The sequence below is a fragment of the Conger conger genome, chromosome 10 (genome assembly GCF_963514075.1).
Source record: "Conger conger chromosome 10, fConCon1.1, whole genome shotgun sequence".
In the NCBI taxonomy this organism is placed as follows: domain Eukaryota; kingdom Metazoa; phylum Chordata; class Actinopteri; order Anguilliformes; family Congridae; genus Conger; species Conger conger.
In genome coordinates this window covers 26056972-26295138 of record NC_083769.1, presented here as the reverse complement: position 1 = coordinate 26295138, position 238167 = coordinate 26056972, and the positions used below count along the sequence as shown (strand labels likewise).

At 44.3% G+C, this 238167-nt stretch overlaps 7 protein-coding genes across 14 annotated transcripts in view; 4 read left to right on the top strand and 3 right to left on the bottom strand.

The window, feature by feature from the left end:
• Window positions 1–15281: 15281 nt before the first annotated feature.
• Window positions 15282–130217, top strand: magi3a (membrane associated guanylate kinase, WW and PDZ domain containing 3a). Its single transcript, XM_061257617.1, has 21 exons — window positions 15282–16834; window positions 81709–81825; window positions 87745–87864; window positions 97640–97846; window positions 101164–101332; window positions 102625–102704; window positions 103446–103503; window positions 105350–105456; window positions 110716–110907; window positions 114430–114996; window positions 117355–117386; window positions 117883–118060; window positions 118837–118931; window positions 119183–119375; window positions 120340–120579; window positions 121468–121653; window positions 121736–121832; window positions 122695–122797; window positions 123481–123618; window positions 123909–124047; window positions 125809–130217. Exons 1-21 carry the CDS (start codon window positions 16528–16530, stop codon window positions 126918–126920), a joined length of 4437 nt encoding a protein of 1478 aa, XP_061113601.1. The 5' UTR covers window positions 15282–16527; the 3' UTR covers window positions 126921–130217.
• A 1117-nt stretch (window positions 130218–131334) lies between these two features.
• LOC133138251 (lysine-specific demethylase 9) lies at window positions 131335–147404 on the top strand. The gene is made up of 7 exons (XM_061256845.1): window positions 131335–131890; window positions 133322–133950; window positions 138425–138562; window positions 139253–139395; window positions 139647–139814; window positions 141021–141129; window positions 142259–147404. Exons 1-7 carry the CDS (start codon window positions 131350–131352, stop codon window positions 142712–142714), a joined length of 2184 nt encoding a protein of 727 aa, XP_061112829.1. The 5' UTR covers window positions 131335–131349; the 3' UTR covers window positions 142715–147404.
• A 343-nt stretch (window positions 147405–147747) lies between these two features.
• On the bottom strand, window positions 147748–177744 carry ptpn22 (protein tyrosine phosphatase non-receptor type 22). 5 transcript variants are annotated; one of them, XM_061256843.1, is made up of 28 exons: window positions 177329–177737; window positions 171641–171749; window positions 171180–171256; window positions 170770–170865; window positions 168630–168668; window positions 167663–167734; window positions 165228–165287; window positions 164482–164624; window positions 162960–163026; window positions 162545–162622; window positions 161418–161504; window positions 159950–160062; window positions 159011–159510; window positions 158324–158413; window positions 157610–157696; window positions 157225–157302; window positions 156282–156353; window positions 155721–155842; window positions 154807–154834; window positions 154394–154474; window positions 154068–154139; window positions 153339–153463; window positions 152942–152969; window positions 151276–151338; window positions 150935–151029; window positions 149884–149914; window positions 149367–149444; window positions 147748–148708 (listed from the first exon to the last, which is right to left on the bottom strand). In XM_061256843.1, the coding sequence occupies exons 1-28, from the start codon at window positions 177428–177430 to the stop codon at window positions 148647–148649; spliced, it is 2655 nt and encodes an 884-aa protein (XP_061112827.1). In that variant the 5' UTR covers window positions 177431–177737; the 3' UTR covers window positions 147748–148646. The 5 variants fall into 5 exon arrangements, 3 of the variants coding, with proteins under 3 accessions (XP_061112827.1, XP_061112826.1, XP_061112828.1); XM_061256842.1 differs by having other exon boundaries at window positions 150935–151032; window positions 177329–177732; XM_061256844.1 differs by lacking the exon at window positions 168630–168668 and having other exon boundaries at window positions 150935–151032; window positions 177329–177736.
• A 6085-nt stretch (window positions 177745–183829) lies between these two features.
• On the top strand, window positions 183830–189361 carry LOC133139346 (polymeric immunoglobulin receptor-like). The gene is made up of 5 exons (XM_061258812.1): window positions 183830–183895; window positions 184239–184571; window positions 184971–185282; window positions 187795–187927; window positions 188714–189361. Exons 1-5 carry the CDS (start codon window positions 183835–183837, stop codon window positions 188844–188846), a joined length of 972 nt encoding a protein of 323 aa, XP_061114796.1. The 5' UTR covers window positions 183830–183834; the 3' UTR covers window positions 188847–189361.
• A 3064-nt stretch (window positions 189362–192425) lies between these two features.
• LOC133139621 (membrane cofactor protein-like) lies at window positions 192426–204613 on the top strand. 2 transcript variants are annotated; one of them, XM_061259213.1, is made up of 14 exons: window positions 192426–192501; window positions 195126–195321; window positions 196144–196323; window positions 196498–196594; window positions 196846–196922; window positions 197208–197393; window positions 197958–198137; window positions 198516–198695; window positions 198871–198967; window positions 199224–199300; window positions 199586–199771; window positions 200333–200512; window positions 200779–200829; window positions 202536–204613. In XM_061259213.1, the coding sequence occupies exons 2-14, from the start codon at window positions 195231–195233 to the stop codon at window positions 202589–202591; spliced, it is 1638 nt and encodes a 545-aa protein (XP_061115197.1). In that variant the 5' UTR covers window positions 192426–192501; window positions 195126–195230; the 3' UTR covers window positions 202592–204613. The 2 variants fall into 2 exon arrangements, with proteins under 2 accessions (XP_061115197.1, XP_061115195.1); XM_061259211.1 differs by lacking the exon at window positions 192426–192501 and adding an exon at window positions 193591–193856.
• A 3766-nt stretch (window positions 204614–208379) lies between these two features.
• LOC133139511 (uncharacterized) lies at window positions 208380–220197 on the bottom strand. The gene is made up of 6 exons (XM_061259088.1): window positions 219905–220197; window positions 215820–215855; window positions 214732–214770; window positions 214425–214482; window positions 213710–213789; window positions 208380–208540 (listed from the first exon to the last, which is right to left on the bottom strand). The coding sequence occupies exons 1-6, from the start codon at window positions 220195–220197 to the stop codon at window positions 208402–208404; spliced, it is 645 nt and encodes a 214-aa protein (XP_061115072.1). The 3' UTR covers window positions 208380–208401.
• A 10554-nt stretch (window positions 220198–230751) lies between these two features.
• The window catches only part of LOC133138828 (hematopoietic progenitor cell antigen CD34-like), a 24703-nt gene continuing 17287 nt past the window's right edge, over window positions 230752–238167 (bottom strand). For all 3 annotated transcript variants that reach the window (XM_061257919.1, XM_061257920.1, XM_061257917.1), the window contains 4 exons: window positions 237812–237932; window positions 236971–237023; window positions 235578–235730; window positions 230752–234312 (listed from right to left, as the gene is read on the bottom strand). In XM_061257919.1, the coding sequence (XP_061113903.1) occupies window positions 234115–234312; window positions 235578–235730; window positions 236971–237023; window positions 237812–237932 (525 nt within the window). In that variant the 3' untranslated portion in view covers window positions 230752–234114. The remainder of the gene's footprint in view (window positions 234313–235577; window positions 235731–236970; window positions 237024–237811; window positions 237933–238167) is intronic.

The following is a 238167-nucleotide window of genomic DNA, read 5'->3' as shown; positions in this document are numbered from 1 at the left end:
CTGTGGCTTTGTTAGGATCTACAGTGATCTTATACTTTTCCACTAATCGCTTCCCTTCTTGTTACCAATAAAGGCTAATTACTCCAGATAAAATAATGCTTTCCATTTGGCAGGCTTTATATACCTTATTCAGTCACCTCTCCAAGCCAAACAAACACGGTCTCACTAATCAGTAACTAAAGTAAACGAGATGCATCTCAAAAGCATATATGGAATTATTACTTGGCCTTACTACTAAGTAGAACAGACTTCATTCTGGTGAATTTGAAGTAGTGGCACTAATCCCAAACCAATTAAGGGTAGTCGATAACAGGAGACAATGATTCAAGATTAACCCTTCAGTTTAATGAGACATAATGCCCTTAGACCAGTAGCAGCAGCAGTGTACGGTAACTTGGAGCCCCAGTAACATATGGTTTACTGTGAAGGCTGTAATAGACCAGGTGTCACATAGGAACAGCACTTTAAAATCCCCACACCATCCTTGTAGATGCACCTGTTAAAGCACTGATTTAGCATTAGTGTGTTTTCAATCACAGAATGCACTAATATATTCAGTCCATTAAATGGTGTCCTGAACTAGCAGTTTTGTTAGATTGGCACTCTGCATATCTCTTTATATGGAAATCTATAAGTTATTTGAACTGTTGGATATTTTTGCATTTATTTACAAAAGAAATTCAAGATGAGAAATTATGTTACTAAAAGTACCCAGATTTCAGTAACTGGAGAACATAGTATGTTACAATGTCTTAGCATGAATATTTACATTTGGCCAAATTGTATTTTCAAACATACTAACATTCATTCATTCATTATCCTAACCCACTTATCCTGGACAGGTCCATCGCAGGGCACACACATTCATACACTCACACACTCACACACTCACACAGACGAGCAATTTAGACTCTCCAGTCAGCCTAACCTGCATGTCTTTGGACTGTGGGAGGAAACCGGAGTACCCAGAGGAAACCCACACAGACACGGGGAGAACATGCAAACTCCGCACAGAGAGGCCCCGGCCGACGGGGATTCGAACCCAGGACCTCCTTGCTGTGAGGCGCCAGTGCTACCCACTGCACCATCCGTGCCGCCCTACATACTAACATCCATCCATCCATCCATTATCTGAACCCGCTTATCCTGATCAGGGTCGCAGGGGGGCTGGAGCCTATCCCAGCATACATTGGGCGAAAGGCAGGAATACACCCTGGACAGGTCGCCAGTCCATCGCAGGGCACACGCACCATTCACTCACACACTCATGCCTACGGGCAATTTAGACTCTCCAATCGGCCTAACCTGCATGTCTTTGGACTGTGGGAGGAAACCGGAGTACCCAGAGGAAACCCACACAGACACGGGGAGAACATGCAAACTCTGCACAGAGAGGCCCCGGCCGACGGGGATTCGAACCCAGGACCTCCTTGCTGTGAGGCGCCAGTGCTACCCACTGCACCATCCGTGCCGCCCTACATACTAACATACAACACTAAAGTTGAAATCTATGGTATGTGCATCTTTATATTTACTGGAAAGTGTGTAATGTCTGGGGGCTTTATCATTTTGGAGAGAGAAGGCTACATTAAAAGAAAATAAGATTTGTTTCTGGATTTGTTTAGCTCTATTGCCCTCTGCTGGTACAACTAAGCTCTGTTACATATAGGTGAACTTTCTCTTATTAGAAAAACCAGCACTATTATGATTTAACAATATTTGTAAAGCTTTGCAGGTGTTGTAACTTGGTAGACGTTAGGGCTACTTAAGTACATATTACAGTTTTTCCAATTGTGTACTATGTACTGTAGTAAGTGAAGCTTATCAATATTGCACAACACAGTGCTCTGTGGAAATCTGGAAAAAGAATGGACTGCATTGTGCACAGTGAATAGCATCATCATTAAATCTGAAGCCAAAGCTCTCAATGCTGGTATACTCCTTGATCAGGAATGCTTGGACAATGTTATTTTCTATATCAGGTTTAATATTACTACCCATTTTGTCATATTTCATTGTTAGTTATTGTCAGGATTAATTCTACATCATTACAGGTTGCTCTGTGGTTGGGAGTTAATGCCCCCTTGTGGTGTATGGTACAATTGGGAATTGAGTTTTATACAGTAAGTAATCACGTAATCAACAGAACAGAGCTTGGCTGCACTTTAACACATTCCCTTCCCTTGATGTCTTCCCCTGAGGGTGGTATTTCCAGACTACATTTGTGATGCGCAACAAGCAAACTTAACAGGTGCTCTGCAAGGGAGGATAGACAATGAACAAGCCAAGACGGAACTGAACAGACCTCACTAGCAGTTATCTCGGCTCTTTGTGCAGAATAATAAAAAAGTATTTTCTTTTTCTATCGGACTTTGGAATGTTCACAAATAATTCATAACAACTACCCTAGCTTATTTTTAGTGATAATGAGAACACACCCGCCGGTCACTAAAACACTAGTGAGGATTTCATAAAACTCTAACGCACAGAAAAGGCAGCAATACAATTAAATGTGCTTTCACTGATGGAGGAGGACCTGAAGTTGCAGAACATCAAGCAGGAGTCCTACAGGGACCTGACATGGGTCTACATAGGCAGAGGAATGGAGACCGCCATTTTCTTCATTTCCCAACTGAACAGGACTTTCCCACCATCCTGTAAGCCCTATCCTCTTGCTTATTCCACCCATTTTTCAGAGACAAGGTTGAACTATTCTTCTCTTCATAATGATCAATGCATGCCTAATTGCATTTTGCTTGCGTCTTATTGTGTGAATTTGATGAAACTCACCTGCTTCTCTATTAATGTTGTGATCAGCCACTTTAGGAATTTCATTACCTGGGCAATGAGGGACATCAATGTTATGTTATCACAGGCTGATCCCAAGAAATCCCAATTAAACAAAACTAGTAATAAAACAGAGAATAAGAAAGTGTGTGTCATCACATTTTAAGCAAACTTCCATGTAATTGTACATTAAATAACCACTGCTTTAATTGTGCTGGGGCTGAAGGCCACTTATCGCCCTGTTGTGATGTGCTCTTCATTGCCTTGTTTCCAGGGTCCCCAGCTGGACTTCCGAGCTGTTCCCAGAACAGCTGCAGCCTTCCCGGTCTCTGGAATCCCTGGCCCCGAGCTCAAACTCCATCTCCCACATCAAAGCTGGCTCCCTACCGCCACAATACTGTGGCTGGAATATCTGTGAGATATTAATATTTAGTATCTCCCTTTAATTTCCCTCTTCGTATCCTCTGTGAAAGCTTTGGGGTTAGTTAGCATGGTCTTGGCAGATGTACTGTAGAGGTTGTATATGAATTTTTGATTGCTGTAGATTCTTAAAATGTAATAGAGTGTAATAAGTAAATACTATTTAAGACAGTTCAAACATTCAAGCTGTGATTTGGTCCCCAAATGAATTACTTGTTCAAAGACGTAAGGAACAAGGGGGGCTTTACTCATAATTAGGACATAATAATAACTATTAAATCATACTGCTTTTGGGATTCAGAGGCTGAAGAAATTGATTTGCATAGCTGGTTCTATAAAGGAATTTATAGACAGCAAAATGCATTACAAATATGGTGATATACAATTATCTTTTTGTGAGAGCTGACCTAAAACAGAATTTTCCTTCTACTCAGGAACTTAAACAACAATAAGATTGGCATGCTTTGAAACAACGGCTGTTGATAGCATCTTGAAAACATTGCTGTCCCCTGAAGACAAAAACTGCAGTTCTTGTAAATACACAACATTGTAGAAGTACTGTATGCATGTGATGTATGGTCATACCATCCTTATAGCGGTGACTAAGCATTGGCTATACAGTAATAACAACCTTACAGAGGTGAATTAGCACTGGATGTATGGCCATACCACCCTTACAGAGGTGAATTAGTACTGGATGTACTGTATGGTCATAACATCCTTATAGAGGCGAATTAGCACTGGATCTATGGTCTTACCATCCTTATAGAAGTGAATGAGTCCTGGCTGAACTAAAATACTGTCCTTATAGAGGTGAATACGCAATGGCTATATGGCCATATAATCCTTTTTGAAGTGAATTACCACTGGCTGTAATGTAATATTGTCCTTATATAGGTAAATAAACACTGGATATATGGTCGTACTGAGGTGAATTAGCACTGGCTGTATGAAAGAATGCAGTGGGTGTTACTGGTCCACTTGAACAGCATTGACTTGATTTGGTCAGGTGCCTGGGAGTTGTGCCAGAAACTGGTAGAGCTATGAGTGCAACATTCTCTCTGCTTCCAGAGCCAGAAGCACAGCTGTGTGGCAGTCTGTTTAATCATTGTGCTTCTGTAATGGTTATGAGGGCTTCTGAGGACAGAGGAGCTCTTTGTTTTTTGCCCTCTGCTTCTTTTTCTTCCCCTTTATACATGTGATAATTTTCAGGTATATTATCAAAGGGCTGAAAAATGAAATCAGTATCAAAGAGAGTTCATGGCATATAACTGCATTTCAAAATTTCAACTCAAGGTAACTTCAAAAAAGACTGCCAAACAAAACCTCATTTTATGTTCTGTTTAGTTCAGCATTTTCATTTGTTTTGTTATACAGTATGCAGTTTCTTTTTTCAAATGCTTTCATCATTTTGGCACATTAATTTATGAATAAATCCAGATAGAATGGAAATTCCTTGTTCATATTTTAAAAAAGGAATTGCATCAGTTAGTAGCTAGCTACAAATGTAAATATGCTTTGTAACATCCTGAGTAAAGCAAGACAGGGCAATTTTCTTGTAATTAATGACTGACAAACTTTTATTTTTGTCCTTTTTCAATTTAAAAGCAGGGAACACTTACAGAAATGATGAATATTACCAATAGAAAATCTAGGTCTTTTAAGGACAGTGCCTTCACCGACAGGCTCACCGGAGAGCCTGGGCCTGGAGCAGAATGTGATTAAGATTTCATCTCCACCCTGGAGAGACCAGGGTCATCTGCAGCTTTGCCCCCATTTCCAGTCCTCCTGAAATTACCACAATAATATATACTTACCAAAAACACATCAAAATATGTTTTCCTCCAAGGAGCAACACAGGTCAATAAAAACTTTAAACATACTGAATGTGCTCTGATTCATGCACCTTAACAAATTCAGCACAGCAGCAACTGTATTTACCCATATATTTTCCAGTTGTGTTTTTTGAAATAAGATTTCCTGAAGGCCACTTGGGGATTAAATGGAGGAGCACAGTCTTATTGAGGTCCGCTAACCTACAACATTAGTCTGCCACAGACTCTTAGCGTCAGGTGAAAGGATGGGGAACAGGCAGGAGTACAAAGAACTCCTTTCTGCTAAAATCACACTCAAGGATCAGTTACACTTTATACACTAATCAGAGTAGTAAGGCACAACGCATATGGCAGTCTGTCAGTGGGTACTATGGGCAGCCTGTCTGTGTCTGCTAATAGGCCAGCACAGAGAGGTGTCAGGGAGAGATGGCTTTCTTAAGGTAGAATTGTGTCCTGCACTCCAATTCATTGCTAGTTATTATTTGTGCTTCCATGTGCTGGGCTGTCCAGGTTAGTCAGGGACTCTAAACCTATGTCATCTTCATGATTGCTATATGCCCCGAAGAAAATAAGAAAACACACAAACACACACACAAACATACTCGTGCATGAACACACGCATTTATGAACGCACACACACACACACACACACACACGCCATTTCGATGTGCATCCAAACTAATAAAGTGGCACAAATACTGTATAAGAAATATCACATTCTGACAGCAGAGCTCTCTAACAGGGAGGGGACGTTATTCCCTGGGTCAGGAGGACAGTGCAGCCAGCACGGTTCTGATATCTCAATTATCCCGGGTCGAACCGTCTGGTGCAGTTATCTGGCCCGAGCGATTTCATCAGAATTGCACTGCAGCAGAGTAAGGTAAGGTCCATCACATCACAAATTCCTTTCTGCCATCATATCCTACAATAGTAGCTTCAGAATATGTAACAATAGCATCCCAGGACAGTATAAGATATTGAAAAGAAAGGCTGCGTGTTAAGATCACACTTTTTACAATGATGGGTTATTGAAACAGATTTGGTGGCAGGTTCCTAATCTGCAGGTATGTGCAGAGATTGTGGCCAGGACAGAGGGCTCTGGGTACCTGAGCACCTGGCCCTTTTGTGCCCAATCTGGCCCTTTCATTTGTTATTATTGTTGCTGTCATTCATTTTAATGACTTCATTTCGCTAAAATATATTTTGTACAATAACTGGGTGCTGTAAAACAGTTTTTCCAGGTTGGTGTGCCCTTCTCTCTCTTGAACACCTGCCCCTGAGAAGGTCTCTGCACAGCCCTGCTAATCTGGTTCCACCATTGGCCTTTAATGGGTGGAATATATCTTTTACATTCAGTCCCTGCAACAAAAAATTGAAATCAGTGTTGTTAAAAATAACTTTTTGCATTAAGCCTTATTGTGTCTCTGTCATAACCATTATGATTCCACCAGACAGTCTGTACATACACAATTTCTGTTGCCTGTCACTGCGAGATGCAGGGATGAAAGCACAACAAAGAGAATTTCATATTGATATTTCTTAAGTGTTACATGCCAGCATAGTTTCAATCATGCGTGTTTATTTTTATCTGCTGCTAACACAGAGTGACATCATTACAATCCACCCTAAGCCCTTTCCCACATGAAGCTGAAAACATTGTGTTACCAGAGTGAAGCATCAATGTAGCTGTCAAGGGGCTGTGCCAGTAGACTTCTGCCCCCAGGCACTGGTCCTGGATTAAATGAAATCCCATTCCCGGAGGGAAGATATGTATAGGTTTATTATTTCCACCAGCTACCTAGGTTCATTTAGATCAGACTAAGGCCATAGATGAGGCCACAATATAACATTTCTAATTGGGACATAAATACAGTCACCAATTGTGAATTTACTCATCAGTAAATACTGAAATCGGTTGTATACACTTAGCAACATGCAGCAAGTGCAAAATTGATGTCTCAAGCGCAGACTTCATGTTTTAGATTGTGTATATTTACAGAAGATTCTCTGTTTCACAATGGCTGGTATGGGGGTGCATGGGGATTGCGGCCTAAAACAACACTGTTACTGTATGCTAAGTAAACTTCATCTCACATTATTCAGATATTTTATAATGAACTTTCCACTGATTAATAGCTTATTTGAAGTATTGAGCACTTCAATATTCACATTGTAAATAGATAGCCAATAGACAGCTGGTAATTGGCTCCATTCATCTATGTGAATCAGAATCACTCCTCCAAATCACATTTCCTCTGTGTTGGCATGCACATACAAAAGCCATTAACAAGCCTCTCCAAGGAAGCATGCAAAGTCTGAAATTCTCAGACCAATTTGACTCCTCTTAGTTTCTTTTCATGAGACAGCTTACGTTAAATACCTCATTTCTGAGGTGGTGTTAATTGTGTAGTACAAATCACATTACCGTGCACAATTACTCTAAACAAATAATGCATGGGCTCTTTTTACAAACATCCTCCCACCAGTGCCTGGAGACAGAGTGGCCCATTCTGTGATTGGGATCTTGTGGTGTAGCTATAGAGCTGTAGCTCCCCCCGCCCCCAGGTTGGAGGGCACAGGCGTTTAGTCCTGTCCTGCTCACCACCCCAAGACCAGCCTGTCTGCCTGTCCACTAACCCTGCACTCACAGTGGTGGGCACACTCCACCTGTCTGCCTGCCGTTTGCCCACCCATCCATCTCTCTGCCACGCTCAGCACACTGGATGAATCAGCATGCCCTCCGGCCATAATCGTCTGCCACCTGTCGATCTGTCTGTTTGCATCGCTTTCTGATACTCCCCACTGGGAGGGATGTCCGTCAAGCCAATGTCCATGACAGCCTCAGAAACATTAAATAATTTCTCATCAAATTGGACATGGTGGTTTCATTGACTGAAAGGGAAATGTCGCATCAGAAATATGAACATAATAAATATGAACATATGAACGGCGTAGCCTGACAGACTGTGGATGACTGGAGGGCGCACTCTAATATGAGTTTGTAGAGCATCTCGTTGTGAGTCAGACTGCTCTTTTAGTTTAACATAATGATACAGTTGTAGAAGTGGTCATTAAGGGAGAGTAAGTTGTAATTTTCTAACACACGGTTCATCGGGTTGAAAATAACTGAGCTAATATTACATGAGAATTGCACTTCGAGCCAGAGGGTACATTACTGGATTATTTGGTAAATAACCAGGTAAATATTGATGGCGTTGCACAGTCATTTCAACAAAGAGCTTCTAATCCCGATCCTTTTTTCATTTTCCCAGAATCACAGTCATTCTTGCGGTATGTGGAGGACAGACTGGTGTCCTGTGGCAAGATGATGATACTGCAGCGGATATGGCAGCCTGTACATGACCCAGAAGGTAGGTGGTTCATGCCCTGGTGTAGGCGCAATAAAATCTGCTCAGCTGTTAGGCCCTTGAGAAAGTCATAGAAAATACTGCATGTGCGATTTCCCTTGTTTATTGATGAGGGCAGGAAGTGGATATTCTGTTCCAGTGAGGAACCTTTCTAGGTATTTTATTTCATTATTTTAAAATGAAAGATGTTGACCTTGTTCATAAAGTAAGGGGAATTCCCCTCTAAATAATGATTAATTTTGAAGAGTTTAGACCAGTGGCCAGTCCCCACAGATAAACTCTCACATTGTTATCATCTACAGTAGAGGTCCTCTGAATTTCACTGTTGCACAAGATTTTTTAGGAACTGTGTCCCTATTGCATTGGTATGCAACACTGACAAGGTACCTTAGTGTGCAAAATTGCGTATGTAATGTTAACAGCAGGAGTCCATCTGTTTCCCCGTGATATTTCTTTTGAGAAATACCAGAATGTATCAAATTAATTCTCAGTTTTTCTTGAACTTCCTGAACTTCTAGTAGATGCCAACATCTACTTCCACACCCCCGGCATATGTACTTTGGGATAGCAGGTATGCCTTCCAAAAATAGAGAGAAAAACGGTGATTATGCTGCAGTGCTCTTTATTTTGTTAGCTAGCTAATCGTATTTGTGGAAAGGGAACATGCCAGGGGATGTAAGAAAACCTACTGTTTCCACCTTCTGCTGTATCAGTCTTTGCTGTCTGTAAGTACCATTATGGAAAAACCTGTTCAAGGAGCCATTTCTGGGAAGTCCTATGTTTTCATATTTTTTTTAGTTTAAGGTCCCCTGTCAGCCAGGGCCCTTGGAAATACCCAACCGCCCAGCATATCCACAGATTGAACTACATTCAGTTAAACTGCACTTGTACAGCATTTTTTTTTTAACTAAAAGGGCACTTTATAGAAAAATAGGAAATAGGAGAACTTGGAAAGACTGAGTCCTCCTCAGTGGAAAGAAATAAACACTCAATACTGAATGGTTGAAATGTAAATTGCCTTGTTCCTTGCATAAGTAACATGGCCTCCCAACAAACCAATTCCAGATCCTTCTAAGGTGGGGACTATAAGAAATGTGGATTTAAAAAACTAATCTAAAACCTCAGCTAAATAAAATAGACTTAATGTAATAATATCCTTTGGTTCATTATGAATAGTTCAGCTTAAGTCATGAATTTGTAGAGGGTGAACAAAGTCTTAAACCCTGGATGAGGTCTGCTTAACAAAGACGATTGCGCGTAATTTGTTCATACAGACACAGTTTCAAGCTCAAGCACAGCAGTGCAGTTGTGTGATTTTGTCAGTTCTAGGCCATAAGTTATTGTATGAAGTATTCTTTCATTTTCTCTCTAATCAAAGTTGCCAATTTCTCAGTGTGGAACATAAGGTTAGAAGAATGAGATTTGAATTTCCGCATGACGAATGTGTTCTTTATGGCCTTATCTTAGAGTGCATCCTTTAGCTGCTAAGCTATTTTTTCTTTTGTGATGTTATCCCTTAAACTCATTCTACTGGAGTGCCAGTACTCATTGGAGAGAGAACAGGCCCATGGAAATATAATCATGTTCTCTGATTGTATTTTCTTTTAAATGTTTGGCAAAGCAAGTTCCTGAAATGTCCAGGGCAGACCATGAAACAATCACCATTTTTTGCCATTTTCCTCCATTTGCCAATGTAAGATCAAGCAATGTCAGGCTGGCATAATAATGTGAGAACATTTAAATAATTTTAGTGAAATTGCTATTCCAAAATAATGATATTGCATATTTATGTAGATATATGGTGCCTTCAAGAAATCTTCATCCTCTTGACCTTTTCACATTTTGTCCTGTTGCAATTGTAATGCATTGGAATATTTTACTCTTCGCCAACCCACTCAAGATAAAAAAAATATTTTTTTAATTCTCATTTAAAATTTACATCGGATCACCTGGATTTGTCACTCTCTCTCTCGCTCTATTGCTGTATATACAGTATATATGTACAGTATACTACATATACTTCTGTATTAAAATGTCAGTCTGGCTTATTTACCTGTTTTGTTCAATTTTATTCATAGAATTGTGTTTTGACTGCTCCACTTTTCACTCAGCTCGTCTTCCCCTTTGAAGAAGTTGCCTGAGTAAGTACATTACTGATCATAGACTCAGCTATTTTCAGCACCTTGCTTCCCCCCCCTCCTTGAGTAGCTGGGATGCATGCAGGTGTTCCCTTTCTCAACTTTTCCCTTTTTAAATGTACCAATTGTTGAGACAATATACGAAAATGAGAGCATATTTTTGTAGGCTACTTGGGCTTTTTAGAGCACTGTGATAACTTGGCAGTAAGGAGGTATTATGGCATGAACTAGGGAATAAGGTATAATAGATGAGTGTGTGAAGAAGGCTGTTTCACAGCCTGTGATTCCCTCTTTAGACCCCCTTAATAATCTGTCCGCTGTGTTCTCATTTCTTGCACTGACTTATTTTTCTAAATCGCTCAAACAGGCAAAGAATACCCACCGCTCATATCTGACATATCATATGATGATATCTCACAAAATACTGGCCACCAATGAATACGGTAAAATATGCATTAGTGGATGCCCTGTTCAACTGATCCCTTACATTTGGAAATATTACCTGATTCAAAGGATGAACCATTTCACCACCAGTTTTTACACAATGTCAGTGCAAAACATGACACGTTTTCTACACCCTCGAACGATTTTGTAATTTGTGCTTACATCTGTGGCCTCAGAAACTCATCGGTGTGCATGTAAATACACAAATCACTTTCCAAACCACTTCTCCCCCCATCGGAGTGTGTGGTGCTCTTCATCACCAGGTAACCCGGCAGCGAAACTCTGCCTGAGACTTAATTCCTGTTTCATTGCACTTCAGCAATACTAACAGGGAACAAAGGCCCCTGGAGCAGTGTGGTATTAGTGAGTCATTCTCTGGATCCGATCAAAGGGGGAACACAGCACTGAATGCTAACCATCCGCCACAGGTGAATGAATTATTCATCCCGGTGTCCAGGGCGGCATCTCGCTCTTCCAAGACTAAGGCCTGGGTTTTTTTAGCATTACAGAGAGCTGACAAAGAGGCGGAGCTGCCTGTTTAATTTGCCCTTGGTGATAATCGCGCTCGACCAGACACTGAGCGTTAAAAGGCTGTTACTGCTGGCTGTTTATGGAGATTTCAGATGTACCGCGTAGAACAGAAACAAGCTTTTGAGAGAAGCACAGATGTGTGTGTTTGCACCTATGGGCATTATCGCATGACAGCAAGCATAACAATCTGCATGCATTACGCAGGGGGGCATGCATATTCATGTGGCCATCGTGTGCGTGAATGCGGCCTCCCCCCTCACACCTGGGTGACTATAGCAGCCTCAGGTTAAAGACATTATTCAAGCATTAATAATTGATGAATTGTCATAGTGTGGCCATTCAACAAATTCACTAGACTAAAAATGTAAAGGAATTAGTCATTTGAATGCATTTTTAATGGCCAGAATCTTTTCCCTTATCAGCAAAAATCATAATGTTGAGTGTTCTCTGTAAGGGCATTTCACAGGCCACTGTTCCATAGGCCTTTGGTGACTTTGGATTCAATTACACCCTATTGCAGGCTCTTTAAAATCAATAACACATTTGCTGCGATACTTTTTTCCCCAGTTATTTGGAAGTTGTAAAAAATGTAATTTTAGTTAGAGAAGTCATTCACCATATTTCTTGAAGAACAGAGAAATGGAGGAAACAGCAGTTATGGCCCTTAATGTGTGATCCTTATATTATGCATTATTCAATGGACCTTCTCATTTCAGCCATTTTGATTACTCAATGGATGAGAGCTGAACTCTTGCGGATGGAACAGCGAGTGCCTGTTTATAGTAGAATAAGTATATGAACATACCACATCACCAGGATGACTAAAATGTAACCTCAAAAACATTCTAAATAAATAAATAAATAAATACATAAAGGCAAGATAAACCCCTACAATGGTGAAATTAAATGGATATTCTTATTTCAAAACAAATTACTAAATATTGGTCCAAAGGATCCATTGAAGTGTAAATTGCCTCTTTTTTTCAATTGTGTATTTAATTCACAGTATAAATGCAGAACAAAACCAACAATGCAATAACAATAATTATGTTCATTAAAACAGAATTGAGATACTTTGAATAATAAGAACCTCAAATTTGATATAAAAATGCAACTTACATTTTGATTAAACTAAGCAGGAGACAGTCCCCCCAAGATCAATGCGAATCAGAATTACAGACTGACAAGCCCCCACAGAAATTATTCACTGTGCCCAAATCTCTTGAGGTTTTTTGTATGTCTCTTCTACAAAATGATTCAATGGCTTTTGTTGAAACAGTCTTTCACAAATTGAATTGCTGTTTTTATCTGACCTGGGGGGATGCTGCAACTTATGATGTGGTCCTGCATTCATGCAGTGAAAAGTGAAACTTAAAACAGTTGAACACAGAGTTAAATCACCTCATCTGGTTACTCAGGTCTAAACGGGCTGACAGTTTTAAGGTGAGAAAAGCCACCAGAACCTATACATTTCCAGGACCAGGGTTGCAAACCTCTGATATAAAGTAGACTGCTATTACTCACACACCTGTAACATGCATGATGCAGCTTTCTGATTCGGCCAATTACATGTTCCTGCTTAATATACAGCAGTAACTATTTTTGTTTGTAAACAAAAAAAAAAAATCCCTGAAATGATTTTTCCATATACGGAATATGCCAATTACCTTTATTTACCAATCATAGGCTGCATAAATAGTGATGTATTACACATAGAGACAGGTGCACAGTCCATTAATATTTTAAAACTAGTTTTAAAATATCTTGGCATACTGCTGCATGTGGATGATGATTGTCTCAGACATATCATATGGTCATGAATTTGTCTGTTAGTGTAATGATGACTGACAGGCAGAAGACCAACAGGTACCATTCAGCAGTAATACTCAGCTGTTGCACAGACAGGCAACATTATGTTCTCAGGGATAGCAGAGCATTGCCACTGATATTAAATGTAATTTACCTGAGACATTAGACTTGGGAAGCCTTTGGGAATATAAATATACACAACGGCAGAGAACATGCATCGGCCGATAATCCCTGCTTGCCATTAACAGTGAGTTCATCCCAGGACTAGATATGTCAGTTGTCATAAAGGTGTCTCCTTTTGAAACATACCCCTGGCAACAGTGACAGGGGCTATCAAAAAGCCATGAGACAGAGGGAAAAGATGGATGGCTGCCAACACAAGCTCCCCACCCCATCTCAGCGCATCCTGTAGGGAGTGTCACAGTTAATCACTGTCCACTTTCTTCAACTGGACTAGACTGAAGATAGATGGAAGATGTGGGATGCATTTTAACTGTGAGATTGCACACAGGAAATAAGAAATAGATGAATGCAGATGGTGTTTTATTTTTGGCCTGCATAATGGTGCATACACCTTGATTCTGTTTTATTATTTATGCAACTTATAAATACACTGTTAACTACCATTTTGTTTTGTTTAGTTGTTAGTCTCCCAGGTGGTCTCAGCAAAATCAATAATCATTTTCATGAGACTTGGCCAAGGCATTGGCATATCCACAAGCTTCAGACAACACGTTGAATTGGGAAGTAGAGCGAAAAATGGAGCGCAAAAGCAATATTTAGAAAGGAACTTTAGAACAGCAAGAATAGTAGCCAATACTCTTTTAAATGTCTGTTATTAAATGCAGCCAGCATCCTTGATGTTATGGAACTTTTCAGTTTTCAAATCCATTCTGTTGTTTTATTTGCCCTGAATGACTCGGCTTCTTTCTTTAAAACATTTAAAAGTTTATACTTTTTACAGACAAACATTGACATTGATGTTTGTATAAGAGCGTCTGCTAAATGCCATGTAATGTAATGTAACAATGGATAACATTTAGGACAAAGTAAAAGCCAATAATAAGCCTGCTTCCACCTCAGTTTTAGGACTTCGATTACTGTGTAGCATCACTAGGGGGCAGCTTTAAAACATGAGATAATCCTGATTCTCCTGGTTGTGACATAGTCAACTGAAAATTCGTTTACTCTAAAATCTAGAGAGTTGACATGCATAGCCTACTGCATTCTGGTGAATTTAAACGCTATAAACATATTTCCGTTGTAATTTAGCGTGGCCTAATCGTAGCCTGTTTATGGCCTAGTTAACAGGTTGGAATAGATCATGGTTTCAGGTAGCCTGTTTCACTCAGTTAGATTTCTATAGACGCATTGGGAGCCTACCTAAGAACGAATAGATGGCAGACTAAATAAAAGAGACTTGGTTAGCCTATGTAAAATAAGAGTAAACGTGTTCCTGGATTCCACAATAGGCAGTAGGCTATGTTTAAATAAAACAATTACAGCGGGTTATCACCTGTCGCGTTTTTCAAGCAACAATATTTTGGTAACTACCTACGTCCTGCACTTTAATTTGGCATAATTACCTTAAAAGAACAATAAAAAATAATTGGAAAACGTGACTAGGCTGAAGACAGCATTTTTGAAAAGCAGTTTAAATAGAAAATAGCCTTGTTAAAGTAACCCTTCTAAGTAGACAGGCTTACGGGTGTTTTATAGTTCCGGAATGCGCGTGCAGGATGGACAGAGATCCCCGTAGTATTGAGCTAGTCCAAGGTGCACCCTGCAAGTAATGAGTTAACGTTAATCCCAATTGTATTACGGAGTAGATAGCTAGACAGCGAAAAACCTCCGCGGAAGACCCGCCCAGCCGGTTTCATCATTGGTTTTCATCGAATGTTTTTAGCCTAATCTCTTCTCCTGATTGGCTCCAAACTACGACAGTCAATATCGTCCGGTTGTCCCTCGGAGTAATGAACAAGGTGAAAATAACTAAAAAAAAGTTATCAAATAATTTGTCACCTTGCTACTGTGAAGACTGCATCGTAGCTGTGAATTTATACCGGCTGATCCTTGGAAAGACGCAGTGCACGGTGCGGTTATCTTTGCGGAAGAAGCACAAGCTGGGTTTGCGAAGGTTGTACAAGTAGCCTAAGGAGCAGACGTTTGAATAGACGGGGATATCGCGTACATACTCGCAAGTCAACATTCCGCCCGGTGCCAGGTGTGTTGTTGTGCCCGTTTCCGAAGAACACAGCTGTTGTTGCCAGGCAGGTGTGTGGAATACAAGCCGCCGAATCTACCTATCGCAGACTACTTGGATAAGAAACAGAAAAGCTAAACGTTAATTTACAAAATCTCTCAAAAATCTAATACGAGCTTCCGTTACAATCACTCACAGGTGCAATCGGATGCGTGGCGAAATACGTCTGTAATTTAAAACTGGTTTAGCCTATCTGTCTTGAAAATTGTCTGGTCAGTGCATGGAATCACGGTATTTCAGGTGGAGACGTGTAGCAGGATAGCTAGCAACTTGTTTTTGTGTAGCTAAACCTGTGTATTCAAGAAGGACTGAGACGTTTTTAGCACACGTATTAACTGGACAATAACGACTGTTGTAGCTAGACACCTGTTTGTCTTGGTGGAATATTTTGATTGAGGTATCCAAGGATAGTAGGCTATTAATGACACAGAATTAAATCAGCTCTTAGCGGATGCGTTGGTCGTGATGTGAGTAGATATTCAGCCTAGTTATATTTGGATAATTAGGAAAGTCCGTCGTCGATCATAGAATCCTGCTATCATTAATACAACAATTTAAAAGGGACAGATTTGCGTGTTTCGACCGTAGGCTCAAACTGGAATTTAAACAGGACAAACAGCTGTAGCCTAAGTGTTATCTGACTTGCTCTGGGCTCTGTACATCATTGACGTGAACAGCCTTGAATCTACAATCCACGAAAGTCTTTTTAATGCATATTACAAGTAAACAATTGTGTATTTTATAATGAAGAATTGTTAAAGGAATGGAACGCAGCACGCCTGGGGTGACTGCTGCATTTAAAAATCGACATCACTGTGCAATCGTTCTCCTTTGCCTAGCTGCGTTTTAGAAAAACGTAGTCTAGCATACTACTACGCCTGGTATACTACCCTTCTGAGACTTTTCGCAAAAGCTTTGGACAGGGCGTAATCATGTCCAAAACACTGAAAAAGAAGAAACACTGGTCTGGAAAAGTGCAGGAGTGTGCAGTGTCGTGGGGGAACGCCGGAGAGTTCAGCTCCGTGGTCGAAGTGCGAGGGGGAGCCGAGCTCGGAGAATTCCCGTACCTGGGCCAGGTGATGTCGGACGCGATGGTGTGTCACGTCGGCAGGGTGCCCAGCTCCGGGGACGTGTTGCTGGAGGTAAACGGAACCCCAGTCAGCGGGCTGACAAACCGCGACACCCTGGCTGTCATCCGCCACTTTCGGGAGCCCATCCGACTGAAAACCGTCAAACCAGGTACGTGCTTATCCAGCAGATTACTGTTAGCCTATGTCTGAGTTTTTCCCCAAAATTGTTGTGTAGGGAAACTTGTTTGTTTATCAAGCTATAGGGCAATGCACGTGTTAATTCAGTTGTTGAATTATCTGTTGTTGCATGTCAGGAAATTAAGAAATGATAGCCTATTGAGAAGGATTCGTGATAATGTCAGTTATTTATTACATTTCGCATTGATGTGAAGGACACCACATGAACCTGCCTTTAATTACCCCGTATTGTCCTCAAATGGCAGTAGGGTATTTAGGCTACATGGACTAAGATTTCGTGTGGCAGCGTTTTACATGAATGGGTTACAGCTTGGGAAAGAATGAAATAAACATGTGCACATTTTTAGATGATTAGTCTTCAGAGGTTGAACATTAACCCTGTTTAGTTATGAACGGGCCTATCATGGCAGCCTATCCAGTGCAGGAGGCGAAATGTCTGTCGACAAAATGTGTTGATTCAAGTGGGATTTGTGTAGAGGAACCAGATGATGTATTGCTGGCTGGCCGCTGAGCAGAGTGAGACCGTGTGAGCCCAGGCTAGTTTAGGCCCTTGAGGATGTGAGCAGTGTTGCATAAATGGCAGTCTGCATTTGCAGGCAGCTCACACATCCACACTCATTTCATCCACATGCAGCCTCATGCACTCTGACCCACTGGATTCCCAGCATGCAACAGCCTTTTCTGTTCCCTATTTTGCCAAATTGATGATTTGCAATGAGCCGTTTATCATCACCCTTCCCATGACAACCGAGGGCATATTGGCTCACTTTATTTTGCATGAGCGTCCCCCTCAGCCCAGAATGCCCTGGGGCTGTTGACAGGGAAGACATGTGACGCGGTTATGCTCGGACGGGAATAAACAAGGAGAATGTGAGGCTGCATAGGCCCAGCTGAGACCAGGGCCTCCAGGAGTATGTGTGTGTGCTTGCAAGTGAATGAGAGTATGTGTTTACACGCATGCATGTCTGGGTGTTGGAGTCTGGCTGTGCATGTGTGTTGTGTTGCATCACATGTTTTGTGTGGTTCAGTGCCTCTCTTCTCCCATGAGGTAGAGCTAGATTCAAACAAGATGCGGGTAGTTCTAATTTATGGAACTAGTTACTATTTGTCTGTGAGAATTGAGTACCAGCAGTGGGTCTCTGTGCGAATAGTTTAATCCTACACTTTTCTGTTAATTACATCTTACATATATATATTTTTAATTCTTTTTTCTAAATTTAAGTCTAATTCTAAGTGTTCTAATCTATTGTGTTCAATTACCAGTAGTGATTGTTTACATCAGCATTGGAATGTTCAATTAAGAACATTCTAATGACACATTTGTGAGATTACAACCCTGAAAGGGTTAATGGGAATTTTGAGGGAAAATCATGCATTCCTCCATGGGAGAAAGAGGGCAAGAAGATCTTTACCTGTGTGGATTATTTACTGGAAAACTCAAGGCTTTATCCATGAATCATTGAGGGTACCTGTCCCTGCCTTGGTTAGCATAGCTAGTTTTAGACTCACTCCTTTTGGAGCAGAGCACCAGTATGCTAGCAGACTCAGTTTAGCCTTCTGCTGAAATCCAGTGGGCGCGTGTTTCTTTCCGATGGCGACACCCCCATGTTTAATTCACGCCCCCTCAATCATTGATGAGCTGAGCTGGAAGACAAGGCCACTCGGAGGACGGGCATTACCAGGAAGAGGCGGTCGGACACGACGCTACTTGCAGGCTCACGCCCACCAGATGTTGGGCAGCGAGGGCACTCTCCCACTGAAGGGGGATGCCCCAAAGCGCTGCACCATCTGTCACCAGGGCGACGCAGGTCTGACTCAGGACGTCCTCCAGGAGAAAGGGATGTCCTCTGGTTAGGTCAGAGCTGGGTTCGGGCAGCGGACAGACGAGAAGAGGTGGATCTGGGATTATGAATATTTCGGGAGTTCTGGTCACTGCTGTGCCAGTAATGAGACGGCATGAGAACTGCAGGTTGATAGGAGGGGGGTGAGAGTCGGGGAATCCCTCTTCCCAGAGCTGGAGCGGGAGGCTACAGTATCCCACAGTGCCTCCTTATTTGTTGTAGTCTTACATTTCATTTGTTTATAGAAGAGCCTGTATCCTGGCCTCCAGTGCAGTTGCTGGTAGGCTCTGTTTGTCTCTGCATTTGAAGGGCACTATGCAGTCACTCTACATATCATGTGTCTGTAACAAGCAGACCCATTCTCTTTTTCACCAGCCCCCCATAATGTCTGTTGGACATTTTAGACAAGGTGTGTAAAATCTATGTGAAGAGCATGCAATAGCTGTTAACTGCAATAAGATGTGTGGTGGTATTTTCACAGGAGTGACCGCAATGTCACCTGCTTCCCTGTTGCTGCTGGGCCGTTGGGAAATCAATGACATCTGTAGAAACATGACTTGATTTAATTAAGTGAAATTAGAAATGTACTGCAACTCCAGATTATAGCCGCTCTATGGAGGAATGAGTTACGTTGATAGATAAGGCTTACTTGCTCGTACGCTAGTATCTAGGGAACATGATATGTGTTCTTGTGTCCATGTAATTTTGTGAAAGAGTATACTGTATATATGTGTGTGTGTGTGTGTGTGAGTGACATTGTCTTTTTCTCCCTTGCTGTTTGGTGTATTCTTTCTTTTCCTTTGTGTGCATTTCCTGTATGGCGTGTATTTAGTCTGCAGTAAGTGTGTGCCTGTTTTTTGTGTCCATGAGAACCATGTGTTGTGAGTGTTCAGCTTTAGCTACATCACCTCACTTCTTACTTTCTCTCTCCCCTCCTGTGTTTCTCTTTTCCTCTGTCCCTCATTTCTCTCTCTCTCTCTCTCTCTCTCTCTCTCTCTCTCTCTCTCGCAAGGCGCAGCTCACCTACAATTCATTCTAACAGCCGATTACTGCGTATGAATGATATGAAATCGCCCCTCTGATGGTATGGCCAGTGTGTGTGTGTGTGGAATGGGATGTGGTAGTAATCACTTAAATTTGATACGGGAAGCTGAAAGTGCTTTCCAGTTGAGAGCCAGCGTCATGACAGCATTGCTTTGTCATGAGAATTATATTGATGGCTCCATGCCAATAAAGATAAAAAAAATAAATCAGTGCATGCATGTTCTCATGGGTTCAGTGGATCCTCGCCAGGGAGAAACAGATGTTCTCCCTAAATGGCCGTGGTGTTGGACGGACAGACTTATAGCCTCCTCCACACTACCAAGGGATATGGTTACACAAAATGTGTTTTTCCTGAGAACGTGGACACAATTGGAGTAAATCAACCCCTGTGGTTTGACTGGAATGAAAATGGTCCCAGATTGTATTGTGGGTCTGAAGTTCTCAGACACATAGGGGACATAGGAGGACTCAGCCAACGATTTGTCCTTAGCTTTGATGCAGAATGAAATAGAACTTCTAAAATGTATATCTTCAGGAACACGATTTGACCATTTCTTCAGTCGCCAAAATTGTCCAGTCTCACTGTTGAAAAAGGGAAAAAGCATCGCTGGATGTTATTTGTAAGTTAAGAACAGATCCAGGCCACTCTGTTTCCACAAAGCTGTCATTTTGGATAGTTACAGCAGTCTTCCCTTTGCTGCTTTGCTGTTAGGCTACCTGCCCCCAGTATCACTTGAGGTTAGATGTGTTTTAGATTTGATGCGAAACATAGCTAAGTGCGATATTACTGTCTGCACCATATCGTTGGCAGCCGCAGCACTGTACACTTATGTCTTCTGTCTTGTATCATGCCAAATGGTGATTTCACATTTAGTTTGTTTCATTCATTGCTCCCTGTGCTACCTCCCATTGTAACTGTAAGAGAGCCTTCAAGGGGACTCGTAATCGGGTAAGAATGATATAAAGGTTCCTATTGAGCTGCTCTGCTCTGTGCTAAACCCACAGCTCCCCTGCAGCCTGGATAAGCTCTTACAGCCTGGGTACGTGTGTGTTCTGTAGGTCGAGGTTGCATGGACCGACCGCTCCTGGAATATTTACAGTCGAGCCCCTGGCCCTCGGAGCAAGGCGTTCTCACTTCTCTTCCCAGATCCCCACGGACCTCGGGAGCTTGTCCTGAGCCAAAAATACACCGGCACGGACCGCAGCGCACCAATTAGCGCGCGACCGCCCCGCTGCCTCGGCATCCTCGCCGACTCCCTTTCCGCGTGTCTCTTCCGCAACGCGCTGCTGCAACGCCCCTCTTCTCATTAGCGCCGCGGTTTCTTCAGCTCTCCTGCCAGCTCCTCCCTCCCTCCCTCCCTCCCTCCCTCGCTCGCTCGATGAACAGAGGGCAGCATTTGCAGTTGGCCTTTGAAAAATTCACACCGGTGTCTGGCGGAGGGAGCTGTCACCTTGTCAACAGGCGCAGGGCGAGATGGATGGCGCGGCTTGGTGACGGATCTCTCCCCCCGGAGCGTGTGCGCACGCGCATGCAGGGCCGGAACGTTCTAGCGCGCGGATGCGGCCGCGCCCGGAAGCCCAGTGTAATCACGGTTCACTTGCTTAAGTGCAGTTTGCAGTCTCTCAGCGCGTGGTCCTTTATGGAGCACAGGGAGCCAGCGCCCGGGAGTATGCTTTCCCCGACTTTACGAGCTCCGTGCTGGAGGCTGACCTTGCCGGCTGTGCAGTAGGCCCCACTCACGCCTCACGCCTCACACAGGTGCAGTGCTGAGGAACCAGGGCCCAACATATTGTTTTGAATTCAAAATACTTTTCTGTGCTCATTGATCTTGCCTGGTGCAATTGAGCCAACCAAGAGAACCAGATGGCAGGGTGTGCACTTTTTATAGCTTCCAATACACCAGACTAGCTCAGTAAAACATAGACACGTATTTGAATCCAAAACCATTATGTATTTCATCCAGGTCTGATACACATTCATGCGCAAACAGACATGCACGGTCGCACAGATATGCATACTTGTGCGTACACACACGCATGCACGCAGTATGACAACCATAAATTAAGCTGCCATCCGGTGCTCTGGCAATAAAAGTCTCTGCGGTGGAGTTTGCTAAACATCAGCCCATTACAGTTGCTGTGGCACACCGCGTGCCTGCCCTGCGTGTCACTCTCTTCAGCCTCTGTTTCATTAGTTCCGCCAGAATCAAATATGCCAGAAAACGCAATAAAAACGGCTTATTTTTTATTCCCTGAGAACCGACGTATACAGAATGCCAAACTGTGATGTCGGGACAAGCCAGGCGTGAACAATTAATTTTGCGAAGCTGCGAGCAGGGCGGCGTGCTCTCTGGCTTTTCACGACCGCGGAAGGAAGCACAGCTGCAAAGGTCACAGAGCCTGCGCTCCAGCTGTGAGCACGACAAAAAAAATAAAAAGGCCATTATCAAATTGCAGTGATCAGCTGGGGTTGACCTCTGAACCTGTTATTGCTGTTGTTATTATTGCAGTATGATTAGATTTTTTTTATTGATGACAATGGCAGCTGTCCCCCTTGGCCACAATCTCTCAATCTCTCTCTCACTCACTCTCTCTCTCACTCTCTCGCTTGCCCTCCCCCTTTTCTGTCAGAAGTGCACTTTGTTACTTTGTTTCCAGTGTACTTTGAACACAGGCTTGTTTACTGTGGCACCTGCACTACGAGTAGTACCCTCTGACAGACACACACACACACACACACACACACACACACAAACGTGTGAATCCCTCCGTAGCCATCCCTCGCCTCGCCCCGCCCCACCCAGAGCTCCACTCATTCCCCAATCCCGTCACAAGTCCCTGCTCACCGATCCAACCGGAGGGAGCGGGAGGGCTCGGACCCAGACAGCAGCAGCTGTTCTGAATATTAAAATCACCCTGTCCTAGCCACACACCCCATCCATCACTCCAGGTGCACAACATAGCGGTAAATACCGGAGGGAAAACCCGCCAGCTCAATCCAAACTAAGAGTGATGACTCGCACGCCAGAACCTGTGAAAGCCCGCTTCAGGACCCCCACCCCACCATCGCAAATCCGTCCCAGATCCACGGTGTCACCAACCTTCCCCGGCTGCATTTGCTAATCACAGCACTGATAAAGAACACACATTCTCCGACCGTGCTTAACTCTCCAGTGGGGGTAGAGTGTCACATCTGCAACTGTGTGAAGGTGTGATCTCACTGAGCAAGAGAAGGAAAAAAAAATACTGCACTGTCACTCTGTCACCCGCATTATTCCTCCACTCGGGTGCTCCTGCTACACCCAGAGTCCGTAACGCCGGGGGTCCTCCCTCCAGCCACGGCACGGAGCTCCGTTTCACCTGCAGCTCGGTCCCGGGTACGAATCCGCCTGGAGCCAGAGGATCATTATTGTTGTTTATTTCTCCATTCCCCCCACCTTAACAGCTCATATATAACACAGACAGACATTTAAATATTGCTTCCGTTTTTTATTTATTTTTATTTTATTTTTCCCCTCACGGAAGCATTAGCCAGCAGCATAAGTCTAATGTGAGCCAATGAGCTGCCTCCGCTGTGGCCCACAATGGCCGGGGAGAGACGGTTACCAGGGGTGACGCTCACTTCAGCTGCGAGCCCTGCCGTTCCCACTGGATCCACCGCTGCCCCTCACTGCACGAGGGCTTATCTGGACAACTGGAGACCATTATTGGAAAGCAGGGGTACTGCTTTCACACCGAAAGACAGGGATCAACTTAAAAAGGCTGCCCTTTTATAGCAGTAAAAGGCACAGCTTGTAATGTCAGTTGGTCAGTCAATGACCACTTCCAGAATATCGCAGCCTGAGTGGGGCAAACAGGACCTGTTCTTCGGCAACATGAAGGTATGGGCCGAAGAATGAACAGGTGGACTAATGGAGGCACGAATGAATACAGTAGGGGTGAGTAAAAGTTTGTATAGGTGGAATTTAGGGGCAGGTAGAGGGGTTGGAATGGATGAATTGGTGAACAAAGACACGGACCATTGGGCGGATCGGCTGTCGGACGCTGGGGTAAGGCGAGCAGAGAGAAGGATGGATTGCACGCTCGTGGAGTTTCTCCTTCTCTTGGAGGAGATGTGTGTCACTCTGCCCTCCGGTTTCCTGACTCTGTCCATCCATCTCTGCTGTCCCACTTTGTCTTTCCTGCAGCCCAGAGACGCATGCACATCACTCACACTGAAAGCATTAGCCTACTTTTTTTAGCGACTACAAAAGCGAGTTACAAAATGACCGGGGAGAAGCCTTTGTTTAAATGACGGCTGACCCCCCCCCAGACCCATGTGACTGTCATGGCCGCTCTCTCCCGCCCTCGCGGCAGGCCGACCGCAGTCACGTCCCCAGCCCTTTTATTATTCCTCTCCTGTCTGATTTGCAGTGCACCATGGGAGGAGGGCAGTTGGCTTTTTGGAATCTTAATGTCTGCAAATAGCTTGCTCTCCCAGGCCTCCTCGCCAGTCGCGAGTATGCACACGCATAAAGATGGGAAATTAAGGCCGAGCTGAGGATTGTCTTCGCGCTATAGTGCCCTTTAGAGGCAAAATGCGATCTCGTTTGACGGTATTTTTTCCCTTTCTATTCCCTGAGAGTGCTTTTGACGTTGGCACTCGTTGTCCCCCTGTGATTATGGAGATGTCCACAGATGGACCTTGCGGTTCCTTTGTGTAGCTCATTGCAGGCGGTGGTGTCATTGTTTTTCTAGCTCTCGGTTATTCCCCCCTCTCTTTCCCTCTCTTATTTTCTGTTTTTCTTCTCCGTTGCTTTGAATGTGGAGGCTCGGCAGTGCCTTGAGATGCTGTGTTATTTTGGTTCTAAATTCCCGAGGCTTGTTTCACATTCTCCTGTGGCAGTGATGTTTGCTGAGGAACCACACGCAGACCCCTGGTCACAGGTGTGGTCACAGGTGTGGTCACAGGGGGAGCACCTCTTTAGCCCCTGTAGTCACTCGTTGAGCAGAGAGGAGGGGCCCGCCCTGCCGGCTGAAACCCTCCCTCCCTGGATGATGTCATGGCCAGTTGTGCATCGTCCCACCAGATAACCGGCCACATAATCCCTGCACTGTACATTGACTGGGTTCAGAGGAATATTATCTGTAAACATGTTCCTGGGAGTGAATGGTAGTTCCTGTATAGAGGCCGCTTTGATCCATGGTCATTTGGTGGATTACCTCAACTCCATGTGAGCTTCTGTGGAAGCAAAGGTATTCCATGTTCAATGATGTATGGCCTTGTAGGCCTTCCAGCTGATCAGTAAGCCTAAAGCACAATTCAGTAAGCAGTCCAAAATTAAACCCGCATATGTTCCATTTTTAACGTTGTGCCTTTTTGTGTAAGATTTTATTCACTGCAGTGTGGGTTACTTCCTACCCGATCTCAGATGAATAGGAAGTTCTTCTTCAAACACGTACTATTTCCGTCCTCATTTAATTTGTTTTTCCATTTTTCAGCAGAGATGCACGGGGTTGAATTTTTTGGCAAGGCCCAGGGCTGCCTGTCAGCCCCCCTCTGAGCAAACGAGCAGGCCTGATCAGAATGCGTGAGCGTCACGGCCCCACGCCGGCCGCTTGGCCCTTCTCGCTCGTTACGTTTGCTAACAGCTTATCGATCCCCTGGCATCATCCCGTTAAGTCAGCATCCGCAGCTTGGGTTCTGGCAGAGCAGAGGACACCAGGACACTCCCCATCTGCCAGGATTAAGAAGCAGGAGGGGGGGGGGGCAGGCGGGGCCGGGGGCGGGGGGGCGTGCTGACCGCTGACCGCTGAACATTGACCACTGCGGCAGTTTGCAAGACGGTTTTTAAAGCAAATGAATTGGGTCTGAGTTAAAACAGGTTAAAAAAAAAAAAAAAAAAAAAGCAGCAAAAAAAAAAAAACCATGTTATCCGATGTCCGTAACATATTTCAATATCTTTCTGAATAGTTATGTTGACAGGTTTGTTGTGTACAGTGCTTTATCATTTTTAATGCTTAGCACATTCTCTGGTCTTGGATTACTTACATCACTTCTTCATACATTTCCGCACAGTCTTTTTACAATGATGCCGTTTGGTTTCAGTGCCTCAGAAAATGGCGCTTTGGATCTGAGGGATTCAGACGTCGAGGCCTGTTTATCAGGCCTGTTTCTTCACCCGCTACATTGCCGGGCTGCCTCGCGCTGGCTCCATTGTGCGCCGCGTGCTGTGCTAACACGTCTGCGGACAGAGATATAATTCAACACGGGACGCGGCGAAAGAGCAGCCCGTTTGGGTTTTTCCGCACGGCGGGTTATCTGTCTCTGTCTGTGGCAGCTCTCATGGTAATGCGGAGACGCTACCTGTCTCTGGCGTTTGTGAAAGCCGTCGCGGAGCTGCTCCTCGGTGTCGGAGAGCGCAGGGGAATGCTTGATGGGTAGCTCGCTCCGTCTCTGCCCTACTAATCTCCCCTGCGCTCTCCTCAGCCATGATTCTCAGCCTGCTGACGGCACGTCTATGGCGCTCTGATAGCGCTCCTCCCCACCCCCCTGCTGTGCGCAGGGCAGGGATGCCATTTTCTCCTGCCTGTCAATAATCAGTGTATGAAAGGCATATCATTTGTAATTCTCCTCATTATGGTCAGCCTCATGCGGCTGGTGAAATCGCCCACGCTCGTCCCCCCCAGCACAGCCCTGCGTCACTCCGGAGGTCTCTGAGGGCAGCGATTCTGGGGTTGGGCCCTGTTTGGCACACTCTCACAGATCAGCCTCCCCTGGGACCCACCCCCCACCCCCCCATAACCTGATGGCCTCACTGGAGAGAGTCACACACACCTCCGTGCCTCTGCCCCTCCCCCACATTTCTTCTCCTGTTCTGACATTTGGTCTGAAAAACAGCTTGACCATGTCTACATGCTTTTAAATCCTGCTACATGATTGGCTGATTAATCTTGTCAGTGTTGTTCAGGTCTCAAGTCTGGTCAGCATGTATACCGGTGAGATACAGAGCTGCTCTGGGCTCACTTTGTGATCTTATGAACAGGTACTACAGACTAATCACTACAGTTCTGTTCTCTTCTCTTCACAAAGGCAGCCTATGCTCCACTGGTGTATGTGAAAAGCGGTGTGGCAGTGTTGGTGATGTTTTGGGCAGGGCCCCTCGTACAGCCCGTGGGGTCTGGGCTCCGGCTGCCCCCCCCTCCCGGTCCGGGCCCTGACCTGGCTGTAATGAGCGTAACGCAGCAGGGCGGAGTCGCGGCCTGGTTCCGGCCCCCTGCGTGTCAGTGATTGGACGCGGCTCCTCAGAGGCAGGAGGTCACAGAGCAGAGCGCTCAGACTGGATGGGCTGATTTGTTTTCCAGATCCCCCCCCCCCCCCTCCTCCCTCCACCATCTCTGGCCTCAGGCCCTTGAGTAGTCCGTAGGTCCTACTCGTTAAACCGATTGAAATGGCACAGCCCCATTGTCATCTGTCCTGCATCACACTGGCAATTTAAACCATTTATGTCTGGGAACAGAGAGTGCTCGAGAAATGGTGACAATTAAGGTTGTTGTTTCTTTATTTTGTTGATTTGACGGAGCGGTAGAGGTGTAAGGCCAGATAGGCGTCAGTGAAATTAGATTTCTCCAAACGCTTTGAGAGCCGCAGCGATAAAGAACCCAACAACCCTGTTAATTTCTGGCTTTGCTACAGGACCCCTTACCGTGTTTACTTCAGTGTATAGTTTCCCAACATTTGTGGGAAAGTCATACCCAGATCATGGACAGCACATTATACTGGCACTAAGGATTTAGAGGAAAACACTGTACATAGTAATTGACCAGCGATTGTGACGCAAGTGCTTGTTTATATTTTTTGGGAAATTGCTCAATTAGGCTTCTCTGTCTATATTTTGTAATTAACAAACTAGCTTACTATCAGGTTGCTGCACACAATAGATATTTTTTTCCATTTTTCATTAACCATTTCAGTCGCAAGTGAGCCATATGGCACTCAAGCTTAACTACCGTAAAATCCTGAGAGTGCCATATGGCACTCTTGTCTCGACCTTATACCTTTTCAACCAATCAAAACGACTGCTGTAATATTGTTTGTAGTTTTGAACCCCTATTGAAACCATACTAAAATTTCTCAACCAAAGCCAAACGCCTTGGGATTTGGGTGGAGCCACTTAATATTGGACACAGGACTAAAAGGGTTAAAGAAACAAAATAACATTTTGGAAAATGAAAAGTTTCTCCTGGTCGTAGGTTTATTGCCGGGTGTGCCTTTTCACCGGAGGGACTGTTGGGAATGCAGGAATGGAGGAGTGCATGCTGGTATGAGTGGAATGGCAGTAATGCAGGCTCTCAGGCTGCCCTGGTCTTCACCCAAAAGTTTCGCTCGTCACACGCATCTCGTGTTCACCACGGGCCCTGCAGACACACTGTCCCCTGTGTGCACCGTGGGGCTGTGGGGAGCACGTTTTCATCAGTACAGCATCCAGACTCTAGACACTATTAATCTCCTGTGGGCTGAAAAGGCCTGTCATCTCGGGGTGGGGCCGAAAATGACACTGTCCCGTCGGAAATGGTGAGATGGTCTGGATGTGAAAATGTGGTTTGTATTGAATGATGCTGCTGGTGAGGATGACTCGGCAGATTCGCATGCAGCGCCTCCATCTTTTTTTATTTATTTCTTATTTAATGATTTGCCTGTCTGGGCAGGGCTGCTTTTTGAAGGTGGGGTATGAATCAAAACAAGCTGTCCTACAAGCTGACCACCCCCCCCCAACCCCCCCAAAACCCCCCACCCCCCTTTTCCGGTGGAAGCTACAGTCGGAGTGGTATGCTGTTTGGCAGCTGGTCAACAATAGAGTCTAACAGCTTCTTTTGACTCTCGAGGAGCTACAGGGGGTGAAAGGTCTCCTTGTGGAAACTTGTTGAAGCATTGAAATCGCAAGCTCTAGGAGCAGGGCTGAATTAATATCCAATGCTACTGGAGATGGTGGGGGGGGTTAAGGAAAACGAAAAGGTCAGGAAAACAAGGATCGTTCTCAAGCCTCTTGAATTTACAGCCACGGTAACCGTTGCCCCGTTGGCCTCCTGCCTGCTATGATATCTCGCGCTCTCGGCTGAGGGCCACGGTTGCAGGTCGGTCCGGGAGAGGCCAGTCCACGGCCCCATGGTCCTCCATGGCATGTTTGTCTGGCGCTAGTAACTCCGGCCGGAAAATCCTCCACACTCTCAGCCGGCATTCCCGTGCCATAGAAACATCAAAAGGAAAGCGCCGTGGGCTTGTGGCAACCGACAGGGCAATTGTCAAATTTACTCTGCCGGCGAGGTCTGTGAGCACTTCACTGGCTGAAGTCTGAGCTTTGCCAAAACTGCAAATGAGCCAATGTTCTCTAAAGCTCCCTGGAGCGGCAGCGCAGGTGGAAGATCTCGCTGATTCGAGGCTTACCCTGACCTGCTCTGTGGCTTGGCAGGAGGACGCAGAGAGGAATGAAGCCTGGACCTTTCCTGACAGGTCCCCCCCCCACCCCCACCCCCACCCCCGCTCCTCCGAACGCCAACCTGCCAGACCCCCATCGCAGGCGGGTCCACCGGGACCTGGGGATTTGGGGACTTACTGGAGGAAGCGTTTGTCACTCAGGGCACGACGGCTGGAACCCTGCTGGCTGAGTGCACCTGACTGGAATGTGAAGAATCTCACTGACTGTGTGTGAGTGAGAGAGAGAAACAAACAGAAATGGAGCCGGGTGTGTGTAGTTGAGCCAGGAGCTCTTGGGGAATTCAAACCAGCTCAACCTGAAATGGCACAAATGAGTTGTCCTCCGGGTCAAAGTCCAAATCCCCACCGTAGCAACAGCTGGCTGGCAACAGTCAGAAGCCACCAATCGGAGAGGGGAAGGCCTGTTTGTTCACAGCCGCACTTCCACCTGCATCATTTATTCTGGGAAGAAAAATAATATTCCCACCTAAAATTCCAAATTAGGTTTTTATAATTGTCCTCTCACACTTTTATCAGAGATTTAATCTGGTTCTTATCCAGGCACATGTCAGCAGAGGTCTGCTTTCTTTAGGTTGAACAAACCTGCAACGGCCCCCTCTTACTAACAGGCTGGCTGGCTGCAACCTGCGTCTCCCAGGGCAACCCACTTTCTTGTAACTGGAATGGAGTGTGGCTGAATCTTCTGGCTGTCCGCGATCCCCCTCCCCTACCCAACCCCCCCCCCCCCCCCCAAAATGGCTGAGGTCAAGCTGCCGTGCCGGCCCAGTCCAATTAACGTCCCTCTCCGGAGTGGGGAGGCATCGCGCTGCTTTTTTCATCGGCGCACCTCTCCATTACTGCTGTCCTTCTGCACGGAACGCCGGGCCGGGCCCCAGGAGGGTCCGCCACTTGCAGGAACCCGTCAACAGCGGCCCCCGTTCTCCTCGCACACAGCCAAGTCCTCTCTCTGCCCCCTCTCTGCCTGCTTTTCAAGTCTGAACTTCAGCTTGCTTCCTGCGCAAATATGAAAGGCCAAAACCAGAGCAAATGATTCAGCTGGTATTACAGAAATAAAAAGAGTGTAGTGTGGTAATGATACTTTTTTTGCAAATCAAGGTTTCAGCACTGTTAAGTGTTTTTCTTTTTCTGATGTAAGGAAGGTGTTTAGTGAGCTGTGCAAATTAGCATTACGTGAAGGACAGCTGCATATCAACATGGCCGTAACTGTTATCATAACAAGTGCGACACGTAGAGACACAATTATGACACATCACGTGTAAGTACAGACTGGTATTATAGTCTTTAAACACCCGAGGAGATGGGCACAGGGCTTACTTCGGCCTGGTAGATTTAGTGCTTTAGTCTTTCCCTTCTGTGTTGGCAGTTGGCACATGATCCAACCCCTCTTGGACATGCAGGACACTCCCAAGGAGCATATTCCAGACTGATTAGATTAAGAGGGCGGAATGCAGCTGCACCCACATTACACCTATCTGCTCCGCCTACTTACACCGTCTGTGCCGGCTCCTGCCTCTGTCCGGGTTTATGGGCAGTTTTATCAGGGCACTTCAGAGCCAGATACAAAATGCTAATATATGCGGTGCTTTATTGTCTCGGGCAAGCGGCCGCATTAAGCCGAGGTCGGCATGAATAAGTGATGAACAAAGGTTGTGAAAACAACGCTATTGTTTATTGTGTGTTTTTGCAGTGTTCCATGCATGTTGTACATGGGAAAGAGACGTTGATGGTTATCAGGTTTCAGGTTTCTGCACGGCGCTGGGCTGTCCGCTCCATAGTGGCAGCTCCAAGTCGAGACAAAAGTGTTGGAAACCAAGGCATGCCTTTGTGCAGCCTGCATTTGATATGCTGTTGCTTCTCCGTTCTAATTGACTCGGGTCTGAATCAGCCGAAAATTACCAGGTGCTCAGACTAGCACTTGGCCTGTCTCCAGGGCGAGGGACGCCCTCGCCTCTTGGATACAGGTATCGGAAGCCGAGCTCTGTACTGCATTCCACTGACTCCCTCTCTCTCCTGAGTCTGGTCTTGAGCCCAGGGGGGCGGTCTTAGAACCGGCTTGACTCGCTTCACGTTGGGTTTGTAGCAGGCCTCACTTCCCATTGTTTTCTCAACAGCCACCCCCAACGAAGCAGCCCGTGCTGCATGACGGCTGTATGAAGGAGCAGAGATGGACAGAAATATGGAGGCTAGAGAGGTTAGCATTTCCACCTGTCTGCATTGGACATAAGCCTCTGGCAGCGGGGACAGAGGGGGAGGGAGTTGCGTGAGACGAGTGGGGGAAGGGGGGGCGATTATCCCTGGCATCTTAAAGCACTTCTATTATCTGGTGGTGCTTCCATTCAACCATCAGACCCTGCTGCCTGATTTAGAGTGGCAGGCCACAGAGACAGCCTGGCTTTCTGCTGCAAGAGCCACAGTCTGTGGGAGTCACGGGAACACAAACAAATCACTCTTTTCTGGTTTATTGTTTTAATTTTTTCGAGGGGGTGCAGTAATCTCTGTATTTGAGAGGGTGTGTGTTCCCAGTACTTCAAGCTTCCAGGGGATTTCTGATTCTTCACTTTTAAGAAGCAGAACCGTAGCCACTGTCAATTTAGATTGACAATAATGAAATGAGAACGAGGGTAAATTCACACTGTTGAGGGCCGGTATATCACATCACGGTGGAGGTTGTCACTTCTGGGCATATTAATAATGTCATGCTTCTTATGCCGAGTCCGTACAACGCATAACTTTGCCCCCTAGGTGAGATTAAAAAAGAATATAAAGGAGGGAGACACAGGGGGGCTGAGCGTGAGGGGGAAGCCACAGAAAGGGAGAAATTGAAGCCATTGTTCGATCCGTTCCATTTAAAACAAGCCGGTTTACCCGTGTTGTCAAAAGCAGGATGGAGCTCAGCGCCGTAAAACTAGATACACTTGTTTGTTGGTTTCGGGGAGTTGTTTAAAATATTGTGTTTCCTCCTCCAAGCCTGTATTTCCAGATTGGTGTTCTCCAGGGGATGGAAAAAGCACTGGCTCTGTCGAAGATAAACTCAGAGGTAATTGCGAGGACCTGCAGTGCAGAAACACTGTTGTTTTGACACTGAAAGGGGGAGTGCTAGTCACCTGTGAGCCATTAATTCTCTACCTCGGTTACCATCATGACACAAACCGTGAAACAATCCCTCAAAAAAAAAAAGACCTGCCTGCTAGCAACCTAACAACTCCACCAGTTGCATCATTTCAGTTGTTGCCCACAAGTGTTGGGCGTACCTGGCAGCACAGCTACGTGATGTGCTGGTTGTTATTAGTTATTCAGATCCCCCTGTGCAGACTGCCCTGCCATGCACACCGCGTGTGAAGCAATTAACTAACAAAGCTCTTAATTCAACGTGCATCTGTAATTCACCTCTAATTCACAGCGCCGCTAACTGTTCTGAACCGACAGGGAATTTCGGAGGGAAGCTACGTAATTACAGGGAGGAAAGAACGGCAGAGGATTCACTGCGTTCCTGGGAGACTCGAGCGAATGCAGGGACCCAGCGGGAAGCTAATTAGCACAGTCCATCGTCCCCCGCCCTACTCCCCCGAGGGTCAGGAGCGGCCGTTCCCGCTGGCGGACCGCGGTGTTCCCAACCCGCCCCCTGAGACCTGCCTCTCCCGGTTACGCAACCCCCTGGTCTGTGTTCTCGCCCATCCGCTGCTGCGAGCGAAAGTGACCGACAAGGGTGCTAAATGTCGCTCCTCTACCCTCCTCGTTCCCATGTGGCTCAACCATATGTGTCCCCGGTCCTAGGGCTTTGAGTGCAGTCACTTTAGCAGTGCCATCACAATGCCACTCAGCTATGAACCTGACTGCTGCTGGGTCCTGTCCCCTTATGGGCCCCTACTGCACTTTAGCACTTATCCATGTACGAAGCTATTTTCACAGCAAGCAGATGTTCAACAAATGTGAGATTATGAGGGTGTAGTAAGCATGAGGTCATAATGCAAGCCCCCCCCTCCCCCCCCCATTGTTAAAGACCTGCAGCTGACTTCTTGTGTTGGGGCCGAGCCTATATGACCTAATGCATCCTCCTTCAGCGCTGCTGGAACATGTCCGAGGAAGTGAGCCCAGTCTTTCCTCTCAGAACATGGGAGGTGGAGGCCTCAGGTGGGTCAGCCAGGGGGGCAATGCTTCAGACCCCTCCGTGAGGATCGAAGCTGACAGGTGCGGGCGGGTGCCTGATTCAGCGTTGCTGCGATACATCTGCCAGCTGAGCTGCAGCTCTATGGTGCAAGAAATACTAGCAGCAATATCTGGGGTTTGAATTTGCATGGAGACAGTATTGTTGTTCTGGGTGCTTCTTTATTTGAAGATAAACCCGGGTTCCCAGCTGAATGACGGAGGCTGGGAAAAGTAATCTCCATTGAACTAAAACAAGATGACATTCTCCACAACATGACTGATGCTTGCAGATCAGAACGTGTATTTTATTTTGCCGGTTTTTGTAGCTATTGTAGTTACATTAATCAGTGCAGACAGTACTTGATACATCAGAAAAAAACTGTCTAGGTTTTTGGGGTTACTGTAACATCGCCTCCAGCGGAGTTCACCTCACAGAAGATTCAATACTATTTGAACTTCAGCTCCAAAAAGGTTGGATTTCACTTCGGAGCTTAAAGCATCTGCTGCTCTTCCCCAACCTTTACGGCGTTTTTCCCGAGTTCAGCTCAAAGCCACTGAGACATGCCTGTTCCATTGCTGGGCTGTGCGGGTGTCAGGCGTGCGGTTTTCATGACAGAAAGTGCTTCCTCAAGGCTCTTTCACCGTTTGATTTCATCTCGCATTCCTGTGGCTCTGATCAGACGGCGTGTGTGTTTGGCATTGTTCTATCCCAGTTCTGTTCCAGTCTCGAGAGGAAAACAAAGAGAATACGCTGCAGTCAGCAGAAAAAGCTACTCCCCAAAGTAGTTCAGTGGCAGCGGGCTGATTTGTTAACTTCAATATCGATAAAATGGGGCCGGATTGGACCCACGTGGCTTGCTGAACACTCATTACTTTCCACTGCAGAACAGGACAGTAGAGCTGCTTTTATAAGGTTTCTTTTTATGGGGGACACAATGTTTTTGATTTTGTTTAGATGACTGCATTTTATTTATTTATTTTTTATGGTGCTGCTACCTTTTTTTCCAGTGCCTTTTTCAAGTATTCTCTGTCACTGCAGCCACAAATCCACAGATGCACGGTGGAATGCGAATAGTCCTGGTCATGGTCTACTACGTTTACAGATATGAATACCGCAAGAGATGCCCAGTAACCTTTGGCTTAAGTCTGGTAGGTCTTCCTTCATGCCGCATATCAATCAGATCTTTATTTTCGTATAGTGCCATTTACAAGCAAGTGCTCACCGCATTTGGCCATTGGCAATTTTCTAGAGGGAATAAGAAAGATTTGAAGTTATTCCCAGACCACTTTAAAGGTGTTGAATTAACTTGAGGAAAATCATTCTCCAAATGTAGGAGAAAATAGACCAGCCTTTTAGGGGTACAGGGCATATTAGGTTTGCGACAGCCATTTCTAAATGTCATTTATGGTCATTTCTTTAAAGGTGTAAAAATAGGAACATTCTAGACCTCACAAAAGCTCTTTCTTTAAATGGGTCCAAACAAACTGGCAATTTGCAGGCATTGAAAAGCTGGCTTTATCCTCACATTACAAATTTCAGATACTGATGGCATTAAAGGGCTGGCAGACTGCTGGTGTGGCTTAACCTGCAACGTTATTTTGGAATCTGGATCCTCTATGCATCACGACAGGTGGTGGTGACGCATATTCTTTTTCTGAGAAGCTGCATTCTGTGTGTTTTCATGGCAAAGGATGATGCTTCAAGTGATGCAGTATGCTTAAGGAGAAGTAGGGTTGGCCAGATGTATTTTTCAGTTTATATGGTATTTTAATATATCTGTCAAGATTCAATAGTCAAATAATCTAAATCTCACATATCAAACGTAATCAAAAACCTGCTTTCCACCTTGAAGTATTGTATTAGGTGGTCTGTCCTGTATAAATAATGACTCTGCATTCACCAGAGATCTGCAGTCATTCACTTTCAGGCATGAAAAACCAAATCTGAGAATATTCTGTTTTTTCTATGCTGCGTTTATAGGCTCTTCCTCATAAATATTAATAAGGAAAGAGTAAAACTCTGGACGGTGTTCACCCTGCATAAACCGCAGAATGGCCGGTTAGTGGGGACAAAGATGGTGACAAGGTGGCTTCCTGCTGCTGCTCGGTGAACAGGCTTATGGGAACATTCAGGCTGGCAGGAGCTCTCAAAGCCATTCCACATCGGGGAAATAAAGCGGGTCTGACCCTCACACAGGCGATAGTCTTCAGATTTGGCTGCTGTCACGGACATCTGTGGCCGCTCTGCTGTTGGAGGAGTGGGGGGCGGTGGGTATGCACCCTCCTTTATTTTTCTGTAGTGGTGAAAACTAATTGGTCCAGCCGCTGGAAGGTCTGCCAAGGCAGTACAGTCTGCAGGCACATGCTCGTGACCAGAACTGTCTGCTTCAAACCTCCAGCAACTAGCCAATCATTTTTGCCTTGTCAGAATGCGAGCAGTTCTGTGTGCTTCCTTGGGCTCGCTATTGACTCCCCGTCCATCTCCTGTGCTGGTTGAGTATTGACAGCTGGTTAAATGGAAGGGCTTCCTGTATTAACTGAGCTGTGTACTCTGATGGCTTATGTCTCTGGCTATAAGTATTGGCTCCACTGAGGTGCGCGGAGTGGAGAGTAATGAGTTTCTTCCTTAATGGGCAATGTGAATAATGGGAGGGTGTACTTAGCTATGTGTTTTTCCTTGTAGCCAGGTGCATCTGATACGGGCCAGGCTTTATCAAGATGCTTTTATTAATGCCGCAAAGTGCTTCCTGCTAAGGTGGTCTTAAACATCAAATAGACAAACAGAGCCTTCCCTCCCCGCAAGAAACGTACACTGTCTGTGGACCATGGTGCCATCTGTGTTCATAGCTCTGTTTGATTTGATGCAATGCCGCTCTGTGTGTTACTGAAGCCAGACTGATCTGATATGATTCCTCTCAGCCTGCAGTGTAGTTCTGCTCTCCTGCTGTTTATTTTCAAGAGGCAAAAGCGTGGTTGTTTGTTCAAAGAGGTGAGATGTTCTCTTTGGTGAAGGGGGACCTTTTGTAACATTTCTGGGTCTGCAGGGCCCTTTCTTGGAATCTTGTCTGTCTGTGGTCCCAGGGAACCATCAGGCCAACAAAAGTGAATAGCAATTATGGACATTTTTGTACATTCTCCTCTCCGTCCAAACCTCTCGCATGCAGAAGTAATCAAGCGCTTCATTGTTCCGAAGGGGACCAACGGAGGGAAGAGCTGACTGCAGGGTCATGTCATTAACCACTTCCTGCACTGTGCGGGATCGCTCCAGGAAACCCCACGGTGTCTGGCCATGACCCAAGCCCGTCATTTACCTGAATGAGCATGTGAATGTGTGGGTTTGCCTGTTTGTGTGCGTGTGGATTTGTGTATCTCTGTGTGTATGTATTTGCATATGTATATGTTTGTCTGCGCATATGCGTGTGAATGTGCGCGCGTGTGAATATGTGCCGGCAGTTTTTTGTTTTTCCCTGCTTTGACGACTTTGGGCAGGACGGGGTTAAAGCAGGCCATTGTTTTCTCTCTCCCCGTCCTGGTCCAGCTCAGTGGAAGGGAAACAGTGGGAGGTGAAGTGTTTGTGAGGCAGTGTAGGAGGGGTGTGTGTGTATGCATGTACTTGTGCATATGTGTGTGTGTGTGTGTACGGGTATTTCGTGAGGGGGAGGGCGGCGTGCGTGCTGAGGTCAGCCTCGCCTTGGAGACAGGAAGAACAGGACTCAGCAGTTACTGCATGACGCTGGAGTTCCAGCTGTGCCTGCTCCTAATGAGTCCTCCCCTTCTCTTCATCCATTAGTTAACAATGACTTGGCACAGCACAGTTCCTCTGAGTGCTACAAGCTGTATGTGTGCGTGCCTGTGTGCCTGTGTGTGTGATGGCTGAAGATGCAGAGAACACGCTGAATGTGTCTATCTGCTTTGTGTGTCTCTGTACATCTGTAGAAAGGAATATTTTGGGTTTTGAGCAGGGGCAGGAGTGTACATGCTGGTGAGAGACTCACTCGCGCCCGCAGGGCATGTGACGGTCTTTCACAGTCCCCTTGAGATGCCAGAGACCTCCCCGCTCAACCTTCCCTCCCCCAGTGGCGGACAGCAACAGGTGGAGGGCGGTGGGGGGTGATTTTGGGGAGTTGGCAGATGTTTCCCAGAGGCAGGCATTTCCGCAGCATTTTCTGCGGCCCATGTGAATCCCACCGTGTCGAGCCGGGCGTTCTTTCATGCAAGGCCTCATTGCTAACCTGCGTTATACGTCTCTGCTAGTCTGGCATCTGACCAGTGCTGCTCAGGGAAGGGGGACTTTGAGGCACTGTTGGGGGATGGAGTGAAGGACTTTGGTTACGTGTGTTGAGCTTGGTATAACTACACAGTAAACTGATCAGTGTTAAATCACCATAGAGCACATTTTACTCTGAAAATGATTTGATCACTTTTAGCTTCTCCAGATGGATCGTATGCATCAATCCCTTGGGGTTCCTGAGGCTCGGAAACTTCCGGGCCCTGTAGTTTAAGGTTGATCCGGGACAACTGCGCTGTTGTTTTTATGGCCCCACATTGGCTCTCTCCACCCTGCTTTTCAGCCACATCGATCCCTGGCTCTATGTCTGCTTTAGCATTGACCCGCAAAACTCCTCCCGCAACCCCCCCCCCCCGGCCATACTGCATTAAAGTTTTGTTTAGCAGAATCCCTAGCGATGCAGATCCATAGAAGGACAGGCCGTGATGCTAATTGCGGGCTGTCGGCTCCGTAATTTGCAGAGACGCTTGGAAGCCAGGGTTCCCGGTCACACACAGCACACTCAGCCCCCCCTCCCCTCCAGCCGCCAGGATCTGCGGTGCAGGAAACTAACGGTCTGGAGATTTGCCTTTGTTCCCTCTCAACAAGATTCATCCCTGTGCCAAAGCGCTGCAGAGAAATCGTTCTCCGATCAAGACAGCAAAGAGCCATCTCCCCCGCTCCCCACCTCCCTCCTGTCTGATGTATCACTCACACACTGATGTGTTTATTGGTCTTTGGAGGGTCTCGGAGTTCTGGCAGCCATTATTCAGCCTTCTCTGCGGATTCACAGCCAGCTTGGCGAATCCATTCTCAGGCACAGGTCCTAAACGTATGGCTGGGCTGGTGCGCAGCAAAGATAATACTGTCACAAGGTCTGCCGTTGGCCTGTTGGGGTCTGGACAGAGAGGAGGAGAGGCCGGGGCACCCTCGCTTTGGTGAAGGTCACCTTGACAATTGAGGCTTTTGAACAATGGTGGTTTTGTGCATGAAAGGCCATGCGGCCCTGCTCTTTTAGCGGAAGCTCATTAGCAAACAGGAAAATGAGGGCCTCCAAGCTGACAGTGGGAGCAATTAGCGAGGGAAGTTGATGGCGAGGTTGTATCGGAGGGGACGTCCCTCACGCGCTTGTTTGGGCTAGCAGGGAGGGATTGCACTCTGGTGCTGCCCCGCTCTTACTGGATTTTAAGGGAACCGCCATGCCAATTCTTTCTTCCCAGCTCTCCATTTGGGGCCGGAGGTGCAACATCTCAGGCTCGCTTTCGGACAGGACTCAGGAGTCTTGCCGAGAACCGCAGAGTGGGAGCTGTAACTGGCGTTTGCTTCATGGCAGTGGCTCTGCAGCAGGTCCTTTGTACTCCCATACTCTGGCTTTTGCCCATAAGATTCAATATCCTTATCCTACAGTGCAAATAAATGATTTAAACAAATTCCACTCTCCAACATTAGAAACAAGGATAATGAGAGTGAATCATTCAGCCCATCAAGCCTCATTGATTTGCTTGCAGTCTGAATTGCATCCAGCATTGTGTGATGCTTACTCTTAGGGTTTCGCTTACCACAATCAGTTCTGCTAATCAATTCAGTGCTATAATGAACAAATTATATTAACGCATTGTGGGGAAAAAAATGCTTCCAAGAAACCGTGTGAGTGTTTGTGTTATTCATGAATCCCCCCCCCCCATTTACTGTTATTGTACAAATGTTTTACCTGATAGTTTTATACAGTGGATCGTATAGATTCTGTGTGTGTTCCCTCTTATGTTTGCAATTCCTCAGCCAATCGATGGAGTGCAGGAAATAGCAGCCGTGGGGGTGGAAGGTTGGGGGTAGGGGTATCGTGCAGGGGATAAACACAATTGGCGCAGTGTGATAGAAGTCAGTAGCCAGACCAGTCTGGACTAGGCATGGGCCATCATGAATAAATTCCATTGAAGAAAATGCTTGTATTATTCTTTCAATGGAGCAAATGATTTATTACTAATCATGTCCTGTTCCAGTACAAATAATGGTCTGTCTGTGCTGGATATAGCACTCTACACGTAATTGGTTTAAATAACTATGTGACTTGGCAGTTTAATTAAAAAAGAAAAAAATATCCAACATCAGCAGGACTGTACAAAGCAAAGACGTAGTAGTTGCATTTTTAAAACGGTGAATAACCTGAAACCGGCCGATGCCTACTCTGAACCAGTGTGATCCGGCGGCTCGAAACGGCAGGAGCAGTGAGACGTGTGTCTGGGTATTCCAGTGGGAAAAGCGAGTCGTTAATAAGGCATCCAACACCAGTCAGACACTTCGGCACAGATTTAATCTCACAAACAACACCCCCCCGCCCCCCCCTTGCGAACTACTCGAAGTAGCGTGCAGAGCAATCAGTCCAGTCGGTGACTGCGGAATAAGAGGCTCTCTGCACTGCGACTCTGAGCCACCCGCCCTGTAAAATTGCGCCTGTAGGACCGCCACCCTGGTCCTCACTGTAGAGCACTGGAGAGATTTGCCTTTCGAGCGGCCTTCATTACCACTGCGGCTCGCTCTCTTGACAAAGGTGGCCAGGTGGGGGTGATGCCGGGGCAGGCCACGATGGCCCTGCTTTGTGGAGGCGCTGATAAGGCCAAACGCGCCCTGCGCTTATCCTTCTCCGCAAGCCCTCTCCTGTCTGGAGAGCGAGCACCAGAGCGCGGAGATAAGCTGGGCAACTATCGCTGGAGAAACTGCCCTAATGAGAGGTGTCTGCAACCAAAAAGGGGTGTTCCTTTTTAGGCAAGGAAGGGAAAGTAATTGTACATGGCCTCTAATTCGCTAGTTCTTACCCAATCATGGGGATTTATGGCAGCCCCAGGACTTAGCTGGGCAAGTGCTCTATTGCTATAGCAGCTGTCCCACTGGACCCTTTTGCCCGTTAGCGCATCATGTTTGAGTCTACAGAAATACAGTCATGTGGTAATGCTATTAATAGTAATAATACCATACGTGGTGCTGGTTCTGTGCTGGTGGTCTGAATCAAAGCATACGGTCACTTCCTTCTATGTCCCCTGGGTCCATTTTACTTTGGCCATTTCTCTCCTCAAGGGTCAAAAGTCGTCCATGTCAGTCACAATTCACACGGTCACAGTCTGGTGCCTCTAACACTTCTCAAGCTTTTTGACTCCCCCAGCTGTATTGCAGGGTTTGCACACAGTCACACTGTTATCTTTCTGAATCAGGGCTAGTGGGGCTGAGCCAAAATGGAGGCCCGGCTCAGGTCGTCACTCCTCTGGGTAGCTGTGAGACAGAGTGCCGCAGATGGTTCTTAGTCCCACTTAGTTAAGGATGGCCCATCCATCTCCTCCCGCTGAGGCCGAGTGCACAGCAGGAACCAGATGGACTGTGCGCCTTTCACCGCTGACAGCCGGACAGCAAGGCCTCGCTAATGCTTCTGCTGAGCAGCACAGCATTTCTATTATTGGATATATTGATTTCTGATTGGAAGGTCATACACAGATATACCGCAGATTTCTCTTTCTTTCTCTCCCTCTTTCTCTCTGCTGCTGTTGGCTAGGGCTCATCTCCAGCCTGCTTCACACTATTTCTTCTCCATGTTGAAAATAAAAGATGGTACTGTACTTTCTAATATCATCTCTTTTTTCCATTTCTCTACTGAATCTAATGTTCTGTTGTGCCCTTTTGTTAATTGCAGTCGCTCTAATGCGAGCAATCAGTGGGCGAAAATGCCAGCAGCCTAAAATAATCTAATAGGGAACAAATAAGAGATGGGGGGTCAGCGGGAGGCGGCGGTGTGGAGCTGGAGTATGTGGGATGGGCACGTCGCCACGGTGACAAATGGGGTTTGACGTCCTGTACGGCTCCCACGCCCTGGTATTGCCGAATCCGAGCTCTCGTTTGCTCCAACCCCTCCCTCGCCTTTCTTTTCTGCAGCTTGCGCTGCCGTAACCGAGGGGGAGGACCCAGGTCATATAACTCCGAGTTTTACATAACGAGTTTTCCGCAGCCGCAGTGTCTCAACCCGGAGATAATGGGCAGCCGGTAAGGGGTGCATCAGACCCACGATTGGAGCCCAGGTGGACCTGTGGCAGATGACGGCAGCCTGTGCTCAGTGTTCCGTCCGCGGGAGACCCTGCGGTGGTCTGCCGTCTTGGGACCCCTCCCTCCGATCTGCCACAGGTCCACCTGGGCTCCAGTCGTGGGTCTGATGCACCCCTTGCCGGCTGCCAGTTCATTCCGGTTTGAGATGCTGCTGCAGTTCAAAACCCGTTACGTAAACATTTCGAGGTTATGTGACCTGGGGTACCATGCTCCGTTCTCTCCTCCAATGATTGTGAGTGCTGTTTCTCATCCGGTTGCCATCATCCATTGAAAGTACAGGACAAAACATTTCTGTGTTCAGGTTAGTAAGAGAAACACTATTTCCAGTGGTGTAGTCCATTTAAGAAAATCCATAATGTCACAACAGGTAGATTCCATTGAGTTACAACCGATTATCCCCTCAGAAAAATGTCCTGCGGTTTAGGGTAGGATTAGTTGCGTGTCACGATTCTTCCTCTTCTGCGTACTGTGCTTTTTATCTGGCTATCAGCATTCATGTCTCACTCCTGTCTCATTACACACTTTCATTATCACGCTAGAGTCTTTTCTGGAATCTTCTGCCTCATACATATAAGTATGTGCACGTCTTTCATGGTTGGAAGAGGGAAGCCATTTTGGCGCATGGTAACAGCCAGCCCTCCTGCTTTATGTCCAGGGATGGTTGCCGGACGCGGGTCTTCAAATGGTGGATGCTGTGGAATCAGCGACGGGGTGCCACTACCTCTCTGATATATGAACCCAGGAATTAAGTGTTTTTGGGAGGGTGGTATCCCCTGGCTGGGGCCCTGGCTGCCCAGCCATAGGTCCTGTTGGCCAGCCGCCTGCTGTCAGTCTGTTCCTGCGGATTAGGTTGAGCAAGTGAGCGGGTAATCCAAACGCCTGGTCTGATCGATACGCCGCATAAATTCCCAGCAGACCTCAGGAGCAGCCTCAGCCTGGTTATTAAAAGGGTTCTAGAGAGCTGATAACCCTCTTCAGTACAGCCCATGTACAGTCCTCCTGTTTGCGACTCAGACCCGCTAGAGATGTACTGCAGGCCCAGATTCAAACAGGCGGTCCTTTGACTGTGTATAAGGGTATATGAAATTCAGTCAAACCCTCCAGATGAATCTGGAACATTATCTCCATGAGAGTTACTTTCCTTGCGTTTCAATACTGTGGCAGTACGTGAAAGTTTCAAATCAGTTCACATGAATTTTCCTGCTATGATGACACTCGTGCATTCAATTAATTTAAAAATGCCTGTGTTTTTATCCTAAAAGTTCTGTTTGGGTCGCATTTTTGCAAGAGTACATTTTCAAGCATGCTAAATTAAGTGAAGTGTTCTCCATGGGACACGAAAATATCAAACGGTGGAAAAATAGACTGTGCTAATTACAAATACGGCCAAATAATGACTTTTTATCATTTATTTCCCCTGGCTTAAATATGCAAAGGTTTCATTTACTTAAACTGCACAATTTTTAATGACAGGCATATGTGCAAGTTAAGCTGCTAATTTGGAGATGCACAATATTGTACAGGTATGAAAAAATGCCAAAGCACGGTATAGATGATTTGGTGAGGTGCGTTCTTCTTATTGCAGTGAGGTAGGTGCCTTCATTTTCTAAACTGTAGGTTTACAAGTCTACATGCTTAGGTTTCGGTTTTGTTCCTACCAGTTAACTTGACAGAAAAAACTGCATCCCAAGGGTGTCCCATTACATAGATAGAACCTGATGGTAAGTTTCACATCAGCATTCTAGTAAATTCTAGGGTAATGGACTTGCTGCTTCTTTTGGCTTTATGCTATATAGAAATGAGGCAAAACACTTAGGTGGGTGAAAATAAATGTTTTATTATTTGTATTATTATGGGGCACCACAAGGCATGCTTCTGACCTTCAGAAAGAGCCATGTTGAAGAAAATGTGAATAGCTTGCACTTAGTGCATCCAAAACTCCATTCAAATATTCTTGAGAGTTCCCTTGGTGCCTCGCTCTGAGAAGATAGATTATGTTAAAGCGTTTGCGGTGGGGACAATAAACAACCTCCTGTGATTGGTCCCACTGTGGACTTGCCCTCCATATTGTTATGTCTGCGATCTCTGACCTGGGGTCGAGCAGGAGTCTGTGAAGATATCGCCGTGACGATGTGACCGGGGTCAGGGATGGGTCAGAACTCCACTGCTAGATCATCTTTCAGCACCTCTGCTCCCCGTGTCTGCAGGTGGGGGAGGTAAAAGCACGTCACAGTCGCATCACCAGCCCGCACGCCCGCCCGCCCGCCCGCCCTCCCCAGCTCCTGCCATCGCCAACCTTTCGCTCTCCTTATCATTAAAATGTGATGCCTGACATTTCACAGAATTACTTTGTTTACTCATTCGAAGAGCTCGCCTCCTCCTTCCTGTGCTCCCCTTTCAAGGTGAACGAGTGAGCCTCCAGGCACCCAACAGTTCATTTTTTTCCCCACCTCTTTGTCATTTTTGTTTTTCAAGCTCTAGCAGATGGAAATGCTGTGGAAGGAGTTAATCGACTCATTACTAATGCCATCTCCAGGCAGCTCTCATGATTTTTTATTTATTTTTAACAAATGGGGGTCAGGTGCACAGGGTGCCACATGAGTGTAATTAGGCAGGGCGTGAGTCTATCCCCAAACCCCCCCCCCCCCCCCACCCCCCCACCCCCCTCCGAGGAAGCAGTGTTCCCTCCACCTGAATCCTTACCCACCATGGCGTGATTCTGCTACACACACCGTATGCCTTCTGTTAGCAGATTTGGCTTCAATCAGTAACACTGACATCACTGTCCAGCCTGAGGAACTTTAAACGGTCTCTTTGCAAAGAAACTGAGCGGAGGATTGACAGTAGAAGAAAAAAAAACCTCCTGCACCATGGAATGTCCTCCACTCAGCTGATGCCAAACGGCACATTTAGTTAATGCAGAGGCTGTAAAACTTCTCCAATCATGGGATGGAGCCTGAGCCTCATAAAAAAAGAAAGAAGTTTGACCCTGGAATGACTGATGGAGAGAAGGAGCTAAGATAAGCTAATTAGCGCTCCACACACCTCTCTCTCCCTGGTGCCCGGTGAGCTCGTGGCAGGGGCGAGGAATGGACGTGATGGAGGATTGATGCCCTGCCACCTGTACCCGGCCCCTGATGGATGGCTGTGACACACGCTCCAGTGCAGGGGCGGTGGGGAGGCTTGTGCAGTTAGCAGTTCATGGGGGCCCCGGGATGGGTGGTGTTTGCTGGGGACATTTCCGATGGTCTCTATGCTTGCTGGCTCTGTTCCTTGGCTGAGGAGACCTCAATGTCATTGTTTTTTTCTGTCTGTGTGTATTTGTCTGTGTGTGTGTCTGTGTTTGCTGTGCACCTGCATGTCTGTTTATAGTGTACCTGTATGTCTGTTTGTACTGCACCTGTGTGTCTGTGTTTTTGTTCCATTTTGTTTAGAAATACAGTTTTTAACCCGTGAATTTGCAAAGGTTTACAACCCCTACACTTTACAAGGTTTAGGGAGTATGGGCGGCAGTCTCATATAATGGTTGATGAACTGGGTTTCTAAGATCCGGCTTTAAATGGATTGTTCCTGATGAAAGTACTGTGAAAAAGCTTAATGCTTAAATGTAAACTTAAAGCAGCATTCACACATTCAACTTCGCCCCATACCTGGCATGGGGAGCTCCTGACAGCTCCACTCCCTGGCGTCTTGTGTGGGAAGGACAGATTTTGCTCCAGCCTTGTGTGGGATAACAAGATTTTGACCACTCTGCATGCATGAGGGCAGACTTTCAGTCCATAATGTAACTCTCAGGTAATCACTTAAGACTTGTTTGTACACTGTGAAGGTGTTTCCTGGTCCAGTATGCAAATTGGTCTGTGCTCTTCAAAGCAGAGCAAAAAGTGGTCACAGTCATTCTAACATTGTCTCTTGCTGGATTAAGATGAGTAAACGGTTGGGAATCTGTTGCTTTTACGGATCCCCCGGTGGTATATTTAGCTGAGTTGGCATGAGCCTTTATGTGGAAACTGTGTTTCTCTACACGACATAAAATGACAAGTCATATTATAAGTGAGGCCTCCTGCAGAGTAATGACTGAAATGTGTCGCAAAGCACTTCACTTCGCGGTTACATGTAAAGCACTGTGAAGTGGCACCTCTCCGTGGGCCTGGAAATAAAGCTCCCTGAGTCTGTTCTGGCAACCATTCTCAGGTGAAGGCAGCCAGAGGTCAGTCTCTGTGCTGGGCCAGCCCGATCATCTGCTCGCATTTCACAACGTTCAACCCCAAGAGCGAGCTCACATACCAGAAACCACTCCGACCAAAACATTCTTTCACATTGTTTATAGGCTTTAATAACCGGAGATGATCTTTTAGCACTTTGGAGTTGGAGATGGAAATTGCAGCTCTTTTGGGGGGCGAAAAAACACAAATGCTCTGATTCATTCAACATGGGTTGAATTTCACCATGCTTGGCATAGAGGCAGATGAGTTGCTACAGGGTAAAAATAAATAAAAAATTGTATGAAGAGAGCAGGTTCCGTGAAGATCGGATTACCCCACCTTGGTGTATCCTTGGAGATTAAGTGTTCCACAAGTTTTGTAGTAGCATTTGTATTGTCCTCACTGCAAATACAGCATCACATTTCTTTACACATTGTGCTGAGATATAAACCCTTTCAATATATTACACACTACGTCTACGATGAAAAATGTTTTTTTTGTCTTGTTTTGAAAAAATAAGCCATTGCGCTATTCAGCTACAAGTTAAGGAGATTTATTTTGGCCTTAATGTTCAGGGCCTCAGTGAAGCGTTCCCTGTTGCACAACAACAAAATGTATTGTGCATACTAACAAATGCAAGCTCTCATGTTTCATTTTCCTGCAAACAGACCGTTTTGCACTGGGCTGTTTTTACTATGAAGATTGGTGTCAAAGCTGCTTTGCAGCTCTGCCCATTACTGGGTCCTGATCTCATCTGCCTCTCATCATGTTAGGATGTTTCTTGGAAATGACCTCAAAACTACCCCCACTCCTGCTCAATGAATTCCACAAGGACATTAACATAATGCCTCCATTAAGATTCTGCTTTTCCAAATTCCCTTTCTTCCAATATGTTCTATATTTTATTCCCACCCTGTTCCTGTTGGGTCCTCCGACTTCCCAAACAAGCAAATTGGCAGCAGGTGAGAATGATTATGAGGTGGTTAGTTCTCTATGAGCTCTAGAAAGAATCACAGTCCCCCTGTCCTATCCAGTCCACCCAAAGCTCTGGGCCAGTGTGTCTCATACTACATTTAACTGTCTTTAATCCCAAACAATGATGCAAAGTGTGCTTCCTTTGTGCCCTTTACCCTTGGAGATGGCTGCCATTGTATCTGAAAAGACTTTCTACGGGACTCTGCGGTTTTGAATAGGGCTAGAACTCATTCGGAGACTCTGTGAAGCGATTAGTTCTTTCCTGTGGCCGTCGGAGCCATTGTTGCGGGACACCAGCATGTACAGCCGGCAAGATATTGTGTCATTTACACAGGCCTTTCAGAAGCACGCCTTAGGGAGAGGTGTTGCCTGCGGGACCCGTCTGATTAAAGGAGCCAGGGGCTGAAAAGTCTCTCACTGAACACAATTTCTTCTGAACTGCCTTTGCAGTGATGGACGGCGCAGGCTGGGGCGGGATTAGGACTGTGAGTCGGCCTAGAAATGAGGCGCAGCCTGAATGTGTTAGACAGCGCTTGTCAGATCCCATCGAGTATCTGGGATGGAGAATGTTCCCTGCCTCCCTGGCATGTCATTGGTTAAACAGCGGAGGGAGGCGGGTGTTGTGTGTTGGGGGGTTGGAGACCTTGATGTGTGAGAGAGGAATGGTAAGGGCAAAACATGAAGCAAAATAAAAATCTCAAAATGGAAAGTGCTAGAATCTCAGGTTATCTTCCTTTTCCCTTGATACCTTTCATACATCCATGGCAGGCCATAGTTGCCTAGAGCCTCCCTATTTTATAGCTCGAACCCTCATTTATTATTTTTAGCGCTGAGCACTATCACAGGAGATGACATGTCAATTAGTCTTATTTTAACATAAATACAATTTTAAGCAATGCATCTTTAGTCCCTGGCACAGCAGATACTTTACAATGTTAAAATATTCCAGAATGGCAGTTCTGTATTTTAGTTGCGGAATGTTAACGAGTGTTCTGTATCACTGGTTGCTTGGTAGCTAGAGGTCAATACAATGTGATGGGAGTTTTCTAGGTAAACAAATAAAGCTGATTCACTGCTACATGGTGGGGCAATGAACTGGACTCCCATCTTGAAATCCTTTATCGTGCATTACCGGCAGCTTGGCCAGGCTTCTGCACTGTGCTTTCACCTCCTGCGATTCTCTTAGCAGGTGCCCTTATCTTGGTGGACTCATGTGGCTCACTATCATGTTGACCTTCCCTAAGGCAGATTCAGGTTCAAGCGATCTGTCACGCTCAAGGGAAAAGAAATGTGCCCAACAAGGTTTTCAGGAAGTCAACCTTTTGTTCACCCATTCTGAAACCGTAACCTCCACTTCACACTTGCGGTTTCTTTGTTCAGAATGCTAGGAGGACTCATGTAATATCCCATCAACTAAATCATAATTAACAGCTCTGTCTACTTTTACTTAAACTGATAATGTATATCTCAGTACCTGTGGAAGTGACCCCTCTATCAGATTCATAATGCTAAATCACTAAAAATTGGGCAGCCTCTGTCCTCTGAATTCAGTGAGGATAGGGGAAATCATCTCTCACCCTTGGTCAGGGTGTTGGCAGACATGAACATGCCTCTAGCAGTATTAGAAGGGGCTAAACTGTATTGCCTGCAAACGTTTTTTAACAATCTGTCTTCCCTACTGCTGAAATTCCCTTTTTATACAACAGGTACACCTCTCTGTGAATAGCAGATAATATTTTACTCTGTTCAAATTAAATTTACCAAGAGCTGTGTTGCTTCAGTTACAGCAGTGCCTTTGTCACATGCCTTTCCCTCCTGCTATTAGCACGTTGTGGAATAATGCTAATCTGTTAGCATTGCCAAGAGAAAGGCTTCTAAACTTGAGGCATGTTGAAAGCTTTCAGGTGCCACTGTGCAGCTAGACACCGGCAGTCTTGGTACACTGTGGCACAACAAAAAGATGGGTGTCCCACAACTTGTTAGAGGCCCACAACCTTGCGTAGCTATCCCTTAAAATGGATATTCAGCATGCCGTGTGGGTGACATTTAGCTGCTGGCATTTTGACTATGAATGCTGCCATCTTTCTGACAAGAGATGCAGACTGCTTTGTTCCTCAGTTTAATTGGATCTCAGTGCCAGAAAGCCCGTTCCACAACCTGATATTTCCCACAATGCCTAGCAGACCCTCAAAGCCTGAAAAAGGAGCGGGGAGGATTTTCCTGGAGAATGCCCGCAGCCAAATCCGCTCAGTCAGCTCCGTAGGTGGGATTCTCTCATGGAAAATGCTTGTGATGATTTTTCCCTTTAGCCCTCATATGTTATTTATTTATTTATTTAAATATTTTACTCTTGATTTTAAAATCCCAGTTTTACCTGTGGGAAGGTGTTTTTCTCTGACTCCCTGTCTCTCTCTTTGGCTGTTACAGGTCACTGTTTTCTCCTCCCTGTGTTTGTGCCCCTAATTTATCACTAGCACTAATGGGTTCCATGACTAACGTCCCAGAATTTGTAAGTTGGAGTGAAACAATGAAATCATTGTGACATGAAAGGGCTCCATGACTTCTTTTTGTTTGCGCAGCACTTTTGAAGCCCCCTACGACTGGGTGTATAGTTCCTCCGTTTTTATCCAGGGCAGGAAGGGAGCGACCACGATCTGAACACACACAGTGTGTGAGTGTGTGAGTGTGTGAGTGTGTGAGTGTGTGAGTGTGTGAGTGTGTGAGTGTGTGTGTAGGGCAGAGCTCCAGAGATGTGCCGTCTCATCCCCAGTTCCCATTGTGGTCTCCCCCGAGCTCTCTCTCAGTTGAACAAGCAGCAGTTATGCCGAGCGCAGGGAGCAAGAGGAATTTCTGCCCTTCACCACATACTCTCTGACCTTGAACAAATCACTCTGCTCCTTCTGGCATATTCTGCTGACTGAATAGCTTTTGTCTCTTCTGTTTTTTTATTATTTTAATTTTTGCCCTCCGTGTCCCTCATCTCACTTCTTTCTCTCATGGTAATCGGGACACTTATTGGCTGATTCTCAAATACAATCTTTTCAGTCGATGAAAAGGTTTCAAGCGGTAATCAGCGCGGATGTGTGTAGCCGGCATGAGGCGCAAGGCAATCTCACCAATAATGGAATGTTGCTGAACAGCATTCATAAATATTCAGACACGCCGAGTGAACCGGGCGGCGCTAACGGCAGGCGGCTAAAAACACACCACATCTGCACCGGGAAGGAACAGAGCTTCTCCCACTGTGTGCCCAGCGCCCAAGAGAGTGGGTCCGAGGTTGCTTTATTTGCCTTGTTGCTACTTTATTTGCGCGCCAACCATCTGGAGCGGGATTCAGGTCCGTGAATGGGCCTTTGCAGCAAAATAAACATACCACAGGCACTAAATAATGAGCCTCGCAGGGCAACCGGGGGCGGCGTTCGCTCCGGCAGTTACCATAACCTGCATTTTCCTCATCTCGTGGAGTGTCAACACAGCCACAATTAACATCGCGGATCGCAGAGAGCGACGGCCCTGCAAATGAAAACAAAGCGCCCTTGTTCTAAATCCTTTTTTTCACAGAGGTATTAACTTAGAGGCTGAAATGAAGTGGGCTCACACATCTCAATGTGTTTGCCTTTTGTGTAGAATAAGCATTTGTTATGCTTTAGTCGCTGTACAAATCGTGCCAGAAGCAGTTGTAACAGTAACAGTAGCATTAGTAGTAGCAGTTGCCGTAGCTGGCAGGAATGCAAAATGAGTGGCAATAGTAACATGAGCAGTTAGTGTAGGTATTAGTGTTAAAAATCCAACGTGCAATCTCATCAATTGGGCTTTTCCACGGAGCAGCGTTTGAATGATGGATATTATTCAGCAGAACATCAGAGATTCTGTCAGGCAGGCCGCCTCCTGAGTGCAAACACCAAGCCTTGTTTTTAGAGGAAATGACACGTTTATTGCAGGGGACGCACCAGCCCCTTCTCCGTCGGCCGCATCGTCATCACCCTCACGCTCCGCTAGCCTCGTGCCAGCATCACTTCCCCCCCGACTGCCTGTGCATGCAGTTAGAGGACCGCTTGAAAGGGTTAATTACCCTGCGAGGTCGGCAGCGAAATCGCACGTAGGAAGCGCACGCGCAAGCGCAGCTCTCCTGCAGATGGGAGAGGAAGCTCCAATCCTCCATTTTACGCTATCGTCCTAGCATTTGGCGGGAAGTATAGCGGTTCCATTAGTCCTTGCGTGCCTGCTCAGCTCACCAGTTGAGTGAAGAGCTCCCTCCCGGACCCCTGGGTCACTGAGGCTCGCTTTCTCATTTGCTGATGTGTGCCGAGTCTCAAGGTCAATCTGTTTCTCGTTTGGTATCTGGCTGCTTTACAGGCGAACAACCACAAATGGATGGGGCTGAGCACAGCTTTGAGTCAGCTGTTTGCCTTCAGTAAAACCCTACTTATTTCTTCCCTGATGTGTTTGGTGATGGAACACTCTTGGTGGTATTACTGAATATTTAACGCTCAGCAGACATACTTTTAAAATTTTGATTGCCCAAATGTCGTTTGGTTAAGGATTAGAAGTTAAGCCTTAATTAGCTTGTTCGCAAGTGCCAGCGTTTTATTAATCATGCATTTTTTTTTTTCCGACTGGGATTCAGGTTCGGTTCCGTCATTCAAGGACACAGCAGTAGCGCTCGGTTCCGGATTTAAACCAATTAACCTCTGTCCTCTAGTCTAGCACCTCAGTCAAGCCCTCCCTGCTTATTAAGCACCATTCTGATTCAAGCACCTCTTGCAGAAGATTTGTGACTTGGCACGAAGTGACTGCGTTCACCGCCGTTGCCCCACACGGCTCCCGCACAAAAGCAACCGCGACCCCCATTGTCCGCGAACAGCGGGTCCCCTTGTCTGAGACCCAAGTGGTGTCGGGGCTTGGCAGGAGAAGTAAGCAAATCACTTTCGTCCCCTCTGACTCAACCCGTCACTTAGCCCTCCCCAAACCCCCCAGGCACTACTTCAACTCCCAGGAATGTGGTGGCAGCCGGGGTATATTTATTCATTCATTCAGGGTTCTGTACATAATGAATATGGTGTCATGAGGGCTTGGCTCTCGGGCATAGTCAGTTTTCTGGAAAGGACAGTGGAGCTTGAGTGCCACGAACTGCAATGTTCCAGAAGGGTCAGTGGCGGAATAAAGGCTGTGCTCTAAGGGAACTCGTGTGAAGTCGGTGGGACTGTAGTACCGGAAAGGGGCTGATGCTTTCAGGGACAGGGGGGTTGATGTTTCTGTAAATGTATTGTGGTGAAGCTTTTCCATCGGGCCTCAAACAGATTACAGTATAAGGAAGGAATAAAATGGGGGATTGGTAACTCTTGCCTTGATCTTAAATTCCTTCCAAGGTACACTATGGTATTACTTTTGAATAAGCACATTTTTCTAAGAAATAGGCCAAGATGGATGAGATCGTTATTTTTCTTAAATATTTAGGCTGATGCCCTACCGCTGTGGGATGAGCTACAGTGTCTGCTGCCACATGATTAAAGAGGACAGGCCAGCATGTAAACTGTACTTACATTTAATCTCTGTTTATGCCACCCAGCGCTTCATTACTGAACCTCCAAGGAGGTTACAGTGAGAAACGAGACCATTCCCAACAGAACCACAAGCCCGTGGCTTTCCCTAGGACTCTTGTCCCTTGGCCTCAGAGGGAGAAAACATCAATAGCATCCCAGAATGCATTACCAGCTACCCTAACAAGAATACTTTTGAGACTGGAGGGCATTTTTGGTTGTGTGGTGTTTGGTTTTTCCTTTGGCTGTAGAGAGAGATTTTATATTTTGATATGTACAGTGATCACTTTATTAGGTAGACCTGTACACCAGGTTGTTAATGCAAATATATGGTCAGCCAATCATGTGGCACAAAAAAAGCATGCAGACGTGGTCAAGATGTTAACATGTTTTTCAGACCAAATGTCAGAATGGGGAAGAAATGTGATCTAAGTGACTTTGACCATGGAATGATTGTTGGTGCCAGACAGGTTGGTTTAAGTATCTCAAAACCTGCTTATCTCCTGGGATCATTAGCTGTAATGACCAGCTCTGTTGATGCATGCTCCTATTCTGCAGACTCCAGATGCGGTTCTCCTACAGTTCCTCCCCATTGGGCTGAGCCCAGCTTTCAATGTCTCTCAACCCCCTCCCCCCCCCCCCCCCCCCCAGAATTTGTTACAGGGCCATTTCTCTCCATCTGTAACCCATCGGCCATGTATAAGGGATGCCTTTCATGAGGTTTGCCCTGCCCTCTCTAGGGCAACCTGCTTACATTTTTAAGTTGTTTTCTTTGAACGTGAAAAACCCTCAAAAATGTTTTACCACTGTGGTACTTTCACATCCCAGTCACTGGCTTTTGATGGCTTCCTCTCCTGCCGTCCTGCATGGTAGATGGGACTCATTCGAGGAGGTGCAAAAGTTGGATAATTGCTGCTCTTCTCCAAGCACCCAAGCAATAAAAGTCAGTGCTCTTTGTTTTGTCTGTGTCTGTGTTTTTGTTTTTGTTTTCTTTTTTGTTGGAGTGAGGGCGCCTGATTCATGACGGGGTCGCCTGGGACACCCCTGTTGCAGCTAATCCAGAGCTTTGATAACCATCGTCTCGGCCCATCTTGTTTGGAGGGAAGGGCGGATATCTCTGTGGGCCAATGAGCAGAGAGAGATGAAGCGGAGAGGAGAGGATGAGAGCAACGCGGCCCTGTGCTAGGATGCGGCAGAGTAGAGCGCTCTCCAGATAAATGATGGCATATCAGATAGCAGCGCTGGCAAGCCCGTGTTTAACTTTGAAGGCAGTCCCTACATAATCACGACTGCCTGCATAGAGGCAGGATATTAATGCACCATCCTGCTGCCGGCAGGAAAGGCGGCTATTGGCTTATAATGAAATGCCTTGAATTTGGCTTGAGTGGATGGGACAGAGGGACCCGGGGGTTGAGTTCAGCCTTCCCGCTCTCCAGAGGAACGTGTCCCGCCATCTGTCACCCACTCACGCTCAAGACCTGGGCCTGGCTCTTCTGGAACCTTCCACATCCTTATCCGCCGTTGGTCCTCCTTCCTGCAGAAGGGAAAGGAGGAACTGAAGGCCTAGCCTGATGGAGAAAAACAGTGTAATGGTGTGTGTAATTTCAGCACTTCTGTAATTAAATAGCATCTTGACACTAATTAGTCCTTCGCTGTTGATAATGCAGCTGCCCCAAATCCCTGGAATGTCTCCTATTTAATTAGCAAAATGGATTAATAAATAACGAGTGCCTTTGCCTCGTCCTTAACCCCCCCCGCCCCCCCCCCCCATCCCCTCAGTCTACAGGAATAGTGGTATTTGGAATTGCAATATGTCTTGAAATTCATTTAATTTTTGTCACTCAAAAATTAATGTTTTTAAATTATTTTCATTCAAAGTAGGCACCATCCTTTTTGTCACTGGTGTTGCATGTAGGCCTTGTAACAACATTCAGAATTATATTTCAGTTCATTATGCACATAACTGCAAAAGCAGTGTAGGTTAATGATTATACAGTAAATTCTACTTAACTGCATAATGGATTATCGCCTAATTGGGGTATTTGCATAGAATTGCCATTTGGAGGTCTCTGCGACTCAAATCATCCACTTGTGTGTTCACACCTGGACATGATGAAAATGGATACATGAATGGACAAGCACCGATGCACTGTGTTTCCTAGCTCTTGTCTCCCTTCAGAATGAACTTAGAATGGGAGCTCAATGTAACTGTTAGCAGCTGCATACTGATTGCAGACTTGCTCACCAGGGTTCAGGGCAACGCACTACATCAATTAATCCTCACATGGAAGTGTTTTACTGTCTCCTTGGAGAAAGTTAAAAGCTCTTCTGTCGCCCTTTTTAAATAATCATACAGTTTCTCTTTGCACCACAATGTGCCGTACACCCACCACTCTCACGCGGCCCCCTCGATGGTAACGGAACAGCAGGTGCCTCCCGCTTGTAATTGCCAGAGCAAATTATGCCTCTGTTTAAGTGGGGACCCCTCTCTGCGCAAGCACAGAAGGCAAACTGGCACTTAAAACACTTAAGGAATTCTGCCGCTGCACTCTTACAGCGCATGGACGGATGGGTCCCGTAGTGTGTTTTTGGATCTGGACTGTGCTGGTGACTGTGAATGTGGACAGCGTGCCCAGTGCATTATTGGCACTGGCGTCTCCCTGCGGAGGGAGGGCTTCAGCCAGCCATGTCTCAGCGTGAGGAGAGTTGGCGGCAGCATCACGTGCCCTGGAGGGAAAGCACATGCTCGTCTGTGCTCTACTGAATGAACATCACAGCATGAGCGGAGTTTTACTACGCCCAAGCAAGCCCCCGCCCCCCTTTCCAAGGTCCGACATTGATTATCATCATCCCACCTGTGAACTTAATCTACTTTTAGTTTTTATTCCCTAACATTTTCGTATTTCCTGTTTGGAACAGTCAACTGCAAGTCTGCTTTTAGCCTCTCCCATCACTTTGATATCCACCTTCAATTCCGGCCACTGAAGATCATGGATTATTCCGCACCACTCGCTTCTCTGTGCAATAGGGCAGCTGGGTCACACAGCCAGTGATCTGGAAAGCTTGGCTCCTGCACAGGTGATGCAGATAGATTTCCAAGTGGCTGATCACCCAGAGGAGTTGCTCATCTGTAAGGAGTTGGTGGAATGCCTTTTGACTAAGACTCTTAAGGATCCAAAATTACCTTGAGCCACACCTCTGGAATGAATTCCTGACCTAATTCTGCCTACGAAACAAGAACCAGTCCTTGCAGGGCAGGAATTTCCTGCTGCCAATCTGTTACGTAAAGTACAGGTATGTTTAGATGACATATTTTTAAACTGTTGTCACCTTGCATGTAGCTGCTCTAACTACACCTGCACCTGGGCGGAGTATCTGTCCTGGTTCAGCACCGGGGTGTGGCTGGCAATGTGTCATTAATGGGCACTACCCATCATGGACGAGGAGGAACGGGAGTGAGATCATCGCTAGCCATTGAGCTGCATAATCCCGAGACAGGAAGTGGAAGCAGAATCATCATCTTTAGCCCTTCCTCAAGGAAAGTGGTGATGACATAAGCAGTAACAGCCCTTGGGTGAAGGCTGCCGCTGATATCGCTGTTGAGCTGCTGGGAGGCTTGATTGTGCAAACGAAACCTGCACCCAGGATCCTCCTGGACTCATTGTTCCCCCCTTGTGGGTCATTTCCCTGTGTTTTTCAGTACAAATTTTCAATTACCGTGGTTTTTGTTTTTCATATCAAGGCAGAAGTACTGCTAGCCTTTCTATGAATTAGTGGATTGAACAGCACTGCGTATACGCCTTTGATCACTTATTTGATCTAATGATATTTATTTTCTGTCTAATTTTAGTGTCTGTGCTTCATAGCACAGAATTCATCACAGTTCTCATCAGCATTTCAAAAGGCACTCAAATCTTGCTAGGATTCAGCTCCTCTTCCCGGGGCAATATTAAACCATTTGAGTCCCTCGGGCTTGGAGTGCTTCCTTAAACTGTGAAAAATCACACCTCACCTGTTTTTGAGTTCTGTCTTTGTGTAACCATGGGAGCCAGCACAGATTGTACCTCCACTTTCATTTCTGTGAAATATGTGATAAACCAAACAAACTTTGAAGATTCCCATAAGTCTTCGGGAGATAACAAAATGCATCTGCATCTACGGCACTTAGAAATTTAAGGTGTAAAATGCACTGTGATGTACTGTATGTGAGCTTGGATAAGTGAGTTACATTGCTGTGTCTCCCTGGAGCTTTGACCAGTTCCATAGAGAATGTCTGCAAGTATCTGTAGTTTCCCTTTAATCAGCAGCCAGTTAACGCCTTAAGAACACTGTGTGTGGAGTACAATTAGCCACTTGTGCTAAAACACTGAAACCTGCGGATACTTTTCCCCCTGGTCTAGATTGATACCCGTCCTGTTGACAATTGACTCATGTTACTTGTGTGTGCTGTATCACATTGTCCTCCATGCGTGCTCCCACTCTCATTCCTTTATTGCCCCAGAATCTCACATTGAGCTCCTAAGTCTGACCCTGGCTTAGGCTGACAGCCTTGCAGTCAATGGGCTTTAGCTATGAGTGCCACAAAACCGTTTACACTTGGTGATAACTCTTGGGTCTCTAGACTCTGTACGCCAAGCTTTTGCATTTCAGTTGCTCCTGTCTGCTTTCTATCAGGAACATTTAGTCCACAATGAGTGTGCTTTGAAAAGTGACTGAAGAGGGAAGACTTTTTTTTTTTGTTTCTGACCAGCTTTTTGACCAATAGTTAAGATGTATGGCCTCTCTCTACTGTGCACTCCCCTCCGCACCCCAATTCAACATTTCTTAAATCCTTCCAGATGGTGTGGTTTAGTTATGGACAACCCCAGGAAAAATCCCAGAAACAAAGGCTTGGAATTCATGAAAGCAGCTGGAGGAAAGGGTTTTTCTTGCCGCTGTCCTCATGGTCTGAGTGCGATCCGGCAGAAAACCAACCCTGGTGCTGTTGGTTTATAGAGTAGTATGTGGGGTGGGCAGTGGGGGGGCATTGCTTATTCAGTAAACTGTCCTGAAAATGGGGTTCAAAATTGTGCTTTGGCAACTTTGAGGCACCCGGGGGGTCCGCTTTGAAAAAGTGTGAAACAGTGTTGCAGCGGATGTCATTGATGGTAGCAGAGGGGACGTGTGCATCCAGGACACTTTTTAATAATTCTCATAGGAGTAGTTGGTGAGATAAGCAGTAAAAAAGAGACCTTGAGCTGAGAGTCAGGCTGCTTTGCGATCTGTGAAATCTGCCTCATGCCCTTCATGCTGATGAATCACCTCGATGGAATGTGCTGCTCAGGCCCAAAGACAATGGGTTCTGTTAACCCTCTCCTGAACCGAAGCGCAAGATTTCAGCACTGACCGCGTGTAACACGCGTCCGTTTCCCTCTGTGTGTGACCGGTGCATAGCAGCACCAACACCGCAACATCCATCATGCCCAACTGTCAACTCTGAAGGGCAGACAAAGTGGACGACAAAACGTGCCCAGTCACACGCACGCAGACGCACGGCGTGTCCCTCCATCCGGCCTTAATACCAAGCAGCGGACACCTTTCCGATATTGAAGCGTGCGCGTAATGTGGCCCCGCCTAAGTGCCAGATCGGGAATGGGAGGGCAAACAAAGCCGCGTCCCGGGAGAGCCGAGGCTGACAGGCTCTCCCGTCGCGGCGCGCAGAGGGATGGAGGGAGCAAGGTGACAGCCGGGGAGAAGGGCGGCGGGGATGGGGAGCACACCAGAGACAGGCCCACAAACACAGCGCCATGTCTAGTCCTGTTACGCTGGTCCTGTCTCTGCACTCTCTCATTCCGCCGAATACAGACGTCCTTGTCAAGACCATTAGTCTACTTTTTTTTTCCGTCCAGTCATAATAGATATGGATTGGAAAAAATAAAACTAAATTGCGATCAATCTTTCACAAACGGATACATTATAGGCCTGCCTGCTGATGACCATTCACAAGGATATATCTGTGGTTGATGGAGCTGTACATTGAAAGGACTTTACAGCACGGCAAGATCCAATATGTTGTTACTGTTGCTGGTAATTTTATAGTTTGTAGGGCTTTTCTGTGTGACTCATTGCCTGAGGCCCGGTATGGTGTGAGAGCTGCTCAGCGTTAAGATCGTTACTTTTATCCGTTATGGCCGTATTCACTTTGGATGAGCTCTAATAAAAAAAATAAAAAAACAATTACAACCGGCTATTCAGAAACAAAATGCATTCTAGACCTGCCTGCTGCTGCTTTGTCCACAGAACAGCTCTCGTTGGGGCTTTTTATATCACAACAGGATATATTGTGTCGCGGAGCCAGAAAAAGAGAAGCTGGCCAAAGTGATTAATGGTGTCTCCTCGTTATTACTGTAGAGCCGACCCCTCGTGTCAGGGACTCTGTCAGGCTGATGGGATGCCAAGCAGAGGTGAGGTCTGAGGCCGCACCAATCTTTGAGTGTCAACCATTCCCCAGCCCCCCTCTGGCCCGCCTTAGCCCCCCCCCACCAACAGACTTCTGTAGCATCCTCTCTCTGGGTAAGGACAGCAAGGTCTAAAAATAGCGACTGGGTTGGGGGGAGTACCTGGGAAGTGATGTGTGTGTGTGTGTGTGTGTGTGTGTGTGTGTGTGTGTGTGAGTGTGTGACACTGGCCTCGCAGAGAAGTGGGCTCGTCTTCTACGTCGCCGGAGTGAGAGGGCCTTCCTGGGAGGAGGGGGCCGGGGGGGAAAGTAGGTCGCGTAGTGCTCTTTGAGTAATGATGAATTCACGTTCACCTTCCAACAGAGGAGTTTTTACCTTTAAACACAAAGAGGCACTTTTGCAGCGTATCAGAGCTGGTCTTGGGTCTCAGATGATTAAGATAGTTCTCAACGCATGCTTCTGTTTTTTTTACTTGCTGATGAGAAAGAGTGAGAGAGAAAGAGGGAGAGGGAGAGAGAGATAATAAGCCAGCCCATGTTCTATTTATTCTTCACAATTCATTTCTGTTTAATCACATTGCACTGCGGAGCCACCTGGGGGATGTGCAGAATGAAGCAGCAATTTGATGGGATGGGCTTTGTAGAAAGATTAGATAAAAGACTGGGGACTGTGTGGATCTGCCTGGAGGATGCTTACTTAAACCGCCAGTCCCTGCGCATGAATGGGGGGGGGGGGTTAGGCAGTGTACCAAGGGGTGGAGTGAAGCATGGCTTATTTACCCGCGGATCGGGTCCCATCTGCAGGCAAGCCTACTCTGGGGCTTCTGGGGCTTCTGGGCCTCCTGCGATCGCATCTTCTCCAGCTCTCTCCCAATCCTGGCAGCTCTTTCCTGATCCTGGCAGCTGTCTCAAGATCCCAGCAGCCCGCTCTAGATCCCGACACTGCTCTCAAAACACTTCCGGGACTCATCAGCCCCTCTGCTGGAATAGAGGTGTTCTTAAATCCAACATGGCGTTTGGGTGAGAAGTTCCTGAAACAGCTTTAGCCGAGCGGAGGGCGCACAGAATCCTGCAGCGGATGGGTGTGCCGTGAATCACCCCCGAGACCTGGGGAGCTGCTGACTCACAGGCAGCTGGCTGGCCCGGTGACTGCTGGGACACGGTCAGCACCGCGGCCCGACTCACACCTGCGCCATTCCCACTGCCATAATATTTAATCATCATAACGAGCTGAAGCCCGCAGGGAGGCATCATAATCTGTCCTCCATCCATGCCGGAGCCCGTGTCCGACAGCACTGCTAACAGACGCGACTCCATCTCCCGCCTGGAGGTCTTATCACCTGACGCAGTGATAATTTTGTGGTCAGCGTGGCCTGAAATGACACCCTCTAGCATCTGGCAGGCCCCATACCTTCAGACGATTGCCGAATGCTCTGCCTGTCTCCCTTTCTCCCACTCTCCCACTCTCCCAATCCATATGTCTCACTTTATTGGCCCATGTGAATATCTGTCTCTCACTCTCTCTCCCCCTCACTGGCCCTGGGGAAAGAATCCAGTGTTGGGTCAGCCAGTGCTGTAATGGTCTCCATCAGCTTGTGGAAGAATGTCGTTCCCAGTGGGGTGTTTTATTACAGCGGTTAAACCCAGGGAGGACGTTTGTGTCACGTGAAGGGGTGAAGTTAAAAAGCAGCGGCGGAGGGGAACGGGAACAAAGAGGTCGTTTTAAATGGCGCAGAAACTCTGGGCATTGCTCTTATTTTATAGCCTCAACTCAAAGGAATCCATCCACTAGGAACAGAGCTTGTCATCGCCCACAAGGAATTAGAGAAACGTGCGGGAATGCATCCAGAGTAGACCGCTCAAAATGATGGAGGCATGTTGTGGAGAAACGGTGGTTCCGTGCCACACTTCCCAGTCCGTGTGCGGCACCCTCGTTTCTGCGGCCGCGTTCGCATTTCTCCGCACTGAGCTAGGGGAGCCGAGTCTGTCCTGGAAGAAGCCTACCGACAACTCGCGAAAAGGCCAGTGTTCCTGTCCCCATGTGGGAATGTTCTTTGGGCGTCATGGGAACAGCCCAGTCGGGTGTACACCAGGTTGAATAGTACGAGTGGTGAGGCACGCGTCACACTGCTATCAAAGCAACGACCCGTGTGGTGCGAGTCAGCAGGATCCGTGTCCTGATTTGAGGCTCCACGTGAGTTTTTTTATTTTATTTATTTATTTATTTTCAGCTGTTGCAGAGTACTCCCCTGCAGAACAGCATCTAATTGGCTGTTTCTCTACGGGGGAACAGCCTGCCGCAGTTTGCAGTCTTTCCGTCCATCTGGCTGTCGACCAACACGACAAAACGCGAAAGTCTTCGGTCGTGAGAAAGAGCATCGCTGTCAGGCCTCCCGTGGCACTGTCGCATCCCCCTGACATCCGCGGTCTCTGCGCGGTACGAACCTGAGTACTGCCTGTCACCGGGGGTGCCTCTGGGTTAGAGTGTGACTAGCAGTGGCGCTCGCCTGTCCCTGCAAAGCGACAGAACACGCGGTGTGGGTGGGCGATCCATTAGGCTCCATTACTCCGTGTCGTTAATGCCTCGCACCTGGGCTGTTCACCCTCCCCCTCGGCCTGCCCTGCCTCCGCCAGGCCCCGCGCACGGCCGCCACTCACCTCCACTTAGTCACTAACCGGCCATTAATGTGCCCTCATGAGCGCAGAATAATCCCCTCTGCGGATTAAAATGGCGGGTGTTCGAGAGGAGGAGGAGGGGGGGAGGTGCATTTTCAGGCTCATCCCTGCCGGTCGGGCCCATCTTCAGGCCCTGCTGTAGATCTCCGCGACTCATTAAAATTCCCTCACGTGGTCCGCAGGCGGAAAAGGGCGAGATAATCCAGTGGAAAAAAAAAAGGAAAGTGCCGGCAAGCCTCCTGAGGCCTGAGAGGAACGTTTTGTATCTGTGGGCGATGCCCTTTGATGTTGCCCATTGATCTCCCTCACTCCCAGCATCTTCACTGGAGCCTCAGTGATGATTATCCATATAACCGCCCTTGGGGATGGATGAACTTGTGGATGGTAGTGACGGCTGGTACGTGGGGGTGAGGGCAGGGTGGAACAGAGAAATTGTAAAGACTGAGTAATGGGTAAAACAGGCCATGTAGGGGGCCTGGCCGGCACCCAGCTTTGCACACATGCTCCGATGGAATGCTATGGAAACATACCCAGCTGATTTAATTAAGAGGCCCGGTCTATCTTTTCTCTGTGGTGAGGAACATTTAGCTCGCATGGTTTTAGCTTGACCTGCCTGTACTACAAGTTACTTTTTCCTCTTTCCGTTTCAGATTTTTCACAATTGTGTTTTAACAGCATGAGTTCAGGTGGAGAACTGGTTACTGTAGATTGCACGGGTCTTTACTTGACTACTGGAAACCTTTCTGCCTCAGTGCTCTGAGCTGCTGAGAAACAGGGTTATGGCCTGGAGAAAGGATGCATGTTCTTTCCATCAATTACAGCAGGCTTGGCAAAGTAGAGTTTTGCACACAACATGCACGCACGCACACACACGCACATACACAAACCAAGATTGGGGTCAGTTCAATTTCAATTCAGTTAGTCAGTTGAGAAATTAATTGAAATTAAATTCATTCATTATGCATTCCTCACAGAACACTGAATTTCAATTCACACACACAATTTTCTCTTGGTGTGAAATCCTTCTAATATTTGGATCTTGTGAAATGTGTGAGGTCAGCCAGCGCTTATTGTCACTTTAGCACCAGTGTTGCGCAGAGAACTTGCGCTTTAGCTGGGTACGCCACCAAAGCAGCTGACGACAATGGTTCCTAAGTGCTAGACAAATACAAAACTATTTGCCTGTAGTCTAAAGCACAATGACAGTGGTTGATAAAGTGTTTTGTCCCTCGTACAGCTGCAGGCGTTGTGTGGGCTCCTGTCAGTTTCAGTAAATCAATAATAATCATTACAGAACAGAAACAATTCAGCATTTACACTCGCTGCCCCTGATGACAGCCATCCCATGGTGAATCCGCCGCTGAAAGTAATGTGCAGGTCTCTCGCAGTATTGGTAATATAAATATTATCCCTGAACTCATTCATTTGTAATTCATTGAAATTCACAGCAGTCCTCTTAGATGGCAGGTGTTTGTACCATATCAATTGATTGGTATCAGTAAATTAGCACAGTGCTGATGTATAATGTGTATAACTGAAAAGGCATGAAGTTGGTACAATGGTATGTGTGGTAACCATGGTGAATTGGCTATTTTGGTTTTTTCTTTTTTTCTTTTCTTTTTCTATGTGGACCCCCCACCACTCACCGCTGAATATCAATTATGTTCTAAAGAGTCTTTGTTGTTCCTATATTTTAGGGTCCATAGTCAAGTTCATGTTCCACATTTTAGACGAGATTTTACATTGACATCCATGTTCCCCAGACAATTTCTGTGCGCGTATGGGAGAAACAAGTGTCAACACCATTGGCTGACGGTGTTTAGCCTCTTCTTTATTCGGTCATGACCCTCGTATGTGGTCACAGCCAGCCAGACTACGGCTCTAGGCCTATGTGGAGCAGCCCTGCCTAAAACACCCTCCACGACAGTCATAGCATGGAGCCAGGGGGGTGGTTGATCTTCCCTCTTCGGGGTTCCCTCCGCACTCTCCTGACCGGACGGGGCTGGAGGCAGAAGATTGAGGGCCAGCACAGTGCATCCGTTTCCTTCCATCCCACCTGGCACGCTAACGCCAGCGCTTCGGCAACCCAACCCCTAGAGATAGCCTTGAAGGACAGGGAGGAGAGCTGGCCCCTCTGATGGATAGCAATTTGTCACATTTGCACAGACGAACGGCTCGCCGCCCAGCCGAGGCTAAGGGCCAATGCGACTTTCCGCAGTGCTCAGTCACCCTGGAAAAACGCCGTCGTCAGCTTTTCGCTCCTCTGAATCTAGCTTTGTATGGGATTTATGTCAGGGTAGAACGTATCCCAGGCCAGTAAACTTGTCAGATTCGTGTCCGAATTCGATCGTATCACGCCCATACCGTTGTCAAACTTTCTGAAGGAACAGGGCTGATAAGAACGCAGCGGACGCATAAAAAACCTAATACGTTTAACAGCGGTGACAGGTAGGAGATACATGTTCACTGGAGCTGTAGGTATCCTCTATGCAATCTCTCGTGGTGTCCATCACCGGCCCACTGAAAAACAAGATTAGTGAGGTGTACCGCTGGGTCTGCAACAGCCCCTTCTGCACCCTAAGCCCAGGGACCTGTCTCCTCTAATGACTGCCATGGCTGTCCTGGCCACTGCTGTCTACTTTTGATCTTGTTGACTCCTGTTGCCTGCTTTACTAACTGCATCAGTAAATCTACAGCATCGATCTACATTTTAGGTCTCATTTCGAATGCCCTGCCAAAGACTTGTCTCTGTTCTCATATAAAAATGTGATTAATCGCTCACCTTGGGCAGGCCAGTGACAGCGGCAGTAACCCCTAATTGACGTGAGCATTGCGAATAACTAATGTATAAGCTACCGTTCACGGCTAAGACTTTGGTATCAGTATTGATGTTTTACAGCTTCAAGTCATCTGCCGACCTGAAGGCAAGTCATCTGCACCCCCCCTCCCCCCCTCTATTCTCTGTCTTTGGGGGGTTTCTGAAAACAGCACTGCATTTGAATAAAAATCCATATTTAGTAGCATTACAAAGGGAGCTGAGGTGCAAGGATGCAAGGCTCAGTTACCTCGGTTACGGCCTAGCAGGGCATGCTGGGTGACCGGTGAAGAAGTCTTGTCCGTTCCCCCTGCTCAGACAACAGGTAGGGGTCCTCAGGCAGTCTAATGGGTGGTCTTTACTACCGAATGATTAAGACAGAACTCATCTAGGGTTTTGCTGGTTTGGTTGGCAGCTCAGGTTTTGCATGCACAGTGCTCCCACACCACACGGCTAAAGACCCATGCTCTATTATCCCTCCTCCATTGCTTTACCTCAGCCTTACCTTCCTATACAATGTCCGATCACCCAAACAGTCTCTCCACTGGCCCAAAATGTGGAGATGGTACTTGGGTATCTGCTCACTACAGGGAGGCAGGGTCTGAGGTCAGGAAATCTGGAAGGAATCGCTGCTTTTACACTGTCAGCCGGACGGTTCGAATTCCTCAACCACGCCTCCGTATTTCTCTGCAGCCTGGCATCTCCTCGTCCCCACACAGAACGCATCTGCCATTCATCATGAACATCGCTGTGCAGAATGTCAATTGCTAGAACTCCTGTGATAACTACTGCTTGCGTACAGAATGTCTCAGACAATTTCTTTATTGAGTTTAGAAATATGGGCAAAACAAAAGCTTTGCTGGTTATTCCTTCTTAACCTTAAGGTGTCTCTCTCTATGGGAACATTTGGGCTTTTTATGTGATGAGGCATGACCCAATCTCTCCCCCACCTCCCTGCAGAGCCTGTCGCTTAAAGGGAGGGGGGGGGGGGGTCACTAAGCAACCTAAACACAAGCCATACAGGAGACGTGTGAACACTGTGAATTTATTAATCAGATCGTCATAAATCCCACTCTGCGTTTTTACTGCTTTCTGTTCTAAAGCATCTCGCCTGGAGCGCCAATGGCCGATGGAGGCAGTTAGAACCAATCACGGCCGACTAGTTTTATTGAGTTTGACGCAGATACGAAGAGGGCAATTTAGGCCACTGCAGTCACTTTGAGATTCCGCTCTAGTGTCTTTCAAAACTGGCCCTCTCCCATCTCGCTCACCTCCGTCTAATAAATCTGAGGGCTTGATGAGGTGGGCGAGAGGCCCTGGAGAATGCGTTTTATTGGCATGGACTGTCGTAAAAGGTGGAAGAGAGCCCCACTTGTTTATCAAGCCCTGGCCCAACTGTGGAATATCTCATGAAACCAGATGTGACTCCAGTACTCCAGTGAGGTCAACAGACTCTCTCTCTGTCATTCTTCCTCTCTCTCACTCCCTCAATCTATCTTGCTGTCTCTCAGTCTCTCAATCTCTCTTGTTCTCTGTCTCTCTTTCCTTCTCTCTCTGTCTCTCTCTTGCCCTTTTGCTCTTTCTGTCCCGTAAGAGACTTGACTGGAGTTTTCTTTTTTAAGGGAAGAAAGAAAGCGTTCATGCAGCATTTATTTTCCTCAGATTTTGTACACCTGTGTGACAGTGCAGTGCTGTTGTTATGGGCTACAGCTGTGTTTCTGGAGCGTTATGTATGTGTTAGTGTTGTGTGCTATTTCACAAGGGGCCTGATGTATGCAATGTTTATTTCAAAGCCCATGCAGGGAGATGATTCAAGTGGTTTATTTATAGAGTGTCGCCGTACAGGGGCATGGTTGTGGGGTTCTTATTAGCAAGAAAGCTGCCCGCTTCTTAAATTTATTTAATAAATTATTTTCATAATTTACGACGTGATGGCATGCACCTCAGAGGAATACTTAGGAAAAAAATAAAAGACGTTAAGCTGTCCGGCTCTGTGAATGAATAAAGTAGGCAGTTAACGGAACTCAAATTCTTTGCAGAGTTTGTAGAAATGAGGCAGCTGCTGTACTGAAGATGGGGAAATGGAGCAGTTTCGCTATGTTTCTGCGAATGCTCCATTTTGCCATGAAAACCCCTGTCCCCACGCCTCTTCACAAGCCCTGCATTATTGATGCCAGTGCTGGCAGGTAGTGGATCGCGAATGGGGTGGCAATCGTTCAAAAAGAGCATCGACGTCAGGTGCGACGACTTCTGAACACTCAGGGAATGGTAAGTTGCTTAGCTGAATTATTTCTGTAGTCTTGCTCAGGGTCCAGTGCCTCCCTTTGGCCCTATTCCGTGCCTTAAGACCCCTGGGTCCATTCACATGTGGTAAACACCTTCGTAAACATTCACCGTGTATGTCGGCATGGAGATCGGGGAGCCGCATGTGTTTTCGGGCATGCTGTGGGTGGGGCTTGTGCGGTGTTGAGGGATGGGGATTGGGGGGGGGGGGGGGGGCTGTGTGTACTACTTTCCGATGACATCACCCCTTGCCCACAGTACTTATCAGCCAGAGGGCATGGCACAGTGATTGAGTCCCTGTTGTAAATGTCAGTGTGCTCACAGCACCGCAGAGTGCATCTCCATGATAAGGTCTACACTGGATGAGGGCGAGTACAAAGCGGTGAAAATCCCACATCTGACAGAGTGGCAGATAAGGCTTTGCCAGCTTCCTCGAGACGTTTAGCCCCATTTGCACTCTGAGGGTCTGTGAACACTCTTTTTCGTTTGCCTTCCACGCAGAGACCGCGAGGGTTGGTGCCTCCACGGCACGACTTTGTAGTGAAGCCAGTGAAGCATGGAAGCTTCCGGAAAACATCAACCAACACAAATATGGGCTTGCACAGCTCCTTAAGCTACCACTTTCACAGAAGCTCGATGGAGGCAGAACATGTCACTCGCCTCCTGCTTTTTACCTTCAATTTGTTATAGTAAACTATTACACCCATAGAAGCGGGCGCAATAAGTAAAAGAAAATGGGCACTCTCAGACTTCACCTTGATTTTGCTCTCCTCGACTGCAGAGAGTCATCTTCTTGGCACAGTAGTTGCAGGGGGTTTGTTCCTGACGGATTGCGTTTGTCTGCAGAAGAAGTGGACCGCGGCTCTCTGCTCTCACCCACACTTCCTTTCATGACTCCCTGCAAATTGATGTGGGGGTCCCTCTGTCAACACAACACTCTCCCCAGCCAATGCAATTAGCCGCTCAGGGGAAGATGCATTCTGGGAGCTTCTCTTCACGGCAAGCCATCCACACCCCGCGCGAGAAAAAAAAAAAACAACAAAAAAAAAACACTCCTATTACGCAAGTCTGAGAGCTCTGCAACTGAGGTGTTTGATTATCAGCGAGTGTAACTACATCACACACTGCTTCATAATGAAGCTAATCACACAGACCCACCTGCGCGTAGTTTGGCACTCGAAACAAGCGATTGTGGGCTGGCGGCTCTGGTCGATTCTTATTTTCCTAATAAAAAGAGACGGCTGGCTCCATCAGCATAGGCGTGGAAACGGCTGATTTAAATACCGTCTCAGAATTTTCCCTGTTCCGACGTCAGGCAGCTTCATCATTAGACAGCAGTCGGTCTGCACCACTTTTCTTTTTTTCCCCCCAGTTTCTTTCAGAAAAGATTTCTGAAAGGAGCCTTTTTTTCAGCGACTGAACTTAAGATGATTTTCGATGACTAACACCCCCCAACCCCATACACCCCGCCCCCCCCCCCACAAATCCAAGAGCAAGCAGAGAGTGTCTGGCCCTGGTTTTGCCCTCTCGTTTCTGACTGAAGGGTGGAAGAGAGGGAGGAAGAGAGAAGAAAGAAGTGTAGCTGCAGGTAAATCACTGACCTCTTTCCTCCCCCCTCCCTCGTCTAGTCCCGTCTGCCTTTAATGCTGCTCCCACGGTGCGAAGCCGGCGTGTGAAAGAAAGCATCTTTTCATCCGGGATGCTCCGAGGAGCATGGCGGCAGAGGGAGGTCTGCCAACGGCACGCCACACTCCGAGCGGCAGGAAGTGCACCAAATGGAGTGTGTGTGTGTGTGTGTGTGTCTGTAGGAGGGAGGGCCCAGTGTGCCTGAGGACCGCAGCGCTAGAGCTCTCCCCTGCTCACGTGTCTCACGGTGTGCCGCTGCAGATGGACAGGGCCCAGTTTAACCAGGTGGGGGAGGAGGGCGGGGGCGGTGTGAGGGAGTGGGGCAGGGAAGGAGAAGGAGGAGGGGGATTGAGATGAATCGTAAGGCGAAAGAGAGAAAGTGGAGGCATATTGCTGACAAATCTCTCCCGGCATTATAAATCATTGTCGTCGTTGTGTGTGTGTGTGTGTGCATGCGCGTGTGTGCACACTCGTGTGACTATTTATTTCTTTGTGTTTACACGTGTATGTGGTGGGTAACTATGCACGTGACGCCTTTTTCCTGTTCTTTAAAAATATCCAATCTCACCCAAATTTGGAATGTCCAATTTGCCAACTATGCACAAATGTGCTCACATACGCCCACTGCAGCCGGCTCAGGAGAATTTAGACAACGTGCAGTTCTTTAGAACACACGGTGCCAGCCAGCTGCATCTTTTTCCCACTGCAGCCACAGGCCCGGCCCGTGAGCAAAGGGGACAGAGGAGACCCAATCATACACACGGGTTCCTGGAGCACCGCTGTCCGGCTGAATGAATCCTGCCCATAAACAGTATCTCTTTGATGACACAAAGCCAATTGTCCCCCGCCCCTGCAGGGATGCGGTGCCATCTTTGTTATAATGCGTTTATAGCTTACCACATTTGGCAAATCATAAGCACATTTATGGCTGTTTCAGTTATGCGGCATAGAGCACTGCTAGCGGAGCTCCGGCACTCTCTGGGTTGCAGTGAGGAAGGTCTCCTCCCGGGAAGCGCTGGTGCCTCTCCTCTCCTCTCTCCCGCACGCAGCCCAATCCTTCAGACCGTCTTCCAGCGCTAATCCTGTTTTCAAATATCTCAGGAAAGAGGATTATCTTGTAGAGCGGTATGAATTTCGGAGCAGCTCGCTCACACTTAATTAAATGTATTATTGTGTCCTGAAAACCTCACATTCTGTCTCCTTGGATATCGCAGAGCGTAAAAAAAATAAAAATAAATCTGCGCACTATAATTAAGCTTAATTGATTTTCTTCACCTTGGGTTCTCCCCGCCCCCCCCCCCCGAGCTCAAAGCCATGTGCTGGTGGGGAGGCCAGCCTCCAGCGTGCTGCAGGCATCAGATTATCCAAACATTTGACTCGGTCTCCATGGTAGAAATCTCTACCCCCCCCCCCCCCCCCCCACCCCCATCCCCAGAGGACGTCAACAGGCGTCTGCCAGAGATAAGACTATATCAGGAGTGTGTGTCCCAAGCAGGGGGCATTATGGGAGAGGGGTGGATTTGGGGGGGGGGGGGGGAACAGGGTTTATTTATGGACTGTAAGGGTGAGATGCTGCCGAGGATATGAACACAGCCTTCAGGACCTTGAGGAGATAAAGATGAACGCCACACCTGTCATTTCTCACCACCCCCACCCTCCGCCATCAGTGCATCAGCCCCCACTGCCTACTAATCAAGCCTTCAAAGCAGCAACGCAGCTCACCACAGTCTCTCTCCACGCGACTGTTTTACAATATTAATGCCATCTCCGCATATCATTTGAGGAAACCTCGAGCAAACCTTGCAGCGCATTAGCGCTTGTTGCTTCATGAAAAATTCTCTTTAATTCTGCCTGCTGTTTACTTGTTTTGACAGACATCCTTATTGTTTTCAGTAATGCCTGCTAAGTTGAAATAAATTGCTTTCCGCGCTGCAGGTATCTCCCAAATTTCAGGTGGCTCTCCTTCCACCCCCCTGGTGCCTGCATAAATGTCATGAACAGGTGGGAGGGGGAGAAGGGATCTGAAAGCCTTGAGACCAGCAGTATGGCTGTATGCATGCATGAGGAGGTCTGTTGTGGATCATGCAGTTTTGATGGAAAACACTATTTCTTTCCCCATTTCATAAGCATTTCATGTCTGGGAAGTGTTCTTTATCCAAAGTGAATTGCATGACTTCCCTATTATGTCACATTATGCATATTTTACGTTGTGACATATTATACATCTTTCTTTCTTTAACTGTGCAATTAACAGATATTCTGGCTGAAGGCCCGACAGAAGTGCGCCACTGGAGATCTTTTTCCAGTAACTGGAAAGCCTCTGCCACCTCCACTTTATCCTCCTTCCTGTCTTGTTTTCTCCTCCCATCCTGATCTTCCCCGTCCAAATAGCCTGTTCTTCAGTAAAGTGAGGGCATGACTCGTTCAGATGCCATCTAATATTTAACAGGGCCCCCAGCATGCAGAGAATGAGCCAGAGGGGTTTATCGTAAACCGTAACACATTCATCCAGCAGACTTACAACGGGGTATTTTTAGCACTGAATGAGCCAATGAGCTAAGGCTATAGAGTATCTCAGGCTGTCCAGCTGCCAGCTCAGTCTTTGGGTAGAGTAAGCTGATGGGTTCTATTCCATTTCAACTGATTCAGTTCCAGAAACTAATTGAAATTCAGTTCACAAATTAGGAAAATTCCTCATCATTCTATATGGTGGTTTTTCAGTTTCATGAATTTAAATTCCTTTCAAGAATTGAAATGTGTGTGTGTGTGTGTGTGTGTGTGTGTGTGTGTGTGTGTTGGGGGGGTGTAACATTTTATATTTCACAGTTGCGTTTCTGTAGCATCTTGATGGAGCTGAGGGTCCTTGCTTTAGCATTGGGTTAGCATATTGCCATCGAGTTTGTGTATTAGCATTGAGTTTGGGCATTAGCATGAAGTTTGTGTTTTAGCACTTAGTTGAAAATTCACACTAACCCCTGGCTTCCGGGAGGATCTGAGTTGGTGTTTGTTGCCGTGTGCATATATCTGATCTCTTGCCCTGGGTTGTGTTTTTCTGTGTTTGTTTAACTTTCATTTATGCATTTATTTATTTTGGGGTTTTACATCTCCACTGTTATTTAGCAAGATTGCAGAAGATAGAGGGGGTGCTGATTTGGGAGTCCTCAGCTCAGCCCCCCACCCCCGCCATGACAGAGTGAACAATCTGGCTCTCTCTTCTTTGGTGACTCACCCCTCCGTAAATCCCGGAGATATTTACAGATCTGCCAAGCGATTTCTCCTAAAAGCAGAATTATCCGGCCAGCCTCTGGACTGCCTCGCCAGCGCTTCAGCCTCATTATGTGGCATGATTACTCTTCCACGTTTTTAATAACGTACAATATCAGAAATAACCGGAACGTCCAAGTCCCTGCCAGAGCCCAGTGGTGTTTGTAGTTGCAGCGTCCTCTTTGCCTCAGGAACTGACGCTCATTATTAAATATGCGGCACTATTTTTCATTCAGAGCATAATCACGTAGCCTAACACTTTCGAGCGAACAAACAATGCGTCACACTTAAAGCTGTGGCGATTAGTCTTGCCGCTTGTGCGTGTCCTGTAATTAAGTGAGGCTAAGTGTCCAGACACAGCGCAGTGTGTCCCTACACCTGCCACGGCCACTCCTTCTCCCGAAATTCAAGAGCAATTCAACACAACACCACAGCTTTTTTTAGTGTCTTTGTTCTAGTGTCCACTAAGCCATACGGCGAAGACAAACCGCACACTGCTCCCTCTCCCGCTGAGAAGGACGAGAATATACACACAGCCAGTCCTGTTTTGTAAAGCGGAAGCAGCCCGGACAGATGGAGGGTTTGCGCTGTGCCATTCAGCGATGGGCAGTGCCAGCGAGCCATGCCAGGTTTCAGCAGGGCTTCAGAAGGGGGTTAAGGTGGGTCTTTAATCCCCTGTTATCACGCAGGCATTTGGAGTGTCAGCTGCTCATTAATGACTATCAGTCCATTACGTATTATCTGGCCTCAGCTGTCCAGTTGTGTGTTACTCTGACCTTACGACAAATATAAATGTTTCAAAAAAGATGGTGCATCGTGCAACTTGTTTAGAGCTAGCTGTCTGTCATGGCTGTTCCTTCGTACATGCATTGGCTGCTAAGAGAGGTCACGTTGTGAATTTGGTGTGTACTGGAACACAGGCTTTAGACGGCCCTGACCTCCTATGGGGACCATATTGAGTTGTAAGGAGAGGGTAAGCATTCAAACGGTTGTTTGTGAGGTTAAGGGTTCACACACCTCTGCCCGGCAGAGGGGGCCCCCCTCAGAGGTAGCACACACGCCTGCAAACAAACCGCCGCCTGTATTCGGTTTCAAGCCCTCCGACAGGCTGGTCTTCAATTATTCATGATATTACATAACCGCAGCACTCTCCAGCATCTCTGCTCTGAGGCCCCAATGTACAACTGGAGAGGAGAAATTCTCTCATCAGCCAGAAAAATGACACTGGGTCCCCCAGATCATGCAGACCAATATTGGGCATATTGTCATGCCATCCACCAAGTTATGCGGAATAATATTGAGCATATTGGCCAATTGGCCAAACTATCTGAGACCACTAACTTCCTTCGCACCAAGCACAGATGTTTAGAATTGTAAACATCGCATTTAAAAAATGCTTTATTAGTCTCCTCGGTGGGGCCAGATTACAGAGTGGCCATTGTACTTGGCCGGCTACTCCTGCTCCCTTGGCTCAGTTTCCAGGAAGAAAAAACAAAACAGAAATGCAAGTAAATCACAGCCTGGACTCGAGCACCATCCCAAAAGCAAGCCAACTGCTCCCTCCTTTTAAAATCTGAAATCAGGGTGTTTGATTAACAGTCACGTTTGTTTTATTACCACAAAGGGCAGTGACCTCTTCACTCAAAGGCCCTAACCAGCTCTTACGGTCCCAACTAGCAGTGGGCAGGAGCATCTATGTGCAATGCACTGGTGACTCTGGAGAGCCAATAAAAAGACGTCATAGTAAAGGGCTCCAGAGTTTCTAAAGCCTCAAGGTGCTTTCACTTGGGGTCACGTAAGCTACGTGCACAAATCCTTAGCATGGTCACAGCAGTGGGACTTGTCTCCCGTCTTCACCATGTAATAGGAGGGTACGGTTGCTACTCTGAAACCGATCCTGCCCAGGTGGATTGTAATGAGGTATGTTCCTTAACCACCATGGACCTATCAGGGAATAGGGATCGGTTTCCATGTAGCTTGTCTCTAGGTTGAACAAAAACCTTTGGAAACATGGAAAAATCCACCATTCTGGGCTCTGTTTTTTGTTTTGCTTGGCAGAAGGCACTGCAAAGTGTTAGGTAGCCTACCTTTACTCCCCCATCAATGTGGTGGAAGTGGGTGGGGAAATAGATTACTCGGCTTAGGGGGAAACCTCACTGCCCATCCGCCCGTCCATCCATCATCTCTTCTCTTCTTCCTCAGTGTGAAAACTACAGCCTAGGAGGGGAGGGGATTGAACCTGGTATTGTCAGTAGAATTCTGTGGAGCTGTTCACACAGCTGCCTGCAGGAGCCTTGGCAACACTCACTCAACAACAAAGCAGAAGTGTCGGGGCGTGCCCTGGCATTTGAGAAGGAATCTGGGGTGATACCGCCTCATGGCCCTGAAGGACAGAACAACAGACACCAGGGACAGAACAGCTGGGGCCCCCATGGCTTGTGCTACAGGCTTGTGAACCTCTATCACTGACCTCAGGAACACCAGGGCACTATGTGTATTTGACTTTGCTAGGAAAGGAAGCTTCGTATTGCCTGCACTGCTGTGTGCTTACACTGAAATACTTGAAACTGCATACAGAACAAAAAACTGGCACAAATCATCTTTATTCAACTAAAGTATGTTATGTTAGTCGCTCTTGTGTTTTGAGTGTTTTCAAATCATATTTTACCCTTGTGGCACCTGAATATTTTATGTATAGTGTGTACGAATTAGATTTGACTCTTTTTCAACAGTAGGTAATGGTCTTTTTCAGTATTTCATACTTGGTGTGTGGCACGTATTTGCTTTGCAAATGGAAGTATTGGTCCATTAATACATTTCCTCTGTGTCCTTTGCCATCCTTGCCTGTCTCCTCTTGCAGCACTAAGGCAAAGTGATAGATTTGGTTAACTGCACATAGTATATGGGCCCCTTTCCAGGGTTCAGGAGCCATTCTTATGGTCTGGGTAAATGTGAGGTTTGTGAATTCAGTGCAGTCCCTTGTAAGTGGGGAGAAATGTGGTAATAATTCTAGGGGCCGGGGGGAGTGGGCACACTTTTTTTGCAATATACTTTGTGCCCACTAAAGGACCCAGTTCATTATTCTTTCAGAGGACCCAGAATTCCTGGCTACTCCCCTGGCCCAGGGGCTTGGCAGGTGGTGCAGTTCTGTACCCGGTTGTTCTGTCCTTAGTTCCTTTCCTAGAACTTAGGGAGCATTTCCTATTGCTCGGGACCAGAGTTCAGTCCCTATTCTGTTTCCTTCCTGATCTGCCAGTTTGTGCTGTGATCCTTGTGTTCTCTTGCCACATTTTTGGATTGGACCCTTTTAATAATGGAGTATAGCCCGTTCTTCAGAGATGCAACTTCCCTGTTACCCAGGCCTGTCCAGACATGACACTCCCATTGCTGACGAGTGGCACTGCAGTTCTTGTCAAAATCTCTGAGGGATGTTTTCAGATGCAAAACCAAAGTACTGCAGCTAAGAGTTTCTTTCCAAGGAGGGTGTTGGCAAAGACTGCATTCAGACATGATTTACATGTCAAAGAGACATATCTTAATTATTTGTTCTTGCTTTGCTAACAAAAGCCATCTAATGGCTCCATCATTTAGTCCTTTTATCCTCGTTATTTTTCAAGGATTTTCTGCATTCTCTCGTTCCGTTCAGCTCCAGTGTGAAAACAGTCTTCCACTCTTAAAGTCTGAAAAGGTTGATTCCTTTGTAATTGTACTGCGAGCATATTAGCATTTATGTCCATAAATGGGTTAATATTCCATAGTACTTTTCTGGTTGCTTTCCCTTGACACTTGACACAGTGTTTCAGTGTCTACCGTGGGAAGGAGCGCACTGAGATAAAGGCTTGCTACAGTTTTCCCAGAACACACCCTAGTTCTCTCTGTCTCTCTTTCTCTCTCTCTTAGTCTGAACCCCTCCCTTTGCATTGCTATTCTTCCTGGCCACTATTGGCAGCTTGCCCCCCCCCCCCCCCCCATTCACTGTTGATACGGTGTACTTGGGATGTAAAAACAGTGCCCTTGTTCTGTGACTGCCAGAACATAAGGGACACATTCCAGCCAACAGATGACAGACAGCTTGGTCTTTGATCTTCTCTCCTCCCTGATCATCTGTACAGTGTGGAGGATCACTGGAAACAGTTAAGATTTCCTTTCAAAAGAGGTGAATGCACTCCAGCGCTGGCCTTTGCTGAAATACGGAGTAAACCCTGTTTTTATTATCTGGTAGCGTAGTGTGAGACGTTAGGCAGAACTCGAGGGGAGGATCTCCACACACAAAGCTCCTCCTGCAGATTTCCTCCGCTCCATCACCTTTGATGCCCTCATATTTTATGCACCTGCATTATTGCTGAGGGGTTGTGGTCAGGATCTGACAGTTGCTGTAGTGTGGCACCATAGAGGCTAGTTCTGGGGCTTGGGTGAGAGAGCCTAGCACTTCCCAGCATGCTTTGCTCCACCAGCCAGTTTCCAGAGCTCCTCTTTTGATTAAGTAAGGGGCGCCCTGTCGAGGAGCTGGACGGCTCAACGCTGACTCGCACCGAGCCATGCGGCTGGCTGCGCAGACCCTGTTTCTTTTCAGAGGCTTCTTTTTCCTGATCTCCACATGATACACTGTCTCTCCGAAACTGACCTGGAGACATGACGTGTGAAGACCAGAGCAGGAAGTGCTGGCAGAGAACAGTAACTGTACTCCCAACTATTTTCCTCCCTACAGTTTGCCAGCCTCTGACTGCCGAGACCTCCATACCAAATGGCATTAGGCCCCTGCTTCTTCATGACAACCCCCAGCTTCCAAAATAAACATAGGCTTGCTTCTTAATAGTCTTAATGTGAACAGCAGACACAACATTCCCCGGTTGCGAGGTCAGTTTCCTCAGAGTTCCAGGCTAAAGAATCGGAACGAACATGGACAAAGGTGTTGAATGTGTCCGCATAAGTCTAACCGAGTGAAACGAAATGGGGCCCACAACAGCCGTTATCGGTTTCCCGATGGTGCGATTCCCAATGGCATTTAAAGCTTGCAGTGTCCTGTATAGTTAGAAAATGCCCTCGGGCACACCGTTGGCAATCACCAAAAGGATCCGTCCCCTGCACATCCCGTTCTCTCCCTTTTGTTGTGAACATCAAAGCCTGAGGTAGATGTGCATCATTGCTCGCTCTGCAAATTATATGAAGTACACTAGCTTCCACCAGGATGGCTGTGTGTGAACGCTAGAATCAATACACATCTGTGCTGACAGACTCGGAGGGTATACAGACTGCACATTCATCATCTTGGCTAAACGGCGGAGAGGAAGTTTCCCCGCTGTTCACTCGCTTGTAAGGAGAGCCAAGCCTCATCCGAGAGGCACGTCGGGCACCCGTAGGTCTAGAAACGTGGGCTGCAGATTGCCTTCATAAAGCAGGCGGTTCGCTTAATGGGCGGTGAGCGAGATGGGGATCCATTTCTTAGCATTTTCAGCACGGAGCCATCTGCGATGATCATTATCATCCCTTCCCTTCTCCATGCCGGCTAATTGACTTCACGCAGATATCGCCGCTGTAATTAAATTTCCCCCATCCTGAATCTAGCGTGAGTGAGATCCGGGGTGTACAGTACAGCTGTCCATGCACAGATCCCCCCCCTCCCCGCCTTGTTTGCCCCCCCGGTGGGGCTCACTTGGCCTTCTGGGAGGTTTGAGGAGGTCCTCTCCTGCTAGCCTCTTTTCGCTCCTTAACGAGGGCGCGGAACGGGACGGTGATTTATGGCTGCCACAGCACTGTTAATGAGGGACGCAGAGGGCTCTGTGGAGAGCCTCAACGAAGCGCTTCATTAACGGCTCACCCCCGCTGGAACGGCACGAGGGTGGGGAAGAGGATAGCAATGCATTTATATGGTAATACCAGCCAGTCGCCCTTAATAAGACTGTGTTGTAAATGAATGAAGAGGAGAATGAGGTGGAAGGGAATAATAACACTAACGCTAATAATACCGGGAGGCAGCTGTACCTTCATTGTCGCCGTAATAGGCCATATATTACTGTTTACAATTTAGGCATTTGGCAGATAATTTTAGCCAAAGCAATTTGCAAGTGCATTTAACGTGGTAAGCAAACACCACTAGAGCTAGTCACAATCAAATTGGCTCCACCACCGTGGTGCATGGCTCAGTACCTGCAGAATGGAGGGAGATAATGATATTGGATTGCTGGAGAAGTGTGGTGTCTGCAGCACAGTGAGCTGGGAGCTGTGGTATCGGGGATTGGGTTGAGGGCTCTGAGGTTCACTCTCCAGTGCTATACGTGCCGGGCGGCTCGGTGCATTTCCTCGCCCAGGCTTGCAGAAACAGATGGCAATTAGTGTAAATTCCTGGGTTGTGGCGAGGTGTTTATTTAACGGAGCCGGGCCGCGTGTCAGCGAGCTCCCTGGGGCGGCCCTGGTCTCCCCTCTCATAATTCCATTATTGAGCAGAAATGGAGGCCCTGAGGGAATTTAGTGCGATTACAGTGGCCAGGAACCCAAAAGTGGCAAAGAGAGCTTCTTAGGGATTCTTAGGGAGTGTGAGGGGGATATTAGGATGGAGTGAGAAGGGGAGGCAGCATGTGATGGAGAGAGTGAGAGAGATGGATTGGAATGTTTTTCCCAGTCATCTAAGAAATGCTCCCTTGGCGTTTCTGTGGAAAAGGGAGTGAGAGGGAACGAGAGCAAGAGTAAGAGTTGAGCGAGAGGGCTGAGAATGGGAGGGGGCAGGCATGGCCTGACAGTAAGCTGCGTCATCCGCTCTTTTGAAAGACCTTTGCTTGCTTTCACGGCTGGATAAGCACCCCCCCTCACCCCCACTGAGGATGGCCCTAATTCACAGATGACCAGGAACAATGGATGCTGTTGTGTCCCTCACCTCTGATGGTCGGAGCGGTAATACAATGGAGCTCTTCTCTGCCGCTGGACGCCAATGCATCTCCCCCGGCGATAGGACAGACCCCGCTAATGCTACCTGACAGCGAGGCCACAAAGGCTGCACTGTTCATTGTAGAGACGAGGGGGAGGGGACAGAGGGTCGGTATAAGAGGATGTGTACTGTACTTTCTGTGTGTGCGTGTGTGTGTGTGTGTGTGTGTGTGTGTGTGTGTGTGTGATTTAGACGTGTGGGGGTGGGTTAGTCAGTGTGAGTTCCTAGAGGTCAAAATAACAATTAGTGTAGCCCATTGTCTGTGACTAAGCCCATCCGAAACTTCCCCTAGACGATGTGTGTGGAAATGGAGTTTGGGCAGCATTCCCAGGCAAGATCAAGTGGAGCAAGGCCCATCCCAGCTCATCCCGAACATGGGAATGGGACCAGGGAGCAGGCCAGGGACTGGTGGAGACACAGGACCTGGGGCAGGAGAGTAGAGATCATGTACTATGTGCTGAAGGGTCGAGGGTTCCTTTCTCTAGCAGGACAGCAATGCTGCACCCTTCTGCTTCTTTAAACTATGGTCAGCCAAACCTCTGCTCGTTAGGTGTGATTTTTAAGATGCAGTTTTTGTTTCATGCCCTTTTTCAAAATGAAAGGCAATGTTGTATAGAGTATGTTCTAGCTGCATAGGTGTCTTTCAACCATAGATACAATTTGCTTCTTGTATGCTTTAAACCATATTTTAATTGTATTTGTATTATATGTATCACCATATAGGTCTTCCCTTGCGTACTTTCCTCGCTCCTAGTTCCACCCATTTGAGGATGCAAGGAATGGAAGCGAGGAAAGGACATGAGGTCGGAGGAATCGAGGAAATGTATATTATGAAAATTATGCACAGTTGCTCTTTCATGCGTCAGTTTGAAGCCTCACCAATTACAGACTTGGCAGATGGGGAAAGGGGTGGATCCATCGGTTGATCATTTATACATCATACATTCTGTAAAAATACAAAATATGCAGTCATGTTCCCTTGGTCAAGAGCCTCCTAGCTCCTTGAAAGAGCTTTTAAGGGATTGAAATGTCCTTAAAGATGGCTAACCTCTTAATTTCCGGGTTAGTGAAATGAGCGACTGGGGTGAGCCCTGAGACAGAGCCTCAATTAAGGTTCCTGGTTACGTGCCTCAATGAAATCTAAAAGAAATGGTGGCCCTCCAGGACATTTACATTAAAGGCATTTAGCTGCATTTAGATGCTCTTATCCAGAGTGATGTACAAAGGGCTGTGTATTTCTTCTCATCTGTTACTTTTCAACATGTACAGCTGCGCCAAGATGGCTGTGTGTTAACTCAAATTCATTGGGTACAAATTTATGCATTTAAATTACCTCAAAGCACACAGGAATCAACATATTGGCAATATTGGAAATCTTCCTTAATGCACTATGCTATATGTAGCTACACGCATTATTCTCACTTGTAGTCCTTTATCATGTAGAGTAGTGTAGCATTGTGTACTCACCATGCACCTTTAGTGCAGGGGCATTTGTACAGTAACCAGTACTACTGCTGCACAGGCTTTAGTAGCTGAAGCCATGCATTATAAACAAGCATTTTCTAAAAGCAATGAACGTCACCGGGTGGACGAGGGCACGCTCAAAACGATAATCTGGTTTACTATTGCAATAAAAGGTCACAGGTCGTGCTGCGATACATCATTCTGATAGCAGCTGCTGGATTGAATCCCATTCTGTGCAGTTTGATAATGAATGCTCTGTGAATTGCACAACTCCATGGGTGATGAGAAAGAGATGCATCATGGTTGGGCTCGGCCATGGACACAAGGTGACCGCCAGCCTGGGCCCTAACCGCCATTTCCCAGGAGGACCAGCACAAGGAATTCTGGGAAGCATACAGGATCAAGCTGACAACAGATCGGGCCCTCTGTGCAGACCTCGACGATCTGAGCTCAGAGAACACAACGCCACTTCTACACACGTGCCTGGACAAACTGACCCCCTCACGCTTGCGTAATCCCTTTTGGGAAAGGGGCACACAGAGTCTGTTTTGTGGATAGGTGAATGCGTTCTGCAGTAACCTGTTCCCCACTTGCTCTACATGAGACCTTTCATTGCAGCCTGGGAACTCTGATGAACAGTTTTAGCAGAGCAGAGGTGATTACTATGCATTCCAGACCTTCATCGGAACGAATCTAATCCACGTCTCAGTTTGTAGCCAATTTCATCTCCCTGGGGAGGGATCAAAACTGTCAAAAAATGAGAGTGTATTTTCATTTCATTTAAGTTGCGATGGAGGTGGGTGATCTGCCTGTATTTACAGAGTGCCAGCATCCTCCCTCAAAGCATGCTGCTAAAAACGGAAGCTTAGTAAAAACAAAATAAAACGGGCAAAAAATAAACTGTTTTTTTTCTCGAAAGTGGTTTCCAAACTTTCACTGCAGGCATTACTCATAATTCAGTGAAGCGTGTGCGTCTGGTGCACATTCATTTTGAGGCAAACTCTGTCCTCCTTCCTAGCAAGGCAGCAAAATGGCCTCTGTAGATTGCAATTTGCCCATCATTTCTCATTTTTGTGTGATGTCTTTGACAGGCATGCAGCAATTGTTTCTTTAAAGCTTTTTTTAGTTTAAGTTCTGCGGATGTTCCAGCTTGTGGTGCCATTATAAAGCAAGCCTGCCACCCCACACACGCTCATAGGTTGCATCCCCACCCAGGACACCAGCATGCTAAATAAGAGCAGCCACTGCCCAGGCTGTCTGAAGGGGTATTGTTTTGGGAGAGAAATTAATTTTTGCTGACTTTCTGTCATATCTCTTACCCCTTCCCTGACATATCCCAAGAAGAGCAGTCTTCCACTGTCCCAGCATGCACTGGAGAGCATAAACTCCACAGCCTCCCACTACTCTCTCACTTCAGATTTGCATTAGATCATTCATGGTGAGCTTCACTAAGGACTCAAAGTACAAAGCTGTACTCCATTTAAGATGGTTCCCATGAGAGAAACGGTCAGATTATTTAGAAAGTTTGAGCTGACTCGTTATCCGTTGGATGCATGCATGATTGAAAATTGTCATTTGCGTCTTTGTGAAGCTCAGTCAGCCGAACTGGACTGGCTGCTGCGTCTGTCTCAGTGGACTTAACCGTGTGGAGTGGTAAAGATTTAAAGCAAACGCAGGGTAATGCGATTATAGCAGGGTAAATACGGTACGACTGCTGAGGGAAGCACTGGGACTGCTGAAGGAGCTCTGTGCTGACCCCTGCATGCTCTTCTGTCGACAGGCAAGGTGCTGAACACGGATCTGCGTCATTACCTCAGCCTGCAGTTCCAGAAGGGCTCTCTGGACCACAAACTGCAGCAGATCATCCGGGACAACCTGTACCTGCGCACCATCCCCTGTGAGTAGCACACTATGGCCATCTATACCCTGACTCCATCCCTTTTTCCTGCTCATCTATACCCTGACTCCATCCCTTTTTCCTGCTCATCTATACCCTGACTCCATCCCTTTTTCATGCTCATCTATACCCTGACTCCATCCCTTTTTCCTGCTCATCTATATCCTGACCGCATGCCTTTTCCTGCTCATCTATACCCTGACCGCATGCCTTTCCCTGCTCATCTATACCCTGACCGCATGCCTTTCCCTGCTCATCTATACCCTGACCGCATGCCTTTCTCTGCTCATCTACACCTTAAGCACTCTCGCTTTCTCTGCCCATCTGCACCCTCCCCACTCCCTCTGCCCTTGACCATCCACACCTGCCTCACCCTGGTCCTTCTCATCCAATACCCCGGCCCCTATTCCTTTGTGTGGCGAACACCCCCAACACTACTTAGCCATGAGCCCATCGCTCTGCCTCACTGCTCGTCATATTTCACCTTTAGAGCAGATGCCTGCCAGCCTTTCTGACCGTGAATCAGCCTCCTCACCGCATAACTCCCCCATCCTGACGAGGGAAATGGGCAGTCTGATTTTCTCCCTTTCTCCTTTTCTCTGTCTATTCCATCCATCTCACCTGTCCTCTCAGCCCCTCCCACTGCCCTGCTCCCTCTCTCCTCTGCTCCCTATCTATGTCCTCCATTTCAGCAACTCTCTCTCCATCTCTCTGTCACACACACATACTCACACACACACACACATTACAGAATACAGACATACAGATTCCCCCTGGCAGAGGCAGGCTGTTGCTAATTTTGCTCCTGAGCTGAAAGGAGCAGGCTCAGAGATTGGAGCACTAGAGCTCCTTATCCTTCCCCACACTTCCGCTGCGCACCCCCCCCCCCAGCCCCATTAAGCGGCAGCGCTAATAAACCTGCCTTTTAATTGCTTCATGTAATCATTTGGCTTAAAAAGATGCCATTGGCTAAATGGGAAATGTAATGCGCCACGGTTAGATTTTCAATGGGTTGTGTAGCAAGTGAGTGTTTTGCAACGTTTAGCTGGTAATTAGTTCCCATTTCACACGTTACTAATAGATCATCTAGTAATCCTGGCAATTAATGATTTTAATTTGCATAGAGTTTCCCATTTATTTGGAGGGAGCAGACATGCTCCTACTCATTAATGTCTTGTGGAAAGATGACTCTGGCAAATGATTAGGAGTGTAATGTGTTAGGTTTGCTTTGATTAATTTTGGTGTTCTGTAATTTGCATGTTTTAGGGTCAACTTGATTGCTGGCTGCGTATTGGTTGTTATGTGAGATGGAACTGCTATAAACGGTAATTTAAGGCAGTTGCAAACCACAGAAACCGAAAGTACTTTGAAACTCATTACTTTGCTCCTGGGATGCAGCTAATTATACACAGTGTATAGGCGTATTATTTGTACTTTTGTTTGAAGTCTGATTATGATTTAATAGCAGGTTATGTGATGTAAATTATTGCGTTGTCCAGTTGTATACTGAGAACCACGGTGTGATCATCAAGTTTAATGCTGTACTGGGACACGCAGCGGATTTAATAAGGAAATGAAATGAAAAAAATCCATTTGCACTTTTCGCCGGCTGTGAGTAATGTGCACATTTACGCTTTGATTTACACTGAAAAGGGGATTTCGACGCCGCCATGAGACAAAGGCTATTTATGAATGGCAGACACGTTTCGGAATCTCAGTCTCTCTGTTCCCCGGCCAATCGGCTCGTCTTTAAATGACTTCTTAAAAAGCTGTCTCGCCGGCGGAGAGAGCCGGGATTAAGCAGCCGTCGCTGTGCTCTCCGCGCCTCCTGGAAACATGCATTTATAACGGCAGGCACGGTTGGGTGTTGAACATGAAGCATGCCTTCAGTGTTCCAGCCGGGATCTCTCCTTCATGCATATCATTTTCACCCAGAATCTGATTTGCCAAGGAGAAAAATACTGCCCCCTCCTCCATGTACTTAATGAGAAATTGTTTTAGCAAGCAAGGCGAGATGCAGCCAGGCCTGCCCGTGCCTATTTATTACAGTCTCCAGTGGTGCGTGTCAAAGCCATCCCGGCCACACGGTAAGAAGCTTAAGCAGCTGGCCGATTTTTCACGTGGCGGTTGTATAACCACGGTGCTAATTTCTCATTTTTTTTCAGCAGCGGAAATTAGAATCTGCTTTCTGCCTACAGAACGTTAGGTTAGTCGTATATAATAGGCATGGGCATATTTTTCCTTTTTTCATTTTTTGGGGTATAAAGTGACGATCTCCCCTGTGTGAAAGATGATGAAGATGACTTTTAATGGTTCAATTCCCCAAACAAGCATCTAGGTAAATTGCCCCTCTCCCAAACAGCACAAAAAAAATGAAGTTCATACATTATAATAATGATTTCCATTCAAGGGCATCAGCGCTATGCCTGATCCGATGTACTTGACACCAGCCAAACAACGCTGGGAAATTGGCCTTGTTTTTTAATTTCCGCCCATCTTTTAAACAGAAAATAGTGTTTACTCTAGCCCTGTGTACCTTTCATGCATTTGTTCAGGCTTCTGTTTTTGTCTGTTTAAACACCATTGTTTGCACAGCGAAGCGCCCCAGCAGTTTCAAGCCTGTGATTAACCCACTCTTAGTCAGACCTGAACAACAGAATGCAGGAGTAGCCCCATCAACTGCCACACCCTCTGCTTATTTTCATTTTGTTTGCTAACAAGCGTATTAGTTGTACTCTCTTCTGGCATGCTGTTGACGCTGTGTGCAAAAGATCATGCAAATCATCAGTTTATAGGCCAGCAATGTGCAGTGGATGTAGCTGGTTCCAGCGACATTTAGTTTATACTCTGGATGACTGGAGTGCGTTTATATATTTTTGCTAAGGAGCAGGGCCACAGTCTGCATCGGCTAATAATAGAACTTTCACAAGCATTCTGCGATTTCAGTCGAGCTACAGTCTGGACTATAAACTTCCCTTAACTGTACACTGTAAGAGGAACAGTGTATGTTTAGTTTCTGATTCTTCTGGACCAACTGTGGCCTTGGTGTGGTTAGAAACTCCTTCTGCCTGACAAATGGGAATGAAGGTCTCTTGGAACGCACAGACATGAGACCACTCTAGCACCACAGGAGGCTGTAGACCAGGAGGGTCAGAATGTAGAGGGCAAAAGTCCTCCTGTGTGACTCTTGCATTGCTCATGGGAGTAAGGGGAGTAAGCCTGTTGGAACTCAAGTGTGCTTTTTTCTTTTTATGACCGTAAAACCACTTCTCAAGAGTTTTTCCACTGATTGCTTCTCATTGTATTAGTCCTATTCTGGTGCCGCTGTTGTCGTTGGACGGACATGAATGTCTTTGTGGTGACTCACCCCGTGCCCACCGGTGACTCCTGTTGACTCAATTATTGCTCGCTCTGTGTTTCTAAGAGCAGGCAGCTGTTGAGTGAAGGCTTCTTGGTGGCCTTGCAGATTCCATTCTGCCATTCCTTCATTGTTGAGAGCTGTGCTGTGCCGCGCTCCTGTTCTTCACGGCTCAGCACTGAGCTGTAATCCACTTTCCCGCAGCTGTTCCAAATTCCAGGATAAGAGCCTTGATTCGCAGCCAACTGAGCCGCTCCGTACTCCTCGGGAATTTCTAGTCTACGGCTCTCCTCTAGCCGTGTTGACCCTAACTGCAAGCTGTATTTTGTTTTGAAATCTAAAGTAGAATTTTTAAGCATGCTGAGATTTAAGCATAGGAGCGATATGCAGAGTTATTATTTCTTCAGATATGAAAAATGACTTTTTCCCTTCCAAACAAGGAGGAGCTGTTTGCCTCAATGCCAAGCCAGTTTAACCAGGAAATAAAAGTGACAGAGCAAACGATGGATAGTTCCTCTTATTTCCATTTCAATAGCTTAATTTCTGGTCTCTTCTTTCACTCATGCTCTCATTCTCTCTTTCTGTCTCCCTCTTTTCCACCTCTTCTTGTCTGTGTGTTATATGTGTGTCTGTGTGTCTGTGTGTCTGTGTGTCTGTGTGTCTGTGTGTGTGTGTGTGTGTGTGTGTTTATCTGTATGTGTGATTGAATCATGATCTATATTTGCATGCTTAAATGAAGAGATGAAACGTCTTCTCTCCATTTTATTTAATTATTTTCTTAATTAGGCAGCCTGTTTTTACAGTCTCTTATGAGAGATATCAAAGATATAAAATAAAACAAAATGATTTGCGAAGGGAGGAAAAAAGTAATTACTGTATTTATCAAAGCTTGATAGAACATTTTATGTTTCTGTAAATATTTCAGGGCGAGCTGCCGAGTGTGAGAACACACAAGTGCAACAGCAGATGACCAAAATGTCTGGAGGGAAGGGGAGTGTGAATGTTTGATGGAATTTGCAGCTGACCTATGTGAACTATCACCTTTGAAGTGAAGAAAAAAAAAAAAAAAAAAAAAAAACATTGAACAAAAATGTGAATGAAGGAAAGCAATAAAATATTGAGTGGAACGTCTGCTGTGGACAAGTGTCTAGATTTCATCTTCATCTTAATTGCTGAGGTGGGGATGACGGTATCTATTTTTCATAGTTTCTGGAGTTTTATTTCTTTCAAAGTAAGGGGGAGGGAAGGACTGGTAGCAAAGAAAAGAAGAGTGAAAGAGAGTTTTGGAATGTACAAGAAATGTCTAATCAGGGCGAAGGCTTGTTAAAAACAAAAAGGAAAGGAAAATGACCTTGTGCAGGAAAAAATGTCTTGTTTCCTAGAAGTTTGACTGGTAACCAGCTTGCAATGTGCTCTCAACCCCCACCCTGCCTGCCCATGGTACTCCAGACAATCAGCAGAGCATAATTACTTCTGCCACACTGTCTTAGTCCTTGAAAAACAATGAGTAGCTAATAGAAGTGTTATGGCAGAGCTACAGAAGCTACAGAAGCTACAGAGGAGTTAACTCCTTTACCACAGCAAGCTGCCAGCAGACATTGGCTCACACTGTCCGCGAGGCTCTCCCACTTCACTGCAGTGCCTGTCTAATCGGGCGCACTCATCCAAGGCAAAGCAACTCTGCTCCAGGGGGTTGCATTGCCAGCAGCGCATTCTCTGGGGCTCTTTTTCAGCAAGCCCTTCATCCTAATTAAACCGCTTTATAGCGGGGAGCTGGAAAACCTGCTCTATAACGGTCCTCAGGGACCAGAGCTGACAGGCCTGGCATTGCAAGGGTGTGTCCTGTCTCATGTGTGACGCTGTTCAGCGGAAGGAGATGACTCGCTGTAACAGAAACGCAAATAGACCAGTATGTAATCAAGACTTAAAGGCTTTTGCGTTCTGTGTACTGAATAATCCCACAGCAGAACAATCCCTGCTGCAGTGATGTAATCAATAGTGAAGGCATGATGTAAATGCATTTTCCCCAGGCACACATGTGCCATACACACAGGCATTCACTGTGCATGTCTGCGAGTGTCATTAAGGAGGACAATGGCTCCAAGCTGCTTGGCCTTGTCAGACTCCTTTGTCTGTAGAAATGCCGCGGTCGAGTTAGCCGCGGTAGCCATGGTATTGGAGGACTGAATGTTCTGGAACATGCACATCTTTGTTGTCTTCCTTATTCCTACTATCCAACATGATCTCACTACCTGTGAAGCGGGTATTGTAGCTTGAATCAGTGCAGCTGTTCCAGGAACAGGGACGTCTCACTGACAACATGTAAATTACCTGTTATATTTCAAATTGAAAGACGGGACACCTTCACAAGAGGAGTACAAAGAAGATGTGTGTGCGCGAGGATGTGTGAGAGAGAGATGTACAATAAAGTAATTTATAGGGAAAAACATCATATACTCTGACCATGTTGTTCTGCATCTCTGTTCCAGTTGGTCTATGTTTAGCCTTGCCTCATTAGCTAAGTGCTCTCTTTGTTGTTCCTGGTTTTGTGTGATTGACAGGTACCACGAGACAGCCCAGAGACGGGGAGGTGCCAGGCGTGGACTACAACTTCATCAGCGTGGGGGAGTTCCGTATCCTGGAGGACAGCGGGCTGCTGCTGGAGAGCGGCACCTACGACGGTGAGGGGTCTGGACACGAGCCTGAGGAGGGTCCTCTGACCGCCTCCGGGCTGCCGTGCTCTCACTTCCCATACTGTAATGAAAGTACCTTCCTTAATAAACAAGTATCGTGCTACACCCAGGGATTGAGCCCTGGCTCTTCAGACCCAGAGTCATCGACTGAATGAACCCATGAGAGAAATGGTGGCATTATAAAGACCTGACTGCAGCAGCAGTGGCCTGTCCACAGTTTACAGCTCAGACCGTGTTAGACAAATAGTACATAGCATAGCTGCACAGCAGGGCCATTACCTGATTTGATTTGGTTCTCCGCCCTCTCAGACAGAGAGTGGTGAAGCTGTCAGGATTTTAGTTATTAATGAGCTGACCTTTAAGCTTGAAGGAATCCCCAGTCCATATCCCATTGATGAATGGAAAAACCTTGGAGCTGTGCCAAGGGAGGAGGGGGCATTTCACAAGCGCAACTAGTAGTCTTTCACAGCCAGACTTTCTCATAGCGGCCTCAAGAGGGGGGCCTGCTGCTGTGACTGACGGCAGTTGATTCCCGTACTGGGAGGTGTCTATGAGCTGCCATTGCAGCGGTCATTTTTAGCTCATTTCAGGGGTGGGAGAGAATGGCACAATTCATTACATCAAGAATTAGGCCCCATTAATAGCGTTCTGTTTCAACAGTCACTTGATCGTTAAGTCATTAAGCACATGAGGTATTTTTGGGTCAAAAAAATTTCCAATTTTGTGATTGTGACTTCATGAAATTGTTCAGAAATGCACATAAGTTTGCTTCCTCACAACTGCTCATTAAGCACACAGGTATTTTTAGGCTTAGAACATCTGATTTTCCCCACCTTGCAATTTAAAAACATTGCTCAGAAATGCATGCGAGTTTGCGATTGCGGGGTTCGTATCATCCGGTGGAAGATGAAGGGCACCGTGACTATCTTGCGTAATCCCAATAATATCAGGATGAATTATAGCGTTTGCACTCCTCCTGGCTGGGGATAGCAGGTTTGCTCCTAGAGGGCCAGTTGGTTCCAGTTTTCATTCCACCTCAGATGTTTATCATATAATTGAAGTTCTGAGCTGTTTTCAGTCGCCCGGTATCAGTCGCCCACCACTGTGTTGCAGCCTACCGATGTAATCCTTGCAGTGACACGCCATTGTTCTGGGTCATTCCAGGGAGCAGGGTGCAGGCCTGAGTGGACTGGGCTCTGTGGTTCCATTTGCACCCCATATTCTTACCTGCTTTTTTTAAAGAAAGAATCAGTTATGATTGGTTAAAAGGCAGACAGACAAACAAAAAAACAAGAGATTGGTACTGACATTAACTGTACATATTGCCGTGTTCAGGCCTAGGAGCTAATATGAGACAGACAGCAGCCCCATTAAGAGGCCTAATGGCAGTAACTAATGGCAGTAACTTCCTAAACCACTTGCGCTAGGTTATATAGAAACATAAGTACTGCTTCAGGTTTAGAAAGACTCATTCAGAGGATGGCCCTCATGTTGCAATATAGTACATACTGTAGTTCTTTTCTTGGTGTGTTGTTCTGTAATAATCTCCAAGGAGTCAAGAGGGATACCAATAATGGAGCCAGCCTTTTTGATTAGCTTGGTTAGTCTTTCTCCTATCTTCTGTAGTAATGCTGCAACAGCACGGAATAAGGTGCTGCTAAAATGTTCTGGTAAAAATACTTCAGGGTTTCTTGCTGACTTTGAAAGATCAGTTTTCTTAAGAAAGAACAATCTAGATACCATTTTTTTTTTTAATTCTTTAAAAATGCCATTGTCATTCTCTTTATCTCTTTGTGTGAATCTAGTTTAATATCACTGTGGGTAGCCAGCCATTTGTAGGAGGGCACTATTTCAGACGGTTGTCCCTTGATTAAAATGGGAGCAATCTCAACCCTTCGCTTTCTTCTGAAGTCAACTACCTCCATTGTTTCGGTAGCGTTTAAATCAAGGAAGCTGTCATCGCGCCAAGTAACAAACCTGTCAACTTTGTTCATATAGCTCTTATCACCAACATTTGAAATGCTGCCCACTATAACTGAATCATCTAAAAATGTTTGTAGGTGAAATGAGGACTGGTAGAGCCTGCAACCAGAAGTGTAGAGGGTGTGTAAAAAACAGGGATAAAACTGCCACTTGGGGACACCTGTGTTGGCTAAAATGGTTTCTGGCTCTTGATTGTTGACTTTGACATGCTGAGGCCTGGAGACCTAAGTGATGAGGTAGATAGATATTTGACCCAAGGATAAAGGCAGAATTTTGACTGGCCCTGAGGGAAAACATGAAGGGATTTTTAATTGGACCTGAATAGAACAGTTTTGATTGGGCACGAGGTGAAAGGAATGGTTTTGATTGGATCTGCGGTTAGCAAAAAAAAAAAAAAAAAAAAGGTTTTGAGGTTTTGATTAGGACTGAGAGTTAACTGCAAGTCAGCCAAATAACAAATTCTTCTCATTATTATGAGAGGTGTGGGGAGATGAGCAGCGGGGAGCCGCACAGCCTGGGGTTTGAGAGCGCACGGACAGGCAGGAGGCCCTCCTCTCGGTATAATGGCGGTGGAGAGCGGCGGGATGTAAGCCAGCGCTGTGCCGTATGGGGAGCAGCTGAACGGGAGAGCGAGAGTGGGAGGCGGGGCGACCCCTCAAGCCGGGGCCTGGCGGAGCAGGCCGAGGAGGGCTAGCATTATGCCACAGTACATTATTTATGGGGCAATTTGCACATCATCCGCTCACGCTGCGATTGCGCATGCAGTTTCAAGTTCTGCACTCAAGTTTACGGCCCCTGTGTGTCCTACAACAGCGTTAGAACTTTCTGGATAAAAGAGCAGCTCTCTGACCGTCCACACTCTATCTTCAGCGCCTGTGCATTTGTGTCGGGATGGCATATTTAATGAGAGTTTGTATTCAAGCTCTGAAGAGGCCTTTGAATAGCACCGGCAAATCTTATCCATAAACATTAGATAAGGAGGGATTGTAGATGCAGTCCGAATATTCAAGCTGTTGTTTCTGTACACACCATCAAAGTGTCTGCATCCTTCTGATGGCTGGAGACACACATGCCACTGTCAACAACGTTACTTGCTTTGTCTACACTGTATGTTCACTGTAATGACCAGGAAAGTATTTTTGTTTTGTGTTTAATGAATACTTGCTAATATTGTAGTGGCACATTGGTGGAAGGGCTGTAGAGCTTCTCAAGCTCAGAACTGTGTTTCTCCATTCAGCCTAGTAACATGGAGTACCAGAAAATAATTCACTAACTCACTTACTCAATATAGGGCACTGTAGGGACTGATGGCGGTTCTCTTTTGAACTGCACACAGCACATGTAGATCTGGTGCTGTGATGCACATAAGCAAATCCAGGCCTGACGAGCTCCAGAAGCAATGAAGCAGTAAAAGCAGGTTCATTTGCTTTGGTGCGGGAGTGACGTCATGAAGCGAGACTATCCGACTGGAATAGTCCTCCTGGTTAAACAAAATTACCTCCCTCAGACCGCAAATCTGATTTAACAAGAACAATGAACAGCAAAACATTAACATACTCAGCTGGGGCATATCACTGGAGACACTATGACCATGTAAAGCAAGGAATCGGGTTGCAATGCTCCAGCATGGAGGTAATGAATGCTGGCTGACATCACACATCACTTTGATCTCCTGGGCCCACAGACAGACCGAGTAAAAGCACCCAGCCAATTTTCTTCCTTAATTAGAGCAGTCAGGATTGTCACCGCAGTGACCGTGCTCTTGAGACTGAGTCACGGCTCCCCCACAGTCTCCATCCCCACTCTGTATGCAGACCGACCACAGAGGAGTGCCAGAGATATGACCACCGGCAAAGCCTGCTGGTGGAGCCGCTACTAATGTACTCAATGACGCATGCAGCACAGCATGACGTTGCTTCTCAGAAACCTGCAGTTCTATGTCTGTGGGGAAAAAGACTAAATGTTTCAAAAACAAAACAAAAGGATTGGTGATGTAAGCAAGGCAGTGTTCACTGGGTTGCATTTTGTATTTGGGCTCTCACGTTAGTCACAGAACTGGGCTTGTTCAGCAGAGACATTCTGGAGAAGGAGGACTCTGTCCACTCCCGCAAAGATGCCTGGCAGGGGTTGCGGATCGGTGCAAAGAGGTGTTTCGATAGGAGCGGTTTTAAACACAAGTGTCAGTTCTAGGACCTATCCTTTTTAGTCTCTACATCAGTGACCTGGCCCTGGAACGCCGGTGCAAATGTATGCTGTTGATACAGTGATGTATGTACACAAAAAAAAGATCAAGAGGCACAGCCTGTTCAGCTGGGAAAACACTGTAAAAAGTGCAAATGTTTGTCTATGTATAACATTCTAAATGGCCTTGCCCTATCTCCACTCACTACTTTTGTTCCTTTCTTCCAATAGCTCAACCAGGTCTGCAGTGGCAGGGGACTGCCTACTGTAGTTCCGGGAAGGAAAAGTGCCTTTCGTAAAACTGCATTCTCTGTTCAAGCCACACACGCCTGGAACACACTGCCACTATTCATACGAACTTGACCATTATATCGCTCTTTTGTCAATTCACTTAGGTTAGCCAACAGTGCAAACTTAACGATTAGACCATTACCCTGCATACTTGAGTGTTTTCTGTTTATTGCCTTGTGGTTTTTTATTTTATCACGACTTGGCTTTTATGATGATTGCTACATGTAACAGTCTGTTGTGCTATATTTTGCTATATTTGCTTGTAGTATGAAACAGTTATTTGTCTGTTTTTTCAGTGTGTTCTCAGTCCTCAGTATCTCAGTCTGCTGTGGCCTACCATCTCCTTTTATATTACCCCGTTAATTAGCAGCTTGTTGTTTTTTTATGTGTCCATTTTCCGTACCTTTACATTTTTAATTGTCTACATACCCTATAGGGACTACAGTTGAAAAATTAACCTGCTGCCTAAATCTGGCATATTTATGGAAATGTTGATCAATGTGCACTGTTCCTGTCAAATAAATGTAATAATAATAATAATACTATTGTTATTATTAATAGTAATAGTAATAATAGGAAACATATATAATATAATATTCTCCTCTACCCCTGCTCCCATAGTGGGCCAGGGGGAACATTAGACAGGGAGAGAGGATGGGGGAAATGGAAGGGAGAGAGAAGGAGAGCAAAAGCAGGAGAGGGAGGGCGAGGAGGAAGAGCAAAGGGGAGGGAGGGAGGGAGGGAGGGAGGGAGGGAGGGAGAGAGAGAGAGAGCTGCCACCGTGTGATTAATGACTGCACGGTCTTAGCCGGGCAGTAAAGAAAGAGGTTGCCTCCATGGGTCTCTCACACGCACGACTCCCAGCGGTTCCTGGCTTCACACTCCCAGTGGTTGACTGAAGAGATGTCGGCATATAATAATATCAGCATCAACACGCAACAGCTTAACCTCGTAAGACCCAGAGCTGTAAATAAACCTTTCTGTCCAACAAACAGCATAATAGTGTGTAGCTTTGGCCCTCCTCAGATACTGTACATTATGACATTTCTGCAGACTTCGCTGTAGGATCGCAAAAGGTTTAAAGCCTACGCCACCCTCAAAATGGAAACCTGAGATGAAAGGCTGTCATGAATACTGCAGAGTACTCTAGGGGTTACCCTCCTACTTGAGTTGCAGTTGAACTGCAGTCACATTCTGAGATCTAGTTTCCTTCCTCCCTGCAAAAAATGCCACCCTCGCATTCCACCAGCACTTTTCAGTGGAAGGTAATGAAATGAATGCTCCGTGGTGGGACCATTGTGTTCCAGTGCATTTTCTAGTCAGGTCCTCTGAGGCCATGTCAGTGTGTGGATAGCACAATGTGTGTGTGTGTGTGTGTGTTTGTTGGGGAGGCTGGACAGGACCTGGCTTCAGCAGTGGGAATCTACGTAAGAGCGGACAGGGTGTGTATACGCCACAAAGAGACAGGAAGTCTTTGAGCCTGTTCTCTCCCACCTTCTGCTTCCTCCTGAATCCAGAGCAGAGGGTGTTTACTACGTGTATGAGAGCAACATGTACACATGCCATCCTGACTGCAAATGTGGTTTCGTCAGAGCCCTCCAGTCCAGACCAGGCTGAGCATGTCCATTCTTCATTAGCGCACTGCCCATATCCACCCCCTCCCCCCCTCCACGTGATTTCACTCACACAACATTAAAAGAACGTTTCATGAAACATTAAAACCACGCAGGAAACCCAGACCCTTCCATCACACGTCCCCGAGATCGGTCGACGAAGATTAATTGCGACACATAACTTAACAAATCTCTTCTGATGTTCTTTTATTTTTCTTTTTTTTCTTTTACCAGCTCTCTCCGCATCTCAAAGGCACATTAATCAAGGCCTGGGTGCTACATGTTTATAAGCCATTAATCAGCTGGCAATGACTTGTTGATAAATGTCTCCCTTGGCTGAAGACAGGCAGGGATTAAAGAGTGGCTCCTATCTTTCATCTTGATCAGTGCACGCTCTGGTATAATGAAGCCATCTTTGAAAAATGCAAATGCCCATCAGGGGTGTCGGGGCCCCCGCCAGGGTGTGATGAATCGCGCAGTGTAACCGTGCGAGGTTTTCTGATCCCGGCAGGGCCGGAGTGCATCTCCCGCCATGGGACCGATCGACACGTCCGCGCTAGCCCACTTTTACGTGCAGCGGGAGCCCAGCCAGCGTCTGGCTGGTAGTCATCAGCCAGGGAGCGTGCTCAGTGTAGACCGGGCGTGCTCAGTGTAGATGGGGCGTGTTCAGTGTAGACTGGGCGTGTTCAGTGTAGACTGGGCGTGCTCAGTGTAGACCGGGCGTGCTCAGTGTAGACTGGGCGTGCTCAGTGTAAACCGGGAGTGTTCAGTGTAGACCCATGAGAGGCATCTAATCCTTCTCTCTCCTTCTTCTGTGTCAAGTGCCTCTCGTACTGGCAGGCAGGAGTCTGAATTATACAGTCTCTCTCTGCTTCACAGTGTGAGGTCTGGCTCTCTGACTTTCCTGGCATCAAATCTCAAAGCTTGGTTCTGTCGATTTTTCATCTATTTTGCATCATCCGGAACTCACATGTATGATTGAGTATTTGGAACAGCGTATTGAGTATTTTGATGCGACTCCTTCAGCTGACGTCTCTGAACTTGCTCCCTGGCCGGGCCTTTCATTAGAGTGAATGAAGAAGTGCATCTACAGCTTCAGCATGGCTCCCCTACAGCCCCACTCTCATGCTTACTATATACCAGCGCAGAGTAATTGCAGTGAATAACAGCATGGTAAGCTTTAGGGTGAATATTAGGGATGCTAATGTTATACATGCCTGTATTATTTGTAGTCAATGAGTTTTGTTAGCCTGGTCTCTGTTACTTTTGTTCATATATTTCATGTGGATGCACTTATTTTGCTCGCAGTTAAGGTCACTCTAGGGAACAGAATCTGCTAATTGAACATAATGTCATGTAGAAGTGCCAAAAGGTTTTTCCTTTTCCCCCCCTCCTGTCTCATATAGCTCTTTGATTACTCTGAGTAGCAGAAATAATGTGTGGGGAAAATATTACGTGTCTATCAATGTGTCAGTTTGCTTTTGGCGGTGGCTTTCTCTTTGAAAGTGAGTGAAAGGTACGGTTTGCATTCTCAGCGCTGTTCTCCAGTGAAAGGATTTTGTAGCATCATTTCTAGTTTTGTTGTCTTTCTAAACGATTAAGTTGTCACCATTCATAAACTGCACGCTGATTAATTAAGGAGAACGTTTTTCACACCATTCTTGGCATCTTAGTGATCAATGAGCTATCGGTGGGGGAAAAAAAAGAAACATCTTTTCTTTTTTTTCCTCAACAGGGTTTTGTATTCCTATCTTCGCTCTAATGAAATTTCCATCAGTCTAGTTTCTTGTTTTCTCCTAGAATTTCCTCAGCTGGGAACTGGCTTCTGCGCAGAGGAGAGAGCGATGCCCTGCATATGATGGGCTTGTTAGCGAGGGCTCAAGGCTGTGCTCCATTACACATTTCAGTGCGTTGTGTGTATTAGAGAATACTTATTATGACAATGCAGTTAAGTCTCTTAAATTGGTATCTCCTCACTAAGTCATTGCTCATTCTGGACCTCATCTGACCCCGTTTTTTTCAAAACCCCTTGACTCTCACAAATTTGGCCCTAAATGGATTAACCTATATTCTGAGTCACTATGTGAAATGTCCTGTAAATGTAATGCTTATTCTGTGGGTCCCTTTTAGATACTGCTTACCGGTGCATGTAGTAGTTATAGAGCCATACATAGCTGGATAAAGACCACTGGAAAAGTCCTAAGAAAAGCACAAAACTTTGTAACCGCCGTTAAACTCCTTTAACCACTTAAGCTTCGAGTACAGTAGGTACCCTCTTCCGTCTTGCCAACCACTCAATGGCTTTTTTTCATTTCACCGAACTGTAGTTTTAATGGCTATGGGAAAGTCATTAAATATTGATGTTTTCTGCTGTGTTGTATAATGCCGTGCCACGCGGCCTTATTTACAGCCCAGTCGAGCATCAGCCTCTCCTTTATTAGAGCTTCCACCTGCTGTGCAATTTCATTTCCAGAGCAGGAAACCAGAACAGGTCAATTCACGAGTGTTAGATCACAGCAGCTTGTGCCAAGAGCTGGTCTGTGTTTTCTATATCCCCAGAAATGATTTTTCTGAGCAATTAGTATGTACAGGATATGTTTCTTCAATCGGAAGGCCTACCGCAAGCATAGAGATTAAAGGGGGGGGTAGGGTTTAGGCAGTAATTAATTGGTTTAAAAAGACAAATCCCCTTTTGGCTGCTTTTCTTTTTCTTTAATTAAGCTCCACATAAATTATGAAGTTAATGAAGGGTATAATTAATTTAAATGAACAGTTTTAGGTTTGAATAAATTAAAGTTAATTCTGTTCTCAGAGTTGGTGAGAACAATGTTGATGTTTGTGTTCAACATCATCCAATGACTGATGGTTCCTTCCACCAAATGCGTAAATAAATAATTTAACGTAATTAAGTCTTTAATGTGCTGTGCAGGTTTTGTGAGATGTTGCACCCCAAAGGCAATATTCATTAAATATTTACTGACTACTTTGAGTCCAGCTTTTCCCCCTCTCCTTCTAATAGGAACACAAGCCACCAAAGATGTTAAATTACCTAATACCTCTGCAACCAAAGATTTGAGTTAAATTTATTAACAGAGAACATTCTAGAAAACACCAGCAAAATTCATACGAACAGCCGTTCTGGGGGCTTTTTTCTTTTTGCTTCTAAAAACAAGGTTGGAATCCACAGGAGAGGCTCCATAAACGAATCAATATTTGTATTCTCCGGAGTCGTTTCCTCCTTTCTAATTCTGTTGGTTTGTCGTGAGTGGGGGAATGAAAGTGGGTCAGTTCTGCCTCTCTGCAGGAAGGCACATACTGTGATGCTGTCTCTCTCCAAGAAGACGTGCCGTTATTGCTTGGGGCCCCATGACTCAAAAAGGAAAAGACATTGACCAAAGAAAAACACAACATGATTCCGCTCTACACGACTCTGTACAATTAAGTAAATACTATGGTTAAAAATAAAAAAAACATAGTTCTGCTCTCTCCCAATTGGGGACAGCTGCCATAAATAGGATCATAAAAAAGGTCTGTTGCAGGGTCTGTCAAATTTCCAGTCATTGGTGTATTAGTATGGGATGAGAGGTCCAAATTCTGGAACAAGCATCTGTCAAATGGTGCTGTCAAGCCCTCTCTGCCCTGCCCTGCCTTGGGAACGTTTCCTGCTGACATTTTGACTTGTCCTGTGCCCTCAGGTAACTACTATGGGACCCCGAAACCACCCGCTGAGCCCAGCCCAGTCCAGCCTGACCTGGTGGACCAGGTCCTGTTCGACGAGGAGTTTGACACCGAGGTGCAGCGCAAACGCACCACCTCCGTCAGCAAGATGGAGAGGAAGGACAGCGCCGCACCCGAGGAGGAGGACGATGAGGAGAGGCCCCCGCTGGTCAATGGCCTCACAGGTCAGTCAGGCCCTCCCTCTACAGGTGCAGCCTGTAGTGTAGTGACTAAGGTGGATGACTGGAACCCGGGAGGTTGGTGGTGCAAGATAAGACCCATGCAGCTGTTGGGCCAAGGCCTTTAACCCCACATTGCTCCGGGGGGGGATTGTCCCCTGCTTAGTCTAATCAACTGTAAGTCACTTTGGATAAAAGCGTCAGCTAAATAACTGTAATGCAATCTCCACCACCTCCTGGACCTGAGGCCTCACTAACATGCAGCTCACTGGATGAACCTCTAGCATAGCGCCAGAGTCCCTCCTAATTAATACACGTTTAGAGCTATAAAATGTCAGATTACATCTTGTGGGTGCTCATAAATTACCATCTCTGAGGTACCAGCCAGATATTTTCACACATAAAGGGCACCTTCTGCCATTCGCTGTATAAAGTATCTGAAATTTACCTAACAATTACTATTCTGAGAAGGATGTGTGATTTGGAGCTTGAAATGCATTTACAAGTTTTCTGGGGGAGTAGTTGTACAAAATTAAACCCAGGGGAGGCGTTTGGCTGGGTGTATGAAGCACAGACATAGCTGGTGGCCTGAAGAGCCTGCTAATAAATGTTTGGCAGATCCAACTAAACTTCGTGTTGAGGTTTCATTTTCCCCCAGAACAACTGTAGGTGCCTAAAGTGAGTTTTTGATTGCTAGTAAATTACAGTATAACAAGTATTCTCTGCTGGATAAAAAACAAACATGAAGTGCATCTTTAAAATGCCACTGATTCTTTGATAGGAAAACCGATGAAGTGCAGGGTTATCAACTGTTAGAACTCCCCACAATTTCCTTAGCTGTCACTACTGCTCGGAAACCCCTTTTTCAGACAGGTTTCCCATGATGCTTTGGGACCATATGCCATGCACTGGAGGTCACCTTGAGTAATAACCATTCAAGGGTTAGGAAATAACATGTGTTAGAGATCAGTTAGGAGAGCTACATGTTCACTGAAGGGAAAGAGGCTTGTCCTTGATTTGCCTGAAGGACATCGGTGTACCTGTTCCAAACGAAGCACAAAATTACCATGACACCTGCTTGGTTAATCACAATTCAGCATTCTCACATTTTTCAAAAAACTAATTTCAGAGGTGGCTGCCACCAAGGTTGGAGGTCCCTGCCTTAAAGTACTGTCTAATGGGGTAAAGCCGAGAATCTGCAGAGCTGTTTATACACCAGAGAAAAGCACATGAATATGTTAGCATCTCTACAGGTTTTCTCCTGGCCCACTGAGATCCCCTGGATGGAGTGAACACGAATAGCTCCCATACAGAAAGGCAGGGATACACTCAGGAGTGTTTAAGCCACAGTCTCCTCGTCCTATCCCTGATCTGTATGCAGAGTCAATCTAGTCAATCAGTTCAGTGCAAACAGGGCACAGTGGCAGGAGCTCTGTAGAGATTACCTTTTGTTCTTGTGGTCAAATTTGAATGCAGTTATTGTAGATTGTGTGAGCAAATCCTCAGTAAAGCACTCTTAAGGATGTTGGCTAACATAACGCAACAACACTGGATTTCTCACCAGCCGTCAGCCTTAAGGCAATGTTTGGTGCCAAGCACTTCCTTGTAAGTTGAGCCAACCCCATCAACAAAACGAAGCAGAAGAAGATATACTTTATTGAACCCTATGGAGTAATTTGTCCTCTGCATTTGACCCATCCTAGTTACTTAAGACCAGTGGAGTAATGTGGGGTTAACGGCCGTGATCAATGGCCCAACAGCTGTGCAGATCTTATCATGGCTACACCTGGGTTTGACCACCTACCTTCTGGGTCCCAGTCATGTACCTTAGCTACAGCACTACAGGCTGCACCTCCCAGAGGCACCCTGGCTGCTCTATGGCTGTTTGGACACACCTGTCCCGTTCATGGCCGCTGCCCCTGAGGGACCTATAGTGCAATGATGAGGCCTTCTTTCAGGGTCCATTCAGAAGCTACAGGGCAGGGTTTTGTAGCATTGTCCACGTGGGGCGACATTGACTCAGGAAGTAAAGAGCAGTCATCTGACAGTCGGTTCAATCCTGCCCTGGGTGTCTTGAAGTGTCCCTGAGCAAGACACCTAACCCCCAATTGTTCCTGATGAGCTAGTTGGTGCTTTTCATGGCAGCCAATTGCCGTGGGTGTGTGTGAAAGGCTGAATGAGAAGCATCAATTGTACAGCACTTTGGATGAAGGCGCTTGATAAATGCAGGCCATTTACCATTTACATCTGGAAGTGCAGACCCCAGCATCTCTGAGCATAGGATATACAGCACTTTCTTGTTCACCAGGCAGGTATATTCACATTATACTGTATGGTGCCAGAGGGGATAGCACATGGATGAACGACTAAGTGTGTAGCAACATTCTAGCCTTGGGCAAACATAACCGTGTAGTACGACACACCTGATCTCAAAGTCTGTACAAACACTTGACACATTAAGGACCTCAGTGAGAGAACCATCTCCCTAAGGCACTGTAATCTCCTGTATTAGCCACATATGCTGCGTGATGGAGTAGACTTGTACCTCCTTAGTTTATCAAAATAAAGTTAAGCCCATTGAAAAAAGAGCACGGCGGCTTGTTTTGCGCTCAGCCTCCAGAGACACGGATAAAGACAGGACGCGCTCAAGATTTCTGTGAGAACAGCGGTGTTCGGGATGTTTAGATAACGGCTACTGACAGTTCTCTTCGGACCAGAGAGTGTCAGGGTTCTCACGCTGCGCAGCCAACAGCCCGCACGCTCGTGTGTCCTCTTTTCCACTGTTGTCATCAGAAGCCCCCATTGCCACCACACATACACATCAAACGCTGCCTCAGGCTGCAGTTTGGGGAGGGTGTTACATGTAAGGGAAGAGCAAACCCAGTACTTTGAACAAGCACTGCAGCTGGGCTACAGTATCTAAACATACATGTACTCATGCTTGTGTATGTTTATAGCATGTGTACAGTATATGTATGTGCATATGTAAAATACACACACACACACACACACACACACATTCTATACATGCAAACAGACACCAATGAAGCCCGAAGGCCTACATACACACATACAAACAGAACTGTGTGATTGTAATAGGGAGGGGCCTCTAGCCTGCCAGAAGCGTGGCCAGATCAGACTCACCGCTGACATGCAAATCTTTGCTATCTCTCACACAGACAAGAGTCCACAGTTTAGGCGGCTAGGCAGGGAGAACGGCTAACACCAGGCTTCCGAAAGGCTCACATCACTCCCTCTCTCCCACCCTCTCTCCTCCTCCGTCCCTCCTCCCACCCTTCCTTCCTTCCCTCTCCTGGCTGCAGAGCACAAGGACGGGGCGGAGTGGAGGAAGGCGGTGCCCAGCTACACCCAGTCCAGCAGCGCCATGGACTTCCGCATGTGGAACTCCCTGCCCCGCGACGAGAGCCAGGAGCCACTGCCCAAGAACTGGGAGATGGCGTACACAGAGACGGGCATGGTCTACTTCATCGAGTGAGTACCGCACACGCTTCACTCTGCTCCCAGTGGGCCTGCCGTAGACTGCTGTTGTAGAGGCTTGGGAGGCTTTGTTGGGTGTTAGCCTTGATGGGTGTTAGCCATCAACAATACTCTGTTGGTATTGTTGATGTGTTGATGTAAACAGTGATGGCTCTTTAACAGGTCACAGTGTAAAATACATACAGTGTAAAGAATGCTGTTTGTAAGAATGCTTTGTTTTACGGAGTTCAAAGGGCAGCGGGAATGGCAGTTGTACACTCAGGAAAAGTGTTTGTTTGGCCCAGTGTTCATCACAGCCTGAGGGCAATCCGCTCTGCTCGCTCTTGTCATGTCCGCCCAAGCACAGGGTTTGATCCTGAAATGCGTGTTGTCGTTTTAAATACCGCTCAGTCACAAACAAAGAGCCTCAGCGAGATCCTGCTGGATAATAAGAGAGTCTTAACACATCCTGTAGTCACTTATCTCCTGGTTTTAAGCATGGGACTGGCCAATGAGAGCCTGTTCCTGCACCATATCCATTTGATTTATTTCTGTTTATAGTTTTTCAGGAAACAGTTCAAGCTGCCTGTTAAAACCCAATTAATTTTGCATTGCCCATAGAAACGCTTCCCCCAACCCTCCCCCTTTTTGAGCTCACATCATCACACAGCCTCCTCCCCATGGTCCCGCACAAAAATGCCCCCGCCCCCTCACACCCATCCCTGCCTGCCAGGCAAGTGCTGCCAGGGAGAGAGAGAGAGAAGAGCTCAGCAAATCAATATTCTGTTCACAGAGGCGATGGAACAATTGAGTAAATAGAACCGTCCCAGTGGCCCACTTGTTTTTTAAAGATATCTGGCTCTGAGAAACAAATATTTGCCTCTGAGTGAGCTGGGCAATTATCATGCATATTTCAGGACGACCAATGACATTACCGGTCAGCCACTCAATCGCATTTAGATATTAAGGGCTTGTTTTCGGAGCTTGGAAGATTGAAAATTTAAAAAAACCTCCCAAAAGTTCTGCCTGAGCAGGTTTCAGGCACCTGTAGGTGCGAGCCGTTCGTTAACGAGTTGGTGAGAATATCTCGATGTTGACGGCTGACAGCCGCAAAGGATTTGGAGAGTCTGGGACAAAAATATTGAATTTATTCCACACTTGAGCAGCGCTCAGTCTGTGCATCTGGTTGACGTTTCGAGGTGAAGCGGTCCACAGTAGGGCTTCTGGAGATGAGCGCAATCAGACATGGAGAGCTTTAATTGCGGAGATCTTCTGTGAACACCGGTGTTTTTTCCCTCTGTTCCCAGTCACAACAGCAAGACCACCACCTGGCTGGACCCCCGCCTGGCCAAGAAGGCCAAGCCCCCCGAAAAGTGTGAGGATGGAGGTGAGAATAAAAGACCCTCTGACACTGCATGTGCGCAGACACACACACACGTGCACGCACACACACACACGCATTTACACTTACAGCTGTATGCGCACACTCATAAAACACAGGCACGCACGCACACCTGCACAAACGCGCTCGCACAGACACAAGCACCCAAATAAAATGATGCGCTCTGTAGCAGATATGCAAACCCTGTAATCTGTCACACAGCCAAGCGCACACCCATGCTCACACGTACAGCCGGGCCGCCGGTGCCAAACGATGGAAAGCCGCCATCTCTCATGGGCGTGGCAGCGGCCGGCGGGCTGAGTTCAGGAAACAGCTGAGGGGGGGAGAGGAGAGACGGCATTAGGGCCTGCCTGGCTGCTTTGTTTTCTAATGTATTCTAAAAGACAGGCAGCGAGCTCATCTGCACGCCAAGCTAATCCCGGGGACCCCTCTTGCGTGAAAAGCTCTTTACGCCGTACGTGCCCGTCACGAAACGGCACCGAGAACTTGATATTCTCCTCAGGCCTCCAGCAAAACGATCAGAACCGCCTCAGCTGCCTGTTCCCCTGTAGACCATTTACATTCCGAACAAGAGCAGGCAGGTGTTTCACACTCACTAGAGCAGAGTCTGAATCCTGTTGGGTGCTGTTGCGTTGGGTTCCTCACCTTCCGTGACTCAGTACATTCGGTGTATGATTTGCATGAACCCTTTTGAACACAGTGCTTCCTCCCCTTCTGTTCCCGCAGAGCTCCCGTACGGCTGGGAGAAGATCGAAGACCCGCAGTACGGCACCTACTACGTGGAGTGAGTCCCTCCTCTTACCCCAGAACCTGCCAGGGTCCTCAGGACATGCTGGAGCCCACACTCATTCTCTGTGTCCTGACGTTGTCTAGGTCTCGTGAGAACGTCACAAGGCAGCTAAGATGCCTCCAACAAGCCCAGTTAACAGGGGATTAATATTAACAACTCTATAAGCCCGGGATACGGATGTGTTTATATGCAGCTCATTTCTTCATTTAAGCCATTATTTTGATGCCATTAGACATGGTTATGTGGAAGGGCTCGTAAACGGTGTCGCTGTGAGCGGCATGGATCCGAGCGATTAAAACCAGCGTGGCGTTCGATCTGTCGCCGGGAGATGGGCACGAGGAGGAGAGGGGCCGGCGGGGGCTGGCGGGGGGTGGTGGCGGTGGGTGGGTTACTAGACGAGGGGCGGGGGTGTTTGGAAATGAGGGTTTCAGGGGCTCTCCACTTGACGGCCCTCAGCGTGTCAGACTCAGCACTGTCCTGCTGGGACTTTCCTCAGCCTGGCGGAAGCAGCTGGGTCAGGAGGCCGGCTTTGGGTCCGAGGAAAAGGGAAATGAGAGCCCAGTGTTTTATTTTGTCATTATTATTCCTGCAAGGTCCCGCAGCCATGCGAGCAGCAGGGAGAACAATCCGCCGTGTTTACACGAGGGGTTCAGAGAGCTGCCGATGGCCTTTCTGTCTGCCAACGCTTTGTTTCCAATGAATAAAGCGCAAGACAATGCCTCATTATGCTTCGGAGGATAGTCTGTTTGTGTCGCGCTCGCAAGAAGGGATATAGAGCACACAGCAAACGGAAAACATCCCCCCGCTTTTGGATCAGGTTAATAACACGCTCAGCGTGAGATACGCGGGACTTAAACACAAACAGTGGAGGAAAACAGACGGAGAGAGTCCAACGCAATGTGTTTTCAGCAGCAGAATGTAGACAACCCTGAGGTGCCATCGGCGATCTGACCTCTTTACCTGACCCATTCTGTAATGTACACTGCTGGACCATTACAGGATTACAGGCCCGATTTTACTGCTTAGCCTAAAGGGATCAATATCATCCAATAACAGCAGGTAGTTAAGTATAAGCACTCAGCCTGGAAATTATAGGAACTTTGAGAGTCACTCACATTTCAGTAACTGCTCAGAAGTGAATTGTTGAAAGGGCTCCTTTTTTGACCATTATTCATCATGAAGCCCACTGAGAAGAAAAAAGATTGAAAAAACTTTTCAACGGATAGCTGGAAAGGAATGTAGCATTGACAGCACCAGCATACCGTACATGCTTCAGTTCAGTAAGGATTATTATGATGATTCAATGAATCAGTCAAACACCCGAATATCTCGTTATGGCCTTGCAGCCACGTGTTTAGTGTGAATTTGCATGAATTGACAGCCGGGAACAGATCAGAATGTTGGAATGTTGCAGGATGAGAAAGAGGTTTGTGGGAGATTGAGTTTCCGTCACGGGCACAGCGAGCATCCTGAACAGTAAAGGTACCCCGTGGTGGAAAGCTTACCGGTATGGCTCAGGGAAGAACGGCCTGGGTCACGGTTGTTAAAATGTAAGGGAGAGGGGCAGGGATGCTATGCTAGCATGCTGCTGATGCACACACCGGGCCTCACCTCACATGACTCTGAACAGATTCTGCTCCGATTTCAAAACGGCAACCAGCGTGATGACAAAAGAATCATTTTCAACACCTCCAGAGAGGTGTGTCCCAGTGGTTTTCAATTAAACTCAAATGTGAAGTGGCACTGATTGCAAAGGTGGTGCCATGTCAAAACACATCAGCAAAGGTATGTGTGGCAAATGCTGTGCTGCTATATTAGCGTTGTTCACTTTGTGTTTCAGCCACATAAATCAGAAGACTCAATTTGAGAACCCAGTCCTGGAGGCCAAAAAGAAGCTGAACCAGGAGACACCAGCTGCCAGCCAGCAGGGAGCAGTACCACCAGCAGGTAACTCCTCTCTCCCACTCGGCACTCACCAGAAGATCAGCTAAGATTTTATAGAGGGTTATATGAATTGCCGGTGAATTGCCTTTGAATAGGCTGTTAACTCAAAACTATTTGGAGCACCATGTAGCATTTCATTCTGTCTAATTTTCTTGGCATATCAAAATGTTGAGGCACTTTGTCTTGGTATGCCAGCTATTTGTGTACCACTGCTACATAAATTGCAACAATAACGATAACTCAGAAGCACGATACGCTTGACATTAAGAATTACTCTTAAACTTGTCCTACAGTGGTCCAGTAATGGGGTTTTTAGATGCTCCATAGTTTCAGTGAGTGCGTTTGACAGTCAGCCCGGTACCCAGAGGAAACAGGCGGCCTCTCAGTCACAAATGCACACTCTGGCGCTGGTTCAATGGGTTTCAACAACAGAACCGAATGCCAAACATTCTCCGCACAGAATATTTTTTAATGAGTATCGGGTGAATGGGAAAAGAACATTGTTTTGTTTTGGGATGTTGCACACTTCAGTGTAAGCCGCCATCCGGTCGCGGCGTTGTGAACACCGTCCTCATCAACCGACCGCCATTCAAAGCGTCGGCAAACGGGCGAACGTGTGCCCCGTTCCTCCCGCCGTTCGCCGCCCTTCCAACACCTCCCCCACTCATCACTTGTCACTCATCGGTGGGGACAAAATGGCAGGGGAAGGGCGTTGGCAAACGGTACGATTACTCACCCCGCTGGCTGAATGAGGCGAGCGCCCGCAGTGGAGATCTTTCAGCGAATAAATCACTTCTCTTGTTTTTCTTCTCGAGTGCAACGGGTGATTTAATAATCTGGAAATATAAGTTAAAAGGAGCAATTGTGTGAATAATATGCGGCAAGCACGCTGTACGTGGGCGTCTGTAATAATATTATTTGTGACACACACTAGGGCTTTTATATACACGCTCGCCCGTTTTAGAGTAGCTCTGAATTCTCTGTGTCCTCCAACCCACCCTCGGAGTTTGGCAGACTCGATGTCCGATGTGCCAGGCTTGGAGGATCCAAGGGTTCAGTGTTTCTGCACATTCGAAGAAATGCATACTCCCACTCTGCGTGCTGTTTCCAAAATCTGCCATCAGCATCTGAAGTGTAATAAAAACAGGGGCACTTCATGTCTATTTAGCATCTGTGTCTGCCTGTCTGTCTGAACGGTATGTGTCTGTTTGTCTGAAACAAATGATCTTCTACGTCATGCCACATAGCTTGGGAAAGACAGACAGTATGTGCCAGTACGTGAGCTGTATGAATGTGTTCAGCGCTGAGCCTGCCTTTTATTATGACGTAGAGAGCACATACCGTGCACGTTAAATAAAATGAAAGTGCTGTATTGTATGTGACATTATGCTGTCTGCTTTTAATTAACTCTGAAGGGATGTGATTGTGTGAAATGTGCTTCTATCGCACTGCAGCTGTGATGCACCAAACTGCATTTAAAATGGACTGAGAGGCACAATCTCATCGAGGTTCGCCAGCCTAGTCTTATCTGTTCATGCAGTGCATGTATAAGCTTAAACTAAACACTTCCTTTGAATGTTTGTGTGTGTATATGTGTGTGTGTGTGCGCGCGCGCATGTTCTATTCAAATAGCTCTATAAGTGCTTACATATGGATGCTTACTCGGTATGTTGACAATAGAGCTCTTGACCATGAGCTCTGTGTGATATAAGCATGTGTGTAGCAGAACCGTGTGTGTGTGTGTGTGTGTGTGTGTGTGTTTGTTTGTGTGTGTTTGTGTGTGTTTGTGTGTGTTTATGTGTGTGCGTGTGTGTGTGTGCGTGTGCGTGTGCACATTCCTTTGCTTTCACCTTGCGGACCAGCGTGCATCACGGTATTGATTGCGCAACCGCTATCGGGACATTGTGGTGATGGCGCTAAAAAGTACAGAAGGCCACGGACCTCTCTCTGAAAAGAGGCCTGCCGCTTCCCTTAATCCCTTCATATGAGTGCTCTGACATCAGCTTCAATCCTCCAACTGCCGGGCCTCTCCCCGGGCTGGGATTCACAACAGGAGCAGCATTAGCATGCAAAGCTGCTAAAACGCTGAGAGCATTTCACACGGCCAGGAAACTACTTCCAGTGTGAAGGAATGATATCCTTAACGTTGTGGAAATACACTTTAATTATGCTTAAGGTATTCAGAAATGGTGTACTTCACGTATACTTCAGCATGCTATATTTTTGTCAAATGGGTCTGAGATCTGGCTGGCTGGTTTGTACCACCAAATGTCTCCTTGAAACAAATGTCGTCTGGCGGGCAGGGCCTCCGAAATACGGCGTGTGCTCCGACCATCCATTACTGTGTGAAGAGGAGCATATCAAATGAAAAGAGTCGGACCTTATTGGAGACTAGCCTTTCTGAGCCAGGTGTACTGCGCATTACGCTCGGCTGCCCCTGATATCCAAACCAGTTAATTTGACCGTTTCTTTATGGGCTAGACATCCTTAGTTAGATGGCCATTTCTCCTAGATCAGAGAAAGTTGCTCCATTAAAAAGCTACCAATTAAATCTGCCATTTGAGTCTTCTTGTCGCCCATCTTATCTGGGCGGTCGGAGCGGTTTGACCTGTTGGCTGTCCGCCGGAGATCAGCGATAACAAACAAATGAGCCCAATTAGAGGCAGCTCGTATCTGCGGCTCTCCCTCCTGCCTCGGCCCGTCGTTAGCCTCCGCGCGTCTCCTCGGCTGCTTCCTCGATGAGAATTAAGCGGCTGACGGGTTGCTTACAGCGGCGAGAGGAGCGTGCAGGGTTTTTTTAAACGTTGTTTTGACAAGGCTTCTCAGCCTGACCCCGCGTAGTCACAGCGCGCCATTACAGGGCCGCTAATTACACACAGCGATCCATTCTGACATTTAATATAATCATCTCACCCCGAGACGCCGCCTGTCCTTTTGTGGATGACGAGTTAATCAAGTTTATATAAACAGGAACACCCCCCGTCCGCGTCCCCCCCCCCCCCCCCCCGGTCCGCCAGCGTTTTACTGATCGCTCGCTGAGCGCGTGGACGTGACTTGATCGCTCTGTGGGACGCTGATCTTAAGGAGCCAATGAGAAGGCCCTCTCAGAATAGCAGGTTTCAAGATCATAGTTGCCGACTTCTTTCGACATGTGACTCTGCTTGCGGGTGGAGGGGCAGGGAGAAGGAGGGTACACGTGCACACACACACACGCACTCACACACACAGACAGTCACGCACACACTCACACACACAGACAGTCACACACACACACGCACAGACAGTCACACACACACACGCACTCACACACACAGACAGTCACACACACGCACACACTCACACACACAGTTACACACACACACGCACTCACACACACACAGACAGTCACACACACACACGCACGCACTCACACACACAGACAGTCACACACACACACGCACTCACACACACAGTTACACACACACACGCACTCACACACACACAGACAGTCACACACACGCACGCACTCACACACACAGACAGTCACACACACACACGCACTCACACACACAGACAGTCACACACACGCACGCACTCACACACACAGACAGTCACACACACGCACACACTCACACACACAGTTACACACACACACGCACTCACACACACACAGACAGTCACACACACGCACGCATTAATCAGGCCTTCCACACGTTTTCGGAATGATTCGAATGCAATTATGCTATCAAAATCCCATTAGCCTTTGGGGGGGGAGGGTTTGGGGCTTGGACAGGGATGCAAGGGGGTGGGCAGTGTGGGGTGGGGATGCTTTTGCTTGTCCCACGAGGAGGGAGTCCAGCCATCGAGATTGTATATTGAATCTTAAGTCCTTTTCCCCTTGGCCTCGAAGAGAGAAAAATACTTTATCCACTTCCAGGTGCTGTGTAGCGTAGCGCATTGCCCTCTATGCCTGCCTGATTACCAGAGAGAAAAGAACAGCTCCTCTCCCTCAGACATCTCGCTCCAAGCTGTCTCGTGTCAGCAGATATATAGTTTTAGATAGAGTTTAGGCCCTGCATTAAAACCCACCAGAGCACACTCGCACAGGCTGTCCCCGGCAACGCTTGTACCTGTACACATCCAATTGCCGGCCCAGAGACGTTTCTATGGCTGCACACCTCTCACGGCGCCTCTGGGGTACCGCGTAACAAATCCACTACTAAGGTCTAACTCGCTGTTGTCGGGTGGCTTCTGAGGGGATTTGCCACTGCTTTGTGGGGTCTGGTTCCCGTCTGTCTTGTCTCAATGAGCTTACAGGCGGCGTGGTGAAGCCACACTGTAGCCGAAGCCAGTATATGGCCCCATCGCTGTTAACAGTGCCTATACCTATTATCCTGCTCTAAAAAAACACATAAATAATGCTTACATTTTTTATCACAGGCGGAAAATGGCTACTTTTTTTTTTTTTACGGATGTGTGATTAACAAGGGAATTTCACTGCCAGTTCTCTGGCAGGCTTCTTATCCATTTACATTTTTTTTTTGTTGATGTTCCTTGGCTGGCATCCTCTTGACAAGCTGCTCGGAACATATTGCTTTGGTGATTTTTAATTCATCCAGCCAGTCAGTGGAAGGATCTAGGAGCGTCTCTGTGCCATTAAGGGGGGACATCACAGATCTCGTCACTCGGTCTCCATTGACACGAGGGACAGGGGACAGATGGCTCTCGGTCTGTGATCGCATTCTCACAGTGACCTCAGCCTGACGTTCTTGTCACGCTCTCCCTCAGAACCGTCAGACTGCAGGCGGGGGAGACGTCATTCTCCATCTCCAGGTGCTGAAGACAAGCTTTTATACTCCCGATTCCAGCCCCGGAGTGGTGCCTATTAGTCAGAAACGCTTGTGAGACACCAGTGACATTTCCTCTTTTGGACTGTGTGTTTGACAGTTACTTCAGGTTCTGCCCGGTATTTAATGAGTAAACCTCTGAGTGCTGGGTAATAATGACTGCATTCTGAATAAATTTAAAATGGAAATGTTTTTGGGTGAAATGAGAGAGGGCTGTGTGCAGGATTTTACCATGGTAATACTTTAAATTAAATTCAGTTTTATTTGTACAGTTCTTCTCACAGCAGACTGTCCCAAAGATGCTTTTTCATAGGAACAGAAGGGAAATATCAGCCCTAAGCCCCCAAATAGCATATGAGGTAAACGACTCCCTAGTCGGTAAACAGTTTTCCTCTCACCCCCCCCCTCCCGTCCTCTTCTCTTGTTTCTCTCTCAGAGGAGGGCGGGGTGCGGGGCTTCACGCGGGACCCGGCCCAGCTGCAGGGGGCGGTGATCCGCACCGCTCTGAGGAAGAGCTCGCAGGGCTTTGGCTTCACCATCATCGGGGGCGACCGGCACGACGAGTTCCTGCAGGTGAAGAACGTCCTGAGGGACGGCCCGGCTGCACACGACAACAAGATCGCCTCGGGTGAGTGAGCCAGTGCTCTCTGACGTACTCTCACACGCACGCACGCACACACACGTATACACACTCACACACACACACACACAGACACACAGACACACACACACACACACACACACACACACACACGTATACACACACACACACACACACACACACAGACACACACACACACACGTACACACGTACACTCACACACACACATGTACAGACACATACACACACACACACACTCACACGTACACACACACACTCATGTACACATACACACACACACACACTCACACACACTCATGTACACATACACACACACACACACAGACACACACACACTCATGTACACACACACACACACACACACACACATGTACACATACACACACACACATGTACGCATACACACACACAGACACACACACACACTCATGTACACATACACACACACACACACACACGTACACGCACAGACACATGTACACACACACACACACGTACGCATGCATATGCGCACATACATGCACATACACACATGCACACACACACGTACACATGCCGACACACATGCGCACAAACACGCACACGCATACACTAACACACGCACACACACGTACACTCCCACACACATGTACACATACACACACACATGCGCACACATACACACACACATACACAAACATGTACACTCAAACACACATGTACACATACACACACACATGCGCACAGATACACACACACATACACAAACACGCGCACACACGCGTACACAAGCACATACACAGACACATACACATACACACATAGGCGTGTACACACACATACAGACTCACACACACACACACTGTATATGAGACATTGACCTCTGCGCTGTGGTGTACTAACCTGTGCAAACTCCGAAACCAGCGAACACTCTTGTCACAGCACAATCATCCCCGTTCCACAAGCAACAGGAGCTAACCGCAATAACGGATGGAATAAATAATAACACAAGTCATGTGCTCGAGATGCCTAGGTGTGTGGGGAAAGTAATGGAGCTGAAGAATATGGGAAATGAATGTGTCCCTGCAAGAATCACATGAGTCTCACTGAGTGGGTGAAGATGTGGTGCATGTAGTGCATGTAGTGCATGTATCACGGACATGCATTTATTCATTCACCAAAGCCGGCACATATTTTTCACGCATTTGTAAAGCAGATAAAACTGACCATATGCAGTAAACAACTCGCCTTTTCACTGTAAAATATCAGACATCTGTTGAGCGGTTGCAATCTTTGACGTTCCCTTTGAGACAGCGGCACTATCGATCTAACTGTTAATGCCTGGCCTGACCATCAGGACTGCAGGGCCGAATGAGATGCCATCGAGTGATTGATCTATGAGGAAATGCATCCCTGTGGAATTAATTAGCTGATGGTACAGCCAGATGATTGATTATTAATATTTCCATGTTGTGTGTGCTCTGGCATATTTAAAGAAACACTTAATATCAATAGCTGCAAAGAGAAACAATGCTAAATGTTCGCAAAACAAATATTGAATTGTGAGTGCGTGCCTGCAAACTTGTGTGTATTGTTGCTGCGGTAGTGTTTTGGTGTTAAATCTTCCCCCAACTTCTTCAGTACATTTCTTAGTATTTGTATCTTTTAACAAGTCGCACGTTGTTGTAAGTAAAAAATCTGTGTATTTGTCAATCCACCCTAGCGAATTGTCCATGCCCCGTTACACATGCTCAGTGCTAGCCCTAAGAAAAGGCAGCATGAAAACAGCAACACCGTATTATTTTTATTACTTCAAAATACCAGTATTGCACTAACCGCTTCACATATTTTCACATACATGATCATTTGCGCCCTCAAAATAATGCCCAACATTCTTTGTGGATCATTGCGGCACAAACCCCAACCCGACTTACACGGGTGATAGCACATGTTCTGTACAGAACATGCAACATCCTGTTTGTCATCAGTATAAATGAACATTGGCTGTTTTAGCTGTTGATGTTAGCACTGAATAAAGCACATAGCCTGTTTGTCTTTCATCAGACTGACATGACGACTATATCGCGTACAGATATTGATTTGGCTTGGGGGTTTCTCGAGGGTATTGCTTGGTCAGTGTTGCCTTAAATATTTCCATCCGGGAGCTTTATGAAGTAAGATGTACTGTAAACGGATCAATGCTTTCTGCTCTGCATTGATTTGTCTTAATAAAACATGGAGAAAACAAGCCGGACCTGACCGCAACAGAGGAAGAAATTGATGGAGAGGTTGAGACGTAGTTATGTCTTATTATCTCATGTTACCTTTGTATCTTGTATTTATATGTAATTGTTTGTACATGCAATGTACACTCAGTGACCACTTTATTAGGTAGACCAGCTTGTTAATGCCAATATTTAATCAGCCAATCATGTGGCAGCAACTAAATGCATACAAGCATGGTCAAGGTTCAGCTGTTTTTCAGACTAAATGTCAGAATGAGGAAGAAATCTGATCTAAGTGACTTTGACCATGGAATGATTGTTGGTGTCAGACAGGGTGGTTTGAGTATCTCAGAAACTGCTGATTTCCTGGGATTCCTGGGATTCCTGGGAACAGTCTCTAGAGTTTACAGAGAATGGGCCAAAAAAAAAAAAATTATGTAAAAAAAAAAAAAAAAAAAAAATAATCTACTGAGCAGCAGGTCTGCAGGCAAACATGTATTGGTAATGAGAGAGGTCAGAGGAGAATAGCCAGTCTACAAAGCTGACAGGAAGGTGACAGTAACACAAATAACCACACATTACAACAGTGGTATGCAGAAGAGCATATCTGAACACACAACGCGTCAAATCTCAAAGTGGATAGGCCACAGCAGCAGGAGACCTATATGTCTAAAAATTAAGTCCAATAAATACCTAATAAAGTGCTCACTGAGTGTATTTATACAGCTGAATATTAAGTAAAGGAAGTCAGGTTAAGCGCCTCGCTCAATAGCACACTTGAGAATGAAACCTGCAGCCTATACATTAGCCCATTTCCCATGCTGTTTTGCTGCACTGTTGCCCTAGTTTCTCTGTGCTTATTCTACACTCTCCCCACATTCCCTTTAAAGACCCACTGAAACGGAAGTAAGAACATCAGTAGTTCTGTGATATGATGTATACGCGAGTACACATCGGTACGGAGTAGGACTGGGAGTCCATTTGACTGCTAAATGAGGAGGAGGAAGTAGAGCTATAGCCAACGGCTCTGGGTGGAAGAAGGCGTGCCGCTGTGTGAAAAGATCATGATCGGAGGGGAACGGAAGATTAACAGATTTGATCTAAATACACGCCCACTGGTACACGATGACGTCAAAACTCGTAAAATCTCGTTTTCCTGGAAGTCGATGAGAAAAAGAAAAAAAAAGTCATGAAAATACGCAATACAATTTTATAAATGATTTGGAATATGTACTTTAAGACGTGTTGGTGTGGTTGCGAGGAATTGACTGAATTGAGGATGAAGTGAATTTTTATTCCAGCGTGTCTTTAACCCCCCCCTCAGGCGACGTGATCGTGGACATCAACGGGACGTGCGTTCTGGGGAAGACCCACGCCGACGTGGTGCAGATGTTCCAGTGCATCCCGGTGAACCAGTACGTGGACATGGTGCTGTGCCGGGGCTACCCTCTGCCCGAGGACACGGGCAGCAGCGACGAGGCGGCGGCCGAGGTGGTCACGGCCGTGCCCCTCATCAACGGGCAGCCCATGCACGGCTCCGCCCAGGAGCTGCGCTACGTCACCACCGACGCCAGCGGCCGGCCCCTGGCGGCCCCCCTGCCCAACGGGCGCTACCCCGAGGGCCCCGACCCCGCCCTGCTGCAGCCCGAGCTGGTGAGCGTGCCCCTGGTGAAGGGGCCCGGCGGCTTCGGCTTCGCCATCGCGGACTGCCCCCTGGGCCAGAAGGTGAAGATGATCCTGGACGCGCAGTGGTGCCGGGGCCTGCTGAAGGGCGACGTCATCAAGGAGATCAACCGGCAGAACGTGCAGACGCTCAGCCACGCCCAGGTGGTGGACATCCTCAAGGACCTGCCCGTGGGGAGCGAGGTCAACGTGCTGGTGCTGAGAGGAGGTGAGGGAGCGGGAGTAATACCTAACGTTCTCACAGTGCTGTGTCCTCACAGTGTCCTCACAGTGCTGTGTGTCCTCATAGTGTCCTCACAGTGTTGTGTGTTCTCATAGTGTCCTCACAGTGTTGTGTGTCCTCACAGTGTTGTGTGTCCTCATAGTGTCCTCACAGTGTTGTGTGTCCTCATAGTGTCCTCACAGTGTTGTGTGTCCTCATAGTGTCCTCACAGTGCTGTGTGTCCTCATAGTGTCCTCTGTGTCCTCACAGTGTTGTGTGTCCTCATAGTGTCCTCATAGTGTCCTCACAGCATTGTAGCAGAAGAGAGGAAGAGAGGGCTCAGAGGGAGGTCTTGGAGCATACTGTGAGGTGTGGAACTTAGGTCAGGGATACTAAGCTCTTAACTCCTCCATCCAGGAGATTAAGCTCAGATAGAGACAGGTAGAACAGTTGTGCTGGGTGAAGATCCGTGCCCTGTCATTTTTATGGGAGATTGAGATTTATTTCCTCTCGACTTTAAAAGCAACACTGTCATCAGTCCACAAAGGCTAATTCCATTCGCTTGCGCTTCCACAGAACAAATCCAGTGTGCACACAGATCTATATTCCTTTACCCACACTCTCGCTGGGATATCAGGTTTGTTGCTGACTTCCACACAGCAGGCGAGACTAATTGACTGACTGGCAGAGATTACAGCGTTACAACTGCAGCATCAGCAACAAGCAATTAAAAAGCACTGAAGGCAAGACCCCTGAGTCTTTCCCCCTCTGTCCAGCCTGATGGCAGAGACAGCCTGAGTAATAACCAGGGGGCCTCTCGTCTCCCTCTGCCTGGGAGGAGAAGGAGAGCAGGAAGCTGCAGAGCCCTTCATGGGCCCCCCCACCTACCCCCCTTCCACCAGGCCAGAGAGCACGAAAGTCAAACCACTTCCCTCTCTGGTTGCCAGGTCAGGTAATATCATTAGGGTTTGCCACCTGGCTGCTAAACGGATCATTCTCACATTTTCCACCGTGCCGCGCTCCGTGATGAAGTGACAGGAGGTCGCGTGACGTCCCCATCACAGTCCCCACGTTCCCATTAAACGCCCCCGGCCCCCGATCTCCCACAGTCCCCCTCCCCATCTCGGGCAGGGAGCCCGTCTAACAGTTCCACTGCGTTTGGAAGTGTGACATCCTTGGCCGGCCTTAAAAGCCCCCCCGGGCTGCGCTACAGCCAGCTTTGGGTGCCGCTGCATCAGGAGACCTGCCCGCACTGCCTGGTTTCCCAGCTGGGGGTCTGGCCGATTCTCCGGCTTGGATTCCCACGGGCGTTAGCTTCAAGAGCCCAGCGTGAGTCTGACAACATCGGGCCCCCTCTGCCACTGCCTCCCCCACCTCCAGCGGCTGCTGCAGCCCCGGCGGGGACTCACCATATCATTTTCATTTACACAAATGCCCCCGCTCTGATGCCAGATACCAGGGGGGGAGTGATTTTGGCTCGAAAGCGGGGTCGCTCCTGAATCGGGAGAGTCACGCACAGATGAGCCCGTTCGCTGTTTTTGTGCGTCAGACAGACTCATATTTTTCCACACGTCCCCTGACGGCGTTTACGCATTCAGCTGGGGCGACGCGCTAGTCACACATGGGCGGCTCCGGCGAAATGAAACGCGCAGGTTCGATACGGCGGGCGTGACACAGATGTGCAGCAGCAGTGCACTCTGGTTATTGTGGCGGAGGCCTCTCCATAGAGACACACACACGACTGCTCTCTCACATGAACACCCTCTCTGTTCTCCGTCTCTCTGACACAGTGATGTACTGTATGTTTATTTGACATTGGTGGTGTGAGCTATATTGGTTGTGCCCTACCTCTGTCAGTTCCAGTATTTTGTCATTACATTGCCGTTTCCATGTTCCATGTGGGGTACAGTGCCACCTAGTGGTTGGATTGTGAAGACATACCCTGGTATGAGTGTGAGACTGCAGTGTGTTCGTGGAGAGGGCTAGTACTGTTGTGGGTGAGAGGAAAGGGGGTCATTAGCCTAATTTCCCGTCAGCATCACGCCTCCCAGCCCTGCCCCCAACCCTACCGCTCCACACTGGCTGCAGCAGGAGAGCACGACGTCTGAATAATGATGAGCAGGGCGGTCCCTGTAACAGGCCTCGAGCAAAGCAGTGGTAATCCATTGGTGCCTGTTTACCTGTCCTGGGAAATTAAAGCTTTTCTTTTGCTAATTCCTCCACACCACCACTTCTGAAATGCCTTTATTTTAATCATGTTTTTTTTTTTTTTTTTTCACTCTCTGTCTCTCACTCTCTCTCTCGCTCACTCGATCTCTGTCTCACTGTCATGCTCTTTCTCCCTCTCCCTCTCTCTGCCTGCAGGTCAGACGTCTCCTGTGAAGTCTCTAAAACCTGTGAGTTAAAATAAATGGTTTTAATTACCTCTCTTCCTAGGCCAAGCCTGAGGACTTTCTGGGGAGCTCTTGGGGAGGATTTTAATGATAACGCAGTGCTGGAAACACCAGGAAACACTAAAATGAGATGGGAGATTAATAATTAAAGACTGAAGATATAACTTGTCTTCGCTTCCAGAAAAGCAGACTCTTCGGTGTGCTACATTATTTAAGCAGCAAAAAGAAGACTGTGCTGTTATTCTTAGAGCAGGGCTGCTAAATGAACTGACTGGTTAACACCAGCAGTGAGACATAACCTGTTACGAATACGCACCGCCAGTGTCAATTAATCCCACTGCTGGAGGGCAACAAACTAACATGATTCCCAGCCCTCCTGGGAGCATGAATATTGTAAGAATCCTGTATTTTGGTTTGTTCTGTCACGGCGAGGGTGTGATGAATTAGGCGGACAGCCCTGGCGTTCCTGGTTTCACTCTGCCCTCTCTCCGTGGTTTAGCGCGAGGCCTCCCTCTCACTGAAGCAGGAGGTGGCAGCCACCAGCACGGAGCCCCCGAACGTGACCGAACCGGCCCCGCAGCCCCTGCCCTTCCCCCCTAGCACCACACGCTCCAACTCCCCCAAGCCAGACCCCACCGAGCTCTACATAAAGTCCCGGGCCCTGCAGGAGAGCAAGCGTGAGTGTGCCTTTAAGGGCCTGCCCATCTCCCTTACCCCACTGTTGAGCTGCAAGTACACCAGCGGGGTGAAAACCCCATTCCTTCTCAGATCATAATCACAGCATTTATGCCGTTATTTAACCTGTCAAATCCATTCTCTCCCATTCAATATGAGATATTGTGGCCCCAGGTCTCCTTTTGAGTAAAGTTGAGTAATCCCATAACCCATTCATGGATTCTTTGCTTTGGGGCTCGATCTCAATGAACTGACATGCTCATTCAGTATAAAGCAATCTTTATTTAATATAGCACTCTTAACAATGTAAATTTAGCTTTGTACAATGGAATGCAAAGATGGTTTAGCTGGGGAAGGGTGGTAAACATTTAGACAGTTAAAAGGTTTACTGTCTGACTGATATGAGAGCCACAGTAGTACGATTTGGAGAGTAAATAGTGTAGTAGAGCCGTGTAAACAGAGCCAGCACAAAGAAAAGGGGCAGTGAACAAAGGTGTTTTTGTGTCGGCTGGCTGCCCAGCACAGAGCTGGCCTTTAGAGTTCAGTACAGGAGGGACCGGGTTTGGGTCTCTCCTGACGCCACCTTATCACCAGGTCTGTGAACTATGAACGGCGGTTCTCAGGTACTGCCATGTAAGTGAAGGTCATTCCTCATACATACTGGCATAACACCAACCAACATTGTCCTTTTTTCTCATCATTTTGCTCCAACCATCTCACCCTTCTCCTCCTCCTCCTCCTCCTCCTCCTCCTCCTCCTCTTCCTCTTCACATTACAGCGCCCAACTCCAAGGATCTGGACGTCTTCATCAAAAGGAACCAAGAGTCCGGTTTCGGGTTCCGCGTGTTGGGCGGGGAAGGTCCGGATCAGCCAGTAAGTTTTGTTTATGAGTGTAGATGGGCCTGTCGTGGGATGATATGTTATCCTCTGATATGTTATAACATCCCGGGTTACCTTACCCTCTCTCATTCTTCCCGTGCGAGTAGCACCACTGTTAAACAGCACCGCTGCTTCCTCAGTTGAACAGTTCTCATGGTTTGTGTACATGGCCTGGCAGTGCGCTCTTGACAGAGCGAGCCCTCACGACCAGGCAGCTATGCTAACGCGGCGGCGCGCTCTCGCAGGTCTACATCGGCGCCATCGTGCCCCTGGGCGCCGCGGAGAAGGACGGCCGTCTGCGGGCGGGGGACGAGCTCATGTGCATCGACGCCGTGCCGGTCAAGGGCAAGTCCCACAAGCAGGTGCTGGAGCTGATGACCAACGCCGCCCGCAACGGCCAGGTCATGCTGACCGTGCGACGGAAGGTGGTCTACACAGGTGCGTGGCGTTCTGCGCGTCGAGGTGGAACCAGGCTGAGGAATGTGAGGGACTGAGCCTTACAGATCTCCACATCATGGTGTCATTAACAGTGTACTGTAATAGCTGTTTTAATGGGTCGTGTACTCCTTAGATTGGATGAGAGTGTTAGCTTTGTCAATGTAATGTTATGTGCTCTTATTATGAGCCCCAGGCCCTAGAATAGTGGAGAAAGCTGGAACAGTGATTAGTTTTGGCTTTTTGTCTGGTTTTACGAAGGCGCTTGGTACCCACTGGTTCATCTGTGCATGTGATCCTCTGAGCCTGCTGAACCCAGATCAGAGAACAGAGAGCTTATGGGATGATTTTATGTGCTACTTTTAGCAAACAATGGCCATTTTCCCAATAAAAATGGCACCAAACAGATAACAGAATATACAGAGATTTATTTATTAGATGCTTGTTTGTTAGAATTGTCACTGTCTCAGACTCTCTTGCTCATACTCAATTTCTTTCAGTCTTGCTTTTTCTTCCACTTGCACACACAAGGCCTCATCTATCAAACATGAGTCGAACGAATTTGATCATGAATCATTTGTAAATGCATTTACATAAACAATGTGGGATTTATAAAAGTTTTTGTCTGTTAGGATTTCACCAGTGCTCTGAGCTGTATTGTGTGTGTAAATGAAAAAACGTGGTCGTAAATCTTGTTTATTCTTCCATTCGTTCTTATTTTATTTTTTTTAAAACAATTTTTAAAAAGTGGCAAAATTCTGCTAGCTTTGTCTACACATTTTTGATAAATCCAGCAGAATTTGTTCATTTGGTTCCAATTACACATACGTTTACGCATGAATTTACTAAAGTATTGATAAATGAGACCCGCCATGACTCTTTCTTTCTCTCTCCCTCTCTCCTTTCCTCTCATGCTTTCTCAAACACACACGCTTTCCCTCCCTCCCTCCCTCCCTCCCTCTCTCAGATGCGGGAGGAGAAGAGGACGGGCCCCAGCAGCCGGGGCCCCCCGCTGTGGTAAACGGCTCTCCCAAAGCGCCCCGCAGCGAGGACCCCGCGCCGGCCCCCGCAGCGGCCCCCGCACCGCCCCCCGCGCCGGCCCCCGCGCCGGCCGAGCGGGAGTCCTACGACGTCACGCTGCAGCGCAAGGAGAACGAAGGCTTCGGCTTCGTCATCCTCACCTCCAAGAACAAACCGCCCCCAGGAGGTAAACGCGCTGCTACCGCTACCCCTGCTGGCTGTACACCAAAGGAAGCTCTCATACAATAGTAATATCATAGTGTTACTATAATATCGTGAGTATGCAGCCATTACCCTGGCCCAATTCGCAACTCAGCTGAGAGCACTAATGCTGGTTCACTATATTTTATTATATTTTAGACGGCAGTAAAATATTTCATATTGGCATATCTGCTGGAATAGCATTATGGACATTACTGCACTACTTATAGTAACATTTTTAAGCTTCTAAAAGCCTGGCTGTGATTGGTTACCTTCGTCGTTTACGGCTTGGAGGCTCCTGGATTTGAATCTCACGCGCCCGTTATTTGTGTGTTCATTTGTGCAGTGGTGGAGTTAGCATCTCCGCCTGGAAGGGTCATTAGCGGATCACGCTGTCCAGTCACTTTGCATCAGCCTCCTTGCAGAATGCTAGGGAAACGCACCGGCTGCTCACAGCACGGAAGCGCACCGCGGCTGTGTGATACGTGCCCAGAGACTCAATTCACCCTTTCATCACCATCTCTGTTCAGACTCCATTTTACATCAATCCACAAATGAATCGCAGCAGCCAGTGCTGAGGAGAGAGCAGACAGTCAGGAGCTGCAAATGGGCGGCACACAGGACTGGAGATTACGCCATAAAAGCACAGATTGAGCTGTAGCCCAGACAGATCTATGCCTCGCTATTAAAAATTCAGGAAGGGCCCAATGTGATTATACAATTAGGACTACACTACACTCGGTTCAGATTTTGACACTGGACACCACAGCCAGAGCGAGCCTTTTAATGTGTCCTGCATGTCTCTCTCCATCTCTCTCTGTATTTCTCTGTCTCTCTCTATTTGTCTCTCACTCTGGCTCTCTCTCTCCTCCAGTCATACCTCATAAAATCGGACGCATCATCGAAGGAAGTCCCACCGACCGCTGCGGTCGGCTCAAGGTGGGCGACCGCATTTCGGCGGTCAACGGCCAGTCCATCGTGGAGCTGGCTCACAACGACATCGTGCAGCTCATCAAGGACGCGGGGAACACGGTGACCCTCACCGTGGTGCCGGAGGACGGTAAGCCCCGGGGGACCTGCAGTGAATACGATGCGTGTCTCTGTCTGGCAGCGTCTGACCAGCCCTCCCCCTCTTATCTCAGACCACAGCGGGCCTCCGTCCGGAACCAGCTCTGCCAAACAGAGCCCCGCGGCACAGCACCGAGCCGTGGGCCAGCAACCCGCCAACCGCGAAGACCGGTACGCTCCCGTACACCACAGCCACTACAAGACCAGACTCAACCTGAAAACACCAGACAGGAAACCAGGCTGACACGGTACTCCGTGTGCCTGCCAGCCAAGCGTGGCAGAAACATGACTTTAAAAATTTAGCGAGCTCTGTACCGGGAAGGGGGGGGGGTGTGCAGAAGCCCAAAGCGGGGGGCCCGGGTTGGAGCGTGTGGAGCGTTATCGCAGCGGTTCTGCCCTCCTGGCCTGGCTGTTTGGCGGGAGAAGAAGCAGCCGTGTGGTTAGGGAGGGGAGGGTAGCATGATCAGACGCTCTTTGATCTTCCACTTTAAATGAGATTACCTGTGTCAGCTGCTTAATCCATTACTGCTGGAATGGCTCCCTACAACATTATCCGCACTAATTGCTCAGAAGCTAGCTGAAGGAATTAACTTCGGTATTTCCACCTCTTTTTAAGTCCAAATATTTATCTTCTTTTTCCTAACTAAATTCCCAAATTTGCGGCTCAGGTCACCCGCCTCTTCAGAAAGCTGAAAAGGCTGCTTGCTCAGTAAAGAATTGAAAGTTCTTTAATAGTTGGGATGAACCACTTCGATAAGGGGTCACTCTTTTGAGATATTAAATCTCAATAAAAGAGATGTAATGACTCCTGCAAAGCAGCCATCTATCTGCTGCGTGTTTCTGCACCTCTCTAGGAATTGTGGCGCCTGACTGTCCTTGATGATTTATTGAACCAAAGACACTCAAATGTGTGGCATGCTTTTTGAAAAGGAGAATGGTCTGGCAGTGCTCTGCAGGCCTGGCACTATAATATATCTGTGTGTCTGTGTGTGTCTGTGTCTGTGTCTGTGTCTGTGTCTGTGTGGTGTTTTAGGCCCAGCCAGGATGCAGATGAGAAGGAGGGGGTCCCCTGGACAGAACACAAGGGCCTCCCACAGAGCGAGCCTGGGACTCTGTGCACCACAGGCTCCAAACCGGTGAGTCCACAGCACGTAGAGCGCCTGTGTGCACTGAGAAAACCAGTCTGTCCACAGCTCGCTAAAAGTTCCTGTGTATGGTGCAAGCCATGTGTGTGAGTGTGTATGTATGTGTGTGTCTGAGTGCGTGTGTGTGTGTGTGTGTGTGTGTGTGTTTCTGTGTGTTTCTCTATATGAGAAAGTGAATATATGTATGCTTGCACATAGTGTGTGAGTGTGTGTGTGTGTGTGTGTGTGTGTGTGTGTGTGTGTGTGTGCGCGCACGCAGGCATACATGTGTGTGGACTCTTAAGTATTGCGATGCAGGGCTGGGGGTGGCCACTGCTCACTTGGTGAACAGCACAACTCAAAGAAAGGGTTGGCGTGAAGCCTTTTTTTTTCCCTAAATCCACAAAACGTTTACTAAAACAAGGCAAAACTTGCCACCCAAACTGAGAAAAAATCCTGAAAATACTCCATTCTAGCTGCAGTGCACAGAACAATATCCTAACCCCAACTGTCTCTTAACTCAAAAATCCAGGCCTCTTGTAGCCCTCAACTAGGAAACTTTCCAGGCGAACTGTGATTACAATGACTCGCAGCTGTGGCCATACCTGCAGATGGGCCGGTGCTGCCACCTGGTGGACAGCACCCTATTCTCCCTTCCTAGCACCGCGGTGTGTAAGTTGTGCATTCCTCTGCAGGGCTGCTTCCACGTGGAGCTGGAGAGGGGCCAGCGTGGTTTCGGCTTCAGCCTGCGGGGGGGCAAGGAGTACAACATGGGCCTGTTCATCCTGCGCCTGGCAGAGGAGGGCCCCGCCCTCAAGGACGGGAGGGTGCACGTAAGTCTGGAACCAACACCCTGACAAGTGCATCCGTGGGGCCAGGGCTCCAAGCCCACAGGGGGAGACTGGAGCATGTTCCTCAGGAATAACCTTGAATGAGCAGTCAGGCTACAAAAGCAAACAGTTTGTTTACACATACATTATAACTGATGCTAAGGACTAGGCTGCTCATTGTGGAAACATTATGTAATGCACCCTAATGCACTGAGGAACACCACCAGTGAGTTGGTAAGATGTGTGACTTCTGCTGGCCTGACTGGCATGGTGTACTGTATGTGTGTTTGCAGGTTGGGGACCAGATAGTGGAGATCAATGGGGAGCCCACTCAGGGCATCACCCACACTCGGGCCATCGAGCTCATCCAGGCCGGGGGCAACAAAGTCCTACTGCTGCTGAGACCTGGCCTGGGCCTGGTTCCTGACCACAGTGAGTACTCATGCTGACAGACTGAGTACTCATTCACTGTATAAACACGACATACTGACCACACTGAGTACTCATTCACTGTATAAACACGACATACTGACCACACTGAGTACTCATTCACTGTATAAACACGACATACTGACCACATTGAGTACTCATTCACTGTATAAACATGACATACTGACCACACCGAGTACTCAACCCTACATACTGACTATTGTTTTTAATGCTCATTGTTCAAACACTGGGTCATTTCTAATACGTATTTTAAATACATTCAAAGCTGGTCAAATTTTAAAACACTGCTGCAGATCCCTGGGAATCTTAAATGTAACTTCAATCCCGGTGAAACTAGATATTTATTTTCAAATGGTAAATAACCTTCATGAATTGTACAGGTGTCTAATGGGTTAAAATATTTTATAGTTACTTGACCCAGGTTTGAAACACACACAAACATTCACATCTTAATAATTAGCATCCAGTGCGTTGTTGCGATACTTCTCCACAGAGCCTTGTCCTGTCTCAGCGTGAGGACAGGTGTCTCTTGCTTGCTCGCAGCTCACACTTTCTCTGCCTTGGCACCTCTCTCTCTCTCTCTCTCTGTCTCTCTTCTTCCTCCAGGTCTGAATTCTTCCACCCTGTGCTTCTACATGAAAGCCGAGCATCACTAAAGGCCTCACTGCTTTTCTTGGTCTGTCCCTAAACACCTTGGTAAATCTCTTCTTCTTGCTCTGGTTCCTCCAGCTCCTGCTGCTCACCTCCTCTGTCTTCCTCTTCACCATTTTCAGAAGCACATGCTCAGAGTCCCCCTTTGCCCACTTCCCCCTGAAAAACTCAAAGTGAGGGCTTCAAAAAAGTATACACACATGCACCCACACACGCACACACTTCCTGTATCTACTCGCACAGAGCCATCCAGTATTCAGATGAGGATTAAACAAATAACTGCACTGATTCTCTCGGCTTATTTATACATACACATCTTATACATCCTCGGCCTTTCTTTGTAGATGTTTCTCCTGGAGAGGTCATTCTGAGTTCAAACCACAATGCTTCCAAGTTCTTGAAGTATTAAAAGGGCTTGAACGAGGCAGATCCGAGAAAGTTATCCTGTACGATAGGAGCTTTGTGAAAGCTGTAGGAGTTAGACGTGGTCACAGACTCTAACTCTGTTTCTTAGATACAGGAACAATAAGAGCTGCTGTGGCAGAGACCCCCACAGAGCTGAAGTTCATTGAATATGAATCCATTCCTGCAAGAGCGGGTCAAATTCACAATTGGGTTTCTGAGCTACTCCTTTCCTGCATGGGGGTCTGGCGGCCCAGCACTTGTCAGTGTTAAAAGGATATTGAAATGCCAGCGCTGGGGAGGAACTGTAATAACTTGTATTTTACTGTATGGAGCCACCAATGTCACATTGCAGTACACCTCATTTTCTGTCTTGTTGAAAAGAGGAACGGAGGCCATTTGGGGTTTGAATTGGAAGCTCGATGTGGTTAGGCTCTCCTTATGACGATGATTGAACAAACTGTTTGTGTATTAACTGCCTCACTGTGTACAGCAGTGCTTCCGGAGTTTGATTATTCTAATCATTAATCAACACTCAACAGTGCATTAAAGCAACAGTTTCCCCTTTTTTGTCAGGCAGAATTGATCGTTTCTCGTCTACCCTCGGAGGCTGTTTTTTTAGAATGTGTGTGCACCTTACCTGCTGCTGTTTGCCAGTTTGAAAAGTGCTCTCTCTCCATTTCGCACCAGGTCAAATGGTTTCACCCACAAACTTCCCAAGAGTTTCAGCGTCAGATGAGCCATCGTCCCCAGCCACCCCCTCCACCATGTCCACGTCCATCTCCACCTCCGAGCCCTCCCCGACACCCGCCCCCGTCAAGGCACAAGAGGAGACCCCCAGCAGGGACACGACTGCCACTCCCCCAAGAGCTCCCGAACCCAGAGCCAATGACAGTGACCGAGTCGGCCCCGAGCCAATCCGAGAGCAAGCCGGCAAGGCCCGGGGGCAGCAGCTCCCCCAACCCCACCACCACCACAAGCGGCCCACCAGCCCCGAAACCCTGGACCGGAAGTCCCTCCCCAAGAAAAGAGACTCCGGCACCCCCCACGAAGACAGGGCTAGAAGCCCACGGAAAGCCAGCGGGGGCCAGGGGGCCGGTGCCAGGGAGCGCTCCAAGAGCCCCCGGAAGACTGACAGGAACCCGCCCGCCCCCGCCGAAAACAACAAGGGCGCACGGGAGGCGGAGCCCAGCAAGGAGAGGAAGGCTCGTACGCACAGGGACGGCCGCGCCTCCAGCCCCAAGAAGTCCGCTCCGAAAGAGCAGGACACCGTCTCCAGGCAACCGTCGAAGAGACAGGAGGAGCAGCCCAGGAGGGCGGGGGGGCAGGGGCAGCAGGGCGCCTCTGGTGCCGAGGGCAAGGAGAAGAGACGCAAGGACGAGGACGCCAAGCGCAGGCACGAGAGGGAGGCGGCCGGAGGCCACGGGGAGGCCGCTAGGGCAGCCAATGAGCCGCATAGGAAAGAAAAGGAGGCGGGGCGAGAGGCTGGGGCCCTGCCGTCCCACTCCCAGTCACACAGAGAGAAGGGCGGAGTGGAGGATGTGGCCACCCGGGGCCGGAAGGAGCAGAGAGAGAGGGAAAAAGAGAAGGAACGAGACCGGGGGAGCAAGGAGTCCAAGAAGAAAGAAACGGCCACCGAGGAGAACAAAAAGGACCCCAAGGGCTCCACCAGCTCCATCCAGGAGCCGTCCTGCAACGGAAACCCCAGTAGCAAGAAGACACCCATCACCCCTGGCCCATGGAAGGTCCCCAGCACAGCAAAAATCATGTCCCAGTCAGAGGTGGCCCGAGAGGCAAACTGATGACTTATGGGCAATGTAGTCATCAGAGTAAATGCAGGCCATGAACAGCTCATTGGCCACCATTTTTAAAGCCAGTCACAGCAGATCAGGGGTGTATTGGTGATGCTGTGTAGCAGTATAATTCATCTATATTGGTTCAGAGCACACATTAGTTTCACCTCTGCGTCACATACACCATGAAGTCAGCTTTTTCCATGTTTCCATGTTTGTCCATGTTTCTTTGCCTCACGTTTTATTTTTCTGGTCTTTTGCTTTTGTTTTTTTCTTTTGAAGAAGATTTTTTACCTGTGAGCTCTGCCTAGCCAACAGTGATGTCTGTCAATCCTATTATGTGCCAATCGGGGGCTCATGGGAAGGACTCCGTGTCTCACCTATTCTGTCAATTGGCTTCTATTGCTCGCAGACTTATGAAGGATGATACTCTGTGCTTCTAAGATCTACAGACTTATGTACAGACATTCAATTGCATTTTCCCCTCCCGCCTTGCATGCGTTTACTATGTTCTATCCAAGGTTTTTTGGCATCAAGGAGGTCCTGCTCACTGTTTTCTGTCTGTATCTAGAAATCCAGTTCAGAGACGTTGATTGAATATGTACATGTGTGTAGACTCCAGATTGCTACGTAATCATCAGCTTTGCGGTGGATTTTAGACTTTTTGAACCATAGACTTGATATGTATCTTATTAAAAAAAGACCAGATACTTGTGGTTAAGTATATTGTTTACTACATGTATGTTTATGATAAAGCATATCTAACTTATTGAGATATATATGAAAAAAGAATATATAAATATATGTATCCATTCTGAGCCATTCCACATGTTTAATTCAGAGTGCTAAGGGCCTGCACCATCATTTTGACTGTTGTTGTTGTTAGCAGCTTTTCTTAGGTTGTCTGTTAAAAGTGTGTATACAGCAAGCAGGCAGGTATGTGTTTATATACAATGCAATAGCTTGAACTGTCTTTTTATTATATGTGTACATTGTTTGGCTGTGCATATCCTGAACTACTCCTGAGGAAAATTTGAATTTGGTTTCTTACACATTCTTTCATATTTGGCCTTAAGGCTGGGATATTTAATGTCAGTGCTGGGGGACTACTGGGTATGCTGGTTTTCATTCTAACCGCAATTGCAGTCCCAGAATTTTAATTTAACTTTTCTTAATTAGTTGCTTTTCATGTATATGTTTACCCTCTTAAGTCACATTGTCAGACATAGCTATGCATGCCATGAAGAATATAAGGTCCCTGTTCACGTTGTGCTTACTGTAATATTATACATACAACTAGGCTACATATAAAGAGGTTCCAAATGTATTTAAGTGAACAAGATAAAAAGTGAGGTGAATCAACAGGTCCTTCATTTGTGATGGTGTGGACTTGTGGATAGTAAAACTAAATATTTGCTTGATAAAGAAGAATTCAGTGTGATGACAAGTAAAATCTGCATTGTGTTTGTTATTTAGCTGATGCATTTATCCAAAGTTTAAGTCAAAAAAATGTAAAGAACCTAAAAATGTGGTGGCAGCCTAATTACGATCACATCGATTCCCCTTAGTCATGAATTTTGTTACCTCTTTTTATGCAGTTATTGCACTTATGCAATATATGTAGCAGAATAAGCACAATGTGAACATGGTACATTTTTTAATGGGATGCAGTTAGTTATGACATGAGGTTTAAGAGAGTAAATAGTCCCACAAACATGAAATGCACCTAATTAAGAAAGATGAACAGCTTGTTAAAATTTTCAGATTGCAGTTGTGGTTAGAACTAAAACCAGCATACACAGTGGTCCCCCAGGACAGGCACTGACTGACTACCCCTGCCCTAAGATACTTTTCAAGTAAGCTGATATAAGGGCCTACTGCTTTGTATTCCATTCACAGTAACGTGTCAGCATTAATGAACATTTTCTCTCAGTATCACCATTTACATATCATTTATTTGATGTTCCAGGAGCTCAGCTTTCAGTGTTTATGAAAAATACTGTAGAAATGTTTCAAACTTTGAAGAGTTTATTACAGTACATTTGCCATGTGTTTGAGATGGCTGAAAGCAAATATCATTTAAAGTCTCTGGAGGTCACGGTGTGTGTGCGCGTCGTGACATTGTTTTCTCTCATGAGGAAGATGCATTATGAAGTAATGTCTTTGGGATAAGGGGTAGATTATTTTTGTTGAATGGGATACATGAAGTACAAGACAGTTTAACAAAAGTTAATGGCTTCATGTTGAAGGCATTGTGCTTATCTTTGAAGGTTGAGCTCAGGGGAACACTGACATGATCATATCTATATGATGTATATACATAAAATCATGAAGTACTTCACAGTATGCCTGTTGTATTACCTACTGTACAAAGTGAACAGTGATTCAAACAGAGAGGTCACTGAGTTGGTGTCATTTGACTCGTTTGACTCTTGTTCTGGATCAGGTTGACAATGTCTCAGCTGAAGTTAAACAAAACAACACATGAAGTTTCCAAAGAAAATGTTACTTTTTGAGAACTGCTTTTATACTCAAGTATAGAGTCTGAAGGACATTCATTGTGGACAGTACTGAGGAATATCCGTTTGAAACAACTCAAGAACGCAGCCCAGCATCATGGCCTTGGGTGGTGTGGAAATGGTTTCTTCCATTCTGTTCCAGCTTACGTTTATCCTTCTCACAATTCTGCTGCAACTTGAAATGAAAAAATGTCTCAAAAATTACTCATCAGTTTCAGCTTGGGCTCATTTAGCTCTTAGATGGGACATTTTTGAGCGGATCTCCCATTGTGGTGTCCACTGATGCTTTTTTCCCCCAGTAAGCCCACTCACTAAATAAATCACTGAATTAAATTATGGAACTGAATGGATAGAACTGGGTGAAAACATTTCAACGCTTTTGAGTTTATTCTTGTGGATATTCTGCGGTGCTGCCAACCACAGCTGGTGGGTTTGACTGCTCTATCTTTTGGCTCCAACACATATTCATGTCTTCTGCACTGATTGTGTTTTCCCCACGTCTCTCATAGTCCATATCAGTGTCTGTTTATAATAATGTGGCCTTGCATTGCTTTAACAGAAAAAAAGCCTTTCGTTCTCTACATTATGTGGTAGTTGTAAATGTTTATAAATTGTACAGCACCTTTATAAATACTTGCAGAGTCCTCATTCAAATAAAATCTGTAAATCGCTCCATTATTTTTTTAAGTAATTGAAAAGAAAATGATTTAAAGCGGAAAAAGGAAATTACCTGGTCATGGCATTCTGTTCATGCACTGTAAAATAAAGTTTTATTGAAAAAAAAAAACTCAGCCCCTGCTTTATTTAAATGTCGTTTTTATTTTATTGTTTGTATCTGTAAATTAGTCCGTGTCATTTTACTTGAACTTTTAAGGATTTGTTCATAAATCATACCTTCTCTGAATCAGCTTTCCCCACATCGATTTAGGCTACATTTATTCATTCACAGACCTTTGCTGCGATTTAGCAAATATTGGTAGGCTATACACCGCTATAAAAACGCATTGATTCAAAAAGAACAGCAATACATCATTGTTGCGAAATCTTTTATGAAAATCGATAAGCAATTAAATGGAAAAAAAAAAAAACACCACTGTAATACCCTTGATGGATTATTTTTGTGTTACAATTTGTCGGAAATAAAATTGACTGAATTGAATTTTCTTGAAAACAAAAATATATACAATACAAACGACACTAAATTTGGATAACAGGCGCAGTTAAAGGGTGCGTCATTCAGGCAGGTAGTTGCCATCCATGCAGCTTGAACCACAGTTCTGTGAGTTGAAGACTGGATTTCGCACGCGAACAGCGGGCGTATGGTCTACAGTACACAGTAATAGAAAGGATTCGAATAGATAGCTCTGTGCGAAAGTGAGGTAGCCTACGTATCAACTGAATTGCATAGACACAATTAATTAAGACATTATTCCGTGCCAAATCATAAAATTGCACAGGCTAACTACAGTAACATCACTCGCAGGTTTCTGAAAGGGTAAGTTAGTCGAGTTGATCACTTTGGCAAAAACAGCAAAATCCACCTAAAACATAAATATATCTTCTCTCGTCAGCGAATGCGTTTAAATGAATTTCCACAATTTGATATTCCTGGACGACAAGGACTGTCTGCCTTGCTAGCATTCAGAGGGCCGCCCAACCTTTAAACCATTACGTCAGCCACGGGAGAAGACGCGTGCAATCGCGCACGCATACCCTTCTCTTAACTCTATATCCCAGACACGCTTGCTGTGCGAAAAAACTACAAGCCCCAAAAACCACAAAAACTGAGCTTGCGCATAAAGCAAAGCACGCGAGAAAACTACAAATAGCTGGAATCTGATAGGATGCTGTGTACGAACTACAAGTTCCAATAGATCTGCGTCCTGCCATATCCATAGCCATTTAAATCTACGTGCAAAATGGCTGCGCAGGTTGGTTTGGTTCGTGTAAAAGTAGAAGAAAAGGTGAGAGACAGCCTGGATAAAACAACCAAAGAGAAGAAAAAGAAGAAAAAAAGAGAATGCTCCCCCTCGGTCGACAAGAGGTCAGAGAAAGAGGCAAAGAAAGTTAAGTTCCATCACCATCTCCACCATCAACATGTTCAACAACGAATACACCAGCCGCATCAACAACAGCAGAATTCCCAACCCCGTACCTTTAGTTCGGACCAAGCTGCTCTACAACGTCACCATCACCACCATCACCACAACAGCGCCAAGAAAGACCCCTTACTCGGAGGCCACACTAAAAAGGTGGTTCCGTCGCAACTCGAGCAGAAGCTGCTGCCTCCGGTTCTGCCCCCTGTACCGCCCGGACTGTTCACTTTCACTCCCCTGAAAGTGGCCAAGGCCAAGAGCCACAACAACAAGGAGAAACACTGCGATAAAGACATAAAACTCAAGCCCAAAAAGGAAAACACAGAGGCTAACGTGAAAGCAGGACTGAACAAGAAAAAGAAAGGTAAAACTGTACTGAACCAAATATTTCATTCACTGACACTATTTCCACATATTCGCCTGGCTACATTACGGCCGACCATGCGCGATCTTGCTGTCCCCTCGCATTGTGGTTTCATTACAGTGTAGATTAATTACTGTCGTTTTCGAAAAATGTTACATGTGCGATATACTTGTTTTCGCTCGTCTGATCAATACAGACTAGATTGATGGGTAGCGCTCTAAACTTGGGTCTAACTGTCATGTTGTGGGCGTTAACGTACTGGCATTTGCGGAGATGTGATGAGATTGGCGCGAGCTCACTGTCCCCATCTGTTCGAATATCTGACAACAGTAATTTATCAAAATATATGTGCGATTTGTTTCTATTCTGTTGTTCTATTGTATTTCAAGACAGGGTTTTACATTTAGCATTGCTACATTGGATCAAGAAACTTTTCCAGGCTGTGTCATCAGTGACGTATTGATTCTCTGTTTGCTCTGCACAAATAATCAGTTTTGCTCTTCAACATCCGCGTGTGTTCAAAAATCGTGGTTCAAAAAGACAAACAAAGGAAAGCAAAGTCCTTAGTATTTTTTTTCCAATCACCTCATTGCCACAGTTATTTAGCCAGGAGGTAGAACTAGGGTAGTTAGTGAAATCAGGGTGAAAAAAAAATGGTAGGACTGTTACTTTCTGAACCTTGGGTTTTCCACCACTCGTTCGTGATATATTTGTAGATTCCTCATCTTTTTTTGGTTATAATACTATTAGCCTATACCACAGCAGTCCTCTTAGACGCTGGAATGAATGTCATTGATCAGGAATCGGTACGGATTTGTCTTTTTGAAGTTTGCGTGGTTACATAACTCTTTCTTTGTTTATATTAAAGTTCAGTAGGTCAAAATTCAGCTGGGTCTTGTGCTAGAGCGTTTTCGTCTTGAGTCTACTAGAATGCATGGATAAACGAACGGGAGCTTGTAATAACTATGTTTTACAGTTAATTTTGAAAGGGAAAGTATTAATGTGCCATTTATATTTAAAATCTCCTTTTAGAAAGTAATATTGTTTGTTTATTGGGATTCCAATTAGCTAGTCTTCCTTCTTACAAATTCTACAGTAAAATGATCAGACCCCTTAGATTCATTTTTTTCACATACCACTGTAGGACTGTGCAGTAGCGTATTCCTGAAATGGGAAATGTTCATGTAGTCAAAGAAAAGGGTGGACTGATTTGTGCAACACTTTTTCAGTATGAGATCAGTACGGGTGATTGAGAGGGAATTTGTGCATTTACTATGGCGTTGTAGCTACTTGTGCAAGTGTCTTGGCTGATTAAGTGTGAAGCACATTGAGATCCTGAGATGGGAAAACTCTATACATTTGAAATGTGTGCTCCTCTTTCACTGTGCACTCACATTGTTGTTTGAAATGACCCCCCCCCCCCCCTCACAGAGCCCCGCGATGAGAACGGCAAGGCGCAGGCAGTGGACGAGTACCTCCTGAAGAAGAAAAAGAAGAAGAGGAAACATCGCGAAGATGAGCGCGGCAAGAGGCTCAAGGTGCATCACAAGGAGGTGCAGACCGCGTCCTCCGGCCTGGCAGACGAGCGGCCCTGCAGCCCGCCCCCGGGCCTGCCCGACCCCGCCCTGGCCTGCCTGAAGGAGGAGTGTGGCCCAGACCAGCGCTGCGGGCCCCGGGAGGCGCGCTCGCCCTTCCTGTCCCACCAGGACCACTTCATCCGCAGCAGCTTCCTCCAGACGGGCTCGCGCTACAGCCCGCTGATCCACGAGGAGCGGCAGGCCAACGGAGGCGCGGCCGTCCTGCACGCGTACGCCGACGAGCTGTCGGCCCTGGAGCCCGCCGAGGCGGAACGCTTCGCCCAGGAGTTCCTGCGGCTGGCCTTCGACGAGAGCCCCAGAGGCGCCTCCCGCTACGCCCTGGCCGTGGTGCACGGGGCGGCCGCCTACCTGCCCGACTTCCTCGACTACTTCGCCTTCAACTTCCCCAGCACGCCCGTCAAGATGGAGATCCTGGGCAAGAAGGATATAGAGACCACCACCATCGCCAACTTCCACTCTCAGGTAGGTGTGTGTGTGTGTGCGTGCAGAGTCATGGGTATTCAAAACATGTTGAGACTGTATGGTCGCAGATTTAAGGTGATTTCCGATGCTTATTTCATTGGCCCGATACCAAAATTATATTTTGAGCATTATTAAGGGAGATATAGGTTAACAAAGCTTGGACAAACTGGCATGACTCCATGATTTTGACTTACTATATCAACATTACTATAGGTCATGGTTCTTGTATCATGCTCTATCCCAAAGGTAACGGTAACAGTTATCCATCCATCCATCCATCCATCCATTATCTTAACCCGCTTATCCTGAACAGGGTCGCAGGGGGGCTGGAGCCTATCCCAGCATACATTGGGCGAAAGGCAGGAATACACCCTGGACAGGTCGCCAGTCCATCACAGGGCACACACACCATTCACTCACACATTCATACCTATGGGCAATTTAGACTCTCCAATCCGCCTAACCTGCATGTCTTTGGACTGTGGGAGGAAACCGGAGTTCCCGGAGGAAACCCACGCAGACACGGGGAGAACATGCAAACTCCGCACAGAGAGGCCCCGGCCGACGGGGATTCGAACCCAGGACCTCCTTGCTGTGAGGCGGTAACAGTTATGATTGAATGTAATCTTGAAAGTCGATTTGTCGTACAAAAATATGTTGGATAGAGGTGTGGCAGTGGTGCACGGAGCAGATGTCCATCTGTTGGACACCAGATCTTCGGATCTTCTTTGTTTGGCAGGAATAAGTTGGATAGGCAGTGGTGTATCAGCCCCAGGCCATGGTGGATCAGATACAGGTCACAGTTGATGACTTGCAGATCATGGGTGCAGCTGTAGTGTTAGAAATGCAGCTGCATCATTTGTTTGATGGGTTGAGCTTTGTGAAACTGGAGCAATTTTGGTGTGATTTCATTTATTTCTTTCAGCTATCGGAGGCCAGAAAAATGTTTTTTGCACAACAGTGTGAATATATTTACTTTTTATCTGTAATAGCTACTTTTTGAGATACAATTAATTGAACTCGCTATCTCTGCTATTTGAATTGAATTTCTGTAAGACCTTGCCTAATAACTGAATCGGAAGAAAATGCAAAAGGATGTGTTGTGTGAAATGACAGCTCGTGGAGTGGAAATACATAAAAAAAGAAGAATATTTAAACTGCAAGTTGATCTGTAAAAAAGTTGACTGCCTGTAAAGTCAAGTAAAACAAAATGTCTGGTTCAACTGTGTTGTTATTAGTATGATATGAAGGTTTTAAGAAGGAATTAGACACTCCATTTGACTTTGCATTTGCTTCCTGCCTCGGTTCATGGTTGTTTGCTTTCAGTGTTTCTGAATAAACTTTCTTGGAAATTCCCCTGAGAATCCCTAGGGAGTCGGAGGTCAGTTTCTGGCTAATCTGAGGCAGTGGATTGTAGTGTGCGCTCTGAGCAGTTCAGAAATATTTGAAATGTAAAGGATAGGATTTACTCATCTGTACATTCTGTGGCTTACTCTGCTGTGCCTTTCATTCATTCTGTGTTGGGGATTTTACGACAAATCCTGCCTGCAGAGTCTGCAGCACCCTGGAATTCAGAAAAAGTGCAGTGTGAACAATTTAAAGCGTCTTAACCAGAGAGACTTAGAGTGCACACACAAATGCAAAGACCAGGAATCAACACGCGGTAATTCCCTAGTCAGGGAAAGTACAGTCCCTAGAGAGGCAGCAAGTGAAGGATGCAGGCTAGACTGACACCTTGTCAGCTGCCTTATTGAACGTTTAGGCTGACTAAGGTATTCAAACAGGAATAAATGTACCCTGAATGCATATTAAACTACTTTATGCAAAGAACTGTAGACTGTGAAAACAGGAAAACTTGCATAAGGCCTTGGAGATGGGTAAAAGTGCTTGAGGATTTCAGTAGCAGTCTGAAGAGACGGGTCTTCTGCCCAAGTCAGAAGTTTCCCAACGTCTGTGCTACTCTGCCCTCTGTGGCCAGTCTAGGCCTTCTGGTGGGAGGCTAGCATTGTGCTGCTTTTAGGTTCTGTGTTATGTGTTAACCTAAAAGCAACACAATGCTAGCCTATGTGTTGTTTTAGGCTAGCATTGTGCTGCCTTTAGGTTATGCGTTGTGTTAGGCTAGCATTGTGCTGCTTTTAGGTTATGTGTTGTGTTAGGCTAGCATTGTGCTGCTTTTTGTCCTGAAGTTGGCAGTGCAGTTGCAGTGAAAGGAACTGCTGGAGTGCTGTGCTGTCCCAGTGCCAGGTTTGTCTTCCGCCTAGAGGCTGCACATCGCTCCTTTCGTCTTGTCATGACTTAACGATCTCTCTTGGCAGCAGCGATCTGATGAGGCGAAGCTTATGGGTCTGACAGAGCTCCTGCTGTTTTAGCTGAAATCTGCCTGGCACTTCAGTGCCCCTCTGAGCTAATGGTGAGAGGAGGGTGAAATAAGAAAGAAAATATGACCGTGTGCTCATTACCCTCCTTCCATAATGGAGTTTGATGCAGGAACTGGATTGAGACACCACCAGCACTCTACCTCTTGACCACAATTTTATGGACTTTGATGAACGTAAATTATGACGTTATGTTTCAAGTTGTAACCGGCACATATACTGGCTCTGAAGAATATAGCCTACACATAAAGCAAAGCCTTCTTACGCCACACCACAAGGACACTAACCTCAGTTTTAATATTAAGCCTATATCTAGTATTGCAATATTATTATATAGTCTTTTATGGCTAAAATGGTCTGAAGCTCTGTGGGTTGTTCTGGATGGTATTTCTGTTAAGCGCGCAGTGTGATTGAACAAGCAGCTTTAAGTCGCAATGAGTAGTCTACAGTGGTGTGAAAAAGTGTTTGCCCCCTTCCTGATTTCTTATTTTTTTTGCATGTTTGTCACACTTAAATGTTTCAGATCATCAAACAAATTTAAATATTAGTCAAAGACAACACAAGTAAACACAAAATGCAGTTAAATGAAGGTTTTTATTATTAAGGGAGAAAAAAAATCCAAACCTACATGGCCCTGTGTGAAAAAGTGATTGCCACCCTTAGCAGCAACAACTGCAATCAAGCGTTTGCGATAACTTGCAATGAGTCTCTTACAGCGCTGTGGAGGAATTTTGGCCCACTCATCTTTGCAGAAATGCTGTAATTCAGCCACATTGGAGGGTTTTCGAGCATGAACCGCCTTTTTAAGGTCATGCCACAGCATCTCAATAGGATTCAGGTCAGGACTTTGACTAGGCCACTCCAAAGTCTTCATTTTGTTTTTCTTCAGCCATTCAGAGGTGGACTTGCTGGTGTGTTTTGGATCATTGTCCTGCTGCAGAACCCAAGTTCGTTTCAGCTTGAGGTCACGAACAGATGGCCTGACATTCTCCTTCAGGATTTTTTGGTAGACAGCAGAATTCATGGTTCCATTTATCACAGCAAGTCTTCCAGGTCGTGAAGCAGCAAAACAGCCCCAGACCATCACACTCCCACCACCATATTTTACTGCTGGTATGATGTTCTTTTTCTGAAATGCGGTGTTACTTTTACGCCAGATGTAATGGGACACGCACCTTCCAAAAAGTTCAACTTTTGTCTGGTCAGACCACAGAGTATTTTCCCAAAAGTCTTGGGGATCATCAAGATGTTTTCTGGCAAAATTGAGACGAGCCTTAATGCTCTTTTTGCTCAGCAGTGGTTTTCGTCTTGGAACTCTGCCATGCAGGCCATTTTTGCCGAGTCTCTTTCTTATAGTGGAGTCATGAACACTGACCTTAACTGAGGCAAGTGAGGCCTGCAGTTCTTTGGATGTTGTTGTGGGGTCTTTTGTGACCTCTTGGATGAGTCGTTGCTGCGCTCTTGGGGTAATTTTGGTCGGCCAGCCACTCCTGGGAAGGTTCACCACTGTTCCATGTTTTCGCCATTTGTGGATAATGGCTCTCACTGTGGTTCGCTGGAGTCCCAAAGCTTTAGAAATGGCTTTATAACCTTTTCCAGACTGATAGATCTCAATTACTTTTTTTCTCATTTGTTCCTGAATTTCTTTAGATCTCGGCATGATGTCTAGCTTTTGAGGATCATTTGGTCTACTTCACTTTGTCAGGCAGGTCCTATTTAAGTGATTTCTTGATTGAGAACAGGTATGGCAGTAATCAGGCCTGGGTGTGGCTAGAGAAATTGAACTTAGGTTTGATAAACCACAAGTTAAGTGGTTACTTTTTCCACACAGGGCCATGTAGGTTTGGATTTTTTTTCTCCCTTAATAATTAAAACCTTCATTTCAAAACTGGGGGGCAAACACTTTTTCACACCACTGTATACACCACTCTCTTATGATGCTGAAACGTTTGTATGTGGTGCCGTGTTCTGCTGTGGTTTGAAAATCAATGTTTTGGGACAGGCCTTCACGTACAGCAGACAAATGGGCCCCTTTGGTCACAAGGCTGTTTTATTAGTGGATCCTGGTCTCAGTTCTGGTTGTCATGGCATCCTTGCAGGTGAATCGGACCTACTGCTCCGGGACGTACCGGGCTGGGCCCATGAGGCAGATCAGCCTGGTCGGGGCGGTAGACGAGGAAGTAGGCGATTACTTCCCAGAATTCCTGGACATGCTGGAGGAATCCCCATTTCTCAAGGTGAGGCAAAGAGTGCAAGAACTGTCAGTGTTGATGAAGAGATTGTAGGGTGGAGAGAAAAATAAAATGAAATGAGACTTTCAAAATTATTTTTGAAGCACTAAAGTATATTGGCTGCTGGTGCACAATTATGACATGCTCTTTGATTTTTACTGGGGGCTGATGCGTGTGAATCTCTTCACCTTAATTCATGCGTGCCTGAGCAATAAAAATCACTGACTGTGAAGGGTTTGTGTTCTGCCTGACCTTTTGTATGCACTATTGCATGTTTGAGCTGCAAAGATGTGTGTGTCTGTATGTGTCTGTATGTGTCTGTATGTGTCTGTGTGTGTCTGTGTGTCTGTGTGTGTGTCTGTCTTCTGTAATAGCCCCTCCACCAGAGTATCCTGGAAACAATAACGGGCACCTGGTGTAGAGCAGGGCTGCCAATCATGTTCCATGGAGGGCCGAGAGTACGCAGGTTTTCATTCCAACCAATCACTGCACCAGCAGATTTCACTAATTAAGCTGATTCACTAATCTTCAGCCAGAGAGGAGGGAGCTAACCGGTGGAATCAGCTGGTGTAGTGATTGGTTGGAATGAAAACCTCCATGCTCTCGGCCCTCCATGGCACCTGATTGGGCAGCCCTGCTGTAGACCTGCTATGGAGCTACATTGGCTGTGCAGTGATCGTATGTGTGTTTTTATAGATGACCCTCCCGTGGGGCAGTCTGTCCAGCCTGAAGCTGGAGTGCCGCTCCCAAAGTGACGACGGGCCCATCATGTGGGTGCGGCCGGGGGAGCAGATGGTGCCCACTGCGGACATGCCCAAGTCCCCTTTCAAACGGCGCAGGTACCCTTCCCAAAGCTCATCTGAGCCAAGCCCTGTGCCCTTCGACCTGTCCTGCACACTCCCATATATACACGTACATATGCACAGGAATATCCACAGGCCTTATGTGGAACAGCTTGCAGACGCCCCAGTATTTCTGTTTACACCATAGTTTAACATGTCAGTTTAACCTCTTTAAGTCAACAAGAGGGGTCTCTGAAGGGCCGGTTAATTATTTTCCTGCGCTGTCTGGCCTTCCCGCCTCCCCCCAGGTCCATGAACGAGATTAAGAACCTGCACTACCTGCCGAGGACCAGCGAGCCGCGGGAGGTCCTGTTTGAGGACCGGACGCGGGCCCACGCCGACCACGTGGGGCAGAGCTTCGACTGGCAGAGCACTGCGGCCGTGGGGGTGCTGAAGGCCGTGCAGCTGGGCGAGTGGTGCGTTCCCCCCGCTCACGCAACGCAACGCAACGCGGGCCCTGTATGCGTTCTCCCCGCTCACACAACGCAACGCGGGCCCTGTATGCGTTCTCCCCGCTCACGCAACGCACCGCGGGCCCTGTATGGGTCCCCCCGCTCACACAACGCAACGCGGGCCCTGTATGGGTCCCCCCGCTCACACAACGCAACGCGGGCCCTGTATGGGTCCCCCCCTCACGCAACGCACCGCGGGCCCTGTATGGGTCCCCCCGCTCACACAACGCAACGCAGGCCCTGTATGCGTTCCCCCCGCTCACGCAACGCAACGCGGGCCCTGTATGGGTCCCCCCGCTCACACAACGCAACGCGGGCCCTGTATGGGTCCCCCCCGCTCACACAACGCAACGCGGGCCCTGTATGGGTCCCCCCGCTCACACAACGCAACGCGGGCCCTGTATGGGTCCCCCCGCTCACACAACGCAACGCGGGCCCTGTATGCGTTCCCCCCGCTCACGCAACGCAACGCAACGCGGGCCCTGTATGGGTCCCCCCGCTCACGCAACGCAACGCGGGCCCTGTATGGGTCCCCCCGCTCACACAACGCAACGCGGGCCCTGTATGTGTTCCCCCCGCTCACACAACGCAACCCAACGCGGGCCCTGTATGGGTCCCCCCGCTCACGCAACGCAACGCGGGCCCTGTATGGGTCCCCCCGCTCACACAACGCAACGCGGGCCCTGTATGTGTTCCCCCCGCTCACACAACGCAACCCAACGCGGGCCCTGTATGGGTCCCCCCGCTCACGCAATGCAACGCGGGCCCTGTATGGGTCCCCCCGCTCACGCAACGCAACGCGGGCCCTGTATGCGTTCCCCCCACTCACGCAACGCGGGCCCTGTATGCGCAGCTCTATCAGCCCTGCCTTTAACGTTACAGCACAGGATAAATATTTGGCTGACAAGGAACTAAATTTGCATTATGTAAACAAAAAGTTTGGGCAGCCGCAGGCCATTCAGCCCAACTTGGTTTGTCTTTTCCATTTTTTTTTATTTCTTAAAATATAAATGGACTATATAAAGCAAATACGGTAAATACAGTCAATCGATTAAAACAATAGAACTAAATAAAAGACGATAAAACTTGTAACAACAATAAAAACATTAAAATCGGTAAGAAGAAAAGGCCGATAAGACCAGTAAAAGTTGTCATTTCCGGACGTTCCAGGTGCGATCGGCCTCGGATAACCAAAGACGTGATCTGCTTCCATGCGGAGGACTTCACGGACGTGGTGCAGAGGCTTCGGCTGGACCTGTACGAGCCTCCCGTGTCCCAGGTAGGAGCTCTTCCTCTCCCCCGTCCGCCCTTAGCCCCGGGGTTAGCGTCTGAGTCCCAGGGTAGCCTTCTAATGAGGACCGGGGGGGGGGTGAGGTCACTCCAGAGCTGTGGCCTCTGTCGCCCCATGACTCACCTGACTTGCACCGGCCGCACGGTGGGAGAAGAGAAAGGTCTAAGGGCGGCCCTTATTTCAGGAGTCGTGCGGTAAATCGCGGACAGGGAGACTGGGCAAATGTTGATTTGAGGCCCCCGTTCGGACTTGGAGCTCCTCGAATCGTACTGGGAAATATGCGATGTGACAGTTATTTCTTTACATGACTTATTTACTGACCGTTTATGGTGGCCCACTGGGGGGGAGCTGAAGTGATTCCTGCTCTCAGACTGCCGCCGTGTTTAAATTCAGGTTGTTAGTGCAGGCTGCCCAGTGCAGAGGCTCTCGCGTAAGTCAGAAGCATTTAGACGCAGGATCGGTCTGCATGGCTTTTTTTAAACTAGGAGCATTTTGCACAAATACGGAGGTGTTACTGAAGCGTCAGCCTATCTGCAAATGAACCCTGTATACGTTATCGCAGAAATAATTACGTACACACTACAACTTTCAAAGACATTATATCAGAGTTTCAGATTTGACGGTGAAGGGCTATTTGCTGCCCTTCACCAGCGGAAATGTGTGAATGGGTGATCTATTTTCTCTCTGCAGGAGGTTGGTAAGCGCCAGTGCAGTCTAGGGTCTCATATCGTGTGCATACAGTTGTCCTGGCGACATTAAGCCATTTCAGTTGCAAATGACAGCATCAGTATTCGCTTACCTGTTACACAAGATGGACAGTGATTCTGTTCTTTCCCACTCTTCTTATTGCACTCTTTTACACTTTATTGAAGATACTCAATTAGTTGAACAGGTATTTGCAGAGAAGTGTTTCCATTTCCGTTAGTTATCATATGGCAAAAAAATTTTATTTAGTTGCCACAATAAGGACGAAGGACAACGTATTAGGAATAGGGTAAAAGCACTCTGCTAATGCCCAGCTACTGAGTGTGTGTACCCCATGTAAGAGCTTCTGAATGAGACTGAAAATAGGAAGAGGTCAGTACCCGTTACCCACAGTCCTAAACTCTCTGTGCAGTGTGTCCAGTGGGTGGACGATGCCAAACTGAACCAGTTGCGGCGGGAGGGGATCCGCTACGCGCGGGTGCAGCTGTGCGACGATGACATCTACTTCATCCCGCGCAACGTCATCCACCAGTTCAAGACCGTGTCCGCCGTGTGCAGCCTGGCGTGGCACATCCGCCTCAAGCAGTACCACTCCGCCGAGGAGCCCGGCCCCGCCCAGGTCTCCCCCCCCCGCCCCTGCCCCAACGCGCAGCCCGCAGACGCCAAGGCCCAGGAGGAGCCGCTGTTCCAGAGGCCGGCCACTCCTCCGAGGCCGCCGCAGTCCTCCGCGTCCCACCCGGCTGGACTCGCCCCCCTCCCGGCTCCCCACAGAGAGCCTGGCACGAGCCCCTCTCCTGACCCGGCACTCACGCACTCACAGTTCCTGGTGCAGTCAGCCCCAGACTCCCCTCCACGCTTCGACCCCTAATACCAGCCTACAGATCCACCCAAATAACTTACTGCGTATGCTTTTAACTTCAGAGGGATGTGGGAGGGATGGGGGAGTTATTTAAAGACAAGGGACTATCTGAACTAGACTGACATTCCACAGTATCGAAAAGGAATTGTGGACCGTTCTTCTAAAATGCGTACAAATTCTTTGTGTGTGTGTAAACTTTTTTTAAATATATATATATATTAAGCACTTTGATTTGGAGATGGCCCCTGAAAAAAATGTTGGTTCATTTTGGCCAAAATGTGTTATTTTAAAGAGCTCTTTATTCAGATGTTCAGTGTTTTGATTTTGTATTCATCATTGTGTTTCCCAGAAATCTCTGGTGAAGTCTCGTGTTATTCTGCTTTCCCAGTTCTGCTCTGTTTCATGAGATTACTTAATTGGTTTCACAGAAAAAGTGCCTGTCGCATATCAGGAATAGCAGCTGTAGCTCGGTTGATGATTATGTGAAGTCTCGTAACTTTGCAATGTGCAGATTATTTTCTGAAACCTTGGTGGAGAAAACAATTTGTTTGAAACTCAACTTGTTTGAAAGGATGTCAGCGGGCCCTTACTTTCAGGCTCCTGCGAGTGCATTTGGGATTTGCTTTCACTGATGTGCAAATAAGGCTCTAGTTTTGTGTCCATTATTTTGAGTGCAGGGAGAAACCCTTGGTGTGTTTTTTTTTCCGGTCTGAAATAAAACCAGGAAGTACTTCAGAGTCTTTCCACATCTCCGTTGTCAGATCTTCTGTAATAATCAAGGAGTTATAACTCAAAGGGAAAAACTCCCTGAAGAGATATGTCAGAAATGCAGCTACTAAAATTCTGTTTCCAATTATGTGTCTGTCACCTATTGTGTGCAAAATTCAGGGTAAATATCTAGGATGGCATGAATATCTCAGGAAATATTTTCTGTTTGCCACCTTTTCAGAGGAAGGAGTTTCTCTCTTTAAAATGGTGATCTGGAAAAGGGCAAATGTCCCCTCCAGTGTAAAAATCAATGGGGTCTGGAAAAGGGCAAATGTCTTCAAGAGTGATTTCGACCAGGCTTTTTCTTTCTAGGCTACAAACCTGACCTGTGCCTAAAAATAAGATCATGTGTTTTTCAAATCTGTTTTCCAGCTCTTGCATTTTCTGATTTGGTGTGTCTCACGATCTCTTAACAGATCTTTTAACATAGAAAATGCATTGTCATTGGGTATGACCCTTGTTGGATGATCAGTTTATGGCTTGCTATATATTAATGTTGTTATTAATGCCAGACCACCACTATTGACAGGATTTTGACAGTTTTCTGTACCGCAGTGTGAAAGAGCTGCTACATGAAACATGACGTTTTAAAGGGTTATTTTGTGAAAATGGCCACATATATTAGCTAAATAATATTTATTGGGTGATTAATTTGTTTGAAGAGTGCAAACAGTCCCCCATACCCGGAGTGGTGCCGAAGTGGTGTGTGGTGGTTTTTTGTTTGTATTGTGTTGTGTGTGTGTGTGTGTGTGTGTGTGTGTGTGTGTGTTTTTGTGTGTTTTGTTTTGGTTCAGTATGGCTCAGATTCTGTCAATAGACCGATCTTTATAGAGCATAGACCAGCTGATATATTGCACTCAGTGGGGGGGAAAAAAAAGAAGAACTATCCAGGTGATTTAAACTTCAGTAGCTCTGGTCAGCGTTCATCCAAAAGGAAAACACACACACAGTTGAGAGAATATTCAGGTCAGCCGGTTGTCCGGTGTGTATTTTGTGCTCCTTGGAACAGCATTGAGCAGGCACTGAAGGTAATGCTGAGTGGCTATCTCAAGTACTTCATATGGATAGGGATTTAGCATTCTTCCAGGGGTTAGGAGGAAACCCCCTCATTCTTTCTTGTCAATATTTTCCTCTTGCATTTCACAAGCTTTTGCAATGTAGATGACACAATGTCCTGACCACTCCTAGTACCTTTGTCCAATTTGGCCCTGTATGTATTATACAGTTTTTTTGTATAGAGGACTTTTATTTTCTCAGATCTGAATTCTGTTTGCATTTTTTTAATTTTTTTTTATTGTTACTACATGACCAAGGAGAGGATGTTAAAGGATTTTGAGAGTACCATGGAGGTTTTGCACAATATTGAGGTATTTGAAGGTAATATAGAGGTATTTGTTGAGGCTGATTTAACGATACTAGTTGTAAGCATGTCTTTAGATGGATACATGGAAAGATTAGTCTTATAAAGGTAAAAGGAAATCATGTCTTTGTTAAAACCATCTTTGTCATTGAAAAATTGCTGTTATTGTACTTGGCAGGAAATACTTTGTTTTGCTTGTGATCATTATGAGTAATATTTACCTGCATTGATTCAACCAATTGTGAAAATGTAATATAGTTAGCAACATATGTGCACTTAAATTATGCTTGTTCTTGTTCTTTTTTTTCTTTTTTCTTTTTTCTTTTTTTTCAGTGTTTCGATCAAAATTCATACCCATAATGGTTTATATGATGGAAATGTTTTTTATATTATTGAAGAGTAAAACAATAGTTTCTGAGTGCAATGTGGTAGCCACTGTTTTGAGTCTAGTTATGTATCTAGGTAACGTATTTCACACGATGTGCTCTTTTTGGAGGCAAAATTGCATTGGAAGGGATAAAACTGACAAGCTGGCTTGTGACACAAGAAACAGTGCTTGTTTAGTCTTGTTCACCATGACTGAGCTGAGCTGAATTTCGAAGAACGTGCTCTTCAGTCCTTTCGACTGAAATTTAAATTGTGTATCTTCCACCAGCTAAAATGTTTTGGGTTTAGCTCTGGTCTTTATTTGGCATTGATTAGAAGTCTGCATCAAGACAAAATATGCATCCAGATAAGAATGTAAAATTCAACACCAGCAAAACATCTGAATTTAAACAATCCTCTTGTTTGCACCTTGGTGTTGGTGAAATCTAAAATGGACTAAATGAATGCTGTACTTGTGCCATTGAAATGAGTGCCTCAAGAGTGCCTTTCAGCCAGTCTCATACTCACACATTCAGTCCTCCCTGTGGTGTAGTTCTGATGCAGCGCAGCTCAACAGTTCAGTGTGACTGAAGATGCAGAGTGATACCGTATGATGTCATAGTCTGGAGGCGCCATTGCATCTCCAGCCACAGGCAGTAATCATCTGGGCCCAGCATTTCAGAACCTTTAATCTACATCCGAATTATCTGGAAGTTAAAATACTTTTTGAAATTTTTTTATTATTGTTTGTAATTTTATTTTGTTTTAAAATTTATTTATTTATTTTTGCTGGCCTAGATCAAATTGATCCCGATACCCCACGACCCCAAGAAGGATTACAGAATGTAGATTTGCAGTCTTTGGATAGGCTTCTGTCCATTTCATTAAGACAAACAGATATGAGTGAACATGTTGGGAAAATGTGTAAATGAGTTTGTGTATTAGTCCTATTCACCTATAGGCCCAAGTCAATCTAATTTCAGAATTCCATGTCTCAATGGATAATAAAATATAATTCCAAACACAAAACCATTTTATCAGCATACAATACATTATGAAATTACCCTAGTTAAAATAAAGGTCTGCTAGTGCGTCTCACTGACCGTCCAGTTGGTCTACCTGGATGCTGGCATAGTATTTTCTGTGAAATTCTTGTTTTTGCAGCCATTAGGTTATTAGTTTAGAATGGATAAGATAATACTGTATATATTTACAATAACATCTTAAGGCATTTGCTATTTTTTTAAGTTTGGGGTTTTCTATAGACCACTTTTAGTTTTTTAGTTTACTTTTAGTTTGTGCCCTGCGATGGACTGGCGACCTGTCCAGGGTGTATTCCTGCCTTTCGCCCAATGTATGCTGGGATAGGCTCCAGCCCCCCTGCGACCCTGTTCAGGATAAGCGGGTTCAGATAATGGATGGATGGATGGATGGATATCCACTTTTGAATTTTGAATTGCCCAAAAACAACATTGGATTTAGATTATGGGTAGGATTGGATTACCAAATACCTATCCCAATTTTTAGGATCAGCATAGTTTTGAAATATCTTGTTTTGAGATTTAAGCCTGTCCAATGACTGAAATTCTGTCTAAAAAAAGTTTTGAAATACTGGGTCCTTGGTTTTGCTCATTTCATAGCAGTGTTGGGGGGCATAAAAAGCAACACTTTGTACATTGTGGACTAGGCTTTCAAAATCCAGTGTGTGTACATTCTCTTCACCGATATTTTGCTTAGGACTGGCTCTGATCGGTTTTCCAGAAAATGATGATATTTTAATTACATTCAAATGGTTAGCATTTAGTGAAGTGAATTTCTAGATCCATTATAGATTTGAGAAGAAATTGGCAGCTAATTTGAATGTGTTTTGTTATTTTTGTTTTTGATTGTACTATGTGTCTTAGGAGAGTTTGCCTGAGGATCCAGGCATGCTGTGTGTGACCGTAATATCACTAGCTGCTCTTGTTGATGTCTATATTGAGGATTCTCTTTCTCTTTCTCTTTTTAGAAACATAATTATAAATATGTTGGTATGATCAGATCATCGAGATGGGACATCTTTTTTGGTAAATATATAATCATTTACGTTTATTAGAGCTCCGTAAACAGTGTGGATCCTTTCAACTGTATAATTGTGTAAACACAATGGAATGCATAGACTTTCTTGTATTTTTTTAAATAAATAATTTTAAAATGGTTACACAAGTACTGTGTGTGAATTTCTTTAAGAATGTCAAAAAATGTCTGCAAAGTGCTGCCAATCATTGAATTCAGACAGGTTTATGATGAAGTAGAGATCCACCTTAAAATGTGAAGGTAAATTTATTTAAATATGTGCCGGTTAAAATGTACAAGAAAATTTCATTATAAAAATAGATTCAATATAATTAACTCTCCCGGAGCCAACTACTTTGAATTAGAATTTGGGGAAATTCATTGGGAACATTTATTCAAGAACAGATTACATACTAATGGAGGCATACAGCAGCTGAATTCCCAGTACTTATTTGGGTGAGGTTGTGTGCACACCGCAATTAGGACCCCCTCATTTCACTTGTCAATCTATAATTTATTAATTTAAAAACATCTTTTTACAGGAATCATTTGAAATGCAGCACATTACCAATGGGATATTTTTCTTCAAGGCATCTATAGCTGTTTCTGAATTAATGTGGCCTTATGGATGTAAATCCATATCATTACAATGTGTCCAGTAATTAACAGCTCTTTGCAATTCATGGGTTGCAGATGTGGTTGGAACAAAAACAAAGATATTGTACACAGGTAGACCCCAAGGCAGTCAGAGAACCCCTCATCAATAATATATGTGCTTAAGCCCTTCATTTCTTAAAACAATTATTATGGTACACTCAGTTTGTCTAATGAGGAACATATTTTGAGGGGTTCTGATTATGTGGTAACTTTCAGGGCATGTGCTGATTTCAGCTTCTTCTGGTAATCATTCCAGTTCTGTTTAAAAATACCCGTAGCTGTGAGCATATCTCGATGGATATTAAGCAGTTACTGTACAACATCTCTAAATTTCAATGAACACAATTCAAGTAGCATGTCCCAGTCATGCAAATATGTTATATGCTAATAGAATCTGTCTTACTTATAAATACAAATGTTTCCCTTGTTCTGTTCTGATGACATTTGGGTGGGTTGCAGAACTACAATGTTTCTTGCTACAACACAAAAAATGATCTCCTGGTTATTTATTAACTTAATTCCTTCAGGTGCTCTTTACCATGTTTTCCTTCAGAGGATAGTCATATACACAACTACATGCTTCTTTGTCTGCCCAAATGCTACCTGCTCTCCACTGGGCATTAAACATGTTTTCTGCGCTGAAAACCCAAAGTGGGGCAGAGAGGCGGCCATTAGGGCTCTAGCACAGGGCTCTGATGGATGAGGGGATGGTTCTTTCCACATTCCCCTGGTCCCTCACACCCACGTGTCGGGTTGATGCCTTGGGCCTTTGGGCTTCCTGAACCGGTTCCCAAATCCTGCAGGAAATGAATGTCATGATGAAAATCATCAGGGAAATAAGAATTATTTTCTGAGTCCGATAAGCACAATCTTTTGTATGTAAGCTTTACAATTTGCGGTCCAAGTCAAAGCCTTTTTGTGGCTGATGGCATTATGTGATGAACGCTCTGTTGCTATGCTCTGTAGAACACACTACCACCTTGTGGTAACACATATCACTGGAACAGCTTTGAAAAGATTGCGTTCATTCATTTAGCAGACCCTCTTACCCAGAGTGACTTATAATACCACTGATCACTTAAGTCAATGAGTACATTTAAATATACTGTTATGAGCAGTAGTACAGAAAAATTATAATTAAACTGTTAGAACAAGCCACAAGTAGTGGTAGAATCAAATGCACCATTAACATAACTGCCCTTTTACGAAAGTATTCAACAAACCTTAGAATTTATCTCATATTAAATAAATTGCTGAGATTGTGCTAGGGCGAAAAGAAATGGGGACTAGCAAGTGATGTATTATTTCAAATCTGCAAATCGGGTATGTGCGTGTGTATCTATCTGTGTGTGTGTGTGTGCGAGTGTGCGAGTGTGCGAGTGTGTGTGTGTGCGTGCTGTAAAAGGTGATCTTCATGTAGAGAAAGTATGTTTATGCTTGAGAGGTGTACTGTACCGAATCTGAAGCCAGGGGCTGAGCTCAAGGACAGAGGTGGTTCAGAGGGAACGTCTACTGGAGGGGGGCCACCCTTGGCTAAGGGAGAGAAACGGGCAGTGCTGTCAGTACATCGCTGTGTCACAATGAAAAACACTCAATGTGCTCTTACTGAAATATTATTTCTCTCTTTGCATTTGCACTCATCCTGATGCTGACTGCAGCCTTAATACAATAAGACTACACTGAATCCCAAATCCAACATCTGGAAGTTAAGTCCAACCCAAAATAACCAAGTTAACTCTGTTTAAAAAAAATAAACTAAAGTTTAATTGATGAAGGAGTAGTTCTCACTTGAGCGTCCTGGATAGTACAATACAATAGTACAGTACTTTGGTTTGTACTTGGTCTAAAGAAATGCATTTGATAAATTTGTATTCAGCATTTTATGATACAATAGCATTTCACATGCTCTTTGATGGGAACGGGTGGTCAAACATTTACCATTGTGGAATTGGAATTAATTAAATATGCTTACGTTTTCGTATATTTTTCAGGAACTTTAGGCTCTGTAAAAAGAGAAGGAACAGCATGAATACTACTTCACAGGATTGAAGTGAAGTGTTTATGCTTCTCTGAATACCAGCCCCCCTCCTTACAGCAGGGATGACAATATTATACATATTATAGACTCCGATAAACAGAATATGACCAAAGTTTGCTGTGTAGTCATGAGATGAATTAGCCCAGTTTATTTTTTGTTGTGAGTACTGAACCAAAGCACATTTAATTGGCATGAAATATACACCGAGGTTTCCAAGGAAAAACGATTTATTATTCATTATTATAAAAATATTTACGTTTGACATAGTAATAGAATATGGATGAGCCTCAATTCATTAGCATTTTCTTTCTCACACAAAGACACACACGCAAAAAATTATTCACACCTTTCATATACACCAGAAGGTGTATAAAATAAACAATAAATCTAATGAGCTATCCTCCAAATGTGTGAAAATGACATGTCTTTATACTCATACAGGTTCACAATTTTTCAAAGATTATTCAATTATTCACAGCCCTGATAAGATAAAACATAGACAAAAACATTTGAGTGTTTTTGGGGAGCTGTACTGTATGTGGCCTCTCATTGGTTCCTGTTTCACCCATCACCATCGGGAAAGGCACAAAACTCACAAAAGAGCAAAGCATTGTTGACCTCACAAGTCAGGAAATGGCTACAAGTAAAATGCAATGGAAGTGTTGGTAGTGTTGTCCTTGCGGAGGGAGGGTGGACAAAGTGTTGAAAGTTGGGGTGTATATATTTGAAAGACACATTTTTTAGGAAAATAAATGTATTATTTGAGAAAAGTACTATTGTACTATTATATCACACTCATAGTGATTTATTCCTCCTATATTTTTAAAGTATAACATTGTCCACATATAAAAAATATGTAGCTCAGTACATGTATTATTTGATACAGTATAGTCTTCTTTATGAATCACTTTTGAGGGCTCTGTATGTGCACACACTCTCTGTTGGGAGTGAGAGACTAATGGGCTGTGTTTGCTGGGGGCAGTACCTTGGTCCGGGTCATGCTGGGCAGAGCGCTTTTCCCGCTGCTCTTGTTTTGTCTCTCCCCAGCCACACCAGCGCTGGCTGATGTCCCGCTGTCAGCTGCTGCAGAGAGAGAGGCGGCCATGTTGTTGAGCTCTGCGAGTCTTCTAGGAGAAGGAGGTGGCTTTGTGTGTGTGTGTGTGTGTGTGTGTGTGTGTGTGCAAGAGTTTACAAGAGGTAGAGTACATGTAGGTGTGTGTGCGCGTGTGTGCGTGCGTGTGTCCATGTCCGTGTACCGCATGAGTAAATTGATCATTTGGCTCACTGAGAAAGAAGCTGGGACAGATGGTTCAGAGTGTCACTCACCATTTCCTGCAGGTGCAACAACCACGCTGCTAGAAGTGGCCGGACAAGCCACAGACAGTCTGTCTGAAAGACATAGTGAAAACACAGCTGAGTACACAGGCTGCGCCTAGCAAACACCGACACACGCTACTGAACACGCACGGTTATACACTACACTGAATAAACTTCACTAAACACACTTTGAGTCTCTGTAGTCACCACTTAGAGTAGCCCAATGTATGCACATGCATTCTAGGTTTAAATATTATTCACCAGGCCTACAAAGTAAATTGCAGGATTGCACATGCTTCATGGATCTACATTACATTGTGAAATTAAGAAAGTAGAACTACAGGTACAGTGGAGTGCAAGAATTTGGGAGCCTCTGGTCAGAAAGCTTTTTACAATTAATATCTTAGTGAACTGAAACAAACCTGACTTCTAAATGGTATAATGTGAAACATGACACATTTCTTCACATTTTAAAGCGAGATGACTTTTTATTTTAATTTTTTTAATTATCTGCCGGCAAATATAATAGCTTGTAAACGCTTCCTATAGCCAACTAAGAATCTTTCCCCATTCTTTCTGCCAGAACACCAATAATATGTTCTGCCAGATTTTCAATAATATTCAAGTCTACTTCATGGTTGTTTTTGAGGTATGCTTTGCATTGACTTGTTGGAATACCCAACCTCTCTTCAACTTCAATGTCTGGACTGACCTTCAAACATTAGCCTCTAGAATTTCTTGATATTTGGTGGAATCCATTTTTCCTTCACTCGCACAATACTGATTAGAGGAACCCATGGTTGTTAACACCAGACAGAACAGCAACTGCAGTGGATACTTTAGAAGGCATGGAGTTACTTCAGAATAAAAAGCCCTGGAATTATAGACTCCTGACCCTAATAAGTAAATCACCTGGGTCTGGGCCTTGGTAATAATTGTTTTAAAAAGTAACAAAGAATAATCCAAAAGGGTTCCCAAACTTTTGTACAGGGCCCTTTTCTTTTTTCTTTTCTTTTTTGCACCCCACTGTAATGGCAAAAGAAGCTTGGAGCAAATGGGTACATACGATTACTACATTTGTATTATGAATTTAAATTATCAGTCTTAACTGTGGGTGTTTGCCATGGATAAAATTCTGGAGAAGCTGTAAGGAATCAATCTAAATTCATGATTATGCAATAAGTAAACTATATTCGAAGCGAGTTTGATACTTCAACTGTGTTTCTTTGACCAGTTTTATTGCCTTTCAGTAACAAAGCTTTAAATCTCCCTCTAGTGGCAAGAGAGTAGGGTGGCCTGTGTTGAAATCAGCATGGCTGGTCTGGATTGTGAAGGAGCAGGTTACGCTGCTTTGTATAATCCACTGAAGGAATGCTCTGCAGTGTCAGCGTGTGAAAGAGGTCAAATAATTGGTTCATGACTGTACGCAGCCTGCACCCTGCTTATCCTTTACGTGTTTAAACTGCCTGCAGACCTGGCCCTACCCAAGAAACAAGACCACCAGGGCCCCCCCAGGTTATTCTAAATAATACTGCATGTAATATTTATAATGTTGGCTTAGGAGGGCCTCAAATAAAGCTCTAGAAGTAGACGGACTGAGAAGAGGAACTGTCTGCAAACCGACAGAGTTACTGAAGCAAGTTTGTACCACATCCAGGGTGTGGCGCACACTTACTGTTCTTCGAACTTTTCGTTCTAACACTCTGCAAGAGAAAAGGAAATTCATAATTAAGGAAAACAGATGCAGCTAGCTAACTGAGTTCCTGAAACATACAGTTCAGAAGAGCAGATCAGAGATTTAATTTAACTCTCATCAGATAACCCAAGATCATTTCTGTAATCATTTAATCTATGCTACTAAGTCAAAGGAACTTGACTTAGAATGTGGTAGTATGTTGTGAACCAGCCCATTTTTGAGGATACAAAAGCAGGCACTTTGTCCATGAGGATGACGTCTGCTTTGTTCTTTATCGGTAACTGAATATGTAAAGATTTTTATCATCCTATCAGCTTGGAAATAGAACTACTTCCGGCAGTTTGGTCGCTAGAGTAGAGTTTAGCGTCACTGTCACCTTGCTTCGGTTCATCACCACGTCCAGGAATGAGCTTGGCTGTGAATTTCCTGCCCACTCAGAGGACGTTCCAACTCTCTGCCTGCTCTCCTGCAGGCCTGGGTTGCTAGTTTGGTTCCCTGGACCTGAGAAAAGAGAATTCCTGTTATACAGTGGACTTGGAAGTGCCATTGCAAGTCCACATCTCTTTGCTGTGAATGAATGACGGAAAAGAGGGCCGTGTGGAGACTTTTGGACCCTTTGGGGGGGTAAGTGTTCGAAGTGCAAAAAGGGCACACAAACCTAGAAAAACGGTTTTACGAGGCCTAGTTTAAAATATATTTTAACAAAAGGAATGAATTGGTAAATTCCTTTATCGAAAGGAATTATCCCCTCAAGTTCAACTCTATGCCTCCAAACTCATTGGACAGTACTTCATCCCACAGCAGACTACAAAGGTAATCAAAAGCTTAGAATCACGATTAGACACTGAAAGCTCTCTTATACCTGCACTACGGAAGTGATTCAGCACACCTGACTAATCAGACTGTGAAGTAATTTGTCCCAAATATTATGGTGCCCTACAATGGGGAGACAACGTATAAAAAGTGCTGGAGTTTCTACATGGTAAAACCAAAATGTACAAAAATACTTTTTAATAAAAGTAAAAAATCTGCACATTTGGAACTGTTTGGACCAGTTGCACAGATGCATATCAAGCTTAGTAATGGCCTAAACTGAGAGGCTAACCTTCCTCTGCGACCAGGATGAATGACTCTGGAGGTCTGTCTGGTAAACATGGTGCAGCGGACAAAATTGATTCTGTGCAAAAAAAGATCGGCATTAGAGATTTTACCAAATGACATCAGACGACAAAACAGGGACAATAATTGTCACATGACTTAGATGTCATTAAACTTTTCTGGCACTTGACAGTTTTTGAGGGTTGGATTAGAACATAAACAGCTAAGTGAGAGGGTTAAACTCTGCACAGGTACGTTAATGTCAAAGTTAAATCACATGCTTCAGCCAAAGTAGATGGATTTGAGGAAGATGTTAATCGGGGCAAACTTTACCTGTCTCGGCAGGAGGAGGAAGAGGAGGGGCACTGGGTGCTGGGTTGACTGGAACAGCAGCCAGGGAAACAGAAGGGGACACTGCAATAGGGTGGTCCCGGTCAGGGAGTACAGAAAATGCCCCCAATACAAGCTACTGCCGTATACTGTACATCCTACAGTATACAAGCATTTTTTTTTTAGAGATCAGCTTGTAGATTTGACTGAACTATGTCTTGAGTGTTTTTGCAGAACAGGAACAGTGACTGATAACAAGTGCTGAAGCTATGTCAGAAATATGCCTCTAATCAATCAGCCCACATTACCTAGAAGCTTGTGTCTTTCTAATTTGCAGAAGTACAATAGCCTATCTATCTTGACACCACCTTTATCATTGAAAGAGATTTTTAAAGAGACATGTTTCATGAACTCACCTAGCATTGACAGTCTAACCTTTAAGCTCTGAAAGAGAGTGGAAAAAGTTTGTCATCGTCTTGTGTTTGCTCGTTTGCAAACCACAGATGCTGTTGTCTGGGTGGTGCATAATGCTCCCTCGATGTTGCCCGAAGGTTGCAGTGATATAATTGCATTGAAGTAATCATATTTTCTTTCTCATTTTGCCATAGCCAATTATACTAATGTTTCACGTCTCTGCCATGTGCACCTACCTTCTAATAATAATAAACTTGCCCACAAGCCTGTGACTAATGAATACACTCAGCTCAGGGCCTGTCTAAAAGAGGTGTGTGTGTGTGTGTGTGTGTGTGTGTGTGAATGTGTGCCATTTAACAGCATTTTATTGATCTTCATGCAAGCTGCACTGTTCTTTCATGGAAAATTAGGTCTATATAAAAAATCTAATGTTGCATTTAGTGCCTTTTGTTAATTTTAGGACAGATGGGGTGAGACCTCAAAGCATGCATGCTTGAATATAATAAACTGCTGTTTCACATCCTCTTACATTACATTCATTTAAAGGATTAGCATAAATGTTTTCACTTCACTACCTCTGTGCAATGCAGTGTTCATGGTGTGAAGCCTCTTTAACCAACCAATAAGAATCACAGAAGCAATTAAATTTCAAAGTACATTTCCAGTTCTGCTGTAACGTATGAACGAAGAGCAGTAGGAGCTGCCATTTGAAAGGATCAGCTTTCTTTGAGTTCTGCCACGTGCCTGTAATTTGTATCAAATGTGGTTTTCTCAAGGTGTTGCAGGTATTTCTAGTGTTTATTTTTTGACCTATGCTCGAAGTTGTTTGTGCTTACAATGTCCTTGTATGAAAGTCCCTGTAGTTTTAAAATAAAGTTAACTTCTGGACTATCTGAATGGAAGTTCTGGTGCTCACCTTGCTCCGGGTCCAGGATTTCTTAGGCTCCTGTGAGGGTAGTTCTGAGGTCCCACACCACTCTGACGACATCCCAACTTTGGGGCTGTGGGGCTTATGGTGGGCCACACTCTGCACCAGATCTGCAGAGGACCCAGGTGTTACCATTATTCTGCCTTCCTCTCCAATTCAGCTGAAGTGTGGTGAGCAGTCTGGTGCGAAATTGCTGCCATGATGCATCACCCTGGTGGAGCTCTCTATTCATGGGGTTTGACTTAGAGAGACTCCTTTACCATCAGCTTCTGAAAGCATCTATTTTTATTATTGTTATTGTTATTAGCATTAGCTGGGTCTCTGGAGGCTTGTTTGTTGGGTTTCTATCCCAGTTCTATCCCAGGGAGATGAGCCATGCTGGGTTAGGGTTAGGGGTTAAGCCAGGGGGCCTGCTGGAACACAAAGCCTGACAGTGTTGGAAGCGTCACTCCACTTGTTACACAGAGCTAAAGGACAAAGCTTTCAGACCAGTCTCCTGCTTTAAATCACTGTTTAAATGAAGGCATTTGGTGGCTTTGTTGCACATACCAGCATCGGTGGCCAGAATGAAGGACTCTGGGGTTCTCTCTGGCAGGGGGGGCACAGGTGAGGGGGGGCTCCCTGGAGAGACATGCAGTATCACTCAAAATAATCTCATTATTTCATGGCACCCAACTAACGGACCATGTACAACCTTGTTCAGTCTTTGAAGCCAAAACATCAAGAGAAAATTAAAGTTAATTAATAACGTGACCTTCACAAAATGTGACTGCCTGTTGTCTAGATTCAATATAGCAACTTCTTTGTAATTTACTTTATTAAAGCACATAACAGCTTCAAAATGCATAGTTATTAATGAGTATGTCATAGAAGAAAAAGTTCCAAGACATAAAAGTAAGTTGCTAACAAGTTGCTACAGTGAAACTACCAAACAGATGGTCGCGATCTGTCACCACCATTCAAGTTTAATACTAGTCCACCGGCACGAGACCTTGCTCAGATACACAATTGCCGTACTTTGGTTAGAAAGAAGTAGTTATTAATTGAATGGTACACAAATTAAACCAAGTGAGAGGCGCACTGAGAGTCACAAAAATATGGATCCATAGAGGTCCATTGTATCAAGGGAAACTGCATCTAGAAAACTCTCAGCGAAACTATCTGGATGGATAGAAAGTACTCTGGGTAAGTGGAAACATACTTTAATTACATTTTTTGTTGAACTGCCGTTAGCGTGTTCAACACTTAATCCCTGAAGTAATCATTCGCAGACCACAAGGTGGTGGATTCCTGTCTTAGAAATGGCATTGCACCAACGAGGAAGTCAATCAACCTGCATTACTTCTGTACGTAGCCACCTGTATAAGGCTGCAGTTTAGTATGTACAGTATGCAGATTGCCTTGGATAAGACCAAAGGAACTCAATGCTACTACTGGTAATAACAGGACCATGGGACCCCCAGATGGATCCAAGTTTCTTTCCACAGCTTACCATTACTACTGAGAGTCTCAGTCATGTTCGATGGTATGACAACCAGCAGCTTCTCCATGTCACTACCAGTGGGACTTCCTGGAGGACACCACACACAGAAAGATATAACGCAAGCAAGTTATATCGGTGCGGGAGGCGGACACTTCAGTGCAAGGGATTGAAACGGCAGCCGAGCTTAGCAAATGTGCATCAAATGAACTTGTGCCTCGCAAGAAAATGTGGGAAAAGGGCTGAGCCGAGTCTGTTTGGGGCCTGTTAAAAGGATCTGTGTATGTTATCCAATACCAGATTTTTCTGGTTTCTGCTCATGATTTCAGGTATAGAGGCATAAAAGGAAGGACGGATATACAAGGAGAGGTGAAGGGTTGAGAACGTTCTCGCTCACCTGGTCTACCTATTGGACTAGCCAGCATATAGGATTCAGGAGTTCGATCTGGTAGCATAGGGGGGTCTTCATCTGAAGCAGGAGGGGCTGCATCAAGGTGCAATGCACACACACACACACACACACAGACATACACAGACATGAGCACAAGCATGTAGATACTACTTTTGCAGATGTTTTTTTTCTGTCGCAACATGAACATAATTGGCATGGCTATGAATGGCCTCTGTCTGTTGTATGTGGTGATCCTCCCTGCTGAGTCCCTCCCCTCACCCTTGGAGCTGGCCAAACTTGGCTTTTGGCAGGACTGGGACGCGAACCCTGCTCCTAGGTGTGCAACTGGATCGGACTGATTCCTGCAGCAAGGTCCGACGCCCTAGCTGTGCACCACCACAACTCTCACTGCTCTTCATCATAAACAATTTAACCCCCCCCCACCTTGATCTGATCAACTGAAAGGTATGTCCAATATTTCATATACATGACTTTATTATATGGAAACTACACTTGGATGTGCTGTAGAGATTTCCTGGTGTATATGTATTCTGTATGCATGTATGTATTATGTATGCATTCTGTTGTTTAGTAATACTTATGTTGTATAGGAAGCAATACTGTGAGTGTGCTTTGCATAATGCATAGAATGAATCATAAAAGGAAGGAGGGATGTAAAAGGAGGGGTGTAGGGTTGAGAATGTTGTGTTGGGGGCTCACCTGGACTACCTGGACTATTAGCCATCATGTAGGATTCAGGAGTTCTCTCTGGTAGCACTGGAGGGGGGTCTTCATCTGAGGCAGGAGGGGCTACATCAATGTGCAACACACACACACACGCACACACAAGCACACAAGCGCACACACAAGCACAAGCACACACACACACACACACACACACACAAGCACACACACACACGCACACACAAACACACACACACACAAACACACACACACACACACAAGCAAACACACACACACACACACACACACACACACACACAAGCAGACACACACACACACACACACACACACACAAGCACACACAACCACACACACACACACACACACACACACACACACACAGGCACAACATGAACAGACACAGATTAAACCTAGTCCAGGAATAAATAGAATTTTGAATATTAGAACTTAGACTGGAATTTTTTTTGCAAGCTTTGGGTTTTTCCCTTTTTCAGTAGTCAGGATGTGATGAGTTTGGGCTGCCTTGAAATAGCCTGGTCAATTTGTGCTGGGTGTTGTCACTCCTAATCTCAAACAATCTTCTTCCCGTATGAGCGATTTAAGAACAAATAAGTTTGTATGACTGGTTCTTTCATGAGGCCCAATGTTTTGCTACATACAGCAACCTTGTAGTATTTCAGAATATTGGGTACACCCTCTTACCTGTAGCGAGGGTGTCAAACTGGGGCAGTACCAGTGGATGGTCATTGAGGGTCAGTGCAGGGGTGGTGACACATGGGTTACTGGCCCAGCTGTGGAACGGCAACAGCTCCTCGGGGTCCTGTGTTGCCTGAGAGTCCTGGGGAGAGCTGGGACTGAAGTAAGGGTCTTCCACCGAGATACAGGAGGACTTCCAGCAACCTGGAGAATTGAGGTTAATTTCCGGCTCCAGCAGGACCACTTCCTCTTCCTGAGGGGTGTTCCAGTCCCCCCTGCTGGGACTCTGAGAGGGCATGTTTTCCTGAGCATCCCAACCCCCATGGACGGTCTGTCCGGAACATTCTGTCTGCAGGCTGAGCGCTTCCTCAGGGGAACATCTGGATGACTGGAACACTGGACCATTATGACCATCCTCCTCTGCTGGAAGGTGTAGCAGCACAGTGGGGGGCTCCCCTGCAGTGTCCTGATTGGTCACCTCCTTTGGCTCCTCCCTTTTCATGTACCTGGGACAGAAGTGCGTGTGACAGCACCACTCCTGAGACAGCCCTTAATAACTTAACTGCACCAGCCTGCGGCGGTCTGTAGCATAGTGGTTAAGGTACATGACTGGGACCTGCAAGGTCGCTGGTTTGATCCCCAGTGTGTAGCCACAATAAGATCTGCACAGCCGTTGGGCCCTTAACCTTGCATTGCTCCAGGGGAAGATAGTGTCCTGCTTAATCTAATCAACTGTATGTTGCTCTGGATGCCAAATGCCATTAATCTAATGTAATGTAATGCTCCACTATACAAATCCACTAGACTATTCACTTATGGATTTTTCAGTGTAATATTTCAGTCTTGCAAAAAATATGTAGATTTGATTATGTCATGTTACTACACTACACTACTCTAAGAAATTAAAAAGGGGGTGGTCCCGGGCTCCACTGGGTGACATCTTACCTGGGCCATGGCATTGGTTCTACTTCCTCTTCCTGGTTAAGGTCCAGCACCTCACATGGGGATGTGAGATCATTCTCACTGGACGCTGGGCTGAGAGAGGGGGAAGCTGGTACCTGAGTTACAGGGGAGAGATCATGTGTGGGAGAGGAACAGTGATCCATATCCTCCAGCAATCAGATCTGCTTGTGTGTGTCAGGACCATTACACATGCAGCATACTCTCTGTAGTTTGTCCACAGAGTATGATCTGTTGGAGAAGTGTATAGTAGTTTAATTTCTTTGGTGTATGTTTTGTGGGAATCAAGCACAGCTTTGTATGTCTCTGAACACTTTGGTTTCACTTCATGGTTTTAACCCAGCTTGTTCTCGAACCTAGACCTGCCCACAAAAAACCACTGACAATTGTGAATCATAAAAGTGATGTACATATGCATATTTAAGTGTTGTATATATATTTAGATTTCCAAATATTCATTTTCCAAAAGATTTCATTTTGCAGAGACATTTTTGTATTACATTTTTTTAAAGTAACATATTACTGTAAGCAATTGGCTACTTTTTACATAAAAACTTGATCAAGGCTGTTTGAGATCAGAAGCAAGGAGCCAGCCAAAGTCTGCAGAAGAGCTGTGGCAAGTCCTCCAACATGCTTGGAACAACCTCCCTGCTGATTGTCTTAAAGAAGTGCAGGACAGCATTGGCTATCTCAGAGAAGTGATGCAATTTTAACGCCGAAGGGTGGTCACAAAAATATTAATTTGATTCAGTTTTTAACTATTCTGCCAAATTAATAAATGTAATGTTAAATGTATAGTACTGAATGATGAGTAAACAATATTGCAGTATGAAAGCAAGGAAAGTTCTTTTAACATTGCTGGCTTCATATCAACAAGAAGCTTTAAGCAAGTGGACAAGCAGACCTTAGCAACGTTATGGTAAACTCAAGAGCAATATCTCTCCCTTTTTGTAAACCTCACATGACTTCCTATAAATCAGCAGTGATGTAGGGTGTGGAGGGTATGAGTGGACCAGCTGGCTATGGCTGCACTGAAAGTTTTATTTTTATGTCAACCTTGGGGATTCAGTCATGACGAGAGCACTTCTCTTTATTGCAAATGGTGGCAGCCACAGGCATCACGCTCTAACACATCCATGGACACGTGATCATAATTAGAGACATGATTAGAGACAACCTGACAAATTGCTGGCTTTAAAATGGCAGGTATAAATAGCAGGGAGTTTATGGTCGACAGCAAGAACATACACTTCAAGTAATTGTAAAGCAGATTCTACAGTTGTAATTGAATATTGAATATTGACAATGCAATGCAATGAAACGAATAGGCAAGCGAAAAAAAACAAAAAAAACTAAGGATGCCACAGATGTGTAATGAGTGTGTAAATGCAGAGTTTAATGTTTTTGGCACAAAGCCATAGTTCTTTTTTTTATTGAGATGCCCCCGACTTACCTCAGCTGCACTTAAATCGTTGGTCATCATCTGCAGGTAGTTCTCAAACAAGACCTTAACTGTCCTGTAGACAAGCGCATACTGCTCCTAAGACATTAACCAGATGAGTATGAGTTTAGGTTCCTGTAAGGTTTATAAGGTTAGGGTTATGTTAGACAGACCAGGCTGGCTACTGAAGGACTCAATCACAGCAAAGGAGAAAAGCTTTCTCTTGTCATTATGCAGCTGCATTTGGAATGCTTGATACTGAGGGCACCCGAGAGGTGTGGCAGTTAACAACTGGCAGGTTAGTGTTTACACTATAGGTAGAGTGGGCCATTGTACCATTGAGCAAGCTGCTTAACCTGAACAGCCTTAGCCGGATAATAAGTCAAATCTAAGCATTGCATTCTTTCCCCAGATATGTATTACATCTGTAATAATATATTTTAATCAAGTAGTCAAGCACTGGCTTCATGCTTAATCTTGACATTCTATTAACAATTATATCATTAAATACATAAGCCAGGAGGATTTCTGCTAGATGTATGTTCTCTCGGATTGACACAGACAAGTAGTTGGTTGGACAGCTGCCACAAATTATGTATGTACTGTTAAAATGATCATTTGTGACAAATGCATATGCCAAATACACTTGTCTATATACACTTAAAATTTCATTATATGATATGTGTATTTATATAAGCAGATAATCATAACTGAATTGCATTAAAAAGTTTAATTTTTAAATGAAAATGGAAATCTTGTTTGCTCATTGGGAGGGGGGGAGGGGTGCATTATTTTTTAATTTAAATATCTTGGTCCATACTGGTGTTCAGAATCTTTCATATTTAAAAAAAGAAAAAAGAAAGACCACCTGCCATATTTCAATCTTTTACATTTTCATTTTCATTATCATTTCAAAATTAAACTTTTGAATGCTATTCACTTATGATTATCTGCTTATATAAGTACATATGTCATATAATTAAATATTAAGTGTGTATAGACAAGTTTGTAGAAATGAAAGCATTTTTAATCATGAAATAACTGGTTTAAACTTAATGGTTTAATGGTTTAAGTTTTAATGTTCTGGCTGATCAGAGGAAGGAATGCCACAGATCTGTGCTTTGGTGGATAACGCTCACCTTGGTCTGAACTATTGAGGGTCTTTGTGTTCGCATCTCCTGGACCAGTCTGTAGATGCTGAAGTCTTCTGTGATCAACTAGAAATGAACATTGGTAAAGGAAATGATGTTGGCTTCCCACACTCTGTTAGCTATTAGTCACAATTTCAGGGATTTACATGTAACCATCATAGTGCTGGTTCAATCTTTGCTACCTTCAAAATAATGTATTATTGTTTGACCATTGATTGACTTTCGACTTCACACAAGTTAGACTTCGAAAAGTGATAGTTTTCTTTGCCTGACCCCTGCACCCGCCTGCACAAACACACACACACAGACACACACTTTACTCCCACTGTGTTTAAGTTAACTGCCATAAGACAAGAACATCTGGTGGGTTGGACAACTTGGGCTAAACCAGATTCAATCTTACCTGTTTTCGCAGCAGTTTCCAGGTGTAGTCAATGGCGCACAGGACCCCTGTCCTACCGCAACCGGCACTGCAGTCCCATAAAGATATCAGAAAAAGATTTTTACGTTTCTTCCACAGACCGCATTTCAACACTTTGTCCTCCGTAGCTATTAATGTGAAGCTACTGGTTGCACTTCAGAATCAGAGACAAAAGTGTGTTTGAATTCATTCAGGGTGGAGTCTGGGGCGGTCGAACAATATCACAGGCCCTTGTGGTGTACATCTGCCCCATTCACAAGCTTTGTAGGAATATACATGTCATATTTGCATTGACAAGCGCTTAACCACACATCATGCTCTCACTCATCTCAGCAGTACTAGGTCAGCTAGCCCCATGCCAAATAAATTAAACACAGGTAAGTACAAACAAACTAAACCATCAATAGGCCTAACATCATCGGGTTACAGAGGTTGAAACTGAAGTACATTTTCTTGGATGAGAATGTGCCAATTGTGCGTGCATAGCATTAGTGATGATACATGTGTGGGGATTGTTCCTGCAACAAGACAATCGGTTGCAAGACATTTCAGTGTTTGTGTGCTGGAGGCAGACAGATTGACATCTGATTGAAAAAGGAAGTGGCTGCTTACTGAGGTCACTGGACAGCAAACAGAGTCAGATAAATAAAGACAAAGAGATCTTTAGTGTTCCAAGTATGAGGTGAACTGCATTTTTTTTACACTGGCTGGTAAGCAGGTTTCACGGGTTTCAGGTAATTAGCTAGGGGGCCATCTAAAAGTTCATCTTATGAATCTTCACAGGAAGCTGGGCCTGTTCTAGGCATAGGCGATAAAGGTGATCGCCTAAGGGGCCATGTGTACGCGGGCGCAAAACGAAATGAAGAAAAAATGGGGAAATGGAATGCATTGTGTTCATGATAGTCTGTGAATGCTCCCCTCCCCTGCACAATCAACAAGGGTGACAAAAAAGGCTAGAGCCAGCCCTGACAGGAAGATACACACAGACACACACACTCACGCACACACACATACGCACACACACATGCTCCAGGTATGAGCTGTGCTTTGAGGCAGCTATTAGCCATTTCTCGTAATGGAAATAACCTGCTGTTTGTTGTTTGTTCAGGCGGTGAGGCTGGTGGCCGGCGAGCCACCCACATGCACTTCCTCTGTGACTGTGTGGGGGAAGGGGACTCATACACAAAGGCCGAAGACTGAAACAGGATGCCCCAATGACGTGAAACAGACTACAAAATGGCCTTCATTTTCTCACTGTTAAACCCTGTCTTTGCAGTTACTGCGCTCAGATGCACATACTGCTTTTTAATCACACAAGTCTGTTTTTGAAACCACTTAACATCCCCCCCATGTTGTTTGCCATATGCATGTGGGAAGCTGAACCGTTTCTGTTCTTAGTCAGCTTTACATCACTGTTGCCCATACCACTCGCATAGAGGCACTTATGTTCTCTTGTATTGCCAGTCCCTCTGTGCCCGTGCTAAATGTGGTGAAATGTGATTACCTGCAGTGGATGCAGATGGGCACATCGTCATGCTCCTGGTAGGTCCGCATCTCCTGGAGCAGCTCCAGAATCGGTGGGATGGAGTCTGGCACGCCGTGGTCCGGCCAATTCACATAGTGCAGCTGCCACAAACTGCGGGATGACTGACGGAAATTGAGACGGACAAACCATTCAGGACCGACAGAATCCGAAATCAGACATGCTGTCAATTTTAAACAATTATTATTTTTTAACAACGTACAAGGCAGCACAAAGTGTTTCTGAACAGTGTCACAGTTTACACCATGGCATGGTCATTACTGAAGTACAATATGCTTTAGAAATGTGGCAGAGTATTTAACAAGTACCACAAAGCTATTTGATAAATGTTGATGGATATTTTTGTTATTGTTGTTTTCATGTGACATTTGACTCCTAGCACAGGGTCTTGTGTGATGCAACTGCTGGACAATTCAGCAAGGTATTTAATCTGAATAGTTTCAGGGAATATTAAGATATGTAAATGGATATTAAAAGTGTGAAACTAAAGTAGTGCTCTGGATAAGAACATCTTCTCAGCAGCTGAATGAATTATTTCCATACAACTATATTTGGCATTTGTTTTCAATTAATCTTCACTGTATAGCTTCATTAAGCTTCATAAATGCTATTCTCAGGCATCTATGTGCCTGCAGATTAGATGGCACAAGGGTTTTATGCTAAAACAAATACATTATAAAAAGCAAGGCTCACATAAGGGTACTCACATTGCAGTAAGTCACCTTTAAAACCCTGGTTAGATAGTCACCTTTACTTTCCATAGATTCCTAGGGCAGAAATGCAGAAATCAAAGTTTGTTTTCACAAATATTATATTGCAATGTAAATATAAATCATTAGCAATGATATGATGGTTTGCATATAAAAACTGTCATTTGATAGGTTGATTCGAAGCACAATATTGAAATATTGGTCGTGATTTGAGGAAGCAGGAGCTGAAATTGTCCCCCATTTAATCCCCCACTTACTGACTGAGCATATCTAAAAAAGAACAGCCCTTTAGCCAGGAAGGCTTCATACCATTGTGATGGTGTTTGGGGGGACGTGGCTCAAAATCAACTACACCATACAGTTTGATAACAAAGTACACAGGGTCAGTTTAAATGTATGAAAAATGTCCCTGTATCTCAGCAGTTCCTGAGGCTGTGGGGTTCGAGGTTATGCAGACGTGTGGATCAGAGGGGATGTAGAACTCGGAACAAGAGTGCACTGTAGCAGGTTTTCACAGTGGGAATGTGTGCTCTGGTGTCCAAAAGAGGAAGATGCCATCAAGTCACCAGAGCCTGAAACTGACAGGATCCGTGGAGCCTGTTCACACACTGGTTCTGTTTTCAGCCACATCTAACTGTGCTTGCAGCAATGGTGACGATTGTAGAGGCATGACTAGCTTCTGTGTAAGGTGGATTATGCTCCTGCCTCTCCTTCCAGTCACAGCCTCTGATATGCTCATTTCTTATTCCATCAGACCTTCCCTGTGCGGATGGATTTTAATATTTACACCATTGAGGCAGTCGCACAGATTAGGTTCCTTAGTTAATAATATGCTTTTTCAAGGAATATAGCATTTTATGCATCTTTGATGGGGAAGGTACATGACTGGGGCCTGAAAGGTTCAAGCCCCGGTGTAGCCACGATAGGATCTGCACAGCCCTTGAGAAAGGCCCTTAACCCCACATTGCTACAGGAGAGACTGTCGCCCGCTTAGTCCAATCAACTGTCGCTTTGGATAAAAGCATCAGATAAATAACTGTAATGTAATAAATGGTCAGCTCTTGCCTCCTCTGCAAAGCAGGCAGCTAACCAGCATGCACAAATGTAGACAGAGAATTATAATAATTACAGATATGATCAGCTGAAATGGAACATACACATTAAAAAGGTAATTTCAAAGAGTAAGCAAAGGATGTGCTCTGGTCATTCAATATAGACAAATACATAATGTCACTATTCTATAAAGTATCATCTATTCCATTTTAACCTTTCCGTTGCATCCGTCTGGTTTAGCTGTCTATCTGTCAACAATACTAACAAAATTAAAAAGATCACAAAACAAGCAAACAAAATATTGGTATCAGTGTTCAGGACTTACCAAGTCTACACCAAAAACATCCCAAACCCACCTCTTGAACCAGTCAATTATCACAGCTAGATCTGGAAGGATAATTCAACCCAAGGCAAAAATAAAACCACACAGACCTTTCTATCAACTGCTGTAGCATTTTTCAATTCCAGCCATACTTGGGCAATTAAGTAATACACCATTAGCACTGTTTGCAGTTTGTCTAGTTGCATTGCATTGTCCTATCCCAGTTAGCACTTCATGCACTCTTTGATACCATGTGCGATATTGTGTACTCTGTAGTCTGGCCATTCTCCTCTGATATCTCTCATTAACAAGGCCAATCTGCTGCTCACTGGATTTTGTTTTGTTTCTGCAACATTCTAGAGACTAGTGTGCGTCAAAATCAGCAGTTTCTGAGTCAAACAACCTTGTCTGCCACCAACAATCATACCACAGTCAAAGTTGCGTAAATCACATCCATCCATCCATTATCTTAACCCGCTTATCCTGAACAGGGTCGCAGGGGGGCTGGAGCCTATCCCAGCATACATTGGGCGAAAGGCAGGAATACACCCTGGACAGGTCGCCAGTCCATCACAGGGCACACACACCATTCTCTCACACACTCATACCTATGGGCAATTTAGACTCTCCAATCAGCCTAATCTGCATGTCTTTGGACTGTGGGAGGAAACCAGAGTACCCGGAGGAAACCCACACAGACACGGGGAGAACATGCAAACTCTGCACAGAGAGGCCCCGGCCGACGGGGATTCAAACCCAGGACCTCCTTGCTGTGAGGCGGCAGTGCTACCCACTACACCATCCGTGCCGCCAATCACATTGTGTCTAAATATTAACTGAAGCTCCTGACCCATATCTACATGATTGCATGCATTGCACTGCTGCCACACAATTGGCTGATTAAATAATAGCATGAATAAGTAGGTGTAATAAAGTAAAAATGTTCCAAATAAAGTGCTCAGTGTGTGTATGTATATATATATATGTGTACCTACATTAAGGGCAGCACCTAAAGCTTTAGCAAGGACAGGAAGTAGACAGGGAATGTAGTACTCACAAAGTGAATGGTGAAGGGGTGACACACAAATGCTTCCTCCATCTTCTCAGGCCAGTACCGCTCACACTTTTTCTGTGAAATGGCAAGTGTGAAAATCTTTAACACGCATGTACAACCGCCAGACATTTGCATTTGCATTTATTTTCATAAAACTCTGGTAAAGTTGGAAACCCAACAAGGAAGCTTGAATAATACAATATATACAGTCAAAAGGCTATCACCTACATTGTTGTGAAATTTAAATAAAGTAGAGAAATGTTTCTAAATGGACAATATCTGTGGAGACAGTGGAAACAAAAAACTCTGACATAATGGACCACCTAGTCTTATGACAAAGATATGTACTAAAATATGGCTTTATTATGCTGATGCCATTTTTTTATTTTTCTGTGTGATATGTTTTACTTTTCTGTCTTCTTAATTGTAGCTGCTACTGCTAAATTGTATTTACACCTCTTCAGATGTCAGACTGTGGTAGAGTTGGTATTAACCAGTGATTAAGATGGATGTATGAATGGGGCAGTCATTTAGATCAATGAGTTGAACTTTATCTAGTAAGCCATTTGGCTGCACACAGCACAGCACAAGTGCCTTTAACTACGTACTGCTTCCTGTTTCAAAAACACTAGTGAGAACTGGGAATACCCTGCCATGCCAAAATATTTGATGTTTGCGTGTTGCTAATTGTATATTTGTGAATGCCTGAAATCTGTTTTTCCCTGAGAAGAGAAAAGAAGAGAAACCTCCACCATTAAAAGCGACCCATTAAAAGAATAGTTACGTTTAAATATTGAAATTCATCAATCTTATTTTCCTGTCATTAATTTGGCAGCCACTTGCTCCCACCCCATCAGTCATGTCCCTTATGCCATTTAGAACAATGAGTTTTAATCAAATTCAAACAGTGTAGTAAGATGTGGACATTTCATTAAATGTGTAGTGGTGCCAGGCATAGGAACTGACTCACCCTGCCCATCTCAAACTCCCTGCAGGCCATGACTATGACCTGAGGAGTAGAGAGAACACATAATCAACTCAGTTACAGACACAAGCCCTGAGGAGTAGAGAGACCACATAATCAACTCAGTTTCAGACAGAAGCCCTGATGAGTAGAGAGAACACATAATCAACTCAGTTACAGACAGAAGCCCTGAGGAGTAGAGAGACCACATAATCAACTCAGTTACAGACAGAAGCCCTGAGGAGTAGAGAGAATACATAATCAACTCAGTTACAGACAGAAGCCCCGAGGAGTAGAGAGAACATATAATCAACTCAGTTACAGACAGAAGCCCTGAGGAGTAGAGAGAACATATAATCAATTCAGTTACAGACAGAAGCCCTGAGGAGTAGAGAGAACATATAATCAACTCAGTTACAGACAGAAGCACAGACGGTATCAGAGGTCAGGCTACAGGTGCAGACAATAAACCACGCAGACAGATGCACAGATAGCAGTATAGATATTAACTATTTAAGCCCTTCATTAATAGCTATTTAGACCCTTCTGAAACACTACATAGACCTTAATAAACTCAAAAACAAGTGGTGTGTCTTTTGCATCATCAATGGTGACGTAACACATCACATGCCTATTCATGTTTAACATAAGTAGTTATTTATTTTGAATCTTTATGGTGTACTTAAATACTGCATATGAAGGAATTATATAGCTCTTATGAACATTCACAGAAAGTGTTAACATAGTATAGTGACAGGAAATAACAATGAGAGTAACAGACTAATCACCACACAGAAGATAAGACTGCTCTCATTTGAATTGAGGCCATTTGTCACCCCAAGACTCCCCTTACAGCACCAATTGACTCTACATGGCAAGTACTAATTTATGATTGGATACCTGGTCTGCAATCATGAAGCAGGCTTACTTTTGTAGTTTTGAAGGGCTATTCTGGTGCAGAACAAGCTGGCAGAGAATATGGGGTATGGAATATGGAGTATAGTCTCGGAGTAGGAGTTTGCATCTATAAATGTGTTTCTCCTTATCCAAACCCTTATCATTTGACCCAAAAGGCCAAATTGACCCTAGAGTCTTTATTAATACAGACCCAGGTTTTAAATGCTCCTAGGGCATCTACTTCAACTCCCTGATAAGCCACTATATTCCCAGCACCAATAAATGAGGGATTTAACTGAGGAGAAAACTAGCCTAGTGTCAGTGTGACATTTCAGTTGAACTCATTTCCACCAATGCTTTTATTCTGCAGATAGAATTGGATTTGAAATAGCACACACTTCATCTTTTTGAATAGAAACAAAATTGAATGACTAGATTCAATAAAATCCCATTCAGTCTCCTTTTTTGAGTCTAAAATTAGGGATGATTAATAAAACACTGTCAATTTCACAGTGTGTAGTTCTCGGTTGAACCCATCCTCCTGGTTCAGAAGAAATTGTAAGAAAAAGTAAAAATTGGTTCTTGGGGCACATTATATTATGATTATACCACAGCTTGAGTGCTGATTATTGTCCTATAACCTGCACAGAGAAGCTGTGTCACCAAAGAGAGAATAACCATCCATGGCATAATGTACAACTGTGAAGTACTATAGAAGTACTATAGTATAACGTACAACTGAAAATAGACGTAACAAGTTCACTACAGCAGCAATATAATGAAACAACCATTTTATTTGGCATATTTAATTGTATTTGAGTGTTGAATTATTACTGCTGCAAGATATAACATTTACGGGTTTGCAATTTGATGAAGATGAACCAATACTGAATGGGCTGTGCCACAGGACATACACAGATGCACAGATGGGAAATTATTCCTTCGTTATTTCATATAATTTAGGGGATACCTAAAGTAGCTCATAAACTGTATGCTACACCCGCAGGTGTTGTGTCATCGGGATATGTTTTTATTTAAGTCAATAATGCAAACAAGGAAAAGCAAGTAGTCCCAGTCGATGCGTTAGACAATATACTGTGTCTCTCAAATAGAAGTTAATTTATGCTATATGCATAAGTTAATTTCTATATTTTTGTCAGTATTGTTTTGCGTTCAACCACAAGAGTCATTTACAGAAAAGCACCATTGAGGGTTTGTAAAAGACACTCATCCAGACAGGACACCTCACCTCCACATTGTACTCCCAGATCATCCTCCAGAAGTCCTGCACTGTGTGAGGTAAGGGGCCCTGGGTGGCGATATAGGCCCTCTGCTGCGACACCCCCTAGGCACATACAGGTCACAGGATCTCACTTCATGGATGTCAGTAGGGAGAAAGACTGCTATACTAGTACTATACCATGTCATAACTAGAAGGTTCATTCAAAAGCAGTGGACAGCAGTCTGCTGGAGTAAGCCATGATGAAGTTCAAATAAGAATGTGATGAATAATAATACATTCAATCAATTGCAATTCTTTGTTAGCGTTGAAAGCTGCTGGCATCATTCCAGTTAGCTAGTCCCACTGTGTTTATGTGTTCGTGAGTGCAGGAGTCACAGTGTGGATCTGAACCAATGGTGTTTTCAGGCCTGTCCTACCTTGATGAAGTTGGCATTGATGTAGTCAGTGTCATTTTTGGAGGTGATAAAGGAGAGCTTCACCCTAGAGTGGTCAACTGGAGCAAAATAAGACAAGGGCATGCCAGGTTAATGCTTTAGAGCTTTTAAAACATAGTAAATAATACATTTTAGTGATTGTCTGGAAATGAATAATTTTGCCCAATCATATCCAGTTATTTCCACTTTGCTGTGTGCTCGTAGCTGGCAGCAGTTGGGTTTCTACAGTAGCTGCCAGAAGCAGTGATATTTTGGTCAATTTGTGATGCAGTAATTGCTTGGCTTGCTCTATAGTCCCATTGTGGTTTGAACTTTGCATGGATGGTCAAACCCTGGACTCAGCATGCCAAACTCTCTCAAAGTATTGTTGTGACATTGAAAGAACAGCATGTGCTGGCTGAACATAGACAACCCCCCCTCCACTGTCCAATGGAGACACTCACAGGGCACGATGTCCTTGTATCTGTTCTTCTTCACATTGCCTTGCTTCTCAGCAGCCTTTGTAGAGTAGGTCTTTTCTGTGCGGTACTTAGTAGACAGCCTCTTCAACCTCTGCAATGGAAACTTTATTTAGCCAATCCTCTTATCCAGATAGACCTCACAAAGCAATGTACATAATTTATAATGTTACACATTATGTTTAAGCTAGTCCAGCTTGTTGGAAGCTGGTTTGGAGATGGTCAAGCTGGTAACAAGATGGTTGAGATGCTGGCAAGATCATGTCCAACTGGTGGGCTGGACCATCACATAATTCCAGAAGGTATCCAGCTGAAGCAGAAGCTGGTTCCAGCTAGATTCCATCTTAGGCTGTCAGCTGGAATTGTCACTAGCGTGTAGTTACAGAAAGCCACTCCTGTTTGAGGGCTGAAAATGATACCCCCCTTTTTGAGGAAGTTCAAATACTGCCCAGCCAGTTTCATTTGTGATTCACGACTTGTTTCATGTCTGTTCCCAAAAGTTGCTAGTTGTTTCACGCAGGCTGATGACACACTCATAGCCACACAGACATGGTTCGCACTTCCTACGTGTTGCTTAATGTTAGAGACTGTTGCTTCACACAAGTTAAATGTTAGTTTGCTGTTTCTGAAAAAAAAAACAGAATTAATAATGATAAAAAAACAGGAAACTAGCTCCTGTGTCATAGCTTTCATCTTAAATGAACCAGTAGGCTGCAAGTTTATAAGTGTATATGAGGAACCTATGACTGAGTCATCATAAGGCACACATTTTGCTTCTAAATTTCCTGGTTGGATAAATACCCTGTGATGATATTTGTGTGAAAATGACATCATTTTGCAGACAAACTTTGTTGAAGCATAGTTCTTGCTACGAGGTTGGGTAGAAGGTGACAGTGTGCAGTCCTGCATTGGCCCTCAATACAGGGTGTGTTACATTTATAAATTATATATTTTTATTTTTCGCATCAGGAAGATCAGACCAAGGGAAAGACTACTTTTGACGTGCTGAAGAAGGGCATCTTGCCCAAAATATTCATGCGAATATAACTTAATAACAATTAAATATTTTCCGTGGTAGTGCATTCCTTTTACTTCACTCACTTTATACTTATTGTAGAGCCAGCACCCAGTTACATTTCACACATTGCAGTTTTCACAACCACTTTGATACTATTTTCAGAACATTGAGGTCATTTCTCAAAACAGAAAAATGCATTTTGAGCTACCTGTCATGTTGCTGACTCGCACACAGCTAAATATTCTGCATTCATTCAACTCCAGTAGAGCTGATACTGATACAATAGGTATTCAAATGCATTCTTTTAGAGATTCTTTTGTGAGGGCTCTAATAAAGTAAATGTTTTGTTAAACTATCAGAAGAAAAGTGTTCATAGCTGTTGCTATCCATGTTGCTTTACCACAACGTGTACTGGGAAAACATATCCTTCATTGACTCAATCAACCTGCTGCAGAACTAGACGATGACCTAGCTCTGACGCTCCAGTCTTGACCATGGTCTCTCCCAACCATGTGTCCTGCCATTATAGTGAGTCATAGGAGTGCAGCAGGTTGCACTATTTGACAGTGACTCGACGAGGATGACTTCAATGCTTCACATGGCAGGGGACACTTTTGGGCACAGACAGAGGGGGGACACGCTTCTCTCAGTGTGCAGTGTGGCCCACAGTGCACAGAGCCTGGTGCAGGAGTCATGTGTGACACAGAGCAGAGACAGCAGCTGACACCGGTTACTAAGGAGGGACTTCCTCCTGGCGACCCACACTGAATCCATATAAAGATAGAGCCTGTTCCTTCCTGGTGAAAACACACAGGCCTTTTCATGGAAGGCCCGGTTCTCACAGACTGAAAGTGCAGGCACAATGAGTCTACAGAGTGCCTTTTGTGCTGGGGAGGCTGGAGGAGTGGGAGGGGGTGGGGGGTGGTGATGCAAGCTGGTATACACAGGGCCCCAAGGCGGCACAAGCATGAGGGGACACTGGTGGCATCTGGTGAGGAGGGTGCGGCCCTGTCACTCCGCTCTTTGCCCCAGTGCTGGCAGCTTGTGTCGTACAGGGACGACGACCAGCCGAGGAAATTGGGGTGAGCCAGGGGAAAATTTTCTGTGAGCCCTCTCAACTTCATACTCACATGTACAATAGTATAAACTATTCATGTATGTGTGTGTGTGTGTGTGTGTGTTGGTGCATGTGTTTGTCCTTCTGTGTGTGTGTGTGTGTGTGTGCATGAGTTTGTGTGTGCGTGTCTGTTGGTGTGTGTGCATGTGATTGTCCTTCTGTATGTGTGTGTGTGTGTGTGTGCATTTGTGTTTGTGAGTGTGCATGTGTGTCCCCTTCTGTGTGTGTGTGTGTGTGTGTGTGTGTATGTGTGTCCCCTTGTGTATGTGCGTGTGTGCACATGTCCGTGTTTGTGTATGGGTGTATGTGTTGTGTATGTATCTGTCTGTACTGTAAATCCTCAAATTGTGTACAGCCTAAGTCTTTTATTTACTTAGGCTGCACAAAGCACAGGCCTTTATTTGGGGCAGGCTTGTATTCGAGGCAATTTCTTATTAGGCTTCTGTTGTAGAATTTTATTCTTAGAAATAAAGTAAAAGGCTACACTTAAAGTGGGCCAACACTGTTCAACACTTCCTGTAACCGTTCAGAAATCAATTAGTGTAGGCTAATCAGGAAACACCGTTTCGTAAGTCATAGTGTCAGTCTTAACAGACTTAGTTTATTGCAACACAATAAATCACATGCAAGTCCAGAATCCATAAAATAACAACTTTCCAGACACGCCTTCATGAACAATAACAAATTAGCGTGGATAACAGCAAGTTAAGGATCTTTTTTTCCTAAAGTGCGTTTTATTGTGAGACATGCCTTTCGTTTGGAGCAGCATACCGGTAGGCTATGAAAAGATTTTCGCTTTGGTTTGGGATTTAATTTACTTTTGGACTGTTTGATTCTATTGCTAAATGGGACTGATGGGCACTGAAATCTGGGGGGTATTTGATGGTTCACTGTTAAGTTTTATGTAGTTGAAAGAGTGTCGCGATTTCCACCCGTCTGTTTATTGCGAGCCAAGGAAGCCGCTTTCACTAATTCATTGAACGTGCGCTGTGCTGTAAATACATGGAAACCTTATTGCGTAGACAAGTAGCCTAAATTGAGTTAATTTTTAATTTTGCCTGATTTTATTAAATTCGTAGGCTGGAATGCCTCGCGGCAACAATTGTGTTTAAATGTATACTGCTTCAGCCTTTGGTAAGCTACTTAGAAGGGGGCGGCAAGCGACTGGTAGCTTGAGAGCAACGTGTTGGAGACCCATGGTGTAGGACAACGACTTTTCATTGGCAACAGTATTAAACCAACCAACAATATAAAATATTAAGAAGAGCTATTTTATTTCATTGAGTTAAATCGAAACAATGTCTTCTAGTGCTCATGGACTGATAGCCCTACTGGTAGGCAATATTACCTCGGCTTGTATTTGGGGGTCGGCCTTTATTTGTTCGAATCGGCCACCACCCCGGCTATTCAAATAGCATAGTTCAAATAGAATCCCAGGCACAATTTGAGGATTTACTGTATGTTCACTTTAGCTACCAAGCTTAGCCATATGGCATGGCAGGGTGATGGTCAGCCTCAGGCTGAAAACTACAATAACATGCATGAAAAATAAATAAAATGTATTAAGTTCACTGTATATGTACGTGACATGCACCTTGGTAGAGCTGCAAGGTCACATCAGAATTTGTCTTATCTCAGCTGGTCATCAAGCTTTGCTGATAGGACATGATAGAGTAAGGCAGATATGTGAAATTCCTAAGCTAAAACAGACACATTATAGTACATAATACCATATATCTTGTGCTCTTCACCTTCAGATTCCTTCACTGGGAAAAAGTTTTTGAGGTTGGCTTTGTACATGCAGTGTGCAGTGCACACACTTTAAAATGTTACTTTAACTCCAAGGTGGTTCAAATGCCTTGAACCATCTGAGTTGATTGAACAGTGAACATTCTGTGTTTGTGTCTGTATGTGCGTGTGCTTGTGTGTATAGGTGTGGTCATGTTAGTGTGTGACTCTGAGCATGTGGGCACAGTCACAGGTGACACAAAGAAAAGCATTCTTGAATGGGAGACTTCCAATGACTGGAAGAAATGAGAAGCCTGTAGCTGGCATTTAACTACCAACAAGTCTGGCATATCAGTATGCTCACAACACGCAGACAAGTTTTCTGATGCTGAAAGATCTGGGCACTGAATTATTTCGACCTGTTGAATGCAGTGAGTAGATGTTCTGATAGCATTGTTCTTTCCCCTGCCTTGTACTCTAGGCATATTTTGGTCGATCCAGACAATGCACACGTGAATTAGATTCAGCCAATAGCCCCCCCCAACAAACAAAAAGGCATAAAAAGCCAGACATTTTACATATCTCACCTCAGGGTTCCTGTTTTTTTTGTGTTCCGTGTTCAGCAGATTAAAGGGAAAAATGTTTGAAGCGGAAGATATCACATCATTCCTGTTAGTCATTTCTTGTGCGTGCAACAACACTGTGCCCTTCAAGAAGATCTGATTTCTATGCCATGTGCTGCGTGGACAGTGTCTGTTGCTTTCTTCAGACAATAAACACTAGGGTGGTCAAGTATTTGTTCAAATGCATGTAAGCATGTAAGTTGAGTTGTGCGTTCTTTGTTCAGGGTCTAACTAAGATTATGTGATGTGAGTGTGTATATGTATACACGTACATATTGTATACATACAGGGCCGTCCTTATTTATTTGGACAGTCAAATTGACCCCAAACATTGTTATTGTCTCCCAAATAACTAGCCTTTCATCCATAAATATGAAACATCTGTGAGAAACATCTCATTTTAGAGCCTGAGGTAGAGGAAGGGAAAGTTTGGCACCTGTATGGGAAAGTGCCACCAAATCATCAAATCACAAATAAATCTGGGATAAAAATGAAAGTGGTTGTATATTTTCTTACATTTTATACAGTTACAGAGGGTCAAAATAAGCCCATACAACACATGCAAAGTTGGTGTAGGACTTTTGAAGACAAGGATTGTGTTTATTGCATGTCAAACACTGAATTTGGTCAAACTGACCCCAAACATAATAGGAGGTTTAAGGTGCAGACCATATCAGGCAACCTTATAGCCCCTTTTATACATATTTCCCCCACAAACAGTAGTTTGTCAATTGGCTGCTCAGCTTTCTTGGCCAGCTGTGTGTTCATGCACAAGAAAGCTACAAACGTTCTAGACTTTATTCTCGCCATTTCATTTGCATTTGGAGTCTGTTACGGTTGTCTTTGAACATGAGGACCAAAGTAGTGTCAACATCAGTAAAGAAGGCCATCAGGAAACTGAAATATATGTGTCGCACGTTCAGACATGGGACGCATGTGCATATGTCATACTTTCCGATCCTTAATCGCCTCCAGTCTCACAATACTCATGACAACGCTGAAGGCTAGGAGCCCTTAATCATCTGCTATCTGGAGAGAAGAGAAAAAAAGTGCAAGACTGCCCCACTTTCAGGCCGGCAACAGAGAGAGAGAAACAGAGAGAGAGAGGGAGAGGGAACCCTCACGTGAGTTAAAGCCTGGTGGTAGGCAGCTAGCACCAGAGAGCATAGAGAGCAGTGAGAACTCACAGAGAACTCTCCGGCGAAGCCCCCCTCTGCCTCCTCTGACTCTGCCTCCTTGCTGGTGATCTGGGCCAGGAAGCCCTTCAGATCCTGGGCTTGGTGGTGCATCCTGAGGCGCGAGTTGGTGGTCCAAGGCCGACACTGCTGGTCATGTCAGGACATTGAGGCCACTACCGGTGGGGCTGGCAGTCCACAACCTTGAACTGAGAGTCAGTGTGATTTAAGCATGCTATGAGCGGTCTTAAAGGAAGTTGCAACTAACAGCTTCTGTGGTCAGATTAAAAATATCGCGCCCCCGCTTCTTCCCTGTCTTCTGCTTCGCTGGGTCCTAAAGACTGCCCAGTTTGGGGGAGGTGCTTTAGTGGTGCGAGAACTCAGTGGTGTGTGTGTGTGTGGGTATGTATGCATGTGCGTGTGCAGGTGCAGGTGCGTGTGTGCACATGTGCATGCAGGTGTGTGTGTGTGTGTGTGTGTGTGTGTGTGCGTGACTGAGGCTTGTGCAGCTGTGCTGAGAACAAACAACTGCACATACACTGGAGACTGCTCAGCCAGTTAAGAGGCATTCAGCAGAGGAGGGAAGGAGGGAGGGAGGTTACAGGGCCCAAACCAGTTTGGACGGGTCCCTCCCCTCACTGGCATTCCACTCGTCACAGTCAAACTGCTGATCCTCCCTCCTCAGTAATGTGGGATGGGATCCACCCTCCTCAGTAATGTGGGATGGGCTCCTCCCCCCTCAGTAAGGTGTGATAGGCTCCTCCCTCCTCACTAATGTGGGATTGGCTCCTCCCCCCTCAGTAAGGTGTGATAGGCTCCTCCCTCCTCACTAATGTGGGATGGGATCCTCCCTCCTCAGTAACTTGGGATGGGATCCACTCTCCTCACTAATGTGGGATGGGATCCACCCTCCTCAGTAAGGTGGGATGGCCAAGATCATTCTCATTTCCTCCAGATGAATCCCAGTTAGTTGTGGCACATACTGACCAGGCAAATAGTCTAGCAACAAGAGAATGAAGCCAGTATCTCTCTCCCTTTTTTCCCTTTCACTCTTTCACCATCTCTAAAGCATAACAAGGGAAGGCATGCAACATGACCATAACAGTGCTACAATGCAGCAATGTTGCCCCTGCATTGCAGGTATGTTCGATCTTGGCATGTGCCATAAAACGATGTCCATTCCATCAGTGGGTAAAAGCAATGTGCTCACAACAAATAATGAAGTGTGAAAATGAGGTATTTCAACAGTACTTCCTGTCAGCTCTCATAGAGGCTATGTTCAAGTTCTCTCTGGTCATTTCCTTCCTTAGGCAGTCTCTTTGTGTTGAGAATAGAAACCAAAATATTTAGCTTGACATATGATTCATCAGAAGATTACAAGTAAACTAAATATTCCTCCGAAGTGTGAAGAAACACACATTACATATCTAGCAGTGAAGAAGAATGGAGATGCATAGCCATTTTTTATTTTGTTCTGGCATGAGAGGATTTAGTGTGCAGTATACACAAATCCAGCTGAGAGTTTGTTTACCACTTACTGTACATTCACACTATAATTTACTGACTCTTTCTTCACTGTTGAGGATAATATCTTGTGAAAATCCAATTACCTGGAAAGCAATATTCAACTATGAAAAAAGAAGAAATGCCTGCTTAGTTGCCAGGAGTAATAGCAACTGCATTCCCAAAGACTTATCCTGCAGTAAAAAGCAAAACAAAGTGTCTGTTATTTTCAGCTTTTATATACAGTATTGTGCAAAAGTCTTAGGCGCCTGTATAACATTCTGTACACATAAGATTCTTTCAAAAATAATTCAATAAAAGGTCCTAAATAAACGTACATTACATTTTAGTAATTTGGCGGAATAGTTAAAAACTGAATCTAATCAATATTTTTTGTGACCACCCTTAAAACTGCATCACTTCTCTGAGATAGCCAACGCTGTCCTGCAGTTCTATGAGACAATCAGTGGGGAGGTTGTTCCAAGCAAGTTGGAGCACTTACCACAGTTCTTCTGCAGACTTTGGTTGGCTCCTTGCTTCTGATCTCAGACAGCTTTGATCAAGTTTTTTTGCAAAAAGTAGACAATTCCTCAAATGTCTCTGTAAAATTACATCTTTTGGGAAAATGAATATTTGGAACCCTCAAATGTGTTCTTTTATACTAACACACACCAAAAAATGAAACATATATATAATAAAGTCTAGGGTGCCTAAGAGTTCTGCACAGTACTGTAAATATGGTCATTTGACCAGCAACGGAAATTGATGATTGGTTGATTAACAAGCTGGTGTACAGGTCTACCTACTAGATTACTCAGTGAGTGTATGTTGCAGGCATGGGGGGCATGCGGGAGGTGCTTCAGTGGTGTGAGAATTCAGTGGGGTGTGTGTGTGTGTGTGTACAGTATGCTTGTGTCCGTGTGCGTGCTTGCATGTGTGTGTGTGTCCATGCACATGGGCATGGATACACATTTCTGCTTCATGGCTACATCTACTAACTTGTATGTCAATATCCTCTGAACATGACAAATAATTTTCAGAGAATGTAGCCTATTGCAAACACTAGAAATGAAATTATTTGTGGTAGGCTACATTCTTTGAAATCAGTTTTTTCCTCTTTTCTGATATAAAAAGATTGCTGGGAAACATGCCTGTGAATGTGGTTGTCCAATGTCAAGTGACTATTTTTAATGATGCGATGAGGGAGTATGATGTAATTAGTTTGGCGGAGAAATGTGAAAGTCATCTAGGAGGGAAGATGGCTATAGCAGAGGAGTGAGCTACAGCAAAGCTGAACTAGAAGCTCAAAAGAGGATCTCTGGAGAAACGGACCAGCAGAAAAGGTAGCCAAGAAATGGGATGGGTTTTTTATGCATTCACAAACCTGTCAGACTTTAATGGTACTCAGAAAGTGCCAGAGCGAGTTACAGCTTTTTGGTGCTAGCCTTCCAAGCAGTTAAGGGGTCTTCCCCAGCTTCCCTACAAAAAATCATCAGACTCTACACCTCTGCCAGACCTCTTCGTTCAGCCTCCACAGGCCGCTTGGCACCTCCCCCTCTCCGAACTTCCACCTCACGCTCACGACGACTGTCTGTTCTGGCTCCACGGTGGTGGAACGAACTCCCCGTTGAGTTCAGAACTGTAGAATCTCTCCCCACCTTCAAGCGCAAACTGAAGACGCACCTCTTCAAGCAGCACCTCTCCCCATCCCTCCCTACCTCCCTGTGAACCTGAACCTTAATTGTTGTCTTTCTGTAATTTACTTTTTTGTGTATCGGTATTTTTAGTTTGGCTAGGTAAGCAGTGTTTGGCTAGTTAAGTTTGGTCACTTTTGTTTGGTTGTTTGTTTGTTTATTTGTTTGTTTAAAAAAACAAAAACAAAAAACAAATAGGCCCTGGTCCTTGGTCGTTGTTGTACAGGTAGCAGTTGAAATTGTACTTCCCTCTAGGGTCTTTCAGCGCACTTATCCCTGGTTATGGGTATGCACTTTGTTGTACGTCGCTCTGGATAAGAGCGTCTACCAAATGCCATTAATGTAATGTAATGCCAGCTGTCATGGGACTAAAGGTTGCCACAAGGTCACCACAATGTTGGATCTACGCTCAGTGACCTCTTTATTAGGTAGACCTCTACACCAGCTTGTTAATGCAAATCAGCCAATCAATCATGTGGCAGCATCTAAATGCATAAAAGCATGCAGGCATGGTCAAGGGGTTCAGCTGTAATGTCAGAATTGGGAAGAAATGTGACTTTGACCGTGGAATGATTGTTGGTGGCAGACAGGGTGGATTGAGTATCTCAGAAACGGTTGATCTCCTGTGATTTTCACGCACAACAGTCTCTAGTGTTTGCAGGGAAAGGTGCGAAAAAGAAAAATCAAGTAGTGTGCAGTAGTTCTGCGGGCAAAAATTGTGAGAGGTCAGAGGAGAACGGTTAAACTGGCAGAAAGGTGACAGTAACAAAATAACCACATACATAACCAACTGTGGTATGCAGAGCATCTCTGAACACACAACACACAGAACACTCTAAGTGGATAGGCTACAGCAGCTTAATACCAATAAGTTGAAAAAATAAGTCTACTACCTAATTAATTTCTCACAGTATATATATACATCAGACATTTCTATGCTCGGAAGCTCGTGTATATATACATGACCGTGCCTATGAGCTTAAAAACTCAATCAGAATTGAGTTTTTATCCAAGTCATGGTATAAGTATGAAATAAAGCCTGTAATTCTTGCACAGATCACAGAATATCGATTACAGATCACAGAAGACCGAAATACGGTCTGCACTGTAAACCCATTTCAAATCTAATGTGTTGGATTACAGAGCCAAAACACACTGTGCCATGAATTTCTGCCCCCAAAATCTGTGACTAATCCCTCTCGCCCCCCAGTGCCAGTCTCAATTCGGTCTCAAAAAGTCTACAAAACATTATACATTAATCCCACTACACTTCCATTAAATCAGCATTGTTCTGCATGTTAACACAATCAACTGACTAAAAACATTGTGCTCTTGAGGCGTACTCATGAATTTGATGCATAGAAATGTCTGATGTTTTAATTTTTCAAATGCGTATGTGTGTGTCTGTGTGTTTGAGAGAGAGTTTCATATTTATGTGTTATACTATGCATTGCTATTGTGACTTTTATTGTTGTTTATTATTGTTTTTTGTAAAATGTAATGCCCGGATAATATGAAATTTAAACTACGTCATGCCATAAAGGCATTTTGAATTTGAGAGAGAAAGCGAAAGGAACAGAGTGAAAGCTGACACATGCTCACAAAAGATTTCAGCTTCTTACCAAATGTCACTGCCAAAGCATGCAAAGGTGGCCACCTAGTGGCCTCTCATTGAAAATACAGTAAAATATGCAAGTAAGGATTCACATACCTAGTTGCACAAATGTGATTACATGAAGATGAAAGGTTGGTGGTTGATGTTAGACTTTGTAAAGGCCTGATTTATGGAGTGCTGCTGAGATGCTCGTCCTTCCGGCAGGTTCTCCCATCTCTGCAGAGGACTTACAAAGCTCTTTCCTCCCATACGGCAAAGAATCTTGGGGTGACTCTTGATAACTGCCTCATCCTGGCTCCACAAGTATCCTCCACTGCCAGAACCTGCAGGTTCTTCCTCTACAATATACGCTGCATCCGTCATCTCCTGACGGAGAAAGCCACCCAGCTCCTAGTCTAGGCGTTCGTCATTTCCTGCCTGGATTACTGCAACTCCCTCCTAGCCGGTCTCCCAACTTGTGCCATCAAGCCCCTCCAGCTGGTCCAGAATGCTGCAGCCCACCTGATCACCAGTCAGCCCAGGTCGGCTCATGTCACCCCGCTCCTCATTGGCCTCCACTGGCTTCCTATTGCCGCACGCATCTGATTCAAGGTCCTAGTGTTGGCATTTCAGGCTGCTAAGGGGGCTGCCCCACCTTACATACAATCCTTAATCACTCCCTTTTCCCCAGCTAGACCACTCCGGTCTGCCAGCTCTGGTTGCCTTATGGTTCCCTCACTACGAGCACCTGGCGGTCGAGCTGCACGTTCACGCCTGTTTTCCGTTCTGGTTCCTCTTGCCTACCACTGTCAGGACAGCAGAATCCCTCCCCCTATTTCGATGCAAACACACCTTTTCAAACTGTACCTTAGTCCTCCCTCCTGATTTCCCCTGCCCCCGTTTCTGATATCCCTATCCCTCTTGTCTAACCCCCCCCCCCCCCCCCAAAAAAAAAGAAAATTGGACTTATGATGACTGTATGTTTAGAACAACACTTTATGCGCATTTCACTAGTTATGGATGTAATGCTTTAACTTGTGGAAGAACCTATGCACTTGTAAGTCACTTTGGATTAAAAGCGTCTGCCAAATGACAAAAAATGTAAATGTAAATGTACTGTGGGTTCTTGGTCACTTCCCTGATCAAAGGCCCTTCAGGTTATTCAGTTTGGCCAGAAAGCCAACTTTAAGAAGAGTCCTGGTGGTTCTAAACTTTTCACAATTATTGAGGCCACTGTGCTCCTGGGAATAATCAAAGCGTTAGAAGTGGTTTGCCTCACCCACATTCTTATCACGGTCTTCAGAGAGTTCCTTGGACTTCATGGCTGTGGTTTATATACACAGGTGTGTGCCTTTCTAAACTATGTCCAATCAACCACAGGTGGATTCCAAGTTTTAGACACATAATTAAAAGAATAATTAAAAACACGGCACCACAATTTGGAGTGCCACAGCGAAGGATCTGAATACTTATATAAATTTTTAAGAAATTTGCCGTAAAATCTAAAAACATGTTTTCACTTTGTCATTATAGACTATTGAGTGTAGATTGATGGATAAAAATGCTAATTTATCCATTAAATTATGAAATATACAACACAGTAGTTTGCCAAAAGTGAAAGGGTCTGAATACTTCCTGAAGCCATTGTGTGCAATGGTCTGTACCAGGGGGGAGAAGTAAAACCACAGTCCACTGTCAGACAACATCCTGTATCATATCAGCTTTGCATGCAATTGATGGCTGTGCACTGCTTTCTGTGTGTACTTTGTTTCCTTTTGTTCCTGCAAAGTAAGCATTTTTGATCTAAAAACATCATTTTGTCTTGTTTTGTTTATATTTAATTTAACTTCTATTGTATATTTCAATGTGGATGTATATACATATGCTGTACTTTTAAAGGATTTGCTATTTGTATGTTCACCTCCAATATACTGTATTTTAATGAACTATTCACAAATCATGAGTTATTGATGGAAGAAAGTCAACTGTTAATCAAGATCTCTTTTCAAATGTTTTTTATTTATTTAATGTGTACAAGTGTAAGTGTAAAAAGTAAAATAAAAACAAATATTGATTGAATACAGCCATAGTTTTGTTCATGCCTGTTCTCCAATGCATCTTTCTTTTCCAGGCAGTGTCCAGCTGCAATGTAACCCAAAAAAGGTCCAGGATGTGATTGGGGGTCGTTTTACACTGGTCTGTAGTTATGAAACAAAGCATTTCCTGTTCTCTAAGAAGTACTGGTGTCTTGGGGAGTCCAGGTCTACCTGTGAAATTATTAAGGACACCGAGGGTTACGTCAAAAAGGAGCTGAAGGGTCGCATTGAGATGCGTGATCTACAAAAAAGGGGCTTGGTTGTGATAATGAAAGACCTTCAATTTGCAGACACGGGACACTACTGGGTTGGAATTGATAAAATATATGCAGATATAATGTGTCCGATCAGCATAACAGTGTCTGAAGGTAAGAGGGTTTTACAGTATTTTGCTGTCCCTGCATACATTGGCAGCTTGGCAGCATGCATTTTTGAAGACACACGTTAGTGTACTCACCGCTCACTGACCCGGTACATTGCTTTGTTTGTGGAAATTTCCCAAGTGGAAAAATAAAACAAAGAAACAGATAACAGAAAACAGATAACAGAAAGGCAAACCCTTTAATAGCATTTAGGCTAACACAGCTTACAGACTCACATCATGTGCTTGTTTCAGTCATTTGCTATTTATATGTTTCTTGTTGTTTCCTGTGCAGATTTTAGTGTTGCATGCTAGATTAGCATCACATGCACTTTCAAAGGAAAATATAACTGACCGCTTCATAGATGGGACATGGAAAATATTTTCTTTGATGATTTATTTTTAGTGGCTGTATCTCAGCCTCACCTGCGGTTCCTGAGCCCTGTGCCAGAGACGTGCTGGGGCCGGTCTGTCACGGTCCGGTGTGTGAGTGACCAGGGCACAAATGTACGCTATGGCTGGTACAAGACTGGGGGGTCCAGGGACATCTCGCTGCGGGTCATGGCAGACCTGCAGCTGCACTGCGGCTTTGTTGGAGATGGGGAGGAGTACTACTGCAGTGCCAGCAACAGCGTGAGCAGCAAACGCAGCCCGTCTGTGTCTGTGCTGCTCCTGCGGCCTGCAGAGGAGGACTGCGTCTACATCCTCACTGTCCAGGGTGAGTCATGCATGCCAGCTTCTGGTCTGAACTGTGCCACCTCTGAGGTCTTGTGACCGACATACACAGCAAACTCTCAGCTCTACAATGAAGCAGCTTTACTACTTTAGCATCTTAACATGTTCAGCTGTAGAACTCTAACTCTAGGATGGCAGTGGGTGTCTAATTATTTTCTTAAGGGGAGACAAGGGCGATTTTGGCTGGAATATTTTGAGATAATACGATATTTAGCTTCTACAACTACTGCAGTTTCATAAAATACATGAAACAATGATCAGACACAACTTAGATTTAGATGTTTTAACAGCCACAACATTTTTCCAACTTAACTTATTGATATAGCTACAGAATTTAACATGGTGCTTCTTTACCAAAATAGCTGGTAAATGAGTTATTGGGTAAAATAGTTACTATTTTTAAATATAGGCAGAAGCTCAAACACAGTGAAAGTGGAAGATTGTTTTCTCACTGAAAAGATTTTCTGTATTTGACTGGATACAGATTATTTCAGCTGTGGCTTGTGTGCTTATGAACACAGTTACAACACTGGACAAATCCCCTTTCAAGTTTGAGGACAATATCACCTGTAATGAGCATTCTGCATTGCTTTATCTAATGGATGTCTAGGCAGTTTTTTCCTCAGATAGCAACATGGCGGGAAGATCATAAAAAATAAATACAATAATCGCAAAAATACCATCTTGTATAGGAATATATTCTTTGCGGTCCATTGGTTTTTGTCAAATACTCAACCCTCATCAACAAGTCAAACACATTCCATAATTTCACATGCTATTTATTATTCAAAAGCAGGCTGGCACCTTATTTATAAGCATACTGAAAAATAATGAAATATTTTGAGAATTAATTTAGATGCTCACCGATATAAAATGGGGTCACGTCAATGAAAATGCCCTCTATTGTGTTGTCAACAGTGTTTTCATTGTCTTCCTCAGAAATATTCACTCAGACAAGAGATTCCTTGGATCTCCTCCGAAGGCCCTCTATTTAAACACAGGGATTGCAAAATATTTTTTTTGTTGTAAAACATCAACCTTTGTGGGCATAAAATCTTGAAAATTTGTCTTGAAAATGCTTCACTTTTCTTACACAGGCGATGCAAGCCTAACAAATTATATACGGTTGGAAACGTAATGGTATTAGCTATAATTATTTTTAGTCGTCACTTCAATAACATGCCCGAAGTCGGTTATTTCATGAGCTGAAATCATACTGACACTGATACTGATACTTTTCTTACACACGGAGGGGGGTAACACATTTCTGCAACTAAATTACAAATACTAGTCAGAGACAGTTGTATTGGGCTCGTTAGTGTTCAAGAGAGCCTATAAAAACATAGATAATAGCATTTCTATGTACAAGTACCTTTGTAGGAGTATACAACAGAGAAACGGACAACAATGATAATTCCTCCAGATAAATTCTAAGTAAACAATAGACATTCTATCAACGTTTTTCTGAGTTAGCACATTTTTAGAATGAGAAACTATTATGCCTTTGGTCCGCTGTACACTAGTTGTGAAAAGGACAATGACCTTATTTCTTGCAGTATGTGGGTTTTCTAAATGCAGAGAAGGTGAGGTCCCCCCACACTTGTTTTACCACCCACATGTTACAAAAAAAGGAACTGTTGCTAAAGTAATGGCATGTTAAAATATGCTATACAGGTAGAACCGTGAGTTTTAATGCTTTCAAACGGTACATCCTGTTACCGTAGTGATTACAAATTGCAGGCTGACAAAAGGAATGAATGCAAAAGAAAATACTTGCCCAGCCATGGGTAAAATATATTATATATTTTAAGGGGTTAAATATATTTTGTCATTTATATTTTATGCGAGGGTGGCACGGGTGGTGCAGTGGGTGGCATGGATGGTGCAGTGGGTAGCACTGCAGCCTCACAGCAAGGAGGTCCTGGGTTCAAATCCCCGTCGGCCGAGGCCTCTCTGTGCGGAGTTTGCATGTTCTCCCTGTGTCTGCGTGGGTTTCCTCCGGGTACTCCGGTTTCCTCCCACAGTCCAAAGACATGCAGGTTAGGCTGATTGGATTGCCCGTAGGTATGAGTGTGTGAGTGAATGGTGTGTGTGCCCTGCGATGGACTGGCGACTTGTCCAGGGTGTATTCCTGCCTTTCGCCCAATGTATGCTGGGATAGGCACCAGCCCCCCTGTGACCCTGTTCAGGATAAGCGGGTTAGGATAATGAATTAAGGTATTTTATGTGGACAAGTAGCAACAACAAAAAAAGTGTACTTACAGCATATGTATATAAAATCCCTCAGTAAATTACCGAGTATATCCAGTTATTCAATACATTGAAACCGAAAAATGAAGAGTAACTAAATCCACTGAAAATTATTTTATAATTAAAGAATTTTATCGATTATGTCCATATACAATGTATAAAATTAAACTTAAAAAAAAACATTCTCCCGAAAAGACATGACTTGCCTTTAAAGACATGATGAATGTGTGACCACTCATATTTAGGTGAGCACCAGTACGACTGCTGGGACAGACTGAGAACCAGCACTGCCTTGCCACTGGACACCACAGAATACAGACGCGTTGTCAATCAGTCAACACCTGTCAGTCACAATAAGGAGCTCAATGTCTCCATAAGGTGAGGGCCCAAAGGAAAACCCTTACAGACGGCCACATTGCAAATATAACTTAGAGCATGTGTCAACAATACTTGGATGTTGTGTTGCATCAGTATTACTAAAGCAGTGGTTCCAAAACCTCTCCTCGGATATCCCCAGACAAATCCAGGTATTTGATGTGTTTCGCCTCAAGCATTGACCAAGCCCTTGAGTTGCTTGAGATTGAGAAATACTGAAAGTATCCAAGGAGAGGTGTGAAAACCATTGTACTTGGGTATGTGTCAATGTTGCGCACTATCAAAAGGAACTGTTCTTACGTGAGAATGCAGTGGAAACTGTGTGTACTTGTGTAGCAGCACTAAGACTCCTGTCAGTGCATGTCCTCAGCACGACCACCACAGCACCTTTCATTTTCTGTCACAGAGATGTAGGCATGCGGTCAGAGCGCAGGCGGGCGTGGAGGAGTTGGTGGGGGGTAGGGTGCAGATGGAGAGGAAATGGAGATGGAAAGAAAATGAAACCTATACAGCTCATCTTTCAGCCATTGACAAGGGACTTTCTTACTAAAAAAAACCCTCAAATGAGTTAATTAATTCATCTTAAACCACATGAATACCCAAATTAAGAGTTAGTTCCTCCATCTCCCTGAGTGTGTGTACTCAACATAACAAGGATATGAAAATTACTAAATATATTTCTTCATTATTATCAATAATTTGACATTACAATGTACAGCTGAAATCCCTTTAGGCTTTTATTACATATAAAGTCATTAAAATTATGAATTGATATGCCCTCTCTTCCAGGACAAGGTCGCAGATGCCAGTGTGGTACGAGGTCCTCCGCTGGCTGCTCTTCGTATCTCTGCTGACTGCTCTGTGCCTGGTGCATAGGTACAGCAGAGCTCCACCCGGAAGAGAAATCTGCACCAGCAGCTGATTTGGGCTGCCACCCCAGTGCTTGCCTATACACCTACACCCTATTCAAATGGGAGAACTAAGGCCTGCACCCTAAAAGCTTACCACGACAAAAGCTTATCTCCACTGTGTATACCAGTTAAGTATTTAGACAATGTGCATTTGTATAAGCTATTATTCAGTTTGCTATTGATGTTGTCAATTCAGCACATGCTTTTTTTTCACATTAGCAATTCATTTAAGGGTATTTGTACACTTTCACCATGTAGACATTTCTGCACTTTTTACACATAAGCCTCCATTTCAGGGTGCTATAATTTTTTCGACATACAGTATAAATGTTCAGTAAATGAATAAAATAATTCCTGCTTCAACAATGTTTGGGATCATTGCCCTGCTATAGGATGTAGCACTCAACAATCCAAATTGTTGAGTAAATAATCCACTCTGAGTAGAAGGACCGCTGTGATCAGGCTCTCTTTGTTTCATGTAGCATGGAAAAAAAATCTCAATACCTAACAGTGCTTTTCTCTGAAAGAAAACAGCAATATACTCTGCGTTTTATGCTCTGCGTTTTATGTCAAAACGATATGCTTATGACTTTCTACATTCTAGCCATGTACATATCCTTCATGTTCCTGTGGAATCATCTCTAAAGAAAAACATTTTTATCATATACTGGGCAAAAATAACTATCTATCTGCTGACGAACAAACAGATACAAGCACGCGTAATTATCCCTTGAGCATACACAAGGACGACACGTTGTCGTCCGATGAGTTTGGAGGCATTTGGTAGAACATGAGCTGACACTTATACATAGAATTCATTCTGCTGCTGCTATGAGCAGTTACATCATAAATTCAGACGATGAGCCAGTATCTGTGGCAGCCAAACAAGCCCAAACCATGAGATCCCCACCAACATGTTTTACCGTTTAGGGGGTGGGTGATTTGGTGTAGCCTCTGTAGTTCTGCTTGTGAAGTCTTCTGCAGATGGTAGACAAATCCACAGCTGTTTTTTGTTCTTCATTGTGGTGAGACATCTCCAGTCATCAACTGTAGAGGTCTTCCTTGGCCTATCAGACCCCTTTGCGATTACTGAGCTCACTAGTGCTGTATTTTTAATGATGTTCAAAACTTTTGATTTTGTAAGCCTATAGTTTGGCCTATGTCTCTCACTGTTTTGTCTAATTTCACTGCCTCAAAGTTCGAGAACAAAAAAGCTGAAAGCTCTCTTACACCTGCACTAAATAAGCAATTGAACTCACCTGGCTAATCAGAAACACATATGAAGCCATTTGTCCCATACATTATTGTTCCCTGAAATGGCAATTAAAGAATTGTTTTTGTATGTGCCATGTAATTGAAAACATGTCAAATTATAGAGGACAAATTACTCCATGTGGTTCAATAAAGTATATCTTACAATGCTGTGCAGATGGAGCAAATTCTGTCCTCCATTCAATGCCAGAAGAAGCGGTTGTTGTGGATGACATTGGCATACACAGAATGAGAGTTGTTGTCTACACATTTATATAATACAGTATGTTTGAGCAATAGTTTAATTGTTCTTAAAAGGACATATGCATTGTTTAGCTCACTATGTATTGGCTTGTATGCACCTTCCTTTTAATGAAATCTACTTTAATGAATTTTATTTTATTTTTTCATGAAAACTGTGCTGTTTGACTTATTTTCAGATTTTGAAGAACAATTATATAAAAATCCTAAAACCTGCCTCATTTCCTGGCAAAAAAAGCGGTGCATGACTCACTATACAGATTCAAACAATGTGTGTTTTGGTTGTGCCATAAAAAATATTAGAAATCACAAAATAGATTTCTTTATTTCAACTTATATTTGATATTAATTTATATACTTTATTGAACGAGTGCATCCTGTCACCTTTAATTTGAGGGTATGTACATCCATATTTTACATTTATATTTACATTTTAGTTATTTGGCCGATGCTTTTAATCCAAAGGTTCTTCCACAGGTTAAAGCATCAAATACACAACTAGTAAAATACGCATGAAGGGCAGTTCAAAACATGTCCGGGGATCCGTGTAGGAATTACTTCTTTTTTTACTACTGCTTAAAGTCCCTCCATTTTAGGGTATCCATGGTCATTGTACATTGTACAAAGAAATATATTTATTGTTGTTATTACTTTTATTGTGGTTGTTGTTATGATTGATTGTAATGCATTGGTAATATGAATCTGAAACTATGTCATGCCAAAAAGGCGATTTGAGAAAAAGAGAGAGTGAAAGGGATAGGGAGCTTTGCATTTGAAACGTCACTTTGTACTGAAGTGTGCCAAAGCATGTCAAGGTGGCCACCTAGTGGCCTCTCATGAAAAGTACAGTCAATTATGCAAGTAAGAATCCATGTATGTAGCTGTCACCTTCCATTGAAAATATTGGCAAACTTTTACAAGTCCATTGAGGATATTGTCAACTTTTTTTTAACCCATAGATGCAGTACGTCTTTAATGCATTTGTGGGTCAGATACAACTAGAAAAATATTATTTCTTGATAGGATATGGACATAGTTTTCAATAGATGTATTTTTATTATGCAGAATAATGTGGCATTATTTTAGCACTACAATGTACAACCCAAGTTTCTTTACATATTTACATATTATTTTCTTTTCATTACATAGAAAGTAATTTATATTATGAATTTGTTCATTCAATTGAGACATTTTTTCACATTTTCACATGCCAAGTGACATCACAGTCACAGTATAACCATAGGAGCTTTGTTCTGTATGCATAGTTAAGCATGTCTTGTTGATGAACATCCCAGAAAAAAGAGATAGGACCTCACAGATAAGATGGACTTGTGCGTCAAGTCAAGGCCTCTGAGCGTATTTAAGCTCGCTAGACCACCAGTGGGTTGAAGGTTGCTGTACTGCTTTTTTTGTTTTGCGTTTCACTGATATTCACAATTCAATAAAGCTTCCTCTATGCAAGCGTTTGTTGACTTGGGAGAGTTCCTGTATTGTACTGACTTTGATTCCACTGAGAGAAGCTGGGTCGTACTGTAACAGTTTTAGGATGGGATATGTGAATATCTTCTGAACTGGATCAAAGAGAATCAACAAGTGTGAGTATTATTTTTGCCATTACTAGAAGCACAACAGCTTGTGGTGTAATTGATCAGGATATACGGGCGGCCTGTAGCATAGTGGTTAAGGTAAATGACTGGGACACGCAAGGTCGGTGGTTCCAATCCCGGTGTAGCCTCAATAAAATCTGCACAGCCGTTGGCCCTTGAGCAAGGCCCTTAACCCTGCACTGTTCCAGGGGAGGATTGTCTCCTGCTTAGCCTAATCAACTGTAAGTCGCTCTTGATGAGAGCATCTGCCAAATGCCAGTTGTTACGTTCCACGTATGTATGTCTGTCTGTTTCCCCCTTAAACTCTACAGATCAAGCCATCAACCATTTCCATTCGCTGTTCCTGCTGTCAATCATCATTGCCCTGGTCCCGCCTCCACCAATCACGTCCCTCTGCTTATATAAACTGTGTTGGCTGCCCTATAGGGGGCGATTCTAGACTTGGCTATTCATTCGCTTGAGAACCCTGTTGTGTGTATGTGTGTTCCTCCGTTCTCCTACTCCTACTCCTGTGAATGTGGTTGTCCGTGTGTAGGCCCTGGGGCAGGTAAGACAGAGGCCTCTATACACTGTTGCTGCACGTAGGGAGAAACCATTGTTTAGACACCTGATTGCCAGGTGTCTGACAGGGGTGATTGCCACCTATGTACTTTTGATTATAGAGTAGAGATATATTATTTTGTTCAGTGAACAGTATCTCTTTGGTTTTGTTAATTTAATTGATTTGGCAACACCCAGGTCCCTTGGCCTCGTATCCCATGTGTCTGTCTTGTGAATTTTTGTAAATAGCACCGCCACTGTAATTTTTGTAAATACACTTATTGCACCTCAAACCATTTTTCACTCCAATAACGCTCAAATACATCCTCCCGGCGATTTTATTTCATTATAATTTTGTTGCGTACTCCCTCCTACCCCTGGACGCCTGAGAACGTAACACCAGTAATGTAATATGAAAACTTGATCAAGTGGCTTTTTCATTCTTCATTCTTCTAGCTAAATAGAGGAGTTCAGGACTCCGCTTGAGAGGGCATAGTAGAATTGGCAGGGTACCCACCGTGAATATTTGTTCACATATTTTTTAAATGCATTGGTTTCAGAAGCTGTTGCAGAATTAATCAGATAATGGTAGCTTTGTTTTGATATTCAAATTGGCTAGTTTATCCTTTAGCAACATGACAAGTGTCTTTCTGGTTAATATTAATACAATCATGTGTTGCCAGTGAATCCTTATGTAATCTGTCCATAAGACCTTTCCCCAGACCTCTATAGGTTATTTTAGCTACTTCTAAAACATATAGACTGGCCATCATGTTTCAGTGGCTTGCATTTTGCAGTGTAGCCTTTGTAGTTATGTTTGTGAAGTCTTTCTGCTGACAGTAACACTTTACAATAAGGGTATACAACTCATGCTGAAATAATATGACTTCCGGTTTTCATGCATGAATTAATGTATGTTATAGAATTATTGGATCTTATCGCATTACAGCAACTAAAGATTGGATAATGTAGGGGCTACATCGCCCAGTGTATATAAATGGAATAGAAGACAGTAACAGAGCGCCACACCCCGGAAATTGCCCGCAGGTATTTTATTGCTCAATTCAAGACAAAGACGCAATACAAATATATACGACATATTGTAAAACTGCCAAACCTTTCACTCGGGGGTTGAGCATCGAGATATTTTGAGGTTTTTGCTGACGCAAGCTGTAGCCCAGAGAACTCTGCTGTGTCCAAGATAGTTGCATTTTGTTCTGTGCACGTAGAGGAATTGTACCCCAGCCACAATTTGCTAATGAAGAATGCGGTATCTCCAAATCATCTGATTCGGATAGTAGACATTTAATCCTTTGGAGAGCAAGCTTTATAACCGGATGTCTGCGCACCTGACTCACTACGGTACGTTAGCTGGATTTTTGAATTTATGTTAGCGATCATACCGGGATATGCGGTGTGGTGTTGTTCGTACTAGTACGTCGTGAACTAGAAAATCCTCTCGCTCTAATATTCGTTCACGTCATGTATAGCATATAGCGAACGTCAGGTAGTAGGCGGTAATGGTTGTTATTGAAATATTGTGAACTACGAATCATCGAAGCCATACCTATTATCAGAAATAGCCGCAGTAGGAGTGCTAGGTAGCGGGGTGGCATACAGTGATAGTGCCCACAACCTTCTATTTGCAAGACCAGCTCTTTAACATTAGATTATGCTACACTACTGTCGAGCGTGGCATTTGCATCATATTTGAATCTACATCACCCCGTGGAGAATATTCTACTGTGTAGCCTCCGGTTATCGACTGTAATGTGCAAAAATGTGGACACACCTGGTCAAAACGCCTTTTGCTATTATTATCTTCACTCAGTGAGCACTATATTCGGTATTTATTAGTCTTATTTTTTAGACTCACCAAACCTTGCCTAAAATTTGAGAAAGGTCTACTGTTTACCTGTGTGCCGTTTAGAGTTCAGGCTAGCTTTTGATCAAACATTCATTGTAACAGGCATTTAAACCAGGGGTGCCCATATTTTAGCACCGTATTGTAACAGCAGTGGAATAAGTGAAATATATTTGGGTTATTATGAATCAGTGTACACACAAAGCACGTGGAATTTGAGTAAATTTTGGAGCGTCAAATATTTTTTCATGAAAGCAGGGGAAAACCTAAAAACGTGTACACAATTTGCGGTCTACTTTCAGATTATGAAAAAACTGCTCGGAAAAAAGTTTAATATTGCATTGCGTGCTACATCAGCGTCACTTGGTGTATGACTTGCAAACTTCTAAGTAGATATTTTGGGTAAACAGAGCCACAAAGGAAATGATGTCAAGTAAATTATTTATTCTGTTTGTAGCCTGCGTGAGGATGTTGGTTGAGGTTGGGTTGTGCTAAACGAAAGGAAAAAATGTTTCTTTTTTATGTTAATTAAGAGAGAGAATCTGCTAAAATAAAATTTCTTCTTGGTGTTGCAAATGAGTCACAGAACAAGGTTTGTAGGTTTTTGAACAAAAATTCTTAAATTTAAAAATCTTTTTTGTATACTACACCCAAAAAATAATTGAATCTGATTCATGGCTTATGGAAGTTATTATGGCTATGTTGATTGTGACGTTTTAATGTAGATAATATTGTAAAATAATTTTCTCCCTTTTGGTTCTTTATAGAAAGTGTATAGATGTACTGAAAAATCATCCCCACTTGGAAGACCTGTCCTGTGAAAAGAAAGCAACCTTGCTCATAGCTTCTTCTTCACAAGAAAGTGCTGGATAATGTTCCGCTTTGAAATTTCCTGTAACCGTTTTCTGCGGTTATGGGTATTGGCTTTATTATGCCTTACTCTTGCTGCTGTCCATTCACATGGTACGATTGTTTTGCAGTTCAGTGAGTTTATCCACCCCTAGCATGATACTAGGCAACCTGTGTAACATACTGTATAAAATGTGGCCCATCCAGTCACCTACGATTATCATAGCCACAAAAACTACTTCACTGCTGCAACAGAGATATAAAGTATACAGTATATGCAGTAGAACCTCATAGAATTCAGCATTTTGGCAATGGGGGTTGTTTAAACTTTGAAATGGTCAGAGATATGAAGGTTAGGTTTTTTATTAAAAATTTAAATTTTAGTCATTTAATAATAATAATAATTGTTATTTAGCTGATGCTTTTATCCAAAATGACTTACAATTAATTAAGCAGGGGACAATCCCCCCTTGGGTAATGTGGGGTTAAGGGCCTTGCTTAAGGGCCCAATAGCTGTGGGGATGGTATCGTGGCTACACCAGGGCCTGAACTACGAACCTTTCGGGTGCTAGTCATTCATTGGAATTGTTATTTGCATTTGCTTTAGCCTTATTTTTCAGACAGGCTCTAAAAGTTTTTAAAACACCATTTATTCAAATCTTGTCATGCATTTTAGTTGTAGCCATGGTAGAAGAGATATCATTCTGTCATTCCATATGTTCTTGTGTATGCATAGCATGTTGTGGTTTATACTGTACTTGTCTCTATGCAGTGTATGTAATAGATGCTATGAATAGCATGTTTAGCCCGGCTTTTTTGCTGTTGCATGTTCGCTTGAATTATGTTTAAGAGGATAAGACGGTGCTAATTTGCCTTTGGTAAATAAAAAGTGTAATTGCGAGCCTTATTATTTAGCTTTTTCTGCTTCTCCTGTAGCGCAATGTCCTCAACCTGGGACACAAGGCAATGCTGTCCCATCGAGTCCCATTGAAGAGGAATATTCAGATGGCTCCAAAATTACTTATGAGTGCATCCCAGGTTATGTGAGACAGAGCGGATCCTCAACTATAACCTGCAACAATGGGACATGGAGCAGACTGACACTAATATGTGAAAGTAATTCCTAAAAACATCCTAAAGCAAAGGCTCTGTAACCACCGTTTACACTGAACACCCTTCTTTGTCTCTTTAGTTCCTTTTGCAAGAACTGGCAGTTTCTTCCTCATTCTCTCTTGAGTTTTGTTTTTTTCAAAGCAGAGCTGAATGTTAACGTAGGCCTATGTCTTCCAGAAAAATCCTGTGGCCCTCCACCTGATGTGTTAAATGGACAATGGGTTGGTAATGACATTGAATTTGGTGCAACAGTTACACTTAAGTGTAATACAGGGTGAGTACACCCTATGTTTCTCAGCACTGGTTTCCAAATTGGTACAAATTGTCTCCTCAACCACAAATATCCCAGCCAGGGCAGGTTAAATATGGTTTATTCATGAATCTAGAAGTAGATTTATTTTTGGAGAAGCCAAGCCTTTAGTTTATTGGTTTACTGCAGCAAGGTTTTTCAGTTTGTTCTTCCAAAGTGTAAATTCAGTATGATGGACTTGTCATGGAGGTAAATTTGTATTTCTTTGTCTTCAGCTACAAGGTTGGTGGACGATTTTCGACTATGCAGTGTGAGGTTGGCGGCTGGAATGGGAATGGATTTGTATGTGAGGGTAAGAAACGCACTGCTTCATTTTGTTTTTTATATGATAAGTCAATATGTGCCATAATGATACTGTTATCTGTCATATCAGTGTTAACATAGTGTGCAATAGATGTATTAATGTATCGTAGTGTTCTCTTCAATATTAAAAAATTAAGATTGTGTTGAGGCAGCCACTGTGTACATCCACTCAGAGAGCATTCAATGTCCATAATTCCCTTTTAGGGATAACATTCATGTGAAATGGGAACCATGATGATGTGTTTTCAGAAGATTTTCTCTTTCATTCCAACAGCTGTGAAATGTCCTCTGCCCCCTAATATCCCGAATGGTATATTCTCACCAAGCGAGGACAAGGAATATTTGTTGTACGGGCAATCGGTTGCTTATTCTTGTGAGAAGACCTACACCCTTTTTGGGAACTCACAGCTGACATGTACAGAAAATGGAACATATAATGCAGATCCCCCTGAGTGCCGAAGTATGAAATATTTTATGTTTCTGTTTCTATCTGTGTTTTAAAAAAGTGTTTAAGTATTGTAATAACAAATGAAATTTCCTGAACCACTTGGAGTCATTCCATGTGAAAAAATTCAGAAAAACCTCCCATTTTCTTGTAATTGTTTATATTTGTTACTTTTTATGAATTATGAAAGACTGCAAAGTGTTTTTAGTTGAATTCTACTTAGGTTCTGAGTTATGCCCCTTTACAGATCATAAATAATAGCAAAAAATACACTCGCAAATCATTTCATTTTAGAGCATTTTCAGCAGTCTGTAAGTCCTGTTCTAATAAAGGTATTATCACCAAAATTGGGGTGTACATCCCCCCTCATAGATTCAGGTATTGTCTTGATTTCTGTTGGTTCTAACGATAAAAGAATCATCTGAGTTCCAAAAATACTAAAATATGCTGTTATGAGTGTTTTCTTTGCATATTTATAGTGCCAAATTTGGGGTTTGAAGTATTTTAGTTATTTAAAGAGGCATAACTAAAAATAATTAAAATTCAAGTAAAAAATCTTTTATTCTTTTTTTTTTGCAGAAGTAAACTGTCCACAGCCTGAGGTACAGTTTGGGACACGGGTTGAAGGTGGTCCACCACCCTACGGCCAGAAATCCTTCATTGTTTATAAATGCAATGAAGGCTATGAAATGAGCGGCTCATCAAGAATTGTCTGTGAAGACAATATTTGGGTGCCGAAGCCTCCAGTTTGCCAGAAAGGTAAGACCAATTTCACTAACAATATATTTGACTTAATTATGTCAGTTATAATTACAATTCATCTATCTAACTCTTCCATGAAATTTAACTCATCTTCATTTTTTTGACTACATTTCTAATGGCATTCTGTCATTCCATATGTTCTTGTGTATGCATAGCATGTTGTGGTTTATACTGTACTTGTCTCTATGCAGTGTATGTAATAGATGCTATGAATAGCATGTTTAGCCCGGCTTTTTCGCTGTTGCATGTTCGCTTGAATTATGTTTAAGAGGATAAGACAGTGCTAATTTGCCTTTGGTAAACAATAAAAAGTGTAATTGCCAATATACCTGTTTTTCCAAGCCTTATTATTTAGCTTTTTTTCGCCTTCTGTAGCGCAATGTCCTCAACCTGGGAGACAAGGCAATGCTGTCCCATCGAGTGCCATTGAAGAGGAATATTCAGATGGCTCCAAAATTACTTATGAGTGCATCCCAGGTTATGTGAGACAGAGCGGATCCTCAACTATAACCTGCAACAATGGGACATGGAGCAGACTGACACTAATATGTGAAAGTAATTCCTAAAAACGTCCTAAAGCAAAGGCTCTGTAACCACCGTTTACACTGAACACCCTTCTTTGTCTCTTTAGTTCCTTTTGCAAGATTGGCAGTTTCTTCCTCATTCTCTCTTGAGTTTTGTTTTTTTCAAAGCTGAGCTGAATGTTAACGTAGGCCTATGTGTCTTCCAGAAAAATCCTGTGGCCCTCCACCTGATGTGTTAAATGGACAATGGGTTGGTAATGACATTGAATTTGGTGCAACAGTTACACTTAAGTGTAATACAGGGTGAGTACACCCTATGTTTCTCAGCACTGGTATCCAAATTGGTACAAATTGTCTCCTCAACCACAAATATCCCAGCCAGGGCAGGTTAAATATGATTTATTCATGATTACTTGCAGTAGAAGTAGATTTATTTTTGGAGAAGCCAAGCCTTCAGTTTATTGGTTTACTGCAGCAAGGTTTTTCAGTTTGTTCTTCCAAAGTGTAAATTCAGTATGATGGACTTGTCATGGAGGTAAATTTGTATTTTTGTCTTCAGCTACAAGGTTGGTGGACGATTTTCGACTATGCAGTGTGAGGTTGGCGGCTGGAATGGGAATGGATTTGTATGTGAGGGTAAGAAACGCACTGCTTCATTTTGTTTTTTATATGATAAGTCAATATGTGCCATAATGATACTGTTATCTGTCATATTAGTGTTAACATAGTGTGCAATAGATGTATTAATGTATCGTAGTGTTCTCTTCAGTATTAAAAAATTAAGATTGTGTTGAGGCAGCCACTGTGTACATCCACTCAGAGAGCATTCAATGTCCATAATTCCCTTTTAGGGATAACATTCATGTGAAATGGGAACCATGAAGATGTGTTTTCAGAAGATTTTCTCTTTCATTCCAACAGCTGTGAAATGTCCTCTGCCCCCTAATATCCCGAATGGTATATTCTCACCAAGCGAGGACAAGGAATATTTGTTGTACGGGCAATCGGTTGCTTATTCTTGTGAGAAGACCTACACCCTTTTTGGGAACTCACAGCTGACATGTACAGAAAATGGAACATATAATGCAGATCCCCCTGAGTGCCGAAGTATGAAATATTTTATGTTTCTGTTTCTATCTGTGTTTTAAAAAAATGTTTAAGTATTGTAATAACAAATGAAATTTCCTGAACCACTTGGAGTCATTCCATGTGAAAAAATTCAGAAAAACCCCATTTTCTTGTAATTGTTTATATTTGTTGCTTTTTATGAATTATGAAAGACTGCAAAGTGTTTTTCTGTGAATTCTACTTAGGTTCTGAGCTATGCCCCTTTACAAATCATAAATAATAGCAAAAAATGCACTCGCAAATCTTTTCATTTTAGAGCATTTTCAGCAGTCTGTAAATCCTGTTCTAATAAAGGTATTATCACCAAAATTGGGGTGTACATCTCCACCCATAGATTCAGGTATTGTCTTGATTTCTGTTGGTTCTAACGATAAAAGAATCATCTGAGTTCCAGAAATACTAAAATATGCTGTTATGAGTGTTTTCTTTGCATATTTAAAGTGGCAAATTTGAGGTTTGAAGTATTTTAGTTATTTAAAGAGGCATAACTAAAAATAATTAAAATTCAAGTAAAAAATCTTTTTTTCTTTTTTTTTGCAGAAGTAAACTGTCCACAGCCTGAGGTACAGTTTGGGACACGGGTTGAAGGTGGTCCACCACCCTACGGCCAGAAATCCTTCATTGTTTATAAATGCAATGAAGGCTATGAAATGAGCGGCTCATCAAGAATTACCTGTGAAGACAATATTTGGGTGCCGAAGACTCCAGTTTGCCAGAAAAGTAAGACTCATTTCAATATTTCGAATTCATCTATCTCTTCTGTGAAATTTAACTAATCTTTGCAGATGGCTGATGGCCATCTCTGACACAGAGAGCCATTCAACAAGTTTATATTATCATTTTGTTATGGGTATTTAAAAATGCATGCTAGTTTTGGCTACAGTACATTTGGCCTTGTCTTGTCATTATTTGTTCTTAACACTGAAAGTAAATGCCTTTGTTGTTACTGTCTTTCATTAAGTGAAATATTGTTTATTATCTGTCAGGTGGCGCATCATGTACTGGTTCATTCTGTACTGAAGTTTACAGTGCCCTTGGTAAGTCACATTGCTCAAACTTATTTTTATGTTCCAATCAAATGTAAATGGTAATGAGCTGATAAGTATTTTTTTTGTATGTACCACTGCCAGAACCACCTTGTTGGTGCTTTATCTTGAGCCATTTCTAAAAAAGTGTTTAGCCTGTAGAAGATTCTGAACACCCCTTAAAGGTACAATAGGTAAGGTTTTTGTGTTAAAACATTGTTACAAGACCATTGTAAATCCCTTCCTTTCATTGAAAAAGGCTGACATGTTGACTCACCCCCTGCCTGTATTTATAGTCCTTAAATTCGGGTGTACATTTGTCGGGCTGTTAAATGTATCAAAACATTGTACAGCTGTACAGCAATTAAAGCTCATTGGTTGAAAAATGGTTCCAAATGCCACAGCATTGTTTTTTAAAAAAACAATACCAGTTTGTTATCGTTAGCAACAAGCAAATTAGCTATAGTTAGCTTGAAGAATTTACAAATATCCACTTCCGATAAAATATAGGCAATACGAACAGTAGCGATTGCACAAGCGTTATGCTTCAGGTGGTACATTCGGGAAGCTGGTCATCACTGATTTGCTTTTTATAGCGAACTGGTATTGTTAAGAAATAGATAAGCTAGATAACTAGATACGCAATAGTATACAGAGTTCAGTGAAGTGAGTTCTGGAGTGCAATTTGGGTAGCTACACGTTTCTTTTCTCTTTATTTGTTCAATCATCCTTAAACCTTTATTTCTCTCAAACTAAGTTGCAGTTGCATCGTTTGTGGTAGACTATCATATCTTAGTTATACAGCCAGCTAGTTACGTAGCCTAATAACTTGCTTGCTCACAATATAGTTGGTTAGCTAAAGTGAAAACTATAAATAGAAAACATGGCAGGGACTGTTGCGTTTATCACTGTCAGCTTTCCAAAACAGTGCACAAGAACAAGAACTGTATAATAACAATTTACATTGTGCATTATATTCATAGACTGTGGGAAGCATAAACAGTGTTGTGATTTGAGGTTGTCTGTTGTTGCAATTCCTCTCTTGACTGTTAGGAGTCCGAAATTACCTATTGTACCTTTAAGGCCATCAGAAATTTTGTTTGGGAGTTTCATCTCCCTGACTTCACAACATCCATTTCTGGACTGTCACATGAAATGTTTAGCTTGATATCCCTGGAGGGTAGGGTCCAGTTAAACAGTGAACTATTTTAGAGTGGATAAATGGTACTGGAGTACTGGAAGCACCCAACACACACTGCATGCATCTGCAAGTTTGGGCCTGCATGTGGTACACCATGTGACTTAATTTCCCTGGTCACAATAGTGTAAAGATGTTCAGATTAATGTGATGTCAGGACATTTCTGTTTTCATCTTCTTACTAGACACAGCAAAAATGTAATTTCATAGCTGTGAGATTTTGTAATAATGTATCAATTGGAGACAGAAAGAATGAGTAATGAATTGTAATAAGGGTTTCATTGAAACCCAGCATGGTCTGTCTTATTGCACAACCTGTCTTACTGCGCCAAAACTTCTTCCTGTCCTGAGCTGAGATTACTCATTTATTGCCTTTATCTAGCTCTGATCCAGGTGACGCTTGATTTGTCTTGAATGTCAGTGTTGCCAAGGACTCACCCTTATCTCACAGCTAACGCAGGGCCACAGGAAATGCACTGTGAAGAATTGACTTTAGTCAATCTGTTCTTATTTGTTCCAGTTCAGAGAGTTGTGCTGGCGCTGCTCATACCTGTTGGCCTGCATCTCTCCCTGTGAGAGCTACTGGCCATGGTGTGACCTCACAGACATCCCTTGTCTCCCCGGACATCCCCATCCTCACAGCAGAATGTAATCCCTTTCTGTCGCACTTTGGATGCAGTGGAGTCTCTGACCATGCTTATAGTTCCACACTTTCCCTATCTTGCTGAGTGCCACTTAGTTTGAAAAATCCTTCAAACACACAGAACATTGTGCAGTACATTTTTATATAATAGTCTTGTAATTTGACAAAAAATAGGATGAAGATGATGAAGAAATGTATTTAATGTAATTTATTTTCACTATTATTTCATTTTTTTTATTTGCCTTGTGTTGTGTTCAGTATTTACCAGCATATCAATCAGAATGGGCTGATTTTTATTTTGGTTTGATTCTCTCTCTTTTATTGACATTGGGAATGGGCATGATTTGCCGTTATCCCGATAGTATTCCATGATCCATTGTTTTTGTTCTTAATTGAGATTGCAGTTTTATCCATGGAGAAATGGATTCTACATTAGCATCTTTGATTGCACTGTGGGTATGTCTGCGAGTACTAAAGCACCTTATGCACCACTGATTTGCACTAGAATGGATGTAGCATAGCTGGTCCTGTGTACATAGTCGTTAAGATATAGTCGGCAAGGTTTTCAAAACTCCATGTGCAGATCAGTTCATCTCATAGTGCACTTTTTCTGTTTAAGAAAAAAACATTTGGCAATAATTGAGATCTGATAGTGGAATCTGACAGTCCCTTTATAGGGTGCACAGTCTTATAATCTATAAATCTATAATGTCATTTAATCCCAAATTTAAAAATACTCATATCTGGAATAAACTTTCATTGTACTTCAAGTATTCTACTTGAGATATACCTAAGCATGCTATTTTATTCACATGGGAATTTCAGGGGAAATCTCGATTCAAATCCACATACATTTACATTTACATTTTACATTTTAGTCATTTGGCAGACGCTTTTAATCCAAAGCGATTTACAAGTGCATAGGTTACATGGGTTAATCTAGGGGTGTCAAACTCCAGTCCTGGAGGACCGTAGTGTTGTTTTTGGTGTGTTTCAGCACGATTCAGCAGATTAGTCTTTAATTGGCTAAAGAGGCCACACACCTTGTTCTCAAGGCCTGCTGATAGAAAGGAAACCACAATACCTGCAGACACTGTGGCCCTCCAGGCCCCCCTTTGACACTCCTGGGTTAAATGGATTCTTCATTGTCATTGTAACAGTAATTGTTATACAGGTTCCTCTTTTTCAACTATGTGCCTCACATACCTGTGCTTGTTGGATCAACTGCTGAACTGCCCTTGGAATTTGAAATCTGTGAGTCACACATTGATAAGAATGAATTTGCAAGAGCTGCATTATACATTGTTTATTGTACAGGGCAGGTCCCACGTTATCAAGGTCAGGGCTGCCCAACCCTGTTCCTGGAAATCTGACGTAGGTTTTCACTCTAACCCTAAAGTGGGAATGACTCCTAATTTGTCATTAGTCTCCATACAATAGACGTTCTGCCCACACGGATATGTTTTTCTGTTGAAATGAACACCTACAGGAAGGTAGAAGTCCATGGACAGGGTTGGGCAGCCCTGATCTATTGTACTCCCTCAGAGTCATAAAGGGATTAAAGTATAAAGTATATAAAAAATATATATAAATTTCTCTGTGCTGCTAATAGTGAAATAAATATTAAGAGCATTATTACCAAATATTAGCAAGTATTTAGAGTGCAAGAGTGACAAGTAATGAAGAATTTCAGAATTGGACAGAAATTACTGGTCTTTTGCCAGTGCTTGGCCATTTGAAAGCCTGGCAAAACATACAAAATGTTACTTTCTGTGCTAGCCAGAAAAACTGCAGATGTCACCGCAGCAGGAGTAGAGTTGGTATATTCATAAAGATGTAAAATCATTCCATGGATGGCATATGTTATAATGCTGTCAAACAAATTAAGTATTAACGCATATTAAATGGTCACTATTCTTCTCACGTTCCAATAAAAACCTTTTGAAGTAAACAAATTGTCTGTCTACTCTGACCTGGTTGGCCCAATAACTATCCAGTCCTTTTACAGAAAGTATTTTATTGTGGCTTGAAATCATTTGGGCTGTATTGGTGTTGGTAGAAACTAATTCTGTTCTTAAGTTACAGTCAATCTCTTGATCAATTAAAATAGGTGAAAAACAGCATGTCAAGGATAACAAAGGTATTATTAGTGACATGTTACTACTGAGGGACGGGGGGGGGGGTGTGTTGATGAAGGAAATTTTATGTAGAATACATTCGATGATCTAGCCTCGAATAAAATGAGTGTGGGCCTAATTCAGACAAAACCCTATACTGTGAATCAAGACTGCTACCTAGTGGCTTTTCAAAGCAAAAGTGCTTTTTTTTTGCACAGTGAGTAGCTGTAGTATAAGATGCAAAACCTTTGTATTATAGATAAATGATCATAGATATTTTAGATAAATGATTCACTATATTTACATCAAAATAGAAGTCAAGCTAAATGCATAATTTCTCATAAACATTATTCACAACTTGGGGTTAGAGTGAGATTAAATAATGTATTAAAAATATATATTTTAACACAAATTATGTTTTTCATGCTTTCATTTATTTGACTGAACACACACATGACATTTTTTGCACAATGCAATTCACAGATACTCTAATTGACATATACAGTGTTAAAGTGTGGACCACTAACAATAGTACTCTTTTTGATATTATTCAGGATTCTGGAAATCTTGATTCCAGAACATTTTCCCATTTTCCACTAGGTAGCAGTTTAGGGTTTTGTCTGAATCAGGTTCATAATAGTTTTGTTTAAAGGTGCAATAGATACAATTTTTGTGTTAAAACATTGGTACAAGACCATTGTGCCAATCCCTTCATATAATTGAAAAAGGCTCACTGACATGTTGACTCACCCTCAGGTGTTTATAGTCCTTAAATACGGGTTTCAAAGTGTACATTTGTCACGTAAAATATATCAAAATATTGTGCAGCTGTACAACAATTCAAGCTCATTGGTTGAAAATGGGTTCTAACTGCCACAGCCAATGGCATTGGGCTTACTCTCATTATTCGTGGAGCTGCCCAAATTGTTTGTCACTGTCAGCTTTCCAAAACGCGTTTTATATTCATAGACTGTGGGAAGCATAAACAATTGTGGTTTGAGGTTGTCTGTTGTTGCAATCATTTATGATGAAAAATCATTGATGCTAACACAATAATATAAATTGTATTATACTGTATGTCCAAAAAGAGAAAAAAGCCAAAATTTCCAGGTGCTAGGTTTCATTTAATTGATAATACTTCAATGGAGAAACCGCAAAATACATAAGATCATCTTACATTTTATTACAAAAATGCTAAGAAATGTGAAATGTGCAATTAAAATTTGAATAGATTGTGAATTGGATGAATTAAATTTCTTTAAACAGTTATCATGAAAACATGGAAAAGCAGCAAGCAAAATTTTGTTTTTCTGTCAGGTGGATATGAAATCGTGTTTATTGAACTACCAAGGTGATACATTTCCATGTCATTTTATCATGGGTGTTAACCCCTTGAGTATCACCCGTTTTCCTGACACTAGCTTAAAAATGACATACCCAAAATAAAATGGTTACTTTTCTTGAACCCATTTGATGACAGGCATATTCCTAGTCTCTTCTAAAAGTTAACCCTTTGGGGTTTGTTTTCCAAGAGTGAGAATTACTCCAAATATTACTAAAACATTACTGAAGCTCAAACACAGTGAAAGTTGAAGCAGATTATTGGAGCTGTGGCTCATGCGCTTAGAAACACAATGGAGCCAAGTCACAGCACTGGGCATATCCTCTTTTAAATATGAGGACAGTATCACCAAAAATGAGCATTCTCCACTGTTTTTTCTAATCTAGGCAGTTTTCCTAGAGAGTCCAAAAGGCACATGGAAAGTAAATAATATTATGGGACTTATGAAGTGTAAAATAATGCATTTAGCTTACTAAACTATACAACAATTTTTATCCTGAAAAAAAGTATTTGCACTTCCCCTGCCTGTCACACTCAATAATCACAATACCATCTTGTATACAAATGTATTCATTCGAGGTCCATTGATTTAAGTTTTTCTCAAATACCCAAAACCCATCAACAACACATTCCATAATTTCACATGCTATTTATTATTCAAAAGCAGGCTGGCACCTTATTTATAATCATACTGAATAATAATAAAATATGATGGTTAATGTGAACATTAACTGAAGCTCCTGACCCATATCTACATGATTGTATGCATTGCACTGCTGCCACACAATTAGCTGATTAGATCACAGCAGAAATAAGTAGGTGTAATAAAGTAAAAATGTTCCTAATAAAGTGCTTTTCATAAAATGAACTTCCATTACAGCATGACTTCGGAAGCCTGCCCTTCATAATAAAAAGTGTCAGGACTTTTTAGGGCACTGTATTTCAAGCTCTACACAGAGTAGGATTTATCCATGTGTTTTGGGATGATACTTTATACAACAAATGTCTTTTTGCACAAGCTCTTTATTTACATTGGCTTGTGTGTGGGGTTGGGCTGCTCAGGATGCTGGATCGCTGCCAGCACAATGAGGAGAAGATGAGTCACAGGCCATATTCCACGTTGCCCGTCGATTTCCCTCCTACATTGTAACCGATTTCAAATGGTGCTAGAAACGTAAGAAGACTCTGAACACCAGAAGAAATCGGTCAGCCTTGGTGAGAGGACACAGACTGGCATGGTGGTCGCCTTCTGGTGAGTGGGGGCAAGACTATAGAATTCCCATTCCCTCTGCCGCCGACTTTTTCCACCCCAAGAACACTGATTTCAAATGGTGCTAGATTAATCACATATAACACTCTAAGACACCACCTGAAACCAGCTTCCAAGAGAAGATGGCCGCCATCTACAGTTCTAACACTGCTTTTCACAAGGTTCTCGGGGAATGAGGTTCCACACGTAGATGTCTTCGGCTTTGTTCTCTAAAACTCCCAGATCACTGAAAGGAAGACCCGAGGCATAGAATGAGTTTTCACATGTAGATGTTAGCACTGGGTTAGCAGGCTTTCTTCAGCGTTCTCCCAGGTCACTGAAAGGAAAAGCCATGGTTGCATTTGTTATCATATGCATTATTAGTCTGTCTGTACGTTTAAAGCTAGATACTCACCTCACAATTACCTACATGTGCTTAAGACAATTCAGTTATGAAGAATCTGCCTCATTACAGTATGACAGAAATTACACTGTAAAAACAAGGAATTACTCTGCTAAAGCAATGTGCACTCCTAAAATCCATTGGCAAGTTGTGAAACAATAGACATATGCAGACAAATAGCCTGAGAGAAAAAGGCGTAAAAAAATTGTGTTAGGCCAGGGAACGTATGCCTAATCCACCATAGCCAGGTATTTGGTTTGCGGTGTCAGCTAAAGGGCTGTGCAGATATTCCAAGCATGGACTGGCTGTTGCAGAAAAACCTCATAAAATAAAATGGTGTCTGTACTAAGCATAAAGTAAAAGATAAGTGGTTGTCCCCTTCAAAGCTTTGCAGTTAAGCAAGACTGAATAGCAGCACTTCCGTCCACTAATCCACAATGTCTAAAGCTAAGATCCAATACACGGAACTGGACTGAGCCAGACTGGACCTCATCACTCCTGGCAATGCAGGAGTCAAATTCCAGATCACAGACACAAACTGTTGTATAAAAACCTCTTCAAATAATAATTATCCCCATATCATAATAACAAAAAACAAAAAGCATCGGAGTTACTTTGACTCAATATTTATTTTAGTGGAAGTGGTGCAGGAGAGGAAATATTACATAAGTCTTAAAGTCTGGAGCAGCAGGTTTGTCGACTGTGGTGAGGATTGAGACAAAATTGTTTAATTGAGACTTAAGACAGTCTGTCCACCATCTGCAAGTGTTTCTGAAAAGAGACAAAAGAGACTGGATCAAACCCAGTTTTAGACACTCTCAGATCAAACACATTAAACCATCCTGTGTACCTTTCTGATGGCTTGGACCAATTATGTTATCTTTCATTCCTCAGTGGGAACAGTAACTGCATACAAGCACAGTATAGTACGAGTTTTGGTATTCATTCATTTTTCTTTTTTTTATTCAGGAGAAAACTCTGCCTGTGCAGGACCTGATGAAGCCAATAGGTAAAAAGATTTCATTCATTTTCACTTTGTTTTTCCAATTTTGTTACATCAGATGGATGCAAAAGCAGACCATGAACTAGATCATACTTTCGATTGCTTTGGCTGTGGCATTTAAAATAAAATCCCATTTCAGAGCAGAGACAAAGAGATGGCGCTTGTTTACAAACTTGAAGCAATGAAAGAGGACAGTCATGAATGACAGGAGGTGCCCACAAGTTTTTTTGGGTTTTTTGATTTGCCACATCCAATTTCACATCATTCTTTCGGAAGGTTTTGTCATACCTCTCTCCCGTTTGGCCTACTGCTGATCAAACACCTGAGGTTCTCAAAATGGCTGCCTTTTATTTACTAGAAACTTGACACTGAATGCCTGACCCTTTTTCTAAGGGAGAACAATAACCACTGTGCTAAAGAGCCGACAGAGAATCTGTGGAAGAGTGATGAAATACCTGGGCTAAAACCCAGGAATCTTTAATCTTGTAAATCTAGTCTTCCTCCACCTCCATTAGAGGCCAGCCTCAGCAGTATGGGTTTAAAGCCTGTCAGGCTAGATTTTTTATTACTTGACACATTTGAGTATTTTAAACATTCAGATGCAGCTTAACAACATGTTTGATATGTTTGATATGTGTGTGTGTGTGTGTGTGTGTGTGTGAATTCCTAGACAAATCCCCCATATGGATGTACCCTCAAATTAAAGCTGACAATCTGCTCTTTAACCTCAAATTCATTTTTTAAACAAATACAATGCGCGAGAGTACAAAGCCAAAACAACAATTACTGTGCCACTGTTCCAATACTATTGTACCTTACTGTATACACAGTGTGTGTGTGTATAACATCTTGGTGCATTATAGCCTGTTAATGGTTAAAATGCATATCAAGTGAGCAAATAAATAATTAATTCATGCAATTGAGATAACTGGCTCTGTTTTCCTGAATCAATGTCACACAGCACATGGTCACAGTCAGTGGTACAGTGTGTGGGGGCACTGGGCATGGCTGTTGAATGTCGGCATTTCTGTGACCTGAGGCAGAGAACGCACAGCCCAAAGCATGTGGCACAGGTGGGAAATGGGCTGGATTGCGCAGAATATATTTTCAACGGGTGTGTTGCTGCTGGATTCATTCATTGTCAATAAAATTACCCCTTAGCCCTTAAGAGCCATGTGCTCTGTGTTGGGCATACTGCCAATTTCTGTGGTTTACCACTGCAGTGGAAGACGAGGATAAGGATAAGCTAATCAGACAGGATATGCGGATTTGGGCAGTTACCTTTTTCAGAAATTGAGTTTGAATTTGAATTTCTTCAAATTTGGTCGGATTTTCTTCTGTCAGTAGTAACACTGTCTACACTTTAATTATGGGCCAGTTTTCATGTCCCATTAAAGCTATAGCTAAATCGCTAAACGTACTATGACAAATAAATAATGACTATAGAATCTTTATGTTTTATGAACCTTTTGAGACCTAGGGTTTTGTGGTTGAGTCGTCAACGTGTGACGTAATAAAACTGCAAAATGATGATGCCAGATTATTAAAAACACTCACAATTTACCACCCTCAACTCGCCACCATTTCTGTACTTAAAAAAAACAAACCAAAATATATATAAATATACAATTCAGAAGTTGCATGAATAAACACATTGTTTTTGTATTCTTGCTCACTTTTATTGCACTTCCAGCAAACATATTTCTGGTTTGGTTTGTTCAGATGTTTTGCAAATTATTTGGTAAGCATATTTATGGAACCAAATATCCCACCTGGTTATGAAGCTACGACTGCTTTCTGACTAATGTTGTAGTTTATTCTGCAATCCGTTCAGCCATTTTCAAGAAAACAATCTATTTGCCGAGACTATAACCAAGTGCATATCGTCTTGAACTTGTTATTGTGAATGCATTGCTAGGTAATTTCATTACCAAATAAATGTAAAACATCGCAATCTAATCTTCTTCTATGGGGTTTCCTACCCTTTCCAACAAGGTATAATAGACTTACTGTAAATAAACCTGTAATAGTGCTAACTAATTCTGTTAACAATTGTACTGCCTCGTATCTGCCTCATTGGCAGACATTCCCAGCCACTCTGAATGCATGCAATCCAACAATGAAATATCAACAAAAGCACCTTTCACCTTGTGTAATCATGTTTGCATGTTACAGATATAACCCTCCCCTGCTTTCCTGCCACCTTCGGTGATCTCTATGCAAATTGGCACTGCCCGGCCCATTCAGACACAGTTACACACCCCTCCCAATCCCAGCACATACTGAAAGCTCTCTTTTACCTGCACTAAGGACGTGATTGAACACATCTGACTAATCAGAAACATTATGAAATACGGGATCTTTTCAAATGGCTCAGCTCTCTCGAAATATTCCAACTGTGCCACAATGTACATGTACTTTTGTCCCTGTGCTGATCTGCCTGGCTGAGAACTATGTCTTTAGGTCCGTGATGGCTGCCTTGAGCATGTTGCTACATTCTCCATCAGGAGTAGGATCGTACAGAAAACACTCTACTACTATTGCCGTGTGATTTAATTAGGACGAGGGGAAGATGGAAAAAGGCGAGCAGGCAGAGCAGGGATAACAGCACCGTCCCTCCGCTCGTCGAGAGCTTCACTGTAGAGACGAAAAAGACCTGTTCCGACCTGCGCCACACAAAACACATCACCTGCTTTCAGTCCCGGACTGGTACACTGGAGGGGCATATTACTGACCAGGTTTTCTTTCTGTGAGCACAGCAGCAGCTCTGGCCTTCCAAGAAAGTCACTGACCTAGTCAGCGAGATAGCCATGATGCTACAAGCTACAAGGGTGTAGCACTAAGTAACCAGCCAATTCACAGATGAGCAAGTGGCAAATGCAAAGCTCCACATCTCACTCGTCTTTCTCAAAAAATACTGCATCACTTAATTTGCTTCACTGAAATCACTATTCTTTCACAACACCAGCAAACATTTATTTTACAATTAATACAAAAAAACTGGGGACATAAGAAATCTGCAGATATTTTCTAAATTCTTTTTTCTCCCCACCATGTTTTTATTTCCACAGTAAGTGAAAGCACTTACTGATCTCATAGTGCTTTGAGGAGATATTAGTGAGCCTGTTTTTTTTGGTCAATTGACGAGACACAGATGACCCCTCAAGGTAGTTTATCTGTCTCTAGTCACTGACTCAACTTTCCCAGCTTTCATTTTTGGTTGTTTGTTTCTCTACTGCATCGGACCTGTTGCGTAATGTTTATAAAAGATTTAAAGGGACAACCTCCATTTTTACAAAGCCCCTTGAACGACACATAATGTAGTCCTTGCAGGATCACACAAAAAAAATTATGATTTCAATAAATAACATTGTTCATTTTTCAAAGAGGAAAAAAGAGTTATCTGCAGGATTACAACTTGCAATAAAATATCATTGCGGAATCTGTGTAGTACTACCTTTAGGCGGGAGATGTACCCAAGTCTCTGAAGCCATAATCTTTGACAACTTTGACTTCTCATCTATTTAATCACTTGCAGTTTAGTCTTGTCTACCTTGCCTAAATCAGCTTCAAACCCCAGGTTTTTTTATTTTTTATTATTTTTGTCCATCACTGTCATTCAAGGCATACTTTATAATATCCCCACTACATGAGGCCCAATTATCCATTTTGTCCCATTCATCATTTTTGTTGTTGATTTTTTTCACCACAGGATCTCTTCATGCAGAGCAGGGTACAGCAGTTTTCACACTGAAGCACTTTCTCTGTGGCTTTTTCTACAATGAAATCTGCCCGGTGACACTGTACACTGTCCAATCAGCAGTTTGGCAGCGTGAAGCCATACTTTGAACTGAATAGGAAACATTTGTCTATTATTTCCTCCATCCGTTCTAACCTCCAAACTCCCACCAGTCCAGTGCATACTGAAAAATCCATCAACCTTCATTTTAAAATGACATTTTCAAGGTGACACCTTCATTTCGAGCTGCGTTTAACAACATTTATAACAGCATTCGTGTTCGCTATAAACAAACACAGTCACAATCTACATTAATCTGTCCATCTAAAACTATCACAGTGGTCAATAACAGACTTGCTGGGAATTCTTAAAAGAAAATGGTAATGCTTATAAGGACAGAGAAATGTGGTGCACAATTTCATAGAGAGCAGGCACACAGAGTTCACATATTCAAACACAGGCCTCTGATTTCAGTTACAGCATCCAATATTCTGCAAACAACTTCATGCAATGGTATGATAGATTCTACCTTCAGAAATATTAAACAATAAAGCTAGTGAACATAAATGTTATGCAACACAGCCATTTATTTATGAGTGAGGAACAGAAAGCCACCAAGGACATGCTGGTATTAAACTGGATGGATTCATCGTCGTTTAATATCTGTTTCAGGACTCACGCTGGTATTTTTAATAGCTTTTTTCTGCCTGTGTGATATTTGGGGTTTGGCTGCACCATTATTCCTAAAACGGTACTGGGTTTGAGTCAGCTCAGTTAAACTTTCAGTAGCTCCTGAAGGTAACGGCAGTGAACAAAAAGCCGCAGTTTCCATCTGTGCGGTTCCCGAGAGCCTTGTGTACGTGTGTGTGTTTGCATTGTGCTTACTGTACATCTGTGTGGATGTACCCACGTGTGAAGGACACTGCTGCAGATGTGTGCTATACCAGTGCGTTGGGGGACGACATTTTACTCTACAGCAATGCAGCTTCAAAGAAATTCATCTTTCCATCTGCTCAACATGCCACTGAAAGCTATTTCACTTGCTTGTAGCTGGCTAGCCTTTGTGCACGGCACTGACAGAAAAAAAAAATATATATAACTACGATATAAACTCTAATGTCCACATTAGTAAGAGCTAATTGCACACGCCCCGAGAGAAGCACATTCCCACGTGCCGGAGCAGGACTGCGGGCCCCACCTGTTGCTGCGGAAAGTAAAGGCCGTGGACGTTTTTCCGCACTCGCTGTTCCGCTCCCTCTCAGAAGCCGCGGGAACGTCCTGCGAATAACAATGACAGCGCTCTGACTGACAGTTCTCTCTGCTGCAGACGTGCCCTCCGCACAATCCTGCGCTAATCAGTGCCGCGCCACCCGCGTGGGTTCAATCCAAAAATATATTTTAAACACGTAAGCGCAAAATGCTTCTATTTTTCGAGGTAGTCACAAACTTCCTATTCTAATTTTGTATTTTTATATTTTTACTGCAATGAAGACGGGCAGTGGGTTTGTGGGACATGATGTAGGTCCTTCTGGAATGGTACGTTAATTTAGGGTAGAGACGTTCAGCTGTAGATTAAAGAGGGGCTTGTTTTGGCCCTTAGCCTTGCTCGTGAGGATCTGCTCGTGAGGAAGGGCAGCCTTCCCCCCCAGCCTCCTTCACAAGAGCAGGCATATCTGCTCCAACTCCCAAGTTTGTGGCGTCAACTGCAGCAGCGGCAACAGACGCTTGGCAACCCAAAGCGCTATTGCATCAGCTGGCAAGTCTGTGACATCACAACATCCCGAGCCCAGAATATTCAGCTGCACAATGTCCAGTGGGATACTGGCAAATAGCTGTTAAAATGGCCACGCACTGCCATGTCTTGCATTAAGTTTTAAAGTTATATTTAAAAAGACGCATCCAGTCTTACCCACCAGAAGGGGGTAGAGCCAACACTGGGACAGTGACTGCTGCAGTCCAGAGAAGCTCTGTCTAAACAGGGCACAGTGACTTAGGCACAGGCCGCATAGGAATGGATTGTAAACACACCCAGTACAGCGGTCTCAGACACTGGCATGTCGTACACACTCAGTTCGGAAAGACACTTTGTTTATGATATAAATGCAGCACTGCTGATTTGACACTGGTGACTTTGATGGTTTCTGTTTTATTTCTCGTATCCATATTTCTCCCTAACTTTAAACTGAACATAAGCTTTACACTCTTTTTTCACGAACTTACTTGGGTGAGTTAGTTTTATTGATAGATGAACTCGCCAAACTGCGGTTGTGAGGAACAAAGAAAAATTATTGCTTTCAGTTGTTAGGCCTTTACCACAAATAAACTACTGTCTACTAAACTGCTAATGTTGCTGAAATATATTCATCATGGTTTTTTGTAAAACAAATCTGCATTATAGCTCAAAACTTCTTAAAATGGTGATGGCTTGTTAATGCAAATAATAATTAATAGAAGATTAGCCATAATAGAACCTAATAAATCATATCTTCTCTGTGGACATGCAATCAGACCTCTGTGCAACATAGAACTCCTATAAATGACAGCAAGACCATTCAGCCAATCAGAAGAAGCCCTCCACCTGCTTCCCTATGCTTAGCAAATTACAGCAAAAAGGCCCGGCTCTCAGGGGCCCGCCCCCAGCCCAATAGCAGAAGAGCTCAGCTCCACAACTTGATGATGCAGCTGCTTTAGGAAGTCTAGTGCAGGAGAACTGGAAGGCTGCCATTACAGAGTCACCAAGAGAGCAAGATAAACAACTTTTTTTTCTGATCCACAGCCATGACATTTAAACCTCCAGAGCTGCTTTCAGGGGCAGAACAGCCATAGGCGTACACCCTGTACCCCTGCACAGAGAGAGAGAGAGAGAGAGAGAGAGAGAGAGAGAGAGAGAGAGAGAGAGAGAGAGAGAGAGAGAGAGAGAGAGAGAGAGAGAGAGAGAGAGAGAGAGAGAGAGAGAGAGAGAGAGAGAGAGAGAGAGAGAGAGAGAGAGAGAGAGAGAGAGAGAGAGAGAGAGAGAGAGAGGTTGCTGGAAGAGACACATAGAGCCTTGCCCTCCCCAACCCCCTAAAAAAAGGTTCACTGCATCTCTACTTGCATCCGCTAACTACGCAGAAACAAAATGTCCCGGTGCGATAGGTGTTCGAACCCTGCTCTGCCGTGTGCTGGCACAGCCAACATCACTATGGCACAGTCCACTGTAAACAAAATCACAGCAGCAACAGCATCTACTGACACATACTGCTCGGTGCTAGCATACTCTCCGATTAGCTCCTGCCTTTTAAACCAGTCCCCACTCTGCCCATCCATACCAATATGGCTCCACCCACGACTCCTGTCCTTCGCCCCTACAGAGTTAATCATAGGAACAAGAAGGAAAAACAATCAAGAATCTTGCATATAGCAAAACAGTCATTATCACTTACCATAAGGATATGTATCCGATTGGAAGAAGGCAGGCCGAGCACACATATGAATGTATATTTTCAGGGGAACAAAAGGTAATATATACCTTTGTCATTTCAAAAATACCTATATATTGAATGCGTATCTGTGTGTCTGAATACGTGGATAGCTATTACTAGCTGCAAGCAAGGTTCTCATATATCCTCACATAACATAGCCAATATTGTTTACACATAATTACATATATGTGAGCATATATATGCTTCCTATGCCTATGGTAATGTATATGTAATTACTGTATATAACCTAGCAGTAGAAAAACACAAATATTCGGTGTAACCTGGATTATTATCCACAAATGCACTGGCCAATGGGCTTCGTCTCAGTTAAAAGAACCTTCCAGAACAATCTTCTTTCGTTAACCCTTCACCTCGCTCGCGAATGAACCCCCACCTCCTCGCTCACCATCTAAACACTGTTTCCCGACGATGGTAAACTACGTCACATCTTCAGCATCCATGTTCCGCACTATCCCCGATACGCACAACAACATGGACAAAGAGCTAGTTAAAGAGCTGCGAGGAAAGTAAACAATACGACGAAGAAGAAGAAGAATTAAAAAAGGCTTGTTCAGAGTTGCGTCCACTCTCAGGTAGAAAATCTGAGGACTGGGCTCCTGTTATCTTAGCTGCTGTTTTCCCCTCGACGTGAAAACGTGACGTAGCCACTAATCCAAAACCTTGCGCTCTCTCCCTCCCTCTCTCACACTCTATTTTCATCTGGTTGCAGCAGCAGTATTGCTCTTTACAGACATCAACAAAGCCAGTTTCCCCCCCGACACACACACAAACACACACACGCGATGCACAAACACATACACAGACCAATACTCATACACGCACGAATACACACACAACCCGATATGCAAGCACGTACACACACACACACACACACGCGCACACACGCTCACAATCTCTCTGCTTCAGCGTGACGCAGCACTTAATTCTCCAGGCTTTCCCCCAGTGTTGTAGATACACAACTGCAGCTTCTTGAAACACTCGGGCCAGCAGCGTACTGCCACACAAATACCAAATTACAGCTACAGTTAAAGGGCCACAAACCCTGGGTTCTCTCACCCTCCCCCTCTCTCTCTCTGTCTCTCTGTGTTACCCTTAAATCGGCGCTCTCCTCTCTTCCCTTCTCCTTCTCTCTCCCCCTGCATTTCTGCTGTTTCTCTGTTGCTCACAGTTGCTCACTCTGTTTCTCCCTGTGAACTGAGATGACTGTGCCTTCTTGGTCACCTGACAGCCGGCTGGTTTTAAAGGCATACCGTCCCCCTTTTAGAAAGAAAAACAAGAACAACAAAACAACAACAGAAAAACAAAAGGAAAAGGAAGGAAAAGGCTCCAGCGGCAATCTGTGATTTCCCTTCATCACCTCCCACTGACAGACAGCCTAACCCCCACCCTCCTGTCCCAAGCCTTAACTCTTCACTGCTCCTGAGACCCGTTTGTTTCAGTTTATTTAAGCTTCTGTTTGCCTTTTGAGATATTTAATAGTTTTTTTTTTTATTCATGTTTGATTTTATGCTATAAAACCATTCCCACAGGAAGTTAAATGAATCCTTACTTTGTTGTTATGCTATGAATTGTTTGTCCTTTCTCAGAAAAACCAGAGAGACTGATCCAGTTTTGTCATTGAGACTGGCACATTATTTTTCAAAGAACTCAGCTGACAGGACAAATATTGTATCTTATATTTTAGGCCACTGTATTTTCTAACAGGTGAGTTTTATTTTAATTTTATTTTAGCCCTGAGGCTGAGTAAAGTAGCTTTTTTTTGTACAGCAAAAACTGAAGTGCCAGCATGATCGCCTTATGTATGCAGTTTGTGTGAGATGGCACATATTTAATGCATTCACTGGAATTTCAACATCTCCTTCAAAGGGACTAAATGCACCTCTGTGAAGACTCTACTTCATTGTAAATGCGACTTTAACATATTAATCATTGACAGCTGGTGAATTTTTAAGCACTGGGCTTTGGTCAACAGCTTCTGATAACCGTTTTCCTCACAATGTTTTCTCTGGCTGTGGCACAATCCCCAGGGGTTTACGGCTGTTAGATTTTAATGAAAGTATCATAGCTATGCAGATTCTGCCCATTAATTCAGTCTGTCTCCTGTCTTTGAAATGGGCTGAACTACAAACAAGTGGTCAAACTTTCAACTGCTTTTTTTGTTTTTCCTGAACACAAGACAAGACCATGTTTGCTGTGATGTGAATCCAGGTCAGATATTTCCAATTAGCTCCTCCGTCTCAGAATCGCACGCAAAGGCTTGGGCGGCTCTTTGTTTTTTGTTTTTTTTAACATGACAAGACAGTGAACCTTAATGCTGACTTGCATACTTCGCTCCCTGGTGTTACATGGTTGTCGCCATGTTGGAAGGATGAGCTCATTAGCACAAAGCCACAATGAACTTAATATTCAGACTTAGGCTTTTATTGAACTTGTGGCACAATTTATTTATTTCCCCAGAACTGACTGATTTGCTGTTGTATTACAATTGTGACTTTCTTGCTCCTGTAGTTTTTTTGCCTTTGGTTATGACAGTGGCAGACTATCAAGCCTTCAGGGTCTAATAACAAGACTATGCAATAGCACCACACAGGTATGAAACTGAAGGTACTGCATTTCTCCTGGAATATTTTTGACCGCCACAAAATCATTTGATGTACTAAAAATATGAGTAGAGCAATGTAGGAAGAGAGAGGCTTTAAATAATGCTGAATAATGAACGGCAAATAGAATGATTTAATATTCAGCTTCCTGGGGGCTTTGCATGTGTAAGTCTCCGACTGTTTATTTTAAGAACTGAATAATTTGGCCTGAGTTAATTTATTTTAATTGCTTGCTGCATCGCACATAAGGATCGGTCAGAAGTACCCTCTCATCTCTGGATTCAATAAAACTTACTTTTGGATACCAATTAAAAGCAAGTGTTTATTCCATTTATTTATTTTTTTACTGAAAATGAACTGTCAAATTTAAGGACAAATTTGCACTGAATCCAGGCCATTAACAATGGTTCTGGACTAATTTTCCATAAACACACTTGGAGTGATATGTTGGGCCATATAGCTTGCACCACACCCTCACTTAATATGAAAATGTGGATTAGTAGGTGTTTTCCCTAGTGGAAAGCACACACTGTAACCATATGACAGTTTAAGCAGATGTCAGGACAAGCAGTAAATGCAAAAGCAACAACAAGGGCTGTGGTAGAGGGGGGAGGGGGTGGTTTCTGTCAAGGAGAAAATCTAAACATTGACCACTTGGTATTGCTGTTTGCCATGTAGCAGTTGGCTGGAGTCTGAACGAGGCTTCATAGAAAGAGGAACATTGCCAACTTTCTCGTTTTTGCGATGGCAGCTGTCACTCATTAGCTTGTATCTTGGCAAGGCTGAGGAGGAGAATGTCATCCCAGAATGCACTGCCGAGCCCAGCCCACTGTGTGTGTGTGTGTGTGTGAGTGCACATGTGTGTGTGTGTGTGTGTGTTTGCACATATGTGTTGTGTGTGTGCACATGAGTGTATGTGTGTGTGTGTGGATGCGTGTGTGTGACGAAGAAGAGTGTAGCACATAAAGCTTATGTACATGCTATGCAGAGTAGCATGTAAGCCTCTTAGACATAAGAGCTCCGAGATAATTAATTGAGATAATGAAGTCAGATAAAATAAAGTAATACAATCTAAATTAAAATAAACACCTTGAAATGTGGTAAGGAACCTACCATTTAGAAATATGAAATGAGGCGCCCAGACACAACTGTTTCGGTGCTTCCAAGCATTAGACGCCATTTGCTATCGTGGCATTCATTCAAATGAGGTGTTGGGTTGCAAATTAGGTAGACCTCGCTCTTAAATTGTGCAGTTAAATTTCTTTTTTTCTTTTTATGTTCTTGAACATGATCCTGTCTGTAAAAAGGCACAGGAATCCGGTGTAAGCTGTCCCTCTGGCCTTAACGCTGTCCTCGGTGAGGACGGGCAGTGTTTGGAGCAGCAGCCCAGGGAGGCAGCGCTTGGGCGGCCCGGCCTCTGTGGAAGCCCGTGGCGCTGTGGCACGCTGTGGTGGAAACATCCGGACAGACGCGCCAAGCTGCAGCAGCGCCAGGAAACAGCTGCTCGCCCGCGTCACAGACACCCAGACCACAGCGCTGTGGCGCTGCTGAGGGGACATCTTCTGTCCCGGGGAAGAAGCGCTGCCTTTGTTTCGCCCCCACATCGCCGTCGCTTTCCTCTGGAGTGGGGAGCTCATTCTCTGCAAGTCCCTCTAACGGTCTGTGGCTGCTGAAGTCTCACTCTCAAAGGGTGCAATTAACGGTCTGGTAAAAATACACACTGGTCCTCCAAGAGGTGTGAGCCTGACTTGCATTTCACTTAAAGGGGGGGGGTATTGAAGCTACCAGAAGAAGACAGATTCCTATTGGTTCAGCAAGCCTCTACCTGCGAGGAAATGGCTAATAAGGGATCAGAGTTATCAATCGCTGTTTTCTAATAACATACAGCTTAGAAGAAGCGGGTTCACGCTTATTTAGATTCTTTCACCTTCGTGATACTCTGCAGAAAGTGCCTCATGTTAAACTTCCCAAAACACATCTCCAGTCTCAAGAGGTGTTCCACACAGTACACAAACAAAGCCCATGAATAGCACAGTGGAAATCTGATGTTAAACACTGTGACTCCAACAAGTGAGACATGCACAGGCTATCATTCTTTTTCTGTGTCGCCCTGAAAGCAGCACACGACCGCTAACAACGCAGGAAAACGCGCCTCCTCTCTGGCATCTATTTATACCCCGTCATTCACCAGACGGCCTGATAATTTTAGCAGTGTCATCTCTCGGCTGTATTCCACTTCCTAAACTTTAATCTCTCGCTAGAGAGGCGGCCGGTGCTCCATTTTTGTAAATGAGCCTTCCACATTTCTCAAAAGCGCCATTACGCGCCTGGACCCTGGACATGACGCACTTGTGGGCTCTCTCATTAATCTGAAAGCCCCAGAACGTCAGGCACAGTCCATGGCCCCGTTCGGCTAAGTGGGTTCAGGGGACAGCAGACAACAGTGGTGTTCCATCAGCTCTGTAAAAAGGGACGTGAATGTATAACTTGTAATGTAACACAAGTGCTACTACTGTTTTACTATCATGTTGCGATCCCAAAATGTGAACGCTTAAAGGTCATTACTGTAGTTGCAAAAAAAAAGTAATAATTATTTTATTAATCAGTGTGCCACTGATCAGGCAAGTAAAACACGATTTGCGATCTCGGATTCTTTATGCTTATGATTTTTGTTTTTTAATCACATCCCCCAGAGGACCAGAGGAGATTGGTGTCACATATTTTTCTTTCCTCGGTAAGTAGGACAGCTACTTAAGGCAGCAGAAGCAGCCCCCACATACTGCACTACTATGCAGCTATAAACAAGACATTAATACAAAACACAGACTTCAGATTGAGAACTACTGATAAAACTGCATTCCAAAATATAGAGGGGTGACATCAATCAGTATATAATCCTATCATATACACTACTATCAAAAACTGTGCGCACACACACAAAGGTATAGGTATGTGCATAAAAAAATAGTTGCTGTTTCTCTGCCACTGACTTTGAAAGTGAAGTCAAATACCTGTTCCATTGCTCATCAAGAAATGTGAGGTGTTACTATGTGCTTACCTGTGTTGTAGCTGTCAGGAAAACATCTAAGCCTTGGTTAGCTGAAAATAATTAAGAAATAAATAGACATCCAATAATTAATACATGCACGAAAGTGAAAATGTATGAAAAGTGAGATGCTATTATCATTTATAATTTTTTATGACAATGATATAAATAATAATTAACTGTTACAGTATGTTAAAATGAGCACAACAGTGCCCCCTCCAGTGTTTAAATAATATGGCAGGTTTAAGGTTTGTTTATATCTATTAAAAGTATTCAGCGTTTCAACTTTGACTTTACAATTGCATACGATCTTTCAGTTGCCATCAATTGGATTTTCCAAACATGTCTTTCCAACTTGTTATGGTGTATACAAAGAAAAAGCGTAACCTAATAAACATAAAAAATGCATTAACTATTATTTTTTATTTATTATTATTATTATTATTATGATTATTATTATTATTATATTATTGTTATATTATTATATTATGATTATTATTATGATTATGATTATTATTATTATTATTATTATTACCCTAGTAGTATGATGATGAAATTGACAATAAAATGCCATATTCGCGATCCTTTAAAAATAGAAATCAATATTTATATTACGCGCTTGTATTTCTGCGATATGATGTGCTGTAGGCTCGTGGCATGGGAGGATTTACAAAAAAACGTGCTGCGTATTCAGTACAGGGCCACGCGAAAAAAATATGAACTGCGTAACATCCTCTCAGCCAAGCCAAGGTTCTGTCCGCGCACCTATTCCTTGCACAGCATCTTATCCCACCTTTCTCTCCCTCTGTTTATCCTAACTGCTTACCGTCGGGCTATCCTTGATCGCCCAAAGGCCTGGTTTTGCGCAATTCGCTTCATCATACGGTAGGGATATCGTTTCTTGTCTTTCGATTACTCAATGCGATCAAATCACCGCTAGTTAACGGACCGACTGTGCGTTGTCTTTATAGCCTTCAGTCTGACGCAGTATTAATGTGTTTAATCACAATATATTCCAAACAAATACGTAAATATGAATATGTCAATGCGGTAAACACTATTGGATATTCATTATAAAACGGTATGTTACAAATTCAAATTCAAGACAGAAGACATTAACAGAAACAATTGCACTATTCTAACTTACGGAGCAGCATGATAGTAAAGATATATATGTAATAACAGGGATGCTCCTGTCTGTAAAAACAATAAATGACTCACCTGGACAAGCACACTCTCCTTAGCGATCTGCTGTACTGCATACTGTTTATTCAACTGGGTCATCACCTGTATTGGTTCAAACAACTGATTCCCATTATTTTCAATCGTGAAACAATCCCCTCGACTTTATTAGAGAATCACTATAGAATTTTCCACAGCGCAACATTTGAACCCCACCCCTCACACTCCCCCACTTTCTGATTGGAGGACGCACTGCAACTTATTTCTCCGTCGTCAGAATCACATGCGATTGACGCATGTTTACAAACATTTGATGAGATCACGTGCTTCTAAAGACCATTTTACCGTAAATCTCCAGATTTTCCCGCATCAGCTGCAAATTCAACGTTCACTAGTATGAATTAAGAAACAAACGCAACGCAAATGCAACTGGTTAACAAAAACGATTGTATATGTATTGGGTGCGATTAGATGTATTTTAGTTTTCTTGTGTGCTCCAGGCACACCATTCGACAATAAAAATATCAACAAACTTAAGCTATATTAGCCTAGTAAATAGCCTATGGACTACTTACATAGCATTGGTTCCCCTTTATAGAAAATACTTCGAGACGTTTTGACGTCTGAAATAAACCGTGTACGTTGTTCCAACACAGACCGAGGTAGCTGTTATCAGCATATAATAGCACATACAGTTACAGGCCAAGAGGCGTTCTGATTACGTTTGTGAATAACCGAGCTACATTGTAATGACCCCTTTCCCCAAGCTTGCGCAGTATCAGACGAAACACTATTACAGCCATTGTGCCAAATATAATTTACGTAAAATATGAATAACGTATGACTCTCATGCATCTCTAACGTTAAGAGTCATAATGCAGTATTATATTTATATCACGGATGAGTTAGTCTAAAACATCCTGGTAGCCAACTTGTTTTTAAAGCTGCTTGCCTTTTCATATTCTAGAAAATACGAGTTAGTTTAAGCAAGTAAAGATTACCTTTTTATTTTAATATGGGCTATATTTCTAACGCCTTTAACAACTAAGCAGTCTAATAAGTATTTTCTTCATAGATAAAACGATGAAGTGTCAATTGTCTGTTTTGTTCACGCAGTAAAAGAGTGAACACAGCAGGGGGCGGTGTTGAACCAAATAAAAGGTAATGCTTAGTTTCCGCCGCTGACGCACATTAAATACCCAGTTTGAAAACAGCACCTGACTTACTTTGCAACAATGCTTGTGTTTTCTCTCTCTGTATGGTAGGCACCACGCATTCTCCTATAAGGTCCCTCCATCCCCCATTTCATTAGGCTACAACATAGCCATCTGCATTGGTTCGATTTCCTTCCATAATGTGCAGGCCTAAATTGTACCAGCAGCCAAGCATATTCGAATTACAAATTGCAGTCGATCATGCAATTAATTTGCTATGAGCTTGTTATTTTCTGCAACAAGATAGTTAGTATACTGTTAATATACTGGTTAAATTAATGTCATCGAAGGCTCACTTAGAAGACATTCGTCACACTTAGTGAAATTGACAATGCATTAACCTAAGGGACTAGCTGGACTCCAGGGCACAGCAGCTGTGTGTGATTGTGGAAAAGGCAAAGTTTACTACATACAGCTGTGTATGGTTATTGCAGCTGGTCAATTTTAACTTCACATTTTGGATCAGAGAAATACTAGCCAAACTGAGTCAATGTATCCATGGCAACTAGCAAGATTCAAATGGAGAAGCAGCCACCTTACCTTTGAACCTCAATGTTAATACATTTTAGTATTGGTTGCCCATCAAGACCTTTTATTTAGTGTGGTACCATTACCATTTAGCATCAAATAGTTTTGTTAAAGCAACCAGAGACCCAGGGCATCATACATTTCATATCTAAAATAGTTTGCCCTATGAATTCCAAGTCAGTGTTGTGATTTAAAGAAACTGACATGGAAATCTGCTTGCCGCTTATCAGTTTTCTAAAGCCCAGAAAATGTCCTAATTATCCCTTGTGGCCAGTCAGCTGCATTGCACCCACAAGTCATCCTTTACCTGCAATTTTCATTTGTTGCTTCTGCCCACCAATGAGGCAAATGATTTATATAGGAAAGGGAGACCTGTCATAAGCCAGCATAAATCTTATTGAAGTAGCTCACAAAGGAGCAAATTACCCTTTACACGTGCGCAAAATGATGAAATGTGAAAGCCTGATTTACCAATCTTTATGAACATTATATACATCTGTATTACATTTGAGCATACGATCAGATTTACAATACAATCTATGCAAAAGGCACAAATTTTACAGAAAATTATTTCCCCTTTTCATTGTAGCCTTGTACGATTTCTTGTAGTGTTTAATTAAACAGACAAATAAAAACACAATTGCCCAAGTTATGGCCCAACCTCTGCCCACATTACATTTTGGGGAACACAATGGAAACAAAAACAAAAACATAATGATCAAAATGAATTAAATAAAAAAGGAAAAAATGACATTACCATGAGTAACTTGGCAAGAATGTCCAGGCACTGCAGGCCAGCTAAACTCAACTCATAATCAAACACTCAAACAATCTATCCTCGACTTCCAATGAAACTAATAACCAGCGAGTCTTCCACAAGAAAGCTTCCCTACTCTGACCTAAATGGTCTGAAAAGAGCTCAACAAGAAAAGGAACCTGCCAGACCGTCTGCAAACAAAAGAAATGCACTAATCAAGTCAAACCGAGAACAATACAAACCAAAAAAACCAAAACCACTTTACTTAAAAGCACAAAATGCAATGCGCTCTAAAAGGAGCCTGAAATCAGGCACTCAAACTTCAAAACAATTTCAAGTGTCAGGCTAGGTAACTTCACAAATATTCAGACGTGGTAGTGTTGTGTGTAATGTACTCTTCCGTTCCATATTGCAAGTAGGCTGCAGTCCAACACATATCACATGCTGACTCTTATGTTAGCAGAGTAAAGCAACAATCCCTTATGACTCCCTACAATTTCTCTACATCAGTTGATGAGGTTTTTTTTTAACCTGAACTTGGACGAGGTGTGTGGTGCAGTCCATAGGGTGGCCGACTCAAACCATATACAAATCCTTCCATGCGGTTCACTGGTAGCTACACCAGCTGAAGACCTTCGTAGGCAAGTCTTAATCTGCACTTCTTGTCATGGGAGCATTTAATAATAGTGTCCCTATAGTGCCTGGGGTGTGAGTATATGCTAATGTCTGACCGGAGTGGAGAAGTATTGATCCTGATAAGGCATTGCCCCCCACCCATGTGTCCAGATCAGTCCCCAGGGAGTTTGACCCAGCCTCTGGCTCCATTCCCTCTGAGGTTTGATGGCTGAGCAGGAATTTTGGTACGTTTCCCAGGGAATGTATCACTATTCATCACAATGTTTCCGGTGTGCATATCTCCATGTGTTCCAAATGGGTTTGAATCGCTTATTATTATTGCACACTGTCTTCTTTCTTGGTAGGGTAGGGTGTTCCCTTCTCACTGCAAGCAATAAAAAGAGCTTTCCTTCAGGGGTCAAATGTGCAGAAGTTGTAGAGCCCCCCCAGCCAGGCTGCCTGTGGCTCAGGGGCTTGGACCCAGGCCCAGGTCTGCTCCTCCACCCGGATCCTCTTGCATGTGAAGGGGGGCCTCTCCAACACCAGGTGGTCTCCCTTTTAAGGCATCCCTATCCTCACACTCACAGTAGCCTTATGCCTGCACTGCAATGCTTTATTCAATTGCCTTGATACACCATCATATGAATGCTTGGGATCAATTTTGACCTTCATATTAATAACCTCACTGGTAGTGTGTGTGTCAGAAAGAGAGTGGGGTGTGAGAGGGATAAACGGACAGATACCCCCAAAAAAAGGTTGTTGAGTTGATGCAGATTTAATTCATTATTCATTTTCCAGTCATTATTTTACCTTTCAATACACCTTATATAAAAATCATGTGCTTGCCGTCTTTTCTCAAATGTGAATCCAGGGTCCATCTTTGGTGTTGTCCATCATCCTTAGATGACCTCAGAACGCCTATTGAGATTCAGTCTCTTGAGAGTCAATCTCTCCGACATAAGCAATCCTCAGTCTCAGACTCTTACATTCCATATTACCTGGACAAGCCACCACCGGCATTTTCATTAGGAATCTTACATGAACGTAACCAGTTCTCAAATAGTGAAAAAAGTTATTGGCTAACTGTTCAACACAGCCAGTACCACCTTGAGTTGGCTTGGGCAGAATTAGTGTGTCCAATTTTTCTTCTTCTTTTGTTAGAGCATGTTAGACAGCTCACACCAAACATGTTACCAGCTGGATATTTACTGAAGCATATTCAAGTTGTTTGTTCACTAGCACAAGAGCCATGTCCTGCTCTACGCTGCCTGGGTACAAATCATAGCCGCTGTGCCAAACTGCCATTCAATACAGCTGGAACTTGTGGACATGATCCAACAATGTATGCCAATATTTATAGACTTCAGGCAGAGATTATGCGGCAATTCTTTCCCCCCACTCACACTCTAGTAATATAATACGAGAGCACTTGTGACTTTAACAAAAAATTTCACACTGAAAAAGTAACAATCTAACAGTCTGTGTTTTAACAATGTGACACACATTTTTCTTATAATGCTCTAATATCATAGTAATATTGTATGATAAGAAAAAACAAATCTACTGTAGTTAGTTATAATGCCAGAGCAACAAGATAACGTAAAATGGACTGACAATCACTGTTCACCATACGCCTACCATTCCTGTCAGTTGAAGTGTGTGACCAGGTGCAAATATACCTTCCAAAATCACCATCTACTATATTAAATCTGCCCCTGAAATGTTTACATGACAGAGAAAAGAACAGTTGAGTTGTAAACATGGGCTTTTAGTTTTTATTCTTTTGTGCAGTGCTCATGAGGGAACTGCTCCAAATATGGCTCTTTAATGTGAACAATGACAACTTGTAACAAACATTAACCACAAAAACAATGAACTGGCAGTGTAAAGCCGCACATAATTGGATTTGGGGTCAAAGCCATATTTTGCTCTTCCTCCTACTCTTAAGTATAATGGCGACTTAGTATGATCTGAATATAGGCAGCCCCTGCCACTGATAAAAAAAAACCAATAAAAAAAAAACTATATTATCATTTGTTCCCTCCCCCAAGTCTCAATTAAAAGGAGGGTATGAAATGGGGGAAAGTCTCATTGTGCGGCAGGGAGAAGTCTGTTTCCTGCCTCCTCCTGACTGCATATATTTTTGGCCTGGAATGGAACTGCCATTTTGTCTGTAGCACTTGAGTAAACCAGTATTGGCATGTTTTATTTACTGTATTACAGCAGTTATTTCACTCTCAACTGGCCTGCACAGATTTCACGCAGCACCTTTATCGATTTTATGCTCAGCTCCCAAGCTGAATCGAATCAAGCTTCCCCATAATGACGACAATGTCAATTAAGCAGAATTAAAGCATAAATATCAATATTTATCCATGATAGGAAAACAACATTTCTCAATAGCCTAGAAAATTTTTAAAATGTAACATTTTAGTGTGTATTTTTGCAAATATAACCAACCAATATGATCTATAATTCATAATTATTGATATTGTAGTATAGATGGGAGGGGGCCAAGGCTCTCTAAGGCAGTACAGTGAATATAACCCTATTTGGGAGTTAGTAAATGTAACAACTTATGATTTGCTAACCTGAAGGTGAACACATTAGATTTAAGATATACTTTATTGAACCCTGTTGGGTAATTTGTCTTCTGTATTTGAACCATCCTACTTACAAGCAGTAGGCAGCCACAGTGAGCACCCAGGGACCAACTCCAGTTATGTGGTCAAGGGACACCTAACTTCAGTGTGAGAGGAAACCAAAGTAAACCCACACGAACATGGGGAGAACATGCAAACTCCACACAGAGAGGCTAGAACCTCCAACCTGCGGGGCAACGGTACTTACATCTATGCGCTGCCCACCTTGTGATGTGATATGAATGTTATACATGCTCAGAGGAACATTGCACATACAACTTGTGTCAACTGACTCCCCGTCTGCAGAATGAAGAATACTGATTCTTTACAGTTCCTGCCTCGTAGGTTTTTCTTGGAAGCTCAAATGACTATGGAGCTGGTTAATAGTGTTCCTTAGATTGAACACTGTTAGTGGGACAGATTTTGTGAGATACTGAAGAATTTGCGCTTAAGAGTATATCAATGAATGATCAAGATTCATGGTCTTCTATTTAGAAAGGAAAGAAGTCCCACAAATCTAAAGGAGCTGAAATCTCTTTCTGGGGGCCTGTATCACAAAGTAGGATTTCTGAGTTATCTGGATAACTGGATGTCCTGCTTTGTGAAACAAACAGGGCCGTCAAGAAGCAAACAGATGGTAAACATAATCCCCGGGTCATTAATCTCTCATTGGAAACTCATGAGATTGTTGAGTTTTGTAATCAATATTTTGAATTTAGTAATCTGAAGAACATCATTTTCGCAAAGTGTTATAGATCTGGATGATCTGGTGAATTACGAGAAAATGATCCCCAAGCAAGTACAGAATAAAATATGTCTTATTTGCACCATGAATTATCAAAATCTGTTGGCTGTTCTTACTGAGTAACTACATTTAGTAAGATCAGTATGGTGGCACTAAATTATGCAATCTATCAACGACTACTTCTGTTAAGGGTGGCACGATGTAGATTCCCATTAGTAAGAAATTAGACCTGGAGCAAGGCTACTATGAGGCCTCATGGATGCATTTAGTAATGACGTCAATGGACCTCAAACCTCGTTTGACCGATTGACCTTTCCTTATCCCTGGTTGGACTAGGCTCTCTCTCTCTCTCTCTCTCTCTCTCTCTCTCTCTCTCTCTCTCTCTTCATATTTCCTTAACACAATTCTAGTAGCATCGGTGTATTTATTGGCAATATCTTTGCTTTTCTGTGTCTTTGCAAGATTGATTGATGGATGGGAATACTTTATCTGTGTGATTGTGTTGCTTCTATTTTCTCAATTCCTGTCAATAGTGAGCTATTTGTTCCTTGCCTCCATTTTTAAGGTACACAGTAAAATGTTCACTGTTTATTTAACTCTTACAGAGTTCAGTAGGGATCATAGTATGTACTCTGTAAGAGTTGATTCAACAGTGGACATTTTATTGTGCAGTGAGTACATGTAGGATTTGCCCTGGTCTGTACCTAGCCCTTGGGTGGCCTTGCCAAGGCAGATGTATTCCAACAGACATTGTGTGAGGGACAGGATGTGCACACAAGATGGTAGCAGGCTTGAGGAAGCTTCCTGCATTACTGTCACATGAGGAGAGCGGTAGTTAGGAGGAGGTGAAGGAGAGGAGGATGACGACCCCCCCGTATACAGTTTCATGCAAATATGCAGATCACAAAAATAAACCTGGGTTCTGCCCCGGAGAGACATCTGACATGACTGCTTCCAATTTGTGTACTGCCAATCGAGCAATGACTATAACTCTAAAAGTCTGGGGCTGGAGTACCCCTCCCTAAACAGTCACTCTTGATTGGATCAGACCGATCAACTGGAACAGCTGTAGGATGTTTATCCTGCCACTCCAGAACCATGAAAGACAAGTCTGCGCTAGCTGATGACAACCAGCTGTGAGGCCTTATGGACTATTCTGGATTTATATACTTTACCGACAATACTCATTTACAGTACAATCATACATGTACAGTATATATGTGTGTTTGTGCATGTGTGTATGTGCACGTGTGTGTGTGTATGTGTGTGAGTGTATATGTGTGTGTGTGTGTGTGTGTATATGTGTATGTGTATGTGTGTGTATATGTGTTTGTGTGTGTGTGTGTGTGTGTGTGTATGTGTTATTCACTAGACAAACAGTGGTGTGTGACCCAACAGGATAACACAGGGAAACACAATGAAAGGGACATCATAGAGACATGATCTTGTTTTATAAGGCATACAGATATGCTGCTGCATACAGGGAGGAGGAGACAGTTTTATTTACATATTCAATTTTCTTTACGAACATATATTCATACAAAAATGTGTTTATTTTGAGTCAAAGTATCATTGGCTGCTAGTGTAATTAAAAGTTGGATCTGGAATGTCAGCAACAAAAAATAAAAAAGGAAAAAAATGTATATGCTCACTATTATAAAAGAAAATTCCAGTTTTAGAACCGACAGCATTCAAAACCTTGCAGTATTAAATGAGTAGGTATCTCTATCCCAGTTTTTCAATGTATGCCATTTCCTTCCCTAAAATTTAAGTAATATGACTTATACAATTCAATGCCAGTAGAGCACTTCTAAAATGCTATGAAACTGATATGATACTAAAGCATGAGGCTTGGTACTTGGTACTAATGCCAAGCCTGACTAAATTAACACCTAGAATAATGGATAATGGCGAATTCTGTATGATTGATCTCCATTTAATCAGGAAAAAGTCAAACTAACTGAAAAGGAAGCAAACTGTAGACATAATCTTGCATTAATGGAATGGCTCATTAGAGTATACAATGATTTCATGATGTCAATAGATTTTTGATGGCAGCAAATTTAAACAGTTTTTTATTTTATTTAAAATATCTGTGAAGATTTCTCAGAAAAAAAAGCTTTTATTTTGTTAAATGGTCCTAGTCCTGTAGATTTAAATTCTAAACATATCAGAGAGGATTGCATTTTAAATATAATTTCCTGTCTCTCAGTGCATGAACCAATCATGTGGAGTTCTCAGAGAGAATTGTCCTTGAGTGGTGAAAGAAGCATGAGCTGAGGTTTTTGGCTTCTCTTCAACAAATACGTCTTTTCAGAACTAGTGAAGAACACTGCAGTAACTGATGAGAAATAAAGCAAGCTTTGAACACCAATGTGGCTTTGAACACCAATTTCTGTTCCCTTCTTTCAATAAAAAAGGACTCAATCAAAACCATGAATCAGAAAGACAATTTGTTCTTAACATACACTCAGTGAACACTTTAATAGGTATTTATTAGACTTCTGCTGCTATAACCTATCCAGTTGGAGTTTTGACACGTTGAGTGTTCAGAGATGCTCTTCTGCATACCACTGTTGTAATGTGCGGTTATTTGCATTACTGTCACCTTCCTGTCAGCTTCAACCAGTCTGGCCATTCTCCTCTGACCTCATTAATTCCTGCCCACAGAATTGCTGCTCACTGGATGTTTTTTTGTTTTTCACACCATTCTCTGCAAACTTCAGAGACTGGTGTGCATGAAAATCCCAAGAAATCAGTAGTCTGGCACCAACAATCATTCCGCAGATCACATTTCTTCCATATTCTGACATTTGGTCTGAAAAACAACTACCCTGGTTGCTCCCTCATGATTGCCTGATTAAATATTTTATTAACAACCTGGTGTACAGGTCGACCTAATAAAGTGATCACTGAGTGTGTATGAGTTGCTCCATTGAACATCAAAGCTAAATAAAACAATTGGAATAGCTGCTAAGCGCCATTCATAAGCTTCAACCCTAGAATACAATATTAGGTTCATGCAAGTGTACTAAAAATCCAGTCCCCGTCAGAAAAAAAGAAAGAAAAGAATACTTTGTATCTCTGAATATGGTCACCCAGAAGAAATTCTCCTTAACACTCCCTGATTCTTTGGCTCACCTGTTCAACATTGTTCTTTGGCTGAGCACAGTTTGTACAGTAGTAAGAGTCAATATTAAGAAAAATGCCACTTAAAGACATAAAAGTTGGGGCTATGACATTACAAAGTATTAAACACAAGAACTAAGAACATAACACTGGCATTAAAAGGGTACCTCCAATGACAAATCATGAGCTTAAAATGCAGTAAATTGAGTCTGTCACTGGGTTCCTGCTTCAATGATGCTTACATGTTCGTAGTTTATAAAGTGGAGGCATTTGTTCAGAAACACAATGGAGCAATGCAGTTTGTGATATCTGGTTCTTCTCCTTTTAACAGGGTGAAGACTGTTTGTCATGTCCTGGGGCATGGTTGTAATGCATATTGACTTGAATTGGACATTCAACTGATTGCCGCCATTTTTACTGAGGAGTGGCTTTAGTTCAAATGATTGTAATAAAATATTAATGCAAATCAATGACCGGTACAACCACACCCCTGGACGCCACAAAATGACACAAAACAAATGAGATATTCGTTATTAATCTCTGCATTCTGAGCTCATGTCTTATTCCAGTGGAGGTTCCCTTTAAAAAAAAAAAAAAAACAGAACAGCTCGAACTCCAGCAGGTGTGTCATAGGCTCAACCTGCCAATCATGCGGCATCCGGATTTCAGCAGTAACCAATGACATCGCTGCTAAACAGCAGCCCCGCACTTGAGCTTCTGCCCTTCCTACCAGGCCATTGGCTGATCCTGGTAAAGCTTGCAGTAATGAGGTGGAGGTTATCTGCATTATTCAGATAATGTGAAATTAAGCACCATAAGAAGACAAGGTTTCATTCTCCTTGGGCATTTCCCTCACCCCATCACCTTGTCATTTCACATCTTAGTCAGACTTATGTAGGGCTATACCTATCAAATTAATCATCACATTCTTCTATAAACATATTAACAAATGAAAACACAAACTCATACCCATTTGATATTTGATAAGTTTGTAAACAGCTTAAAAGCTTATTAACAGCTTGCCGTATAATTTGTATGACTTGAGATCATAGTCACAAATTAATTAAAAGCTATAAGTACTTACATTTGTAATCACGTGCACGGTAAAATGTCCAGAGTTAAATCAACTCTATCAGAGTACATGAGTCCAGCAGGGACCATACATACTCTCTAAGCATCGATTTGATTTAACATTTTACTGTGTGGCCTTGAATTACTGTAGTAACATGGACTTTGAGGAAACTAAACTACAGTGAAACTTGTAGGACTCACAGGCATTGACAGTGTAGTAGGAGTCATGGGACCCTGTGCTGATTAATGGTGGGCCTAAACACGCCACAGTCCTCCACCCAGTCTTGTCCCAGTGCTTCCACACCCAGCAGTCAGCACCCACAGGGTCATGCACTCTCATTACGCACAGCTCTATCACTGCCACTGCAGTCCTCACGTACTGGGGTCATTACTACTGGGCTTTGGATCTCCCATTGCCTTCATGCAAAAGCGGAATAAAGAGAAAGTGGGGAAGGTATCCTCGGGGGATGGGCACGGGGATGTGGGAGACGATCTCTGGTGTCACCTTGCGGGTTGGGCGTGCCTGTAGAAGGGGTCGGTGGTGGGTGGAGAGGCGGAGGAGTGTTGGGTCCCGGTGGGTCGAGGCTGTGGATCACAGCTCAGTGTCAGCCACTGGGGCCTTGGCGGTGGAGTGGCCGTTGGTGGCAGCGGGGGGTGGCTCAATCTTTACCCCCTTGGGGGACTCCCCGTTGATGGTGGGCTTCTCCTGGGGTGACGGGGGGTTCAGAGGGGCCACTGAGACCAGGGTATTACCCTGGTTCTCTTCATCTGCTTGATATGACTCCTCAGCCTGTTGGCACAGAGAGGAATAGGGTAGGCTTAACACACAAGAAAGACCTGCACCTTGTTTCATGGACAGTACTGCCACTTTCCCCCTGTGTTAGGATTAGAATGAAACTAAATTTCACTTCGTGGCACAATCTGCAGAGAAACAGGACCATTTTACTTCAGGCAAAAAGCAGCTTTGCTGTGTAAATGTAAAATAGCTGGTGAGTAAAACATATCACATTGTGTGTGTGCAAATAAACAATAAAAAAATAAATGATAAAATAAACAATAAACAGATGCAAGCATGTTTGTGCTACTTTGCAGAATGCTTTTAAATGCAAGATACAGCATAGGTGAGTAGTGCGGGTTGGGGGAATGACTTTTGTATTGTTCTTGCAAATCAGTGAAGCTGAAAATGAAGTGGCATGTCATTCACATTGCAGTTACAGTCAGTGCCCATTGGGTGGCAGTCTTCCATCTGCTGAAAAAAAAGATCAAAACAAAAAATATACAGAATATGTGCCGATGAAATAGCATGCCTAGAGTCTGTCAACAAATATAAACTGTAGCCATGCTGAATCTAAGCCAAGCTGAAATTCAGTTTAGATACTAATTGAAAAGCTCATTCCTTCTCTTAGTGTGATACAGTTAAAGCAGTCATAATGTGTCACGAGGGACTGAGTGGTGATTTCTGCATGTTTGCGTACAGACATTTAGAATCCATGTGAGGGCTGTTTTTGCAGGGTCTCTTGGATCAGGGTGTAACCCTCCATAAAGGGCTTTTGCCCATGATGTCATGAGCCCTAGAGAGAAACAGCTGTGGGGCTATGGCAGAGACAAATACCTTTTTACACATGGTTGTTATAAGCGCTTTTTCTTTAATTGAGTGTGTGTTGGAATACTGTTGTTGTTGTTTCGCTGTGATGTTTTTGCCGACGTTTATTTATTTTCAACTATTGGACTGCCAATGGTTTGGGGAACAAAAAAAGGTCACAGAGTTCACATTTTGAAGTCGTCACTATAAAAAAAAAAGGGAAGGAGAAACTGAAGCGAAAGAAAAGCAGATGAACAGATGAGTAGGGTTTTAAAACATTTCTTTATAGAAACATGATATCGAAACAAAAGTAAAAGCTCTCCTACAGCTACAAAATAACAACATTCCGAATAAATGACAAGAGTTTCACTTGGACAGTGAAAGAGGCTCAGTTACACAGTGCAGTGTGCTGTATATACAGTATTAAGTTAAGTTAAATTCAGTATTTAGGGCGAGCCGCTTTGCCCACTAACCAGCCTCATGCCCTTGGCCCTGCGGCTGCGGCGTTCCTTGAAGGCATATCCACCAATGAGCAGGGCGGCCAACGCCAGGCCAGTGATAAGCACAGCCACCAGGACGGTCGGGGGGTGTTCTCCCCAGCGTGGGGTGGCCTCAACCAGTCCCAGCTACAGACAGAGAGAGCCAGGGAGAGAGAGAGGGGGGGGGGGGGGTGAGAGACAACAAGATATTATACAAAATGTAAGGTAATACTTTCTTTGAAGGGTCCTACAAAAGAGCTATCGAACTCCTTCTTAAGCAGTACGGAGCACATTCATAAGCACTACATAAGCATTCAGTACACTATTTTAACCTCTTTCGGTGGTCTTTTCAGAGTCCTCCGAAAGAACCATACCCTTACTGTTTCTGTTCAGTTCCTATCCTGATCCTGGGGGAAGTCATTACTGGTTACAGTGTAGGTTTCACCAAGACTGTGAGATGGCCTCACATAACCATGAAATATCCTCAGCATAATTGAAACTGCTCGGTCCTCCCTGGGTGTTGTGCATGTACACTGTGGCCTCAGATGGCTGTCATTGAATATGAAGTTATGGGACTAATGTCCCGGAGTATATCTGTGTATTCATCCCTGTGAATGCGGGTGATGGTATGTCCTATAGAACTCTTTAGGCAATGTAAAGCAAGTCAACACACTATGTCCCAGATATTTCTATGCTTTATGAGCCCACGAGAAGAAAGTGTCAGGGACGTTCCATTTCCTAATACAAAAAACTGGAACACATGTGCCTCTTCTCTCGTTCTCAGAACAGAAGATCCACAAATGAAAAGCAGACATTAAAGGGTAGGAGGAGCAGGCATGCTGAAACACAGGGGCACAGCATGGGGAGTAAAGTACTGCTTTCTTACGCAAGTACTCTTCCACAGAGCTGGTGGAGCAAGGACAACACTGCACAGAGCTGAACATGGTGCTCACACTTAACACCGCTGCATCTCACAAGAGATAGAAGAAAGGGTCTATGAAGAAAGAGTGCTGAGCCAGGGCGAATCGGGGGGTGGGTGTCAGGGACAGCCGTAAAAAGACCCTTCCCCTAACGAGGGGCCCGAGCTGGCAGGATTACGTCATGTAGCGATGACGTCAGTGCCACAGGCAGGAGAGAAGATCTGTTTAGTTTCAAATAAAAGTAAGCTCATGATTTATACAGTATGTGTACCTCGCTGTGTCACAGAGAAATAATAATAATGCTAATGGTATGGGTCCTGGGTGCAGTCCCCCAGAGTGTTGTGACTGACTCTATTATGAGAAGGAATGATGGGATATGACTCTCAAATGTTTGTTTAAAGTTCAGCTGTGATCTCTACCATATGGTTAAGTGTTTTTTGGTGTGTGAGTGCCTCATGAAGACATACCGCATTCTTAATGGGTTCGCTGTTGAACTTGTCTGCCATTGCCATTACATCATCTGTAAGGAAAAACAGTCAAACCTGTTGAGTCTCAAAGATGCCCCCTTTATTAACCTTTAATCAGCCCAAGAGCTGGCTGTGTTTTTAACAATAGTCATATACTGGAAGTGTTGTCTCTTACATGTATTTTCTCAAATGTATTTTAAAACGGTACAATTATGAAATTGTTTGTAAAATGATGAAGAGTACATTGCCAACTACATTGCTAAAAGTGTGTATTTAAATATGTGCTATTTTTTATATACTTTAAATGTAGAAATACAGAGCAGAGATCCTATATTGAAACTGGTCTCATAAAGATAATGAAGACTTCAATTTGCAGTGGCTCTTACTTTGGAAAAATGATCAGTACTTTACATTTGTTACTATTTATTACCAACGGTAACTGAAACTTGAAATTAAGCATTTAGAAATTAACCCTAAGGACAATGTGTAGCTCTTATGTAATAGTTATGTAACAGTAGTCGGCACTTAGAAGGCTGATTCATTATTATCCCTCAGTAAAACCATACAGTTTCCTCTCACAGATTAGCCATATGTCTGTAATTTTCAGCAGACCAGATTCATTTCTCTTCTGCTCAGGCTGCCATGTTCTGGTTTTGTTTTCCCATGCAACCTAAATTAATCATTATCATGAAATCCATATTATGTGCAGTACATGCAACATGCACCATTCACATAATCTGTTGAGTAAAATAATGGAAAGCATCACAGCACATTTAACTCTATATCGAGAGACAGAAAGAGACTACAAGTTAAGTTTCCACATAACTGGCATCGAACACACCTTCAATTTTTGAGCCTGTAACAATGACAAAACTGGAATTCTCCTCATGGAAAATGTCAAGTTTGCAGTCATCATCACACAGGTCTGTTGCATGTTTTTCCATTATATTCTTGGTGATCTCCTGTAAAGACAGAGTGGACGCATGGAGTAGCTTGGGTGGGGTTCTGCACTTGCAGGTAACTTTATCCTCCAGAATATATGACTTTCATATGCAACTTTATACATGTATGTCTTTCAGAGATTCAGCAGAATACCTTCGGATTTTGCCTCCTGTAGCCCATACAGAAGAACCATATCCAATGGCTCACTGAAAATTGTCCTGCCTTTGACCCATCACACATGATTGGGTCCTGCAT

What these genes read in the sequence shown, in the direction of transcription:
- magi3a (XM_061257617.1), top strand. Translation starts at nt 16,528, where the DNA reads ATGTCCAAAACACTGAAAAAGAAGAAACACTGGTCTGGAAAAGTGCAG. An exon ending in GGGAAGGTCCGGATCAGCCA is followed by an intron (nt 118,932 to 119,182) that starts GTAAGTTTTGTT and finishes GCGCTCTCGCAG; the next exon opens with GTCTACATCGGCGCCATCGT. An exon ending in CACCGTGGTGCCGGAGGACG is followed by an intron (nt 121,654 to 121,735) that starts GTAAGCCCCGGG and finishes CTCTTATCTCAG; the next exon opens with ACCACAGCGGGCCTCCGTCC.
- LOC133138251 (XM_061256845.1), top strand. Translation starts at nt 131,350, where the DNA reads ATGGCTGCGCAGGTTGGTTTGGTTCGTGTAAAAGTAGAAGAAAAGGTG. An exon ending in TCGCCAACTTCCACTCTCAG is followed by an intron (nt 133,951 to 138,424) that starts GTAGGTGTGTGT and finishes GCATCCTTGCAG; the next exon opens with GTGAATCGGACCTACTGCTC. An exon ending in GCCGTGCAGCTGGGCGAGTG is followed by an intron (nt 139,815 to 141,020) that starts GTGCGTTCCCCC and finishes CGGACGTTCCAG; the next exon opens with GTGCGATCGGCCTCGGATAA.
- ptpn22 (XM_061256842.1), bottom strand. Translation starts at nt 177,430, where the DNA reads ATGCACCACCAAGCCCAGGATCTGAAGGGCTTCCTGGCCCAGATCACC. An exon ending in ACGATTTAAGTGCAGCTGAG is followed by an intron (nt 160,063 to 161,417) that starts GTAAGTCGGGGG and finishes CCTGTAACTCAG; the next exon opens with GTACCAGCTTCCCCCTCTCT. An exon ending in TGTTGCACCTGCAGGAAATG is followed by an intron (nt 151,033 to 151,275) that starts GTGAGTGACACT and finishes CTCTCTCTGCAG; the next exon opens with CAGCTGACAGCGGGACATCA.
- LOC133139346 (XM_061258812.1), top strand. Translation starts at nt 183,835, where the DNA reads ATGCAATTGATGGCTGTGCACTGCTTTCTGTGTGTACTTTGTTTCCTT. An exon ending in CAGCATAACAGTGTCTGAAG is followed by an intron (nt 184,572 to 184,970) that starts GTAAGAGGGTTT and finishes ATTTATTTTTAG; the next exon opens with TGGCTGTATCTCAGCCTCAC. An exon ending in GAGCTCAATGTCTCCATAAG is followed by an intron (nt 187,928 to 188,713) that starts GTGAGGGCCCAA and finishes CCTCTCTTCCAG; the next exon opens with GACAAGGTCGCAGATGCCAG.
- LOC133139621 (XM_061259213.1), top strand. Translation starts at nt 195,231, where the DNA reads ATGTTCCGCTTTGAAATTTCCTGTAACCGTTTTCTGCGGTTATGGGTA. An exon ending in ACTGACACTAATATGTGAAA is followed by an intron (nt 198,696 to 198,870) that starts GTAATTCCTAAA and finishes TGTGTCTTCCAG; the next exon opens with AAAAATCCTGTGGCCCTCCA. An exon ending in AGATCCCCCTGAGTGCCGAA is followed by an intron (nt 199,772 to 200,332) that starts GTATGAAATATT and finishes TTTTTTTTGCAG; the next exon opens with AAGTAAACTGTCCACAGCCT.
- LOC133139511 (XM_061259088.1), bottom strand. Translation starts at nt 220,197, where the DNA reads ATGTGGGGGCGAAACAAAGGCAGCGCTTCTTCCCCGGGACAGAAGATG. An exon ending in AATAAAACTAACTCACCCAA is followed by an intron (nt 214,483 to 214,731) that starts GTAAGTTCGTGA and finishes TGCCCTGTTTAG; the next exon opens with ACAGAGCTTCTCTGGACTGC. An exon ending in GTTGGCTCTACCCCCTTCTG is followed by an intron (nt 213,790 to 214,424) that starts GTGGGTAAGACT and finishes TGTTATTCGCAG; the next exon opens with GACGTTCCCGCGGCTTCTGA.